Source organism: Haemorhous mexicanus, chromosome 1 (genome assembly GCF_027477595.1).
Source record: "Haemorhous mexicanus isolate bHaeMex1 chromosome 1, bHaeMex1.pri, whole genome shotgun sequence".
Lineage (NCBI taxonomy): Eukaryota > Metazoa > Chordata > Aves > Passeriformes > Fringillidae > Haemorhous > Haemorhous mexicanus.
Window position 1 is genome coordinate 13276188 of NC_082341.1, and position 207500 is coordinate 13483687.

Here is a 207500-nt window from a genome sequence, read left to right on the forward strand (position 1 = left end):
ACTCCCCCTATCCTCCTCTGGTCTTTCAGTTACATATTTCATTCTTTAAAAAAAATAACTTGATCTCTCTGTAAATTACCTGGCATCACGCTGTTGCCAATGTGGACATTTTCTGCATTGCATTCTCTAGGTCCCTGAAAGAAAACAAGTCTTTCCAATGCCACCAGTCTTTCTGATATGCAAGTCAAAACTTATTCTCAAAGTACAGCGTTCATTATCCTGCCATCAAGTATTTGGGAAATAAGCAGATATGCAGAGAAATTTTGCAACATAGTGACTGTGTCACAACGTCAACCATAATTTCTAAGTTGTACACAGATGGCCCAAATCATCACAGTTCAAATACAGCTGGAACAATTCCTGGTCAAGAAGAGCTTTACTTCCTTCTTTGCTATAGACTAGAGTGAAATAAGGAACAACAGTCACAAGAAATTTTCTTTCAGCACAGCCATCAGAAAGACTACCTGTTCTTGCTCGTGGCCATTTTAATTCATGCACTTTCAGGCAAGTTTGCTAAAGAAACTGTATCTAGAAAATGTTATAAACAATTGCAGCGAGTAGCCTATAGAGCAGCTCATTTGCTGTGACAAATTGCACAGAGCATGCTGCACACCAATACTCCATATCCTCTTCTGGGTCACTGAATTGATTCTGGTTCAAATTCCTGACAAACCAGTTCATATGTAAAGACATTCAAGGACTAACACTATTTTCTTTTGCTAGCTCAGTCTAGCCTCTACTCTAGGAGCTAGGGTGGCCTGCAAGGCAATACACAGCATGGATACAAGCCCACTCAGACATTTCTTGGGTGAATATCCAGCTACTATAACGTTGTGTAAAAGGGAGCTGCTCCATTTTTCTGGCAGCAGCAGCTGCTGTCACTGCATTTTAGCAGGAGATGAAGCTGTTCAAGGATATTTTGTGCTCTGGGAACAGATCAGCTGTCCCAGGTAATTCTGATCCCATAACATCTGCTTCCTGCATCCTAGTCAAGCTGCCAGAGCAGGGCAACAAGCTCTGCCCCAACAGAGCTGGTTTGGACCTTGGCTGCAACCAGCGTGGCAGGCACCATGGAACAGGAAAGCTGCTCGTGGGATTTAGGTGTCACCTGAGCTAAACTGCAGTTAAGGAGGTACTCTCAGAGCCACAGTTTTGGACTTAAATATCTTACTATTCCAGATCTCAGGTTTAAAAGGGTATGTTCAATGGTGTGTTTCTCTCTGTAGTATCATACGCTCTACAAATTTATTGTTCAGCTGAAAAAGAAAATTACTTACTGGTTGTGTGCACCATAGCCTGATCCCTAAGATGGTTCTTCAGGATAGGTAGGTAATATGTGAAATAATTATAATGGAATGATTTTCACTCTGGAGGCAATCCCCTCATTTCACTTCAGCCACCTTTTAAAACCAGCATCTCTTTCATACTGGGGAGGTGATTTGGTGACAGTACCAGCTTAAGCAACAGCTTGAACAAGGTCAGCCCCGACACTTAACAAAAATACTCATGAACAAAGTTTAAAACAGGTGGGGCAACTGGCAGAAAGCACTATTTTCTCTCTGTTCTGATAACAGATGAAGAAACATAGACAGGTAGCTTAAATTAGAGAACAAGATCCATGTGTTTATATTATAATATTCAATGTCAATTGCATCAGAAGAAACAATACAGATGCAGAAGGGTTTCTTTAAAGATAATGCACTTTAATTACATTGGTATACATTTAGTTAACAGCTGTAATCTTTTTCTGCTCTGGGACTCTTGCAGAGTTGCAAGAGTTGCACAACAAGCCAGGTACACCAGATTAGATTCACACTATATTAAGAAAAAGAGAAGTTCTCAAAATAGCAATAGAGTTGTTTAATTTACCTTACACTATACTGTCTATAAGAGTAACACTAGCTCTTATTACTAAGTAAAAATATACATGTGTCTATGTAAAGAGAGATACAGAAATGGATATTCTTTTATTACAGAAAGGTTAAAGATTTTAATCAATCTTTACATATTAAGGAGTGCTTATAATTTCTATTATAATGCCCATCCCAGTCATATTTATAACAAATGGAAGACCATAATTAATCTGCTACCTCTCCAAATAATATTTCAGTGACTTTGGTTTAAGAGCCTTCCAGAGCAATTGTCCCTCATGACTGAATCTGTGTTTTAACAGGAAAAACTTTACTGGAGTAGGCGGAGGGAGGTAACTTCCCCTGAACCTGTAATCCTTACCAGTGACACTGAGCAGCAACATTTTGATGCTGTCTGACACCAGAGGAGAAATCTCTTTCTGATTAAATGGGAAAGTAGCATGTATATGAGGTAACAGCCAGCTTCTGAGTAGGGCAGTAATACCATCTTCTCATTTTGCAGAGTATGTCTGCCTTGCTTCTTTAAAAGAAGACACAAAAAGATGACCTTGGAAAGATTTGCTACATATGGCAAATAGAAACTGTTATTCCCAAGACTCCACAGCTCCTAAGTGTTTCAAAAAACAGGCACAGAAGAATGAAAAAAACAGACAGGTGACAATAATGGAATCAGCAAAATACCTTATTCCTCACTCAAGTATTTTATATTCAAGGCACAAGTTACAATTCATAAATTTCATTAAATCTACCTAATTTATTCCAGAATCCATTGCCTCTTTGTATTCCAAGGGACGAGAAATACACAAGAGATTGTGGACAAAAGTGATATTTCTTGTAGGAATAAAATCCAAACAGAAAAAGAGAGAGACTTAGGCTTAATCTTCATTATTATTTGATAAAAAAGCATTTTCTGAGTAAAGGTACAAGTTATTTATGGTTTTGATCACTCCAGTACACTGTTCCATACCTAAGAGTAGAAAATGTTTCAAATATTTAACAAATCAGGGCTAATTATACAGAATAATTGAATCCTTAATATAAAGCCTGAGAGACTTTATTCTTCTAACATTACTTGCTGCTGATGTGAATACCATGAGAGGAGATAAAGCCACAGACCTGTTAATACAAAGAAGACAGTTAAAAATTACTTTCAGTTTTGAGAAAAACACTAGGCTCTGAATATAAGTTAATTATTAAAGTTCAATTCCCTTTTTTTCCCCAAAAAAAGTTATTTTAATTACTTATTTTTTATGCCAAGTGTCTGCTTAACTTAGGAGAAGAAATGACTTTTTATTTGAAGCATTGCCTACTAGAAATAAGAGTTACTCAAGGGCAGTGTTTTATTGATAAAGCTTTTTTTCTTTATAATCATCATATGTCATAACATTTCACAGGATTCATGAGGTTCATATTTTTTCAAAGGCAGAAACAACTGGAAGTTCTGATCTGAAGCTAATAAAAAACCCTGAAGCATTGTCAAAAGTAGGAGATATTTCTGCATTTTAAACCCTAGAAATAGCAAAAGTCAGGTCTTCATAAAAGTAGGAGAGGTTATTTGTTACCAAAGGAGCCACCATTTTTAAACTGTTATGAGTATTTGCATACATTTACATGCACTGAAAGCACAGCCATTCAGAACAAACAAGGTTCATTATGAAGACAAACATGCTGAGTATGACTGACTGACAATCTACACAATGGCTGCTTTAAACTTTACATTCACCAACCATTTTTCTGAGGAGGAGGAGAACCAGCTAAGGATGCCTTACATCGTTTCAGCCGCTTTTTATTTTTGATAAACCCTGGGGCTGCCTCTGTTAAGGTGAGAGAATACACTAAGCCCATTCAGCCTGCTGAAAACCTCTGCTATGGTCTCTGACTTCTAGCAGGCATGCTTAAATGAATCTCTCTCAAGTAGTGGAATAGGTAGGAAAACTGGTTTATCAAAACACATACACAGTTCCCTTAAACAGTTCAACTTTAAGGCATGTCTGCATGCATTCCTACTGCCTGTGACAATAGCAACACTTCCTTTCAGCCTAATAGGTCCTGAGCCCCATCCTTTGTCTGCTGATTAACTGCTCTATTCATTGACCAGACCACTAATTGCATGCTCCTTATAGTTACCCTACATTACTGTAAGAATTAATGAGACACAATTACAGCTCCCAGAAATCTCGGGCCTAGCCAACTGCAAAGCACTCCAACTGAATAAGAACTCCCCAAGAATAAAGAGAAAAATTCAGCCCATTGTCCACAGGAAGCAGAATGTTTTTTGTTAAAAAATTGTATTTATTTGAAGCTGTTTCATAATTAGGCCCTGGAGAAAAAAAAAAAAAAAAGAAAAAGGAAAAAAAGGGGAGAATAGAGAAAGAACTTGGGAACCAGCATCCACTGAGAAATCACAGCGGATGCAGAGACAAGCACAGGGTTCAGATATGAAGAGAAAAACACATAAGGAAGGAGTGCATAAAAAATTAGTGCTATGAACCCTACAATCATCTATAACCAATCAGCTGTTTTAACAGAGCGTGTCCCACTGTATGAGAATTACCACTAATGCAACCTTATACTTGACAGCTTCAATCTTGAACGATTTAAAATAGGCATATGGCAGCTTCTGCAGTCATGTCTCTGAGACAGAAGAAGAGGAATTTAATTTCCCACTCTCAGAATTTAATATGCATTAGAAGTCAGTGTCATTAGCCATGAAAGTCAAAATGAAGGACAGAAAATGAGTTTTTTGAAAATCACCCATATTGAAAACTGCACTCACATTTAATCTGTGTAATCAACAGCCACAGCTATTCAAAGTCTTAGTGACTACAATCACTACCTATTAGCCTGTAAGTAGTTCAAAAGCTATTATTCTCACTTGAACAATTTCCCAGTACACAAGAGACTGCATTAAGTTAACGAAGTTAATGCACAAAGTCAATATTCTTTGTTATGAAGTCATCTTATTCCATTGGTTCCTCTTCAACTTATTTTCACCATATAAATTCGATTTAAATTACACGTATAGTTTGACAAAGCCACTGATACTTAAAATAGAGCTTGAAATGCAGCACTATACTTTATAGCCCTAGTAACCATTTTCCAGGGTACAATTTATAGCAGCCACTGAGACCCCAAACTAAGCATGTCAGACTGGCACTGCTACATTCCAGAATCAACATCTTTGGACAGAGACAACATTTTTTGTACATCTCTACAGGGATTCTCAATAATTGCACCTAACTGCAGTAATAGTTTAAATTCATGGGAAATGGATGTTCTTCTGATATTATCACTCACTGATATCACAGCAGAACTCTTTCCTGCATGAAGCAGACAGTTACCACCATGTGGTGCTGAATCCCAAGCAGGAAACAAGGCACAAATATGGATCAGAGACCTTTGTGTTCAGTGTATAATAAGTCCAATATCCCTGTCATAGAACAGCAATCATTAACTCAGGGATCTTTTGTTAAATGGCCCCTGTGGCTGGACTGGTAACAGCAGGGATCGAATTTGCAATCCTCAAGACCAGATTCATCTGTCAGGGAGACTGCAGGCCTACAGATTCATGCATTTCCAAAGTGAGTCTCTAGGACTTCACATGAAAATACCAATTTCAATTAACCTTGACTGATTAATCAACCTCAGTGCACGGCCACAGAGCTTACACTTGCAGATCTAACTCTGGCAGTGCTATTCTAAATGGGCTTTCCTCATGTCTTGAAAAAACCTTTGAGGAAAAAAGAAACCTTTGTCTCAAATAAAACATCACCTAGCTTGTTCAAGCTGTTCCTGTTTCAAGCCCAAAAATAGAACAAGTCTGAATTCCTGCAGAGCATGATGTGAAATTATTTCTACTAGTGCAAATAATGTATTCTGGTATCTGGTCCAGCCTTCATTTCAGATGTTATGAAGTAACTTAACCAATACAAAATATCCACACACTGGAGGTTAGCTGCAATTTCTAGTTGAGGTCTCTCTCTCTCCATAAAGAAAAAGGAGATCCTTCCTGCAACAAACATTATGAGCCCACACTTTATGGCATCAATTCTAAGGTAGAAGTTCTAAAGGAAAGATTATTAGAGGCCTACAGGAAGAGTATTTTAAGAGACCAGGGAAGGTTTCAAGTCATAACCTGAGCTCACTCAAACCATTTCTACTCTCCTGTTCCACTGGCAATTTCTCTAGAGCTACGTGTTATTTATGGTAGTGCATATAGCACCAGCAAAGGACAATCCTGATCCACCAAGTGCTCCCACGTGCTTATTTATGCTGGAACTGATTCACCCAAGGAAAATTCCACTTTTGTACTTCTCATCCTTTAGTTTGCATGTTGCACATCATAAGCTTCACTACTAGGGAGCTTCTTTCCCTCCTTTTCATTGTTATATCTACATCCAGTCCCTTTTTTCCTGAAAGTAGTTCAGTTAAGCAGTGGTTTTGTCTGTACCATCTCCAAAGTGTGGCCCCAAAGGTATCCTCAGGATTAGAACCACCAACATGATGCCAGACATGAAAATTCAGGCACTGTCAGGAACTTGCAGCTCTAAGACAAGCCTGTAGGCAGGAGATGAACAGGAGATAGTGACACTACTCTTAGAGTTGCTCTGGAGGTCATTCTTGGGAGCAACATAAGCATAAGCTCAGATGTATCACCTCTGTGTGCAGTGACAAACTGGCTCTTGAGTCCCTACAGGATGAGGCTTACAGCTGATTTACACTAGAAAGGTTATCATAGAAATTACACTAACAAGACTCTTCTTCTCAAGCAATGCACACCTATCCCTCAAGAGAAGTAAAATGTACAGGTAAAGGAATTCCTTATGCAGCTTCTGCACTGGGTTTTTTGCTGGCATAACTATGTCAGCAAAAATTTCATATCCCTCCCTGACAGGCCTCCTTGATAACACTTTCAAGTGCAAACCAGGTGTCAGTATTTCTGTTATGATAGAAAAAGAGTTCTACACTACTCATGAGCTGAATATTTGCCCTTTCATGACCTGGAAAAGTCCTTGCTTCCAAGGAGGTCAAATCCCATGATCATGTTTTCCACCAGCATAATCTCTCATGACCATAGTACTGGTATGGTACTGTATTAACACATATAGAGTAGAAGAAAATATATCAATAGCCAACCATTTATATTCTGCATTTCCATGTAAAAATTATCTATTTACACTGCACTAATGCCACAAAAAATCCCGTGATTGGGAAGCACCAACAGTTCTATTTTTAAAAAATTGCTGTGATTTTTAGATTTAGTCTAAAAATGGTTTGAAATCTACTAATCTCTGGACATTTCAGTTTGTTATATTTGGTACTTAGAAATATTTGGATAATTCTAAGAAGAGATTCTATAGATTGAATTCCCAGATGCATCCCAGATCATGGAAGAAGCTGGCCAAGTACAAATATCTTTCATTTTAATCAACTTTGTTAGGTAGAAAGTTAACAATATTGGTTTAGAAGCAGCTGGATAGCTTTAAAGAAAAGGCAATTAAATGTATAAATCTATCACATGGCAAGAACTCCAAAGCTGAAGAGATGATTGGAAGAAGACATGCTGGCACAGGCAGTGTTGCAGAGGGTCCCTCAAGGATCACCAGGCTGTTCCTAACATAATTTACCATATTCTCTCCATCTCCAGTTCAGTTACTCTCTGATCCTATAAGATTGTTTATGGAATATGTTTAGGCCTTGCACTGATAGAGCAACAAAAGGCCCTCTGAAAGCACCCCTCACACCATGCACAGGCCATGGTGCACCTGGAGTGCTCCTCAGTACAAACTAAGATGTTCTGTGATAAAAGTCAGCATGAATAGACAAAGTGTTTATAACTACTTACACATGCAACACCCACAGCCATTGATCAGCCAAACAGCATGAATCCCTGAGCCACAAGAAAGTCAATCACATTAATTTCTTTAGTTTAGTAATTAATTAATGTTCCTTTATTGGATAAAAAGAAGGAAAATATTTCAGAAACAAAAAGGAATCTGTGATATCTAAGCATAAATCCCTACCCAAACTGCATCCTACTCCTAAACCTAAGATAAAGTTTAGCATGGGAAGAAAGTGTTATGTTAATTTATGCTCTGGTTTACTATTGCTGGTTTTAGAAGAGCAAGCAGCAGAGCAGAGAGTAGATCCTGTGACAAAAGCATTAGACTGGCACAAGGTTCTGCATCCTTTAACTACCTGTGACACACACCCCTACCCTGCCCTTTTTGTCACTCAAATGAAGTAGAATATGCAACTTGAATATCACTTGGTCAAAAAGTAGGTTGGTCAAAATCATCAAATCCCTGTCAGTTTTGAGCCCTAAGGATTCCTTTTATAGCATCTTTACAAGGTGCTCTATAAATACCAGCAGTCCTATGGTTCACACATGCCATGGTAAGAGGGAAGCCAGTCACTGGAAATTAAGTGTGTTTATTATGTACAGAAAGTGTAAGAGTGGAAAGAGCTGAAGAGGAACTGACAGTCCAAAGAAATACAGGATAAGATTAGCAAGAAACATCTCCCAAAACAGAAGCATACTTAAGCATCCAAACTGCCAACTAACAGTAAACAGCCAGTGAGAGAAACATGTATGGAAGAGTGCAGGGATGTGTGGGGAATTAGGAGGCTATATTGCAGCTAAGCTTTATACATGGAGAGTTACAAGGTATTTCTGTTACTGAATCCTAAAAGAACATAAAATCCCACTCAGTTCTACAGATGAGGCACCTTCACCTCTCTGCCAGCTGGGGTTCAGGGACTGCTCCCATGGGATGTGGGGGTCTGTGGCTCTCAGGTGCCTGTATCACTGGCTCAGGCAGCCAGAAGAACCCTGTGAAGAAACTCTTGATGCACCAGGGACTCAGAACAAAACTCTCACTCTACCATAAGTACATTTAATGTCCCACACGTAGGACCATTTCATGAGACTCACTAAAAAGCAGCTGTTTGGGGCAAGGGAACAACAGGCAGTTGCTTATTCTGAACTTATGCACAAGTCCAGAAATTTCCTCTGTAAAGCTGCCAGTGTCACTCCACACACAATTGTCATGTACCATTTGTGTTACTGTAGAACCTGTAGGACTATGGATCAGTCCTACACAGATGAAAAGAAAAAAAGTACATGCTTACACACCTGATGCAAGTCATGCAACCCAAACAGCATCCGTAACATAATTTCAAAAAATTTTATTCCCTTAAAGCTAATTAATATCATCCACAGTAGAATTATCATAAAATCATTCTTCATATTACATTTGAACAGGTTCAGAAAGGAAAAATACGCATTGAACCACAAGGAGAAATACAGATTATTCCAAAACTCCGAGCAGACAGGAGAAAAACCTTCTTTGAAAGCAATGGGGTTTTGTACATAGCTAGATAAAATGTATTCCATGAAAATGAGTTACAAAAACTGAACACATGGGAACCACTCCAGTAACTTCAGTCTTGGAGGGCTTTCTGCTACAAACACAAGAATATGTTTGGATATCATTTCTAACACATACTCCCTGGCAATACTTTACCCTTCCACTCAGAAGCCTTGTATAAAGGTACTTCACTGTTACCACACAAAAAAATCAGAATAACTTCAGAGAGAGCAACAAAGGAAATTTGCATCTGACACTAATATCTTCATAGGATAGAGTATATTTTAATGAAGATATTGTCAGCAATACATGTGTTTATGCTTCTTTTTTCCCTTCACACTTGGATTTTATTTCATTTATGTCACGATCTACCTTGCAAGTTTAAGAAATGCATCATTTATTCATGACCTCTACTTTCTTTCAGAACCTCTCAGTTACACAGAAGACCAGGCTAAAGAAAAATCAAGTGGTTTGTCTGATAACAGTTAGTGTCAAAACAAACTGTGTATGTTGAATTTCTGTTAGCTGAAGTCATAATTTAAAAAAACCCGACCCAAAAACCAGTGCTTGCTTTACCTTTTTCCAGAATAAACTCTCATAATTAAACTTCCTACTTTTCCAAGTAGCTGACTATGTATTCCTGCACAGCAGGAGGTTTTCTCCACAGACATATTGACTTGGACAATAAACAAAGCAAAAATCCCTGACTGGAATTTACAGCTAAATTTAACTATGCATATTGTTAATAAAATTTGCATATATGTCTTTCAACATTAAGAAAAAATAAAAGTGGAAATTCAATGAATTTGGGCACTGCACTGCTTTGCAAGAAAAAAAAAATGAGATTTAAGTTGTAATTTCCATATTTATTGAGGCTGTATGTCAAAAGAAATCTGTGCAAAAAAAATCCTGGCGCTGCCTTGATGAGATTTGAAAGATGACAGCATATTAATAGTAAAGGAGCTTCTCCTTAGCAAAGAGGCTTAAACAGCACCTATAAAACACTGATGAAGGGCCACATAATTTTAGAAAACATTTTCAGCATCTCTTATTTCTCTGTCCTTCAACCACGAAACAAGTAAAAGCAGGCACCACGTTTTGAAGAAATGTCACCCCTCCCTTCCCCTCAGTGTCAACTTTCCCCATGGAACATTAACAGATCAGTCGGCACTGACTTCTTACAATTAAAGGTGCGAAAGGAAACTTTAACTGATACTTTTTCATTGATTTTTTTATCACAACACTGCATCACCACTAGCCCTCCAGAGACATGAACTATCAGTGGCAAATATTCAGCTTCTATTTTTAATTTTTGTGTCTTTTTTCACAGCATCCTGGACATGTGGATGTCGTAGGAATTTAATTTAAAGGAATTAAGGTTTCTAGTTCCTTTAAAACTAAGTTCCTTTACCTGGATCTGCCTAGCCACAAAAAGCAGACAATGAAATGCAATTCTGCCAGCATAAAACCTTTCAGATAAGCAAAAAAACTTTCCCACTAAAGAGAGAAGATCATACTCCTTTGAGGTACTTTTCCAGTACAAAAGCTGGATGTATTCCAGGGATTATGCTGCTGGTTGGGTGGTTTGGGTTTGTTTTGTTGGGTTTTTTGGTTGCTGCTTTTTTTTTTTTTTACTTTTTTTTTAACTGAAACTGTGAATTTTTATCAGTAAAGCTCTCATTCAATTATGAAAAAATGTCCACATTGCCACAGCAATGGTTTTTTGGTTTTTAATACTACTTTATGGTTTTTAATACTTGCACTTGCACTGGGCAGGATTTCAAGGACACCTTTAACCTTTGCTTAAGCCTTCAGAGTTTGGCTGCTCCTCAGCTGGAGGAGTGAGAGGGCACAAGTGAGGAACTTGGTCATCACTTAAGGCATTCCCTACAGTTGCCTGTGCAAATAAGTGGCCCAGCCACTCTTTCCTTAGGTTTCAGGTGAAACAAACAACCATTAGCACCCCGGTGAGATGCACAGACCAGCTCTCACCTCCCAAAGCACTTCTAGCACACACTGCAGGCCTGGCAGGAGATCCCTGTATCCTGCTCATGAATTCTTCCTTCAACCACAACGTTTTTCTTTTCTAACCAACACGCCGAGCTGGGAGAGGAGTGCACTACAAGAAGCACCTCCAGCACTCAGCCTGTGGCTGTAAAAGAGCTTCACATCACCACAAGGTCTCACTGAGGCTCTCTAAAACAGCATGGCACCTTCCAGAGCACCCTCCTGTGAGATACACGAGTTGCAACTTCACTTCAGATTTTTTTTTGCAAAATACTGCATTCGGATATGGTGGGACAGAGAGAGCTGAGGAAGTGCAGGAACAATTTTATTCTGCAAATGTGTAATAAAAACTAGGTAAATAACCTCAGTGACACAGGAAGTCTGTGCATTCTGCATTTCCAGTCAAACCAAAAAACTACAGGAAGGCATGACTTTCAGTGAGGTCACCCATGAGAAGCTGAGAGCTCACTGGGATGTGCTCATGGCATTGAGGTTGGCAGAAGTCAAGGATCACAGTTCTCCAAATACAAATTGCTGAGCAGGAACCCAGGCCAGCAGTTAAACACTGCAGAATCAGGCACTGAAATTAACGAGTTAAAGATTAATTCACTCCCAGACTGTGTGTACATGGTCACCTCATGGGGCCATCACCAGGAAGACAAGAGATCTTCTTAGAAGAACTGGCTCTACCAGAGGCTAATTAACAGATATGCTGACTGTAAATAAAAGCAGGAGGTGGTAAACAGAAAAGAATAGAAAGTTTGATGGGGCTCCCAACAGATGCTGTGTGTCAATAAACGTCAGCTGAAACTTGGATGCTGCTTTTGTGCTCTCTTAAGGAAATCATTATAATCACATTATTCTGTAACACAGTCTAGCCTAATCTCCATGCCTCATACTAGAGAGGATATTTTGATCAGCCAGACATTGGTTAATTACAAAACCAAGCACCTCGAAGCTATTTTGTTTTACATTCAGAATGAAGCAGCTTATGTAAAATTGAAAATTATTACATTCTGATTTACTACCCACAAAACTAACAATACCATAAAGCTAACAACTATTTCTTATACCCCAAACTAAATAAGTGTCTCTTGTAAAAATATTGTTTGCTTCAAAAATGCTAGTTAGATAGCACAAACATGTCTACAAAACAGACAAGAGATTAATATACACAATGACAATTAGGCTTTTTAAGCACAGAAACACTTTTTCAGTTTATCCTCTTAATTTCCTAAATCTGTAGAAGATGTATGCCTTAACTCTGGGTTTTGACATTAGATTCTTTATATATATTTTACCACAGCATTTGCCTTCACTGTCTATTTCACAAATTTTCTGCCAATGAAGGACTCTCCATAAGGAAACCAGTTTTAACAGAACTGAACACTTAAAAGATGGTGATATTCATTGTCCATTCTCTGCTCCACACCCCCAAAAGTTAACTCCCACTAAAAACCAGACTTTTTGTTTTCCTGTCTCCCATTTACCCACCTGATTTGACACACCTTTTCTCAAGCAAACAGACATTTTAAAGTAACCAGCTTCACTGACAGGAGGACAGATTATTTTGCATGACAAAGTTTACAGGATGTAATCTTCTCTTTTCCTTGAAGTTAAAGTAATTACTACCTAGTACTGAAATGAAAGAAATTTAATAGTGTCAGTCCAATTACTTGTGAACACATGTTTATATTGCACCCAATTACTCTCCTCAATTCTTCAGTTTCAAGAGTGGACAGATTTTGCAACTCTATTTGCTTCTCAGTTCTTGACATTATCATAAAAATTCTGATTAAGCCATACAAAATTATGTGAGAGAAGTTGCTCTATTCTGCCATTCTTGACACACTATAGAGACAGGATTACACTATCTTCTTTCACTTCACAGAATTTCTAAATTAATTTTAATAGAATTTACATATTTTTACTGCTTTTTTTTGGAAAGCATAAACATTTTTTTTCTACTTTTTCCAACTCATGAATTCTAATGTACTAAAATTTCTTCCTTATACAAAGATTATTTGAATTAATGCTAATTGATTGTGGAGCACTATGCTTCAGAAAGTATTTAGATTCCACACATAAGCAGCTGGCACCATATGAGCTCACTCTTATGCTTCAATATTGTGCTTTCCTTTCTCTGTTGTCCTTCCTGCCACTCTTTGGGTTGATGAATCTATTTCTCAACAACACTCAAACTCTTTCGTTCTTTTAAATGTTGTCTGGCTATTATATTTTCTTCCAAATATTTATTTTAAATAGTTCTAAAATAATAAAAGGGAGCTTCTAGTACTAACAATGTACTATAATAAAATTGTGCTGACAGAAATCTGAATAAAAAGTGCATGCCACGTCAGGAAATAAAATAAAAGAGACCCTACCTATTTTGGCCAATATAACACCCAGGTAAATTTAAGCACACAGGAGTAAAATTAAATATATCTATTTTCAGGAAATCATAAAAATTCTGAAGAGTTTATTAAAAATATAGAAAAAACCCCTGTTGTTTTACTAAGAGTATGCTCCTTTATAGATTTTACCATTAATACCTGTGAGGACTTAATAGTATTACTTAATATTACTTAGCAGTCATGAACTAAGCTAAACTACCATGAAAACAAAGTTAAGAATATCTGGAAAGATATTTCTCTAAAGCTGTTAAAATACAAAACAAGCAATAAAGAATAAAAATCAAGTTTTGCTCAAGAAATGCCTCATGTTGCCAGTTGGTGGTAGCTTCTGGCTACAAACTGCATTCTGACACTGAACTAATGACAGAACATAACTCATACTGAAACTAATGCAGATCATATTAACGATGTTCCTCCCTGATTTTTAATATTTGCTTTGCTTTCTCTTCTTGTCATAATACAATGTCCAGGGAATTTTGCAGGATTCTCACACTAATGTTCTACCCACCAACTTTGGGTGGGTAGAGCAGAAAACGGTTCACAGTTGTATTTGAGACATAGTTGCTGCAAATTTTTACTTCTACAAAAAGCAACAAAGGAGAAATGGAAGCTGCAAAACCTACTTAAAAAAATAAATAAACAGAATGCTTGAAACTCCAGAATCACAATCTATTCAAACAAAATTCTCTATTCCCATGCTCACATATTTAGTGATTCGCTTGAACTTTTCTTGGTGAAAAAAAAAAATATTTTTTGAAAAATGTTGCTGAATTCCAGATGGCCAAAGCCCATGCTTACTCATTTGTCAGTGTACTTCTCCCCATCCAAGGATAGCTATGACAATTCAGATCAAAGGTCCATTTAGGTCAGTATCCTGCTTCCAAGAGCAGGCATAAGTCAGAGTGAAGAGAAGAGAGCATGAGCAAAGAAATCAAATACCTTTTTCCCAGAATAACTCTCTAGCATTTCAACTATATTCCACTCAAGAATTCCTGAGACTGATGTGATTTATCTATTTATTTTGCCCAATGGACCTTCTCTTTCACTTATCCAATTATCCCTTAAAATTATATAAACTTTTGTATCCACAGTGTGCCAAAGCAAGGCTACCTTGGGCAAAGAACTAGGAGCTGCACTGTAGTGATAACTGTTTTGTGCAGTCAGTACACAGCACTCACATTTTCCTAGTAAAACACAGCCAAAGTAAAATAAATTTTTTTTTAAATAATAAAAAAAATTAAAAAGCAAGATTGATGCACCCCTTGAAAGAAACTGAGTTTGTACATACTCAAGTGAGTTGAGTCCAGTGGGAATTAGCATTCTGAACACAGTAAAATGCTGCAATAGCAAGAGTTATAACAAGGTTGGATATAGCTTGAAAAGCAGGCAGATGTCATGAGTGAAAAAACAGACACCCTAACAAAAGCAGCCAAAGAACTCTGTAAGCCTCCCTCAGTCCAACAACCAAATTCTGATCCAAGGAGGTTAAATATAGGGCTTCTTGAAAATTTTCCACTGTATCTATTTTTGATGGGAAATGAGGCTTTCAGCTAAACACTTTCTGGTTGGATTGTTTGGGGGTTTTTGGCATGTCTAAATATGTGCTTCTGCAAGTATATTTTCCTTACCAAAAATCCAAACTTATCAACAAAAATATTTTGATTGAAAACATAGTATGTTATTAAGAAATGCTAGTGTAGCATTTCATTGTATCTCTAGCTTACCTGCTTTATGTGGCAGACCTCTATCAACCAGACTTACATTTAAATGAGAATTCTGAGGACAGATCACTTTTTGAGGGATTCCCCACTTACAGCACTCCCTTCAAGGAGGAAAGATCATGGCAAAATGTCAAAGGTGGAAGGCAGCCTCAGCCTTGCAGAGCAGGGCCAGCAGGCATCCAGGCTGTAATGTCAGAGGAGGACTACAGTAACATATTCCAAATCCAGAAGTTTTTGTTTCCAGACAAAGTCTTCCAAAGTCCTCTGAATTCTGTCAAAGCATGTTGTGTTTCCTGGAAAATGAAGAGAAAAAAAAACAGAAAAAGCTTTCTATTTTTTTTATCAAAAATTCATGCAGGAAATTTCATGGGTCAAGAAAGGTCTTTCTTTCTCACTAACCTGCAGATTCAAACATACACCTGGACCCACCCACCCACAAATCAGAAAAAAATTAAACAGCAGTAAAATAGTTCAAGTTTTCCATCACAGTTCTATTAGCAGGACTGTTCAAAAGCCAAGGAGCTAAACCCAAACAAAAACAGAGTTGAATGGATGTGATAACTTCATGTATGAGCCCTAACTCATAAAAGACCAACCAGCCTACCTCACAAAAGCAAAGGATGAAGATAAGATTCATACAATGGCTACACTTACAATGTGAAAAATCTATAATACAAAAATATGTACAGCAAAATTAGCAAAGAGGCAAGAAAATAAGATACTCCAGTTATTATTCCCTTTCAGGGTTCTCTTTTCAGTAAAGTAAACCAGAAGGAATAAATCCAATAAGACTAATACAATAAAAAGTATCAGCTATCCCAACATGGCTATTATCATCCCTTTTCTTGGAACCCCACAATCCCCTGGAAGAACTGAAAGCCTTTCATCCAAAACCAGGCCCTGACCAGACCAAGACAGAGAAACTCAATACTACCAGGAAAAATATTACAACTAAATTTCTAGTATTTCTCTCCCCTCATGGCTGCTTCCTGACATACAATTTCATCCCTCGCCCCAGCTGCAAAATAAACGTATAAAGAAAAAAAATAAAAGACAAGAAATCAATCAAGACTGCACCTTTTGTAACACTGTTGTCAACCTACAAAAGACAACTGCAGAAAATGTCATGCCAGTGGGGTACCTCTTTCTTTTCCCTCACCATACACAAAGAGGACTATTCCTGCCATCATTATGCCAACTAAGAATCAAGAAAATTCAAAGAAACTAGCAAAGAAATATCCTTATTTTAGAACTCAGTGAGAAAAATGAAAGGAAGGACATTTTGCTATTACAGTGAATTTCCTTTCAACACCTTGCTTTTCAATCACATCATTCTTTCACTAAAGTAAAAATCGAGAAAGGTTTTTAGCAGTTTCTGCTGAGACCAGGCACCTAAAAGCTCCCTATAAGCAGTTCCAAACACTGCCTAGTGCTGATTCCCTACAAAGTGTTAACATCTTTGACTGTCTAATGTTATAAAGTGAAAAGTACTAACACAATTTGTCATTCTCAAGGCAAATTTATTCATCAAAATTAGTACAAGCCCAAGCTTGTTGTCCTTACTCATATTTGGAATAACCAGCCACTGTTGTCCCAGCCACTGTTGTCCCAGCGAAGAATTAGTCAGGGTCTAACTGTAGAAATAAAAAAATTGTTTAGAAAAAATGAAATACAAAGAATAAATATTCAAAATCAGTGATGAAAGATACATCTGTTATTTCATTTTTATCTCCTGGATAAATTGTGATTTTATCATTCAGTATTTTAAAAATTACTACTGGGTATCCATCAAAAATTGGGATTGGAAACAGTGAAACTTAAAAAATGTCTACTTCAAACATATGCAAAACATTATTCCCTTAACTTATAGTTCCACGGACCTCCAAGGGGCAAAAAGTAGCATCAGAATTGATGACCAACTTCATATTTTTCAAGGATTTAATGACATGTTTCTCTTCAAATCAGTTATAAAAAGTTTTGCTTTCTTATATCTGGGTTTTAGTCTTATCCATGCCTTTCAAAATAAAGTGTCATTTTTTCATCAGCTCACTTCTTCCTCAGAAGCACATCACCTGTTTATTTTGTCATTTAATTTACAGCATGTGAGAGGGTATATGTGCAAGCTAAGGTCTCCATGTACCTTATGCAGAAGGGTTTAGCTCAAAGTGGACTACACTACTTAATCTTGCCTCTGCACCAACCTTCTTCCACCAGGCTGGATGAGCTGGCACACAGCTGCACACAGGCTGGGCAGGATTTCTTGCCAAGAGTGCCACCAGAGCTGTGTGAGTGTGGCAACTGAGCCATCCCAAATCTGATTTACCCTACATGAGAGGCAACCTGCCCTCCCCACCCACTCTGTTCTGGCTCTTCCTTTCACCCTGTCAGTACCAATACTCAGAGTTGGTAAGAGTTAAATGAGCTACTCACCCATCTGCTACCACCCAGACATGGACTAGGTAACAAAGTCAAGGAGGTCAAGTTAATGATAGAGTCCCCTTAATTCCCCCAAAGCTGTGACATCAAAGTCCAGATACCTGCAGGTCATACCATCCTAAGGCCAGGTGGGAGCTGTAATTTGGAAGCTGCCCATCCCAGAGGGCCACATCCCAGACAGGCAAGGCAGGGAGCAATGCAACAGCAGTGGATATTTATCAGAAGCTTTGCAGGGGTTTATACACATGTCGTTAAAACTGAGGTCTCCAAAACTGAAGACTGACCAAATGGACTTCCCAGCCCATGCTGGGAGTAGTGATGGTGAATGTGCCATTCCAGCATATATGAACACTAACTACATTTTGGTGGAGCATGGAGACAGAACCACAAACATGACTGCAGGAGTCACTGGTGTGCCAGAGGCCTGGACATGCTTTCACTTCGAGAAGAGAGTGGTGCATGTTTATACTCTCATATTAACACCCAGGGACCAGACCTCTCCTTGCCAACCTGAATCCACATAACCTTCCTGAGATTCAGAAGTGCATATACATACCAATGTTCTAGCAGCAGCCCAAAAGTAAATTCATGGTTACCTGGGTAATCAGAGGAAGACAACACTACTCACTCTGTCCATTTACCCTCACATACTTTATGGTTAGCAATTCATGGAGTTTGTGTTGCTCTCCAAATAGAGACAATGACAATGGATCAGCAGACAGTTGACATCCAGTGACAATGGATCAACAGACTGTAATTCAGTGCAATTTGTCTTCAAAAGTCACATGATTTATCATGTGTGAAACACCACACCATGAAGTATTACTGTCTGGAGCACAGGTGGATTATAAATGCAGCTTGCTAACTAGTGGTGGGAAAAGAAAAATACAATATTTTGGAAAAACCCCTCAAGAACCCTTATTTTTCTTCACCATCTTTATAATTTTTATTTTCGTGCATTCCTTCCTCCTGCATTGCTTCACTAATGAGAATTGAAGCAATATACAATTACACTGAGAGAGCCAATACTTTGCAGCCCAATCACCAACTGCACAGTGTGGGAGAACAGGAGCTCCTCTTATACTGCCCTCATGCTAAACTGCTGTTCCCACTGAGTCCTTACACTCATTCTGCAGCTCACACTCCTTCTCTAGCAAAGCCCATGCACTCAAAGGTGCATGTTTAAATTTCTTCTTCAGGAAAAAATTTAAACATGGTCAGCAGAAAATCCTCCAAACACATTCAGGGCCAAATTTGCAGCTTCAGTGTCAGAGCAATACTCAGACCACAGCACTGATCATCCTTTGTGATCATCCTTTATGACAAAGCGACAGCAAAGTACTCTTCCAGAAGTTTCTCCTCCTCCTCTGTCACCTGCTCACTGCACTCCAGGAGTAGCTATTGCAGCACATTGTATTCTTGTTTCCTGAAGTCTCTCTTGTATCTCACTGAACAACAGTAGCACCACTATGGTATCAGATCTGACATGCCTGAAGAAATGTAAGCAGAACGCTATTCTTGCCTACAAAAAGTTCTCATGAATCACAATAAAGTACAGGCTGACTCGGAAGGTGTATGAATGCCGCTTATTTATTTATTTATTTATTTATTTATTTTTGTAAAAGGAAAAATATCAAACTGTAAGACAGATATGCACACTGTATTTTACTATCCCTATTTCTCTTCAGGTTTCACAGCACTGGATTTTTGCTCATAATTTGTGCTTTTTGGACTTGCAGAAGTGCAAACCAGGCAATTCCTTCCCATACTTGGATGTGCCATCATTGCTCACTTCTGGACCACATGTGGCATGTGAGAGAAAAGGATAGACTGGAGGAAAAAAACAGTCTTTCTTAATTTTAATTGGAACTTTTTAGGGGAAATCTGAACATTGTTAGATACAACAACTCTACCTCACTGTGTTTATTAATGGCCTGTAAAAATACTCTTTCTTCCAGCTCCTATTTATCCTGTCCTCAAAAAGTTCCAGTTTCCAGTTTCATGGTGTTGTTCAATGTATTGTCCATGCAAAATCCCCCATGTCTTGCAGCTAACCAGCATTTGCTTAGACAGTCTCTGCACAAAGCTCTGTGGCCTGTGATAGGAAGGAGATCAGCCTAGCCAGCCCTTCTGGGTTTAATCCATGAAATTACTGCCTTCAGTCAAGGCTTCATTCTAACAAGATTATTTGAACAATTTCCATGGACCAAGTTCTTCTTTTCAAACGCTTTTATAAAACCACCATTCAGTGACCTATCCAATGCAGACAATGCCTCACTAAAATTTACTGGAGAACATTCAGTGGGAATTAAAAAGCAATTTTTTCAATCTTATGAACTAAACGTCTCTATTTTTACATAAACAAAATAGCATGTTAAATCCAAGATTTCATGTGGCACTTTTACTTCCAGTTAAAAAAAAAAAGGCAAATTTACTTATTTTGAACTAAAATGCCCTGTAGCTACCATCACCTGGTTTGGTGGGATCCATATAATCCCAAATGCAAAGCCTCAGATGCACAGAAAAATTAAGCTTATGTTAGAGGGGCCAGTGCCAAACCTAATTGTTTGACTAAAAGAGGCATGAGTGTCTGTGGCAACAAAGATCTGTAGTGACAAAGACTAGTCAGAAAGTGACTACATTTGACAAGTCAAATCTGTAACTTTGTAAAAAGATATAATATCTGTAACATTCTTGCCAGATTTATATTTCTGCAGGATTTGATGACTGGACATCTGTTTTGAAATCCCAGGGGGAAAAGTGCTCTAAAGTATTCTACATTGCTATAGCAAAGTTCAGCTTTTCAGAAAAAGCAGCTGCTGAATTTTCTGGAATAAACACACAAACCATTTTAAAGACTTGACCCTCGATTCCTTCATCACAGGACATCTAGGGACTTCAGGGGAGTCTCCAAGTATGAGGAACACACAATGGGCTCTGATTCCACAGTGCTGAGCTAACCAGGCTGCTTTTCAGTCACATAAAGCAAAGCAGCCTCCTCGCAGCTGTGCTGTTTTATATACCTGAAAGACAATTTTAAAAATTATCATGGTCTTACTAGGGAATTTGGATATGCAGTCATTACTAAATTACCATAAAGTTCCATATTACCAACTCTGTCATTACTGAACAGCTTCAAGACACACAGTATCTTTGTGCTGCATCTCTTCGCTGTAAGAAGACAAGAGCGTATGAATGACAGCAAAAATGAAGCCAAATGTACTGTTGAGAAACTTAGTATTCTCTTATTTCTAGGAGAGTTACAGTGTAATTCTAAACTGCAGCATTCAGCATGTCTCCTGAGCTTCCTTGCTGAAATATAGCAATGGAAATTTTACAGCATCTGTGTTGCTTTTGGAAGCCATCACCTCACATCTGCTGTCTCTGTAGTGTAAAGTTTAAGTTCAGCATAAAAAGGTACTTTGTAACAGGCAAGAGGAATCCTGACAGAGCGGTAATTTACGGACTCGCCCGGCTCCCCCGACTAGACTCAGTTTTACATTCTGTAGAGATTTTTAAATAAGGTGCGCTTCAAGCAGTCACCACACACACACACACACACACACAAAAAAAGTCACTTCTTAAAATGGAGCATCGCATCCAGGACTGGAGACTTTTTAAACCTCTATCCGTCACTGAGTCCTGTGCCAGACGTTTTCTTCACCGGGCATTGTTCGATCTCGTAAGACTTTTCACAATGGTGTTAACTAAATTGGCGCTAAAATAACCACCTGCTACTTTTGGGGAAGTTCTGATTATGGTGACAAACAGCACCGCGCGTGTAATAGCGGGACCGACCGCACAGTCCGAGCAGGCGGAGGAGCGCGGCCACGGCCTCCGAGAGCTTCCCAGCCCTGTGAGACCTGGGGCGGGCGCGGGGTCGGGAGCGGCGCTCGGTCAATTGCAAATCAATTGTGATTACACAGCGGGCGCGTTTATCGCCCCATCATCGCCCATTTCCTCCTAACGGGGTAATCCTCGCGTTGGTTCACAAGACGACAGCAGCCTGTTGGCTCGGCCAACAACCCGGGGATTGTTCCTTGTTTGGCCTCACGCGTTCCATTTCCTCCTCGGGCGCCCCGCACCGCCCCCCGGGGCGGGCTCGCTCCCCCCCCGGCCCCGCTTCTCTCCGTGTGACTCCCCGGGAATCACACGATTCCCGCCGCCGGCAGACGGGCCCCGCCGCGTTCCCGCGGTTCCAGTCATTAGGGCCGCAGCGGGAGCGCCGCGCGAGCGCCAGGCGCAGCAGCGCCTCAATTAACAAACAAACGCCCCGTCCCGGGAGCGCGACAACCCCCCGGGACGGCCCCGCCGCGCTCGCAGCCCGCGCCCGCCGCCGCCGCTCCCCTTAAGGTGGTCTGGCCACGGCGGGGCCGCCGGAATTCCCGCCTGCACCCTCCCCGTCGCGGGCGGAGAAAATCAGCGACTCCTCTCGCGGCTGCTCCGTGAGTGGAGGGCTGGGGGGGCCTCCAGAGCGCGGGGCGGCGGCGGCCGTGCGGCCATCCAGCCGCAGATGGCTGCTCTGCCGGCCCGGGCGGGACACGCCGCTCTGGGCGCCTGCAGCCGGCTCCTCGGCGAGTCACCGCCGCGGCGCCGGGCTGGCGCGGGCACTCGGGAGCCGCGGCCGTGCCAGGACCGGCTCCCGGAGCTGCCCCTGGACTGCGGGTCAGTGGCCGGCGGCGGCCGCGGTGCGGACCCATGTCCCGTGGGCAGTGTACGCCCAGCGCCGGCCGCGGAGCTACGCCCGTGTCCTTGGCCGGCTGGAAACCGAGTGTTCACCTGCCGGGGCGCGGGGCTGCTCCCCGCCGACCCACCGGGAGCTCCCGGCGCCGGCCGGGGTGCACACACGGCACCGCCTGAGTGCGCCCCGGCCAGCGCCGTAACCCGCGGCTGTCCTCGCCTCGGGGGTCCCCGTGTCACCCGTCACACGCCGCGGCCCCGACCCCGGGCACAGCCTCAGTGCTGCGCTTGCTCCGCGCGTTGTTCGGAGCTCCGCGCTGGGGTCGGGGGCGCGGGCAGCCGGGGCAGCGGGGCCGGGTGTCGGCTGCGGTGCTGCCGGGACCCCCCCGTAACCAACACGTGCAAGGGGATGGGGCAGCGCGCACGCCGGCACGGGCCCGAATCCCGCGGGTAGCAACGAGGTGGTAGGAAACCCCTTCCGAGACAGCCCCGAGCGCTACTTAAACTGGGGCTGCGGTGACTGTGACTTGCTCGGGTTCCCTTGCAGAGGGACGGAGATCCCCTGCGCAGCCCGGGCCGATGCGTGGCTGCCGCAGCCCGCGCACCGCGGTGCAGAGCCGGGCGTCTCCGCACGGGCAGGGGCCGAGCAAACACCGCCACGTCCCCGCAACCACTGCGACCCAGCACGGCCACCACAGTCCGGCATAGGCGCCACCTTAAGGAACCCCGGGGCCCGCCCCCCGCGCCCCGCCCGGGCGAGGTTGATAGGCGGACGAGGCGGAGGGGGCGGGGTCTGGCGGCGCTCGCTATAAATATTCATGAGAGCGCGGCGGCCGGAGCGCCGCTGCCGAGGCCGGAGAGCGAGAAGTTAGCGGAGGCGCTGCCGCGCTCGACCCGCGGCTCAGGTGGCGCGATCGCGGCCGGGGCGCCCGGCAGCCGGAGAGGGACCCAGCGCAGGGCGAGGACCGGCCGGCTGGCGGTCACCCGCGGAGCCGTGCGCTCGGGCGGGCGGCAGAAGGAGCAGCTCCGGCCGCCCCAGCTCCGGCCCTGCCGCTGCCCGCCCGCTCGGGGCGGTGGGAGCCCGGCACCGCCTGGTTCCCGGGACGCCTCAGCCTTCTTCACCGCGCCGCCCGGGGGCTGACGGCGAAACTTCTCCGCCTCCGCCGCCCCGTGCCCGGCCGGCGCTGGAGCAGCGGCGAGAGGAGCTGCGTCTCCCCCTGCGAAACCGACCCCGCGGGGAGCGATGCGACGGCGGCTGAGGGGCCTCCCGTGAGCAGACCCCCACCCTCCGGAGCCGAGTGGGGGCTCCCCCTCACCGGGTGCCCGCGGACGACGGAGTCCGGCGGGAGCTGAAAGACCTCTCACCTGTGACCGGCACGGAGGGGGCCGCCCTCCGCCCCCCCGGGGGTAGCCGGGGCGGGGGGGTGCTGTGGCGCCGCGCTCCCCGCGGCTGCTGAGCGGGACGGGAGAGGAGCCGGGGCCGCCGCCCGCGCGCCGCCGAGCATGGAGTGGAGTTACCTGTTGGAAATCACCTCGCTGCTCGCCGCCCTGTCCCTGCTGCAGCGCGCCGGCTGCGCCGCCGCCTCGGCCGCAGCCGCCGCGTCCTCCTCCTCCTCCTCTTCGGCAAAGGAGCTGTCGTGCCAGGAGATCACCGTGCCCCTCTGCAAGGGCATCGGCTACAACTACACCTACATGCCCAACCAGTTCAACCACGACACGCAGGACGAGGCCGGGCTGGAGGTGCACCAGTTCTGGCCGCTGGTGGAGATCCAGTGCTCCAGCGACCTGCGCTTCTTCCTCTGCAGCATGTACACCCCCATCTGCCTGGAGGACTACAAGAAGCCGCTGCCGCCCTGCCGCAGCGTCTGCGAGCGGGCCAAGGCCGGCTGCGCCCCGCTCATGCGCCAGTACGGCTTCGCCTGGCCCGACAGGATGCGCTGCGACCGCCTCCCCGAGCAGGGCAGCCCGGACACGCTCTGTATGGACTACAACCGCACGGACCTCACCACGGCCGCGCCGCCGCCCGCCAAGCCCCCGCTCCGCGGCTCCAAGCCCGGCACCCCCGCTAAGGCGCCCCCCGCCGCCGCCGCCCCGCCGGCCGAGGCTCCGCGCAAGCCGCGGCCGCCGCCGCCCTGCGAGCCGGGCTGCCAGTGCCGGGCGCCCATGGTGTCGGTGTCCAGCGAGCGGCACCCGCTCTACAACCGCGTCAAGACGGGGCAGATCGCCAACTGCGCCCTGCCCTGCCACAACCCCTACTTCAGCCCCGACGAGCGCGCCTTCACCGCCTTCTGGATCGGGCTCTGGTCCGTGCTCTGCTTCCTCTCCACCTTCGCCACCGTCTCCACCTTCCTCATCGACATGGAGCGCTTCAAGTACCCCGAGCGCCCCATCATCTTCCTGGCCGCCTGCTACCTCTTCGTGTCCCTCGGCTACCTGGTGCGGCTGGTGGCGGGGCACGAGAAGGTGGCGTGCAGCGGCGGGGCGGGCGCGGGCGGCGCGGGGGCCGGGGCGGCGGGGGCCGGCGGCGGCGCGGCTGCGGGGGCGGCGGCGGCGGGGGGGCGCGGCGCGGCGGGCGGCGCGGCCGAGCTGCAGCCGGAGCTGGCGGTGGCCGAGCACGTGCGGTACGAGAGCACCGGCCCGGCGCTGTGCACCGTGGTCTTCCTGCTCGTCTACTTCTTCGGCATGGCCAGCTCCATCTGGTGGGTCATCCTCTCCCTCACCTGGTTCCTGGCGGCAGGCATGAAGTGGGGCAACGAGGCCATCGCCGGCTACGCACAGTATTTCCACCTGGCCGCCTGGCTGCTCCCCAGCGTCAAGTCCATCGCTGTGCTGGCACTCAGTTCTGTGGACGGGGACCCCGTGGCCGGCATCTGCTACGTGGGCAACCAGAGCCTGGAGAACTTACGGGGCTTTGTGCTGGCACCTCTGCTCATTTACTTGGCCATCGGCTCCATGTTCCTGCTCGCCGGCTTCGTCTCACTCTTCCGTATCCGCAGCGTCATCAAGCAGCAGGGTGGCCCCACCAAGACCCACAAGCTGGAGAAGCTGATGATACGCCTGGGACTCTTCACTGTGCTCTACACCGTGCCGGCTGCCAGCGTGGTCGCCTGCCTCTTCTACGAGCAGCACAACCGGCCCCGCTGGGAGGCCACGCACAACTGCCCCTGCCTGCGTGACCAGCAGCCCGACCAGGCCCGCCGCCCCGACTATGCCGTCTTCATGCTCAAGTACTTCATGTGCCTGGTGGTGGGCATCACTTCTGGTGTCTGGGTCTGGTCTGGCAAGACCCTCGAATCCTGGAGGGCCCTCTGCACTCGCTGCTGCTGGGCCAGCAAAGGTGCTGCCGTGGCGGGGAGCACAGGGGCAGGAGCAGGTGGACAGGCAGTGATCACCACGGCAGGAGGACTCGGGGCCGGAGGTGGTGGCTCACTCTACAGCGATGTCAGCACCGGCCTGACGTGGAGATCAGGCACGGCCAGCTCGGTCTCCTATCCCAAGCAGATGCCCCTGTCTCAAGTGTGAGGAGGGGGAAAGAGGCCAAAGGTTAGGGAATGAGGGACACTGGCCTGCCTAAAATGCCTCCTCACTGTTTGGTGCCATTAATGAACCCCTAATGGTCCTTATTAGCCACAGCTTGTATAGAACAATGCAGCTGGCAGAGGCCCCAGGCTCCAACCCCCTCCTCCTTCCCCTCCATTCATATGCAGGGAGCATGTACTTCAAGGAGCCAGCTTATTATTTTGCTGGCAGAGGAGGGTAGAGGCTCACCCGTGTCTTGCAGAGGGCAAGGCAGAGCAGCTTCTGAATCACTCTGGACTAACAGCAGCTCTTTACTCATGGGAGAGAGGGTCTTCCTCCCCCCGTCCTGAGGTGGGAGTCTGCTGGGGACTGCAGGTTTTTGGGATGTGGATGACCAGGCAAATGCCTTACAATATTGACTGAATCAAAAATGTCTTAATTATACACCCCAGCTAAATACGGGTTTCCTACATTAAAGGATGTATTTATATAATTATTTGTTACCTTGTACAGATGTGTAAAATATGTATATATCCAAAGCTATACAGTCTGTAAATTTTTTTGTAAAAATTTAGAGGCTACCCCTGTAAGAGCAAATATGAGTATTCTATTTTGTCAATAAAATGACTTTTGATAAATGACTTTTCCAAGCTTTTCCTCTCCTCCTGCCCTGGTTATTCCAGCTGCTGTATCTTTAGGTAGTTCCATAAACTGTGAACTACATTCATGCTCCAGTCATTACCTGTTAAAGAAGTCAGCTATGCAGACACAAGAAAACAAGTCATTCAACAAGTTGTTCTGAAAAAGTGTTTGCCAAAACTGGGAGGTGCTTTACCATACTTCTTTCCTTTTTTGAAAGATGATGATGTCTTTGAGCCTTTACAAAAGAGTCATCTCCCATGGCATGTTAAGTATCCTTTTAAAACGGGTGTTATTTTAGGAATGTGCACACCCGCCTCTCATATCTGTTGCCTACACTTCTGTAAGCACCTGCCTTTCCTGGGATGCATACTGAAGTGTAAAAGGTTAATGTTTTAAATTCATAGCTCGTGTACTATGGTGGAAAAGTGAGTTGAGATTTGTTAGATCAATCTCTTCTTAACAGATTAAACTAACATCTTAACTTTTGTATATCAAATATGGTCGTTTTTCAAGAGAAAAGGTATTGTTCTTCTGTCAGGAGTAAGCTAATTTATTTGAGCAGAAGGCTGTTGAATTAACAGAAGAATGCTTTGGCAATTGTTGAACTTTTTACCTGTCTGCCCAGTGGCTCAGAACATCATTCCTTTAAGAGGAGCTAAATGAATAGGGTTAATCTGTAGGGAACTTGGTTTCTTTTGAGTTTGGGAAAACTTTGATCTTTTCTCTTCACCAAACGTGATGTATAGTCTGAAGTTTCTTTCCCTGCTGCCTGGTTCCTCTTGTTGCAGACCAATTGGCCACCATGGAGCCTTAAAGTTCTTCAATTAAAGGGACATGGGACTTTTTTTTTTTTTTATTTTAAGAGGAAGACTTGTAACAGTTAGTGAACACCAGAGGGAAAAGGGAGAACAGCCTTTTAAACAGCTTTTCCCTGCATTGTTAGCCAGACTGCAGGCAGCAAGGCATGGCTTGGAGCATTATAGAAAAGAGCTATGAATGCCCTACAGGTGGTCTGCTCACATAATCTCCCCAATTTAAAACATTTTCCTTTACGGGACAATTGCATTACAAAACTCCCTTCTCTTTTGGTCCTAATTGAACCAAAGAACAACTACAAGATTTTCTTCAAAAACTGAGTGTCCAAAAAAATTTAAAATCTATTAACTAACATTTTAATCTGTTTTCTAAAATGAGAGCACTCAGAATATCAGGAGTAAAAACTGCACTAGACATTACTCCAGATATTTTTACATATTCTGCTTATATTCTGTCAAATTAGCAGTCATTTAAAAGCAATTGGTTAGGTTGTGTGCTAGCAGTGAAAAGATAGCCCCAGGTCCCTTATTAACCTGCCAATCATGATAAGAGATGGGCAGCTACCCTACTAATGACATAGATATCAGTCATGATTTGTGGGAAAAACCTTGTTTCATTGAGCACTGACTTGATTATTGGTGTCCCTTTCAAAGATCTCCTGACTTAATAGACCCCACTTCTACAAAGTTGCCAGGAACATGAAAAGGAGTAATTTAAAATGCTAACTAACTACTTGATGGGAAAAATAATTTTAACTTCTTAAATGCAAAGGAAATTCCCCTGGGATTTACACATGGTACCTATTTATGCACCAGCTGACCAGCATCAGAATATTGACATAGCTGTAAGTTAAAAAGGCCATACTATTTTTCTGTATTGCTGGAAACATTCTTTTCAAGGTTGTTGTTAAATCAACACGGCATTTTCCCAGCTGTCAGATCTTCCTGCTGGGGAAGACCCACATAGCACAATCAGTTCTGCAGATAAAAATCTGAGTTCCTTCCCCTGCACCAGGTTCCAGCAAGGAAGACAGAGGAGAGATACAGTCACAACTCTTTTCTGAGAATTTCTTTACATAGGTCTCTCACAGGCTGCTGGTGCAGATTGCTAGCACTGAGATAAAAGCATTTCTAGTAAAAGAAAGAAGTAGTCCTTTGGCTTGACCTCCTCCAGAATGAGCCAAGAGGGGCTGCAGGTGATCTAAAAAAAAAGGGGTCTCAGAGCTAGCCAGGTAAACAAGATGCCTGCTTTGGAAGTGACTGAATAATAATGCAAAGGTTAAACAAATTAAAATCAGGTAAAGTTAAAACCATTAGAAACACAAACCTGGGGAAATGGAGCTAAAGAAGCTAACTTAGAAATGCAGATTTTTGTGAATCAGCATAAAATTTGTAGATAGGGAAAAACAATCAGAAACACCACCAGCAAAGCATTTAGGTACACAAAAAATAAAAATCCACAGCTACAATGAACTTCACATTATTAGGATGCCCTTTATCAAACTTTAAGGTTAAATTTTCTATGAAGATCCAAAAAGTATTGGTGAGGTGATAGAAATGACATGTTAATTTTCAAGATCTGATGATAAACTGCCTTCATAAATTTGCCAGAGAGCTACTGAAAACAGCCCGGGGAGACCCATGGCCCATGCCCTGGCCTGCAGAGCAGGAGTGCCAACAGCATCCCTGCTGGCACAGGCTCATCCATGGGCAGGGGCAGCACCCACACCCACTGGCTCTGGAGAGGTAAGGGACAGTTTTGCTGCCACTGGTGTGGCCCATAGCACAACTTGTATGGCAGCATCTGGGGGGCCGGATAAAGGCAACTGAGAGCCTCCCACAGAAAGGCCAAATTGCTCTGCCCAGGCGAGTGACCATGTTAGCACAAAAACATGGTTTGGGATTTTTTCCTTCTCTAATAAGCAAGATACCTTTGGAGAGCTCTCTTATTTTTTTATTTCCAACCCCCCCCCCCCCCCTTATTTTTTCCCAGGATCCCTCCTTACTTTACATGCTCCTGCTTCAGAAAGGAAATCGTACAGATCTTTTTTCTCCTGCTGCAAAAACTAAAAACCCCTGCAGCCTCCTAGAAAGCTGGCCTAGCTTCTGGTGGGCCTCTTAAAAGGAGGCACAGCAGTGCAGGTGAGGTGCAGAGCCTCAGCAGGGACACAGTACATCCCCTGGGACCTGCTGCACAGTCCCTGAGAGCTAGCTGGAAGGGTGCTCCAAAGTTTTCCCTGTGCAGAAGTTCCTGAAGCTTTGGTAATCAATAATTTGGTTGGAAAAGGGCTTCAAGAAAAGGAGGAATTAAGAAATTCTTGTATATTGTAATAATACAAATTATGTATGTGATCAGGCTTTCTGGGAAGGCTTAGACTGGCACACAAGAAGTGTTTACCCTTTTTTACACAAGAAGTGTTTATCCTTTTTTTTAAAGTATTGGGGTGCTCAAAGCTGTCCCAGGTGGGGTAGAAAAACTGGAGGCAGAGGTGCCTCTGCACACACTACCCACAGTGTTTTCACTGCAGCTTCAGAGCCTGGGCTTTTTCCAGGTTCCCTCAGGAGGACACATCTCTAGACGCCTGAAAGTGGCTTGCAGAAAAAAGCAGCAACAGTTTTTTTACAAGAGGAAAACAGTACTGGGAGGCAAGTCAGAATGCCCAAATTTAAAAGGAATCACTAGCTGAGAAAGAAAGACCTTGGGAGAATCCCAGCTCTACTTTGTACTAGAAAATTCAATACAAGACCACTTCTTGATCCCATAACACACTTATGTCACAAGCACTACGTGCAGTGCAAAAGGCAAACCTAGCCTGCACAGTAAGGAAATCCTCTTAAGCAATAAAAACATGACATTTTACATGGGATAGACAGGCCATCTAATGTGAGGGAAGAGAGAGAACTAGTGATAATGTACATTGAAAAATTACAAAAGATGCTCCTGGAGTGAAAACTCACCTGCAGTCAAGATCATGCTGGAGGAAAGCTCAGTGTGGACCAGTCAAACCAGCTTGTGGAATCACAGCCAGTCTCCAGAGTGCCTGTTACAACCTGCCTGTAGCATGCCCTGCTCCAGCACCCCATTCCAGAGGCACACAGCCTGTGTTTCTCCAGGCACACACTTCCACTCCCACACACCATGGTCAATGCAGTTTCTGGCCCAACAGGGAAGGGAGTGAAGAACAATCTCTCTCCTTCCTGGCCATGTTCTTTTGTCCTTTTTTTGTCCTGCATACCAAAACTGGATGGTATGGAAGGATAGCACATCTGTGCCTAGAATTAAAGAGGCTGGGCAACAAAGGTCACCCTGAAAACAATAGGATGAGACTAAGAAGAATAAAGAGATCTGAAAATGTCAGTCCAAAGAAAAAACATTAAACAAGGCAGGCTCCCTGCATGTGGTCATGATGAGCTCTAGGCAGCCTTTAAGAGAACTCAATTAGAAATCTTCAGACAGCTCTATTTATTTAAGTTTTATAACTGCCCATCATTACTGTAATCAGGTATATGAGTTTCACTAGTTCAGCAGAAAGGATCACACATAATAAATGCTATGGTGGTATGGAAATAACTAGTGTCTGGTATTAAAATGTGGAGCAATAATCTGAGGTGACTAAGGATAGTCAAATCACCTCAGAAACTAGTACCTAAGGTCAAATGTTGAACCAAGCTTTTTGAAGGCCGAGATAACACTTCTTGACTCCTACTAGTCTCTTATCTGTGATCTCAAAACACTTTACATTCACTTGTGAATTAACAGTCAAATTTCTTCTTGCGAGGCAGAAATTGCAGTAATAATACCCAGGCTAGTGAAACCTAAATGCAAGTCTAGGAGAAAAACCTGGATTTCCTGACTCTGCTGCGTGTCCTCAGTACAGCTCCATTTTATGAGCAGTTTCTCACGCAGTGTCCCCGGAGCGCCCCCGAGGTCGCAGCCCCGTGCCCGGGGTGCCCGGGCTTTGCCCGGCGCGCTCCCGATCCGCTCCTGCCCGAGCCCCGTCGGGCCGCGGATGCCGCAGGGCTGAAGCGGAACCGGCTTGTACAAGACTGGAGGAAAATCACCCATTCCTCCCATTCCCTACGGCAGGCAGGTATGGAAAAGAAGGTTTACAGCAATTCTGGAGCTGCACCGGGCAAGGGCTCCGGCCGGCGGAGGGGCTGCGGGAGGAGAGGCGTGCGGGCGCCCGGGGCTCCAGCGCTCGCCATCCCGCAGTGCCCTCCGCTGGGGACACCGGGAATTCCAGCGCCTTCCACCGCTCCTGCTCCCTCGGGATTCCCGCTTTGCCGCCCTTTCCGCAGCTTCTCCTCTCCGCGGAGCGCGGAGGGGAGACGGGAGCCGCCGCTGCCTGCCTGACCCTGCGCAGCACTGCCGACACCCTTGGGGCAGGGCTCACCACCGCTGCAACAAGCAGGGGAGAACGCAGAACTAAGATGCTCTTTCCTAAAATCCAGCTTTCCAAGAAAAGAGAAATTTAGTCGGAAAGATGTGGCCACATTCCTGTAGATGCCTCATATATTATAAAGGAGAAAGGTGGGCTATTTCTCTTGAACGCTAACTTCTTTAATACGTTGCATCAAAAAAGGGGTTTTATCCCACCAGTTCTGCCTTACGTGTGATTTGTTAGATGCTTTCAGGTATGCTTGAAATGCATTAGTTAGAAGTTCTTTCCTCCAAGCTTCTGTCATTGATAATTATATGTGACATTCTTCACAAAGAAGCGTTAGTCTCAAATTTTTTTCTGCTTGACTTTTTTCCAAAAATAAACTTACAACCACAATGTCCCATTTTCACATCTTCTGAAATAAAAAAGAATGGTTTTCATGCTATGAAGAGACTTATTCAAAATGTGTTTGAGACATGATACCTTCATCATTTCTCAGTGGTTGAAATCTAAATGCTCTCTTTCAATGTCAATCAGAAAATGTAGCCATCTGGCTTAGGAAACAAATTACTTGCTTTGGCTTTCTGTCCAGATGTAGGGAGGGAATAGAATTAAATCTTTTAGGAAAGGAAGGGGAAATGTTTCCCGTGCAGACTGTGCAGCTTTGGGCACTATGTGTTCTGTACATCGCTGCCATCCGGAGCCGCAGCCTCTCTCCAAACCTGTGGGGTAGAGAGCACATTTATCATTGTGGGTTTTAAACTGAAGTTACTTTTTTGCAAAACTCTAGGGAAGGAAGATTTTGCTAGAACAAGCTGTAAAATCTTAGTTTTCCAGGACACAGAGCAGGGCATTTGGAATAGCCAGATCAGGAAACCACGGAGACCCACACGGAGCTTCATTGCTGCCATCCTCGAGCTCATTAGTGTACAAGAATTGTGTGTGTTGTTTTTAGCAGCTAAAGAGTTATTTATGGCTTCTATGTTCTCAAGCCAAAGTGAGTGAGGGGTGCAACCAGGGCAAACGCATCAGAGCAATGCAAATCACTGACAAGGCATCATGAATACAAGCTGAGCAGAATTTAAATACAATCCATGAATGAGAGGAAAGATTTGCATGAGGGAAAGAATCATTAGAATCTGATTTAACAAGCAGTACATAAAATGGGCCTTTGCAGCTTAAAATGAAGCAAAGCACATTCACGTTATACATTCTTAATGGAAAAAAAAAAAAGCAAAATCACAAAAAACCTAATTTATTAGCAGAGCTTGGAGTAGAAATGGTTTTCACAGAATACCTTTAGATCCTGATTCAGAAACTTGTGCTTGATTGCTTTCTTGAATAGAAGTGGATCATAAGCATGTAGGGTGGTAAGGGCTATTTAAGTTCATGCCAAAGTCCCATTGATTTCAGTGAGATTTTATAAGATACTTAAAGTAAGCATGTGCATAAATGTTTTCCTGAACAAGAGTGCTTTTCTGAATTATGGTTTAACCCATGAATTTACACAATGCATTCAAATATAATTCCTTCTGGGAAAATAGAGTAGACAAGAATATTTTTAAAAATTGTATATTTCTGCTTGTCTTAGAAGAAGTTAATGGAAAATTATTCTGGACAGAATGTTCTGTAAGGTCCAAAACCAACAGGGAATAATCTGTGAAAGCTGACAGTAAATAATGTGCATACAGCAACATCTATAGACTGTCTGTTGGTTTCATCTCAACTAAATTATGGAAGCTTTTGAATATAAGGTGTTACATAGAAAATTTGGAAGGAGAGTGATAAATTGTTTTACATTAAGTGATAAATTTAGTCTTTGAGAAAAGTAAGAGCATTGCTTTTAAGAAACACCTGCCATTTTTTGTTTCCAGTCAGTGGTCTGTAACATTGGGCAGAACAAACTTTTTATGTAATGTCTCCTAAAATAAAATGTGTCTACCTCTAAATGTCTTGTCTTTTAAAGTAATGGCTGAAGTGGCAGATCCTGATGCAACTGGTTTTTTCTGATACTAAGAGATCATCTGTCTCTGTCAACACTAGACAATTTTTTTTGTTTATATAGAAGCATTGCTCCAGCTGTGTATTTACATTTCCCACCATATTCCTCTGGAAATACTATACTTCCTATATGCACTTCTCTCAACTAAGTTTTTTGCAACAGCACCCATGAGAATTCAAAGAGCTCAGTGTATGATCATGTGGCCATATTTACTGTTCTTGGGAAGTCAGACTCTAGTGTCAATTTTTCTTTTTGCATTTTAGAAGATTTTGGAGTGTTGTGGTGGTGCCTTGCAAGATGTCTTTTTGAAATATATGAATGGTATGATCAGTGTGATTTTTGCCTTTTGTGCTTTCTTTCTAAATAATTCTACTGTGAAAATGTTTGGCATCATAAGCTATTGCAGTCAGCAGCAATACTGCTCTCCCAACTTAGCTTTGTGTGTCTCTTCTGTTGAATAAGAACCAGTATCGTATTTGTTAAAAGGTAACATCCTCTATAGTAGTGCTTCTCCAGCTGTTATCACTGCTTAAATATTCCTCAACATTTTCATACCTTTTTTCCCCTCCTCCTTCCACCCCCCTCTCCAGGTGCCATGTTTAGGTGAAGGCTGAGGTTCGGCTCAAGACTAGGACGTGTAAATGCAGGTAGGTATCTCAGTATAGGGTTTTTTTAAGGTAAGGCCTTGTATGAACTCTTACTGTAATCAACAGAGTGTTAGAAATGTTGTCAGTAGGTCATGGAAGCAGAATCTGGACTCTGAGTTACCTGTGGGCCTCAGTTCCGTTGCTCAGACAGGGGCTCCAGGTGATCCTGGAGGTTCCCATCCAGTCTCTACCTGCCTCTCCAAGCAAGCATGGGTCTCCTGTAATTTTCTGTCATGTCTGAAAGACACAGGTGAGTATCTCATTTACCCTCTGGCAACTCTAATAACATGGGATACTTTTGTGGGCCACTAATAGCAGCCCAGATCTGGATTTGACCAGATGTCCTCCAAGAGTAGTGGGACTATTGACCCCGACCTCACAGCTCTGTGACAAAGTGTTGGTGTCTTAGCCTTGAGCTGAACCCTCCCAAGAGAGGCTGGTGATTATTTCCATCATCTCTGCTGCAAGATTTCGGTATTTTCTTGCTGATGGGTTCTTTAATTGCTGTTTGCTCAAGTTTTACATGATTTGCTGGGCTCTCTCATGTCTTTGTACAAGCTGGCACAATGTATAGTTCTGACTGTTTTGTAGAGAGGTTTCTTCTTAGCCACTGCTCTGACCTCTTTGACCCCTTAAAAGCACACTGCACCTTGTCTGCTAAGGATTTGGATTATTCTTGACAAGGCCTTTGGTATAATAATAATTTGTTCAGTATAATCATAATTTATTGAAAAGGTTTAATTTAGTATCACCTCTTTTGGCAGTCCCCTCACATGCTTTCTTCTACCTCTTTGTGGTATATTAACTTCTCTATTCTTTACTTTAAGTTTTATTTTGCTGTTGCTTCATTTCCTGACAAAATTTTAGAGAGGCTATTTTTTTCTTCGGTTTTCCTCTTTTTTTGAATTTTCCTCATTTATCCAAATTTTAGGACCACTTAAAGTACATAATCACATATCCTTAAATCATGCAAGTTCCATGAGCTCCTCTAGAGAGCAGCAAATATGTTCAAATACAATAGTAGCCTGATTCAACCTAATGTTTCCTGAAACAAAATCTTTTGTAACTCAGCTTGCTAAGTACTGCTAAAGAGATAAAAACTATGAGGAATGAAGGTCTTATACCTGAGCCTGGCATTTTCAGACATTGTCTGAGAACTGTCCTAGCCCTGGTATTTAGTGTGGAAGCCTCCTGCCCTCCCAAAAGCCAACACCAGCTCTCCAATATCTTATGGCAGAGCAGAGAAGGAAGGCAACAGGGGTTCAGCCTGGGCCAGGGACCAGAGTTGGATGCATACCAGATCCGTGGGCTGTAAATCTTCCATCTTTACACAGCACTGGAGCCAAGAGGAAGCACTCACTCTCAGAAAAACACCCACAAGTTCTCCATCCTCATGTCCATCAGTGGGCGTTTGGCAGATGGGGCTCTGGCTCCTGGTGTGCACTAACTGGGGCTTGGGGGAACTTGGTGCCTGACAGGGAGCCACAATTCTTTTATTTGTTCAGAAAAATAGCCAAGGTAATGTAAAGCCTTCCTAGCTACAGACCCCTTCAGACGAATGCCACCAGGAGTTTGGACCTAAATGCTACATAAATCTTCAAGAGAAGGACAAAGGTCCCTCTGTTCTTTGAGACCCAGCACAGCTGACAGCCTCCTGCCCAAGAGCTCGCACAGCTCACACAGCCCTAACAATGCAAACCCCTTCTAATGGGGAAACCAATATAACAGAGATCCAAAAACATGCTCGTGTTCACAGACCTGTCTCTGGTAAGCTTTTCTGCCAGTAAATTTTCTTGGTCTGTATTGACTGTCTAAAGCAGCTTTTGCAAAGGTTTTTCTCTCAGTTAAAAGCCTGGTCAATTAAGCCAAGCCCAGAGCTGCAAAAGGCCCGTGGCTGCAAGCAGAGCAGCTTTTCCTCATTTCCTGTCACCTGCATTACATGTCATCACCACTAGCACCTGTGCTGGTGGCATTCCCTTCAAATTGCCAGGTACCCAGGTACAAATGGGAACCACCTTCCCCAAAGTCACCACCTGACCTCTGATAGACACAAAGAATGCTGGGAGACAATTCTGGACGGACAAAACCATCACCAGTGTAAGAGTGGCTGCCAAGGCCATGATGAAGCAAGGGAATCCTTTCTGGAAAGTGGATTTGCCATGAGTTGACATCTTCCACTGCATCAAGGATGCCCAGCTCGTCCCAGCATACCAGTGTAACACGGAGGAGGAGATGGATCCTGTCAGGCAAAGAGGGGAAAACCAGCAAGGAATGCTTTGTATGCAGCTGAAGATGATATTTATCCCATTTTCCCCTTTCCTGTGTCACCCTTCTTACCAGGATCCTGCCTCTTCTGCATGGCTGCTGCTGGTGGGCTGGATCAGTCAGATACAGCAATGCAGACAATCTGCCAACCAAGTCCCACCTCATTTTTTGGGAACCACACTGCCAAAGATCCTGGAAAGTATGGAAGTGGTTCTCCTGGGTGGATGGTGGAGACTGTACCTTGCTGCTTTTTGAGGTGTGTGCTGGCAGCTGGGGCAGCCTCCCACAGGGTGCAGCTGATGCACTGGACAAACACAGCCTTCTGCACCATGAGAGCCAGTCTGGCAACAAGGCAGAGAGAATATGAAGGCACTGGCAAAATGGAAGCAGTTGGCACTTACCAGCACTTCCTCTTTACAAACTCATTCCTGCAAACACCAACATGGACACAAACATGGAAATTCCAGGGAACACTCCACCCAGAGAGCTCAGTGCTGCCGGAGATGGTGGGTGAGCTCTTGTCAGGGGCTGACTGAGGCACTCACACCCTCATAATATGCTTTGTACAGTCCATTTTTGAGGAAGATCCTGATGATTCTCCAGTCCAAATAAATTTATCTGTAGTTGACTTTGCAGACACAGACTTGTGCTCACTGTTGTAATAATCAGCTGCCCTGTCTGGCCTTAGCTTTGCCACAGTTTCTCAATGCAGCCCCATGGCACGGGATCAGTTTCAAGAGATCTACTAAATTCTCTTTTATCAGCAGAAGTCCTTGGAGTTCAGGGTGTTCAGTCTGTATTGGCAGGGCCTGCAGGCTGCCTGAGGGATGCAGAGGGCAGCTCTGTAGGGACTGGAGAGACATGGGAGTTGTATTTTGGTGCCCCAGCTGGACTATTCTTATGATGTCTGACATACTCCAAAATCAGGGCAGAATTTGTGTAGGATTTGGTGTCAGAAGCAGTGTGGGACTATGTTTCAGCTGACCTGGTGTCCAGGCTCTAGTGGGCTGAATCCCAGGTTCTGCATAACAAGAATATTACTGATGATACCAGTGAGCATGTCAACAGAAATAAACAACCTAAATGTTTTGCTAAAGCCTTTGCTTTCAATTTGTAGCAAAACTTCTCAGGAGATAAAGTGTGCTGAGCCCAGTTGTTTCTGTAAGTGAGCCTTGTAGGAATATTTCAGGAACTTCATGTATAAATAAAGCAACTGTTTGGATGTTTTAATCAACCCCTGACTCCTTCCCCCTTGCCCCCCCACCCAACACTATTTTTAGGATTTTTGCTGAAGTACAAGGGCTAAGTAAATAGGGAATGTAAGAAAGACTGTTGCTATAAGGGGTTGTCAATTTTTTTGTAAAAGTCATGGAATATATTTCTCAGATATGGGTCATTTGAAGAAAATATCTCCTATTTATCTGCACATTCCAAAATCTGTTGCTATGAACTCTGAAAATTAGGATTGATTTATTCTAAATTGAAGTAGCTCTGTGTTTCATGTAACTCCAGGCCATGAGGTGGATTGTTACCACATCTGTCTATCTATATTAAAAAAAAAAAGTCTTGTACCACTCCATGTACCAAATGTACCATTTGTACCATGACATTGACACATTTCAGGTCACCTTGAGAATTTCATAGAGGTTGGTAGTCCATGGGATCAGTTCTGAGTGACTGATGGGAGACCAAATTGGGGCTGCAGTGCAAATCCTGTGCTTTTCTCCAGTCATTCCAAGATTAGGTCCCATCAAGTCACCAAGTTGTAGGTGAAAGCCTCTGGTGAAGCTGGACAAACAGGTGTCTGTCAATGCATCACAACTGGCAAACTGTGTTACAGATATTCCTAATTTATGTTTCAGAGAAATGCTTTAGAGAAAGAGGCTTGCTGAAAAAGAAAAAAGCTTGGATTTGTTAGCCAGTGCACACAAGTTGTTCATCTGCCTACCTTTGAATATCTCCACTAGACCTCCAAAGATAGCACAGAGCTTTAAAGTTTGTGCAGAAAGAAAGAGCTCATTGCACTGTATATTGTCTGTCATAAGTAAGAATCACTCACACTGACTCAGAGAAATGAGCAGAAGGAGTGGGTGTCTAAGTGGGTGTTTAATTTGTCAGGACAAGTGGGGCTCTGAAAGCATCTTATCCTGGCTTGTCTTTAAAAAAAAAAAAATTGCCTATCTTCAGTGCAAGGAAAAGGCAAGTTATCACAGGGGAAAATGCAAAATTTTATTCTGCTAGGTCAAAATCTCCTGTTTATTTCCATTACTGTTATTTCTTTTCTAAAAGTAACACTTTCAGTGCCAGAAAATGCTGTAGTGCCTAAGGTCTCAGTGGCAAAATAGATGTTACTCACGTAGGAAAGCCAGCAATGAAGGAAATTACTGCTGATTGCTGAACCCATATCCCCCATTGTTCTTGAGAGCACAATATATAAACCTCAGTTTCTAACAACAAGCTCAAAATGTCCCATCATCCTCACTCAGTAAATTGTCCATCAGTGAAAGCTTTTCAGAGCTAATCCAGTACTCAGCATAAAGTGTTACCTGCAGACACTGAATTGGAGACAGCTCTCTACCTCCTGGCATTTCCACAGCAGTGGGAACAGCACAGGGTTATAAAACTGTTCTCAGACTTAGCACTGGGTGTGCACTCCCATGAATAAATTCCAGCTGTGGAGATGGCCTGGGACCTCCTTCCTGCCAGACCAAATGGAAGGAAACAGACAGTAAAGTGGGAGAAATCAGCAGCTAGTGAAGCAGACTGTGATTGTAACCTATCCACATGGACACTGGATAACGTGAACATAAAGATGCAGTTGATACATTCTGATCAGATTTCTGCCTTGGTGAGCTCATCTTTCAGAACAGCATTGCTGGGTATCACGGGCCAAGAGTTCATGCTATGAGTGAGCAGAGATCATCTAATCTGCAGAACGTTTTAGCAACTCAATTACAACGTAAGACATTATGCTGTAAAATTACTTCTCTGTCAGTGGAGAACATCAGGCTATTAAAAGCAGATCAAAAGGCAGAAGTTAAAGAACAGCCTTTTGAAATACTCCACTGTCCTATTTTTTGAGATGTATTTCTTTATTGTCCTAAAATACTACAAGCAGTAACAATTTATCTGTTCTGCATTGTAACCAGGACATTACAATAATCTAATGCCCAATTAATATGCTCTTTAAGGATTTCTCTTAGAAAGCTAATTGAGATAATGATGTATCATTTAAGGGCAGATAACTTGAAAGAATATATTGAGGATGTCTCTACACTGCTAACTTCAGATTTAATACTTTTTCTGGGCTGAACTGAGATATTCATGGAGAACAACTGCTGCTGACAGGAAATCATACATTCCCTAGACACCTGTCTACAATGTCTTTCACAAGAGAAGAGAGAAAGTCACAGCTTTCTGTTATGCTGCTGAGAGTAAATCAAAGTAACCCAACCTAAAAAGTGCAAGAAGAGGATAAAGTGATTATAACTGACTGACATTTGGCTTCTAAACTAGTTTGGCTTTGACTTTGGTATTTAAAAATATATTACAAAACAAAACAGAAAAACTTGAAAAAATATTAGTTTAGAGAAAAATGTAAACATATTTTAGTTAGAGGCAACAAAATTGATTTTTTTTTTCTTTCAATCATGTTCATACTGCAGAAACTTCCAGTGATGCTTGATTTTGCTGCATAGAATACATGAAAATTCTGTGCCTCTAGCAGCCTACTAGATACTTTTTTAGCAAGAGAATTGCTATTGAAGTGCAATAGAAGATACTAAGAAAAAAAACATGTCTAAGACATTTTATAATTTTCCAATAAAATTTTTTTTTAATACATGAAAACTATTTTATCCTAGATTTTCTGGTCAGTTCCAAGTCTTATTTCCAGGGAGCTTAATTCTTTCTGTATAATCTCATGGTCAGCACCACATGAGGCTGGATGAGAAGAAATATATATATATATATATATATTTTCTGTATTGTTCCATAAAGCTACCTCAGGGTGCAAGTGACACCTGCACTTTGAGCACAAGACAAAGCTCCCTGAGGGCAGTTTGAGGAGAATTGTGCTTTCAACCCATCTTTGAAATTATTTTCTGAAGTAGATAGGTCAAGAAATTATTTATAGACACATCATTAAACATAATAAGAACTTTTTGTAACATTTTTCTGAGTATGCAATAATTTCTGGAAGGACTTACAAAATCAAAACATGAGTGTAAAAGACTAAATTTTTGTTTCAACAGCAGAAAGCCTTACTGTTTCTTTGCTTCACATCTATCAGCTCTGTCCTCACTCTAAGACATCTAGACATGTCTACAGCACCTCCACATTCAGTGATATTGAATACAAGGGGAAATTACAGCTGATCTTCTTTGTTTTTTCAAGCAGATTTTTTTTGCTATTTTCTCCTCCCCACTGTGGATGTCCCTCCCAACCCTCACTTTTAATTTCCTTGAGCTCTGGAAGTTCACAACAGTTCAAACTTCCTTTACACTTCTTCCCTTGGTATTCCCTTGCTGACAAATCAGCTGACCTTGCTGCATCTTTGTAATTAATAAACATGACTTGGAGAAATAGTAAAAGACTCTGAGTCATTGCCCTAGGAGCAGGTTGTTGATGCCAGAGGTTTCTATTCGTTCCCCAGGGAAAACTCCATACCAAATTTTTCTCTTTTAACATGCAGTTTTTATAAGCACATTAAGTGCTTATTACACTGACTCTGAATTATGTTTCAGTGGAGCCACAAGTCCCAAAATCAGCCAGGTTTGCAGAGATGCAGCATAACCCAAAGGCCACAGTCTCTGCAGACAAATGAAGGCATCCACTAATTTCACTTTCCATTTCAAACACAAAAAGAATCTTTCCAACTTCAAATGAGACTCTTCAGTCATTAAAAAATGTCTAACCAGAGAGTAAAAAACCAAACTGTGTCCAGCCACAATGCATTTATTATTTTTCCTACCCTATTTATATCTCACACTGTGGGATGTAGGCAATAGGCTGAATCCACATTTGCTCCTTGCATTCCTTCTCACATCTGAGAAGATGCAATGAATCATAAAAGGTTTCATTGTTGCAATGTTTTGTCATGGATGTGTAATCAGCACAGACCTCATTAAAGAGGCTTTGGAGGACGAGAAGTTTAAATATTTAATGTTCTTCTGCCTATGATAAGTTTAATAATTAATGCTGTTTCTACCCTGGAAGTGACAAATCACACAACAATCATGCACAATAAAAGAAACAAACAGAGCTAATGGAGAGGAAAACCTTACTTAGAGGGTAGTAATTAAAAATGCCCATAGCCTACCTCAGGATCCCAAAGTACTCTGCTCTTGACCCCAAGAGCAGTTCTGTCTACCTATTAAGCCACCTAATTTTGGGGGAATGCAGAAGAGAAGGGATAACTGCTAGTCTTTACCTTATACATGAGAGAAATAATACACAGGTGAGATGAGCCTGTCTTGAAGATTTCTGCTCCCATAGGAGAGAAAAGGTAGACTGTGAAAGCTGTTGCCTCTTCATGCCCTGCACATGGGAGCCAGCCCTAGAGCCATTACAGAACCTGGTTCTGTGTCAGCCCAGGAGCAAGGCTGGACCTGTGCCTGATCTAAACTGCATCGTAGCTACTCCAGCACCAAGCAGGATCTACAAATACCAGTTCTTGACACCCTCAGAATAATTTGTTTTATAAGACACTACCACCAGCACATTTCTCTGGGTACATGCTCCTCCACATCCACTCCCACTGATGATCTGCAAGTATGTGCAACCTTCAAACCCCACTGACTTGTAGCTAAAAGAAAATTCATCTCATGCACTGCTGTGCTGTAGTGCTGGACCACGCTTATGCAAATGTGAGAGAATTAACACTGAAGGAAGGCACAAAGTGTAATTGTAATAAAATCTTCTGTGATTCACTCAATTTAGATATGTTTTCAAATCATTAGCATTATAAGTCTGTCAGACAAAGAGGGTAAGCACTTTGATATAGACATTGCCACTATATCCTTCTTTCAGGGTAAAAACCATTTTCCCTAAACCCAGGTCTGAGATAATCCTATTGTGGGAGAAATAGGTGTATCTAGAAAGTGACTCATCTTACCTTTAGAAACCCCTAAAGCAGGTCAGGTGACTCATTCCCACCTCCTGAAATTGAGAGCCCAGTGTGACTATTTAAGGCTGAGAAGTAACACCCTGCAGAGGTGTCAGTGGAGCCAGAGCATGAGCATTGCTGCTCAGTCCCTGGCAAGCTGCTGGAGCACTCCCTGACACCCTTCTGGCTCACACCTCCTTGTTGTCTGCTGGGAAATTCCCAAGCACAGGACCGTACCCAACAGCTAATGTGGATGCAGCCACTCTGTTTTGGAGATTATTGTAGTTCATAGAATGGTTTGGGTTGGAAGGGACATTAAAGATCATTTAGTTCCACCACCCCTGCCATAGGCAGAGACACTTTCCACAAAACCAGATTGCTCAAAGCTGCATCCAACCTGACCTTGAACATCTCCAGGTGTGGGACATCCAGGACATCCACAGCTTCTCTGGGCAAACTCTTCCACTGCCTCACCACCATCAAATAAAAAAAAATTTTCTTTGCATCTAATCTAAACCTACCCTACTTCAGTTTGAAGCAATTCTTCCTTGTCCTGTCACTACATGCACTTGTAGAAAGTCCCTCTCTGGCTTTCCTTTAGGCCCCTCTAGGTACTGGAAGGTGTTATAGTTGAATATCCCAGGCGTGGTCAGGGTGCAGCTGGCATCAGTGTCAGAGAAAGGAACTGCCCTGGCACTGCTAGCTGGGAGAGGGGTGTTGCCTTCAAGCAATAGGATCCAGGGCTTTTAACAAATTAACACTTTGCTACAAAACAAGTGTTTTTATTTTATTCACTGTCTAGTCTTCTTCTTGAACATCCTGTTTTAGAGTGGGCTTTGAGAATTCAGTATGAGGAGGTAAATTAGGCTTCTGAGAGTAGACAACCTATCTTTGCTAAGCTCAATCTTTTGCAATAAAACTAGGTTAGAGTAAACAAGTGTTCACACATACTCCTGGAAAACCAGGTCAGTCACATCAGCAACAGTCCACAGCCTTTTAAAACCATCTACATGCAAAAAAAACCATAAAGATGTCACATTTTCTAAAGAACATGGCCCGTAATATAATACCCTTCAAACTCTTATCCAAAATTTTTGCTTCTTCTTTGTTGGAGTAGAATGTCTCTGCAGCGTGACCACAGCCAAGGGATTCAGCTGAAACTCCCTGAAGCCTCTTCAGTGATGCAATGATTTGCCCTGCCAAGGTCACAGCCTAGTGCTCACTCTGGCTTCTATACCCATTCAGACTTTTTTGACCTCAGGCAGCTAGTGCTGCTATAATTCGATTGTTCATCAGGGCTTTTTAGCTCAGCTGAAGGGTAGAACCCTAAAAGCCTGCTCTGAACAGCAGAGGAAGAAACTCCAAGGGGAGACTCAATCTGAGGTCTCAAAGCCAGGACAGTATCTTTAATGAAGTCTTGCTGAAGTCTGGGTCTCACTTGGCTGCAGGGAGTTCCTTGGTGGTCCCTGGCACACAAGGGGGGTTCTTCAGTGCTCTGCTGCTTAACAGCAAGGTCTCCTGGTACACAGCAGTTATTGCTGCTGCTGAGGTTAGTGCTGGCACTCTGCTGGGGGACACCTCCAGGATGAGGAAAAGCCTCTTCTTCCTCGTCAGGGAGAAGTGAGCAGGAGCCATCACTGGTGTGACAGCTGTTTGCTACTGGGCCATCCCCACTTTGAGGTGGAGAGGAGCTACTGTGCTGGACTAGGGGAAGATGTATCCTGCACTCCTTCTCTGTGCAGAGGTTTGCCAGCTGCTTGTTCTTTTGGTTTCTTGCTGTCATTCTCTGGAGAGCACAGATGAGATCAGCAAGGCTGAGCAGGAAGGACAGACTGCTGACCCCCCAGATGAAAATCATCATGATGGATTTCTCAGTGGGCCGGGAGATGTAACAGTCAACAGTGCTCGTGCAAGGTGAGTGGTAGCACGAAAAACGGTCAGGAACAAAAAATCCAAAGAGAAAGTATTGCACAGCTGCAAAGGCAACCTCAAGCAGGGTCCTAATAAAAAGATGAATGGTATATGCCCCTGAAAAATTAAGGACACTTAGGCTGTCTGCACCACAATCTACTCTATTGACAACTGCACTTCTACAGAGCTGCTTCGCATCTCTGGGCCTTGATAAACCCTTGTTCCTCTTGCACCCATGCACCAGGCAGTGCATTCTCACAATGTGCACAGCCACCTTGTGCAAAACATAAATGCTGAATGCAGCATAGGGCAGCAGGATAGACACAGTCTGAATGAGCCAGAACCTAAAGTGAGACACGGGAGAGAACAAGTCATAGCAGACGTTGGAGCATCCTGGTTGCAGGGTGTTGCAGACAAAGCGCTCCTGCTCGTCTTGGTACAGGGGGTAGCCTGCTAACACCACCACTGCCATTCGCAGCAGGATTATCAGCATCAGCCAGAGCTTCCCTAAAGAGAAGGAAAGGTAAGAAAGAGTCAGATCCTGAGAAGGAAGGCCGGTCATGCAGTGATGCTCTTTCTATACACGAGGTATTTGAGGAAACCATCTCCCCTCCTATTAGCTCGTTTTTTGTTTTTGGGTTTTTTTTTGACTGGGACTGAAAATCCAGTGAAAATGTGTAGCTGACATATTCATAATCCTCATCTAAACTCAACAATGTAGGAGCTAAACATACAATTAGCCATGCCAACAGAAACCTAATGAAAACACTCTGATAAAAGGAGATCAAAACTGACTAAATAATCCATTTCACTCACAGTTTTTCCTGGTTGTTGAGTTCCTGCACCTGAGTTTTGTCCTATTTCAACAATAGAGTTCAGGTAACACAGAATGAGACTCATCTAGACAGAAAAGATTTCTCCATGACATAGTATTTGTTCTTGGTCTTGGCCATGACATTGTATGTAAAGTTTACTTTGGCCAACAAAACTTTGTGTCTAGAATGGTATTTACTAGCAAGCTATTAATTAGTTATTTTTATTATTAGCAAACTTATGCAAAGTGTTCTCCAAACATAGATTTGTGCAAATGTGCACCCCAGACATTTCTCTCTGTTGCCTCTTTGGCTGCCCCATCTTGGCTGGGGTTTCTGACCTTTGTTCACCTCGGTGAGGAGCTTTTCTGCACTCAGGCATAAAGTTCCCTTCTATCAAACCACTCTATGATTCTGTGAAAATCTAAAACCTTTTCCTGGGCTGGATAAGAAGGCTTAAAGATACACCATTCTGTTGTCAAAAGTTAAAAATGCATTATGTACAAACACATATTCAACATCTGAAGTTCAGTTTAGCATTTGAATTTCTTGCGATTCCTTTTGAATCCTGTCACCAATTCCCTGTATAGTTTTGAAAAAGTAATTTTATTTAATAATCCCCTACAAAAAAAGAGGAAAGAAAAAAACTGTTTGAGAACAGAAAGAGGGGGAAAAAACAACATTAAAGAATTATAAGATTAATTCTGTTTTAAAGTTTTGTTAAGACATGAATTGTAAACACAGACAGAGATAGAGCAAGACTCAGTGACTAAAGAAGTATATTATACAGAATTAATGGCTGAGAAATGTACCGAAAAGCTCAAGTTATTAATAGTGAATACACATCTCACATGCACATAAGGTTTTGTGTGCAATCTGTGAAGTAGCACCAATACACACTATAAAGGCTTTTAAAAAAACATGTCAAAAAAGCATTTTTCTATAAACTATAAAACTACTGATGGGTGTTGCCTTGGAGCATTTTCTTCTATATTTCTCATAAAGCTATTTCCCAGTAGTTGGTGTGAATTTAAAATATTCAAATATTTCCACAATATTGTGTGATACCTATTATTGTACTGAACATACTGTTCAAGTGCCCTCTAAAAACCTTTTGTGGCCAGTAGGCTGATTATGGGCTAGAACAGTAAAACTGCACTCTGAAGTGAAAAAACGTGGAGAATATCAAAGGTTGATGAGAGATCATCAGAGAAACTGCTGCTCCTGGCAAAATGATATATTATCCAGCCATAAATAAATGGAGGCCTTTCCTTTTTGCCTTTAATCACCTGAGTTGCAGCGGTGGTTTTGCTGTGTTTCTAGTTTCTGTGTTTGCTGGCAGGCTGTACTGTTACTCACTTTTGACAGTGGGTCAATAGGAAACACCAGCTCTACAGAATCTGTCATCTTTAGCAAACCATGTTTCATCCTTTGGTAGCATTTTTTTCCCTGTGAGGACCTCAAAGTGTTTGAATCTCATTAGTTAATTAGGCTCAAAATACTACATGCTATTTCACTATCAATTTTTAATTTGAACATGTACAACGGGGAGTACTGCTTAAGAAAAATCAATGGCTCCTTAGGAAGTAGTTTAGTGTGACATACATTTGAGAGATAACCCCTCCATGCATCCCTGTCCCTAAAGACCCAGTCTTGATTTAACACACAAGAACAAGCCTCTCCAGCAGCCCTGCTGGGGCTCAGCTGGAGGCTCCCTGCAGTGCACAGCATAAACTACAGCAACTGCTGCAGGCAAAGAGTCTTTAAAGGGCCCTTGAAAGTTTTCCTCTGGCTCACACTTTGTTCAAAGTAGCCCATGAAAGAGGAACAGAATTTTATTTAAATTACATGGGTGAAAAATAAACAGCAAACAGTTAGCTAAGGAAAAGACAATGGCATTTTGCTTGGGTTTGCTTTTTTTTTTTTTTTAATGAATATGATCCTTATTTGTTTAGAAAAATAAAGAATGAGAAGCAATAATTAACCACAATGGTTGTAACCACAAACTTCCTCCTTTAAAAGAGAGTGGGTCTTTTGTCCTCTTTAACTTTTTTAGTTTGTTACTAAAGCTATTGCATACGTTCTACCATTCACTTTAGGTTATATAAGTTCAGCATTATTTATGTGTGTTTTTACAATGATCCCTTCTTCCAGCTGACAGGGAGCCCTGTCACCAAGAAGTCCCAAATTTGAAAACCTTGCCAGAATATTTTATGCAATGTTCAGGAAAAAATCTATCAAAGAGAGAGAAGCAATCTCTTTAACAAGAAAATAAATACATCAACCTCTTTATCAGGTATCAAGAAAACAACTTACTGTACAGATCACAGAACCACAGACTGAAATTAAAGTTGATTATCAGTAGGGCACTTGGGTGGCTTCAGGATATGAAGCAGCAAAAGAAAGAGGAGAGCTCTTTTAAAGTACTTACCTACAATAGTCACATTATAGTTGAGTGTGACTATCAAAAATCCCAGTGAGTCCCAGTGCTCCATGTTTGACCAGGCTCAAAACACTTCCAGCTCCTGATGTCCTAACAGTTTTGTCATTTCCAAAGGAGATTAGACCTAGATAGGGAAGAGGGGGGTAAAAAAAGGGAAGAAAAAATAAAAAAGGAAGGAATTTTTGCTGAGGGTCAAGGACAGAAATCAGGAACTCAGCCAAAACAATGGGTTGATGAAGGATTATTTTGATGATTTGAACAGGACTGTTAGTTTTGAATGTTGATCTTCAGGCTTTAACACATTGTCTTACAAAAGCTCTAGCTTGTCAGATCCAATTGCTCCTACCTCTGTGTGGATCCTCTGTCCAGGCAACTGCAAGTGGACAAGCAACAACAGGAGTGATCTCTGCCATTGTAGACTATTCTTACCCTCCCAGGGCATACCAGCCTCCTGGCATTGCTGAGATACTTCAGTGGTGAAAGACAGGGAGAGAGGAAAAAATAGCATAGACCAGGAAATAGCAGACCTCTCTGTCTCCCCACAAGAACTGCAGATGAATTAGAGAAGGAAAAGAGATAGAAAAGGACAAGCATCCCTGTGCTTGAAAGGCAACTTCAGTTCAGGTCACTGGAAGCTATTCCATTGACATTTCCCCAAACCACTTGGTTTTGAAATCAAAACCTCCTTGACAGAACACCATGGCCCTGTCAATCACAGCCCCACCAAACTCTCCTCTGTGTGCTGAGCCAGCCAGCAGGCTGGGCCTCCTTGCAGGCAAGATGAAAAACAGGGGAAGCTTTAAAAAATAAAAATCCTAAGAGTGGGGCTTGTTTTCAAGATGCCACAAGTCACTCATTTTTAATTTATATCAATCCTTTCAGCTGAAACTGCTTGGTATTTCCCTCAAACTGCTTGAAGATCACTCAAAAGATCTTAAGGGTGATTGTCCATCAGTCTCACACACAGCAGCCTCTCAGCAGTGGTGGAGGGAGCTCCCACTTGGAGCAGAATGCCCGAGGGGCCAGGGCTCCTTGACTGCAAGGTGTAAATGCACAGCATGTCCTGGACATTGTGCCACTGTACTGTACCCCAGGAAAAAGCTGGGGTGAAAAATAAGACTCTCAGCTTTTTGTTCCTTACCTCACTTTTCACACAGGTTACCTTAGGGAAAATAATCTACCACCATCTTCCAGCCACTGTTCCACCAGATTTGGGATGTTGCTCTGTCCTTTTTAACCTGGGCTGTGGCAAGGATGAACATACAGTGAAAACTTAGTCAGGAAATAGTAACTATCCCTACAAAGGCAGCTGAAGAAGGAGTTTCTGTGTGAGCTAGAAAGGGAGAAAAGGGCTTTCCTGACACCTGTGGGGTGGCAACAGCCCAGGCACAGGCTGGGCACTGCAGCCCTTCTTGTGTGCTTTGACCCAGGACTGCTCTGGGGGAGCCCAGAGGGAGCTGTATGGAGATACTCCCTGACCTGGGGGGCACTGCAGCTGGGCTGAGCTTCATGGCTGAGCACATCTTACCTGAGTAAAACTATTAGTTTCATAAAGTAAAATATACCTGCACAAAGACTTTGTCCAGCTCTCTGCTCACAGGTTTTGCAATGCCTTAGTAGAACACACTCCTCTCTGTAGTAAGCACCATCCTAAGGAAACCCTAAAAGGGGGATTAGAAAAGATGGCCCTTCAAAACCCTTTGTCTGTTATCTGTGTAAAAAGATTTTTAATTGCAGTAGTAAATACAGAAATTTTATTGGTTCCAGAATTTATTGAGGTAAAATATTTTCCAAACTGCCACTTCTTCTGTGACCACATTTTATTTATGGTTTGTGATGATGGTTTTAGTTTCATTTACTTACATACACACATATTCTTCTTCAACCAGAGATGTGTGTGTGTGAGAAGTAAGGGAAGGAAGAAAAGCTGGAGAAAATCAATAGAGAAAAGATGCAAACAGCCAGGATATGAATTATGCTGAGGTCTGAAGGTATTCCTGGTTAAACACCCTTTGTCAAAAATAAAGTCAGGAATGCCAAGATGGTGGCAGGATATGAATACTCAGCAGCTGCATCCACACAATAGGCTATAAATTGTCTCTGTCAATATTGTTGGTTAAAATATCCTTGCTTGTCGTTGCTGTGAGACCTCTACCATTTGTGGAAGAGGGATAACAGCTAGGAATTTAAGCCCCCAGATTGTTGCCTGAGGAACTATACCAGGCAACAACATCTGATCCCACAGCATGGATGCACTGAGATAGGATGGCCTTTTTTTCTAAAAGAAAGCAGGCACCCTCCTGTCACAGTGCAGCTTAGCTTGGGTCAGAAAGCTTGAATTACATTTTAGCTTTTTCAGACAAGCTTAGATTTTTTTTTAATTTTATCTTTTCTAGACAGCTCATAGCTCACTTGAATCCAGTGCTTCTCCTTTCTGTGGTGGTGTGTCCTCTTCCCAAGCCTCTGCCATCAGCCCACACTGGGCTCCAGTCTGAGGTGGTTGCTGTAAATGTTTGGTCTCCACAGACCCATAGGCTTTGGTTTCCTCATCCCTTGGCTCAGCACTACCTTTCAGGCCGGGGTTCCCACCTGAAGATTCTCCATGTCACAGCTGAAGATGTTCACCACACAATCCCCCTTGATATTATTTATCTTTAGCTGTTCCCTGTATTCCCAGTTGGCCTGTAAGGACTATAAAGAAATAGGGAGAGCAGATTTCAGACATGGGTGCAGCAGCACAGGACCCCAGCTCTGCAGTGCTACCAGAGGGTTGGGCACCATTTCCCACACCAGAGGATGGGGACGTGGTGCACAGCCCCACCACTCCACACACACTCCAGCTCTAGAATCCACAAACAACTCTTCCCAACCTGAAAACCTCTCAAATCTGTGAACTTGCACTGCATTCTAGTCAAAAAGAGAGGCAGGCAGAAAAAACTGACACGGTACTGGGTAAAGTTAAACTTGGAAACTCAGCAGTACCTCATCACATCTCATTTTAGGAAGGGCCCTAAAAGCCACTGGAAAGCTTTCAGAGACAGTGAAACATAAGAAGACACAATTTTATCTATTTTAAAGTTTACAACTGCTGTCCACATTCATAACCCCTTATCAGAGGTCTAGGGCTTGATGCTGCAAAAACACACAGATTCCATCACTGTGAGAGACCCACTGAAACATTTTGAGCTACTGGAACTGCATCTCCCTGCAGTGTGGACCTGTGCCACGTCCCAGGCTTAGACCTGGGTCGCTTGACAGAGCAAAGACACCTCAGCTAGTCCTTGGCTCAGAATGACACCCAGAGGTAAGGCAGAGTTAGCTGGAAGCCACTTCAGGATCAAATCTGTCACCTGAATGGTGCCACAATTACAGCACACATCAAAAAAGCTCCCAGTAAATAAAGGCATTCCTCTGGCCTAGCAAACCCCAAACCCACCTGTCTCACCCAGCCAAGACCTACACTAATGACACTGAAGTGAAGTGAGAGTTACCAAGGGACACTGCACCCTACACCACACCTGGCAGTGAAGGAACATCCCTCTACCAATTTAATTGAGGTTAAGGCAAAATAGGTCAGCATAGCAGCTTCCCTAATGGACAAAGTGATCTGGCATTTTAGTTCAGGTCCTTTGGTATGTCATAATTTAAGAAAGAAAAAAAACCTAGATGCCCATTTTAAAGTCTAAGTAAAAAATCTACTTAGAATTTTTCTAGTTAGCAAAAATTATGTGTTAGTGAGGAATCTTGCAGTAAATCTAGCTCTTCTGAAGGTGATTTGTGAATGAGGGGAGGGGGGAATCTATTTGAAAGGGACAGTAAATATTAAGAGGCAATTTATCTTGATGGCCTCATTTTAAAATTTGTGAAATACAGCAGAAGGGGGAGAGAAAGAAACAAGCTAGCCATGAAGGACAATAGCAAATTAGAAGGAAAAGCTGTCCAGAACAAATGCTCTTTTTAAGACATGTACACACACACATTTGTAAACCTTCACAGCAGCCACACAGCCAAGGAGGCAGCACAGCATGGAAAGCCCTTTGCTTTACACAGGCACATGCAGCACTGCACACTTGGCATTCCCTGGGTGTTGCTGCTGCTGTTTGAAAGGAGCCTGTGCCCAGAACAGCCACCACAGCTACTCAGAGGTGGAGAAGGCAAGGCAATCACTGCTCCAGCTGTTGGGCTACAGAGCCTACACACTGAGGTAGGGAGCAGTGAATGTTTTCCATCATGAAGTATTCCATGGGGAGTTTAACCAATGTGCTCCTGCTCCCCACTGCTCAGCCTCTAACTCATCAGTCCCCGAATGAAGAAGCAGAAAAGTTGAGTGCAAGAAAGGAAGCTTCCAACAAATGCTTCTCCCCCATCTCTTCCAGCCTTCCATTCCCAGGGAGAGCTGCATGCACACATATTCAAATGTAAATAAAAGCCAATGTATGTGTGGCTAAAACAGCCCAGAAGGACACCCAGAACTGTGAAGTTCAGCTCATATTGATTGGGTTCAACCTTGCTGACTTCCACACCAGCTCTGTCCTCCTGGACACCAAAGCCTGGTGCCTCAGAGCCTCACACGTGTTGCCTCACTGTTCCTCTACTAATTCAGTAAACCTAAAAAAAGAGTGTGTTCCACTGCATGCACTTAAGGATTTAGACCATTCTCCCACATTGGCTCAAACAGAGGCCCTTACTCTAAATGTTTGAATATTCAGAATTCCTATTTCTAAAGGGAACCTGCTTTTAAGGGAATGACAAATGGGAAAAGCAGCTCTTCTTCAGACTTTGGTTCAGAAACTCCACAGCTACTCAGCCAAGAATTTGGAACGCTTCAAGACAGATACAAAAGAAAATTAAGTAATGGAAAATATATTCTCATTCAGGAGCTCAGGGCCAATTTCTGCAAAAGTATTTCATTTAGTAAGTAGTAAAAGTACAAAATGAATCCACTGGATTTTCAAAAGCACATTATTAGTACCTGCTTAACTCCCGTTGAAATTGGTAGCTACATGAGCACATGACATTATTACTGAAATCTGCTCTGCTGCAACACACACACACACAAAATCTTGTATAAGAGGGATTCCAGCTCTTTTTTAAATTTTGCACTTAACATTTAACACTGAGTTTTACAGTCACCTTTCTTTACAGTGCTAAATACAGAACTGAAGGTTTGGAATGTTTAAGGATCCTGTATTTTATGATGAAGCAGGTGATTTCATGTTTTATTAGTGCTCAACATCCAGCACTAAGGAGTTCTTCCCTCAAGCAGGTCCACACCTAGCAATGGTCAGGCAGGCAAAAGCACGGTGAGCTGATACCATGGAAATTTAAATAAGGAAAAAGCCCTAGGTAATTGGAAAACAGATTTCATAATAAACAGAAGACTGCAAGAAATCTTTGGGTGACCATGTTTTAAATTTAATACTTGGTTTCTAAGTGTGAATATTGCTAGAGCTGTGGAGGGCAAATATGCCTGTTTGCACCATGCACAACAAAAGAGGTTACTGTGCTGGTTCTGGATTTCAGTCAATAAATCTGTCATCTTAGATTTAACATACAGGCAGCCACTGTGCATTTAAAATAAGAGTTCTTTACACCTTCTTGTATTTCATGGCTGATCATTTTAAGAAACAAACCCTTTACTGTTGTCTCTGTTACTGAACACTGACAGTGCTTTTTCTTTCACCATGGACAGATGCACTGTAACTCCGTGGTCATTAAACCAAGCACAGGGGAAAGGGCCAAATGAAAGAAGGAAGCTGAGAAGAGAAAACGGATTTCCCCCCTCTAATTCACATACAACTTAAACTTCAGGAATCTCTGCAGGCAGTACCAACTGTGAATTTCTTTTAACATGTGAAGAAATGTCATTTTCAAGTTAAATTCATTCCTATGCAGAAGTCAAAAAGTACATTGTATTAAATCTCATCTTTGTCTTGAAAATAGTGCTTTAAATAAATAAAAGCTGTATCCTGTGCATAATAAAATCCTTATCCAGAAGAGTACTTTGTCTAAAAAGAATGTGTACATCTATCTACTGCTTCAGAATGAGAAATTTTGATATTCAGCTGTGTTTAATGATCAATGAAGGGAAAAACCTAATACTCCTCATAGTCGCTACTCTCAGCTTATTAGACAAAAGAATTATTAGATTTCTTGCATTGATATCAGGATGTACAATTTATGTATGTACATCTGGCAACTTAAAGGACAACAAGAAACTCAGTTTTCACACCTCAACTTTATGAGACACACATCACTTTATGGTTTTATGAGGTTTGTTTTGACCTTAAGCTGTGACCTGCTAATAGTCTTTCTAAGTTTAGTGTGGCCTTGAAAAAAAGTCATTTAAACAAAATTCAGATAGGTCAACCTCCACAACATTAGGAAAAATTACCCCAAATTTTTATTTCAGGATTTGAATTTGCCTCCACCCCAATCCTTTGCTTTACAATACAGTCCTACCAGGCCAGCTGCCCACAGTTTCTATGGTTTCTGCTTTGTTTTCTACCAAGAGTCATTTTTAATGATCATTGCTAGTGTACTCAACACATACTGGGCAGTACACAAGGAATTCCCTCAATAAACTGCAATAGCATTTACATTCTATGTATTCTATCAACCAGGATTTTTTGTTTTAAAGAGAAATGCATCATAAAATTCAGCCCAATGGCTCAGTCCTTAGTAAAATTGATAGGAGTTCAATACTCAACTGTCATTCATTCCTTTGAAAATTTTTACCACAACATCAAAAGGGTAACAAGGACCCTGAAGGATTTATTCCAGTGTCTTAGAGAGCAAAGGAAAACAGACAGGAATGATCAAGAGTGGATTTCCCCACAGGACCCATCCCCAAGGCAGGCTGGGAACACACAGCACTGCTCCCTACCTTGGAGAAGCTCCCAGTGTTGTCCAGAGGCAAGGAAATCTCACATGATGGATAAATGCACTGGCAAACATCCTACTGGGGTCAAAGCAGAGAGCAGCAAGATTTTGCTAGGAAGGTAAACCCAGCAGAAATGGGGAGGTGTCACAGCACAAGCCACAGCACATGTCCCAGCAGAGCCTGCCACAATACACAGAGTGCCACCATAACCCTTCAGGAGCTCCAACCCCTACCCAGTAACACCTTACCTCATCAGAGGGCTTCAGGTGCCTGCCCATACAGAGTGACATCCTGTGCCTTCAGAAGGCTGCAAGCATGGGCTCCTCTTGTTCTTTAGCCCAACCTTTTACACCCCCCATGTTCATGCACTGCCCTGGGTGCCCTCTGTTCCCTGTGGTGGTTGGTCAGTGCCCCTGGGCACTCCATGGCTCATGGCTCATTGCTGTCAGTGCTCCTCACCTGCTGCTCACAGCTGTGCCCAGTGGGGATGAGGCTCAGCCACAGCCCCACCCCCAATCACCACAAACTGTGTACCTAGAGGGAAGAACACCAATTTATGTCCTGTTTTTAAATGACAGTCTGAGTCTATTTTCCATGAAGGAGCAGGCATTACTGATTATGTCCCATTTACCTACCCATCCCTTGCATGGCAACTCAGCCTCTCAGCTTACTGTGCCCAGCACAAACACAGAACAAATCTCCTCCCATTTCTACATTTGCTCCCTCTACGCTTTTTTCCAAAGGTGGTTCCCCCCAGAACTGAGAAATATCTCCAGCCAACCACCTTTGCCTCAGCAAAACCTTTTAGACCATCTGGGCAAAGTGATTTTGTCACTCCAAGATATCTAATAGCTTCCACTGAAAACTCTTTCAGCACCAGTAACAGAAACAAAATTTTATTACTACAGCAGGGCACAAACACAGCACAAAAAGACAAAACAGGGCCATTAGCTCAATCTTTCTGCCTCCTCTGCATTATAACAGATACTTTACCATTTCAATCTAAACTTCAAAATTCCTACCAATTACTGTGTACCTGACACTACCAAAAATTGCATTAGTCCTTTGAACTGGTGCAGTGGGCTGAGTGCTGGCAAATCCAGGACAACTGACCACAGATATTTATGGATATATTCCCCTGTGACCTGTATTGTGCCTCCTAACTGCTGTTCCTATTTCAGTTTCTCCTCTTTTTTCCCCCCACATTTTTTAAATTTCGCTGCTTTCTCTTTTGACTGCCTTCCCCTCCTGGGGAAAAAAATACTTAGGCCATCAAAAAACTCTTAGGAAACACCTCAAAGAGCAATTGTTTAAGTACATTAACCCACACAATTTGCCAATGAGGTTTTCATTTCTGGGGAATCAATCCAATAAATTGCCAAACAGAATCTTGGTCTATGATATATCTGCGTTCCTGAATAAATTGTATTCTTTAATGTACATGACAAAGGAAGGTATGCTGTATTTATGTATGTATAAGATGATGGACCTTTCTTTCAATGGCCACATTCATTTATATGCAAAAATACAGACTTTAGAAGGTCTTACATCTTTGAAATTTAGCATGAGTGCTTCAGGACATGCTTAAATTGCATTCCCCCACACTAATAACGTGGTTTCTAAAATAGAGTCAGGAGGACAAAGTTTTTCACTTTAATGTTACAGCTACTTGTGTACAGACTAATTCTCCCTTTAGAGGTTTGTGTCAGAATCCCCCAGACCCCTGTTTCTAATCTGCAGGGATTCCTGTCCCGGGTTGTGATGCTCAGATAGGCAAAAGTAATTTCCAGTTCAAGTAAGGTTGTCCCCCTGCTGCCCCTTCCTGCTTCAGCAATTATATGATCCATCCCTCAGGTTTAGAGGTTTCAACTCTTCTAATGTTGACAAAGTAACCCAAAGTCCCTCAGGTGAGCTTGGTGTTTCTGCTGAGCTCTGCCTCTGCTCTCAGGGCGGATGTTGTTACACAAGTGTAAATGATGAGGTCTCCATCTTGCCTGGCCACTGATTTAATGCACAAACCTCACTAAAGACTCTGCTGAAGAATGTGCAGATAAACCAGCAAAACCAGGTCACGCTGGAAGGGACCCCGAGCAACCTGGGCTAGTGGGAGGTGTCCCAGGGCTAGTGGGAGGTGTCCCTGCCCAGGGCAGGGGGATTGGAGCGAGGTGATCTTTGAGGTTCCCTTTGACCCAAACCATTCTAGGATGGCCACCAACCATCTGTGTAATCTAACCCTAAGAGAGGCATTGCTGCTCATGCCAATATCACGTATTGGAGCAGGGAGGAGGCCCAGCCTGGTGTGTTTAAAACTGCCAGGAGCTCTGCCAGCAGATCCGGCAGATCCCAGACACTGGCACAGCCCACAGCGACAGGTACAGCACAGGGGGAGGCCAGGAAGATGCAGAGACTGATGCATGAGATCCATGCAGGGAAAAACAGCTGCAAATCTGTCTTAGGTGAGATGCACTGGGGCTGCCCAGTCACACTGATCCAGTTTCACTTACCTGTATCCCAAACACATTCACCTGACAGCACAAACCAGGGCAGACCCACAGAATTCAATCATTTCAATGCCCAGAGTGGCAGCTCAGGCTGCAAGGATGAGGATAAGCAACTTGTGGGTGGGAAGCCTGAGCTCCTCACCTACTTCCTCAGTCCTGTGCTGACTCAGCTCAAGGGCACTTTTCCAGTGCCCCAAGGGATCTTCTTCCCCCACGCTCCTGTGTGACCCACCATTGTACATTGCATTTCAGCCCAGAAATGCACCTGGGGTTGGGGCTTTCTGTTCAACTCCTGAGAAATCCTTCATTCAGGAAAGCACAGGACATTCAGCAACAGATGCTGAAGCTGTTTCTAGAGACACTTTATTAAAACATAAAGCTGAGGGAGATAGATACTAGAGTCTGCTCTAATTTTTTTTCTCTAATTGCTAGAAATCAAAGCTACAGATTTCTTTTGTTCTCTGTACTCCTGATCCTCTGAAGCTCTCAGTTTATACTGAAAGTATTAGAAATATGTAAAATTTCTTACAAATACTGAAAAATGGTTAAAAGTTCACTGTTCGTGTAACAGGATGAAGTGGACAGGGCAAAAAATCTGCAATCTTGTATCACTGGATTTACCTATTCTTAGTAAGACAAAGATAAATGCATTCCTCAGGGGGCAAACAACAGGTTCAAATGACATTTTAAACAATTGCCTTTTTATTAGCAACTGCCATAGAAATTCCTTATCTAATGCAATTGGAACCAAAAATAAATGCTCACATGCATACACATACTGAGTTGTCAAGGAAAAGCTCAAGTCTGAAATTACAAAGAAAAATCTGAAATAGAAAAATTAAGATGCTGATTTACTATATATTTTGGAGAAAATTTATTGCTTGCCCTGGTTCATTTTTCTAAGAGAAAATTATTTTAGAAAAGGTTAAGGGAAAATGTCACAGCTGGGAATCAGATGTCTGAACACACAATTTCAGCTAACACAAGGTTCAGCTATTGCACACTTTAAGGGGCAGAACAACTTTGTTCTGCCACATGCCAGCAAAACAGAGCAGAACAAAAAAGCCTTTCTGACGTACCACAATGACAGGCCACCACAGAAAAGCAACAATTTCATAGTCTAGATTTCTCCCAGGTCAGAAACACCGTCAGGGTTCTCACTGAGGTTCATCATTAAATGGGCGAGCAGAAGAATCAGGCCAGTCCTTCAATCACTGAAGCTCAGTGTCAGGGTGACATGACCACAATTTCTCTAGATGAAGTCAGAACTGTCACTTTATGCTTTGAAGCATTTATTTCTGTTCAGCTGAAGGAACCATTGATCCAAAGCCTTGAATCAGGCAGATCTGGAAGATCACCTTACCTGACATTCAAAATTATCAAGATACACCCAGCTATTTTCCTGGGTTAAAAGAATCATTCCTCCAGTTTCTCAGAGGACAGACTTAGAATAGGTGCCCTACAAAGCACTGGCAGAGAACACATTCAGGCTGTGGACTCATTCCCATGGCAGAGTGTAAGGTACATACCTGCTGGCAGTAATAAGTTAAATATTTAACATTACAAATGCTGGTGGGGATTTACACATTTAAACCATTCTTACTTTTGTGCAAAGCAATGGCATAAGTTGGAAGATAATTTTCCATCTCTGTTCAAAACCCTGCTGTGCAAAGCTACTGTAACTACACAGGACTTGGGGTTGGGTTGCTTATTACCAGGGGATGGGGGGGTAAGAGGTTGTTCTCCACAATTCTTCTCACCTTCCCAACCTGTGGCTTCAGAATTGGGACTGTCACGTACTGAGAGGTGTCACAAGCAGGAGACTCTCATTACCTAATGTCCATACTGTAAGCCCCACAGCAACACCAGGTTACCCCCTGCAGCTTTTGTTCTTAACTCTTACTACTTTTTTTAACTTTTTGGTAAAGTCTACTTTCAAGTATTACTGACTATATTCTAATAATTCACAATGTGTACTAAGCTTTTGCATACACAGAATGATTTCTTACTGGAAGGCCACAAAAGGAAAAGGATGTTACTATGGAAGTAAGGTGACCACCAATACTTTCCAAACACTGAAATCATGTACCAACATCAAGCTGGTGCTGCCATTCTAATGCTTGATGTTCAAGATTATTTGGAGTGTGTATTTTACATGCTCTTATGTACCATTTTGCTCAGTACAGCCTGGTCTTCCTCCTCCCCAGATCAATGAAAAACACTCTGCATATCCTGTCCCATTCAACTCTTAAACTCTTTGCCCAAGAGATTTAATACCATCACACTTCTCAAAGTATCACCAATGCCTTTTGGTATTGACAGCACAGAAAGTACAAATACATTTCTCCATCTTTATTTCCTGGATTAATTTTAAAATACACACACTGAATTGTGCCTCATAGCCCTTCTAGCACACCAATCCTCATCTTTTTGGCCCCTCCTTTTTCTACAGCAGAATGCTTCACTTGACTGAAATACATGAAAGAGAACTATGTGGCCACAGGATGATCTGTACTGTTTAAATATAAGAAAGCAAGGGTATCACAGCTGCCAGTTCCCAAGATACAGTTTCCATGGAGAGTAATTTATATTAACATCTAAAGCACAGGGGCATGAAAACCCAGAGCAGTGAAGCAAGGAAACCTACAGCTAAGAGAAGAATTAGCTCTATACTTAAGTGCGCTGTGGAATCTCTTACATGAAGGTGATGTCTTACTCTAAGGCCTGTTTAGAGAAGCTCTCATATCACATGAGTAAGTCTTCATCTGCTTTTTGAGGATTCACTTCACTGCCAGTGAATTCAAAGGGGTGGCAGTGCTAGTTCCAGAGATTTTCCAGCTTCAAAGTTTTACTGCATTAGTTACCACAGCACCCCAGTCTATGTGTCAGAGATGCAAGGAAAAGAGGTCTGAAACTGAATCAGGTACATAAGTAAATGATCTAAGTACATTGGGAAATTGTATTTTACAAAATAAAATTGCTGACATTTTGTTGTTATTTGCTATTCTCCATCTGTAGTGACCATTGACATCTTCAGCTATACAAACTCTTACTAGAGGTTCTGGACAGCTCCTGGGTATACAGCCCCATTTCACCACACCAAGAAGCTTGCTTAGCATATCTTCACCAAACAATATCTCCAGGTGTAACAGCTGAAAGCCTCTGCTGATAATACTGAAACACATTACACATGGTGTAAAGGGCATGAAACAACAACTTTTTTTTCACCCAAAATTGCATTAGGCCAAATAACTGCTATTCTAGAAGGAACACAAGAAGTACAGTCTATTTCTCCTGCTCTGTCACCTGCCTTTCTTCAATTTGCCATCCTGTTGCTTCTTTCTTCAGTGGGAAGAGTGCAGTGATCCATGCCAGGCAAGAAATAAACTCGAGCCTGGCTTTCTTGCTGTAATCATAGAAAAGCTCTATTAGGAAGGGACCTTAAAGATAATTTAGTTCAAATTCTCCTGCCATGAACCCTTCCAGGGATGGGGCTTCTCCAGCTTGTCCCAGCACCCTGTTCCAGTGCCTCAATGCAATCAGTCCTTTTCAAGCTGTGGTTCTGCAACTCAGCAGTTACTTTTTGTTGATTCTCATAAGACCCAGAAAAGCAGGTTCACATGAAACAATCCTTTTCAACATCATAATCCACATCTGCTATCACTATTGTTTTTCTTATAAGCAGAAGGTTTTCTTCTAAATCTCATTTCCCTTTTTAAAGCATTTTCACAGAGCAGTGGTTGCTACACATCTGCCATCATTACCTTAAGTTCAAGCAGCTCAGTCTCACCAGTTCCATGGTTTCCTCAAGATGGAGTTCAGTTGATGAGAAGAAAGACAAAAACTGCAGAGAGACATGTACTGCACTTTGGGTGTGGCACATTTCCACGTACATCTAGGTGAATTCACACAGGTATGTTTGTGTTTGTAGTTGAGCTGATTTCTCAGAACCCATTTGAGACACCAAGTGGGAACTTCACTGCACAGTAGGCAAATGTTAACAACTGCCAATTTGAGTTTAAAAAAAGTTCAGATTACAGAAAAATGTGTTTTACACAGAAGTGAGGAAAGTGCTAAAAGCTAGGCTGAGTGTATTCCACATGAAGACCAAGAAGAAGCAGAGTGCAACACGAGCCTGCAGTGGATGTGCAGCACTTCAGTTAGGAGTTTAAACACAGCACTGGGAAATGAAATCCTCATTACCAACTAAGGACAACTGTAAATAATTTGTTGCTTCAGGTGTTAAGATTTTGGGGGTTTTTTCTGCTCTTTCAGTTCCTCTATCCCCTCCCACATGCTGCTATTTTTATATACAGCCAACACTAACAGATGTCATTTTGTCATCTGCCACCATTACACCATTGCCTTTTTCTGAAGAGGTGTTTGCTGCTTCTAATCTTTGTATTATAGCTAAGGTTCCTGGCATTAGGGGAGCTGGAGAGAAAGGTGTTAAAACACTAAGTCTTAGTTCAGACTCCATAAATGTAAACAGCAATTATGCAATATATGCTAATTTCTCTCTCTCTAGGAAAAATCCCAAAATCCTTAACAAAACAAAAGCATTACCCCGCCATAGGATAGGATTTTGTATATTTTTAGCAATAGAAAATGTGCATTATTTGAGGAGCTGACTGGGTTTGTGGAAGGTGGAAAAAGGTGATTTGACCATTTTGGTTTTGCACTTCATCCCATGACTCCAGTGCTCTCAGTCCCACATGACGGTGTCTGTCAGAATGATGTATGTCAGTGGCAAACAATGAAATACAAACAGCAAATCAAATATAAAGAGGTCTGCAGGTGGAAAAAGGAAGTATGGCAACAACTCTGGGCTGCATATGGATGAATGATTAAAACCCCTACAAGATGCCCTTTTCAAATATTGATCCAATTATCAACACACTAATGACCAAACAAGTGGCCCACTGGCTCAACAAATAAAAATAATTCATTAAGACAATGATACTTGAAGGGACAGGTTTATTTTATCTCCTACACCTTCTCAGTTCTGAGCCGGTGACCAAAGCAATCATGAAAACCTTAATCCAGAAAACATTTACAGCAAAACACAATGTCTTTGTGCTGTTAATTAAAATGTTATATGGTTCTCCTCCCTTCTTACATCTCCCTTGATTCTCTAACTTTGCAATGGTATTTTCCATACAGTAATGCTGAAAAAACTACACTAAACACAACATAAGCCTAAATAATAATTCATTTTTAATTACCTGGTATAGAATACCTTGCAAACAAAAGACACGTTTTCAGATTTACTGACAAGTACTGTATTTTTTGGCAACCCTGGAACAAACCAGAAGAAAAAGCAAAGAATTATTCTATAACCATGAGGGAAAGAAACATCCACCTAAATGTAGAGGATTTGTATGGTAAAACTAAAGAAAAAATCCACACTTACAGCAGATTTTTTTTTAATTCTTAGTGCAAGAAACATAACCAAGTTAATCACAGAATCAGTACTAATTAAGAATATGGAAAATTCTCCTATACAGAGGTAGAGTCCAGTGCACAAGGCTAAAACGATATTCAATAGTCTAAACAAGACTGAGCCAGGTTTTACGGAATCCACTTTTTAAAGTATCAGACTGTATGTACATACATACAATAAATAGACTATACAATCTTTAAAGTAGTTTAATAAACTTCACAAAATTATAGTAGATGCATTGATATCTTTACATAATCCAAAGTTCATATCTCTATCACCCAGAAATGGATAAAACCAATATTCCTGATATCAAGTTAAATGGAAAATAGTTTAGCAAAGTGTTGATAAATCAAAATATTTCACATATTTTAAAGCCTAAATTTATGCTTATAAAGGATGAATTTCAAATGCTCTGAAAATGTTCCTTTTGATACTATCTGTAAAGAGGTTTCAAATGCTGTAATTTCTTATAAACACTTGCCTTACATTCCATGTTCAAGGGAAAAATGGACTTGGATACTCACAGTTCTGATGCATTGGCACAACAAGAAGTGATGAGAAATAGATTATTTTAAAGGCCCAAAGAACATCAGGAGAATTTATGGACAAAGCCTTCATGTCTCAAACTAAACAAATCCCATTGGAAAGCTAACAGGAACTGTTTGGTTTCTCTGCTGTGATCCTGTGGGTGCCTCCCGGCGCGGGGGCCCCAGATCAGCATCACTCTGGGAGTCAGGTGTGCATCTCTGGGCCCCCAGGTAGCTACAAGCCCATAGGGCTTAACAAAACAAACATGGAATCTTTGTGGGTTACAACAGTAGTGCACAAATCAGGGACATCTGCTGCCATTCCCTTCAGTGACAGTCACAAGGACAGATTTCAGGGAACTGAAAGCTTTCAGCTGTATCTTTCTAAACTGTGCAAAAAACCAAAAACTGGGGGGGGAAAAAAAAAAAAATCACCCTGTGGTGTTATGAAGCAAATATGCTTATACTGACAAGTTATTTTGTATAAAAGGTTCTTACAATTGCCAAGGGGGGAACAGCCACAGTAAGAGCGAAATAATAACAACAACAGAGGAGTTCAATAATCCGAGTTGGAAATTATATTCACAGTTCAGTTACTTTTGATTTCTATAAGCACCTACACTGAAAAACATGAGGGTTTGTATTTTAGCTTCCAAATCAAATCTCCTTGTGACAGATACCTTATTAAGATTTCCATTCTGCTCTTCTACAGGCCTTCTCATTGGAACAATTTTTTTTATTATTTTTTATTTTATACAAACAGACTCACTTTGATTTAAAGTAAACATATAAAAATTGAGAATATTGCTTGCAACAATGGACCTGGAGGTGAAGGAATGGACTTGTCAGGCCACAAAAAAAAAAAAATCTCCTTCAAAATGGATGAATTCTGCTAAACTTCTAATGCTAGGAAAATCTGCAAAAAGGATCACAAGATCTGTTGCAAATTTCAGAGATTTGGCCCAAGTCTTATCATCATCATCTCAAGACTTTAACAACTGTATCTTTATATTAAGGAAAAATAAATGATTCCAAGAACTCAGGAAGGCACACGCACCCAAGGATACTATAAATAAAACACATCATGAAATTACGAAGATCTTCTGATCCCTGTACACACTTTTGGTTCAGCACTATGGTCAAGTTCTCTCTTTTGAAATACAATAAAAGGCATACAAGAAATGTAACATATGCATAATAATTAAGAAGAATAATGCTAATAAGACAGGTTACAGAGAAAAGTGCAGTGAAAAAACCCAACACTATTTATTCAGGGGCTTGTGCTACTGTAAATACAGACTTTGTATTTCCTGCTGTGCAAGGGGAAGAATTTATCCTGGGAAGCAGCAATGAGGAATGCAAAAAAAAACAACAACAACAACTACAAAAAAGATATTAAGAGAAACCTTTAAGATGGAACTCTCCCAATGTCATTCCTCTAGTGCACAGTCATCTGACTACATGGGTTTTTTTTCATGCTGCCATTTCCCTTCATGAGTACAATATAATAGAAAATGGCAGAGTTCTTAAATATTTTTCTGCCTCTACTTCATTTTTATTTTTGTTTCTTCTTCCAAGCACCTGATTTGCTGTTTCCTCATAAAAGTGTAAAGCTGTTAGTGGAAGTGAGAAAATAATTGTTGCCGATCTTCTCTCCCGAACACCGATTTCTGCATCTCTCCTTCCATTAGGCATTTCACTCGTGTGCTACACAATGGGGAGGCACTGTAAAGGCAGCTTGACAGATTTAAAAATAAAAAAATCAAAAGTCTTTTTTTCTTTATCCCCCCACCCCCAGCCCACTCTGAAAAATATGGATGGATGAAACAGTAGGTCCATAGGAATATTCCAGTCTCCTCTGTTAGGAGATAATTGCAGGGGACCATCTAACCACAGTCAGATTGTCAGCACTGACCGACCGCTTCTTTGCAGCTTTCCTGAAGTCCTTGTATTTATCTTCACACAGGCGAGAAATGGCCTGCAAGAGGAAAGATGAAAAACCCTCAATGGCATTGCCCACAGCTGTCCAGGAAAAGCAAGACTAAATGCAGATTTCTACATACAGGTGAAATTACAAAAGTCACTTCATTATGCAAAACACATGAAGACATTCTCCTCAAATCCTAGTTTTCATTTCATTAGTCTTGGAAGGAAGGCTTGCATTGCCCACATGGCAGCTTCAGAAGGACTAAGCATCCTCCAAGCCCTGTCTTTGCAGGTGAACCATCACAAACCTCACTGAGGCAGCTGACAATGCTTATCCACTTCTACAAAGAAACTGATGTATCATCCTTCATAGGTTAAAAATCGTGGAAAACTTAACAAAACAGCTATAGAAACTGTAAGTGTATTAAAAATTGGGTGGCTCTTTAATTTTTTATTTCTTAAAAATCTTGTATTAATTATATTTTTCTCTTTTGAGAAATGGTTTTGCAGAACACTCACCCTGCTTTGCCTCCTGATGTTAACTCACCTTTCAGAAGCAGATGATCATTTCTACGTGATCAGGCTATCTTATATAGTTCCACAGGTAAATTAAACTCATATTCAGAATCATTTAATTCATGTTATAAATACATAGTCATTTTTAAACCTTTTGAAGAGAGACACAAACATCATTCAAGAGTCAACTCCTTTTATGCTATACTGGAGTTAACGTTTGATGTTTCTTCCACTGTTTTTAGCCAAGTTTAAAAATAGTATTTATTATGGACCTCACATGCATGAATTGACTGCTCCCTAAAATAGCCTGTCTATTAGAGTTCATATGGCTGGGACAGGCTGTGGTTGGCATCAGCAGAGATGCTAACTCTGGCAATCAAACTGCAGAGCTGCAGAGAAAGCTCACTGCAAGGAGTACTCAAGGTCAAATTCAAAAATACGACAAACTAAAGCTGCATTTTTTATTTACTCAGGAATGCTTTCAAGTTATGCCTTAAGATAAGATGTTGAATAAAGAGTACTGTACAAACAAACCCAGTAGAAATGTTTGATTATAACACAAGGCATTACAAATAATTAAACATCCTGACTCCATGGATCATCATTTTCTCTCTTGATCATTACTTCTATAGCACAGCAAGTTGTAGCAGTGAAGAGTCCTTTAATTTGAATAGTCCTGCAAAGACCAGGGGCAGGTATGGCAGAAGCACACAGCTCATACATCTGAGAGCATGTTCACCTAATGCTCTGGGGTCCAGCCAGCCACAAAACATTAAATTAGAAAACAAAACAAAACAAAACCCCAAACCCCAGAAAAACATAAAACCTACCACCACCAAGAGAACAGTTGCTACTTTTTAGTTGAAAACGGTACGTTTTTGTTAAGACTACTCTTGAACACAGTTTTCCTTGATGGTGCACACAAAGAGAACAACAGAATAAAATAACAAAGGTATTCATATTGCTTCTTAGACTGTAACTTCATTCACTTAAAACTGCTTAATAAAACCTTATTTAATTTAACCAGGAACTTGATGGACTAAGAGGGTTTATGCAATTCAATCAGATTTAAAATTCAACAGGTTAAAAAGGTATATCCATGAAATAATGTGCCAAGGCAAGGCATGACAAAGGGGCGTACTTAGGTGGAGCTCAGCTTCTTTCAGCTGCCAAATCAGACTATTACCTTAGGCATCAAACAGTCAGAGAAGGTAATCACTTCAAAATTGCCTGTGTGACACAGGAAAATTTCTGTTCTGGCACTTGGTCAGACAAAATGAAATGTTGCTTGGAAGTGGCACTTAATATTTGGCATCTCTAGGCTATGCTGATGAATCATACGGATAAGAATCACACTGCCATTTAAAGCAGCTCAGTATCTAAAGATGCCTCTTCATCTGCAAGTAAGTTATAAAATCAACATTTGGAGCATACTTGGCAAGATAGTTAGTCAATTTCAGTATAACATATGGGGAAACAAGAAAAGCAGAAAATGGTAAATATTTATTATTGTCCTTCAGTTAAAATAGACCAAAATAGCTATAATCACCTTCCTATCATCTGACAATTTTGTTGGTTTTATTGCTAAAAATAAGAAAACCATTTTTGACGGTTGCAAGGGACCATTTTTTGTCTCAAATCAAAACATTCTTAAAAACCAGCAACACTAATTCATCATGTGAATTTTTTTGGACTTGGCCGTAATGTATACATTCAGCTAGAATGCATACACACATCTATTCTTCCATTATATCCATGCATACAGAACTCAAGTCAGTTCCTCTGCTGAGTTATATGACTCTCCTAGAAATTCTATCACTGGAAGAGGGGACAAGTAGGAGAAAGAAGGCTGGAGAATGGCAGTAGTAGCAGCAGCAGTAGTAGTAGCAATAGTAGAAGCAGCAGTACAAATTTTGGCTGCATGCACATTTGTGCAGGGCAGGAAAGCAGCACAGCTGGTTATGGGCTCACTCTCAGGAATGCACAAAGGCACAGACTGTGAGTGCTGCACACCCTCCAAAACTGACAAACCAGAGGAAACTGAGCAGGGACAAACATCAGGTGGTTCTCCTTAATTTATAAAGCATGAGAAAAGCATAACTGGTTACTCCTAAGACCCAAAAATGGGAGTTTTGCTCTGTTTTGCTCTCCCTTTTCTTCCCGGCTTTGAGGGTTCTGAACATACACACAGAACTGCAACCAAGTCACTGTGACAGTGGAAAGCTGAGGAGATATAAAGACACTTCTCTGCTTGTAAGTTACATATTTTTCTCCTGGTATTGTCTGTTTGATCTATGGGACTGTATCTCTTTAGGGTCAAGAAAACAGCACATATTTCAAAGGGTTTGAACTATGTGCTCAAGTACCATCCTAACATTAAAGATCTCAGACAACATCAGTTAAACTGGGCATTCTAATGAATGCTCTTAGAAAATCTAACCTTGGAACAAGTACAGTGCTAAGATCACACGTTTTGTCTACTTAACCCAAAGAGGAGAATCTGACTCATATTTAGCTCAGTACATGGGAGAAAAAACAGGTGCAAGAGTAGGAAATGACGAAATAGTGGATTAAGGCTGGACACCCAACAACCTCCTTGGCAGAAAAAATTCTCCCATACTAGAAAACAGGTCTCAGAAAAAGCAAAGGAAGCCTTGACATTTGACATAATTAAAAGGAAGAACAAAACACACTATAACATATGCTGTTTGGAACAAACAGCTTTGGCAGGGGGACAGACTGGATGATCTAATGAAAGTTTATTTGCCATTTTTAACCTGCCTCATTCCATAGAACAGGAGAAAAAAAACTAAGAGAGTTCATAAAATGGCTTCTGGCTACTAGGTGGACTGGAATAACAAAACCAGGACACCTCAGTCCACAGATAATTAAAAGGTTAAAAAAAAAAAATTACTTTCATTTCGTCATTTAAAAGACAAAGCTGCTTTTTAAGTGTCAATTCTGAGAACATTAAATCAGAGAAAACATCCACTGCAGATGCTTGAGAAAGTGATGTAATGTTTGACAAGTACTGCAATCTCTCGTAACACCTCTAAGCTGATGGATCTTGTCCAGCATTCCCCTGTGATGAGGTACATCTCTTACTAGCCTCATCCCTTTAGGTCATTTTAGGGTGTTTTCTCATCATCATGGTTATGTCAACTTCATGATGTTTGCAGAAATCACAATGCAGATTCTGCCATGTCAGATCTAATGCTTCTGCTTTAGATTTAAAAAAATAGATTTTAAATGCAAAAATAGCAAAAATATCTTATAATATAGCTATTTCTCTACACACCACCTTTTGTGATCTCAAATGCCATAAGTTGCTTTAATCTTAGGACTGAGCAAGGTCTCTTTAGTTTATCACACAAGGCAAATCCTTCCACTGCATGAATACATTTGCTGTGAGGCTGTTGTCTTTCATCACAGACTGCAGTCTTCTCTCAGTATCAAAAAATATCACAGCCTGTGTGGTACTACATCTACTCCACTTGACAATCCAGGCAACTGTTTTAAAACAGAGAACTCTGGTCTGAACAGCACACGAGAGACTACAGAAGTGCTGCAAATGCATTTTGATGACTCTTGGCAAGCAAAATGCTCCACTGTGCTCAGGGAACTGGGCTATAAATTATGCTGTCAAGTAGTTTCAAGGGCACACTAATGACAACCACGTACTGCCAGGGAACAAGGCAGTTCCCTTCCTTCTGGCCACAGAACAGAGAGGCAAGGAGGTGGCAGACCAAGCTGGTTCACAGCAGATACTCCTCCTCTACCCTGAAGACATCCCCTGGCTAACAGGGTTATTTACAGCCAACTTCTGCTGGCAGCTCAAAGCATGCCCAATGGAGAAATTTTAAATAATACAGATTTATTGAAAAAATATTCCATTATTTCTTTTTAAATATGCCCTTTCTTTAGCTAGTACAGAAGAATTACAAGTATTCTCTATTTACATCATTTCCCATTTTTCTTTTCTTCTAAGGTTTTAGGAGCTATCATTGTTACATTATTTTGTAACATGCTGTTATATATTGTGGGTGATATAGATGGACAGTTTTAAGAAACTCTGGGCCAAATCAAAAAGCAATTCATTTAATTTTGATATATGTAATAGCACTTACTATCAAGACACCCATAACTCAGTAAAACACCTCTTTTCAAGTAAGATTACAATCCAAATGATTATTTAAAAAATATTCTCTTTAATAGAAACAAAATCTGATGCAAATTTAGATCATGCTCCATACAGAAAATCATATTCTTATTGGAGCTACCTGTGCAATTTAGGAAGAATGTTTAGAAAGAATGGGAAATAAAACTTAAGTGAAATTTTCTTTGATTCTTTCTCCACCACTTTTATCTCCCATTAGAGTCACAAACAAGTCAATTAACCTTCCCACGCACCATTTCCCCCCACAAAAACGTGCACAGAACTGCCTGCCTGTTCTACAGGAGCACTAGGAATTGCAGAACATGCAAAGCTCAGTCTAACCCACAGGCAAACAACCTCCAGTGCAAAGATGTTATGTAATTAAAGATGTGTACTGTTAAAAGCAGCCAGCATCTAATAAAAATTTTCAAAATTAGTAACAAAATGCACACCCAGTGCAATAATGCCCGTATTTGAAAAACATATCCAAAAAATGAGGAAAAATATGTTGCAGTCTTGCAAAGGGCCCACAGCAGATACTCCTACAATTAGCTGATAATTTAAATTCCTCCTGTGTCTGTGGTATTCACAGTGGTCAGCATTTCACAGGTCCAGACCATCCAACAGTGCCTCTGGCATATGGTATATCCACATAAGCATTCGTGACTTATTCACTGAAGGCGTGTGCTCATTTCTGTTCTCTCTTTACTGAGAAAAACATCATGGGAGATAAACTTGGATCCACATGAAACTGAGCACTTGCAGAAGAACAACATGGAATAGCTATTCTCAGCAACATTTGTTAATAATCTGTCGTTTAAGGTGGATAATCAGTTTTAAGAAACCAAATGAACAAACAGCACTAGACTGTGAATACAATAATTATAAAACTTGTGGGCACTTTCACCACAAGGCCAATAGAGACAACTGCAACTGAAAAGAAATGGAAAGCAAGGTAAGGTATGAAGCAAACTGGGTCAAAAAGCTGCCCCCAGAGCCATGAATACTCAGAGCATAAACAAAATTGCTATGAAAATCAGGCTCATGATATTCTAATATCTCATGGGAGTATGTGGGAAGAGATGGGAGAAGGGAGAAACAGGACAGAAATTTCCAATCCCCCTATACATTTAACACTGAGCAATCTAAAAAGAATCTTACCTCAAGTTTATATGCCCTGTCCCTGCTGAGGGGCTCCAAGGGAAAACTCAGGTTATTTGCTTCTGCCAGGGAACGCAAATCAAAATAATACTTGGCATAAACACTGGAGGGAACATTAATATTGAACTGTAACAGCTCAAGAAACTGGCGTTCCAGCTCATTCCTGTGGAAAGAAGATAAACATGGAAACATATTTCAGACTGTGCATTCTGAATGTAATTTTACTTTAAATTGCAAATGGTATAAACCAAGTTCATTTTTTATTCTTGCTATATGCAATTACATAAAGTTTGACCTTCTCTACCAAGTTCTATCAGTGTACTCACACCAGTGAGGAATAGGAGAGATGCTGCGCCTTACAGCTTCTACTGCAATGCCAATCAAATCCAGACACAAAGTTGTGCTAGTGAAAGGGCACCTTTATCAGTTTAGCTAACACAGTTTTGGAAAGAAAATCTAGCAGGGGAAAAATATTCTCGTAGTTTCTGCTTTACCTCCACTAGGTGGGTCTGCACACACAGCTATGCCACAACAACACACACACACACCCCTGCCCTAAATTTGTCAGGCTCCTCTCATAAACGCTGCAAATTACTCTAACACATAAATTACTGAAGAACATATTTACTCCCTGCAGCTCTTCATAATCAACCGTTTCAAATTAGTCATGGGAAACCTGAATTTCTTATCATACTCTCTTTATGAACAGAAAAAGCAATTTTTCCCTTAGACGTGCAATCAAAATTCACAGTGGTGAATTTTTCAGCATCTAAACAAAACATGTTTGTCAAAACACCTGATAGGAACAGAGCTCCTGTTTGGGCTCCCACCCTGTAAAACTTTGGTATACAAATACATTATTACCTACACCAATACATTAAAAAGTACATTGAGAAATAAGCCAACTAACAAAATTAAAAAGACTGGATATTTTCATAAATTGTTTGGATATCCTACTTAATACGTATGCAGGAATATATGATACATTCAAAACAATTATTTCAAGATATGAGAAATAAAAAAAAAAATAAATGGGTGGTGAAAGCTATCAATGTTTGCTAAAGAGTCCAGAGACTGCACTGCTGTGCTACCACTGGGAATTGACTGATGGTTATATTGTCTTTAAGATACATTTTGACTGCTGTGCAAATGTGCAAGGAATATGAAATAGAAGTTGCACAGTTGGCAGAAGAAGAGGAAGGATCTGAAGATAAAAAGTACTGGTGCAGTAGTTTTTTAACACTGAATTATTTTTCTCCTTCTCACTCTTTACCCTTATATAATTCTTACATCATAAGCATTGTCCTTCCTTATCCTCACTCTCTGTGCCAAAATTCTATGTTTATATAATGATAAGTACTAATTAACACTAAAGGACTAACTAAAAGCTGGATATGGAGTCTTTGGCTTAAATTCACATTGTTGAAGATCCCAACTTAAAAATCCAACTAAAAAATGTCTATAAATAGAAATAAAATATTATGTTTACATGTCCTTTTATACTGCCAAGGTTTTGCATTCTGCAAGCTAAGCCTAAAGTTCTATGTTAATTGATAATATAAAGCCCATTTTACTGGCAGAAGACATTGGCTGTACCCCTTTTGAAGAGTACCCTCAAAAATCTCAAATACACAGCCTTGGTTTCTCATTATCCCCTATCTCCATGATCTCAAAGTTGGATCAGTAGACTAGCTACAGATCAGAAAGGACAAAAACATACAAGTATTTCCTACTGTACTTATGTAATTTAACTAACCACCATACCCCTCCTTCCCCATACATCTCCTTCAGACTGCTTTAGTATGTGCCTTCCTGGGCCACTCCTCAGAAATTCAATGTAATGCCACATACTCAGTACTCCCAAGTTCTCCACTTACTTTTAGGCACAGCTCACTGCAGTAATGCTGATTTATAAAACCCTGAAAGGTGTGCTAGATGTTTTGCAAGATACACTGATGCTGAATGATTCACACAAATTGAAGATTTTGACCTAGATCTTCTGCTTTACTAATACAATGAAAGGCCCTGTCTTGCTTAGAGTCAGAGACTTCAAAATCATCATACTGTACTGTCCCAGCTAACTAAAAAATAAGAAGGAAAAAAAAATCCACCACATTGCAGATAGGAGGAAAACAAAATTTGGAAAAAGTGACAGCAGGAATATAAGCACCAGACTCTTTGCTGGAGGATTCACACAGAGCCCTAAACACAAAGCCCATGAAGATCACCAAGTACATAGAGAGAACTCTGGCTCCCCAGAGGCTTCTGGGTTTCCAGTTTGTGAGAACCCTAAAATCTTCCAAGGAAAGGGTAAGAAGCTAAAAATCCTTGAGGACAAGGACTCATCACAGTTTGGCTTAGGGAATGTGCAGTGCAAAAAAGGGCTGATGTGAGCACAGGTCTGCCATGTGAGTATTGGTGTTACATAGCTCAAGAGCAACTTCTAACAGTAGCACCATCCCATGTGTTTGTCAGAAACAATAACTTCTTTTTTTGTTTCCTTTCACACCGCATTCAAGAAAAGCCCTGAGAATTATCCATTTCAAACCTCACATTTGTAACCATTCCTGATTAATACTGTCATATGGCACAGTCAAACCTGTGACTCTGCTTCAAGCTGTTTGGCACTTCAGCTCATGTCCCAGCTTCAGCAACACTGTAAAAGCACCCAGATTTGCCTTGGAGGAGAAGGGAGTGGAAGGAGACCTCCACTGCTACTGAATACTCAAAAGGCATAATAAAAGGATCAAGGGGAAAAGCAACTTTGCAAAATCACTGATTCCACTCAGTTAAGGAACCATTAGCAAATTATTCTGCATGGAATAATATTGCACACAGAAATATGAAGGGCCTGATTTTGGTTCTTGTCCATCTTATCTCCCTGTTTTATTTTAGAAACCTCATTCTGTCTGGATTTTTAACATCTTGAAAACTAATATACAGGATACTAGGGGAAAAAAGGCAAAACCCAAAAGCATCCATTTTAAATAATGGCAATAAATAATGGAGTGATCATCTAAAGGTCATTAAGATAACTTCCTTTCCTGCCTCACATGTCCATTCTGTGCATGGAGAATTAGCATGACAGGAAATGATGCTGAAGAGAATACATGAAGGCTCTTTGGTGTGAGGAATTTTATCAAATCATACATTTAAATATTCTGTAGATCTGTTTTCATTATTGTGCATGAATATCCAGTGGTAAAATACACTTGAACCAGAAAATAAAATAATTCATGTCTTCTATGTAAGCAGCTGTCAAGCTGACCTCATCATGCCATCTATCAGCATTCACCATGTTTAGATACAACACAAATATACACATTTCATACAATTTATGAAAGAACTTCCCATCACCCTCACAGACACAGATGTTGGCATTCATTGACAAAGATAAACAACCTTTACTCACATGTCTTCAACTGTGATATCCTTCAGGATCTGGCAGTAATCCACGTTCCACACTGCCTGGTCATCCCAAACTTTAGATGCCAGTAGAATTGCCCCCAGTACTATTCGCTTCCAGTTTGCTGGACAAATGTCTATCTCTGCATAAGTTAAGAGTCTTTCAAGATATACCTGTGGAAACACATCAAAATCAAGACTTGGTCTATTTTGCTACTAAATAGAAATTAAAAAGAAAATTATTCCCATTCCAGCAATTCTAAAACAGTATGCTGTTAAAAATGCTTTCAAGAAGATTATTTTATTATAAGAGTTGTGGTTTCAAATACATGGCATGTTAATGCCAGGCTCAAAACTGGATGTGATAAATCCACTTTAGTTGGCATTTGCCTTCTGATCCTATTACCCATAGGATAATGAAAGGTCAGGGACTAGACTCCTAAATACACCATTTCTTCCTTAGCTGTGATTTCCCCCTGCCTGCCATCCTAAAGCTGAAGAAAACCTTAAAGTTATCTTATAATACTGTAAAACAAAATATAAAATATTTTTTAACTAAGTGTTAAAAAATTTATTTTCCTTTTTAAGGAGGGCAAACTACTGTTATTTAGGAACAAAATTCCAAATTATCTGTCAAGCCTATTAGTGAAAATGGAAGTTTGACTTTTTACTTCGCAGATCATTCTGAAAAGACTTCAATGTACAAAATCTGTTATGGTGAGACTGCAGAAACACAAAGCTCAGTAAGAAGGTGGCACATGGATCTCCCCGATGCCTGCACTACCTGGGGCTTCTGTGCAAAACACTGTCTTTTGCTTTCCAGACAGCCTGTGTAAACAAACTCCTTACACTCTATATCACACACGGCAATTTGTCAACTTTGCAAGCAAAACTACTCCTCAAATAAAGAAAATACAGCATTCCCTGGAGTCATCCCTGGGAAGCAGAAAACTTCTTTAAAGCAATACACTAACACTGGGAGCTTCATAAGAAGAGAACATATGGAAGCTGTTATATTATGCAACCCAAATCAGCAGATAATTTAACTTCCTTCACATCAATGCAGAATTTGACTCTCTACTGTTCATGCAAACCTTTTAAATCTCAACTTTTCACAACCAGTTTTCGCAGATTTAGAATCAATACTCCACATTTATAGTAAATAGATAGAGCATACAAAATTCAGAAAATATATCCTTTCTAATGTACAGCTCTAGCTTAGAAAGAAAGATAACTTTCTAGCTTAGAAGGACAGAGAGAAAAACAACTAAGGATTTTGTAGGGGCTGAAATTCAAAGGCAACTTAGAGAAGAAAACGTAAACAGGTAAGAGTTATATTGCAAGGAAAGACATCCAATCATAGAATAGTTTGGCTTGGAAGGACCTTTAAAAGCCATGTAGTTTCAACCCCCCTGTCATGGGCAGGAACATCTTTCACTAGACAGGTTGCTCAGAGTCCCATCCAGCCTAGCCTTGAACACTTCCAGGGATGGGGCATCTATTTCTCTGGGCAACCTGTTCCAGTGTCTCACGACCTTCATAGTAAAGAATTTCTTCCTAAAATGTAATCAAACCTCTTTCAGGTTAAAGTCATTTACAGCCCTTGTCCTATCACTAAAAACCCTCATAAAACATTCCTTTCCAGCTTTCCTGTAAACCTTCTTCAAGTACTGGAAGGCTGCTGCAAGGCATCCCCAGAGCCTTCTCTTCTTCAGGCTGACCAGCCCCAACTCTCTCAGCCTGTCATGGGAGAGGTGCTCCAGCTCTCTGATCAGCTTCATCACTCTCCTCTGAACTTGCTCCAACTGATCTATGCCCTTGTAACACCAGAAAGCCCAAAGGTGGAGGCAGATGAACAGAGCAGAGGGACAGACTCTCTCCACCTGCTCCCACGGAGCTTTGGATGGACACGTTTGGCTCTCTGGGCTGTGAGAGCACACTGCACACATCCAGCTCCTTCCCAGCCAACACATCCAAGTTCTTCTTGGCAGGGCTGCTCTCAAGCCATCCTCTGTTCAGCCTGCATTTTGTGCTTGGGATTGCTCTGACTCACATGCAGAACCTTTCAGCTGGCCTTGTTGAACTTCATGAGTATTGCTCAGGCCAGCCTCTCAAGCCTGTCAAGGTCCATCTGCACCTCAGTAAAAAGGCACCATAAACTTGCCCCGATTTTCCCACCAGCACATACCTGAGAAATCAGAATTAAAAATTAAATAGGAATTTGATGAGACACTATTCCTACACCTACTTCATTACCATATTGATGCATCTTCCAATAGCATGCTGAGGGCTGTGAAAATCACTCTTCCTTCCCTGGTGATAACTTGGGCTTGACTCCAGATACACTGCTTGCTGGAACAAGGCTCTTTACCATACTTCAGTATAACTGAGGATGATAAACAGCTCTCCATGAGAAAGCACTTACTGTAGCTTTCAACTCCTTTCTTGAAAATGCCTTAAATAAGTATTTATTTTGTTCACTTGCTGTGGCCTCCTTTACTCAGTCTTGGGTTTTATGCATATTTTCAAGTAAGAAAAGACAGAAAAAGAACAAGACTACTTGCAGCAAACACTTGGTAAAATTTAATAAGGTCCTCAGCCAGTGTGAGAACTCACTGTAATCCAGGATTTGTGACATCATCAGTGTACCTTTGGAAGACATTAGTGAAGGTCTTCAACGTTTAATCAAGCTCACCAGCCACACCCACAGTCTTTCTTTGAGCTCTCCCTGTGTCTCTCTCCCAGAGAGAACCCACTGACTGCAGACTGGGAAATTCAGGCTGGGGCATACTTGAGCCCTTGCCCTGCTGATGTAGAGCAACCTCATAACAGCAGCACACAGAGAGCCAAGTGAGCACTCCCCAATGTAAATATGCCCAAAGTTCATTATTTCTGATAAATGGAGCTGGGTTTCACTTCAGAGCATTTCAATATACAATGCCCTAGTGGGACTCAGTACCAGCCCACGATGTCCCACGATGGGACATCAGAGTAGGACAGGCAGAGTCTGCCATGCACTCACTTCTGCAGGGGGTGCTTCTGGCTGCTGCAAAGATGTGCTGACTCAGGAGAGACTTTGGAGAATGGCCAGGTGGCTCTCAGCCTGTTGGAAGAGGAAGGCTGGTGGGGTGGTTAATCACTACACTACTCATCCCAAACAAACTCATTGGTGGTGGGAGAACACCACCTGCTTCTGCTGGCAAAAGCCACTGAATCTTCCCACACATACAGGGAGGCATGCTCCACCTCATTTTTAAAAAAAAACACTGAAAATGTTGGCCCTGTAATGGTAAACGTGAGATATGGAAATGCCATTTGTATGCAATTATGTCTAAACATTAAACAGTGCCTTAAACACAAGGGTCATTTTCCTAAATATGGGTTTTGTAGCAAACAGACTGGGATTCTGAATGTACTATGTGGTTCAATGTACTTTTCTCTTGTAATGAATTTCACTGGCCTAATTTTCAAAAGCAAAACACTTTAGACATCTTCTTTAGAACTAGCTGCTATGAAATAATATAATAAATTTGAATTTTAAAAGGTCACAGTAGAAAAGAATATTACAACTTCCATCTCAGAATGCTGGAATAAATTGGTTTATATGGCAAAAGACAAAAAAATGCAGAAGAAATAATGTAAGAAATGCTATTTTTCTTTCTTTTTTCTAAACATAAGTCTAAGAACTATCTGTGTTTCTGATTATTTTGACAGGTGTTCCTTTATGGAACTAGAACTAAAGAGCTTTTAGTGTCTAGAAGTTAAAATATTATTTGCCTCCACCAACTTTTAACAGCTGTATCCATGCTCAAGAACGAAACTAAAGCTTAAAACAAATTGAAGCTGTTGCACCATTGTTACTTTTTTCCAATTTGCTTCATCCTTTGCAGTGCCTGAAAGTAAGCTTTTGAGGCAGAACTTTTCAGTACTTCTCCATTAAACATTGAAATACTGAATTCTCCAAAGACTCAAGTTTATTCTGCTTTAATTTAACACCTAGTTCTGCTCAAGCATTTTCATAGCATCCAAGAGCCATCTTCATTACATTTGTCATTGCCCACTTAGTTCTATGACTGTATGTATAGATATTTTTTACAGAATGATAACAAGACTACTTATACAGATTGAAGTTACTGATGGTGACATGAGCAAAAACTTTCAGTGGTTTCAGTCAAACACACACACTTGGAATTCTTTCCAGCTTCCAAATAACAAATACAACTCAGTGTTAGTGACAACACTACAATATTCAAAACTCATTTGTACCATAATTCAAATCCTAGCTGAAATGAAAATACAATTCTGATTGGGAAAATGCCAGTGGCCATTCGTCTGTCCATCCATTTTTACTTACAGACTCAATACCTCAGAGTCTGGTACCTTCATTATTAGTCTACTTTCTGCATTTGGGAATGAATCACATGTGAAATCATGTGTCAGTCTAACAAGCTTCAATGGACAACAGCTGCACCTCATTGGGGATGTTTTAATAACCAAGCACACGTCAGAATGCACACTGCACAGAGTTAAGATTTCAAAGGAACAATATTGCATTATTTTCCATCTCTTCCCACAGACTAAGACCAAGCTTTCACAATGACTGGCCTTTATACTTACGGTATTAGCAAATTATTATTTAATCATAAGTGAAACTAATTTGGTGATTTGCCTCTGTTAAAAATTCATTTATCTGAATGAAAGAGACTTTATTTATACTAATTAAATAAAATTACCACTCCATGTGTATAGATAATCCCAAATTGGCTGGAAGTTCAATGAACTCTGGAGAGGTTCATTAGCTTAGACGCAGCACCACAGGAATGTAGTTAAATGGCTTGCAAAGCCATTTCAGGTCTAGCAGAAGTACAGAACTGATTTGTTTCAGCACATATCTTCAGCTCTTAAATCTGCCAGACCTGAAACAACTCCATGCTGACCTAGTTTGGATGCGTCTGATCTTGACTCCCAGGACCTGGACTTGCAGTGGCATGGCAAATAGCATTAGGCCATCCATTATAACCACTAGTCCTGGGGGGCTTTTTTAATCCAAACACAGAACTGCAACATGGCACAAACTATCAGGATCAGCAACCAAGGCCCAGCAGTGCTGCTCCAGCAGGGCCACTGCTGAGCTTGAACTAATCCCCAGGGTGGTTATTTGCAGGTGGGTGAATCCATCCTGGGTTCCCAAAGTGTTTAATAGTAACTAACCACAGTATCCTGTGTTGTCCCACTTATCTAAGATGTCAGGCTCCCCATGATCCTGGATAGCAGAGTGTTTGTTACACAACACCCCAATCAACAGAACATAAATCGTTTGAAGAAACTGAAAACTAAAGATAGCACTGAAGAGTTCATTTTTAATTAGTGTGAAACAGCATCTCATGTTTCCCATCTTAGAGGATATTAGAGCAGACTTTGGACATTATATAATGCATTCAAGTAGAAAGAAAAGCTAAAATACTGAAGAAGATGTCCTTCCCTTTTTTCCCCTCTTCAGGAGCATATATACCAAATAGGAAAGTGTCAAGTAACTTCATTTCAGTATTTCACATTGACAAAAACCACTCATATTAAAAAAAACCCAAAAAAACCCTCTAGGGTTCTTAGAGAAGTTTAGCTTTTGTAACTTCATTTTGAAGCTGCTCCACATTAACTCCCAATATTCCACTGATACCTCTTACCACATTGGAGTTGCAGTCTAAACACTAAAAATACAGTAGTTCTTTTTTTAGGCTTCCCTAAAGCAATGGAGAAGGTTTTCTCTGGAGATTATGAAATTTTCATCTTCAGAGAAACTCAGATCGGTCAGGCCCTGATCAGCCTGGGTGTGCTTTGAGAAAAGGCCAAACCAGACATGACCCCCCAAAGTCCCTTCCAACCAAAATCATTATGCACTTATATTTGTATGCAGTACTAGAATTTCCTGTGGTGCCACACTAAGAGGTCAGGAATTGTGTGTTGCCCCCAAGGAAGCTGACTGGGAGTCTCAGTACACTCAAGCAATGGACAATCACTGAGGAATGTCACTGTCATAACTAGAATAATTCTGAATTTTGAGGCAGCAGCAAGAGCAAAACATTATCTTCTCCGACATGGTTTTTATATGGTTTTATGTAAAATTCTACCTCTATTTTGCCAATAAAACTCTAGGGGCTTAAATTATTTCTCACTTGATTAATATTGACAGAAAGGAGACAATTGCTTGACTATTTTAATTACTATAATTGAGAATCTACAAATTAACCTTTATTTGCAAACACCTCATTCCCTCCCTCATCAGGTAACCCACAGTGTAAATTGCAGGAGAAGAAAGCAACTAACGAAGACATTTCCATCCCAACGTATTATGGAGAAAGAGTCATCTCTCTCTAATGAGAAAACTTCAGTGTGTCACAATGCCTTGAAACTGAAATGATATCTTTATGGAAAAGATTATAATTGGTAGCGGGTCTCACACAGCCAAATCAGGCTCTAATCCAATCACTAAACTGCCATATGCTCTGTTCTAAGCCATCAGCCAGTTCCCTACCACGATTCTCCAGAAATAACCAAGGTTTGCAATTGCCCAGCTGGGCATCTAAAATATTCTACAAAGGTTTGGTGCCGCCCATTTGATGGAAAAGGACATCATATCATTGTAGTCCTTGCAAATTCATCCCATTTTTATTTCTGAGACAAAATGGTGAAAAGAAGTAACAAAAGCAGTCAGAGAACTAAGAAAAAAGGTGAACAACTGCAAAGTACCATTACAGATATTTATAGAAAACACAAATGGAACTGAGAGAAAAGTCACACATCTCCAGGTCTGCCCCCTAAATTACTCTTTTAAAGACAATTCCATGTCAAATGCACTCCAGCTGTTAGGCAACATTGACTTTCCAGTCTAAAACTGGGATCAGCATTCATTCTTTGCCCACACAGAAGCCCAAGAGGCATCAGCACATACAGACTCTTTGAATGTCCCCTTCCCTTGGGATTTAAAAAGAATTCCCCCTCCATGCCCACCTCAATTGCTCTCTTTTCATTAAGTACATATCCCAGCAACTCTAAGGCAAGAATTGACTAAGTAGATGTGTAAGCATTAACTGATAATCACTCATGTGTTGTACATTGGACCACAGCCAAAAGACAAGAATAGTCTAAAATCAGGGGTCAGAATATCCTTATCCCACCAGAACCCAGAGCACAGGTTCCTCCTGGACTCCTCCAGAGCGTACCCTGAGCCATGTGCAGCTGCCAAGGAGCTCAGGATCCACAGCACAGGTCAAGGGACCTTCTCTCTACACCTTGGAGACCTTCTTCTGATGCGGCCAAGTGCTGGGCTTTGACACCTCCCCAGGAATGCGTGGAGATGACCAGCACCAGTGGATACACACAACTCTCCTCCATGGGTTCCTACCATAAGGCAGAGCCCAGGTTCACTGTCTGGCCTGGCTCACACCCAGGCTGCCTCACAGTCACACAGTGCAACAAGCACTGCTTTGGATGGCACCCCAGGATCTCCAGGGAAACCTGCACCTTCCACCAGCTGCAGAAAGGCTGGAGGTTACACTGGGCCAGCAAGTGTCTCTATGGACTCTGGACACCCTTTCGTGTTTTCCCTTCCTTTTAAACAAGTATCAGATTTTTCTGTACATCGATTGAAATACACTTTTAAAATAAAGTATTTTATCAGCATTCAAAAGCAAAAACATCTTAGTGAAAGGAAACCAATAAACTTTCACCATTCCTCCAAACACACAGAAAACAAAATATAATTCTCTGCAAATACAGTAATTTTCACAATACAGCTCAGCAGTATTTTCTCTTTACCTAAGTGTTGAAAATGTGACCGAAGAATACAGTAAGAACTCAGGAACATCTGGTTGGATTAACTAAATCCCTATTTTTCATAAGGAGAATTTATTCCTACATACTTCAAATTTCAAATTTGCTAATATCAAATCCCCTCAGTCGCAGTATGAACTTTTTAAGGTATTCCAAAAACATGCTCCTCTGAACTTCTCAGAATAATTCAGAATAATTGTGTACTGTATGTATTTACATAGCACTGTATCTGATCTGTCTGCAGCACGCAGACCCAGCATACTTGCAAATGCAAAATGAAACCACTACGGACACAGATGTATATTAAATTTGGCCTATTTGCAAAAAACTCATGAAGTCATGCCAAGGCAAAGCAGAAAATTTGGACCATTCAGCTCTTCAGGTCTAGTTCATAGGATTGTTTTCACAGAACAAAAGAACAAAGCATAAATATTTAATTCTCCTGACATGCAAACACTGTATTGTTTTCCTGTTTGTATGGGTAACACTCCTGTTCACATTTTTATTTGCCATCCAATTAGTAGATTAACACAAGTACAACTTCCCACCTCTGCACTGAGGGAGATGTTAAAGAGGAGACAGGCATTTCTCAGTTTTAGCAAAGGTGGGAATACTGAGTCAGGTAACAGAATACAGTTATGCTGATCACTGGGGTTAGAACCACTAGTCACAAGCTTTAAATTAGCAAAACAATTCTTAAGACTAATTTTATTCTTATGGTAATATTTTATAAATAAATAATGTGAATTAGTATTTAATTGTTTCAACCTGAGGTTTTAATTTCCCACCTATCAGTATGGGAAATCTCTTGGCAGCTCTGGAGGCTATGTAAAAATTAAATTTTTAGTTTAATTATAAATTGGTTTCGCTGTAATAGTGGAAGCTTTAATTGAAATATTTTAATTAAGTACTTGAAGCCACACAAGGCTGGCTTTTTGCTGCAGAGTAACTTATCTCAGAGTCTGGAGTTTCACATTTACTCAGCTCCTGCACTGAACACAGACTGCTGTGGAACTAATTGTTACTGCTGCTTCTACCTGGTTAATGCATATACCAAGACAAACTGTGGGCTCATTCAACCACGCACGTCGGACCTTGTTAATAATGGGGGCAGTAAAAAAGGGTCCTTAGAACTGTTTAAAAATAATTAGAGTGAGTGAAAGAAAGATAAAACTGCAGCATCTTGTTCAAAATGTCCCTGATCCCCACACTTCTTGCCTTCTGGCAGCCCTCCCAGGAGGACCAAGGGGCAGACAGGGCTATCAGATTGCTCTCTGACAGACAGCCAGACTGTGGCAAAACACAAGCTCCAGCAGGGAATGCTGATCTCTCCTTCTCCAGACAGGATATCAAAACTGAAAGCACTTGCAAGTTCATAAACAGCAGGATCAACATTATTAAGTTTTCAGGAGTGTGGGAAGGGGGAAAGGGCTGCTTGCTTTTTCACAGATAAGTTTCCACATGAGTATTTCAAAATCAGCACAATCTGTGTCTGGGGCCCTTCCTGATGACACAAACAAATAAAGAAATGGGATCTAGAAGTACAGAGGAAACTGAGAACAGCAGCAGCAGAATTTCACACTTGTAAAACACTATGTATAACCTCTGAAGGTTTCTAGAAAGGGGGGTTTAGGCAAGTGCTATTATCCTGACAACACAGGCAAGAATAACAGAATGGTAAACACTGATCACCTGCACCAAATCTATCCACAAACATTTACATGGCTGCACTGAGAACTAGGCTATAATACATTTTTCTGTTACCATTGCACTGGGTAAAAAAAAGACCCCAGTCACCTAAGTTTTCAAGCACTAACAACTATGGAAACAGCTTCTGCAATATTACAAATTAACTAAAAACATTTATACTTCAAAAGAGTTACTTGCAAGGAAACCACACAAGAGGCAAGGAAGTAGTTATATAAGGCTTGTGGGAAAGAACTTCTCCTGCATTGCAGTAACAGAAAGGTAACACTATTAAAAAAGGGGGAAAGAAGCCCCCTGTCTTTCTACTAAACAGTGCCTTCACTGATTAAATAACTTAAGACTGAACAACAGATAAATACAACAAGGTATTTGACAGTGGGTTAATTAAATTATGGAAGAACATACTGATTTACACAACATATCTTGTCTCCAGAAGAAAACACTCATCAAGAAAAGGAAGAAGGACAAGCATTTAGTACAATTATATAAAAGAGTCAAAATGCCATTACAGAAAACAAATATTGGCTGTCAAGCAACTAGGTAGAGTAAAACTACAAAATGGAAGGGTGGAGTACTGGGGGGTGTTTCTTGCCCCATTTCTCTCATATTCCTGTTCTTTGCCAGCTAGTACAACTCATTCTGATTGTCTGAAGGAGAAAAGCCTGCCAACTAATCTTAGAAGCCAAGGGAAATAGATTAACAGAGGAAATGGGTAGGCCTGGGCTTCAAAATTCACCTTCTCCAATTTCCCCTTCTTCCATCTAAAATGCATAACTAAGCTGTCATGAAACCACATGTTGTAGTGGTAAAAAACCATTTTGTTATTTTAAAATCTCTGAGTGAAGAACAGGGCCAAAATTGTGACTGAAAGCTGAAGAGACTCATCAGAATTGGCAGGATATAAATTTCAAGAAAATTAAGAAATTCCCAGCTGGTAGAGATCACTTTAGCACTTTTAATCCACATTGCAATGCTGATCCACACCAGCTGAAAATCTGAACCTTCTTTTGTGTTGTGCTATTTTTAAGCAGCTAAACTTCAGACTTGAGTACAATTGTTCAATCCCATGACAAGCAGAGTGGAAGCAGAAGAGAGCCAACATGTCCCAGTCACTCACTGAATCCTTCATGTGCCAGCCAATTCTTATTAGTGCTATCAAATCACCCACAGCTGTTCCCAAGTCTCTCCTGGGAGCTACAGTGAGACACAGCAAACCCCCCAAAAGTCGAAGACTTTCTGCTTTTAACATTCCCTCATGTTGGACCACCTATGCTACATGCATTTTCTATGAGTCACCTTGGTGCCCTCTGTGAAGGCAGGACCCCAGGTTTTGTGCCACATGTTACCCAATCTCTTTTCCCTCACTTACTAAACCCATGAAATGAACTGGGGCATCTCTTCCCACCAAGAAATTTCCTCCGTCTCCATAGTGAGAAAAAATTCCCTGGCAGCACCTAGATCTATTAAATCATACAAGCACAACTTTAGAGAACAAAACTGGGTCTGTCAGATGGCTGATGTCACCCTTCAGACACTCACCAGGGTGACAATGGCACATTCTGCAGTCAGTTGAGCAGCACTGAACAACGTCCGGACAAAGCGGTAAATCTGTTTCTGCTCCGGGTCATGTTTGTCATAGTCTGGTGGCACTTCGGATTTCTAAGGAAGAAATACTTCCAAATAGGTGACTGAAACAAAACGAAGCAGACAGAAAAAAAAGACAGTTCACATGAAAGGGAAGGAGAGGCAGATGAACTTACCGAAAGGGGATGAAGGTTTTCATCAAAAATATCTAAGAGCATTCTTCCGTCTGTGTCCCTAAAAGTATTAAAACCAAAGCACTGTCATTATGTGAACACAACAGCACACAACCCTCACAGACACAAGTGCACCATTCAAACTCCAACACTGCCCATGCTGTGGGGTGATTACAAACACTGATGAAATGGGATTTTCAAATAGAGGTTGGACCGACTCTGCCACAAGGCCCTTGTGTAGCATAAAATTCATATTACAAAATATGCCAAAACTCTCACTTGCTGTGGCCAAGATAAAAACCTCTTGTGCTCTTTATTGTGAGGCTTAAGAACTACTACTAGAAACTTGATAAAACCAGCCCAGCTTACTCTCCTTTTCTCCTTTTTTTAACTTACTCATGCCCACCCCTGCAATCTCTCAACTCCTCTTTCTCCTTTATTAACAACATTGTAAATGCTTTCTAATATGCAATGCTATTTTTACAGTAATCTTTTAGTTAATACATACAGACTTCACTTTTAATTTATCTGAAAAATCCTATTGTACTAACGAATTCTAAAAGCCAAAAGAAGCACATACAAACAAAAATTCAGACAAAAAATATCCCTATTCATTGGTTTTATTAGATGTTTCCCTGAAATCCCTGTAGCTCAGTATCAGCATGCACATTGATGCAACTTCACAAGCCTAAAATCCAGGATGCAATATAAGATTTTTGCTGTATGTAACTTTGGCAAGGACACTAACAAACACAAAACCAAGAAGTATAACTGTACCAGAACTGGCACTTTCTGGACAAATGCATCCCTGTGACCTACTTATCACAGTCCCATCTTTATTTTTAGCATCCCTGGTACTCTGATCATACAGTTCTTAACAAACAAACCACTGAATATATTTTCTATCTTTATTTAGCAGCACGTGCCTCTCAGAGCATGCAAACCACAAGTTTTACAGTGGACTCATGTCTGCAAAATACAATTATTAACTCAACATCTGAAGGTGACTTTTTTCCTACTAAATGAAGGCTAACACTGGAAAGAAGCAAATTTTTAATATAAAAAAAGAACATCTAAATTAAAACAAACAACCAACAAAACAACAAAATAAAAAAACTAAATAAAACCAAAGCCTGGACTGGGGTGACTGGGGTAATTACTAGAAAATCCTAGTCAGCAAGGAGTCTAGGCCAGACTCTTTTAACCCTACCTAAAAAACCAGTATCTTAATGCAGAAGTAGTCTCCCTGAAATGATTGGTGTGCTACAGGAAACTATGGCACTTCACAATGCAAAAAATTTCCTATTTTATTTCTTCAGGTTGTAGCTGCTGTATGCTACGAAGTCACACCTAACGGCCCTCAAAAATCTATTTTAAAAAAACTTGAGAGGTTTTTGTCTTCACTACAACTCACATTGTACTCTTTCAAAAATGGACCATCTACTGATTACTCAAGCATTCTTTATGGTCAGTTTGCTGGGGTTTATTTTATTTCTTTAGCAAATTCACCAATGCTTGTGCAATCCTTCAAAAACAAGATGGGTGTAGTTTTTTAATCACTTGTTGAGTAGCTAAGACAGCAAAACATGAAGAAAACTGATCAGTATAACCATGATAGGAGACACTGGGAAAGGGAGGAATGGTAACTGGAATGCTACAATCAAATGAAATGTGAGAAAAATGTGAAGAAATATTATATTTCATTCATAGCTTCTCAAAAAAATTAGATTGGTGAGGGTTTGAAACATTAGGAAGTAATTTTGTTTTAAGTCTCCTATGCAGGAGAACAAGACCAACTAAATACTGTCTAAAATGAATTATTTTAGACAGTGTTTAGTTGGAAAAGGAGATGCTTGACTCATTTTCTGTCAAAATGAAGCCTGAGTCAAAGAGTCAAAGTAGTTTCATACTTTCCATCCCCCTTAATGAACCAGAATCTCCCACATACGTCAACAGCTTCCTTTTCTCCTGTAATAGCAGGAAACAGAACATATGTTTTGTTCTTGCTGTTTCAGCAACAAGCACAACTGAGTGCTGTTATCACACTGTCCCTCCATTCCCAAATCAGAGAGAACCCAAGACCAAGCAGTTGTTTCACATCCCTCATTCCAGAGTTTCTAATTGACACACGTGAGCCTGGCTCCAGCATCACTGCTGGGACTCTGCTTGTCCCAAGTGCAGGCACAGCACGTCCCCACCCCAGGCACATTCCAGGGAAAGCAGCAGCAAGCAGTTTCCTGAATCAATCACCTCTCCATCCAAAAAGTGAAAGGACAGATAGCAACTTTCCTAAGAAAGTAACAGTCAGAATGCATTTGTTTTCAAGATGGTGACACAGTACTCTTTATTTTATAAAGGTCTGGTCTCTCTGTCTACCAGTTGTAGGTCAAATTTGCATCAGGCTCTGCAAGCCAACAAATGGGCATAATTTACTGCAGACAGGGATCAGCTCCATGGCAATCAGCACAGATGGCCACATCTGGTACACTGTGGCTCTGGATGCCCCTGGCTCTGGATTCTTCCTGCTCACTTGAGAATTCTTACTGAGGTCTCTCACCTCTTCTAGTCTCTAATGTGCCCCATTCTCTCAAGCCTTTTGCTCAGTTGCCATGGTACTTAGCAGAACACTTAATAATTGATTTCCACAAAACTTTGGAGTCTGAATATCTTTGAGATCTCTGTTATTTAGTCAAGCATAGCAAAAACTGACTAGCTAACCAAACTAATCCAGGGACCATGGAAAAAAGGGGGAAAAGGAACCACAGATGGATAAACAAGTAATCCAAGCATGACCACTCATGCCTTATTTCCTGGTAAATGAGATTAAAAGTTCAAGAGAAGATTTCACTCCAACTTTTGCCATGTTTCAGTCCAAGGCCCACTGATGCCTTAGAAAGTCTTCTAAGAGCTTTCAGAGGGAATCAAGCCCTAAGCCCTTCTGCCCTTGTGCACATGTAAAGGTTTCTCTTGAGATGTCAGCCTTGTTTCAAGGAGTGTGATGGGTTCCAGTGACCTGAACCATGGTCCTGAATGACGTACCAGCTGAACTTTAAACTCATGAGTAAATCCTTTTGTTCTAGTTGGACTTCTTATAGTCCAGAAGAAAAAAACGTCTAAGTGGCTGGATAAATCAAGATCTAAGCCAAGTTCTCTGAAAAGGCCAACTGAAAAACCATAGACACAAAAGTAACTTGAATTATTTATACAACCTCTCCTTAGAAATGTCAGGAAATATTATTTTAGGATACTGTGACGTATCATGAGGACAGGGAATTCAAGATACAAAAGCACAATTCAACATGAAGAAAACTCATGTATGTGCCAAGTCACTTTTTAGAGAATCTTTTTTCTATTCAGTTTCAATCAACTTGACTGAGTAGAGATCTAAAACATACTACACCAGGAGAGATAAGCCAGGACCTGCTCTGTTTCTAAGGCATCTTGAATGACATCTATTCACAATACCACTCTTACTGTATAATTAATGGGTTTTATTGCAAAATCCTAACTGATCTCTGATATACACAGTTAACTTTACAAAGGTGCAGCTAAAATACAAAACTGAAAGATACTATTCAGATTTTTCTACATGTAAGTGCAACATGTGCAGAAGTGCCCCATGCATATAAAACCTAACACTGAATGATCAGAGCTTCCACAAGTACCATAAAAAGTTCCACTTGTTATGGTACTTAATCCTCAAATTTTAATTTTTCTGTGTTAAATAATACATATATAAAATGAGTGTGTTTCTTAATGCTAGCCTGTAAGTTAAGGAAATGAGTACCCAAAAACATTTTGAAAGAAACCAAGCATGGATTTTTAGGGTTTGAGCAGTTCACTTGTTTCAATAAAAGATATTTTCAGTACAAGATTCCACTATTCACATACCTGTTTTTGATGTGGTAATATATTGCAAGAGCTACACTGTAAAGAAAAATACAGAGTTAATATCTCAGGACTGCCACATTATATTTTCTTTCATATTGCATGCAAATTGAAAACCTAGCACAAAGCATAATAAACAGTATATTGTCAACAGCCCATTTTCTTTTGTTTGCTCTTAGATATCAGGAAAACTGCTTAAACAGACAATTTTATAATATTTGTTTTGTACAGTCCAACTACATCCTTTTTACTAGTAATTAAGTAATTGACTTTATATTACCATCATATTCATATTATCTTCTTATTTCATGTATCAAGTTGCAGATACTTTCCATTTAATGCCCTACTCCACTAAACCCAATGGTTAAACCCCTACTGACTTCCAAGGCTGAAGACAAAGCACCACAGCCATTGGACATCCTCTTCAGTTTTGCTGCCAGGTTAACACAAAATGTTGTAATCACCATTGGCTTATGATTGTATATTTAAATCCACTGCTTGTGTCTGTCTTTATATAGCTGCTCAAACAGCAATACCACTCAAAAAAGCTCCTACACTTTTATGGCATCAAGTTACTTATTTTAACTCAGGAAAGACAACTCCCTGAATAACTAATTGCATTATGCATTTCCCCTACTCTCAACCACACGCCCCTGTTTATATTCTGCACACAGACAAGAAGTGTCCTTATATTCACAGAAATTTAAGATTTTGATTACATACACAACTAACTGATCTCATTTTGTTCTCATGAGATGGAACAAAATTAAAGCATGGATTCTTATGATTATCCTACAGTTTCCAATCCCAGCTCATGCTTTACTCACAATATATTTTTATTGAAGAATGAAGCCAAGCCAGCACTCTCTCTACCTATTGCAGCAGCATAAAACCAATCTAAGCTAAAGGGGAAAGAGGATGAAGGAGGGAATTCACTGATTCTCTTTGTAGACAGTTTGTTTCATCAGTGATTCATTGTAAGATGTTTATGTCTTACACTGATGCGAAATTCCCCCCTTTTCCCTAAAACACCTTTTAAGGGTCAATTGATTGCTCTCTGATTTTATTTCAGAATTTCTACATGAAAACTGAGATACTGCATGTTAGGAAAAGAAAATGTTTGAGCTAAAACTCTAGCAGAATTTTATACTATTTCAGGTTAGATTGGGGTTTTTTTTGAACAGCCATGTAGTAGATAATATTTTTTTCTGTTAAAAGAAGACATATTTTGCTAAATTTTTATGAGCTTTTACCTACCCGTATTGGAAGTTTTTAGATCACACATGCTTTTTAAATTTGGCTTTTTTCTACAAACACATATTTAAGGACTCAAGAGATAGGGTGTACCACGGACATTTCAAGACCACAGCTGTTACTCAACACAAGAAAAATCCACATTTATGAAATAATTTGAATTGACAGAAAGATATTCACAAAATGAATTAATCCTAAAATTTAATTTTAAATTATGCCCCCAGGAACACACAGCTCCAGTTCACTTAATGAAAGCAGATGCAAGATGCACAGCTCTGCTTGGTGCCCATATGGTTGCATTTGTAACAAAGCATCAAATTAAGTTTAGAAAATATTTACTATTTAGAAATCTGTATCAGAATCTGAAGTCTGTCAGGGCTGCAAGAGAGTAACTCATCCAAGTTTCATTCTACCTTTCATACACTGGTTCAGCTGGCACTAAGAGTGCAGAAATGATGATTATGGAGCTTTCCATCACCCTACCCCAGCCACTCTGACTGCTGCAGGTGCTGCAGTGGATACAGTAATATTTTAAACACACCAGTGCATAACATGACCTAGAAGAGATGAGCAAAATGCCTCCCTCTTAGATTTATCTAAGTGCAAAAGTTCTTTTCCTGCAGAGACTGCAAGGTGTGGGGAAAAAAATGAAGTTGTCCTACAAAAGCAATAATCCTACTATCTCCTCACCCTTCAACCTGCCAAATGTGCAGCTGGACAGAAGATGCAGAGACGTTGTGCCAGAGTTGAGTTTCTCACCCTCTGTAGACCCTTTTCAAGCCCTCTGAGCCCTTGCAGCTCCCAACCGTTCCCATGCTGGCAGCCTGGCCAGAGCCCTGCACGACCCCTGCCCCATCCCAGCTCGGGCTCTTCCAGCTCTTCTGCTCCCCTCAACTCTGCCCCCACCACGCACCTGAGTCTCTCCCAGACACACCACCCTTTTCCCCACTATCAGCTCATCTTTCTGTGTCCTGAAAATGCTTCTTGGCTGCTGCACCTGACTCCATCTCTTCTTCCCACGAGCCATGGCAGCTCTAATGCAAAAACAGACCCAAAACCCACCCAAAAGGCTGAACTTATTCTGCATACAAAGGATTTTAGAGCAGAAGAGTATGAGATTCAAGGAGGAAAAAACCCCAAATACTTCAGAAAAGAAAAATCTTTTTCAAGTGTTAATCAGAACTATTTTTAAGTTACTAGTGACAGAAACCTGAAGAAAAGCAAGACTATATTCCAGGCAGAAAGAGCTGACGAGGGATCAGGCATCAGTTTAACTACAAAACCTTTCTCCTTTCCCCTCTTTTTCCTTTAACAGAAAAATTAAGGACTGTCTTAGTAACCAACATTACAACCTCCTTTGGATGTGTTAGTCTAAATAGATTTGTCTCTCATGTAACACCTCTGCAGCAGAGATACTGTCTTAATAAATTTTTGCATTTGTGTACACCAAGGTAAGCAACCTACAGCCAACTCAAGAGAGGCTATCAGCAATAATAAAGAGCACAAAATGCCTGAGCATTTGGTCTCTAGTTTCCCCTTACTGTACAAAATGTAAAGAACAATATTCTAGAAATATCAACTTCATTTCTCTCCAAAAGTAAAAAGGCACCAGTGAAATTTAAAATGCTCATCTGAGACATCACCCAGTTAACTCTGGAGAATGACTGATTAAATAAATTGATTACTTCAAAAACTAAAAGCTTTGAAGCTTGCTTAGTAGTGGTTCAAAAATACAGATACATTTAATGTGTGTATTTATGTAAGTGCTAGCAAAAATAAATAAATTGTAAAACCCACCATTTGATGGTATACTTGAGGTTTGGTTGACTGACCGTGCTGTCATCCAGGAAAATAGTGGAGCAGGAACTGTACTTCCTTCTCAACTGCCCAGGAGGATGCTATGAAAAACATGCAAAAGAACAATGGCAATTATGTAATACCAAAGCATTTTTGGGGGGAAATGCAAGAATTTAAAAAATACAAATTTCTGTCTCTCACAATGATGCACACAGTAATGTGATCACACTTGGAAGCAGTTCAAAGTTGAGAAATAATAAACAGTGCAAAACTCACAAAAATCCCTGCCTGAGACTTGCTAATGCTTTCAAGTCCCAAATCCCCTGTGTCCCTCCTTCCCCAAAACCATGCAAAAATTTTTCTGCACGCTTACTCAAATACATACATATACTTGGAAAGCAAATATGAATAAGACCTATATTTTTGTCTTCATTCCAAAAGAGTAAATGGAAGAGTGAAAAAGAAATTGTGTTAGCAATGAAGACCAGTTTAGCAACAGATATAAAACCGTGCTTGCAGAAAAAAAAAATTTAAAACCCTAAAAAAAGCTCTTAACAGAATGAAGGAAAAGAGGTCTTTACAGTAGAACTACAAAATTAATAAGGAGAATTAATTAAAAATAATGTATCAGTAATAGATTGTTATCAGAAAGGAAGAAAACTGATCAAAGAACAGGAAAAAAAAAAAGAGTATAAGCATATAAAATAACCACATATCTTAACAAAAAAGGTTTTCAATATATTTCAATCCTTTTCCTGAACTACCATAGAAAAACACTGGAAAATTAAGCCAAAAAACTGGCATTTGAGAACTCTATTTCTAAACATTTTTTGCTGAGAGAGCTTCTCCATCAGCTCTTTGGGGTAGCCAGGACTCTACCAGGCTAAAGAGAACAGTTTCAATCACATCAGCTAATAGCTCTCACAGTCCTTAATCCTCTTAGATCCTATCGTCACTTATTCCATCTACACTAGCAAATAACTTGACCAAGAACCTATGTGAGGAAAGTGAAGATCAAATTACACATTTAACTCACAAGAGAATAGGTTTAAAATTCAGTTGGCATATCAACATGGAAATTTTAATTCATCTTACAATTAATGTAGCTCCCAGTGTTTCTGTGGAGGGACCGATGTCAATCCCATCAGCAGAATTCAGAGGTATTTACCAGCTCAGAGCAACTGAGTATCCAGGATACAGTCCTGTGACTCCTACCTCAGCACATCTTCCCCTGCCCACTTTCCAAAACAGATATTATTACAAGTGCCAGCATCCATCAGCTCACCAATGCTCCACTTTCCATAGGCAGCTGACTCCTTAACAACATTCACTACACAGACAGACTGACTCCTGGTAAAACCTACACACACCTAAGTCATATTTCTGTATTTCAGAGCTAGGAGTGAAAAACCACACAGTCTCATGTAAATTGAAAAAAACCCCACATTTTCTGAAGCTGCCACAATTGTAGAAACATTATGTTCAAATTATCTGAAAACTTACCAACAAATTCTATCAAGGTCCTTTACTTGACCAATAAAATTGTTGGCTGAACTGCTTTTCTTGGAAGTGAAAAAGTTTACCAAGAAAACGAAAAACACCCCTTTTCAAAAATCCTTTAGTACTTTGGAAAGGTACTTTGTAATACTTTGAAAGCTGACAATCCATCTACCTTCCAAGCTACTGTACGTTAGGCAAGAAAAACTAGGAGTACTGTGAATATTAATGCCATAAAATTTATTACCCAGCATTGATGCACACAGAGAGAATTACTAGGGGACTGGTGATTCATAGCTCTTATTCTACCACAGTTGAATTTAAGTATCTGCATTAGTCTGTTGAGTACCTTCCCCAGGCATGATAAAGGCAAAGCTACTTAAAAACAATAAAAATGAGACTCTAGTGGCTGGGGAAAAAAGGGGAGATGTGCACATCTCAGCATTGTTATTAAAAAAAACAACACATGGAAAGTTTTCTTTCTGCATACTAAGTGTCAACATGCTTTTAATGTTTAGATGAAATTTAAGATAAATATACCAGATTCCTTCAAGGGAAGCACAATTAAATCCTATGTAAACAGCACTCTAACATTTGACATAGGTCAGTAATTAGAGCAACGCACCTTATTTCTGAAACTACCACATCACAGAATTCTTCTTGGATTTTCAGCCCACACCACACTTTGTTAGGCTTGGAACTTTTCACACCTCAGGAAAATAGGTGGTGTCCCATGCCTCACCTCCTGTTCACAACAACTCGTCAGGAAGGAGCACCTCTGCCAGTCAGAAGAATGGTGCCCAGTATAAAGCTACACCCTTGGGTAAATATACACATCTCTGTACCATGTGAGTAACTGACCTGTCAGGAGATCAGCATTCCCAGCTTCTGAGCCCCCATAAAATGCTGCACAAGAACTTTCTCCATCCTTGCAAAGAACAAAAGAGGTTACTGAGCATCAGCTCAGCATTCAGCACTGTCCTATGGACGAACTCCCTTCTGTGATCATTTCAATGGGATAGATCCATGACCAAAATTGAACAGGAGCTTAACACCTTTGTATTTGAAATCCATCACAGCTGACCACAAAATGCTCCCCTTTAGACAAGTCAAAGAGGCTCTAATTGAGAAAAAAACAAGAGCTGAGAATGACTATAGAGCTTTTGGAGAAATTAGCCAAATCATCTAAGGAGATCCTTCTATGGTTCTATCCCACCATAAGGCTGGCACAGGGAAAAGGACAGACTGGTACACCTCCTTTTGTAAATCTTCATATTCAAAAAGGAGCATAGGACACACGTGAAGCCTTGACAACCTCTGCTATTACAAATATTTACTAATTCAAAGCACCTCACTGATATGAAGTGGGACTCACTTGACATGTACTTTCAGTAGCTACAGTACTATTTCTGTAACCAAGCTGAGATTCCCTAGATATCACATCTCTCAACTTCAGCAAGACTTCCAACTTCATCTCACATAAAATTCCCAAAGGACAAACCAAGGAAAACATGGCAGATAAAAACTACTTGGAAAACTATATTCTGGTCAGCCAGGGATCACTTCCAAATTGGAAGGCTGAAGTAAGGGACATCCCACAGAGGTACCAGTGAACTCCACATAAAATACTGAGCAACAACTTTGATCACAGCATCAAAGTACTTTTTTATTGAATTTGCAGCTGCCATTAACTTGCAGAGGATATTTTTCTTTAAAAAATGCAATATATCAATAGAATTTATAGAGTTACCATGTATACAACAGAGTAGAGCACCCATCCACTCTGCTCGGCTGGAATTTTATGTCCAGGTTTGGACACTGTATTTCAAGAAGAATAAATTTATTTCAGAGAGTCTGGAGGACAGAGAAGCAACATCAGTCAGAGATTTGAAAAACTTGATTTACAAGGGACAGCTGGCAGGCTGGAAAGGTTTTCTCCAGGAACAAAGCAAAATTATTGGCCTTAAAGTCATGTTGAAGGAAGTTACAAAGAAGAGGACGTTGTTCTCCATGACCCTCGTGGATGGGATAAGAAAGAGCAGGCTTATAGTAAACTATGGAAAATTAAGATTGTACATGAAAGTGTGAGAGGTGTCTTTGCCATCACCTCTTAAGCCACCACACTTTTCTAATAGCAGGGACAGCATAAATTACTTGAGCAGTGATAGAATCTCCATCACTGAAAGTTGTAAAGAAGAGATAAAACAAACACAGGCCAGGAATAGCTTAGACACAAGCTTCTGCTTCTAGACAAGGAACCATACTGAACAAGCTCTTGAGATGAATTCTGGACCAATCTTCTAACATTTGGTGGAGAGGATTTGTAGTTCTTTACTCCAGAAGCAGTTGCTATTTTTCTCATTTGAACGAAAGACATCCACTAAGAAATGCTGACATTGATTATTCACAAAGAACAAAAAATAGCTGTTTTGTGGAATTCTTTCTTAACTGGAAAAGATATAGAACAGAAAACTCTGCTTTATAACTGGATAAGTCTTTAAATGTGTTACAGAAAAAGCCCTAAGAGATCAAGGTTCAGTTTCCAACAATGCAGGTGTTCCTAGCTCTTGAGACTAGGAGGTTTTTTTTCCCCTTGCACAGAAAGTACTAAGGAAATATCACCACTTTATTTTCTTCCAGCTTCATCCTGACACTTCCAAATTTTCCAAATCCTGTGTGTTTTAAGATGTTTGAACTACAGGTTTTTACTTGAAGCTTACATAAAAACATGTTATCAGAAATTAAATGGCTTGGTTTGCCACCAAAATCATACAAATACTGCAGAATTGCATCTAGGCACCTGCTTTGAAAGGGATAATGATGAATTCCTAACTTTTTCACAATGAGAATGTACTAAAAAGGTAATTTCTCTCAGGAAGCATCACTTAGAAATTAAATCTAAATTTGTGGGCAAAGAACAAATGTTACTAACTCTTTTGTTAAAGTAGGTCCTTCAGAGGGGTTTTGTGTAGAAACATCTAATGGATGGTGCACATGGCCCAAAACCCACACTCAGAAGTGACCTGAAGGGCCAGCTCTGGCCTCTTCAGCAGCACTAGGGTGGCTCTCTGCCCTGATGCTCAGCAGGATTCATTTGTTTGGGCACAACACTCCCCTAATGAAGCTATACAGCTTTTGTACCAGCACTGGCCCTCAGCCAGTCAGCTTCCAGTTTGGCAAAGCAGCTTCAGCCTTTTCCAGTGTTCTTTTGCACTTGCCCATCAAAAGATAATTTGGAGCTTCTGTACTACATAATGACAGTAGTTTCTCTGCTTCCTGCAAACCAGGTGTAAGTTAGTGCATGATTTTAAAAAGTCCTATTAAATAATATTTTCCCTCCCTGGAAAAACTGAGGCTTGCTTGCATCCGTCTGTGCAGACTTGCCCATTAGCTTCCAGGCAGTAGAGGCTGGCCAAGATGCTAAAAGGCAAAACTGGCACATAAAAGTGCACATAAAACCAAATTTCAACAGTAAGCAAAAATACCAGGACTGCTTCTGACTTGGAAAAGGGAGGTTCCAATCTCAAGAATCTTCTGTTGCTTTAGGACATGATTTCGTCTTGACAACATTTTTCACAGAAGAAACATGATTTTACAGGTCAACAAATTGCTTCCCAAATCAAGCAAACCATGCAACACAATTCTCTGCATGGCTCTGCAAAGCTCTGCACTTATTTTCATCTTGCAAAATGCCAATACAGCAAAATTGTCTACCTTTGGTGCATTCACCAGAAAAAAAGTAATAGGAAACTGCACCATTTTATGTTCATCTTCCTCTGCCAACAACTACAACTTAAAAAAGAATCCAGTCCAACTACTCTTAAGTAATACCCCTTGTTCCTCATGATTCAACTTTGTCCTCAGCTGATGTTTCACCAATGTTTGATAATGTCCAAAATTAGCCTAGCTTAGACTAGATCTGTACTTGCAAGTTTTTGGCTCTCAAAGCTCGTCCTTACTCATGTCAACTATAGAAAAATGATGTCAGCAGACCACTGAGCTCCTGAGGGGCTCAGCAACCACCAGTAAACTTCTCTGCAGCACATGCAGGCCTATTTAACCACTGATAAAGCACCCTCCTTTACAAACATGAAAGATGAAATATTTCTTTGACTGTTAAAATCAGCTCAAAGGCTTATATTTACAAAGCGTGTAATTGCTGCTGTTGTGCAATTTCACCAGAGGGACTTTATAACATTTCCAGCAAAGCAAGTATTACATAGCCCCTTGTAAAAGAGCTGTCCTGCACGTTCTCATTCTAATTCAAAAGTTAGCTTTTGTTTCTCCCCATTAAAAGGTTTATCACTTCATATAACCTAGTGCCTTGAGGCTGACAGGAGAGGTAAAATTCTTTACCCCAGAAGACAGGAAAAGAAGCTAACTAGAAGACTTTAGAAAAACACATTTCAAACAGTAAATTTATGTAAGCCATTAAAGAAAACCTGTTAATTTTAACTCACTAGATGCCTGGAAAGAATCTTAAGCTGCATTTATTAGGAATGGCATCAGTGTAGGGAATCTGCAAAATGGACCAGGTGGCCTATAAAGGCCCCCTCTAGACCTGCATTTTTGTGATTGTGCAATGGAGAGGAGCAAAGGCCACATTAAGCAATCTTTAGGAGAACTTCAAGAGCACCTGAGAAGGCTCTAATCTATCTTTCAGTTTATTTTGTTCTTCTCTTCAAGTAAGGAATGTCAATTAAAATATCTTAAGGAATTTGGACAGCAATTATAAGCCTTTACAACAGCCAGCCTCAGGCAGTCCACTTGAAAACAACATTTCACGTTTTATGCTGTGCATTGCTTTCACAGATTAAAAGGATTTCACATCCTTTTCAGACTATGTTCCCATTCCAGCATGTATCTTATTTACTCATTAATCACTAGTTGAGAGTGTTTGATTATCAGTCACATGTCCAGTAGTTTTACAACAGGGAACCAGAACAGCCTCTTTATTCAATCTGACAAGAAAATTTGGGAGCTACATAGGAGTAAGTGCCATACATCATTCCAAGCATGCCAAAAGGCTCACAGAAAATGTTCTTGCCTCAACATGTACAGCAAAAGATCCAACTGTTCTCTGCAAGTCCCCAGTACTCTGTCTGGGGAGAAGCTTCTCCTGATGGGAATCACCACAGGGTCACTTATAAGGACCAGGGTTGTGACATAAGTGTTGCCCAGTAACTTTTCCCCACGATGATGAAAAAAAAGAATCTGATCTATACACAGATGTTAAATTTTCCACTTGGAATGATAAAAACAGGATTAGTTTGCTAGAATTTAACATCCAGTTGCCAGGTAGCAGACAGTGGAAGCCATGTCCAGATCCCTAAAAAAGACAATGATGAAAGGATGCTGCTGCTAAAAGCTGGTAAAGAGTCTCCAGAATAAAAAAATATGCAAAGGTGAGATATTTCCTTTTATTTTCTTTCCCTTTTTCTACCCTTTATCTTTCTTCAGAAATACAAAAATACATGTGAAAAATATCCCTTATTTTTAAGGGATATTACTGCTCACAGATTCATTTTTTGTGTATCTTGGCTAGAATTACTTGGGCTAACAGAGCATTTTCTCCTTGTCTGAAAGGGAAAATTTTTAGAAAAACTAGAAAGAGAAAACAACCTTTTTTCTCCCCTCACCATGCTCCTTTCCTCTACAAAAAACATAGTAAAAAGAACTACCTACTGCAACAATAATACAAGATTCACTCTTTCTCCACCACCTCCTCTAAAACCACAAAACATGTCTGTCTTCCTGTTTGCTTTCCTTGTACAGGCAGAGACCCTGATGCAATCTCTCCTCTCTGAGAAAGGAAACACCCCTATCTCAGTCTGCATCTTTATCCCTCTCAGCAGCTTGACTAAGCAGATTAAAAGACATGTGCACGCCAAGGCAGCATAAAAACCCCATAAAATAACAAAAAACAGTGACTGCCAGCACAATGGAAAGAGAAGCAGAGTCTGCTGCAACTGCTTAGGAATTACAACAGGCTGGAAGAAAGCAACCAGGTCAGGTACATTGGAGGTAGGGAACTTGCAGCATCCTTCCCAACCTGTCATGTGTCTCCTTGGGCTCTGTGGGAAGACTGAGATGGCAGCTCCTCCATAGCACTCTGTCACTCCCTCCTTTCATTCTTTCCCCTCCCCCCAAAAAAAGAGCAGCTGCTGGATTCTTCCATCACACCTACTGACAAGGTGAATCTGAAACATGGCAACTGTCAGCTCTTGACAAGGTGTAACAAATCAAAGCAGGAGCCCACCATTTGTGTTGGGGGATCACAGGAAACTGTTCAGGCAAATAAAATATCCTGCAAACAAAAGCAAGTGAGAAAGGAAAAGAACAGTGGAGTGATCATGCTAAGAAAGTGCATTTTTAAATGAGGAAGAGTCAATACTAATTTTTTTCATAAGTAATATTTCAAAGCTACATTTGTATAAATTACTATTCTCATCCATTACTACACAGAATTTGGCAAGCAGTTTAAAAAAAAAAAAAATCACCCAGCTTTTCTTGACACTTCTGTTTCTAACCAGCCCCCCATATCACTTGGGAGAAATTCAACTCTGTCTGCAGAATAAACAGTTATGCAGATATTGCAGTAAAAGATAAAAATATTTTGTTGCTCATCTTGGTTATTTATCACAAAAGGAGAATAAGCATGAAAAACAACAACAAAAAAGATGACATCATGGAAAAACCACAAAAGAGAAGAGTGCTGCATTATGGTGAGGAGTTCTTTAAAAAAAGACAAAACAATAACACTACAGAATTTATGTCCTCTGGAATGTTTCCTCCAGAGAAGATGTGGGGACCCAGCACTTCATATCAACAGCTCCTGTTAGCACATACTGAGAAACAGTGGAAAAGAATTGATCAATCTATAGAGTATATCATAAACCATTGTACCATGTAAATAAAACCCATCATTTGTCACATACAACTGTTAAATCTAACTAATTCCTTCAATTTCTTCCAACAAGGTGGTCTAGAAAAACCATGAAGGCTCCCTGCAGTCTGAAAATCTGAACACAGTTTCCAGTTACAAGTCACAGCTACCCCTTCAAAAATGATCACCCACTTGGTACATCAGGTTTGGGAGAAGACTGAAGATTTAGGAGGTGCTGAATGAATACTCACAGGTGTGCTGAAGGAACTACTTAAAATATAACAAGACATGTTTGAAAATACAGTTTTTATCTAGGAGTATTGCCTAAAAAGTTTAACTGACCTGTAAAGACACAGACATGGGAAGGACTTCAGCCTCATAAAGGTTATTTTTAGCTTTGTAATTCAGAAGTACTTTGTAAGTACAAAGACTTAAGGTAGCAGTAAACCACTGAGAGAAGTTTACACTACTGCAACCTCAGCCAATATTTTGAATGGTACTTGGGGGAAAAAAACCAAATTAAAAAGAGGTACAGGACTTAGCATATCAACTGCCTGTGCTGCTACACTGAGCTCCCAACAACACAACTCCTCAGTCCTTCTCTTTTTTGTGGTATGCCCAGCCTAACCTAAAAACACTTTAACCAGAGTTTGCACTAGGGTGCTTCCAGCAGCATTGTAATAGTCATCTTTGTTAATCTACTGGAGGGATCAGAACTCACAACACAATTTTTACATATGAAATGGTTGGTACTGAGTACACATTATAAAGTTGACAGGACCCCAGTACACTGGCTTTCCAAGTAATTTTATAACAAGACAACTGCTCTGCAAACTACCCTAACATGCACTATAAACAATGGGAATGTTTTATAGGGGAATACAAGATGAGGACGAAGAACATCTGCTAACCTAGTGAGGGCAACTTTAAGGGTTTTGTAAGCCTCACAGTATTATCCCATGGCTTCTCAGAATCTTAACTCTTAGAAAACTGAAAAGCTCAGCTTGCTTTGAAAGCCATGCAGTAGTTTCAGAAATACTCAGCACCAACAAGTTCTATCAACAAGTGAAGCAGTCCTGCCCTCTCACCCCACACAGCAGTTCATTCCTGCCCTGGTGGCTCCCTGCCTTTCTGCAGGTGTGAGCCCTGGAGTGAATCACAATTAGGAGCCCCACTTTAGCATTCAGCTGAATCCACTGCATTTGTGCCCCGATCCAGTTTATCTGGAGCTAGACAAGTGTCCACTTCAGCACAAAGAGATGAAGTGGGTATAAAACACATCTGTTTGCTTCAGCAGCTGTAGTGTCATAAAAATGATATAGAGAAAAACTTGAGAGCTTCTCCCTGTTCACCTTAAAGGCAAACAGCATTTGGTAGAAAATTAGTTCTTTCCCTTCTCAATTTTACTGAGCCATGACTCCACATATTTCAGCACAAGGCTTCACATAGTTGGAACCACACTGGTTCCAGGTGCTTCAGCAGTACAAACAATGCTAACTGAGGTAAAGAACCTGATCCTGTACCCAAAGCAGGCTACAGGGTATTTGCTCTCAGCTTCACTGAAAATTTGATTCAAACAAGAGAACTGAACTGAAAAATGCCCAGGGTACATAAGCATATCAACCTCCCATCTTCGTACTCAGCATGTAGCACGTGTCAATTCACATTTACCTTGCATCAACACTTCAGAACTACCGTGTAAATATCCAGTGCTGTAGTTCCCTGCCAGTGCAAACTTGCATACAAACGTAATCTAAAGTTTCAAGAGCTTCTCTAGTAATTTTAAAAATCATACCAATGTGTGCAGCTCTTTTTCCCAGACACTAGTTACCTACATACACTGGTTGGTAGTACTGCCTTAAACATATTTGTTCCAATAACTCAATAGTCAAGGCCTACACTTCAGGATCCTGATGCAGAACAAACATGTGAAGCATCAGCACCCTCTCAGCAATGCAGAAATCACGTGTGATAACTCTCATTGATAATATAGACAACAAGGAGAAAGCTGCATAGCGAGGCAATTTCACTTACGTGGTTTATATAGAGACTCTTGCGTTTTTCTCTCACTGCAAAAACACAAAATATGATAGAAATATTACATGACTATTTTTCCCAATTGAGCTTCTTATACACCATTTATAATAAAAAGAACAGGAGGCTATCTACGTGCAACATTAAAATTGCTTTCGCACTAACCAAGTATACTTATAGAGCAAACACAGAATTAACATATATCTGTATGCATAAAGGCATTTATGCTCACTAGTGTGGTGATGGGTTAAAATTCTCATCCATTTGGATACTTGACCAGGTGCTGGCCCACATGGGCAAGCTAATATGCAGTAAGCTGCAGTCCAAGGCAGCAGTGGCTTGGCCATTCCTCCCCAGTTCTCTGTGTGGGTACTCCTGAGCCACCAGTGCCTTCATCCAAGGTACCTTGCTGCAAAGTGGCCTACACTACTTTGCAGGTATGAAAGCACCTAAACAGCTACACCATGGAGTTAGCAAATTCTCATCACAGCTTACTGTGCACTAACTCCCACAGAGAAGCCTTGAAACCATATGGATTACACCACTGCCCTCTATAATGATTAGGCACAAGCCTGAAACTATTACTCATGTTGGATGTAACAAGAAAATCTATTTCCTTGGTGAGCATGAACCAGTCACCACAAGCAATGGTTGCAAGTCAAAGCCACAATTAGCCAAAACAGTCAGAAAGTAAATAGCAACAAAAAGGGAGATAGATGTATAAAGTCTTAATTGTCAGGAAAACGCTTATTACAGCTGATTAGACATACTCTATTTCATTTTTTTTAAAGCACTTCCCCAATTAACTCACCCCATAGAGAGCCTGTGGAGTTCTGTTCCAGTGAAAATACCACAGCATTTAAGATACAACTCTGGGGGCAACTACCACATAAATCAAACTTCAGGATTAAAATAATGATGGTTTCATGCTGTAGGTGATTAAATGCACTTTGGTGCATCATGATTTGAAAGCTATGCAAACCAATGCACTTAGCAAAATAAGAGTATTCACAATGGTGGGATAGCCTGTCCATTCCCTGTTGGATGAGAAGCCATTATCTGTGATTTATTATAAGCAAGCAATCTCACATAAACAAGGCTTTATGTGTGAATACTGTGAAATAATTGTGTTTAATGCAGACATAAAATGAAAATAAAAAATAAGAAAAAACTTAGAAAAATCCTTACATAATTTTCCTCCCAGGGAGCAGAAAGGAGAATCACACATGACAGATGTTAGCCATGTCACTTAGAATATGCTCAAATTCACAATTACGGACATTGTATAAGAAATAGAATTAAACAGGTAGAGCAGAAAAATTCTGATGATCTAGTAAATTGTTAAACTGCTTGAAATCCTGCTAAAACACTGCACTACACTTAAGTTCCACACACTGCATTTATCACCAGCAAAACACATAAGACATGTAAAGGGGAACAACAAAATGATGGTAGGTACTTCTAAGAACAGCCAAAGTATTTGTCTGGTATCACAGATTGCAATGTACAGGCAGTAAACAATTCTGATAAGCTGTGTGCAAACCTAATATAGTGCTTAGCTCAAAGTTAGCATCTATTAACTGAAAATTTGAACAGTTAAGTATTTAACAGTTTTAATGACAAATAATTATACCTCATTCGAAGTTCTTCAAATCCTACCAAGACAGCTGGCACATATACTCCAAATTCCATTTTACTGACCTTTATTCCCCTTAGTTTTTTCCTTCTGTATTTGTATCCTTTATTCAATTCCCCATGAAGGTACATTCCTCTACTATCCAAAGCAAGAATGTCACTCACAGCCCAATCCCATTTGCTATTTCCAGTCTCCAGAAGAGTATGTTTACATATTTATACAAACCCTTCCCTTTTGCCTGCTCAAGCACTTCTTGTGCACATCTTTGCAAGCACCATACTGACCTCCTTTGCCCATCTTTCTCTATAACACAAATTCAGCTAGCCTGCCCTCTCAGGTGAGGCATTACAGTAAGGCAGCTGCTTCTTTCTGTGCTTCTGGCTCACTCTGCCATAATGTAAGGTTCAACTCTCTCCAGAACACATGCCAGTGGGGAGTCAGGCAGAGCAGAAACCCATTCTGTCACGAACATTCTCTTTTGTAATCACAATCCCCATTTTAAACAAGAGGAAGCCAATTACTGCACAAGGCAAAATGACTGTAAAGAGGTAATTCCATCACTTGCCTTCAGTTTAAAAATGCTTTGCTGCTCACACAACTCAGCATGGCCTGCAGCAGGCAGACCATCATGTTAGAATGAAGCAGCATTTTGAGCACAAACTCCTAACTGCAACTCCAGGATTTTGGGTTTCAGGCATCGGGTTTTGATGACATGAACCCAAACAGATTTGGAGTCAGTTTAAACAATTCAACTTCTGCTTTTTTTGAAACAATATAAAACTTCAAAGTTGTACTCTTCAAGTAGAGCCTGAGATGGTGCCAAATTTTGTCAGTTTTGCTCATTCTGCAGTTGATGACCTATTCCTGTTGCTGCAGAAACTTTCAACTGTTATTGTTAAGCTTTCGCAATAGAAGGAAAGTATCCTGAAATTAAAAGGGAGTGAGGAAATACACACAGAGGCATCTGTGTGTACATGCATGTATATATGTATTTTTCATTGTGCTGTGATAAAAACTCTTACTGTGCCATTTCTATAGACTTATTTTAATGGTAATCATATCAGGATCGAAAAAAAATTCTTGAGGATTACAATTATAAGAACATCTTGTGTTTTGGAAGTTGGAATTACCAACCATTATTGGTAATTCATCTATTTTTGTTTAAATTGAGAAGACTGGTCCCAGCTAACATTAAAGACTAAAAGCAGCTTACTCCACTTCTATCTGCCTATATAAATACAATTGGAAAATCTTTTTGTCTGAAGCCCATTGTTGCACTAATACTGAAAAGTTTAGCCAGTACATTGAATGTGTAAAGCCTAATCTAAGTTAGGAGAGGGGTGCAGCTGGAACCCACTGACAGGAAACACCATTACCAGCACCCTGGAGGAGCAAACATTGCCTTCTTGCTGCCATGAAGAAAAGACAGTTCCATTGTTAAAGTGCTATTTGGAAACCCTGGGTTAATCACACCCACACACTAAATAATAAAACCCACTAAATAATGGGTTTCCAGTCACCCACAGCTCACTGGACAAGCTCAGCAGATTAGGGAGAGCTTGCATAAAGCACTCACAGAAGTTAAAAACATAACAGGCAATATTCTGTACCAGCTCCCGAAATAGGAAGAATTCTGCACATATGATTCAGTACCCAGAAAATCCCCCAAAGTGATGGAAACATCTAGAAAAGCTCATCCAGCTAGGAATCAAATTAATAGTTATTGTGACTTTAACTTTTCCTGATTCACCGAATGCTCAGGTAATTAAGGATTCATTCAGACTAGTGACTAAGAGGGGCAGGACAATTTATATGCTTAGCATGGCATCCAGGCTTCACAGAACAGAGACAATTTGAGACCACATAATAAACCCAGCTGCCACATCCTGTCTCATTCTATTTGTTGCTCTTTGCTCACATGTTGATCACAAGCAAGTCAAGCACAGCTTTGCCAGGAGAACACTATTAGACTACCAGTGAGGCTCAAAGAGCACAGGGCTACAAGAAAGCCAAACATGGAACTGTCTGAAGGAAACATTGCCAAGTCACTCCAGCACCTAGTGATGGACTTGGCCATTTCCCACTGCAAAACTGTGAGATGTAAGCTCACAGACAGAGCCAGATCCTGGATGAAACCCTGAATCCTGATGCCACTTGACTCCCTCTGTATAATGTGCATTTTAAAAGTCTTATCTATAGAAATATTTTAGCTTAGAGTCAACAGGAAGGTAAACCAGCCCAATACTATTCAAGTAACGGAGCAGTTATTTGCCCGAGTTAGCGGTTTTCAACACAGCTAGCTCAGCTCTCCTCTTCTGCATCATCTGAAGAAGTCTTGGGGATCCCCTAGATTCCACAGCAACCTGTCAGATTACAACCCTACATACCCTAAAAAAATCCCTCTATTTTCCTCTTAACAAGCACTTTATTACATTTTGGTTAGGCAGCACCCTTGAACAGTGTGGTAACTCCTGCAGCTCACTTGGTTCAATAAGGGGCCCAAAGTACAGCCAAGCAAAAGGCATGGTACTGGGAGCTGTCCCACCAGAACACAATGGTTCTTGGCAACACATCACTAGATAAATGTTTGCAGAATCCTTTTATTTTTATACAAACAAAATAGCCTTTGTATTTTTTCCACTGTATCAAGGACAGCTGAACAGATCTTAAACTCCCATTGATAACACTTCTATAACATTTCACTAAATCCATTGTTCCTACTCAAAAATATGTTCTTCACATTACTTAAACTAGAACAAAGCTTCATAGACCAACTCTAACATGGATATAAAGATTTTTATAAAATGCTTAAAATTAACTCCATATTGCCATAAATTAGCTGTTCTTATTAAAAGTAAGAATAATCATCTGGTCAGGTCAAAATTTTAGTTGTTGAACTTGGGTTTATTTTGTCCTTTCTTTCAATAAGCTGTAACAAGAAACAAGTAATATCCATATGGGATTAGACAGTTTCAAAACACAGCAAATTCACTATAAAACAGACATCAATCCTCATAATACAACTATGGTAATATTACCATATTCATTTGCCAGACTACCAAACCAGATTAGTATGGTAAATGGCATCCAAACCCAAATAATGAGGCATTGAAAGAACCAGGGCTGAATTCAGAAGGAGAGTCTCAAGGTCAAAGGAGGTACTCACATAATCAACTCTTCAATTAGGGTCTAAATGTATATCCTCTTTGTTCTAGTCATGCTCAAAAACTAGCAAAAAATATACAGTAAGTGAAAACTACATTATTTTTCAAGTGATGTGTTTGACACTGCAATTTACTATGTAAATCAAAAGCAGCATTTATAGGCAGCAGAAAGGAGGACAAAGAATTCATGCTGAACAGTCAGAATTAAAATGCAGGAACTGCTTTGAAAGTCATGCTAGAAAATAATGTGTTTTGTATCCATTATTCATTTATTTCTAAACCAACATATCATACATGTCCAACAGGGAACAAAAGAGCCACATTAAATGGCTTCTAAACTACTAACTCTATCAGGAGGCTTGTTTAACCAATATTAATTTTAGAGATCATTTTGTCTAGGTATTAAAAAAAAAAAAAAACCTGAACTCCAGACAAACATGATTATATAAAATCCATAATGAGAGGAGAAGACAGAATGACTGGGTAGGACAGGAGTTATTTTGTTAAGAAAATCTAGTACTGAACTTATTTACAGTATAATCTATATCAGAGAAAAATATGAAGCTTAATATAATTATATTTAAAAATATAATTATATTAAGCTTCATCCATATTTTTACTACTGATCTGACAAACAATTAGCTAAAGGTGTGACTACTTAAAACTCTAACAGGATGCCTCTAAATGCCTCTTTTTGGGGGAGAGGGGGCCATTACATTTTAAAGGACTATCACATGCATTCTAACAGAGGGTTTAGAGATAACTACTGTAATAAATTCAGTAACCTACCATCTGTTTGTGATTTACTGAGAAATATTGTACTGGCCCGTGGATGATCTGATGGGTTGAATTCCATGTTCAAATCTGGAAAGAAAGAACAGCACAAAACCCATTTATGATTATTCAATGGCAGACACAGATTTTCTCATTCTTTTTAGTAACACCAAGTTTACATACTTAGGCAGCTACTGTAAAACAGAATCCATCTTGAGGCCCACTTTTTTATCCTTCTTTGCACAAGTGGTTCTTTTTGGCACACAAATCATTTGCATCAACACAGCTTTGGGATTAGACTTCAGTTCTAAGGGCTGCTTTTGGATTAAAACAGATAAAGCAGCTTGAGAAGCTGGTACATAAGAAGTCAGGAATTTCCCATTTACCATCCCTTTCTTCCCACCATGCCCCAAGGCCACAGCTTGGCACAGGAACACAGCTTGTTATATGCAATTATTGAAGAATTAAGTATTACAAACAAATGCACAACCCTCTACATATAGACAGGTTTCCAAGATTAGATATGATTTTAAAAAAGTAGTTATTTATACTGAATGTAAACAAGTGAAATCTAGGCCAGAGTGTTTTATATGGTCAAGATTAGAAAAACATGGCACTTCCACAAATTAACACTCTCTTTGCTGTAACAACTTTAAAAAAAGAAACAAAAACCCCCACAACTACAAAAAAGAAGTCAAAAACCCTCAAAAAACCCAAACCAGTCCTAAAAGATATTTACCAGTTACAAATTCAAATCTATCATACATTATACAAACTTTTATGAGTTATTTTCCTTATTAACATTAAAATCCATTGAATTTATTTGTCCCCAAATTCCACTCTACAACCCATTTGCTAAAGCTTAAAGGCCTGTATCCACTGGAAAACACACTACTAAAATAGTACAGAATTTTTTTAGCATTTCCTTGCTCTCCCAGGGTGGCTTTCTCAACCTCAACTCTCTTACATTGTGCATTTGGAGATGGAGACATTCTCTTGCATTTTAAGCAGGCATTTATGTGAGATTACATAGGAGCACTGATATTTTTATCTTCTGTGATTATCCCAGCATTTCTACAATTCTCTCATTCCCCTTTCATATCCTTGTGAAAGCTCAGTAAAACTGGAAATTAAGCCCCATGTCTTCGGAAAATAAAACAAAGTCATTTTGCCCCAGGGTCAAGTTCTTCTATCTACAGCTTTCCCTTTCTCTGCTCTCCTTGCCCTCCTATTTAATAATTTACTAGGTCTTCCACTTCCCTGAATTTTTCTCCTCACCACACACCTCTTTACAAATGTACCTTCTACTTGTATTTTTCCATTTTATGCTGTCTTGGTTTACTTTTCACCTCCCTGCATTCTGTAGGCCATGAGATGAGCAGCTCAACACGCTGCTGGAAACCTGAGCACAACTTCTGGAAAACATTTAATCTTCTTTCTACAAGGAAGACCTGAGAAATGCAGAAGTGCAACTTCTCAGTTGCAAATGGTCTTCTTATTACTATTATCATTACCATCCATGCTACAAAAGAAAGAGAATCTAGGGATTTCAAGGGAAAGCTATTTTGATTGTCCCAGAAATCACAGACAAGTTTGGAGAAGATCCTAAGAATGTCATCTTATGTTAGGAGTTCTGACTTCAAAAGACTATGAACTAGAATGTTTTCATGTTACTCTATGCATCTTATTTAGACATATAGAACAAAAAAATAATCACCCATTGACACAGACAATGCTGGTATAGACTGTTTTCCATTTCAGGATGGTTGAATTCAAGCTGAATTCAAGATGTTTTTCCTTATGTGAAGACTAATCAGCACTTAAAAATGCAAAATACATTATCTTTTGTCAACCTCTTCATCTTCCATCAGCACAATACGTCACCAAAAAAAAAAAGCCTTTTCTTTTTTAAAACACTACAGATTTTTTTTTTTCTGCAACCATTTCAAAGTACAGGAGTGCAAATTCAGTCAATAAAATAGGATCAGGAACACAAAAATGAATCCAGCTTGCAAAACATAGAAAACCAGAAAAGCACTTCTTTCCTTCAAGCCTAGAAAATTATCTGCTTGAGCAAAAATAACAACATGGTACAGGCTAACAGTTTGCAGGGCTGAAAAGAAAGGAAAACCAATTGCCACATCTTACAGTCAAGTCACATCTCCCAAAGATGCCTGTGTTACAAGGTGCTACTTTGCAGAAGCAGTAAACCAACAGAGGACTTAAAAGTCTGTCTGCAAAAAGCAAGAACTACCAAAAAGCACTGTCTCTTAGATAAACTGTTATTCTTCTGACAGGAGCTGAAAGAGGGCCTGCAAAACCCCATCTCAGCAGCTGCAGAGAACAGTCCAGGGATTTTTAATTATCTTGGCAAAGCCAATGGTCCACAGCCAGGGAGCAACTGCGGCTCCTTCCCACCACTGAACCCCACAGAGCAGAACACATCCTCCTCTCTCCACATCCCTTCTCTCACATCCTCCCCAGCAAGAGCAACAACCAAACACATCCATCTGTCCTTCTCAAACTGCCTGCACAAAACTCAGAGGAGGAGAACATGGCTATGGGCAAAGGCAAAGCCTGTTTTACCCAGCACAACATGGCAGAAGGGGACAGATGCTGCTGAGAGGGGATGGCTCCACACACCCCTCTGATAAACAGCACAGGTCTTGCAGGCAGAAGCACTGCTTGGGGTGCACCTGTAACTGGGCCAATCCCATTTCCTCCAGGAAAAAGGGTTAGGCAAATCCAAGCATCCCACTTGTGGCACCACATCACTCCAGACCAACTACTGCTGGCACATGGGAGTATTAGAATGGAAGATTCACAGGGAGGATTCAGTCTCTGAATCTTAGATGTCTTAGATGTGGTTCTTAGATGTCTTAATTCATTGTACAACTTTAAAACAAATGTCTTTTTGAATATGACAACAAATGCTGACAGATTTGTCACTACAAAACACGTTACAGAAGAAAGATGAAATGATACACAAATATCTAAAGCTAGTAACTCATCACCAAAGGGCATTATCCATAAAAAGGTTAACTCCATCCTAAAGAAAAAAGGATATTCATACAGCTTTTGTGTTATTACTAGTTCTTTCTTTAGTAATAACTAGTTCTTTCTTTAGTATTTGAAAAGTACCATGAAAACCAGCCATAATAGGAAAGGTGTACCCATTTTGTTATGAAACAAAGATAAAGAAGAGATTTAAACTCACACAAGCAATAGTCTATTATTCTGAAGAGAGAAAAACGAGAGCCAGAATTTTAAGTCTCAAAACATGCACAAAAATGTACTTCATTACTAACAGTCTGCTCTGCAACTTATCATAGCCTTCAAATGAAAGAATAACAGTGGGTATTTCGTCCAACAGTTATCCAGCACTCCAAAATAGAAAAAGCCATGGTCTCATAGATAGTCCAAATCTTTCACTGTAGCTTTGTTGTCTGTTAAACAGAATTCAAATGTTTTTCTATATCTTTTCCAGATATAGATATTGTTTTGGTTGTTTTTTTTTTTTTCCCCATTACTAAAAGACTGTTAAATTATGCAAAATATAATCCAGATCCTTTAAACACCTCAACAGTCTGGCACCCCATGAAAATTTCAGGGCTTTTATCTTCTAAAGATTAGGAACCAAAGGTTTGTGTCTTTAAATACATGTACACAGGCACATATATATAGATTGGCTGATAGTTGCATATTTAAATGAAACCTAATTTTTGGTTAGCCAAGGCAAAGTCAGACTCACACACACTTCAAATAAGAGATCATGTGTCTAACAGAATTTGCACAATTTTGGAGGATTTAGACAAAAACAGTTACAAATGCAGGCAAATATACTTAAGATTGCATTCTCTTATTTGCTTAGCAGCAGCCATATTAACAATTTTTATAATGGCCATTTTGATGCATCACATCAAAATAAAATCACCCTGAGAAAAAAAGAGTAGATTGTGCATATAATTTAATTTGGTACATAACTGTGCTGAAGTTAAAGAATCACCAGAAGACCCGAACAAGATTTACCCTGTACACTATGAGAAACTCCTAAAGAGAAATGCCCAAAGCTATAGCAGCTGCATTCAAATATGGCCATAAAAAGAAGAGAACTCTAAAACAGTTTGGCTTCAGACTTGGGCTAAAGCCCAGGCTAGATTTTAAATCTCAAAACAAGATCTTAAAAAGCATTACTGAGATTAAAAAAAAAAAAAGTTAACATAGCCTCAGCCTGCACTTTTTAAAGAGCAAAGAGTAAGAAGAAAATTTAGATGAGTGTAGAGGTGACCTACAAGAATGACAGACTGCTGAAAATGCCTTCAATTGAGAGTGTTGATACTGTAGCTGAAGAAAAAGGAAAACTATGAGGTGTCTGCTTTTCACATAAAACTTGATAACTACTGAAAGCTCTCTCCAATCTAGCACAAAATATAACAAAAACAGTGGAAAATGAAAGCAGAAAAAAAGATCTTAATTATGACCTTGGATGATAAAAAAGGGAGGACAACTAGGCAGTGAAGCTCCACACCCAAGGAACATGCACTCAACTTAACTTGATGTTTTCCTTTTTGAGAAGATTGCTTCAGCCAAACATCTTAGGGCTTTAGTCCAGCATGAGTATTTGGGCTCAATTTAAGAATAACTTATGCAAGTTACTTGCTTATGATTCATATGCAGGTCAGATCAGATGATCCCAGGGGCCCTCAAGCCTAAGGTCTATAAAATCTTCAGAAATAGCAATATTTAAATTATTAAGCACAAAAGCTCAGCAAATCCCAGTGGCACATCTGTAAACTTTCTAAAACTGCACCAAGCTCTGCTGCAATTCCTCAGAAAGAGGTACATTTTCAAACTTGTCGTGAGAATATATTGTACAAGATAAAAAGAGTAAAGGATGAGACTAAATTTTTCGTGGCAAAACTTCAACAAAAAACCCAACTGCTTCTTCACCTCATGAGTCTTACTGTGATAGGAGAGGGCATGACAAGAGAAAGAAGGATGGGTGCTGTAGCAGCTAACTTCTGAGCAATACGCATCAAAGCTTCTGCGTGACACAAACAGGAAAAACCAACACAGTCGCTGCTCTTCTACAGCACACGTGGGCTGCAGCACAGGGAGCAGGTCTGAAAATGTGTCTATTCTGTTAGAAAAATAAGATGTTATTTCCTTCCCTTTGAGAAATGAAATTCAGGTAAGTTTGCACCATCAAAGCTCTGATGCTGATTTGATAATAGAATAAAGTCTAAGCTGAGTAAACCACTGATTTTAGTCTTACTCAATTCTGAAATAACCTGGTGAAATTCTCTCCTTCCTTCCCTTTGCCCCTGGGACCAGAGGCTATCACTGCCACTGCACAGCCACCACTACCACTTAGGAAAGAGATAATGTCTCATATTTATGACTTACCATATGCTTCAAAACTGAATTAATCCATAGTTCTTCATCCTCTAAGATTTTTTTAAAAAATCATTTAAAGGGACTTGAGGTAAGAACAGACCTGTCCAGGGCATGCTGCAGAGGAAACTGAGCTGACCAGACACTACACAAATTACTTCTTTGCCATCTTTTCTCCACCTGACACAACAGTGACTGCCTGCAGTGGGCGGAAAACAACAAAAACACCACAGAGGTTCTTACTGAGCAATTACAAGAATGTAAGCCATGAGTAATAGCTAAGCCCCACACTCTTCCAGGAAGGAAGTGTGTCAGAACAGAAGAGAAACAATCACCACAGGAGCAAAGGGAAAGGGAAGCACAGGTGACCTGAGCTAAGGGGACAGCATTCACAGGGATGTCAAGGGCAGAGCTTTCCGTGTGCCCTGACGTGGGTGGGAACCAGCACAGCTCTGACTCCCCAGCCCATGCCCCACCTCTGCACCAGCAGCACTGAGGGGTAGTTTGTCCAGCTGGCAGAAAGAGTGAGGTTGGTGCTCCTGCTCTCACTGTACCAGCCCTTAGGAGTGAGCTGATGCCATCTCTGGGAAGAGAAACAGAAACTGTATTCTCTAGGCACAGACAGGGAGATAAGCTTCCCCAACACTGAACCTAGAAAAAAATGCTGAAATAAATTCCAGAAGTCTCATTACACCTCATGCCTTTCTGCTGCTTTCTTACTCTAGTGGGCTACTCTCCTCTATTAACAGCAATTAGCCATGAGTACAATAATGAAAATACTCCCTTAAATATTCTTATGTTATTAGCATTCCCTGAGGAGCTGATTAGATTTAAAAGGACACCTCAGCTAAGAGAATCTCCCTCATCTCTCTCTAGTAAATGAAATTAAAAACAAAAATTAAATAGATCAGAGAGCAAAGAAACAAGATAGCCTTTTTCAATCTCTCACCATTATTATCCATATTCTTAGATTTTAAAGCACCATCATTTATGCAAAAGAGATATGATACATCTTTACATTTGAAAAGCCCTATGACTAAATGTAACAGTAAAGTTTCCATTTGAGATTTCTGTACATCAATGTCTCCAAAATGTGGGATGCACCAAACACTGCGACTAAAATAATTCACTGGGAAAAATAAATAAAGCACTGGGGTGCTTTCCATTCAGAGGTTTTCAAAGCTTTCGAGCCAAAACAAGATTGAATTGTATAGGCTGATTTCACTGGCTAGTAACAGTAACTGCACCTGCCTTTACACTAAATCTTCCAAGATCTGAGATCCATTACTAGAAATTTCAGCTCATGTCATTCAAACACCACACAGTCACAGCATAAAGACTCGGCAGTATCAGACCACAAGATCCAGCAGTAACTTTTTACCATACTTCAGTCTAATCTAAGCAGCAACTAACCTACCACAAATGAAGATGCCTCTCAGCTGCATGCAGTATTCTTGCAAGGACAAATGCCTGTGATCATGTTCCAGTACACTTTAACACGGATTATTAAAAGAAAAGAAAGTTGCAATTTGGAAAGCCTTCAAGAGCCAATTGGCTGGAAACAAACTCCTTCAGGTTTGGCCAGATTGCTGGAAAAACTTGGATGTGATCTTTGCTACCCTGGAGCTATGGCATTCTCTGCCTACCATTCCAAGCAAACGAGGGGCACGACATTTCTCAGCAAGTTCCAATTACATGGTGACTCTGTTCCAGGCTCTGCTCTGATCTCACTTTTCAAGGGAGGCAGAGAGAGTTCATCAATAAAAGAAACCCCCTGTGGTAAATAATGCTCGTTTCTGTACAGTTATGCCTGACCAGTCAGCCAAGTGACAGCCCAGAGCAGTTCTTATGGCCACAGCTATATTTATTTTCTCTTCTAGAAGCAAATCACAGATATAACTTTCCACAGGGTGAAATACAGAGTTTGTATCCAGGATTTTTAGTTTTGTATCACTTACCAGGATTTGCTTTCCCTTACACAGCAGTCTCTCCCAACTAACTAGACACATTTCAAGAGAAAATTAAATGATTTGACATTACATGATACATAAGTCTTTTGTTTACAAATGTCCCCTTACATTTAAATCATGAAAGATAGCAATAAATACACCTTTTCCCTCTCAAGCTCATCTCATGGAAGTTTTTTCAGACATTCCAGTACTGCACTTACTAGTTTTTGTTTTAACTGTAACCAAAATTAGTTTAAAAAGTTTTATTAATATGTAAGATAGAAGAAGGCAAAAAAAAAAAAATTACTAATGCAAACACTTCTTCATTGCCTTCTTCCACAGCAAAATAGAGGAAAAGACTATTTCTCCCCATTACATGCAGAATTTAGCATGGACTGAAGAGAGCAACAGTTCTGGGCTATTATTAAATCAGGGGCGTTCCCCTAATTTAAATACAACTGCCCACTGTAAAAAGTGCTTAACACAACACCTATGCATACATGTATTTCCATCATACTCAAATACTGTTCCTCTGGCTTTTGAGTACACCACAGAATCACTGAATCATAGAATTACTTAGGTTGGAAAAAACTTTTAAGATTACCAACCCAGCACTGCCAAGTCCACCAGTTGGATGGCCCAGCCATGTCTCCAGGTGCCACAAGCACAGTCTTAAAGATACCTCCAGGGACAGTGTTGTCACTGACAGGCTACACAGTTCAATGAAGCCTACAAAGACAGGGCTTCAAATACAGCTGCATGACCTTCAGGCAACTTAAGTTCCACAGCAAAGACCCAAGAGAATAAAAACATTTCTTGTATGGCCACGTCTTAAGATGGAGACATTAAATACTATTTCTTGTTGAAGTTAAAACCATAGAGAAAATCTAAGTAAAAAGTATTCCGAGGTTAATACTAATGTGAACACAAATACCAGCTGGAAGGATATATGCTCCTGCTTTGTAAGATTTCTAAGTATGCTTTTAAAGTTAAATTTTTCAAGTCTTTCAGCCTGTACTAATACCCTAGTAGTAAACTTGGTCAAGATAAATTTAGACTGGGTAACTGTAGAAATTAGTGATGAAAAGGCAAATGAGAAATTTAAGTGCACTACTCAGTCCTTTTTTTCTCCTTATTGTACCAAAGAAGAACTGATAGTCAAAACAGACTTACTTAAAAAACACTGAAATTCATTCAGTTATTTTAAAAAGTAAGCTACATGAATAATGGAATGCAAATATTTAAGCAGCCCTAGAGAACCAAGCACTGAAAAGGAAAAAAAAAAAAATCTCAAAAAATTTCAAATTTTTCCTTTTGCACTGTTCCAAGTCTCTGGAACATGTTTCAAGGTGTGCACACAGCAGAAATTAAAGACCTGTACCAGTGAGGGTCATTTCCTTCTAGGACCTACACATGAAGATAACTGAGGACATAATGCAGGCTGGAGTCAGGCTTACAGGTTGACCTTTTCTTCAAGTCTTTAGCTCAAAGGAGCACCTAACTGTGACTTCCCAGGGAGGATGAGCATGCCCCAGCCCTGGCAGGCCTGGTAAGGACTTGAGCAAACTTGAGCTCTAGTGGAAGATGTCCCTGCTCATAGCATGGGACTGGTTTTAGATGATCTTTAGGGTCCTTTCCAACTCTCAACATCCCGTGATTCTATGGTGACACCACCACTTTCCTGGGCAGCCTGTGCCAACGCCTGACAACCCTCCCAGTAAAGAATTGCTTCTTAATACCCAATCTGAACCTCCCCTGATGAAACTTGAGGCCATTTCTTCTTGTCCTATCTGGTTGCCTCAGAGAAGAGGCCAATTACCACCTGGCTACAGCCTCCTTTCAGGCAGCTGTAGAGCGCAATAAGAGTCTCCCCCTGAGCCTCCTTTCTTCCAAGACAAACACCTCCAGCTCCCTCAGCCCCTTTCTCCCAACACTTATATTCCACTCCTTTCAGAAGCTTCACTGTCCTTTGGACACACTCTAGCACCTCAGTGTCATGAAGCATGATTCAATTTACAATACCCTAAAACATGTGAAGTGTAAGAAAAATAAAATAATGGAATGTAGAACAATGTCTATTCTGAAAGCCACTTCTTTAGATCAAAATATCTTGGCGTACAAGAATATAATTCTCCCTTCACTTATCTGACTGAAAATCTAAGGCCAGCAAAGTGAAACAACTTCTCAAATATGGCACCTTTAAGATTTTCAGTTTCCTGTTAAAATTAGTAAGAATGGTGACAAGCACATGTGTGAGCATGTCCACCTTCCTTCCTGACAGCCGGCCCAAGGCAACCTACAGGATAAAGTACACTGATAACACTTGAGTTGAAAGCTGTCATCACAGAAAGCCTTCTACCAGTCTTGTAAAAACAGGGTTTTTTTAAGAAAAGTTCAACAGAACCTAGCCTAAGAATCACAACTGGGCCCAAAACTTGTTCACATGCAGGATGTGCAGGGATATCAAGCAGGCATGCTGAAATACACACAAACTGACTGCAGAGCTAAGGAAAAACATTCCCTAGGAGATTACAGGTTTTCATGGACAAAAATTCACTCCTAAGCAGCCTTTTCATCATTCTGAGATTGTGTAACATGACTTTTGGAATGAAAAGCCTACACTGGGACAGCAAGTGCAGCTCTGTGAGTCCATCACACCCAAGAGCTCCCATTGCTTCTGACTCCTTGGCACTGAGCAGGTTTCATCCCAGCAGATATGGGTGGCCTGAGCCAGACCCAGCAAGTGCAGCAGCCTCCCTCAAAGGTCTCAGAACTGCACACAGCCACCTGCCTCAATTCATCTGGGTGAGCACATTGCCATGGACACACAGCTGAAGCCAAGCAAAACTGCTCTAAACACTTCTCACCAAAAGGCAAGGAATCTGCGTGGTATTTCAGTTTTGCTGTTAGAATACAAACACAGGGTAAGGCTTGCTCTCATTTTTTCAGAAGCATGGTCCACTCTAAATATTACAAGTAATACAGACAATAACACTTCCAACAAAAACTTTTTCCGCCCCCCAATAATCCTATAGGATATAGCTACCTTCAGGTAATGTAGGCAGGGGAGAAAAACTCCAGTGCCCATTTTAACAGCATCCTGCTTTGCACTCCTGGGCTTTGCTGCACATTGCCCATCACTGCTCATTTTCTCACTGATAAGCTTTTCATTTTGTTACTAGACCACACTTGTGGGCACTTGAGAACACAGCACTCTAGTTCCCAATTCTACCTTCTCTCTGACTAACCTTTCCTGATTAAATGCCAGCTAGAGCACACTGGATGTGATCCCATCACTGTCCCCACCTTCAGGAATAGGGGCTGGTGTCTTGCCACTCCAAGTGCATTTCTACATAAAGCAGCAGAAAGTCACCACCTGAACTGCTCCATCACCTGTCTCCAGCAGGATTTATCAACACCTTAACTACTGCCTGCTTTGTCAACATCACTTGTGCTCCACTTAGGCAAATGTAGCAACAAAAGGAACTAAATCGCTGTCCTATTAACACAAACTGAAATTTATGCATTTTCTAATGTCCCTGTTAGCATTTATAGTGCTCAGTGTTTCTCCCTAACACACTTCTACTTAACTTGTACAACAATTTAAAATTAATTTATTCTGCCCTATTAGGTTCAAAGGCAGACAGAAGGGAACATAAAGCACTGTGAAAGACTTTTTAAAAAATTAATAATTAAAAAAAAACAAGTTCTTTTTCTTCACATAAATGTATCAGAAAAAAACCTACATTATGATTCAGTTACCACTCATTATGACGCCTACTTTCCTTGACAAATATAAAAATCTTTTAAACTTAGTATCATTAGAGACCTAAACAAATTACACCAGCTGATGCCATAGCAAATCACTTCACTTGTTTGAAACAGTATTACCATGCTCTCCCACCAAGAGACATCAAGCCATCCATGCCCCAAGAGAGGCTGGCTGGGGACACAGCTGCTCTTGCCACAGACTTAACCTAGAGGTTAGCAGCTGGTAGGGGATTTTTGTCACTGAGCCAAACACACAATACCAGTCAGCAGGAGTGTTGGGTTATCCTACAGCAAAGTGAAGCAATTTTACTTGAAGACACAGATCAATACAAAGTTAGCAGCATAATCATCATCATTTCACAGCTGAGCTGACATTATGAGTCTGAACCTTAGATTGAAGCATTACCTGCAGCTTTGCACCAAGGTCCATGCATTTCACCATTCCTCAAAACACAGACATTATTGCCATGCAAATCAGTAAGAAAATACATGATTTAAAAGATTCATTTTATCCTGCAAACCAGGGCACAGGAGCCTGAGCTGCAGCTCAACTCTACATCTGGAAAAAGGCATCTTATGATACCGATTGAAGCTCTGAGGAGCTCTCACACCAGCCCAGCAGGGTAGGACGAGTCTACCCTTCCTCATTCCCTTACAGAAATGATTTTTTAAAGTGCCAGTGAAAATAGCATCTTTCCAGGCTCTCTTTTCTTTTGCTTCCCTACTGAGCTGTGTGACCCAAAGTTAAAATAAGTAGGCAATCCATGAAATACAAAGAAAAATATCGACACTGGTTTCTCAGGAAATTTATTATACTACACTTGCAAAGGTACATTTCTGACTTCAAGGACAGCAGCTGCTTTTTTAATATGCAAAAATATAACTTGTAATATTTTCTGAGGAGGATATTTGGCAAACTACAATAACAGGCTTTCAATTTTTCCCCTGCAGATTTGTATTCACATGGCAACCAAATCACCAAGTTACCAAGATAGTGTCAAAATCATACATACAAATTACCACCTAAAACTGTAAGTCAACTGATATTACAAACCTTTCTTATCAGTGAATCTCTACATCTGTCACTGTGTGCAAGGCCCATAAAAATACACAGTTAAAGCCCATGCACACATGCATTATTCAGCTGTTGTGCTGCCCTGTGTATGCCCAGAAGGCTCAGTCCCACTGAAGGCTGATGGCAGAACAGGTACCACCCTGATTCCTGAACACGTATCCACTTCAGATGCAGCCATGTCATTATTACCCAGACTCCAGACACTACACCATCCAAAACCTGAACCCCTGCAACTCCCACACTCATGCGTCCCATACACCAGGCACATGAAAAAGAGCAACAAGAAGGAAATTGATAATTGAATCCTGAAGAAATGAGATACAGATCTTTAATTGACATTTATTTTAAGTCTTTCAGTTCTTTAATAAACATCTGCTCTCAGAAGAGTCAGCTCAGTGGCATTAAGTGCTGAACTTGAGGAAGCACCTTACAACAATTGAATATGCTATGAATTGTCACTATAGGAGCTACCATTGCCAGTGAGATAAAAAGCAGTATATTGATATTTTGTTATTTGCTGGAAATTTATAGCAATTTCAAACACTGCCATCTATCTTCATCATGATTTAACATATTAAACTGAATATCTGAATAGCTCTAAACAACCACAGAAAAGTCTTAAATATACTTTTAAGTCAAAATCCTACAGAAATGTTCTTTCCTTGTCCCAAACATGAAATTACTTCCGAGATCACACTGGCTCAATGCCCAGGACTAGTAACAACCAGTCACAGTGCAGCAACTAGTTTCAGATTCAATATCTTACAGCTCTCCAGTTCTTGGACCACTGAAAAAAGGATAAAGGCAATTTCTTATTTGTTGTTTTTTTCCCCCCAAGTCAGGTGCCATCACATGTAAGTACTCAAGTCTTGAGGCTGACCTGATCAAGTAATGCAGCCATTCCAAATCCAGGCAGATAAAACCTTACAGACCAAACCCAGAACAGGGACACCTGTGCCATTGGTAAGAACGGGGAGAGGCACTGTGAAACAGAACTCCAAGGAAAAGTCACAGAGCAAGGTTAAATTATGTGCAGCACAAGCAAAAAAGTTGAAGGGGGTACTGCTGCTTCCATTACAGATGAGGAACTGAGGTAAAGGAATAAAATCAATGCCCCATTAAAATCCCAGTGCCATTCTGCACTTAGCCCATAGCTGTGTAGAACTGACTCCAAGCATCAACCTAGGCAGCCAGAAAAAAAAGAGCACATACTTAAGGCACGACAGAACTATCTTGTTCAAACTTGATAATTACTTTTTACATGTCTAACTTGGCCCCTCAATAAACAAAGTATGCACTTCCAAAAGTGCATTCGTATAGCAGCTTTTTCACAAACCCCTGAAACAAACATTTGGCATAGAACAGACATATCATACTCTGGACATACTGACCTCTTCCACCGTCTATACCTGGAACCAGTGGTGGCAAACTCAGTCTAAACCTAGATGCAGTCAGCTAACGTTGACAAAAATGACTTTTCTCTTGGTTATAAACCCAGATATTTCTGATGTGACTGAGTCACCCAGGACAGGCTGCTGACTGCTCACTGTGCATTATGAACAAAGCTGGACTCTTTGTCTTCACATGCCACTCTCTCTTGATGTCCTCTCTATACAATCTTTATTTCACCAACAAATCACACTGGATTCCTGCAGACAAGCTCTCCTTTCTCTGCACTGACTGATGCATTACTTACAGTCCATTCTCAGTACAGGATGAAGCAGGACAGGAATCCTGTTGAAAAACAACATATGGGCATATAAGAAATCTGGGAAAGACGGAATAAATTTCTTTGATTCTGTTTAATCTTGAAAGTTTCAGAATCAGTTTCTCTTCATTAATCTTTTAAGCCTTTCCTCAAAACCATGAGTATGCATTAAGTTTGCCTGAACATCTGGATCCTTTTTTTAGAAAAATCCTTCCAAATTCAGCAGAGGACCTACTAAAATGTCAAGTAATATCATCAAACAATTTGGTCTCTGTTCTCCCTCAGGTGCAAAGACAGACATAGTCAGACCTCCCTTATCTTTCCTGATACATTTATTGACAAACTTACCAGGAAATTAATTAAAAATATATATAAAACAATGCACTACACTAACCCAGTCATGCTTCTAACTATTCACATTCACATTATGTGTTGGTTACTTTTTAAGCAGTATCTTATATCCAGATTACGGGAACCGTTCCAGGTACCAAGGCTACTGGAAAGATACATCCAAATGTCAGGCCATATGCAAGGTAACATTTTTGAACAAACGCTTCCTATTATTGTCTACCAGGGAAATGCTAATTTCATTCACCAAGTTCAATTCTTCTGAGCCTTTTTTTTTGCCTTAAATAGCTCAATGTGTTCAAATGTTCATTGCCAAATTCAAACCTGTGCTCAACCCATCAGACACACCAAAAGCAGCAATGGTGAATTGCTACCACAGAACAGCTCGAACACGTGAGCCCAGCTCGAACACGTGAGCCTAGAACACTGCTTTAAGAGTTGCTATGAGAAAAGAGAATCAGAAAGACATTGTATTAAATCAGAAAAGAGAATACCTAATGCAGCATACTAATCAGACTGATTTCATCAAGTCTCCTCCAAGACAATCTACTGAGGGAATCTACTGACAGGGAAGAATAACCACATCATTAGTGATTTGTATAGCTGCCAGGAATGCATCTAGTCACACCACAGATTAAATGTTTAAGCAATTGCTAAGCAGACATGAAATTTTTCCAATTCAAAGGTCTACATCTAATCTGCCAATAAGAAAATTAAATACAGTGAGCCATTTTACTCAGGACAACAGTTCCTCATCTCAAACACTATCAGAAGTTTTTTCATTAAAACGTGTCAGTTCACATCATAGGAGAGGTTTTACTGGCATGCGTTGTATTTACAGAAGTAGGTACCAAATCCAACTCTGACTGCCCTTTAAAAGTGAAAAAAATACAATTTCATACATTCAGGAGTCACTTGAAAAATTAACATGTTATATTTACCTGGAGGTCCTACTCTTCTAAAGAACCTACTCTTCTAAAGAACCTATTTTTAACAATGGTGTCCTGATACTGAAAGTATCCAGATACAGAGTGGGAAAACTGAGCAGGCTTTTGTAATGGAAGGTTACATCTCTCAGACTAAGTCCTATCCTTAACAAGATAAAAAACATTTGCATAAGGAAGATCTGGCAGATACACAGAATCACAGAACCAATTAGGTTGGAAAAGACCTTTGAGGTCATCAAGTCCAACCCATGACTGACCACTACCATGTCTATACCATGGCACTTAGTGCCATGTCCTTTCTTTCCCTCAATATTCCACCTATCCCTAGGCAGCCCATTACAAGGTCTAATCATCCTTTCTGCAAAAAAATTCCTTCTAATGTCCAACCTAAACCTCCTCTGATGCAGCTTAAGACTACCAAAAGGCTTTAATAAGGCCACTTGCTTCTAAAACTAAGCAAACACTGAATGCTCAGAAAGGCCAGGCACAAATTGTAAAAATTATGGGAAAGGAAGAACAGGATGAAATACTCACTTTTCAACAACTATTCTCTGTCATTTTTCAAAACATTCAAAACCATTAAGTGATTTTAATAAGAGGGCAAAGTCTGCAGATGACAGGACATAACATCACAAATGGCATCAACTGTGAAAAATATCTTAGTTACTGGTTGACAAAATGGTAGATGTAGATAAATGCAAAAAATTGGGGCAGACAGGAAAAAACTCTTGAAATTCTTCTTCAATACTATAAGCTTTGAATATTCCTTCTCAGGAAATGTGTTGTAGGAATTGGAAAAAATGCAATCAGGTATGGGCATACTCAAATCACACAAAAGGAAGAGGCTCCTCAGCAGCATTCATGCTGTGTAACAACTTTCCACACACCACTGAAGTTCTTACAGTACCAATGGGTTCAAAAGGGATTGCAGAGGTTCCTAGAAGACAAATGCACTAATATTTGGAAAATGCATAACAACAGCTCAGGAAATGCCCAGGGTGGAGCCTTAAGGCAAATATTATGTTCCTGTTTTATTATTCTGCCACTGGCTCACGGAGGAGACAGGTGAGAGGGCCAGGCAGAACTTCAGGCACCAGTCACATGAAATTCCTGGTACACTGCAATCTGATAAACCAGTAAAATAAACATCTTAAATGAAACTAAATAGTTCCTTTATTGTTGAGAGCTACCAAACCATCTAAATTACCTAAACCCAAAGCTGGGAATTTACTAAGCAAGCATGTACTTTTTAAGCAAGGAGCAAAGCTGTCACTGCCTTACAGTTTAACATTAATTAACTTGTCTCCACTGAATCAGACTGCTTGTCCAGCCAGCAACAGATTTATGGCAGCATATGGACTTCCACCCTCAGAGAGCACCTTTGTGCTCTTCATCCTCAGAAGCATTTGTCCTTCTGGTAGTCCTGGAAAGCAGCAGAAAAGGGAAGTACTGCATGTCTCGTACATCAGCTGCAGGAATCAAAACAGTAGTCAGAAGTGAAACAGGTCCAAACCAAATGTTCAGTAAAGGCTCAATTATTGATCTGCTACAGGCCATGTTACTGCCCCAGTTAACTCTGAGGTCAGTGCACTGCCATGCTGCAGTTTTTCTGCTTGGAACAATGCTTACGTACCATTTCTTACTAAGTACATGTTCATCCACTGCAAACTGCCTAAGGAGCTGGAAAAGCCCAAGAGGAATTCATGACCCTTCTTTTTCCTACTGGTATAGGTCTACACTAAAGCCATAGATTAAACATTTGTAAAACAATGACAAGATTTTTTCTTCTGACAAGAAGTTCTGCAGAAAAAATTACTTTTGGGTAGAAAGGAAGGGAGGCTTTAAGTTTTGTGTTTTGTATTTTGAGATGCTTCCTTTTTTCTTCTTGAAAATGGATTAAATGCAGAGCAATTTGTAGGCACTTCCATGAAAGAATACAAGAAACAAGATTTCAGTTTCCATCTGGGTTATTATAATGTGAAAGCCCACCCAGCAATGGGCAGGGAAGTGCCAAACCACAGGCTAACTCGAGTTAGTATCTAGAAGCACCTGGTGAACACTTTTACTGATATTTACTTCACATGTTATTCAATGTACAGTTTATAATGCATCTGTACAACAAAGTGAAGTTTCAACAAAGCTTTGGCTGTATGGAGGGACTGGATCCTGACTTCACCAGGTGCCTACACCAGGCTGCCTGACACACCTAAAGAAATGCAGTAAATGCAGATCAAAACCGCTACTGTTTTTCAAACATCCCAAGACCCTGGTGAAATAACTCCTGTCAATGTTTTTCAAAATACCACAAGTTCATGTTTCAAAAATTAGATACAGAAAAATGTCCAAAGTAAGGTTTGCATTCTAACACTCATTCTTTAAGAGAGATTGCCCACACTTTGCAAATCATGATCATTGCTGGCTAGAGAGAAAAATTAGAAATAGAACATAAAGCAAATAAAAAATCTTCAAACCATGATGTTTACATGTTCACTCACTGCCTTACAGTGCTGTATTATGATTTGAATGACACAACTGGGCTCTGAGAACTTAGATGAGAAAACTCTCTTGTCTAGAAGGCAGCAGAGTTGTCTTTCTCTGCCTGCCCCTCATTCAGATCTGAGTTCTGAAGAAAAATGGCTTGACTGACTAGCTTTACCTACTGCCTGTGACCCATCTGGATCCAATCTGTACTTCATCCTTGCCATCCCCTCAAAAAATTCCCTGCTACTTTTGCTGTAACAATGCTGCAAAATTTGGCACATCACAGCCTCCTTATACAAAATGAGAATTTCAATTTGCTGTTTCTACTTTGTCCTAGCAACATGAAACACACACACAAAATTTGATTACATAATCTCCAGATATGTAGGAGGCTTGCCTGAAAACCTGCCACTTCTTATGCATTCAAAAGCTCAATAGCATGTTTCTCCAAAGTACACATCCATGTAGGAGAAATTACAACTGAGTTCCTTCACTCTATATCATCAAAAAAGCTACCAAAAATCCAAAGGCCAAAAGGCAGGAGGGCAAAATTTAAAAAAAAATTACAACACACATGACATCTGTACAACAGTCTGAGCTTGGTCCTGCCATAAATAAGAACAAAGCAAAAAAAAAGTTAATGGATTTACACCAATTTATACTATCCAATAACTTCAGTGGTTTCAGTCCAAATACCAGCAGATCAGCCACTGTAAAATACAGTCACCAGAATTGACATTGACGTCACTGCTGCTGGCAGCTTTTTTTGAAATCTGTGGACCAGCTGAACCTTAGCCTTTTGTCAATAAACACTGAGGCATGTACCACACCAGTAGTCCCAGTGACAGAAGTGTTAGACAGGTTTTCTGTTCCCTTTATCTATCACTCATCTGCATGCCCTGGTCTTCAGGCAAATGACAGCTTTCAGTTCTCAAAAAAGTCAGTCTGTTTTCATTGATAGGCTAAGATTTTGAAAAATACCACAGAAGAAGTTATAACATGCAATTTGTAGTCTAAAGAAAAGTTCCAATTATTCTGTTTGAAGACTCACAGAACTGAAGAAAAGCATAGAAAAGAGACAAGGTTCAACTTGACATATTTTTACAGCAAAAGCACTAGCAAGCTGAATCCAGCTGAAATGTATCAGCCTTTGAAAAATCATTAGCATCATCTTTGTTTTCTCCTTCTCAGGCTTTAAAACCTGAGGCCGTCTCCAGCCTGTATGACTTCAAAAGCAGAAAAATATTGGTCCTCAATATGATCCTATCTGCATACTGAAAAACACTTGATGAATGTTTTCATTTTGACCTTTTTTTACCTTACATTTCTTCTTTAATATATGCAAATGAAACTTTCACAACTGGTCACCAATTTGCTCCCATACCAATAAGTGGAAAACAGCTGATATTTCTGTAATCTTGTTGAGATCTAAGTCACTTTTCACCAACAATGACAAGAGATGCCATAAGTTATTCTGATCAACTGAATATGATAACATATTCTGAAAGTTCACAGTACTTCAGTTCTTCAAAATACCAGGATGACTGAAGAGACAGGAGCAATTTTTGAGACATCCATCTCAAAAGCCTGCCACGTATCTCATGCTTTAGGCACATACAGTGTTCCAGGTCCACAGGTCATCAGCTACCAGCATTTTGAGCACTGTCTTTTCTTCAGCACAGCAACAGGAAGATTGTCACTGCAGTGGAGGCAAAAGGCTGGGAGCCCTGAGTTTCAGGGACATTCAACTGTGCCATGGATTCCTAATGGTTTGACTGCTGACACTTTCAAACCTTTCAGAAGAACAGCTGGTTCTTGCTCTAAGAATGCCATTTAGCTTCTCAAGGCTCACGTAGCAGTCAGCAAAGCACTGTCTGCCCTAAAGCAACACCAGCTAATTTCAAATCAATAGCCATGTGCAATGGTTCAGAGGAAGAGCTTACATGGAGCTTATGACAACTTTCAGATTTTCAGAAGTTGCTACTAAGCTGCCATAACCTGGCATGCTCTGCTCTATCCTTTCATTAGAAAAGAAAGGCTCTGCTCTCTTTAAAGGGCAGACTTTAGTATGTACCCACCAAACTAAGAGGACTGACTAAAACATCCAAACTTGAACCAAGTATTTGAAGAACTAATGAGAATAGTCGAAAAACTTTTCTTACCTAAGAAAATGAGTCTGGGGACTGGAGAATACCAAATGAGCCAAGAGGACAGACCTGGCACAGGCAGGCTGTGGACAAGTTTGAGATGGGGAAGGGGAGAATATCAGTGCACTTACAAAAGAACTGTGGATCTTCCTCCTGAGTCAAAGCAGAGTTCCAGAAGTGGAAATAGACCAGAGGGTAGAGACTTTTGCCTAATCTGTGTGTAATTTATACTAGTAACTAAAAAGGAATGATGTCTTAAGATAGTTGAAAAGCTTAGGGTGACACATAACACACTCCTATACATGCATGGGGTGTCTCAGAAAATTGATATGGATGGAGATCTGGGACATTGCTGTATTTAGGTTCCAAATATCCTGGAAGTTAGCACAGATCTGAGAGCTGAAGGCTCTCAGTTGGGGTGTTACCTTGTCTATTTTGTGACAGGGTAACAACAGGCCTAAAACCAGGAAATCTTTTAGATGTGCCAAAAAAGAAACAATACTAACACTTCCTGAGATACAGAAAGCATAGCAGATGTCCCAGCACTGCCGAAATCTGAGACTGAGGAGTGTTCAAGTTGATTAATGCAAGTTCCACCAATCTGACCAGACAGATCAACTCTGGAAAAGACAGCACTCTGCAAATCAAAATTCCTGCATTTCTGCCATTGGGTGAATCCATCATTCCCGAGTTAGTTTTCACTTACTGACACTGCAAAAAGCAAGAATGCAAAGAGCTACTCTTGAGCTTTAGGACACCACACAGGCAATCCATGTTGGCCTACTCCCATTTTTTTAAACCTGAAAAACCAGCAAACTATCATGTATTTCCCAGAAAACTGGATAGGATTACACCTTTTTCTTCTGGTAAGCCATAAGCTTCTCACTTTTTGTTCCAAGTTGGTCACACTGGTGTCAGAAGAGTCATATTTTTACAGAGGGCTTTCAAAAACACAGCTTTGTTCACTCCTGACTCCAAGATGACTGAAACAAAGTTGGTCTCCAAATAGCTGTAAGAAATTTCTGTTTAAATGCTTTTTCCACAAGAAATTTTTCATTATTTTTAACTGTCATAAGAAAAATATTTCTGCCCTCTCTCCCACTTCTCATCACTAGAAAAATTTCGTAGTCATTCTGCAATGAATTAGTATGTCTGCAACTGTCATAAAGTAACATACATACAACCAAGTGGAAAATTGTTCCCTTCAACCCCTCATTGAAACCAATAAGCAATAAAAAATAAAATAAAATTACTAGAACAGAAGTTTCCAAAATATATTAATTTTCCTCCCTTCTACCAACATCTTTTTTTCCTTATTGGATTACTCAAAGAAAAAAGAAAATTAACAGCACCAAGAACATTTTTAAAGCCACTTTCAAATTGCCTGAAATGAAAAAAAAAAAGCACATGAAAGCAAGTTTTTGCCAGCTATGTATAACCTCTGCATTATCACAGATTTCACCATTTACAGGCAGATGGTTGATTCAGTGTTAATTTTCCTTATGACATATGCTTTTCAGCAGAACAAAACTCTCAACAGAAGTTTTAAAAACTTACAAATTAGCACATGAGCAAATGCATTGCAGAGGCCATAAGGCAGTTAGTACTGTCAATTTATGTATATGACATTTCACAGCAATCCAGCCCTAGTCTCTAGTGAACTCACAGAATCTAACCCCTATTTCTCACTCAGTTTTTAACGCTCTCATTTCTGCATTGGCAACTCCCAAGAGTCACTTATCTTCAATTCATAAAGGGAAGAGTAATAAAGGCCTAAGAAACGATAGAGCAGTGCACAGAGAATGGAATTCCACTATGGTCAGCTATCTCAAGCCTCTTATTTGTAGGCAGATGAAGATTCATACAGTTGATTGATGAAACCAAAATTAAAGGGGGAACCTATTGTGCCATCATTTCATTTCTACTCAGACCTAAAGCAGAGGTTGAAGAAATATCTTGCTATGGAATACCTTCCTTCCAGTCACTCCAATATCTCCTGCAAATATTTACATTCTCAACACTATACACATGCAATCAAGTGGAAAGTTGTTCCCTTCAATCACCTCCCTGGGTGCAGCCTGGTGTCCACCCAGCTGTTATCTTCCATCTGAGGGTCTGATCTGTTCTCTTGAGGAGATTATTAGTCTCTTGAGACACATTATTTTGGGAACTAAAAATATTATTACACTGCTGGAAAAACTAACTCTTCTGCTCTCAGAAGCACAGAATTGAACTTTGCAACATATTTTGGATAAATTATCCTTAAAACTGGATTTCATTACTTCCTTAGTCTTCAGTAAACCAAACAAAAAATTTAAATAGAATGATCTTACCCAGGTCATCAAAAGTAACCTCTTCTACAATAGATATGACAATTTCCCTATCTCCAAGTATAAGTCTGTCTAATTAGTAGCAGGTGATGATCATCCATAATTTATTTGACTCTTCCCCCCTCTTATGCATGTCCCATTCCATCCAACATGTGCTCTAATACATCCTTTCACAATAAATTCCAATGCTGCCAGCCTTTCAATGTTCTTCTGATCACATCTTGGCTAATGGCTAATAAAACATTCAGATAATTTCTCTCTAAATACTCTCTAGACCACAATAGGCTACAAAATCTTAGTCAGAAGTTACCACTCTCTGAAAAGTGGAACATGTACACTTCAGAAGGCCTCAACTTCAGGCATCAATGTCTAGGGCAAAAGCTTGAGAAAAATAAACCAGCTACCAAGTTGGTATAAAACACATTTTCAAGATGGCCAGAGGGTACCAAACAACAGAGGATGACTGTATTTGGAACAAATTCAGTGTACTTTACACTAGCAAACACATCCCAGCAAATAGAGCTTGACATACATCACATTTCAAGTAAGCTATGTGTTAGCACAGTTTCAAGGATATACTTTTATCAAGTTCAGCTATCATTACTGACACCTTTGAAAGGCAGCACAAAATGCCACTAGAACCCTTGTTATATATCACACAGCTTATCATTCTGAAACACTTTGCATATTGTTAGTGGTGACATTCATTTGGGGACCCTCATCATCATGTAAATAAAATAAGGTATCATTTAGCATCTTCTAGGAGAAATATAAAGATTGACCTGTATACAGTTTAATCTTTAATTGAATACAGTTGCTTATCTAACACACAGATCTTTCTTCTCTGGTTAATAAAAAACATTCCTATACAAAACACATTCAGCCTATTCTACAACTGCTGCTGGAATGGACATCTTGCTGCCAAACTGCTCCAAAATCAGTTTTCTACCAATAGTTGAAAATATGAAGTAAGGCTTTTCATTTAGGATCATATTTCTTGAACTACACCTTGGAATTTATCGTGCATTACAAATGGTACACAGCAGTTAAATTCCCTGCTGTGCATCAAACGAATGGAAGTTCTACCATCATCCTGCCATACTACAGCACTGGCTGGAGAAGAGCTGTTGGTTTTAAGCTACAATGACCAATGGCACAAATGACTATGTCAGCAGACTGGCAAACAGTTCTTGTTTTAAACCACAAAAACATATGCTGCTTATTTCACAAGCAAATTGATACTTATTACTTCAAAGGGAGATGTCACCAACCATTAGTGAAAGTGAATATGAATCTCACACTCCCTCCATTTCCAGCTTTGATACCTTGATCTGTTTTCATTTTTTCCCTTGCCAAAATGTTTCAGACACTTTAGGTGCTTGTGAAAGATATTCCTTTTTTTTTTTTTTTAAACAGGATTGTCCTTAGACCTTGGAGTTAATTCAGGAAGATTTTTAATTAAAAACAACATAGCCCTCCTGTAGGTGTTCTCTTTTTCATCTTGCTTGAACTCCCACAAGTCTAGCTTTCCCCAAAGACAGCTCAAGAGGAAAATTATGACAGATGCCTGCAATGTACAGAAACAGCAGGAGGAACAAAAGCAGCAGGGAGCAGAGACTGACTGAAGCACATGAAGGAAAAGGGGAAAAGAAGATAGAATTTTGAGGTAACTCAGCAATTGGGGCAGTCAGCCACTCAGGAAAGGAATAAACTTGAAAGCTCATAATCATTTCATTCTCATCCTTCTGTATCTTCTTCCTTGATTTTTTTTTTTTTAAATATGGCATGATGATAGATAGCTATAACAGATCTGATTTGACCTAATCAGATGCTAAAAGAAACAAAGTGTTGAAGATGCTAGTAAACAAAGTATGACAAAAGCAAGAGGAAAAAACACTAAAAAATTAACACTCTAATGGACGTTGCACAAAAAATCTGCAATATGATTTCACACTCTTACAGTGGGGTTGTTTGTTTTTAAGAAATAGAGCAAAAAACTTCCAGCCATTAGGAAAAAATGTTACACTACTTAAGAATTTTATCACTCAGTCATTCTACATTTATACAGATTTGGTTGATTAGCTGGAAGATCAAAAGCCTAAAAGAACATCAAGGAAAACAGTTACAAAACAGATTTCAGAAAAAAACAACAAATCAGGCATTCAAAAATATGCAGGGTCTTATTTACCACAATCATCCCTTGTGGAGCTGGAAGGTGTATAAATAGAAACCTTTCACCAAGAGGTTTGTTATATTTCGTCAGGAAGCCTGACACTTCAGACAATGAAGGACTTAGCATGAACATATTAGTCATGAATAATTAATAAACAGTCAGCTGGTTTGGCTCCTTTAAAATCAGCTTGGTTCTTTTGTTTCTTTTAGCTGCTACCCTCCTACTTTCAACTGTAAGGCAGACAGCAACACTTTTTCCTTCCTGCCAAACCAGGAAAATAGTCCTTAAAGACATAGGCTGAAACAACTTTCGAGATTACAGAGATACAGCACATCACTAATGCCTCAATAATTTTAAACTCCATAAGAGACATAAAAGTTTAACAGCGCAACCTAAGAATATTTTGAATAACAACTGACAATTTTAAATTATTTTGTTTTCCTTATTCCTAAAACATTGTAAGGCAATGTAAATTGTTTTTTCTTAATAATTTTAATACCTTGAGATGCTCAGCATGAAGCAGGGCAAACTGCATGTTTTTCTATTTGATAGTAAAACAAATAAATGTTACTGGTAGAGCACACCAGACTCAATCAAACCATCTTCATTTCTCACAGATTACACCTGTTTTATTTTGTATTATACCTGTAATAGAAAATAAAGTTCTGTTCTGAAATGAGAGATAGGGTTGATAGGTTGAAGGAAAACATGCCATTTTCTCCTACACTTTTATAGAGAACCTGTATCCTTTTTACCTTTAGAAGCAGAAATATTTACAGTATTATCTGAGAGTTCTCCAGATATATTTTGTGATCTTTGTAAGTATATTAAACCAATTTCAATTTCCCTCATAAAAAAAACCCAAAAAGCAAGCTTGTCTATCATTTTATACAGCCCATGAGGGTCATTTTACAATCACATTTAATATTTGCTTCTGTAACAAAATTTGTAACACCATTTATCCTCCTAATGTATGACATAGTCACGACATGGACATATTTTCTACTTAAATTAAATGAATGCAGCACACAACTCAGGCAGATATGGTTAGGAATGTTATGCTGGAAATATCAGCATCTCAGTACACGTCATGAATCCAGGAGAGCACTTCCCTTGACTTGTCAGATATTATACCACAGAGACCATTTAGTTATTCTGCTCTGAACTCCAAAGTACCAAGCAGACACAGCAAAAGAAGAGTTCCCAAGCTGGCAGAACCATGATATGATGAAGTACAGCAAATTTTGCTCACAAATGTGGCAGAGTGCCAGCGATACACTAATGAAGTCACAAGACAACTCCAAGAATCAAACTGTGTCTGAGAACATTGTCCAAACACTTCTTGAACTCTGGCTGGCTCAGTGCTGTGATCACTTCTCTGGGGAGCCTTTCCAGTGCCCAACCACCCTCTTCAAAAGGGTGAAGAGCCTTTTCCTAATAACAGTCCTAAACCCTCCCTGACACAGCTCGATGCCATTTCCTTGGGTCCTGTCACTGGTCACCAGAGAGGAGATCAGTGCCTGCCCCTTCCACATGAACTACCTCTTTGAGGCTGTCCTCATGTGGTTCTTCTGTAGTTGTGTATCAGAACACGTGGCACAACAGTCCCCTCTGAAAGTAGCCAAGAAAACCTAAAGTAACGTCATTAGAAATAATTCGCATGTGAAAATACAATCTTCATGCAATTTACACTGAAAGGTGTTAAGTATCCATCAAAGAATCAGGCTGGGATAGAGCTCCGAGACTGAGTCCAAGCTTTGCCTGAACACCACTATATCATCCAGACAGTATCACTGAGTGCCACATCCAGTCTTTCCCTAAACACCTCCACGGACAATGACTCTACCACCTCTCCAGACAGTCCATCTAATCACCCCTCTTGCAAATAAATTCCTCCTAATTTCCAACCTAAACCTGCCCCAGTGCAGCTCAAGACTATCCTCTCATCCCTTCACTGATTGCCTGGGAGAAGGCTGACCCACACCTGCAGGCTACAACTTCCTTTCAGGGAGTTATAGAGAGTGATAAGATCTTCCATGAGCCTTCTCTTCTCCAGGATAAACACTCCCAGCCCCCTCAGCTGCTTCTCATATCACTTATTCTCCAGACCCTTCACCAGCTCTGTCACCTTTCTCTGAACGTGCTCCAGTACATCAATGTCCTTCCTGAACTGACGGGTCCAGAACTGGACAGAGGACTCAAAGTGCAGCCAGTTTCTATTATTCTGAAATAACCTGAATCATAACCCTAATTACTCCTGTAATTATCCTAAAATAGCCTGCTATTTCCTATTTGTCAGAATAAGCAAACTCTTATCACTTGTTCAAAGTACCTTTCCACAAGTGAAACAAATACACAAGGTAATGCTAATGTATGAGTAGTTCATTGCACTGTATTCCAAAAAAAAAATTGTATTTAGCAAGGCTAATAGTATTCAGTACTCTCAGCTGATAAGCTTGTTTCCCATATGCAGATTTTGCCCTATTACTCACAACTTTGTGAAAAGTGACCAGAAACCTTTCGGCATAGTTCCGAGACTTCGGGAAGTTCAGCCAAAGTAGTCTGGTCTGAGGGCAGCCTTTGTCAGGCTGCCTTCATTTTGACAGCCTTTACTCACCCCAGGTGCACACTTCCCCTTCTCCCATGGTTACAGAGGCACTATGTTGCCGTCTTTCTGCAGGGGTTCCATACTGCTGACTCCTTATCGCAAAAGTTTCATACCTTCTTGGTGTTCCTCGAGGGCAGCTCCTCACAGCACTGTCTCTCTCTCCTCCACAAAGTAGCCAACTGACCCCAGCTCCCTTCTCAACCACCCAACCCACTCTTTTATAGCACTCTTCTTCTCATTGGTTACACCTGTGGCTTGTTAAAGTCAGGCCTGCTCCTAATCTTTGCTAATTGGCCCAGCTGCAACTCCTTAGGGGTAAGATTACTTTCTACACTATCTTTATTTTCTTGTATTCTATCCTATCCCCCTACAGCACTACACACACAAGAGGCAGCTGCAGGAACAAACCTGCAGCACCAAATGAAGACAGCAGTCAGTTGAAGCATCTCTTCCTCTCAGCACAGAAAACAAGGTGTGCAGTGGACTGTGTAAAGAGAAAGCAGTCTCTAGTGATGACAGAAAAAAAGGTTCCTCTGCCTCCAGACAGAGCTTGTTTGCTGCCAGTCAAACCCCAAACTTTACAGAGGCAATCTACAGCTGCAAGTTTCATGTGCTCCATGTCTGGACTTGGCAACATCAGGACTCAATCATCTTAGAGGTCTAGTGCAACTTAAAGGATTCCTAAGTTTCATTATGAAGGAAAGGATTAAAAGGATTCCAACTCTTCCTAAGTAGAAACTCTCAACCAACGACAGCAGCTTTGCTAAGAGCATGAACTGCAACATAATGCACAGAACCTGTAAAGTGAGTTCCTGGGCGCTTAAAAACAACACTAAATCAGCAGGTCTTTCCAAAATTATTCTGTATATCAGCTTTCCATCTGCAGTATAAGGATAAATCTGACAAAACTCCTGGAAGACAAGTAAAAATGCTTCTGTCCACAAGCACTACTGTGTAACTTACCTTGGAACAAAATTTGAATAGTAGGAGACCTGGGTCTGTGACAAACAAATGAGAAAGATGCTGAAAAGCAGTCCATTAGGTGACCAATGCTACTGAATAAAGCAAGAAAGTGTCCGCACTACTGAACTGTGCATAACAAGAGGGGATTAACAAGATGAATTAAGCTTGAAAGGCAACTTTGACTCTTAATATTTCCTATTTTTCAAGTGTTCAATTATTGGCTCTTAGTATTTTTTGAATGCATTATTTATAATATAATTCATACAGAGAGGATGTCCACTACCCATCAGCTTCATAACATGTTCAAGAAATGTTATATTGAACTTCCTTTACAGAAAAAATTCAAAGGAACAGGAACTGTGCTTCACAGCTGACCACTATATCATTTTAAAACCAGGTTCTTCTCTTTTGGTTTTCTAGTTTAGCCCACTTCTTCTGTTGAAGTAGTCATCTGAAGTAAAAGACTCTTAGCCAAAAATGAAAAGAAACAAACAAATAAATTCCCACTGCACTATGGGAAAAAATGAAGCATGTACTATTAACAAACTGAATAGCTTTTTAAATACCTACTCTGAATTTGAAATTCTTCATTACAAGTGCAAGTCTGTAAGAAAGAACTTCTAAAACTTAATTTCTTTCTAGATATTCTATTCATTGTCTCCAGAAGGCAAGAACTAATAAATAAACATCTTTACTGTCAGGGGCAGTAAGATGTTTAAGAGAATGAGTGGTTCCTCCTTTACAATTCAAATGTAGAACACATGACAGCAAAAGTTACTTGGTTGACAGCTTCCCAAAAATAAAATAAATGACATAGTCCTTTAAAACAATTGCAAATTGTTTGTAAATGGGAAAATATACTATGCTAGTACGTAACTACACAGACTCTTATTCTGAATAAATACTACTTAAGTCAAGTCGTAGCATCAACTGAGATTGGGAAGTGTTTGACCTGTGTCATTTGGTCTGCATGAAGAACAAAACATATGATGCTGCCAGAACAGCTTTTTATGCTGCCTCTTCAAATTCATTAATGTGTGCGCTCTTATACCATGGTGTGTTTACCAAGTAAATAAAGTAGCTTAGCTGTTAGTCAAGTTAATCTCCAGTTCTTCATTAAATAGCAATCAGCACTCATTTCCCTGTGAGGTTTATTCCACTAAAAACCATACTTATCCACATAGAAAAGAAAGAAGAAAAAACAGGAAAATTGGAACAACAAGTGAAGGTAATATTCAGGGCATAAAAATAACCACCCAAATCATCTGTCTCTGACACAGAATTTCATTAGTGCTTACTCCACTAAGTGCTACATTTCACACAAACTGCCCTTGAAAAGAAAAATTTTTCAATTGCTTGTTAACTAGCAAGTATTTCATAGAAGATATTGGATAAAAAGTCTAATTATATGGAAATCCAAGCATTTGTACAAGGACTGTTGCTCAAACAGCAACTGTCTTCACCCATCTTGGCAATAGAGTAGGAACGTACACAAAGTGGCTCTGGATTTGGGCAAAGCAAACAGAGAGAGGTATGAACAATCTGCAGACAGTTTTTCTTATTATTATTATTGTTATGCATTATTGTTATTGTTGTTTTTATTATTATTATCATCATTCTAAAACTGGCTCCCAAAGAGACACTTTCATCAAAACTCAGTGAAACTCAGGTCACTTTGCAAAGCATTTCTTGACACACAGAACACACTACCTTGCCCAAAAGGCCCAAGAAGTCTACCAAAAAATGAAATAATGATTACAGGGTACTTATATATGCAACAATTTGCCTATGCATTTGACTGAATCAAAACAGTTGTCATGTATTTAAAAAAAAAGAAAATGAAAGAGGGAAAAAGAAGAGGAAAAAGGGAAAAAGTAAATCAAAAAACAAAGAACAAAAAAAAGGAAAATATAGGATGCATGTTGCTAAAAAATTAAGTAGGAAAGTACTGAGAATCTTGCTACCTAGGTTAGGAAATTTCAGCTCTCTCTTTTCTAAAGTGACACCTATGTAAGTGCCACACTTGCTTATTTTTGTTGTTCGCAAACAGGGCTTGCAGACAATAGATGATGTCAGCGTTTTGGCTTGTAGATAAATATCCAAGCATAACACTATTTTTAGCTAACTTCCTAAGGAAATCAGGCATATCTAACTGTGCCAGCACTCAGCCCTCTGCCCTGAAATTTTCTGAGAACAAAACCTACTTTGACAAATTTTGTAAAAGGCTCAGTACCTTAAAGGAACAACCTGCCTGCCTTTTGGGAAAGCTGGCAGGCTGGTGTAAGGAAGGCAGTGCATCAAAGACCTGGTTAAAAGGAAGGAGGTAGGGATGGTTCATCCCAAGAGGTGGTGGCTGGCCAGCAACTTGCCATTTCCAGCACTTGTGTGCACTCAAAGACAGGAAAATGGGGGGAAGTAGGGCAGAGCAGCACAGCATACAAGTTACAAGCAACTATTAAGAAAAAAAGAAATTAAATTTAAGAAACTTCATTGGACTTGCTGCTCATGAAACACTACATACATCTGCATATAGCATACTATGCTCTGTCTTGGCAGGAAGATTAGCTCAATTGTTTAATGGGACTTATCCATATCTGATTAAAATGATCCTAAGTGCTCTCCACAATCTTTAAAATATGTCCCCTGGCACTAATAATTTTATGATGAAAGCTAAATTATGTTCCGATCAAATTAGAAAAATTGAGGCAAATTGCATTAAGCTACTTAATACAAATGTTCCCTCTGAACAGCAATTTCATGGTTATTCTCATATCCTGTAGGAACAAGGACATAGAGGTGATCTGTGTTTAACAAAATCTCCAGATGCAATGAGAAGCAAAGAAATGGGAGATCTTAACTAATGGCATCTGGTTTTCCTCTGTGTCAGTGCACTACTGCTGGTACACAACATAAATCACTTTTGTATCACCAACCAGGACCACCCTAAGCCCATTACCCTGTTCTTGGTGCTATGAATTTGCAAAGTGAATTTTCCTACATTTTCCAGATGTTCTTTTTCAGAAACAATTGCAATGCCACAGTAACATACAGCATTATCTATTTGTGCATGTCTTTTTCTGAACCTAGGTTTTCCACTCCATGGCCCCAGAGTTCAATTTTTTCCTCCCACGGTATATCTTTTTCAAAGTTACATAATTTATCTTTTCCCTCTTTTGGATTTATTTCTCTTGCCCCAGGGCTTTGGTTTTTATGTTTACTACATTTCCTTTTCCTTAGCAGAAGAGAAATGAAGACAACTTTACTTCTCTCTACTCCTGTGACATCAACACTGAGCACTCAGCTATTTCTTCACTAGGTTCCCTTACTTCCTACATTTTCTTTACCCACTTCCATCCATCCAGAAACACGCACAGCACTAAACAAAGTCAAAGCAGCTGCACCAGTGGCTGCCCACTCTATAGCAACTGAGCTACCTGGATCTCCAGTATCAAAATCAGAGTCTGAAATAGACTGGCAGGGCTCATTCAAGGGCTCCAGCGCTGTGGAAAACAGAAACAGTTACAGTGTGAAGAGGTGAGGTGGCAATGACTGCTGGGGCATCCCTGTGCTCACTCAGTCCACAGGCAATGCTCCAGTGCAGGGGCCATGTGGCTTCAGACAGCCAAAAAGATTCAGTGTGAAGGAGAGGAGATGACCCAGGATACCATGAGTTACTGAAAAACAGGAGCATTTGGAACTTTGGAGAGCCACACAGATGCTGCAGCTGGGACAAGAGAAGAATTATCAATTTTCTCACACAGAAAGGACACACTATGTTTATGTTTTCAATACATGGAAAGGACACACTATGTTTATGTTTTCAATACAAGAAATTCAGTTGCTAAAACAGAAAACTGCTATGTAGGGTAAGTGTGCCGTAGAATAAAGCAGCTTAAAGGAGGGATATGGCCTAGGATTCAAGGGGTTTGCATGAGAACAGTGAGAACTTACATGAGATGAGAGAACAGACTACAATACTAAATTTCATTTAAATATTACTAATTTTCCCCCCAAAAAGAACAAAATCATTTTGCTAGGCTCACAGTCAACCCATCTAGGTAAATAAAGCTTAAATTATGGGCCAGTCACCTCAGGCTCCCATCACAATTGACAGAGATTAATTTATGGCCTATGTGTTATTCTGGGGATATTTCAAAATGAAATAGGGAAATCTACTCAATTTGGAGAAGAATTACCTCAAAAAAGCAAACTAACACAAAAAAAAATTCACTAACATGGAATTAACAACTACATTATTTTGGTGCGTTCATAAAACAAACAGCAGGAAGATGGTGAGTAAATTTGCAAAAGCACATTGAAAACTCTGATAGCATGTGGCTGTGCCCTGGGTTTACCTTAACTGAATTTTAGGTGAGGAGAAAAAGAGTTTCAGCTACAGGCTGGAAATGGGATTTGCTCTCCAACCTTTCTAAGCATACTGTTCTCTCTCATACATGGTCTGCAGCTTCTCTGACCTCCCCATGCTCACTGCCCTTCACATGGCTGAACTCCCCCTGGACAGCTGGCAGCACCTTCATTTTTCTTCCCAGCAGATCTGACTGATCCTGGCCTCCTCCATCTCTGATTTCTCTAGCAAGCTCCCAGTCTTCCCACACTGCCAGCACTCTTACCATGGATACCTGGCAAGCTAGAACACACCCACCAAACGTGTGCATCTCCTTCACATGTTCTGCAGAGCACCTCAAACAGAAGTTCATGTTAAAAAGAGACAGAAGGGTATTTCATTAGGATGGCACACTGCATATCTGATTTAACAGTGCATCTGTTATGCATATATTCTTTATATAATTCATATATCGCACACAAATGGAGACAGGCATCAAAATTACTATCAACTGATGATATAAATGTTATTATCTGTCTCCTGTCTTGGCAAGTACTTCAGACAGACGGTTTAGGAAACACTTCAGGTGCTTGTCCCCCCACTACATAACTGAGCCTAAGGATGGTAGCTGCTATATACCATCAGATACACTCCCACTTACACCAAGACTTTGATCTTGGAGACACTAGACTAAAAATTTCAGAGGAAGCTGAAAAGAGGCAGACAAAAGAGAGAAGAAATAAATAAAAGACGAGGCTAATGAAGGGTCTCACCTGCACAGGCATCACTCAAGTTAAAAAATTATGTCACACAGCAAAACACTAGATCATATTCCTGTCAAAAATTCTGTCCATTTTCAACTCACTGCAACTTGGTCATCTTATTAGAACTACCTTCCCAATTTTCTTAGCACTAAGTTGGAGCAATAGTATTTCCCAGCATCCTATATTCAAGGCATGTGTGTAAATATCAGGCTAAATTAGGGGTGTTTAGACACCACTGAATGAGCAGAACTAAATGGTTCAGAACTAAATGGTTTTTTGAGTGATAGACAGTTTTTCAGAATACCTATCAACATTTCTAAGGCATTTATCACTGTAGGATGTTCTGACAAAAAAACTTTGTTCTATTTAAGTCCCCAAAGACTTCCCTTTTCAGTGCTGGAACAAACTGAACAGAAGGTGGAAAAAAAATAAATTGCCACATAAATGTAGGCATAGAAAAATCCTTCAAGTCCCACATTATGTTACTGATGTCTTCTTTGCTCTGGGCACAAATGACTGGTACAAACAAGACAGAATCACATGCATACAGCCTGTGAACTCATCAGGGGCACATTCAAAAGGCATGTACTCAACAACTAACTGCTTTGGGAAACAAAACAGTCCAGAGGTTTACACCTACAAGAGTTCTAAACAAACTGTAGGGCAAGCAACACTCAGCCCTGATTTACAACGGGCCTACAAAGCTCCAGAAACTCTCCTGTTGTGTACCACGGAACACACACAGAACAAAAAGTTAAGCTTGGGCAGGATATTTCAGGCCAAAATCTTTAATAAGAAGAACAAATTAAGAAACCCAAGTGTTGAGGATAAGCCTTTGCTATCACTTCTGCATGCTACACATGTATTATCCAGGCTTTACATGAGGGATTAAGCATCACATATGCCACCTATGCACTTGCAACCACTCTGTAATGTGTTTGCTAGTGGGAAAAATAAATGAAGCATCTACAGGAGCTTATTAAACACCACTTTAAAGACAGGAGAACAAGCACTTAGTGAGCTTTAAAGCTCTAGTGGGGACTGACCCTACTATCCCCAAGGAAATAACTAATGTAATACATAGAAATTGTAATATGTAAGAAATATGTAGTTCAAATTTTATTTTCTCTTTAAGACTACACTGACACTCCTCCAAATGACTAAAATGGGTCACAACACCTTTTTCAGAAAAGGTACATATCTTAGTAAGGCAATATTCATTATTAAATCAGTAGCTAAATTTTTAAGAGATGTATGTAGAAGCTATGTAATTGTTTGTTACTTATAAAAACAGCAAAGGTCCTGCAGCTGCTTGCCACAATGAAGAGAGGTGAGAAAGACTGCATAAGACAGATGTGCATTTAAAAATAAATAATGCTGTGGATGATGGAGGCCCTTGTGTAACCTCGTCAGGGTGGATGAATTCAGGACTTATCAAGGATATTTTCCACAATTTATTTTAAGCAGACAGTAAGGAATTTTTATCTCAATGCAATATAATAAGAGCTTTCTTACAAAGTTTATCTCTGTATTAAAAGAGGTATGCTTAAGACCTGCAAAAGGAATTACTATTTTACAGCAATTTTAGCCAATGACAAAAGTTGCTGATCACAGAACAGAAATGTTTCACATTATGCAGTGTAGATAAAGGCATAAAAGCTGAAGATTGACCTGCCATTCATTTCAAAATAATATGTTTTTAAAAATATACTTACAAGCACATAAATGTCAACTGCATTTTTGCATTAAATAGGACAGAACTTCATCTACAAAGAAAACAAACCAACCACCAAAAAAACCCAGCCTCTACAGATCTTCTAAAAAAAACCTTTTTTTTTTTTTGGTCTTACCCGATTATGAGGGAAATAAAGAGTTTTATGGCTTTTATTCCCATTCAATCCCAATTATCAACTGTGTAGCAGCTGGTCAGCAGTCCTGATGAAACTAAAGCACCCACAGCAGCAGGACCACTTCTATGTTATGCCATATATACTGCAAATGAGGCTGTTTACCCAGCCAGTGGGTTAAAATGAAGCAGCACAAGGAATTTCAAGAATAAAGTATCCCTTCAGAAAAATCACCAATTGAAAATCTCCAAGTGGCTTCTCTGTTAGCAGTTTACTGACAGAGGTGGCAAGTGAGAGACAGTGCTGTCCCACAGGCATTCTCCTACACTGAGAAGCAGAACCCACCATGGGTCAGTGGGGAAAATGCAGAGCAAGCCCGAAGTGACCCTGAGGCTGTGAGGAAGAGCTGCCAGCTCCAGAATCCCTCTGCTGTTTTTCTGCTAGAGGTATATTGCTGCAGTTTATAACATACTTCCAGAAGCCTAAAATCAGCCTTATTCCACATTCTTCCTCATGGGCTGCAAAAGGCTGTGTCAGAAGTCATGCCTGCTTATTTAGGGGTTTTATATAACCGCCCTCGACAGGCACCGAACAGCGTGTCAGGACACACGATGCCTTCCCAAACCAGCCTTCACCACTTGACCTCACCTGGACAACAGCACTGGTGGAAAACTGCAAAAAGAAAACACCAGTTGAAAACCTCAGACCCCAAGGACCCACAGCAGTTCAAGGCACAGTAATCCTGGATCGAGTTTATAACACATATTGCTCAAGAAATTAAGAAAACTGGAAGTGTCACTGTGTAGCAGCTAGTTGGAAAACAAATTAAATGCAATAACAGGTTATCATAAGGAAAAAGAAAATGTCCCTGTCCTTCTCCTCATGCTTAACAATGTGGTTTTAATTGTTCCCTCAAGAGCACCAGGAGACCGTTCCATGAGACACTCTTCGTCTCTGCTTCTGGAGGGAGTACCAATCCAGCAAAAAAGACTCAAGGAAACTTCAAATTTCATTTGCACTTAAATAGGGGGCAGTACACATGCAGACTTGGCCAGCAGTAAATATTCACTACAACAATGAGGAAGTTTAGCAGAAGACTTAAGGCACACAGGTAAATTCAGACATAGCTCTGCCACCCAGCTGTGAGGGCTGGTCCTGGTGGCAGTGATGGCACCACAACCAATTCCTGCCAGCTACAGGACAACACCCAGGGCCTGTGCAGTGAAATCACATCAGACATTTCACAGAATCACAGAATGGTGAGGGTCAGAACATGCCTGTTTAGCAAGGTTCTATAAACCAGAAGCTGGCCCCCCTACAAACACAGCCCATACACAAACCAAGGAGAGCAATGAGGGCTCTCCACCACCCCACAGAGATGAGCAAGAGGGGTGCCTATCCACAGCTGGGAATTTGCACAAAAAAAGAAATGAAAGGGGAAAAAAGCAAGGAAAACCTTCCACAGGGGAAATGAAGGTCATAATATGAGAGGAAATGCTAGATAAAGGCAGCAGTGTACCTTAAGAAAATGAAAATGCAGTGCTGTAAGCCAGTATCACTACTGTAATGAGCTCAGTTATTGTTGTAGTTTGCCTTGAACAGCAGCCAATGACATTTTAATAAATTGATCAAATGTTACCTGGTTGTGTAAGGATTTCCACCTGACACAGAATACTACTTTGTAGCATCAAATACATTTTTCAGCAATTTCAATGCAACTTTTTACCTTTCAGAGCAGCAATTCAACATGCTAGGATTAAAGAATGTTACCTCTCTGCTGGGGGTGGCAGAACACTTTAGTGACAGCTGTGTCCCATAAATGGAGCTAAAACCTTCATCTGACAAAACACTTCAAGAAGACAGTTAAAATAAACATAGAAAAACAGAAGCCATGAAAGTAGGCATTTTGTAGACCATATTTTGAAAAAAAAAAGTTTCTATTAATACCTTGTTTGAACTGTTCTGACTTAATTCTTTCCATCATCTGTTACTACTTCGCATGTCATCAATCTTTAATCTTTAGTTTTCCTTACAAAAGCCAGGCTGCCTGCTCTCAGGGTTGACCAAGTAGTGAAATGCAAGGACAGAGGACAAATTTACTGCTTCAGAGAGCTATCTTTAGAGACTCCAGCTTTCAGTGTACTGAAGTTCAGCCAAGTCCTTTCTGAAGCGTTTTTTTAAAAATCACTTCTATTGCCTCATTGAACAAAAGAAAACAACCTGATATTCTCTCTCTTTTAATCTACTCCTTTCACTTTATCCTTATACTAAGCTTCACTTATCTTAGAAATGGCAAATTTGCCAGTTTGTGGAGATGAACTACTGAACCACAAAACATATTCTAGAAGGTAAGAACCAATGTTACTCTAAATGCACACTCTGTATACTGGCTGCTTAAAACAGAGCAAGACAACAAAATTAACCTGAAAAATATCCCTGATGAGCTGAGAGTGCCTCTAAAGTTGAATGAAAACAAATTTAATTAGCTCAGTTGTTTCATGATGCCCAAAAGGACTTTGAAAGTTTTTCAGATGAAAATGGAATATATTTATACAGAAATTAAATACTAAATTTAAAAGACAGGAAGGAAACATTTCATACCAGATACAAAAAAGTAGATGATGAATTCTGAATACCTACAATCAATCCAGCTTGTCCCTCTGCAGTACTTCAAAAGGATGCCACAACTTTAATGAGATCTATACTGACCAAAGAAAAGGCAAAAATCAAATCAAGACCTAAGGTGCACATTCTATGCACTTTATACACCAGACACAAACTCCAGGGAGTAGCCCTTGTTTAAATAAGGCAGGATAAGGAAAAAGATCTATTATCCCCACCAGCACTCCATCTTGTTCTAGTTCTATCATTTTCCTTTCGAGGAGCAGAAGCATTTATTTTTTAAAATATTTAATATATTTTGATTTTTTTTTTTAATATATTCTATCTTAAGAACCACTAGCCTCTATGTGTCTCTGCCACCTGACAAACATCATGGCCCATTCCATAGGACACCACACTTGGCATAAACCAAATGGATCTTCATCACAAATATATATATGTAAGGTAATTTTTCTCTAGCTAAAAGACTCAGAATAAGAAGCATCCTTGAATATAAGAGAGAAAAAATATGCAGTGTTTGTCAGATAGGTTTTTTAAGTACAATATTGAGCCTTGCACAACTGAAATTATAACAAAAGAGAACAACACTAAAACATAAAATGTTCCTCATTTTATTCAAGTAGAATTAAGTGCCAAAAGCAAGAAATCAAACAAATCCATCCAAAGAAACCTGATGGTTTTTACAAATAACCTTCACACAAGAACCGAGGCTCCTTTCTCAAAACAGTAAATGTAGATTAAAACATCTGGGGCTACGGGGAGGAGAGATCACTTTGCAGCTAAAATGGAGGTACCTTACCAAAACAAAGGAGCAAACGGTACCAAGGGAAATTTAAAGAAAATTAAAGAAAGGCAGCACAAAAAATGTTGTTGAGCAGCACGATGTAAGAGACTTTAAACATTTAATTACTAAAACCTGAAGAAGGAAAGACATGAATAGCTGCTTCAAGATACACCAATTTCACCAAGAGAGGACAGAAACTATTTTCCATTACCATTCTAATAATGGAAAAATGCCCAAGGGAATCAAACCCAGAACGCAGAGGAAAGCAAACGCTTCAAAAAGTGTTTGTAGCAATAAGCTGCAGAGAGCCAACACCCACACTGTTCTCTCCAGCCGGCTCTGCTGAGCCCTCCCCTAAACAGAACAGGGAGCAGCCATGGAAAAATAGAGAATGGGAGACAAAAAGAACTGCCCAGCCATACAGATATAAGGAAAAAGCAGTCAGGAAAAAAAAAAAATAAAGACTGGAACATGGAAGCCCCTTCTGAAGCAGCTGGGAGGTGCCTGCACAGATGGGCAATCGGAGACTGATGTTTCAGAGGCTTTTTGCTGCCCTGAAGGAACACTTCCATCTGTGGTCTTCTGCTGCTGGAAATGACCATGAATACACTCAAAGACTTCAAAACAATGGCAAAAACACTGTGGGTGGTTTAGTAGGTCTGGGGTTGGTTTGTTTGTTTAAAAATTTTCAAATAACTGGCCACAATAAGGAACCTGAGTGCTTTGTGCTCATTCCAGCAGCATGGTCAGTTACCAAATTGTATATTGGTAATATATTGGTATATATTCATCTCTCCCTAAAGGTGAGTGCCTCCTGCAGCAGTGCCCAAACACAGCCCCTCTGGGGGAACAACTCCTCAGAAACACTTCTGCAAGGAACCCACACCAAAGAGATATATAGATACCATCTCTAGCACCCCAAATTCATAGCCCCAAGCACAGCCTACCCAATTCTATCAACACCACTTAATTAATTTCTCAAGATGACTCAGAAGATATGGGGACAAATAACAAACCAAAGGCAAAACAGATTAGCAGGTTTTTGCCAGAGACAAAGAATGAAGAGTAGCTATAAAAAGGGCATTGTTTGCACTCAACATTTTATAAGTATTTATAGGAAACAATGGCTAGAAACGCACAACAGGCACACCTCAATCCAGGAAGGAGCTGGAGACTATAAAAAACCCAAAACCCCACACCCAAAACCCCAAAGTGCATTACTGGAGACTGAACACTGCTCTTTCCTCGCTGCTGCCAAGGCAGATGCAGAAAGCAGTTTGTGCCAGCCCACACTGGCTCTGACACAGCCGTGCACACGGGCTCACATGGACACCAGACACATTTGCTGCAGCTCACCTCTTCACCATTGACAAGATGAGCTTTTTTTGAAAACCGAATGACAGAAGTAAAGATTTGGGAAGCCCGTTGAGTCCTCACACTTCTTTCTTTTCCTATATATTCTATGCAATATAAATACTTTTATTAAAGGACAGAAGACAATTCACAGGAAAACTTACGCAAGTTCAGGTAAGTAAGTTCAGGACACCCTCAGGTCAACTTTTGGCAGTGCTCCCTTGGCAGTGCACTGACAGTACCCAGACAGCCCAATTACCACTAATGCACAAAAGCCAATGGAACTATCTACCTATTTAATATATAAAATATTTATTTAGAGATGTCAGGAAAAAACATTTATTTTGGGGAAAGCAGTACTTCACGAACTGATCTAGGCAGGGAAAACTAAACATAAAATTAGAACATAGCTAGAAATAAATGAACAGCTTTGAACTTAACTGTCCAAAAAGATATGAGAGAAAAACAACAAGGATTATTTTGATTGCTTTCACTGTAATTTATTATTTCTAAATATCAAGAATTTAATATCATTATCTTGCTATAAGTCCATTTTCTTTAGAGTAGTAGATTCCATACCCAAATATGGTATATATTTCTCCAATCCTTGTTCTTTCTTTAAAAAAAAAAAAATAATAATAATAATACCTGATGAGAAGAGTGAGTTCAAGTAAGCCTCAGGATGCACAGGCAGCCCATTACAGAGTCTGTTTCACCCAACATTAAACTCATTTTTTAACACAAAGGAGGAAAGGAGGATTAGTTACCTGAATAACCCTTACGGAAGGGGAAAATAATTGGATTGCAAAACACAGAATTAATGTTGGTCTTACAAGAACAAATACAATGTTTATATACCTACCTGCACTTCATGCTGAAGCACAGGATGCCACAAAGCATCCTCAAAGGTATTTGGATAGTCAAAGAAGAATACTGAATATTTTGAAGAATCCCCAGGTCTACAAGATGGGATGCTGGCACACTGGTTGCTTCATGCTGATTTTTCTTCACAATCCAGCACTTTAAAAGAAAACCATCTTACTTAGACTGAAGACTTGGTGAAGATTTTGTGTAAGTCAGCTAAAATAGATGTATCTCCACATCAGGAGTACTTAGGTGACTCAATATACTTGGAGGCCTAAGACAAATACAATGGCAATATTCACAGACTGAGACTTGGTCAGCAGACACCAAGGTCCAGCACAAAGCTGCTATACAAGGCTACAACTCTTCCACAGAGCAGGCAGAGCAAATAGTTTCTTGAGACATAAGATACAAAGGATGACACATTAATGGTGTCTACACCAGAAGCTCAAATAACTCATGCCTGAAGATGCAGGAAACATGAAGCTCCTTGGAGAAGTAAGAACAGATTTTAGTCCCAGGGCTAAAATGAGCATTGAGCAAGTACTACATGTTTACTTGGTCTCACTTTGTAGTGGAGAAGCTCAATTCATTAACTTCAAAATCAATCTTCCACCTACACATGCTCCTGCACTAAATCTAGGTCTAAGATGGTGGCCAAAGAAGACTATAATGTAATTTGTTACTAGACATAATTTTGTTACTAGACACGAAAGGAAGTACAGATTTAGCGCTGGGCTAAAAATTCCAGTCACACAACCTTAGCAGCCCATGCTACATCCACCCAAATCTTTTCAACTGCTTTATTATTATTGGTGTTTGTGCCATGGCTAGTGCTTTTCATCTGGGAAAAGGCTTGTAGTAGCTGGCAGTAATTGAGGTGAAGAGATCCCTACTGACACACCGTGTAATTCTACAACAAATTCAATCATGAAACTGCATTACAGAAATGGATAAACTACAATAATAAAAGCAGGTGTGACAGTAGGAGAGGAACTGTAGAAAGTATCTTCCCCATATAAGAGAGTGTTTCTAACAGTTTATTTGATTTATTTTCTGCAAGTTTAATTATTTCAGAAAGTATTTTACAGTGCAAGTATTTCTATCAAATAAATTGTATAAGATAAATAAAAAAACTACCCTTACTGAGAAAATTAATTATTCAACAAGAGTCAGAGTGGTAGATTTACCAACCTTGCAAAGTAAAAATGTATTTATTATATACCTACACACACAAAAAAATCCAACAACAACAACAAAAAAATCAAGGATACAGTAAGTGCACTTCTGAGAATACTGCTTTGATGTGTCTCTGTGTTATGCAAGCAAAGGATTCATCCCTGAACAAAAAGAAATGATCCTAAATGTCACCCAAGAACAAATCACACAGACACCAGCCCATAATGCCCCACTCCCAATCACCTTGTCTGCATTTCACTACACCATCAGTCTAAAAGCAGAAAATACAATTAGTGTGGTGTCTTGTCAGACTTTAAAATCACATCTTACAGTCCTTCCAGTACAATTAAGAGCATACAGAGATGCAGCAATTTGCTGGAGTCCATTTCCTCCTACACTGTAAGCAAAAAAATCTTGAAGGCAACTCCTAACACTGTTTAAATTAGAGAAGATGTATGTAGAGGAAAAGCTGGAGAAAAGATGTTGGGGGAATCTTTAAAGAAACCTAATACAGATTATGCTTCAAAATTACAACAAACCCCCAGGGAAAAGGAAGCCTGAGAGATTTAAAAACCTGAGCTGGAGGAGAAGTTTGGGAAGAAAACCTAACACCAAAACCCCCTTTATTAGCAGTTCTTGTCAAAACACCAGTAATTGGGCTGTATATCATATAATCCAAAAACATGCAAGGTAGACAATTAGCAGGGAATAATATTTTCTACAAATGTCATTCTGATCGCTCATCCTTTTAGATAAACTTCAGCCCTTAGAGGCAGTCAAGCATTCCTTATGCCAACTGTTCCCCATGTAAACCATCCCACCTTTTAAGGAAAAAACCCAAATTGCAGTCTCAGACCCTGATTTTTTCTTAAAATAAATCCACTGTTGATTAGGGAGGAGAAAGAAAAATAAAAAGGAAAAAAAAAACAAAACTAATCAACTATTGCTTAGTCAGAGGAAGAGTCCTCCTGCTTCCAACCAAAAAGCTGAGAAGGAAAGCTAGTTTGAATTCCTGCAGTGAATCCCATTAAAGCTAAAACCTGAAGTCCATACATTCTAAAGAAGACAAAGGTCCAGGCTTCCCTTAGCCAGCTATTAATGTGAACAAGCTTCTGAAGTGAGAGGTTATGCAATCATTACAATAAACCAGTCAAGACCTCCCAGCAAGATCTAAAGCAGTGCCATATGGTAAGTAACAGGGGACTTTCTTTTGCATTATTACTTCCAAGAACACTTAGAAGCATTTGTTCAGATCTTAATGGAATTTATGATAGCTTTTGTCCTCCTCGGTAATCACTGCTTATTTTTATCTATCAGAAAGCCAACTGCTGAGAGAACATTATGTACTAGAGTCTTAATATTTTCAGAAGAGCAGACAAACATTTTTCAAAATTTCAGTACTTCCTTAGTCTCAGGCATGCTGTCAACAAAGTAGGACAGAAATTTGCTGTGCTAGAGAAGTAGCACTCCTAACTCTTCTCACCTGCAGTGCAACAGCAGTGACACTAAGAAATCACAAGGAAAAATTCCAATTCAGATGACATTTGCAAGGCAAGTAAGAGAAACCACAATTACCAATCACCATTTGCAGCTAATGTACATCTTAAAAACATCAACATTCCAGGCCCAAATTAGCACATATTAAAGAGATCACATAATCACATGAAAGTAAAGCATCACTTGTTTATATATCATGATCTTCCAAAATCAATACACAACCACAGAAGACATTTTAAAAATATCAAAACTAAACAGAAAAGTAAAAGCATGTTCAGAATGCAGAAGCTTGCTTCAAATTTTAAGAAAAACATAGCTTTTAAATTATTTTTTAGAAAACAATATAGCTGCTACAGTAGATTCAACTTGCATATTGCATTGATCTACAGCTTAGCCTTAAAAACTGTATTTACAGAAAACATAGCTGGGACAGATGTCACAGATGTTTTCCTCCTACACCTCAGTCACCTCATTAAAATGAAACCTCAGTGCAAACTTCAAACCTAGTGTAATAAGCATCGCTAATTTTTTTTTTTTAAGAAAACTAATTAATCCCAAAGGTCTTTCAAGGCACACTAGAAGCCTGTACAGGGTTAGGAAAAGCAAGAAGCTTTGAGCTTGCCTGTGCTGCATACTCTTCATATACCAAAGTCCATTAGGAAAAAAAAAAAAGTAAAGAAAGCCCAACAAGGAAAAGAACTTGCACCCAAGAAAACAGAAGTTACATTAGCACTGCATGTCTTCTATTTCTTTACTCCTCTTTTTAAAAAAAGCTTTATAATCTCAATATTGCTGCATTTAATTGTACAATAATTCCCACCTGATCAGTAAAGCAGATAAAAATAAAATCTCCCTCCAAATTAAGGCAGAAACACCATTAAAATACCAAACTTCCCTGCAGGGCAATTTGCCAGAAAACAGATCCAAGTGTTTGGATTTCCTGCTGACTGTGTGGATGCCTAACCCCAGAGGAAGAGCCGCTGCCCGCGCTTCCCCGCAGGACGGCGGCACGCGCACACGGCAGGTGGAACGCGCTGGGCAGCATCCCCACCCGGCCACCCACCTGCACAGCCTGAGTGCTGCTGGAAGGGGACAGAGGGACACATCGGGGATGGCTGCAGGCCCTTGAGGGGTGTAACCAGCCTGGCTTGTCTTTGGCAGCTCGCCCTGCCAAGTCATCTCAAATGTTGGCGTTTGTGGCTTGAAGGGAGCTGAGGGCTCCCCAAGGAGCAGAGCACAACTCCTCCCTTCCCCGCTGTGCGCCAGGCAGGGCCCTCTGCTGAGGCTCACCAGGTGAGCAGTGCCTGCCCACAAACAGGCATCTCCTGGGAGATAAGAGCTCTGCAGGTGACAAAAGGAGCCCAAAGCACAGTGCCAGCCCTCCCAGGCAGGCTGGCCAGAAGCCATGTCCAGCCCACGGGCTGCTCACCCCAGCTGCCTGCCCACATCTGTGCCACACACACAACCTCAACAACCCCTCCAAACCCAAGCCACCTTCTAGAAAATTGTCTTCAGCTCCCTTTATTTTACAAACTGGAAAGTAACAAAGGGATTTCTTGGTGTCACAGCTCTCCCATGTTCTGCTGGTTTATGGCACACCTGGCAGACCTAATGCACCGACATGAAGGGCAGGCTGTCATGAGCTATAGTACAGACAAGCCCTACTATGGCTAAATCATGTACCAGAGGCTGTATGATGGACAAGTTCCCATGTATTACCATCAGAGCAGCAACAAACAGGACAGAAAAAGAGAAGAACACAGCCAGCTCCTCTGGAAGAGTGGGGAAAAAGAGTGGTTGAATAAAAGGGCTAGATAGAGAACACTACTGATTGGGCTTCAAATTGATCATTGATTATATAGTGGAATAAAAGACTATAAAAAAAAATACAATTTACCACTCTGGCAATCATTAAGTTTACCAGTCAGAGGAGTATGTGATAAAGCTCAGAGTCCAAGAACCACTAACAGCAGTATTTTGATGAGCATTAAATTCTTAAGAAAATAAATTTAGGTGAAAATTTCACAGATACATTATTACATAGTAGATACAATAGAATGTATTATTAAAGCCATAATAAAACCTAATAGTTGGAAACAGTGATAAATACATTTAGATAAAACTTACATTTACCTGTGAGGATAATCTTTAACATTTTATTTATTGTGGTGATTCCTCTGAGTGTTTGTACAGGGTCTCTATGGCTGGGTTTTGGTAGCAGGAGTGGCTACAGTGGTGGATTCTGTGACAAGTTGCTAAAAGCTTCCTCCATGTCCAAGAGAGCAAATCCCAGTTGGCTCCAACATGGGTGTGCTGCCGGACAAGGCCACAGGGATCCACCTGCAGCCCACAGAGAAGACCCATCCCAGTGCAGGTGGATGCCTGAGAGGAGGCTCTGACCCTGTGGGAGGCTCTTGGCAGGGACCTGTAGAACATGGAGAGCACAGCCACACTGGAGCAGGTTTCCTGGTGGGACTTGTGACCCCATGGGGGACTCATGCTGGAGCAGCCTGTCCTGGAAGGACCCTATGGAAGAGTGACCTGCATTGCAGCAGTTTGTGGAGAACTGCTGCCCATGAGATGGACTCATGTTGGAAAAGTTCATGGGGAGCTCTCTCCTCTGGGAGGGACCCCAGGCTGGAGCAGGGGAAGGGATCTTCTCCCTGAGCAGCCTGAGAAACGTGTGATGAGCTGACCACAGCCCCCATTCCCATCTCCCTGTGCCACGAGGGGAGACAGCAGAGCTGGGAAGGACGGAGGGGAGGGGGGGAAGGTGTTCTTAAGGTGGTTTTACTTCTCATTATCCTGCTATGATTTTGTTAATAGCAAATTCAATTAATATCTCTAATTCTAGCCTGTTTTGCCCATGACAGTATTTGGTGAGTGACCTCTCTCTGTCCTTATCTCAACGAATGAACCCTTTGTTAGATTTTCTCTCCCCAGTCCAGCTGCAGAGGGGAGCGACAGAGAGGCTTTGGTGGGTGTCTGGCATCCAGCCATCCAGCCAGGGTCAATTCACTACAGTCTTCAAATTGAAATTGAATGCTTTTATACTTTAAAAGTAAACACTTTCATCAGTTTAAGTTGGCTAGAAGAAGAAAAAAAAAAAAAGAATATATGAAAATACATGCTTGATTTTGCCCAGTACTGAAATAAATAATTTTATCTGAGCAATATAAAATTCTCTGGACTCACCTGAAACTGTGTTTCCACAAAATCTTTCTCCATCCAATAGTTTGAATTTAGAAGGACTTTCCTGTATCATAATTGTAACTGCAGATTGGAAAAGTGTACCAGGGGACAACATAGATTTTTTTGACCTCTCAACTGATGGGGAGACTTCTTACAGTCTCAAAACATCTGAACCTGCTACACAGCATGGGATGCCTGAAGGAAAAGTGCCTCAAAATACCTGAACCATTTGCATAGCATCGGTGAATCACTGAAGCATCTCCAAGTCAAACCCCTTGGAGGAAAAACCAAGCAGAGGTGGCTTCAAGATTTCAGAAATACAACAGCAAGACAGCAATGAGACATTTTTAGCTTTTTTCCCATGTATTTGCCACTGACCTATTTCACTGTGCCACATGGGTTCAAAACCTTTTTTTTTAAGGCATGAATTTAGAAGCTAATTTTTTTAAAAATCAAGTAATGGATATAAACAATCCTTTATACTATAAATTCAAATTTATGGGGTTTTTTTATTTGTAGAAACAGGGCACATGCCTCACTGCCAATACAGGGGCACAGCCACTGACATCCCTGACACAAGTAACAACCTCTTTAATCACCCAATATTCATCTGCAGGCTGTCTGAAAATTTTTGCAAACGTATTAATAACACGGTTTTGTTTCAGTTAAAGGCCAAAAGAGCAAGCATGGGTGGTAAATTCTTCTCAGTAATTTTTTTTTCTTCTTGGCAAATTAACGTCAATCTAATCTCCATTGAACATAACACTCCTTAAGAGCCCTTGCCTGCTCAGACTGACAAATAGCAAAAAAAATAAGCCTTATAGGCTCAGAAAATCTTGCATCCTAATTTAAAAGAATGGAAAAAATTTTAAGTATGAACAAAGTCATGGAAATTACTTTGCATGGAAATGAAATTGCAATGGAATTGCCTTTAGCTAGAACATAATAAAACAACTGAGCCGCTGCAGGAATGCTCGATTTAGCTGCACCTTCAGTGTAACAACTCACCCAGTCTGATACTATTAAGGGAAACAAGACACTGAATATTGACACTGAGGGTAAAAATACCTTTCATTAACCTAGTCCATAACTGCCCCATATGTGTAGATATTCTATGAACCAAGGCACTACACAAATTCAGGCTATTCACAACAGAACACTCCTTATGAATAATTTCCAAGCCTGTTTTAATTTCACAGTCTTGCTATGGTGGTACCTTCCTCTTTCCCAAGCCCTAAAAAGCTTCAGAATAATATGTGAAGAACAAACTAGACTGCAGAAGTTGTAGAGAAAAAAAACATTCTCTAACAGTAAGAAAACTGGCAGCATACTTTACCTTTGCACATTTTCCAAGCTGCAAACTCCCAGACTAACAAATCCCTTAAGATCTGAGCTCCACATCTTTGAGGGGACTAATTATATGACAACTTTTAATAAATGTTAAAAATGTGAGCTAATTAAGAACTAAGTTCTTTCTTAAAGTCTCCAAAACTTTTTTTTTTTAATGTTTATTTCCAGGAGAAATAAATTTTCTTCCAAGGAGAAAGGAAAGCTGGAGAGCTGCAGGCAGCATTTTGATTTCTTACACACTACCATGCACATTAGCAATTGTAAGGCACTAGACTCCCTAGCACACTGCAGCTACGCACCCAAATCAATTCTCTCCTGCTCTTCTAACAGACAGATATCTGAATGTACCAAAAATATTCTGAAGCCAACACTTAAAATAAACATCCACCACAAGCAAAAGGAATTTCTATATTGATGTGGCTCCTTTCATCCTGGTTTGAAACCATGCTGAGATCCAATGATAACAAGAAACACAGAAGGCAGAGTTTGTCACTGCTCTCTGCTGCAATTTTGACATCTGTTTCACAGCTCTCGGAAAGCCCATTTCCATTAATCTATGAAAAAGGACAGGATATAAAATTCCCAGGCTGCAGAGGGCATTAGGAGACTTTCCTAGCTGACTGTACATTAAGAAAGAACTGCAACAGCCAAATTACGTTACTGTGAATAGACGGAAGATGCTGTAATTCTATTCCTTCTTTTGTCTTAATGGAGTTATTTATGTTGCAGTCTTGAGGGCAGACCACTTACCATAGACACTGCCAGCCACCTGCCTGACACACAAAAAGAGCAGACTAAGAACAGAAGGTGACATCCTGGTCCCATTCAGCAGAAGCTGGTCTGTGCTTTCCTGACTTAGCCTGCAAATTATCATTTTTAACAGTTTACACATATTGCTCCTGCTGCACGCTAACATTTAAGCAAATTCTACCAAGGAACCCAGAGATTAGTTATCAAATCTAGGTAAAGTAAGGGACGTGACTGAAAGCCTCATCACAGAGAAAGTGAGAAAGCTTAGCTTTTGTCATACTTATGCCTTTTAAAAATAAGAACAAAAATGTGTTTGCCATTTAATATTATTAAAACATAAGCATAACAAGTTGCTTCAAAGTTGAACACTTCCCTAAGATTAGTATCCTAAATCAAAGAGGGATAGAATACTGGTCAAATACAATTTCCACAGAAATTATATACACTCAACACACACATTAAGAATTGGGCTCCTTTAAGTTAAGAGATTAATTTCAAGCACCTGGCCTTGAAAGCATGAATCTCTGTTTTTATTAAAAACTACCAAACTGGCTTCCCTCATACACAAGCAAAAGCAATACTAAAAGCAAATACAGGATCTGACAACAGAAGCTGCAGAAAAGAAGGAATGAAACCAGGAGGAAGAGATGGAAGACTGTTGGAAAAAACTAAATCAAACCATTCATCATATATATGTAACATGTGTTCTGCTTTCTTCTAGGATACTAATACTCTGTACTGGCCATATTTGCCACTGAGGAATAAAAAGAAAGATGTCACTAAGGAGCATCTACCCCCTGATATAACCTCAAGTTATTAACCAAAAAATACTAAGTTTATGGAAGTAAACGTTAGAAAAGTACCTTCAAGCTTGAAGAACAGTTTGTGATATTAAAGCATGTTAGTATAGTTAGCATAGTTAGTTTGCAACCCTAAATACAGAAATACAGTGGCTCAGTCATTTGAAAGAGAAAAAATATTGGAAGCAGCTTCTCTGAATTAACTTAATACTCAAAAAACAGTGTTATTGATCCATATGGTGGGAGGTATGTGGGTTGAAAGATATTTGAGAGTTTACTTTGAAGTCTAAAATAAACTGAGCGTGGTCTCGGTGCAAGTCAAAAGCCCAAGTCCACACATGACCAAAACTCATCTCATTTAATCTGGACCAGCTGACTTCCCAGTAGGACATGGGAGAAGAAACTGTGTTTCTCTGAACAAGACTGGCAGTAGGAAAATCAAAGCATCGACAACTTCACAGAACAACTAAAAGCTAGAGAAGTCTCCATTTGTGCTAGTTTAAGGAACAGAGAACAACCACCCCATTGCCTGCAGGATGTTCATTATCCAGCATCATAATTAACACCACTTCAGTTAAACTGCATATGGGAAAGCAGCAGGAATTAAGAGTAAATACCAAAACTCCTGTCAAATGGAAAATTATTTTCAACCAGCTATGAAAATCTGTCATTATCTCTGTGACTGTATTTACTGGGCTGTGACTCCCTCTTAACAGTCCTTCATTTGATCTCAGACAGATGATAAACAACAAGACTTCAAATTTGTTCCGTTTCCCACTCAAGATGGGGCAGGAGATATTGACATTTGCATGGATTAATAGAAATCTTTACTTTTCAGACAGGATTTAAACATAACCCTACAAAATACTTCCCATTTGAGGGAAACAGGAAAGGTTTGGGGAATCACACACCTCTTAATTTGCAATCTCCTTTTTACTAAAATGCTCATAGTACATTTCCATAAGTATGAAGGAAACCAAGATAAATAGTTCCGTTTACCACACACTTTGTGGTTTAACCACAAAAAATAAAATCTAGTTGGCTCATGGGAGAATGTCTGCATGCAGTGGAGCCAGGCTTGAACCAAATCTATACCTAAGACTGGTTTAGCTATGCTCAAGAAGAAACAGAAGATCTGCTTAATGTATTACACAGTGCATTCAGCATTCTACTTCTGATATTGTCTGACAGAGGTTTCCACTAGTTGAATCCACTGAAATATGTATGTATGTTGAATTATGTTATTTACAGCCCTCGAGCTACAGGTATACCTCACTGCTTACCAGTAAAATAGATCCTTAGAGAAAATGTAAGGTTAAGTCCTTCACTTCGACCTCCTCATAGAAATGTATTCCTCCTTGGTTTTCAACTTTACCATACTAGAAAATGGTAAATCTTAGTTCATCCATTTCTACTCCTGTTTTGTCAAGTTACCTTGACAATGAAGGAAAAAGTTCTTGATCCACCATCCACAGTGAGTTCAATCAGAGAACTAAACAAGAGACAAAAAATGCAAGAAATGTTATATTTTTGTCTTTTTCCCCCAACATCACACCATTGCTGAAATTTTATACAGAAAACAGAGAGAACAATCTCAAAAAAAAAAAAAAAAACTTGTGATGAAAAGATAGCCAGAGCCAAATCAACACTAGGTTTATTTCAACCCAAAAGAAAACCAAACTTCTGCACATGGAAGAGCAAACACTGGGAAGGGTGACCATTTGCAAAAATGGTCAGACATCTGATCAAATCTGCAGGAGCAAGGGAGCTCTCCAGACAATCACTTCTTCAGCAAACATCTTCTCTCCTACAAGACACTTTCCCCTGTGAACACACAATTAACTGACAACCTCCCAGTGAATGTAACATGCCACTGGCCACTCATACATCCCTACGATGTTACCTAATGTTACCATAATAGAAGCCTCCAAGGCTTGCATCAGCACTGAGCACGTCTCTTAGAAAAAGGAGAATATTGGTTTGCTCAGGCCATAGGTCCACATTGGATCAGCCAGGCACAGACATTAAAGTTTTCTTTCCTATCACAGTGCTCAGCCAAGGGGAAGCAAGACAAGCAAGTACTGTCCCTTTAGCACTGGAATTAATAATATTAATTACAAACCCTGATAGCAAAAATTAAGCTAAAATGCACCAAACTTGAAAGAGGGGTTATTTGAGGACAGGGAGAGAAGGAGGAAGCCTATTCAAAGTCACCTGGTAAAATGCTAAACTAATTTACAGAAAGAAGATAGGCATTTCTGCAAAGAGAAAGTAAGTTAAAATTATTCTTCTCCAGTCATAAAAACATGTAGAAAACATAAATTCAACAGAAACTCTGAATTTGGATCCATTTCCTCCCATCCTATGTGAAACAGCTCTCAGCTGCAAATTGCTCGTTCTTAAAAATTACAACAACCTTGTCAAAATCAAAGAATCAGCTATGCAGAGTCCTCCACCAGATGACTCCTGAAGTCCAATTACAGAGCACTCCTGTTTTCAGAAGAGGGAATGGGGGAAAATACTTAATTAGTATTATTAATACTTAATACTTCAGCCCTCTTAGTGTGACATAGCATAATATATGAATGGTCAATCAAACCATTAAACATGTCATTGATGTTGAAACTGAAACACTAACGGGGATCTGTTCCTGAAATATCTCAGAACTAAACAAGTATGTATGAAACAAGCTAACCCCACAAATCAGATGGGAAATTACAGGAACCACAAACTCAGCTGGCTGCTTATGTTTAACAGTGTATTGATTGTTTTGGGTAAAAAAATTGCAGGTATTATAAAGCTTTGGGAAAGGCTTTGGGAAATATTTCTAACACATGGAAAACAAAAATACATAAAGAAATGCAAACCAAATCTCCTCTTTAGAAAAGGCATAAGCTTCTTCTCATTCAGGGGCCAGGTACATATTAAAGTTTTGGAATCCTTCTGTTTTCACAACTCCCACAACAGAAAAAAACCACAAACAAAAAAGGTTTAAGAGACTCAAATCCAACCTAATGTTTTAAGAGTTTTTAATACATTGGTTATTAAATCTGCTGTATATTTTAACAGTTAATATCTACTTTTGCCTCTAGACAGGACACTGCAATTCCTTGCTATCTGAAAGCTGTATGTCTCTGGCTGTCAGGAGTGTTCTAATACCAAATTAAATACAGCCTCTAGTAGTTATCCATTCACCTTTCTGAAGAGACATAACTGGGATAGGATTTGTTCTTGCTTTACAGGAACTTTAGAACCTACCCAATCCTCTTACAATAATGACTCAGATATGGGAAGCCCTAAAGTTGGAGCTCCACAGTACCTCCATTTCAAGCTCATCCCCAACTGATTCCCAGAGGGAAGAATAACTCAGTCTGTAGTGGTAAAAACCCAGCCTAATTGCCCTTTTCCTGCAACAGTGACACAGTGACTTCACAGACAAAACATAAAGGAGCTTTCAACTGCAAAGTAAGGAAAGACTATCCAATTTCTCTCTTAAAGCATGCCGGAATCCCCATGTAATTATGCCAAGATCTCAAAGCCAGCTCTGATAATTAATATTTCTAGGGACTGAAAAACCCTTAAATTAAATCTCCAAGAAGCAGGACTAACACAGAGAATGCAAATTTGCTGCATTTCTGCTTTGGGGCACAGAACTCTTCACGGAGCTGCAGACTTCAAGCCCATTATCTCATTCATATCATAAAACTTTGGAAACAAACATACAATTTGCAAGCACTCCCCTAAGATAAAACCAAAGCATGCTGTACATTTTACGTCCCACAGTACCACTGCTTGATAAACAGCACAGTCATTTCCCAAATTCCCAAATGTTATAAAATTTGAAGTCCTTCACACATTTCTGAAGTCTGGTATTTACATGGCACCTTTGTGCCAACTGCTCAAGAAATGTTTTAAAATTATAGTTTTGTATTGGTTACCTGTTGGTTAACTGGGTTATAGAAATAAACCAACTGACACAGTCTTTTCAGAATGCAAACAAAATATGATCATACCAGAAATTTTGCCTACTACAGGCACATTATGGCAGACAGAGATAAAACCCATGGGGCTCCAGCCTGCCACAGCCCCAGATGATATCAGTGTTCAACTTCAGAGCACACATGAGTGGCTTTGAAAGGAGACACTGAGATCTGAGCTGGCAGATTAGAAGGGAAAATTCAAGCCCTTAAAAGGAATTGCATGGTTGAGATAAATGAGCACAGGTGTCACAGGTTTAGCTGGAATTAGCATCAGAATTTGGGACTATTGAGAATTTAGAATGTTTTAAATCTATAAATAAATTAATACAGTGAAGGAAAACAATCTGTCAAAAAATAACTTAATTACCTGGCAGTTATATTTCTCCACTGAAGAAGCAAAAATTAGAACTAGACAAAGCACACACAGACACTCCCTTCCAAGGGATCAATGTGCCCACAGAGACCAGGGTTAACCCTGAAGCTGTTTTGCTCTCAGCATACTGCAGCTCTGTTCTGACTTCAATTTAGCCAGAAAAGGAACAACCTCTGCCTTACAGCATCCAGCAACAGGCTAAAGCCACCTTAAAAAGAGAAGCTCTACTCCTTTGTGATAAAAAACCAGTTTCCAGTAATTTTGTTAACCAATTCAAAACTAGTATTTTAAGCATTTAAATGCTAAGGCATACAGATGTGATTTGGTGTTTCCCTAAAAATAACATATCTCAAATTTCCTGGGAAAAAAGGCCATTCAATCATATGCTTGAAGCCTACTGAATCATTTGCTTTCTTCAAAGGGGACAAGAAAATAACCCAGTCAAATCTTTCACACATTTAAACACTGTAACAGAGGATTTAAAGATTGGGTTCCTGTATCTTGATTTCACAGTGCTGTCCCAGCAAGTTACTTAAACAGAATAATAAGCACAGCAGATCCTCTCTAACTTTTCTACATAATCCAGACTGTCATTGTTCTTGCTGGCAATCTGAGCTGCACTCCTTCCAGGGAGATTTTGGGAATATAATAAAACTATTTATAGACGTTTTAGTTTCAGATAACTTATCACATTTATGGTAAAGAAAATCAGCAGATGCATATTTGTGAAAAAAAGTTAATTTGCATGATTAGGCATCAATTCCTAAATCAAAATTACAATAAAATATCTATTTCTTAGTTTGGATCAGTTTAAGAAACATTAAAACATTAATTAAACATTGTTGGTCTCACTTCCTAGCACATTTACATTTCAAGGTGATGCATCTATTTTCTAAATATTCATCCATGTTAACTTCCTGTATCAACCATTTAACAAGCAATAGTAATACAGAAACAGAGAGGGAGGGACAGAGACACTGTATCTGCTTAGAATCCCTACAAGAATAGTTTTGGCCTCTTGTTGTATTTTCATGTATCCTTTAGTTCTCAATATCCTGCAGTGTATAAATGACCAAAACTCCATTATTTTAAGAATATTCACATTTATACACAAGCAGGAATATTAGTGATTGTCATTGTTACTAGAGGGATTATGTAATTTTTTTAAAAAAGGTAAGAATGAGCACAGTATCACATAGCGAAATTACCCTATGCATAAGGGCATTTTTCTCACAACAACAGAGAAAAGACAAACTGAAAACACATAATCAAGAGGGCTATAAAGGATCACTTGACATAGAAAACACTGGAAGTAAATTAATAGGATTTCAACTGCAACAAGAAGCTTCTGAAAATATATTAATTTCAAAACCAGTATATTTTAACTATTCAGAACAATGTAGAAATAGGAACAGTTATCCAGAAAGCTGACAATTCTTTAGTAGCCTACAGGGCTTTCTACACAGCAGTCAGAACAAGGTAAGGCAGTCCAGCTAAAATAGAAAACAAGCAGTGATCATGAGTAACAGAGCATTTTCTTTTAGCATGAAAATCTGTGATGAATACATCAATAATATTTCAAGGGCAATACAATTAAAACTGAATTACAGACTAATAGTCAAAGAGATAACTTAATCTCATCAAAACGACAGAAGAGCAGCTTCCCAGAGAAAATGCTTATATAGCTTTGTTAGCAGATACAGCTGAAAGGATCAACACAAACCAGAATTAGCAATATTAACACCTGCTTGCAATTAATTTCTTTAACTAGAGCAACCTTCTTCCCCTCCCTAATGACAAAGTTAAAACAGAAGGAAGAACTGAGACTCTTGCCAAAGCAGACTTCAATTTTGTTAAATCTAATGGCCTTCTGCTGCCTTTCCATCTGCCTCACTGGAATTTCAATGCCCATCACCGAACAATTTCTAGTTAAAAAAAACAATAACAGGACACTGCCAATAGTGGACTCTGACTGTTGATCCATCAATTAAATACAGCCACTTCCAGGCAGAAACTGCTGCTGTACCTTGTCCTGACACAGCTGCCACTGTTGCACGCATCTAATGAAAGCAAGACAGAGAAACCACCCCAGAGAACAGCCCTGGGCAGGGACACTGCTAAAATGCCCATTTTCCAAAGGATACCCCATGTCACACTGTACACCTGCACTGGAGGCACCGATCAGCTGGGTCTCTCTTTAGATACAAGCAATGGTAAAAAGCCAAACAGTTGGTTATTACTTGTTTTAAAACATTTACATTTAGGAAAGAAACAGAAGTGAGCATCTGAGACATCAGTGAAGTCACAGGCAGTGACTACAAATAGATAACAGCAAGCAGTAACAGAGAGATCACAGAATAATATCACCTCCTGTCTATTTACTTTTATAGCCAGACTTTTCAAGCATCAGACAATGTAGAGACTTCCTTGGAATTTCAGTAATGATTGGAAACAGCTTTTAAATGGTGACAGAACAGATTAAAAATGGACCAGATTTCAAACCTCAGAAAATGAACTGGGTATGGGGCAGTTTAAAAATACTGGTATCTACATTTTACAGGTTATCTGATGGGTTCCTCATTGGGTTTCAAATCAAGATATGCAAACAGAGATGTACAAAAATTAAATATTTTAAATCTATTTAACTGAACCAAAATTGCCAAGGTAAAATTAGTGTTCTGGATAAGCTTTAGATAAAATCCAAAAAATTTATGGTGTAGAATGTCACCTGTTGACTATTGTAAAGTGAATATTCTGAACACTAATCTTCTGTGAAATACAATCTTTCAGGAGTTTTTTCTACTCATTGGAAATGAAAGGGAACTGAAACAGTAACACCACAAATGCATGAGCACTTGACTGTGGTTTCAAATTGCAATATTGCTTCCTCCTTGAATATCTGTCCTGTGAAAAAGTGCAGTATGGAATGCAGGGGGCGGGGGGGGATGGGATTTTCTTCCTTCTAATATATTGTTTAAGGCATCATCATCACAGCTTGGTGGCTAGCCCTCAACTTTAGTTTAACCTCTGACTTTTACTTACCTTTCAAGTATGTAATTCTTGCAATTACTAAAGATGCCCATATAATCAAGTGCAGTGTATTCTGGAAGACACCTCTTCTAGAGGAAAACACTTCCTTTTATCCAGTAGCAATGTATTTCCCAATATAAATCCAGTTTTCTTTTCAGTGTATGCTAACAATGCTCCCCAATACACAGAGCCGCAAAACTGAAACTGTTAACAGCAGTTTCAAGTTTCCAGTTTCTTTTCCCCTTCACACACTGCTTAGGCAAGGAAAACCCAGACCATGAAGCACATCTGATGACCCCACAGCATTCCTACCAAAGTGTAATTATAGGACATGCAAAACTCAAATCACTCCCAGCATTCTATGCAAAAAAAAATGTGACCTAAAGAAACCATAAGGCTGAATACAGCTCCTTCAGAAATCAGGAGGCCAAGGCTAAAATATACTAATTACTGAGTTTTAGAAAGCCTATCCTATTTCCATAGCTGACTGAGAAAGATGCCCCCTTGCTCCTCCCTTTAATCCAAACCAAACCTCAGCCTTTATGGGTATGCAACTGTGCAGGACAAGCACTAAAATCATATTTCACACTGAAAATTCAACTTGATTTGGATGTCCTTAGAAATCATATAATTTTTTAAGAACAAAATCAAGTAAACAAAAAATAATTAGTACATTTTAGCATTCCAGTCAACTCTGAAAACTTGTCACTGTGTGCTCCTAGACCACCAATGTAGCTAGGCCTTATAAAATTAAAGTATCAAATATATAAAGATGTCTGCTGCTCACACACCAGCACAGCTCTCTAGGACTCCCGCACGTACAGGCACTCCAAGACAATCCCACTGACAAACTTACTTTCCTGTACCAGAAGCAATCCAAATCTAATACAGAGGTTAATAAACAAGGAATCTTTTTTTTTTATTTTTAAGGCTATTGCTATCTTCCCTTTAAAAAAAAGAGTCACATCTAAAGACAGTTGTAATTCTTGCCTCTGTCTTAAATGTTTACAGGAATTCTCCAGTTCTGTAAAGCTCTTTGTAACACAGCACAGTGCAGATGGTCCCATGCACTTTCTCTGAGCAGCTGCTGCTGTCAGAGACATTGTCTGGGCCAACTGGGATTTCTCAAATTCTCTGCTATATGCAAACACAACACTTGAAGACAAGTATGTAAGGCACATTTGGAAGGAAATAAAATTTAGTGAAGGTTTATTCTTCACTTGTTTTTTAACTTTATTGAATAATCAAGAGGTTTGGCTTTCTAAAAGTCAGTCTCATTTAGTGAGTCTCTTAGCATAATATACACATAGCAAATACTCATCAGAAAAGGAAGAGGCAGGAATGGACCCTTAGTCTGAAGACAGGGAGGGAGACAGGAGACCAGCTGGTCAGCTACATTTTAAATACACTTTCAGAGAAAATATTTGAGATAGTAAAAAATCTGTCCTTTGCTAAAACCCAGGTGCTTGAAAAGGTAGAAAGGATTTTTTCCACAGATCAAGGTTGTAGGTAGGTATTATCAAAACAGCTATAAATTAAACTCCAATAGAGACACTGCTGAACTTCACTCTAAAAGAAAATAGCAAGTCAAATGTATAATTCAATGCCAACTTAATCTTCAAAGGAAGACCAAAGTTGCTGACCTTGCCTTGGATACATCCTCGTCAAGTGAGCCCACCACATGCTGTTCACCTTGCAGGTCCCATAACGCACGTCCCAGTGTGAGTCCTTCCCATCTTGTCAGCACAGAAGAAGGTATTTTCAGCCAGAACTGGTGAGAATGAAGAACTCCTATCTATATGTGCCAGAAACTAAGGACCAAACCCCAAAAGGATACCTTGGTTTTGACTGCAAACAACAAGGTTATTTCTCTTTTTTTTTTTTTTGGGAATTAACAGTAGAAGTCAAGAAGAGCAACTGTACAGTGTATGGAGTCATAGGGGAATTAGCAAAGTGAGACTTTGGCTGTTATCAGTTCTATTTAATTTACATGTTCCTGGCAGGAATTTATGTCCCAGGAGTTTCTACATTCACACAGAACCCTGAATTCTCTTCACCTAAATGTTTTAGTTATGAGGGATTTTAAATAAATGTACATAAATATATGAATAAAAATGTACATTTACACAAAGAACCTCCAAATAAACCTATAACTGAAACAAAATCTATTTCAAATCTTAAAGCATTATTTTATTTTCAAGGAAGCAAAGAATTAAATTCTTTTTACTACAATAACTAGATTAACTTTCTTTGGTCTAAACTGGGAGAAAACCTCTCAATTTCTTTTCTTGAAGGCTTCTGAAAAATTCCATACCCTGAAGGAACTGCCAAACCTCAGATCTAACTTCAAGAGCTGCCTTGATATATCACCTTGGAAAATAAAAGACAAATTTTCCTAAATTTGATTCTACTAAATTCCCTGAGAAGGATATTGGAACAAGCAAATTAGGGATGCTGCAACTTCTACTACAGTCTGCAGTTCCAGTGAATAAAACAATTATTTCCCCACCCACTGCAAGTCTTCTAGCATGCTTTAAGGGCTTTTCATTCTCTCACAAATATTACTTGTTGACATGGAGATTGCTTTGCTTGAAAGATGCCAACTGATATTTTTAATTCTAGCTTGCAGCATCAAGATATTGTCTCTAAAAATATTTAATATTAGGGAAATAAAAGAATTTCCATTAAGGGGAAGAGGACATATATTAACTTAAAAATAAATTTTGTTCCCAAGAGTCAGGCACAGTATTTGCAAATTATTTAATATTCAAGTAGTTGTCAGCTTTCTTTGTTCATATCACCAATCCTTTTGGGTTTTTTTAATTTCATATTTCTGATAAAGAGCCAAGGACATTTCTTACTGCTGTCTCAGCTTAAAAACACATAAGTTACCCATTATTAATATATTGTACTAATAAGCACAAGCATGAACACATAAAGTGTTGTTCATCACAACAACCACCTTCAATTGCAAGTAATTTATGATTCTCCATTGTTTATTAGGTCAATGTAGTACCACGGAGATAACAATGATCCCTTTTAATCACAGGAATGAAGCTAATGGAAATAATTAATGCTAACTACCAATATACTATGAATTTATTTAAAACACAAAGGCAAGTGCCTGGACATAGCTGCTATATATTATCAGAAGGAAACTCAGACTTTTTTCCTCACATCCATTTTAAATTCCATTAAGAAAATACACCCAAGTTTAGTTATGGCACCAGAAATGCCATCATGACTGAGTCCTGGGTAATACATTCAGTTTGCTATGATAAGAAAGCTTACTTGTGGCAAAACAATAAACTCTACCAAAAAGGGATAAACAGGAGACAAAAAAAAAGGATACAAGAAAAATTTAGAGCATGAAAAAAGACCACCAGACCCAAATAGCAAGATAGGCGAGTAATGCCACTTAGCAGTGGCATAAAACTGTTTTTTTGAACCAAGTCTTGGGTTTCTCCCCAAACAATAAGTAAATATTGTCAAATCTTACTTGAAAGATGCCACAGAGATCTTTCCAGAGATCATTCAGGCTCCTGGGTAAAATTTATTTTCCAGGTTACAAGTAGATATTACCAACTCTCTAGAAGACGTCAATAATAAAGTTTCATCAGTGCATACTTGCCCTGTTATTTTCTATCAGATACAAAGAAAAAAGTACCTTAGTTACTTGAGGAAAGAGATCTGCAGCAAGCAATAGAAAGCTGATAGGACTATTTAGAAATCAGATGCAATATCCTCTTTCAACAAGTGCCTTGCTGAATACTAGGAGTTTTGCAAGAGCAAGTTCCATGCTCTGAATTACTTCAACAAGACTTATTCTCATATGGTCCCTGGTTAGAAAATTTATCATAGGTGTCAACTGTTTGATAACAAAAAGCTTAGATGCTTTAGTATCATTGCAAATGTGTTTTACAGCCAGCAATGCACTTGAGTGTACGGTTTACATGCACTGCTGAACTGACACTTCAAACTTAATTATATACTGCTGCACCCCTGCCAAAGCATTTTCATCATGAATTACACCACCCTCCATTTGATAGTTACCTGTAACAGCTTATTTCTGCTATACCTGCATCACCGCTATTTTACCTCAATGAAAACCAGGATTAAAACCTCCATGTAAGAACTCACAATGGCTCAAGCAAGTCAGCACACTCTCATGAAATCTGGTCGCAATAAAATATAATTTTTATGGCATAAATAAAACCAGTTATACAGCTACAGCCACATTTCACAGTGTGCTGACTTAGCATGTGACATTCCCCCCAGCTTTGATTAGCACAGCATCACCAGGGTGAGGGAACTGCTGGTGGGGATGATGGCACAGCCAGCAAGGGGAGCACAGCAAGCACACATGCCCACGTCAGCAGCCTTCCACAAAACACTTTCTAGAAGTAGACAGCAGGGATAGAGAGCTCTTCTGACCTACAAACAAAAACCTTCATATGGCCAAGAGCCCAGACTAACAAAACCAAGAGAAGGAAGAGTACCAGACCTGGTCCCACCACTACCTGGCAGGACAGGACTGGGCTGGATTCCAGGAACCCAGAGTGACAGCACAACTGCCCTTCCTGCCCTGCCAGCCCCTCAGGGTGCCACCTGGTCTGCCAGGTAACCCTGGCCAGAAGAAGCCAAGCACCAAACCCACTGGGCAATGCTGAGCACATTCCCACTCCTTCAATAGAAAGAAAACCTTTTCCAGCAAGAGACCCTGTCTTTCACATAGGACACGCCAAATCAGTCAGATTTGAGTCCCCTAACAGAAACCAAGAAGGATCTTCATTTGCATGAGGAAAGAAATGCAAAAACACATGGTTAGAAAAGATTTACATACAGCTGGACACATTGAATAATGGGCAGAGTATCAATTACAAAGATGGTAATTACCAGGAAATTTCTTCCATGAAATGCAGATCTTAAGACTCCTACTGACTAATTCTCTTTTCAGCTTTTTATTCAGAAGAAAGCAGTGTATATGTAGTCCATACTCCTTAAAAAGAAAAAACATACACAGCTTCACAGCCTGTTTTAAGAATTGTAGCTCACGCACCATGGTTTATTTGTTATCCCAAACTGTATTTCAGGACATACATTCATCATAAAGCACACATCACCAAAAGATATGAAGAAAATTACAGATATTAAAATGCACTTGGAAGTCCAAAGGCACAATGCAGAAACAAAGCAATCTTACCAATTTGTGGATAACCATCACACAGATCCAAGAGAACAAGGATTATTTGCTTGTCTGTAGAACATGCAGGAGAGGGAGAAAAGTAGGAATGTGCAGCAAATGTTGAAATGAAATCATGATGTAAGATAATACAGGGCTTTGAATTCAGTGTTGACAGTTATGCTGCCACCCTGGAATCTTCACTGACCCTGCTCTAGAACAAACTGTGATTGTTGTGCACTTCTCATCACTCAAAAAGAACTGCAAAACAGAAGGGGTCGAGTAAGAGATGACACCAGGGACAGGATGTCTGTGTGGTGTGGGTAGAAGGAGGCTGGGCTGAGCACAGGCAGGAGGCAAGTAAGGCAGATTATGACAGACACAAAACAAAGGGGAAGAGGGAAAAGGAGATAAAAATCAGACAGTCTCAGTAAAGCAACAAGGATGGAGGAATCATCAAAAAATACAGGAAGAATGATCGTAAAGGAATATATTGAACTTTCAGCTCAAAGCTGCTTTTACCATTGTACTAGCAACATGCCAAAACCCCACAAACTAACTTCTTCCTTTTAAAACATTATATTCCCATACATTTGTTAAACATAAGACCTTAAGAACAAAGTTTCCATTCAAGACCAGACACACACACACAAAAATAAAATAACTGGGGGCAGAATCTGCTACCTAACTGTAGCCTGCTCTTCTACCAAAGCCCAGAGCTTTGTGAAGCTCACAGATACTCCAAGGACAAATGGCACGAGGGGTTTGCATCAGTTACCCAGCACCAGAGCAGGCTCTGAGCTGACCTGGGCCACCAGGGGCAGGAGGACACTGGGGCAGGAGGACACTCGGGCATCAGGGGCAGGAGGACACTGGGGCAGGAGGACACTGGGGCACCAGGGGCAGGAGGACACTCGGGCAGGAGGACACTCGGGCACCAGGGGCAGGAGGACACTCGGGCAGGAGGACACTCGGGCACCAGGGGCAGGAGAACACTGGGGCAGGAGGACACTGGGGCACCAGGGGCCATGGCCAGGGCCGTGCTGCACAAACCCTTCCTTGGTGCAGGGATCCCACTGCCAGCTCCTGCTCTTCAGCACCAAGGCCTGGCAGCAGGAACAGTGCCAGCACCATTCCTCACTTGAATAACCACCCTGCACAGTCAGTATGAGTACACTTGCTTTTTCCCTACATTAACAAAGACATTGGTGCATCCATGGGAGCCCATTTTGAGATAGTCAACACAAAATCAGGGAAAAAAGAACTACAAAAGTGGTTCTTTAAGTTCTCTTCTCCTTTTCTACCCACAATCATACATAATTTCACTGCTGTTGAACTACAAATTTATATTCAAAAATTAAAACATGCAGTAAGGAGAAAAACAAAAGCAACAAAAAAACCCCACAACCAAATATGTGAAAATATGAGGGCAGTTGTATAATATGAGTTCAGGTTCTCATGTAGTAATATAAAACCTCATAGTTTGGATTGCATGAACTGTGACTCAAATACTTGTTACAAAAATAATTCTTTACTATAATATTTTTTAAAGAAATGCAATTTAATGTTGAGAGCTTACTTTTCACAAAACGTTTATTTCCAGTCCAATTTAACTTGGCACTGTCCCCTTCACTTAAATATCCATTTTTGCCCAAGGGAAACTACTTTCTAGATTTAGAATTTGCATCACTGCTTATATATGGAATTTTGAAATTTTTTTTTGTTTCCTTTAGCTTTCAAAGGCAGTATTGTTTTCTTTTTCTCCATGAAACAAACAGTTAAATCTCTCCTACTTCTTATTCTTTTTATCACAGACTTGATCTCTAAAACCATCTCAGTTACAGGAATCCTTCCTGTCCCTAATCCTATGAAAAAGTACAGAAAATCCTCCATACGATTCCAATTCCAATTTCTATGTCTGTCACAGAGGGAATAACTGAATATTGTGAATATAGCATTCTAGACACTTACCCCAAGTGAATTATCCTAGAAGAAAGGAGGACATTTAGCTGCAGAAGTGTGATTTGAAAGCTTAAAACACAATTGCACTTCCAAACTCTTCACACACTTTCCTCCTCCACTGGCTGACTGAATAAATGCACATGGATTTCTGCCAGCCAGGAACAGTCACAACAGCCAGCTCCAAGGAGAGCTGTGCATTCACAGGGAGCATCAGGTGGGACTGACACACAGCTCAGAGCACAGGCACATGCAAAGGATCTTGCTGTTCACTTGTGAAACTGGATTTTACCTTGATGTTTATTTTACTAGCTGAACTTTGAAATCTTCTGCATATGATTTTAACAAGAAATATCATGATACCAACCAGAAATAAGGCTCATGTATCTTAATTTCAGAATCCCTTTTCAGGAACTGTTCACTCCAACTACAAATAAATCAGTCATTGATTACTACTTAAAAATGGAAACACTAGGATTTCAAACCACATCTATGAACAACTGGGTCAAGTGGCTAATTACAATCCTAATTTTAAAAGTAATAGTGAATAGGGCAGAGAATTTCACATTAAAGGTCATCCTCAACAGATTTTACTGAGTTTGGAGATCCAACAGATTTAAGATTCTGCCTATAGCAGCAGTTGAAACTTTGCCAGCAACTAGAAATAAAATTCTTTCTAATAAAATCTGAAACTGCTTTTTCCCTAATTACAAACAAAGCAGAATAATGCTATGAATTGTTAGGCAAAATATTTTGCCACTGGATTTCTTATTATTAATTTTAACTCTGTTGATTTCAGTTCTATATTTCATAAACTTAATTAATAAAAACAAAATTAGTCTTTCAAAGTTCTCCAAAATAAACAGAAAGCAAAACAAACAGGAATAAAAAGATATTTTAAAGATCCCAATTCCTAATAGCTGTGGTTCTACCTCCCAAACACACAGGAAACTTTTTCCAACCTGTATTTCACACTGGTTATTCTAACAGCTTCTTTCAAGAGGAGGAAGTGGGGGGAGACCCACACCAAATTAGTAGAGACTACAGTTTACTGAATGAAAACTGCATGTATAACACAGAGACAACTTTTTTCAAGCTATATAAACAGATGAGATCTAAAACTCCTAATATGAGCCCAGGAATGAAGAGATCTAATTAATTTCAAATGTTGAAACACCTTCTTCAAGGTCTTTAGATCACTTGCATTACTTTACAGCACAACGCAGCTCACCAAGTACTTCACAGATATAATTACTGCTTGTAAAGCTCACTGACCACAGCCTGAAAGCTTCTTTTAGTCAAAGCAGGGAATCGTGGTCTGCTGTGTTCAGAATCAGCTACAATTCCCAAACTTTGGATCTTCTAATCTAATGCAATGTCCTTCCATAGGAAGGTCAGGAAGGAGGATAAAGAAACCACCGTATACTTAGCTTTAAAATGGAACTATTGATAAAGAGCACAAAAGCATAACTGCTGCCAGTCATTTCACATACACAGCCTCATCTACTGCTAATTCCTAAATTACCCCCTCCACAGAGAGCCTGCATAGAGGTGAAAAAGTGTAGGATAGCAATGTGAAATATCTTTGCTGACCAAGCATGGTTTCTTTCCCATGCAGTACTACTTTCAATATTTGAAATGAATGTATTTTTTTCCAGGAACAAAGATGGTAATAAGTATCTTTTTCAGTTGGAAGCGTCCCTTAAGATGTCATAAAACAAATAACATGGCAACAAAAAGGTACCGTGTCCCAGAATACTGATGTGCAGGGATCAAATACACAACAGAAACAATTTTAAGCATGGCAGTAATTCTAAATTCTGGATCCAATTCTGAATCTAGAAAAGAACCCCTGTATCATTACATTTTGCATCTTCATTTAGTAACACCGCATCTTTATCACATCACTTTGTGTAGCGTGACTGTACAAAGCCCTGGAGTGCTCTGTATCTTCTGTAAGTTTTGTCTCCTTACAATCCAACTTTCAGATGAAGGAACAATTCATCAATTCCCACTCTTAATGAAATACCAACACAGCAAAGAAAACAATCTCTTAAAATTTCAACACATTCTCATATTGGTTTCAATACTGTTGAAAGCAAATACTTTCGCTTCCCATCTGATATCTTCTGGATCTCCGCCACAGCTAAGAATCATTTTACAGACAAAAAAAAGATAAGCAAGCCAAAAGTTTTAGATACAACTTTTTTAACTAAGGCTGGGTGGATTTTTATTTAAAAGAAAATTAGGAGTCAGTACTTGAAGGCTGACTCTTCTGATTGCAGAGAGAAGGATATTACAACGCAGATTCTCCCTTTAAGAATCACAGTAGAAAAGAGCATGGGAAATGTCACACAGAGTGGAAGAAAATTCACTTTTAATCTTGGGATTAGCTCTATTCCATAACCTTGTCTGAGCATTCAACGATGCAGTTTTCTGCAACATTTTCACACAAACAGTAATAAAGTGCCACTCACAGCCACAGTCAAAAACATTGACACTCACAGTCAAAAACATTGACTTTATTGATACATTTTGTTCAAACCACCATAAGCTACAGGAGGAGGACAGTTTTGCAGTGCAAACTGCACCTATTGATGGCATACCAAAGATATTTCAGCAACATGGTCACAGCATTACCCTGACTTAAAAGAAACAGTATTCATTTCCAAAGAAATAAAGAGAGAAGTAAATAAATAGGAGTTGGACTTCAGTGATCCTTGTCGGTCCCTTCCAACTCAGAATGTTCTACGATTCTAACACCAGTTCATGGAAAATGTGAATCTTGATGATCTGGGAATCTTGTCTTAGCTGAATGATCTAAAAAATCCTTTCAATTTGCAGGCCCAAAATGTTATAAGCATGAAGAGAAAGGAAACAAACAAATTAAAACAAAAGGGGGGAAAATTAGGATTTTGTGCAAATTCTCCAACCAGTTTTCATTAGTAATCTTCCATTCATGCCAACCATGGCTCTTTAACCAGCTCCTATACTAGTTAAGGATTAGAAACAGGAGCTTTGGCCTGAAGACTAAGTTCTTTCTCAATCCAGTTCAGGCTACCAAGCACTCCAAATTTAAAACCAGTCCTCCCAGAAGCAGCACAAGAGTTGGTGATGCTCCTACTGGGGCCTACAGAATCAGCAACAAAAGCTAGTCTGAGCTCAGTAAAGCCATCTCTGAACTTGGGTCAATTTTGCAAAAAGTTTCAGCTAAGGAAATTAACATCTCAAAAGTCCATTTCAGCAATTCTGGAATATTTGCTTTTAAAGTTGGATTGTAAGGAGATAAAACTCCTTACAAACTGCTTGTTCTTCTTACAGAAGATACAGGAAGTAGTAACTACTTCAGTGAAGGCATCACCTATGCACACTGCTTGGAATAGTCCATCTAGTCCACCCACAGTCCTAGATTTAAAAGATTTATTAATGCTTACTAGCTTCTCACATACATTTCAGAGAGGTATGGCACATATATTAAATATTCTGCAAGATGAAGTGAAAAAGATCACTCCATATGTCAGAATGCACATAGAAAATTATTAAATTTTAAAAGTTCTATTTATCCAAGTCCAAAGGAATGGAAAAGAAGCAAAAGTAATGTTGATCCATTTCTACATGGAAAGCTCAGAGAAAGGCTATATATATATGCTTTCAATTTGCAAAGTGTATTTAATATTCTTGAAAAGATGTTAAGCAAGGAATATATTTAGACTATGTCTGATGTGCAGCTGGCTGGCAGGACAAGGACAAGGACATCCATCAGGTAGTGCCAAACATTGCTCACTTATTCCCCTTCCAGCCTCAGGATAGGAGAGCAGCTAGAAAAAGGCATTCACGATGTCAGTAGGCTGCTGTATGGTGTCCCAGGACTGTTTTTGTATAATCTGACCTGAGCAAGGCCTGAAGATGCAGTAAACATACCCTGGAAGTCTAAAAGACCTTCAGTAAGCACATAAAATTAGGTAAACCAGCTGTGACCACACAGTGACCACACAGTTTTCATTCCTTTTAAATACATTATTCTTAATATAAAACCCAAGGGAAAAAATCTAAATCTAAATTTGAAAACATCCAAAACAACTCAAAACACAGTAGTCCTTCCATTTTCTGATGCCTATAATTTTAAGTTGTTTCCTTCTGTTTCAAGTACCAATTTACCCAGCCAAGATTGTATAACTCACTTTCAAAGAAAATACTAATCAGATGGCCATGCACTAATAAAATCTCTTAGAAGTAAGTCCAGATATGACTAGTCTTAGTATGTGCACCTCTGAAAGATTCTGCAACTAAATATAAAAAATACAGGGCGTAAATTTATTGTTTTGATGTGAACAATGTAAAAACGAGGTTTAAGGAAGGCTCCGTATGACGCGATGGTATCTCTTAGGAGAAGCAGGGCATAGACAGAATAACCAGATGAGGCTGGTAACAAGAAAAAAGAAAGCTGTGCAGGAGGCATCATTAGCAAGGTGCAATTTAGGCCTAGGTTCACCAATTTAGGCCACAGTAGGCTGCATTTTTACTTTTTTCATGCATCAGAATACAGGGGTACCTTGATACATGACCTCTGACAAATGCTCAGGTAGATAACACCAAATACCTAAACAGTAGCACTGAAAAACACCTAGATCACCTCTGTGCTGGAGTTCTGGCTAAAGGAACAAGAACATTTTTTGAAAGAGAATTTTCTGTAAACCAAATAGTCTTTGTTTTTAAAAAAGGGCTATCCTTTTACAATCCGTGTTTTAGCAGGAATGTCTGTGTGCAGCACACTGATGTTTCATTTGCTTCTGAAATGCTTATGTCTTGACTTTTGTGAAGTAGGTCAGTTCCTTCACAATGTGCAACCCATCATGCCCTAGCTCTTGAAAACACCAGTATTCCCTTTCAGCAAAATTCCATTAGGTATATGGGGCAGACATTTTAAAACTTCCTTCTATTTTGCTAAAATCTTGTAACTCTTATAAAACCTAGCAGACAAGAAATACACAAATAGGAACTAATCCCATGTCAGAGACCCTCTTATGCCAGTTCCAAGAAGCTGGAGGGAAAAAAAATAAATGAACAAATAAATAGCTTTTTAAAAAGCTATCTATTCTCCATTCTTAGGAGCCTGTGCATTATGCAGCAAAAAATTAACATGATTGACCCATCATGAAAAGGGCTGAAAAGGTTTATCAATGATGCACAGTTGCACAGGACATTATCTAAGCTAACCATACATGACCTAGTGACACGAGCAGAAGTTTACCAAGAAAGGAAAAAAATAAATCTGATTTTTGTGGGGTGAAGGGGAAAAAAGGGGAGAAGCTGAACATTAAGAACCATCTTTTCTTGAAATAGCCTAGGAACTTTCCATCTAATCTCTGTTTCAAGAACAGCCTTTTGGTTAGTTTCATTGTATGGTATCAGCTTTGCTTCACACCATCATATTTGTAGTAAGACATTCCCTTTCACTCCCTCACTACAGCTGCATACTTGAAAAGCTGACTGTAGAAATCATGCTCCAAACAGAGGAATCACACCTGAGCACATGCTGCCTTCTCCCAGGTAGAACCACCACTAGCTCTGATTGTGCCTTGCTGATGGACAGAGCAAGTGGAGTCTGGGCTCTGGCCAGCCCAGGCAGCGAGGACTGACACGATGCGAACACCAAGCTGCTTACACAGGCCAAAGTTTACATCCTAAGAGACACAGAATCTGGCACACAAAGGTCTCAACCATTTTTACTTATGGCTGCCATTAACTGCTGTAAAAAAAGGTCTTGATGGCAAACAGATGTCGGAATCTACAAGTTTGAATCCACTGCCACAATTTTTTTTAAAGTAAACTTCTGTAAGTGAAGCACTGAAAAATGTGGAAGCTCACTGTAAGCAATAAATCATCAAAAACAGAAGGTAACCTCTGTATGTTACAGTTACCTTCTTGCCCTTCCTCCAAAGAGAAAAGCATTAAAATTCTGTTGTGTTCTTCATTTATCATGGGGATGTAGAAACTAACAATAAAATAAACAAAAAAACATTCAGAAACATACAAAACCAAAGCATTCTGGTGACTCCACAACATTCAGAGAGGCAATTTTACATGTGTGGATTTTTGTAGAAGTCCACTACCTTCTTAGAAATTTGAGGGGAAGAAAAAAGAGGAAAAGAGGTAAATTCAACTTTACTATTCTCCAGAATAAGTCTCTTGATAAATTCCTCCTCGTCAAAACTCTTTCCAAATTCCCCTTCTCCTCCAGATACCAATTTACAAACAGTTGTAAAATATTACAGAAACTGAGATTTTTCTGGCCAAGTACCAGTGATGAAGAAGTATTTTGTTATAAAATCAATTCCTACTGGAAAATAATTTCTCCACCTGTTCTTTCAAAAACTACTAGTGTATTGGGTATGGAACTTGAATTAGAGAATTCAAAAGATTTATTTTGAAGGCAAATTTGACAAGTATTTCCTTATGAAGTACGTAAGACAGGCAGATGTCAAACAGTTCCACTAGTACTAAAATTTCCAATTACATTACTCTTTAAGATTTGACATCCCTCCCTCTTTTTTTTTTTCTTCCTCTCATACTGCCAGAAACAAGGCCAGGAACAGTGAAAACCACGCATCTCTTAAAAGCTTAAAATAGCCCACAGCTGATTTAAAGGTTCTAAAAGTTCTTGATTTATTCAAGCAGCTTTACCCACTTCAAAAAATAAAATGTTTCCTGAACTTCCATCAGTATGAGCATGAAAACAACTTCCACACAAAACACAGTAACTAAGACATTGCATGACATGATTTTTACAGTTCCTAAAAGTACCAGTGACAAAGTAAATGCTTGTTAGAGACACAAATTTGCACTATGAGACCTGTCACTGACACATATAACCAAGCAGGATGGAAGGGCTCTCACTTGAAGAACAGTGAGAAATAAATTTGAAGTGTCAAAAAAGTTTCCTTTCAGTGCATTAGTCTTTGTCATAATTTATTTAATTTAAAAAAACCCGCACATTTGGTAACACTACCAATTTGAGAACCCTTATGACTTGCAGGAACACTAAGGAATATAAACATCCAGCATTCTGTCTTCACAACAGAGATAACCAGACTATTGTTCCTTCATTCTAAAATGGCAAAAATATCATCAAGTATCATCATGGGAAGGGTTTTTCCACCCTAATATCTCATCCATAAACATCTGTATGCCATGCAACTTCAAACAATCTAACAACAAAAGCATAATAGCTGGTCTAATACAAAATAAAATTTCAGAAACAAAGAATCACCCTGTTACATTTAATACTCAGTCATCATCCTTAACCAAGAGACCATCAGTGAGTGTGACTCCAAGGTAACAGACCTGCAACAAAGCACGCTTCAGAAAGTTGTTTTATCCCAGTCTGCCCAGTTGTTTTGAATGCATAGACATCTATTACCCATCAGCCTCCCCAGAGAAAACTTACTGCTCAGATTCTATCCATAAAAAAGGCTAAGAGCAGAGTAAAGCATAAAAAGGAAACCCACAACTGTTTGTTCACAAATTTGAAGACAGCTTGCCCATTTGAAACTGTGGCATTGCACTGACAATGGCCCCAGATGAAAACCTACAAAATGTAAAAATAAATAAATAATGCATGAGGTGTTTTCTGTGTTCTAACAACAAGTTACAACTCTACACTTGACATGTGCCACAGTTTAAAGGAGAAGAGAGACAAAACACACATGCACCTTGACGCAACAAATGAAACCACCAACCAACAAAGATCTTCTAGGTTTTTTTGCAAATATCTACTAAGATGCAGGAACTTATCTGCATTGTATGCACATTTTAACAAGTACACATGCACTTACTATTTCCATCAAAGCCTTTCTTCCCATCCATAAAGAAAAAGCACACTGAGAACAAGGCACAAAACCCACACATCTCTGACCAAAAAGTTTACTGCAGCCTGTGTTGTTATAGATGGAGAAATCCGTACCATCAGAGAGAGCTGCATCCTGCTACACTGCACACCACTGATGCTGGAAGAATTAATCATTCACAGATCAACAATTGGTTCTTTCATCTCCCTGGCTTTCTCAGATCAGACCATTATGTATTTTTTTCCACCTACTGATCCTGTTACACTCCATTTTTTAGCTGCATGTAGCAAACACATCTGAAAAACATTCCTATTTCTAGAATGTACCTCTCTGAAAGAAACCAGGGAGAGCACCTATATGCTTTACCAGTGTCAAGAAGTGACTGAACATTGAATTCTGCACAAAAATCACAATGTTGTAAGCTGTGAAAAAACTGTGGATGGCAAACAGAAGGGCACCAAAGTCCTTCTTTCTGGCTTTCTACCAAAAGCCTCATGGGTTTGTTCACTGAACAAACCCATGCGATAGCTGACCTTTTAGCAAGTAAAGTTTTAGGACTAAATACTTCAGCTAATCAAAAACTAAATTACATGTATACATTAACTCAGCCCACATCTTTAAAATGAAGCTCTATTCTGGCCGGCGCGAATGGCACCACATTCAGTCACGACTAAACTAAGAGGAACAGGCTTTTTTAGTATCTCTGCAGAGAAAGAGAGGGCAAGGCAGTATTCATGATGAGCACCGCGCCTCATCATGACATTAACGGAAGAAAAAGTCACTGGAAGAGAAGGTTGTCATGGGAAACATTTCTCCCACTTTTATCTCTGGCAGGGTTTGTCCTTTAAACGCTCACCCCTGCAGAGGCCTGGCAGGTGACATCCCGGCAGGTGACGTGAGCTCGGCACAGCCGGCCCTGCCAAGGGCGAGGGACGCTCCCCTGGGCCACAGCCGAGCCCCGGTGTCCGAGCCCGCCGGGACCGCCCGCAGTGTCACCTCACGATACTCTGAAGGGCGAAGGGTCTCGGCAGCGCAGACCCGGGGCTGCAGAACTGCACCCTGCCAGAGGATGCGGCGCGGTACGAGGACGCTCCCAGGCCCCGCTGGAAGGGTCCCGCACAGCTCTCCCCGGGGACAGGAGCAGCTTTGGAGGCGGAATGTACCGCGGCATCCCCGTGAGCTCCGCGGGCGCGGAGACCAGCACCGTCCGCGGCGGCCCGGAGGGACACGGCGCCGGGGCAGCGGGACCGGCCGGCCCGGCCCCACCCGCGGGGGAGCGGCCGGGGCAGAGCCGAGCCCGCCGCAGGGAGCGGAGGGGAGGGGAAGGGAAGGGCTGCGGGGGCTCCCCGGGGCGCCCGCCCGCGCTCACCGTCGATGTTCTCCCGGTCGCTGATGTGCTGCAGGTTGCAGCCCGTGTCCTCCCGGCTCAGCTCGGCCTCGGGGCGATAGGACTCCAGCCGAGAGTGGGCATTCCGGCGCAGCTTGGGGCTGGAGGAGACGCAGCAGGACGTGGTGTTCCCCATCTTCTCTGCCCGGCCCCGGCCCGGCCCGGCCCGGCTCGGGAGGAGGCGAGGGGCGGCCGGTCAGCGGGGGTGGCGGGAAGCCATGGGCGGCAGCGGCGACAAGAGGGAGCGGCGGCGGGGGAGGAGGCGGCGGCTGCGGCGCCCTGCGGCTGCACTCGCCGGCGGTTCCCCCCGGCGGCTCATCCGCGGAGGCGGCCCCGCAGCGCGGCCCGCCGGCGTGGGCTGCGGCAGCTAAGCCGCCCTCCTCCGCGGGCGGGCAGCGCGGGGCCCGCCGGGGCACAGCCCCATCCTCCCCCGCCCCCGCGCAGCCGCCGGGCCCGCTCCGCGCACGCACCCACGCGGCAGCGTCGCAGCCTCCGCGGCAGCGACACCGCAGCAGCAGCGGCGGCGGCAGCAGCAGCCGCCCCGGGCGGCCCCCGCGAACCGGTTCCGGTTCAAGCGGGCGGTGACGCCTCCCGCCGGGCGGGCTGCGGGAGCGGCGGCGGAGCCCCGGCTCGGCCGAGGGGCCGCCCCGGCACCGACGGAGCCCCCCTGAGCCGCGGACGCGGGGCTCCCGGCGCGCTGGCCCCTGGGTGCCCGGCCCTCCTCTCTCCAGCGTCCCGCACACGGCACAGACCGTGTCCCACAGCCCGGGGGCTCAGCGCGCTGGTGCCGGAGGGAGCAGGCGCGGCAGGCGCTGCCCGGCGGTGCCGGTCGCTCCTCTCCCCGCGGGGACCCGGCCGGGCCGAGGCCGCACCGCTGGCCCGAGGGCTCCTCGGGAACTCCCCAAGCTCCTGTCCACGGCGGGGGCCCCGCGGCTGCCCGGATCCAGGCCCGAGCCCGAGTCCGGCTGGCCCCGCGCCTGCCCCGCCGTGGGTGCCCGCATCCAACTGGACAGTCACCGGTGTCCCAGAGGTTTGTAGGGACTGCACGAATTCTTTGAGAACTTGTTACACTCTCCTGTGGACTGGCCCTTCCAAAGGTAACAGGCCACAGAGAAATGAGAGGGTGTTAAATGCCCCTTTGTAACGTCTTCCCTGTGTTCAGGGCTTTCCTAGTCAAAAATCCACTTTTGCCCTATTCAAAGTAATGTAAAAGACGGGGATGGTGCATGGCTTTCATTAGTCTCTTTTGTTGTGTTTTTTTTTTTCCTTTAAATCTTTGTAATCTGAGCAAATCTCTTGACTGCTGGAGGTCTGAGTCATGGTAGTTGAATGGGTACACTGATAATTTGACAAGAGAAAAGCACTTTTCTGTGTTTATAAAAGATGCTTTGACTTATAGCCCTGTGTCCAGGGAGCCATTACTTAACCTATCAGGCATCTCATGATATCTGATCTTTCCACAAGATCTTTTCAAGTCAGATGATTGCATGAAAGACTTGTAAGTGTTTATCCTACATTTTTTTTCAGATCACACATTGCAAAGAAAATCAATTTTTTTTCAACTGCCTTTTGAATGTTTATTGATGCAAATGTAGTCTAGCGGGGTACAAAGAATCAAGAAGAAAGAAAAAGAATGTGAGGTTTTTTCAAAATCAAACTGTTTTGGGGGTGTCTTCTGTAACTAGTTTTGGGACACTTCGCTCTCCAAACATGGATGGGCAGTAGATTTGGAGTTACATCAGTAGATTTGGAGTTACATCATCCCTATGTGTTTGAGTAAGTCAAGATAAATTAAGGATAGGTTTAGCATCATTTTGTGTTAGTGTATTCAGCAGTTTGCATCCAGACAAAGGGAAAGTCTTTGCTGAGCTCTGGTTTAGAAATGCTGTCTAGGAGGATGTCATGCTAACTAGTGCCTTCCACCACCATGTCATCACTTGCTGAGGGTACCTCAGCCCCTCCCCTGGAGTTCATCTGCTCTCCAGCTGAGCCTGAGCCTGCTCAGACCAGGCCTGACCTTAACCTGGCAGCAGGGTAGGATAAATCTGAAACAGGCATAAGCAACAATCAGAAAATCTCAACATAATTTTAAAAGAATCCAATCATCTCAGTATATACACAACAGAACAGTAAGATGTTACTGGAACACCTGGCTTACCACATCTCACAGGAGGACCTCAAGCTAGTGAGGTCTCTGTGGAAGACTTGTCTGAGCTGCCCCGTTAAATTCCACCTTCCTGTAGGAATCAGGGACATGTGCTCATTTGTGGCCTTTTCAACCTTTGTCACTGTTTCTAGGCCACCAGTGCCATTGTCTTTTAAGTACGTTTTGGATAATGCTAACTGGGCCACTGTTGCCTTGCACTATCAATCCCACATTTTTTCATAACCATTTCATAACCCCTAATTATTTAAAAACTTGTAACAATTGTAAATCTATTATAGTAAAATCTTAGAAAAACTTGCATTTTATACTTATTCTGCAATTTTCACAAGCTTTGAAACAAAGCAGGCCACATAATGATGAAGATGGGTTAATTACGAAGCTTGCTTCTCTAAATGAGTAAGTAGAGCTTAAAAAGATGTTTTTTTAATTAGAAAGAATTTAAACTTTGATTTAAACTTTGTGTTTTATTTAAAACTAATATTATAAAACTAAACATTGTCATTGCTTTAATGTATTTAAAATTTGTGATCACTGGCTGGGACCATGTAATCACTAGATTTAATCACTAGATGTGACTATGTGATCACTAGATGGATGCCCTTTAAGGTCCCTTCCAACACAAACCATTCTATATTCTATCCATAGTTCTATTATTCTGTATAGCTACCTATTTCCTTACTCACAGTCTTTCATTCTAAATTTTTACCTTTATTCCTCCTCTTTGCACTCTAGGAGCTTGCTGAAGTACATTATAATGACAAAGGTGCTACAATACATATTTCAAATCAAAGAAAAGGGATGCTGCTCTGGGGTAATGGTCTCCTGCTGGTATGTAAGAGCTGAGAAGAGGTGAAATATATACCATGAAAACATATTTGGGGTTTGATTATGATTATTTTATTTCAGCCATCTGAAGTGCATGATGCAATTGTAACTGCATTATTTGATAAATATTCATACAGTAAAGCAGGAACAGCTCACTGTACCTGACTGACATGCTTAGAAATCAATGTATGTCCTTCTTTGATTAGAGATTATTCTGTTCTTGAGATTTATGATTTATGTATTTTAATGATTTTGCCCTCCGGAGCAACTGCATCAGCTGAGGAACACCATAAAGCTCCCTAAACTAAGGCCAAGGCTTTCACGATTGGTCTGTGCTGACATAGCTTTGTTTAAAATGTGCCTATTCCTGCACAAAAAATATTTTAAATCTATAGCATCTCCACTGCACAGAAGACACTCCACTATAGAAAAGACAATGGATTTTAATAGGATAAAATTAATTATGTGACCCATTAAGCTTTGTGCTTGAAATCTTCCTGGAATGTTATCAAAAAATGTGCTTCAAACCAGCAGATATAGGTTAGTGTTTTGCTTATATAAGCTTTTTATCTATTTTGAGCAGATAAAAATTATAAGTATTATTTAATCCAAAAGTATTTCCTGCTCACAAACCAAACGATTTGTGAAGCACAGTTTAAAAAAAAAAAAAGCAAACACAAAACCATAACATTGATGAGTGGTGATAACCAGATCTTTTGGTTCTGCTCATCTTTCAAACACAGCCTGAGAAATTTGTGTCACACAATACCTTCCCCACACCGCCATCTGATGTTTAGTTGGAGTTGTACTTGCAGGTTGGGTGTGCAGCCACTCTAAAATGCCATCGTGTCAGTTTTCTCACAGAGCTAATCATTGCCTGGAGTTTAAGCAAAAGCTTAAAATTAACATTCCCATGCACAAAGTGTTCAGCCTGGTCAACTGAATCATACCCTAGACTTTGTTGATTGTAATAGCTAATTTTTTTTTACAATAGTAATAAATTCCAATCAGTTAAAAACAGTCATGAACACACCTGAGGAATTTTATTATCCCTCTGACAATTCTTATTGTTAATATTTGCCTTTATTGTTACAAGCCTGAATTCAGTAGTATTAGCAGACTTCCTTCCTGAAGGCAAGTGTAGAATGCATGACACTTGATTCTGACCCAGGTTGTCTTGCAAAGCCTTTTACTGTGCTGCTCCTCAAGGGAATGCATTCATGGATCATGGCTTAGATTCTCTCCCACAAGTATTTGCATAGACTACTCCTGTGGCAGATTTCCCCTTTGCTGAAGGTGTTGATTCTTCCAGGGCTAAGACAGTATCCTCTTTCTTGGAGGTAGAAATCCAGGGCCTGCCAGAAGACACCCTTTCAGCCCTGACACAAGTTATCTGCCAGCCCCAAATGCTGAGCTGTCATCAGAAGAGGTGGAGGGTTCTGCACATGGCAGATAGCTGCAGCTACTGTTCACAGGAAAGACACCCAGACCTAACAAGGAGTATGTAAGAGATGGGACCTGGTTTAAAAATACACAAATGATATCAGTGGAGTTATTCCTCTGGTGAATGGCACACTTGTTTCTCAGGAATCAAGTGCCTTACTGGAATCAGTGAGAAATGGGGAAAGAGTAAATAAAGATTTCTTTTGAAGATCAAGGCAGAAACTGGGGCTATTTGATTAATGTATTCAACTTTAGTGCATAAATTGGGATATTAGTCTCATGCTAGCCCATGAAGGGATACTGTTCTAGGTAACAATGCAAAGCCCTAAGTCACACTCCTACTCTGAAGTGTGTGGCAACCAGAGGACTCTGCCTATTGCCACTTACTGTACGGGAGGAAACAATTGCTTCAAGAAGGAAGGTGATACACCAGAGAGCAAGTGTTGGAGTACTGCCCAAAACATACATAGCCCAGATAAGTGCATCTTATCTTATATTACAATCTTTTTCATTAGGGCCATTTTTCTCACCAGCTTGAAATCACTGCAGAAAGAGGCAGTTTCCCCACAAATACGGGAAGATTGTTCATTGTTTTAGGGGAAACACTTGAAGAGCAACTATGCTAGAATATTATATATATACACACAGACACACACACACACACACACACACACACACACACACACACATACATATATATATATGTAACTGTTCTTTTTTATTTTATTGTTTCTCCAGGGATTGAAGGAGATGAGATCTGTACTCAGAAGCAGCCAGAAGCCTGCCCATTACACTTAATGGGGGAAGATCACCCACACTGCACAGACGTGCAGTGAGCTTTGGGAGGGAGGAGGCAGTTCAGCACAGTGTACCATGGATGCCCTTGCATTGTGGGGGAAGGCACAGGCAATTGGATTTAACCAGCTGTGTGGAATTTGATTTGATTAGCTTTGGCACAGTTTCACATACTCTCAATTCATCAGTGAATGGAGTAACTATATTGGAAAGCTACTGGGGAAAAACAACATTGCCCCTGATGCTACTGTCACAGGCAGATAGAGCACAATCCCATACAGGCTCACTCTGTGTTTTCCTCTCTTCATTGTCTCCCTAGTTAGTTTTTTTGTGCCAGTGTGTGTCTTCCTGTATCAGGACTGGCTGCCTTTTCTTGGTCTGAGATCTTGGCATGTAAAGAGCAGTAATTACTCCATGACTTGACTATGAGCAAGGGTGGGAGTGCCCCCTCTTGAACAATAAAACCCCTTGTAGAGAAAAGCCTAACTAAACAAAACAAAATGTGTAAAACCAGGCAGTGGTGCCACAAAGCACTTTGCTAGCTAGAGAGTCTATATGGAGTATGAATAAGAGCCTACTGTGTTTTAGTCTGTCCTGTCTGTGAAAGATCCCATTCTATAAAGGGGTACATGTTAGTCTCTTCTTATTTCACACAAGTCTAGGCAAATACAACTCTTTAATTTCAATGAAGCTGTGCCTAATCTCCACCAAGAATGAGAACTGAACCAGGCCCAGCATTTTGGGACAGCATGTCCATACAAAGCCATTTTCTCTCAGATTCATCTTGAGAAAATAACATCCCCTACTTTTACCAACTGTCAGTATCTTGTAATTTTGAGTATCAGTTGTGGCAGCTCACAGTTAAAAACATTTTTGTGTAGTATGAGCTTACAAGTCCTGTAATCTGAACTAATAAAGGGTAAAAATGCAAGTGATTGAAGTGTTTTGAAACATGGTTCACCAGAAGACCATGTGTCTATCATGTGTCAGGCTGAGCTCTCTGTATGAAGAATATGAGGGAAATTTATTGCTTTATCTTACAGCTCCCCAGAAGATCATCCCATTAAAGTAGAATAAAAAAAAGTGTTTTGTTTGAAGGATAGATCTGAAGAAAAGTTACAGGTTTCAGAGACAGGGAATCAAGCTAAATGGTGAGCTGTACAGATGAATCTCAAGAATTATTCCTGTGAAACACATTCTCAAGCTTAGTTCCTCTATGTATTAACATCTGTCTTGAGTGAAAATAGACTTTCATCAGTTAATTTTCAAATCAAGAGGTGAAATTAAAAAGTGAGAAAATTCTCGGTATGAAAATTAAATTGAAGCATCTAAGTTTTCAATAGAAAAGTGTCCAGGCATGAGCGTTTTTGATTTTTTGCAGGGTACTACAATTGTGAATACCTGTAGGAACTCAATTGGAACTACAGAGAGGCCAAAAACCCCCATGTATATGTCTAGAAAATACAGAAAATGGAAACATGGATCTTAAAGGTTAAGAACCAAAAATTAATGTACTTAACGAATGATCAACAGAAATGTAATTTTGAGTATGTACTTCTTACAGATTTTGTTCAACTTCCTCAGGTCCTATGTGGGATTAGGCAGGACATTTTCCTTTGAAAAACAATGCAAGAGTGAAAACTATACATGAAAAAAGACCCAAAGCTTTTCTTGTGAATTCTGTCCTACCATCAGTGGTCATTGATATCAATGTTCTTGGAGTAGAAAGGCTACAAAATCAATAAAAGTAATAAAAACATTATTTCTTTGTATTCCAGAGTTCTTTCCCTCTCAATGAAAAAGTATCCAGGACATAAGCAAGCCCACAGAAATTAAATTGAGGCCTCCATGTCAACATTTAAAAATTTCCCCTCAAATACAGCAAAATCTGGTATGATCCTTAGATTAAGTTTCTGTTGGGGAAAGGGGGGCAAGAAGAAAGTTTTCTTCTTTAGTCAGGTGAAACTCATGGGTTTTTGTTATCACATTTTAAACTACAAAACCATAGAGACAGGACTAATGATTGTTTTATTTTTGAGAATAACCACCCAGAGATTTGCCCACAGTCAAGGAACCCAAATTCATTTTTCTTCTCTATTGCAGACTCTGCAAGAATTTTGAAAACCACTTAACCCCCATATCTCAGTGAATAGGAATCATAGAACCTCACTATATGAAAGAGGTTTTTTTAAGACTAAAATCTTTAAAACAGCAAGTTGTTCATGTGTTACAGGAAAGGGGACCAAGTAAATAAAATTGAAAGATTACTCTGTAATCACAGATGTGCTATCTTCCCATGGTGCTTCTGACATGCACGCCAACACTGCAGGATGCAGGCAGTGCCTAGACCATCATTAAATTATTAAATGCTTGTCTGTTGCAATACATTTTTCCACTTGTGTAGCTTATTAACTTTGCTGTCACCATCACTCAACAAGCAGATACATCAGCTGATAGAAAAAATGCCAACATGAGGATAGCAAGTTCATAGGTTAAAAAAAGTCTTTCCTCTATAAATAGAGTTGGTATAAATCACAAGAGTCTGCAAAATGGGCCTGGGAAAATTAGCTGCTGACCTAAAAACACTTCCTGTTGGCTGTCTGGGAATCCACTTCACACAGTTAAAAGCGACAAGAATTAAAGTAGCTAAAGAAGCAGGACTTTATGGTGAAATAAAGAATAAAGTATCCTAGCAAACATGAAAATAAAACCAAGTGCAACTAATAAAAATACAATTATACTATTGAGAAAGTATTCTAAATAATCAAAAGGCAAAATGAGCCATACTGTTTAAACTCTTAATGAGGAAATAATTATTATGTGTTTTCAGTGTCCTGCAGTCCTTGTGGCAGCTCTGGAATTTCAGCAGCTGACCAGCCAGCAGACCCCATGACCTGTAGATGGATCTGGCAATGTGTGGTTAAACAGGGAACTCAGCACAGCCATTTCTGTAGGAAAATGCTGACTACCATTGGGAAGAATCTAGTCAATTTGAATTATACTTCAAATTAAAGAGAATATAATTAATGAAGACATTTTTATCTCAAGTAAGGAACTAGCTTGCTGTTTTTCATTCCAAGTTAATGCTACCCTTCACTGCTGGAACTCTTCAGCTAACACTTCACCCAAGTGTCCTCTGCTGTCACTCAAAAAATGCCCCGTAGGGAGTGCTTCAGGAGATAAAATGAGTGCATTGAAACAGGTATTTTCTTAGGTCCAGCTCAGTGCATCACCAGGCTTATTGCAGCACACTTCTGTTGTGCTCATGCATGTGACACTTCTGTAACACCGATTAATTCACTGATGAGTGCCTCTTTACTTTAAAGCTACTTAACTAGAAATGATTTAGAGACACCAGATTTTTACATTCCAGGAACTTTGAACTGTCACATAATTTGACAATTAAGGTCTAAAGAATACATAAAAGCATATAACAAGATATGACTATAAATTGTAGCCCTCTAGATAAGCTTAACTCCAAACAGAAAAGAAAGGCTTCCTCAAATTCATTTTGAAAACCAGAAAAATATCTTGTGTAACGCAGGACAGAATATCTGTCTATAAACATATGCCCATTTTCTTCAAATTTTGTAGTAAAACTCCTAAAGTTGCAGAATGACCTTTCCAATAAATGGCAAAAGCACATAAAAAAATTCTTTGTTTCTGTAATCTCTCAGTTAAAATAATCTCTAACACTGGGTGAGTTACATGAATTATAAAATTTGGTACAAGATTGCAAAGCAAACTTTCTTCTTTGGAGTGCTTTGGCAATTCAGGTCAGATATTTGCAGCTGCCCCTTAAAGTCTGAAGACCAGTGAAATGCAATCTTTGGACTCTAATTTGTATTCAAGCTTACAAAGTCTCTAAACTCAACCTTAATTGTCTTTGTCCAAAATACATCTCACTGTTTAATATGGTGGATTATCCATAAGCATAATACAGTATTTTGTCTGAGTCTGTTAATTGGTTTCATGATTTTCCCAGTTGTTCAGACTGAGTTATTTTAAGAATTCACAGCTGGTATGGGATTGCCTACATAGCTAAAATATGTGTCTTGGTAATGGCTAATATTTCTAATCAAACATGTGTTGGCAAAGTGTTTAGGTTCAGGATAAATCATGCTGCTGGCCACAGTGTAGGAAACAAAAGGGAAAAAAAAATATACATTATGTCATGCAAAATAAATTTTCTATTATTCATCTAGAGCATTAGGGCTCACACTCTTTGAGTTAGATCTATACCCTTAATCATGCATAATCCCATTGATAAGAGTTTTAAAAAGTTGCAAAACCAAAACAAAAACCTAAACCAGCTTTGCAGAGCAAAACTTCCCAGAACATTGACTGGGAGAAGCAGAAACGCAACCACTGAGTTAACTGTCTCACTGCAAGTGCTCACTCTTCAAGATATCCTGCTTTTAGATGTGCTTAAACTTACTGTACCAGGTGAGTACAGTAGGTACTTTTTGCAGGGGCCATCAAAGCAGTAAATGTGTCAGGGGCCCCTGTAGAACAGTGCATCACTAAAAACTGCATAGTAGAGTGTGTCCCAAGAGTCAAATCACTCTGGGCCCAATGGCTGCAACACCTGAACAAATGTATGAGGATCATTTCAGAAGGGATTCTTGCAACTCTGAGCTTTGGAAGTAAAGGCCTCCTTTCCAATGAAAGTAAACAAGATCCAACAACCTAATTTTTACTTACACCACTGAAAATCTCAGTTTACTACAGATGCATGCAATATGCAGAATGTCTTCCAGATCCTACTAATGGTACACAAAGTATTTCAAAACAGCCAACACTGAAAGACACAAAACTGTCCCCCTCTCCTTTCCATGGGGCCAGCACATAACCAGAGGAAAGAAAATCCTTGTCTACAATTCCTTCTCTAAGCACATGAGTTGGGAACTTTTGCTATATTTTTATATTCATCTCCTCAAAAAGACAAGATATACTGACTCTCACTCTGAATCATGGGTTCACTGTTATAAAACCAGCTGTCCTGATCTCCCACATGCAGGACCATGTCTGTTCCCCCCTGCCCACATTATTATTTGTATGGCCATACAGGAACCTCAATCAGCCTGTTCTTCTTGAAGCTAAATCAGACAAAGTTTTCAACTAGCCTCTAACCCAGCTTACCATGTAATTGTGCTAACATTATTACTGGCTCAGGACAAGCAGCAGAAATACGTGACTGGGGAAAGATAGGGCTGTTTTTCTGGGTCACAGTCTCACTCAAGGGGCTTAAGTGACTGAGACAGCAGCCTAAATTTGGGAATCATCTCTGAGAGCAGATGTATTCTCATGAATACTCCCTATCACTACTCCTGTATTGCCAGTTGCTTTTGCAGGACATTTCAATGTTTTTTCTAAGATGCTGAAATAAAGGAGGAGAGGATTTTTAATCATGTGAATTTGACTAGTGCCAGACAACTGTAGCTTCAGCAGTTTATTTGAAATCTTCCACTGTGCTGCTCTCTTTGTTTTGGTTATATCATTTGCTTCCACTTCAAGAACCTAGAACATCAGACAGCATTGCTGAGCACAGACCAAGAACCAGAAATATGTAATACAGATGCTAAAACCAGCACTGGCTTTTTATTCGTCTGTTACATTTATCTATCATGCTGGAAATAATAATTTTGAATTACCTCATTTCACAAGCACAGTTGCTGGATCTCTGCTGGTGCAATATTTGAAATATATTTTTAGAAACAGATGCAAAGTTTTCTGCTGGGCCAAAGGAAAATTAGAATTGTCATGTTCTGTCAAAGGAGGAGTTATATATTTTTTTTGACAAATTAACAATGTTCATGGAAATGAGACACTATATAGGCAAGTGAAACTTAATCTCTTTTCATGCCGCTTCTCAAAAAGAAAATATTAACAGCCATTGCACAAACACTCACCCACTCCAACTTACTATTAGTTAGACAACATGTGAAAACTGCCAGCTACCTTATTCTACTTCCAAAATTGGAATGTCACGCTAATCTGCTAATCTTAACTTCTAGCAACCTACTTGAACATAAGAGGAGCTAATAGAGAAGATTTAGAAGGATTTTATCTGGCTGTTACCTTCACAAAACCAACAAAAGTATGTTACGCCAGGATATAACAAATTTTAATAAATTTGAGGTGATTTACTCTTTGAGGAGGGGCCTACAAATGCAAGGCTCTCTCAGTTCTTTTAACTTCCTTTGTGATTATAGAGCATTATTTGTATGTGAAGCACTAGCATGAGAGTCCTAGAAAACTAATTTTCACATATTTGGAGAACAAGCATAGCCTGGAAGAATTAAATCTTAGCTTCCTTGCAACTGTCTCAAAGTTCACTGAATTCTACCTGAAATAAGAGAAAAATTATTGGTTCATTTCTTGAAGTCTAGGTTAAGAATGGGCAGTTTTTGTTCTGAGCATTTTTGAGATAAAGGTACTTGTGTATTGTCCCACATATCTCATTAATACTTTTATTTACAGAAATATTTCTTTTACCTTTTACTGTACACATCTGGGACTTCAGCTAGAAATATTTTTATAGGCAGAGGCCAAAGTTTTTCAGATTGTGTCCACGATTTCTAGATCCAGATATGTTCCTATTGGACTAATGCATTGCCCATGTCATCTGGCTGTCATCTTTTTGTACATTGATTTTTCACATTTCCTGAAAAGTTTACAGCATTGTATATTCACAGCTGTGTATGCTTGCTGTTTCTTGACCCTGAAATCTGGGAAATCCTACTTTCTTTTCTCTGTCAAGGCATTCCAGAGACTCTTTCCATTTTCAAAGGAGGGACACAGGCCCTTTTTAGTACCTCTATTTTATGCATTTGAGCATCACTTACATCTTAGAAGCTTCTCTCACCTACAGTACATACAGTGATGAGTAGTGGCCATCTTGGTTATTGTATCCTGTATACTCAAGGAAAAAAATTGTCCATTTGCAAGTGTAATTTTGGAATGTCTATAAACGTAACTTAATAGAGAAACAATTCCTACCTCCACTGTCAAGCTTCTGCTGCAGAACTTGGAATCTGCATAAGGCACAGGTTTGCCAACAGCCCTAGGACATAAATCCCAGCTCAGGCATATCCCAATCCTTTCCTGTATGCATGGGAGTCTACCATCTCCAGTCTTCATCCTGTTTTTAGGGCAGATCTCTGGGGAATACATACTTAAAGTGAACTTTGCCTCATTTCTGTAATTACCTAACAAGTCTTGGTTTCAGCCCAACCAGCAGCTCAGGTCCATGCAGCCTCACTCTCCTCATGTTGGGATACAGGACAAATTGGAAGAGTTAAAGTGAAAAACCTCATGGGTTGAGATAAATACAGTTTAACAGGTAAGGCCAAAGCTGTGCATGCAAGCAAAGCAGCCAAGGAACTCATTCATCACTTCCCATGCTGAGAAAGCTGTTCAGCCATCCCCAGGACAGCAGGGCTCCATCACACGTGATGGTGACTTGGAAAGACAAATACCATTGCTCTGAACCCCTTCCTTCTTCCCCCACCTTTATATGCAGAGAATGGCACCCTGTGGAGTCATGGTATCAGCATTTGGAAATGCCTTCAGTCAGCTGGGGTCAGCTTCGTGTGCCACCCCAGCCTCCTCACAACAAGCAGAAAAGGCCTCAATGCTGTATCAGCACTGCTCAGCAATAGCTGAAACATCTCTGTGTTATCAGCACTGCTCTCAGCAAAAGGCTAAGGCACAGCCACATACAAGTGTCATGGTTTGAGCCTGGTGCAATGCCAGTGCCCCCATGAAAATGCTTCTTCCCTGGTATCTACTGTGAGATGTGATCAGAAACAGAGCAGAGTAGGCTCCAGCTTAAGAATGAAAGAAAAAAAAAAACAAACTTAACCCAGGACTATAAGAGAAAGACGCAAAACGCAGGATGAAAACTTCCCAAATATCCTCCTCCTCCCCCCACCAGATTTCCAACACATCACAATAAGACAAAACCTTAGATTTTCAATTCAATTACCAACCCTCAAATCACCCACTCAGTCCATCACCACCCTTCAGATAATCAATTCTCAGTTCCTCGAGAAGAGAGGAGTCCCTCTTGTTTCCGTGTCACATGTGGCACCACCCAGAGAACATTTGCCATCGTGACCTCTTCCTTCCATGGCCAGTGCTCCCACCTCTGCACATGGACCAGAGCTGCTTCTAGGGTTTTTTTCCTTTTAAGAATGCTTTGTCCAGTTCCAAAAAGAGCACAGTCTCTTTCTCCTTTTGGGACACCTGTCCCCCCCAAATTTCACCCCCTGGGGCCAAGGGGTCTCCTGAACAGAGATCATCTTCCTCTTCTTCTTCTCTGAAGACGGAGGGCCCCACCACCCTCCTCACCCATCGTCTCTGTTCATGCGCTCCTTCACATCACCGCACTCTCCTGGCTCTGAGCCACTGCCTCCCCCTAAATGCAGTCTCTGTGTCACAGGAACACAAGTGGTTCTGCCCATGGCTATACAAGAAAAGTCCAGCCAAAGGCCACTCCATCATCTTCTCCCACACAGGATTCTTCTGAGCCTCTCTCAAACCTCTTTAACTTGCACCCACTTGCACCACACTTGCCCATTTCCTGTTATCCTACTATCCCATCTCCACCTCTCTCCTCATTCAGCTCCAGGAGGATCAGCATTTGGCAGGTTTCCATCATCCACAAGAAGGGTTACAAGTCCCAGGCTCTGCCTGTCCATGAACTCCCACAGCTGGCTGCCCTGCTGGGCACACCCCCCCCCCCTCCTCCCCGCCCTTCTCCTTCACGCCCGGCCTGCTATCAATTTTCAAAGTAGCACCAGCACAGCCACAGGTTCTCTCCCTCTCTCTCGGGGGGGAATGGTGGGAGGTGCGGAATGGCTGCCCGAAGCCTTGCAGTGCTCCTCCACCCTTCCATCTCGCAGGGGCCTCCTCCCTTCTGTCCCAGGCCTGGCTGCCGCATGGCCTCCCCTCCCCCGCCCAGCCTGGAGCTGGGCTGGGGAGGTCTGCTCTCTTCAGGAACCAGAACCCAAGAGAGCTTCCACCGTGCATTCACAGCTTTTAACCCACTGTGTTCTCAGAGGCGTATCCATACCCTCAGAGGACAAACCAGGTGCCAATATCAAATTCTGAGCATCTATTGGTTTGACCACATCATCCCAAAAACTCACTTCCTCTTAATCAAACCACGACAACCAGTTACAGTGAAGAAAATTAACTCTACCCCAGCGAAAACCAACACAAAGTAAAAGAAAGCAAGATTAAGCCACGCCTACAAAGTAAAAATGCATTTTTTACAAATAGAATAGAATGCACACCCTCAGACCCCAGTGGTACAAGACCTTATCTGACTGTAGAACATGTGGATTAAAACACTAAGCCTGAATAAACACAAAACCCGGTTCACTAATAAGGCTTGAAACAGAAATGTTACACAACTGGGATTCCATTTTTTCAGACTGTATTGCTACACAAGATCTGGAATGAATGCTGTTTTCAGCTCAAACATCTGCACAATAAAGCTGTGCTATCTTCACAACCACCCAACTCAGCAGAGCTCCAATGTGATTTACAGAATTTCCTTTGCAAGACTATCATCCCCAAGCACTGGACAGGAAGCTTAGGCACCAGACTGAAGTATCAAGATTTTACTACTGGTGTAGTAGTTAGACCTTCTTCTTATCCTTATTCCTTTTTGGCTATAATAGAAACAGGAATCAGGCCACAGGCTCAAAGATTTGAGATTCTGAAGTCACAGAAGCAAACATCACAATGAGAGATGCATTATGCCATTAACTAAGCATTACCAAGCACACATTTGCTCTAAACTCCAAGCATTTAATGTAAGTTGCACAGAAATGTACATGAGATATTCTGTTCTGCTCATTCTCTTATTTTGAAATGCATTTCAATTGCTTAGTCCTGTTCCTTCATTACATATCCATGGGGAGTATAGGAATTACCATACAGGAGCACCTCCTCTTCTTGTGTTATGGGCATCATGAATATAAGTTAAATGGCATTTGTGTTATGAGAACAGCTTCCAACAAAAGGGTACTCTGCTCACCTCATTTCATACTTTCCAGAGTTCATTTTATGAAAAGCCATAAACAGACGGCATTTTCATCATACCCACTGGCTTTTCAGATCAGAAGAGACCAGTGGAACATACCACAGGGAAATTTAATGTTGTTCTAATCCTTCTGGGGTTTCACACTCCTGGGCTGTCAAGAAAGAAGCCTTCACTGATGTTTTATGTTTGATTTGAGTTTAGGGGTTTTTTTTTAACTATAAGAAAAGATATGAAACATTACTCCAGTGCAAACCAAGTCTTTTTAGCCAGCCATAGCAGGAGGCAAGTGCCTTCATCACTAATCAATTTCCTTTATATAATAAAGGGGAAAACACTGGCAAAGAAAGTATTGAGGTACTGATGGGATGCCAGAAGAAACTAACTCAGTATCAGTGGGATTTTCTGAGAAAGGAATATACATCTCCATCTCTTTTTTGGCAAATAAGGATCTCAGTTTTGCAACTCTATGCCACTGTTATTGTCACCATTGATCTGAGTATCCTGAAGTCTATGGTTACTGCACATATGAGTTGGAACCCTACCACATATGCAATTTAACTATATGGACCAAGAAACCCACACATTTTTAGGGATAACTATTTTAACAGTCCTATTTCAACAAGCTGATTTGTTGAATTAAAATTAAAAGCCTTTGCTATCCTACTTCCTAATGCAAACCAATTTACATAAAGAGAATGGTGAGGTGCACAGAAACTGCAAGAGCTTAAGGCAATCACTGGTTTCCAGATGGGATTGAATGCGTCAGGTATAGAGAACTAGAGGAGAAGATTCATAACAGCTCTGAATATCAGGATTTTTTGGTGAGGTACTGGTAAGACTGAAAGCATAAATACAGGACAAAAAATAGATTTCTGTCTGCACAGAGAACTAATCACACATGTCCTAAAGCTGTCAGCATCAGTGGCACATGGTACTGCAAATGAAGACAAAAATATCTTCAAACATTTTCAGATAGGCACTGATTATTAATTTATGTTGTTCATCTGAATAACATAACTTTTGAAGTTGACATCAGGAACCGACATAAACTAAATATCTAGGTTAGACTAGAAATTTGGGTCGGGGAACTTTAGTGCAATATACTATTTTACAATGTTCAAATTTAAACCTCCCTTACAAAGAAAAAGGAAAAACAAATCTTGTGAAGAATTTTGGGTTTTTAATCTGAGACTGTTTCACAGGTAACAGTGAATTCTCATTTACATAACAATGCTGAAAATTAACTATTGACAAAAATCCAACAAATTTTAACAAAATAGCTCCACAACACCATATAATATCCTCCTGGGATTGTGTATTTTCAATTCCAAATGAATAGCTGACTCATTCCCAAGAGTTGCAGAGGCACATATTAGCTTAAGCCCTTCTTGTATTCTTATGCAATTGTTCAGCTCTGCAAATATCCATAAAATATTTCTACAATACATTCAAAATCTTAGGAACTATTCATAAATAATTTTTTACTTAATGCCAAATAAGTTCAAATATACTAGCTGATAAGGAAGAGTAAAGAGAAACAAAATAATCCTTATCTAGTATTTAATGGTCATGGACATCTCTGTACTTCAAGCTTAATTATATTCAAATTCACCAAAATAGAAATATTAAGGAGAACATGATATAAGCATACTGCAACAAGGCCAGATATTGCCATAGTCAAGGTTTTGCTGTTTAAAATGGGATGTGGATGAACTTGGATATCTTGGTCTTAAGGATCCTGACATGGCTAGTTCTGCTCTTGTTAACAGCTACAATTTTTTCAGTGCTCACAGAGCTGCTGCCTACACTCAACCTAACCTGAATGCCTAACACAACCTGATACCATTAGGGTTTTAAGTTAGCTTCAAAGTTGCAAAACCTACTGCATAGGTTTGGAAGGATCAGGAATTTGTAACATTGAGGTTGGGTGTATCTTGCTTAACTGCAACCAAAAAAACAGCCATCTGTTCCTAGCTCCCCTCTGAACTGTTTGTATGTTTTGTGGAAGGAAAGGGACTTCAGCAAGAGCAAGTAACTCCACCCTCAGGGTTATGGACTGTACTATGGAAATGCTGCCTGCCATCCCACTGAAATTCAAAACTAGTCTGTGGAGAAATACCTAGAGTTTAGATTATCATTGTTGGGTAAGACAAGTATCACTTCAAGCATTTAAGAGTTAACTTATTCAGGAATCAGGAAAAAGGAGATGGACTTTCTATACCTACTCCTATGAACTTCTCTTAATTTTAATGTAAGCAGTCATGTATTGCGTAGAGAGCTTGTACACACTGAGAGATCCAATTACCAGATGTGGGACCAGATATCTAAAGTTTAGACAGGCAACAACTTACTGGATCATTTAGTATCTGGATCTTAAGACAGGGCTATTTCCCATGGCAGGTTCACAAATGCCATTGCAGTTCTCCTGGGAAGAATGTGGGAGGCTCTTCAAGGTTTTCACCCTCTAGCACTTCTGCAGTGATGAGGCACAAGTAAATCTGCAGGCCAAGTTCTGGCTGTGCACCAGCTCTGCTCTTCAGGCAGGTCTGCTTCTCTCATCACTGGACATACCCAGCTTCATGAACATTGAAGGAGAACCAGCTGTAGCACTCCAGACTCATTTTGTACCACTGCTACTGAGTACTGAGCTACAACAGTAGGCACAACAATTTTTTCCAGCCCCTTTGTGGCAGCATATTCCTTAATTTTCTTAATCTTGCTTGTTTTTGGCTGGGTTGGTTGGGGTTTGGTTTGTGGTTTTTTTTTTTTTTTTGGTTTTTTTTTTTTTTTTTTTTTTTTTTTTTTTGTGTGGTTTTGGTTGTTTGGTTTTTTTTTTTTCAGCTTATATGCTACAAGGTCTAGCTATGCTTTGTGCTACAATTACTGACTGACTTGAGCAAACAAAACCTGCTGATCTGGCCTAAAGTTCACACCTGATGGCATATCAGCTACATTCCCTGTATTTTTAATATCTTTCACCTTATTTTAGGTTGCTAAAGAATCAAAGCAGAATCCTAATTTTATTCATTAGGAATAAAATCTTTAACCACATTTAAAATCTATTTAGCCACTGTCCTTATGATTCTATTCATTTGACAGGCTTATTTCCTTATCAAGTATGTATTTTAAAACAAAGCTGCTATCCTGACACCACTTCTCTACATTACTGCAAAGTTAATGCTGTATTTTAATAGGATTATTTTATATCAGGAATTCCATTTAGTGTGTTTCATTTTGCTGGGCATCTGTCCAAGATCTGAGATAACTAATTTCTTAAAAGTGACCTACATACTTAACCATTGTCCCATTCATAAGTGAAACTAATTAACTCATATTTTCTGTTTGATCTATACACAATTTCTCTCATGCAATTGAATATATCCTTGTACTTCAGTAATTTTTTTTATTTATGAAGATTTTTCCAAGAGTAATTCAGACAGAAAAGATTACCCCATATCCTAACCAAAATTTAAGTTTATGTGGACATTGTTAATCATGCTTTCCTTTATCCTAAATATAATCTTTCTGCAGCGCATAATTAAGCCATGAATGCACTAGGAGCACTAGGTTTATTTACTTACAATTTCAGCAGAGGCAGGCATCAGAATCAGATTTGTTACATAATCTGCAGTAAACTGATTCTTTCAGATTCTTTAGACTGGCTGGACAGCTATATTTTGTATTTTCAAAACCTTTGCAGGGGGCAGAGGAGTATGTGAGGAAATGCTTTGGCCAGATTTAAAGTTTGTTATGAAATTTCAGAGTAGAGCTTGGATAATTTTATTATGGGAGTGCCCTCTTCTTGCTTGAAGGAAGCTTTTCCTTCCTTCAAATTGAAACATATGCCTTTATTTTTCCTTGGTACACTTGAAAAAGCTCTTGGACATTTCTATAGCTCTTCCTTTAGTGTTAAGTAAGCATTAAAAAGAATAAAAAGTTCTCTTGCCACAGGTGGAAGCTGACCATCTTGCTAGAGAAAAATTCAAACTTGAACTTTGTTATCCAGAGGCAGCTAGGCTCTGCTAGAAGAGTCATCGCTCTGAGAAAAAAAAACTTTGAAAAACGAACTAAAAGGAACCAATAAAAAGTGATACTTCCAGAAATACTAACAACTTGATCAAGTTCTCTTTTGGGCTTTGGGCAAATAAGCAGTTGAAAGCAGAGATTCTGTTGTCAGTCATTTACAAAGGAGATCTGGTAGAAAGGCATCTCTAGAGATGCCTCTTGACCTGAGGCCTGCAGGTGTGCATATGTGCTTCTGGGCATACTTGCACAAGTTGTCTCTGTTCTCCACTCACATCTTTCCAATGCACAATGAGACCTCTGCTGTTCATACAAGTGTACAGCTGGGTTATGAGAGCAAATCCATTTCTGATCCTTAGGGAGCTAATGGCAAAGTGGGAGACCAAACAGAAGACCTAAGGATTTCCAGGGCTAAAATACTGGCTAAAGAAATGCAACATTTATTTCTTTCATTCCTGAAAGTGGGGCGGTGTGAGGGTGTGTATAGACTGGAAACAGAAGGACTTTGTGAAACCAACTGATCTACTCAAACAGCATGAGCTAATATTAGATGTTGTTTGAGCATAATGTTTGCCACCTCAGGAATGCTCTAGTCTGGGGAAGAGATACACAACTATATCTAACAGTGGCCAAAACAGCTACACTGAAAACAGCTGGGACAGCAAATCAGCTTTATAAGCTTTGCAGTCATACACTATAGTCAAAGTGGATATCGACCTTTTTCAGACTGTCTCTGTTACAACACAAACTTTACTGTGACCAAGTTAGTATTTTGGACTGGGGAAAAAAAAATTGCATGGCATTTGTAACTGGTTTAATTGTCAAATTATATAAATACTTATTCTCTTAATAACAACAGTTCCCAAACCACATGTATTTTCATTTTTCATAGAATAGGCCTATAAACTTACCATATACAAATGCATTTGTTGCTCTAGATCTTGACATCACATCTCATGTATTTGGCTAATTCTCTTGACAGAGTAAAAAGAATTCTGTTTAGGTGCTCAGTTCACCCACTTCACAGGTGCTGTGGAGAAACACAAGTATGAACTATCCACATGGTTACTTGCAGATGCATCTGTAGGGGACAGAACACTATATAGTCATGGCTGTAATGCAGAACTGTGCAATTTATTAGAAAAGTGGAATCTACCTATCCTGAAGAATGGTTTTCTTCATGACTTTGTCTTTACCTTTTCCTGTGTTCTGCATTCCCCCTTTTTATCTCCCCATTCCATTTTCAGAATGACACTTCCATATACCAGGATTAAAGCTGCATTATTTCATTTTCCTTTCACATCATTACATCTCAAAAGATACTTAGGATTTTTATAGTATTTAATTTCTGTGATCTAGAACTAATAACTACTGTGCTTCAATAGCAGTATTTGTAATAGCATTTATATTATTATTATTATTATTATTATTATTATTATTATTATTATTACTAATCAAAATTAAATCATTTCCATTTTGTCTTTCATTAAATGGGATTATTGGTCAAAAAGACTATAAATCGAAAAACTGTCAATATAATTTTTTTTCCTCTTGAAAGGCTATCAAATTTTAAATCACTTATTGCTAAATACATATTAATGCAAGAACAGCAGGAAAAATGAGTTTCTGTCCTCAACAGCCACAGAACACCCCACCTCCCAAATCTCTGCCATAGGACGCAAGAAATTCCCAACTTTTGGAACATCCTTTGGCTGCTTTATCAGTTTGAAAATAAAGCACAGACATTTATACTCCACAAGGTGTCACTCTAAAACAGCTGGAAAAAAACCATGTCTTTTTTGCTTTGAACTTTACCCAGAAGGTCAGAAATTACCACCATTCCAAATTTAAGCCTGAATTACCAGATTCTACTCAGAGCTACTACAATGCAACAATATAGGCAGTGGGTATTTTTCTTGTAAATAGTGTATTTCAAAACAGTCTATTTTTAACACATTTGCCTAGCTGAAGTGTGGGGGAAAAAAAAATAAAGAAAAAAGAAAGTGTGTCAGTAACTGTTTCAATCTGGGGGAGCATGCAGCAAGTATTTTATCAGGATACATTGCACTGTCCTTTATTCAACTACCACTGGCTCACTGAAGACACAGAAAACAATGTCAGACCCAACAGCTTAGGTCTGCAAGGTATTCAAGCTTTTTAATAAAATATATTTTGTCTATAAACAAATTGTCCTTTAAAACAAATATATTAAAATCTACAGACATTCAAATATCCTCCAAAAAATACAAATAGTTGTCAGCAACAAATCCTCACTTTCTATGGTTCACGGGCAATCAGTGAATTAATTCTCTGGAATCTAATAGGAGAGAATTCCCAGAAAGTTTTCTTGAATCTAAAAAAAACTTGCATTCCAATTTCTCCTGTAGTAAGTCCATGCCTTCATTGCTAACAATCTATTTTCATGAACTTTTGAGAGATCTTTAACATATTTATGAACTTTAATTGCTGTTGACCACCAGGTTCAAAACATAAAACATACTAGAAGAAAAGTGATACAAACATGAGCAACTGTCATTTCACAGGAAACAATATCAGTATTTCAGGAAAATGAAAATCATTAATGAAAAAGAACAAAGAATGTATGGAACAGGTCTGATAGTGTGAGGAAGGGAGATGTAGGTAAAAATTTACACAAGATACAACAAAAGAAAGTGGAACTGATTTTGAAATGTTGACACTTTTCATCCTGTGCTCAATACTGCAGAGCTCTGATCCCTACATAGACAATGGGGCTTTTTGCACAAAAAATACAGAAATTAAAAAATAAACAGTCCCACATCCAAACTCACCATACCTGCTTGTGTTACTCTGTAACAGCATTGTTTTAAAACACTTTGTTCAATCTAGCCTAACTTTTTCTGGTTTTCTGTGGCTCTATTTCATTTAGGACCATTTCCAATAGACACACTTCAGAAAAGCTAATTAGATCAGGCCTCAAATGAAAGAAAAAGAACAATGTCTGCTTTGAAGATCTCAACAGATTTGGGCCGCTCACGTCATGAAAGCTGCAGCTCCAGGCCCATGTCTGGATCTTTGAAGTAACTGACAACTTCACTCCTATAAAATGCAGGGGTGTCAAGGACTTCAGCACTTTTGTTTGTATGCCAACTGACAAACTTCAGAAGCTTTTAGTTCACACAACCAGGATTTTGGAGAATCTAGTTCTTCAGAATCAACTTCATCAAGCAAAACACCTCAATATGCATTAAACTTAAAAATGTGTTTCAATTCTCTCACTTCTGTAAGAATTAATGGAAATGTGTTAAATACTTTCCTTAGGGGAAAAAAAAAATCCTTAAGAGAACTATTTTAGAAAAAACAACATCCTTGGTCCAGAGTTGTTGTTGAACAACTCTGCAGCAGCTTTTACCTGGTGTGAGTACAACCACATTGGGAAGGGGTGGAGGGGGGAATCATGAAAGTGAGAATATTAAGAGCCTCATTGAAGGTTGTTTGGAAATCATGTTTTTGAAGCCACAAAACAAAAACAATGACTTGGCTAGATAACCAGATTTCTGAATAGTGACATTTTTATAGCCATAATTCCATTCACAAGATGTATTAATCACACCTGATTTCACTGACAAAGGCTATTAAAAGGGAGGAAAAAGCTCAGCAGTTACCATAACAAAGACACTTCCTTCACTGTTTTTTCCATTCAAGTCACACAGAATACAATGAAGTTTTTTTTCCTTAGTTTACATGCAGCAGTCAACTCACACCCTACTCACTCTCAGACTTTGTGCATATACACAGCCTTTGCTTCATATTGAATAAGCCCGTTGCAAGAAGGAAGTTCTAACTTAGAATTAAGAAAAAAATAAAAACCTGAGAAAATAGACTAAAAATTCACTAGATACAGAAGAATAATTTGGTTTTTGCTACCCGTCATTTCTGGTTGGCATGACAGACAATCAAATTGCTCTAGAACTTACCTAAATTATTTTCCTCAGTTATTAAATCAAGCAAATACTAGAACACTTTTTCTGGAATAATGACATCACTGTTATTCTCATCCCCAAGGGCCTCATAGTGCCCTAAAAAAAAAAACTCCAAAAAACTAGACCCCCTCCCCACATGACAATATTTTCTACAGAAAAGTTGACAGCCAAAAGGCAGTTACTTCTGTCAGCTGCTTAACAGCTCAGCACTCAATACAGTCTTGCCTTGTACACACCCACACACTAAATACCAAGGGGATGAAACAGGAAAAAACTGTGGGCAAAATGAGTCAATCCAAACCAGAAGCTGAGCAGACCCCTTAGTTTTCTTTGAAGTGATATTTAATTCAGAAAAAGACCACACTGAATTTAGCTATTACACTGATGTCTGCAGGGTACCAGTACAGATCAGCAATTATGTGTGACGAGAACAGAAGGAAAACCAAGCAGGAGATAACTTGCACTCCTCAGGACTGTATCAGCGCAACCATTAAAAAAAAAAAAAAAAAGAAAAAAAAGAAAAAAGAAAAATGTAATTATTCTTGCAAACAGCAAAATCTATGGGAATAACAATCAAAAAGTCCTCACAAAGAAACTAAATCCACACCTACTCACACAATCTACTTATTTTAATCTCTTTCTTCACTGGCCAAAACAGATGAGGCTGTTTTGGAGAGTCAAGAGAGATCTGTCTGGATAGTCTGTAGAGATTTCTCTTTGCACATCTGCTTAAAGAGGGAAACAACTATGACTCAAAGCTGTACCTTAAGAGGAAGCTGACTATTACATTCCTCATCACCCACAAGTCTAGGAAGCTGAAGACATTTTACAAGAGACTTTTTTACCTGAGCTACATGAAAATCTATTTTGCAAAAAAAAATTTAAATCCATGCAGGCCTGTGTACACACACTTTCCCTCAAAGGCCAATCCACTAGCTGTCTCTTTTAGAAAAATTTGCAGTTGTGTGGTTTCAGCAAGAAAGGAGTTTCATACCATAGAAATGTAGTTTTCTAACAGGAAGGAAAAAAACCCACAATTTTTTGGGCCTTTTTTCCTGACAAGGAAAAAACAAAATTCTCGGCTCTGCCAAATCAAAGCTTGGGCAGTGCTCAAATTCTCTTGTAATAAACCAGCTCAGATTCACTTGATGTTTCTATATAAAGACTACTATTGTATTGAAAAGGCCTTTTTCCTGCGCCACATCCATCAGTGCTTCAGTGTGTGCCTGCTGCCCTGAAGGCTGAGCCCATCCTGGGCTGCATCCAAAGCAGGGTGGGCAGCAGGTGGGGGAGAGGGTTCTGCCCCTTCACTCTGCTCTGGCAGGACCCCACCTGCAGTGCTGAATCCAGCTCTGAGGGCCCCAGCACAGGAAAGCATGAACCTGTTAGAGCAGGTTTGGTGGAAGACCACAAACATAATCACAGGGTAGGAGAACCTCTCCAATGAAAACTGCCTGAGATGGCTGGGCTATTTCATCCTGGAGAAAAGAAAGCTCCAGGGAGACCTCAGTGAGCCTTTCAGTACTTAAAGGAGGCTTACAGGAAAGGACAAGAGAACTTTTTACTCAGGTAGACAATGACAGGAGAAGGGGCAATGGTTATAAAGAGGAGAGAGTCACATTAGATATTAGGAATTAATTCTTTACTCAGAGATTAGCACTCAACAAGAGTCTCAGTGAAGATGTGATTGCCCCATCTCTGGAAGTGTTCAAGGCCAGGTTGGATGGAGCTCTAAGCAACATGATTTAGTAGTGAGTGGCATCCCTGCCCATGGCATGGGGGTTTAGAACAAGATGATCTTTAAGGTTCCTTCCAACCCAAACCATTCTATGATTCTATTAGTAAAGAAATTAGTATAAACTACACAGATAGGGGATAGACAAGGATTCCTCCCATCAAATTTCTAACTGTAGTTAGTACCAGATAGTATTGTGAAGATAAAGGGGACTTTTTCCTGGAGACATATCTAACATACACACACACGTTTTCTGTAACAGAAAACAGACTTTAGTGACAGAGCCACAACAAACAACTCACTTGTGGCACTACAGAGGCTTCAAAATGGACCGGCAGATTGCATTCATCCTGTCCAACCTGAACAGAACCTTTGACTTCTGCTGACTTTAGCACTTCAGATGTATTTTCACAGTAAAGAAGATATTTCAAAGTTTACTTTACTTTTGTTCCAAACCTGCATCAGAGCCTTAGAGGCCAGAGGTATCTTGTTACCTCCTCAGATCAACTGATGTGGCTGCAGGAAGTGAGAGAGAATACCTCTTCTTACAAATGGTGTCACTTAGGTACCTAGTGGGATTTTCAAAATATTCAAGAAAATTATCCTGTGTATTTCAAGTAATTTAGGAAAGAAGAAAAAAAATCATACTCATAAACCAACCCACCCCAACAGGGTCAGAGTGAAGAGGGTTAAATGCAAATTGAGTTTA

At 40.2% G+C, this 207500-nt stretch overlaps 4 protein-coding genes and 1 long non-coding RNA gene across 7 annotated transcripts; 2 read left to right on the top strand and 3 right to left on the bottom strand.

Annotated features, from left to right (window-relative positions):
- Window positions 1–1682: 1682 nt before the first annotated feature.
- On the bottom strand, window positions 1683–22288 carry LOC132324097 (uncharacterized). 2 transcript variants are annotated; one of them, XR_009485518.1, is made up of 4 exons: window positions 16947–22280; window positions 15387–15676; window positions 12743–12886; window positions 1683–2987 (listed from the first exon to the last, which is right to left on the bottom strand). It is a non-coding gene; the product is annotated as an uncharacterized LOC132324097 (long non-coding RNA). The 2 variants fall into 2 exon arrangements; XR_009485517.1 differs by having other exon boundaries at window positions 12743–15676; window positions 16947–22288.
- Window positions 22289–23339: 1051 nt separating this feature from the next.
- On the top strand, window positions 23340–26659 carry FZD8 (frizzled class receptor 8). The gene has a single exon (XM_059840107.1). The coding sequence runs from the start codon at window positions 24003–24005 to the stop codon at window positions 26019–26021; it is 2019 nt and encodes a 672-aa protein (XP_059696090.1). The 5' UTR covers window positions 23340–24002; the 3' UTR covers window positions 26022–26659.
- A 16979-nt stretch (window positions 26660–43638) lies between these two features.
- On the bottom strand, window positions 43639–55742 carry GJD4 (gap junction protein delta 4). Its single transcript, XM_059840119.1, has 3 exons — window positions 55175–55742; window positions 48032–48167; window positions 43639–45295 (listed from the first exon to the last, which is right to left on the bottom strand). Exons 2-3 carry the CDS (start codon window positions 48093–48095, stop codon window positions 44109–44111), a joined length of 1251 nt encoding a protein of 416 aa, XP_059696102.1. The 5' UTR covers window positions 48096–48167; window positions 55175–55742; the 3' UTR covers window positions 43639–44108.
- A 6645-nt stretch (window positions 55743–62387) lies between these two features.
- CCNY (cyclin Y) lies at window positions 62388–182052 on the bottom strand. 2 transcript variants are annotated; one of them, XM_059840133.1, is made up of 10 exons: window positions 181767–182052; window positions 108801–108875; window positions 103212–103246; window positions 92795–92895; window positions 89747–89782; window positions 85859–85916; window positions 85638–85757; window positions 74569–74735; window positions 71157–71319; window positions 62388–65375 (listed from the first exon to the last, which is right to left on the bottom strand). In XM_059840133.1, exons 1-10 carry the CDS (start codon window positions 181918–181920, stop codon window positions 65259–65261), a joined length of 1026 nt encoding a protein of 341 aa, XP_059696116.1. In that variant the 5' UTR covers window positions 181921–182052; the 3' UTR covers window positions 62388–65258. The 2 variants fall into 2 exon arrangements, with proteins under 2 accessions (XP_059696116.1, XP_059696124.1); XM_059840141.1 differs by lacking the exon at window positions 103212–103246 and having other exon boundaries at window positions 181767–181832.
- Window positions 182003–188776, top strand: LOC132339361 (uncharacterized). The gene is made up of 5 exons (XM_059869577.1): window positions 182003–182147; window positions 182457–182814; window positions 184684–184779; window positions 186089–186276; window positions 186958–188776. Exons 1-5 carry the CDS (start codon window positions 182003–182005, stop codon window positions 187053–187055), a joined length of 885 nt encoding a protein of 294 aa, XP_059725560.1. The 3' UTR covers window positions 187056–188776.
- Window positions 188777–207500: the final 18724 nt, after the last annotated feature.

Excerpts from the sequence above, each read along its gene's own strand:
- FZD8 (XM_059840107.1), top strand. The coding sequence starts at position 24,003 with ATGGAGTGGAGTTACCTGTTGGAAATCACCTCGCTGCTCGCCGCCCTG.
- GJD4 (XM_059840119.1), bottom strand. The coding sequence starts at position 48,095 with ATGGAGCACTGGGACTCACTGGGATTTTTGATAGTCACACTCAACTAT. Across the intron at positions 45,296-48,031 it reads CTATAATGTGACTATTGTAG|GGAAGCTCTGGCTGATGCTG; the intron begins GTAAGTACTTTA and ends CCTTCTCTTTAG.
- CCNY (XM_059840133.1), bottom strand. The coding sequence starts at position 181,920 with ATGGGGAACACCACGTCCTGCTGCGTCTCCTCCAGCCCCAAGCTGCGC. Across the intron at positions 89,783-92,794 it reads CTCAAGTATACCATCAAATG|TGTAGCTCTTGCAATATATT; the intron begins GTGGGTTTTACA and ends TTTTCTTTACAG. Across the intron at positions 85,917-89,746 it reads TATTACCACATCAAAAACAG|GGACACAGACGGAAGAATGC; the intron begins GTATGTGAATAG and ends TAATACTTTTAG.
- LOC132339361 (XM_059869577.1), top strand. The coding sequence starts at position 182,003 with ATGGGCGGCAGCGGCGACAAGAGGGAGCGGCGGCGGGGGAGGAGGCGG. Across the intron at positions 182,148-182,456 it reads GCCCGCCGGCGTGGGCTGCG|CCGCGGACGCGGGGCTCCCG; the intron begins GCAGCTAAGCCG and ends AGCCCCCCTGAG. Across the intron at positions 186,277-186,957 it reads ACACCCAGACCTAACAAGGA|GGATTGAAGGAGATGAGATC; the intron begins GTATGTAAGAGA and ends TTGTTTCTCCAG.